This window comes from Peromyscus californicus, unplaced genomic scaffold (genome assembly GCF_007827085.1).
Source record: "Peromyscus californicus insignis strain IS unplaced genomic scaffold, ASM782708v3 Scaffold_1__1_contigs__length_55948999, whole genome shotgun sequence".
NCBI classification, from domain to species: Eukaryota; Metazoa; Chordata; class Mammalia; order Rodentia; family Cricetidae; genus Peromyscus; species Peromyscus californicus.
In genome coordinates, this window is record NW_026294492.1 from 28,053,693 (window position 1) to 28,342,050 (window position 288,358).

Genomic DNA, 288,358 nt, shown 5'->3' on the forward strand with positions numbered 1-288,358 from the left:
GAGAGTTACTTTTATTTTTTTTTGAGACAAGTTCTCACTCTGTAGCCAAGACTGTCCTCAAACAGAGATCCACCAACCTCTTCCTCACAAGTGCTGGGCTTAAAGACATGCACCTGTGGTGATATTTCATTTGTGTACCCCAATAAAGCTTATCTGGGGATCAGAGGCCAAAGGCAGCCACTATATTAAACATAGAAGTCAGGCAGTGGTAGCACACACCTTGAATCTTAGCACTCAGGAGGCAGAGATTCATCCGGATGTCTGTGAGAGATTCTGTAAAATGGAGACAACTTAAGCCATTTTTACAATGGAATGTGAGATCCAGTTTTGGACAGATAGAAGGTTTTGTAGACTAATGAAAACAGCCTCCATGAAATGCTGAGCATACTGGCTTTTATAAATGATAGCTGTGGAGTGGAGAGATGGCTCTGTGGTTAAGAACACCAGCTGCTCTTTCAGAGGATTCAAGCATGCAAGAGATTCACAGACATACATGCAGGCAAAATACCCATGAGTATAAGATTAAAAGTGTTAGCGATTATGTATTACCATCATCATTAATTACTGCCCCTTAAAATAAGTTCAAGATGAGAAGGAGATTGATAAACTATTAAAAAATCTAAAAACCCCAAGATGAATGCAGACTGCCACAGCCGATCTAACAGAGGCCCTCAAAAAGTTCTTAAAAAGTAAATAAAAGTCAGGCAGATGTTACACAGCAATATATGATAAAAAAAAATTTTTTAGACAGTTGGGATTCCGTCTTGTTGGGAGAGAGTCAAGTTCTGAGTGAATGTTGTGTTGTTGACATGAGCACAGACATATCAAAGACCAATGCCTCAGACCCACAGAGGTGGCAAAGTCTTCCCTAGATGAGGCCCAGAGGGGTGGCGAAGCATCCCTCTGGTCCATGGCAGAGGTTGATCATGTGTGCAGAAAGTATCCACTGTAGCTGTTCTCCACCCCCTTGTGTTTACAGCCTGAGCTTCCAAGGGGTTGTAGCTTCTCCACTAGAGAGCCTAGTCTTCCTGATTCCAGTTTTTCTATGTTTGCCTTTTTCTTCCTTCCCTCTCTACTCATTCTGTCAATCCCTGGAGCCATGCTGGATGAGTCACCCTTTCAAGCTTTAAACTTGGAAATGTGCTCAGTTAGATTTTCACAATAAAAACAGTATAGGAGAATGTGGATTTCCCCGATACAAAACCCTGTAAAGTTAGTGTTCTTGTCTCCATTTTACAGAGAGAACTGCTTTGGAATGCAAAAGCACCTGTTGAAACTTGTAAAAAAACCAAGAGCAAGATCTGATGGAAGCCTAAAGAGAATCCTTGTTCCGTGCACAGGTCTTGCTACCCAGTTAGTGTCTCTGAAGCAGCTGCTGTACACTGACAAAGTAGATGAGACCAGGAATCCCTGAAATGTGACCTACTGGACGGTGACAGCATAGCCCAGGCATCAGGTCAAGAGCGGAAAAGTGGGTGGCCGAGCCCTCAATCTAGGAGTTGATCTCAAACTATCTGATCGTAGGCTTTCGTCAGTATCCTTATATGGTAAACCCAGCTAGGGATCACAGAGCCAGGAGGGACAGGATAAAGGGAGCCTGACCTGTTGTCATTGTCATGGTTTCCTGTGAGATATATGCAATGTGTTTTTTACACAAAATAAAAAGATATTCTTTCTGTTGTATAACTCAATTCTTGTTTGTTTGTTTGTTTTTCAAGACAGGGTTTCTCTGTGTAACAGCCCTAACTGTCCTGGAACTCGCTTTGTAGACCAGGCTGGCCTCGAACTCACAGAGATCCGTCTGCCTCTCTGCCTCTGCCTCCCAAGTACTGGGATGAAAGGCGCATGCCACCTGCCACTGTGCTAGGCTGTGAAACTCTATTTTAATAATGCATGTGTCTTACTCAAAAGACAATGTCTACATTTTTCTTCTCACCTCAGGGACACATAAACAGCAGGCCCATCTCAGAAAATGTGAACTCCAGTAGGAAAGCTTGGTTACACACTGCATCAGCCTGGGAGGGTCTCAGAGTATCTCTATGGAGGGCATGCACTGTCCCACTGTCTGCTGGGCCCCCAACTGGGCACTTGGATTTTCACAGTGCATCCCTACTCTCATCCAACCTGCCCAGTGGCCAACAGAGGGCAGACTGTCTCTTCCCTCCAGCTCTCCATCAGAAAGATTCAACTTCTTTTGCTTCGGGGCTCTCATCCCCCAACTCTTCCAGGTTGTAAGACACCTTCTGTCCTGAACCGGGCCTTCCATGGGCTTAGTTTAGAGATGTTTACTAAGGGAGATGGGTCAGACAAAATATCCAAGTGCCTTTTTGGGTATCATTCTTCTCTTTTCAACTCATGCCTGTTTTAAGTATGTGTCCCTCCAATGGGCTGGCAATCTGAGTTTAGAGGTGCTTAATAATTGTGTTATAATATGATCACTACTACATTCCAAAGAGGCACTTTGGAATGCCATAGAACAGATAAGGGAATATGCTTAAGGGTTCTCAGAGAAAGAGGCATTAAACCATATTCCATGTAGGCCCTGTTTCTTAATATTTTTAAATGTCTTTCAGGGCCCCAGGTAACCTTTCCCAGCCTACTTTCTAACTCGGTACCCAACTGTTAATCGTGTTAAGCCGAACTACCCTCTTTCTTTACCCTTAGTCTGGTCCCTGAAGATGACAGGATCTTCTATACTGGCATTGCCTCGGTTTCTGGACACCTTATAATATCTTGCAGGATCCCAGGAAAGAAATGTTTTAACTGAGCTCAAGTACTGGCCTCAGATAATCGGGTAAAGCCTCGGAGGTTTCTCACTTGGCAGTAGTTACTGTATTCGAGAATCCTATTCACCACCATGACTTAGTTCTATGGCAAAGAACTCCATGTAACTGGATTATTTGAAGTTGGTCCTTTCCAAACCTGTCAATCTTTCTCACCATGTTTCTGTCTTCTATGTCTACCTATGAAGTCTCGAGAAGGATGGGGTAGTGGCGGCCATACTGATGCTTGCCTAGGCTCAGATCTGAAGTGGTTCCCAATCCTTAATATACTGCCCGAAAAGGAAAAACAAATGTCTAAACCAAGAGTGAAACTGTAGACGGAGGTGTTAGCACACCCCTTTCAAACGACACAGTCTTTTCACTTCTGTCTCTTCTCTATTTCCTGACCTTGGCTTCTCCCGAGTCTAACAATGTTATCTGCTGTGTTTTTAATAATGTCTTTATTCTTGCACTTGAACAGAAGCACAGATAACCTCTGCAGGGGTGGAAGGGATGTCCTACCAAGGTCCAGTGACGAGAGATTGTTGGCAAATCCCACTGTGAAGTGCTGGTGCCTCGTTGGGCACCAAGACACAAACATTTATTATGTGCCCTCATATTTGCTTTTGCTAAAGGAAAACCTAGCAAGTTGTAAATGACTTCACCCCTTACTTTTTACAGGGCTGCAGGATGTGAGGGCCTCCGGAGATGATCTAGTTTGACCATGTAAAATGTGCCACAAATGCGCTTGGGAAATAGTCACCCCAACAGCAGTTTAAACCCCCAAGAAAAGGGGGTGCTACCTCTCCCTTTCCAGTATTGATGTTTCTCTATGCCCTCCTTCTTCAACAATCAGTATAATTGATGAAACATTTCCTCTCTTCAGTACAAATATTTATAGCTCTCTGATGTCATTGGTTAGGGGGAATATTCCACTGGTGACTTTGGCTTTTTTGTTGAGGACTACCGAGGTTAAACCAAAACATTCTCCAGAAGTACAAATCTGTTCCACAAACAAGATTCCAAAGGCATCTTTGTGTCCTTTCTCCTTACACTGGTGCCATTAACTTTTGTTTCGTTAGTCATGATGTTCCTGGTCTCACTGGCTGCCACCTATCTGCAGCAAAATCGTGTCATGCAGCCAAGCCCACTCCACACCTGCCACAGCACCAGCCCTGTTTTACAGAACGATTCACATGACTTTTTTGTTGTTGTTGCCAATGTATTTTATTTATCCTCGTGGGGGTGGGGGGGCACTAAGGAGCCCATGAAAGGACCACTGGTTCTATCCTGATCAGTGATCAGAGCCATCTCTGGGAATCTCCTGTGAAATCTGTTGAAGAGAAACCCCTCACACGTGCAGAGTGCCTCTTCCGTTGTTTCTTGGCTCACCACAAAGACTATTTTACCACACATCGTCTTTATTAATACATTCACGATAAATCTTTTTAAAGAAGGCATCATGGGAGGAGGGGAAGGAAAGCCCACCTCTTTTGCTCAGGAGCCTGAGAAACAAAACGGCAGCAGCGTCAGGTGGCATGTAAGGATGTGTGAGCTCTCCCAGTCTAGCGTCATGTTAAGACTTGTAAGCCAGTATTGAGCCTTACTCCAGAGAGAAGCATTGAGCTCTGTTACTTCCCAGTCACTCACCCCTCCCATGATACAGCACCTCTGCACAGGCATACAGAATGTGGATCATTAAAATTCAACTCAAGCTCCAGCCCTTCCCACCACTGTCCCGACTCAGAATCATTTACCTAGACCATTTAAAGCACTCAAACCCACCGGCCTCTGTTTGGCTGGAGACGTCTCGGGCTTCCCAAGAATCCATTACATAATATCTTTTACAAAGTCTATTCCCAGCTCGAGTGGAAGATGGATTCTCGTCCAGTGTGCGGAAATTCCACGCGTTCGCTTCCCTTTCCTGGGGTTCGATCCAGCCCCAGTGCCCAGCCAGCCTAGGCTGCAGCAATCGCTCCTGGCTAGGATCCCCACCACTCTCTCGAACTCAAAACTATACCACCCCCCCGAGGTGCAGCCGTCCCTCCCCTACGGTGCTCCCAGGCTAGCCCCCTCGTGGCCCGGTACCGGCGGGGACTAGCGTCGCTACGACTTGTCTCGGATTTCCCGGCCGTAGCGCGCTCGCGGGGGCCCGGGCCCGAGCCCGGATGATCGGCCCGCAGGGCCGGCTCTTGGTACGCCGGGGCTGCGGAGGAAGGAGAGGGGGAGGAGGAGGAGGAGGAGGAGGAGGAGGAGGAGGAGGCGTGGAGGGAGGAAGGGCCCGGGCAGCCCCGGAGGGAGGCGAGGGGGAGGGGAGGGGGCCGGCCGGCCCGAGGGTGGGGGTGCAGCCAATGAGCAGCGCGCGGCGCGGGGAGGGCGGGGTGGTGGGAGGGGGGGGGGAGGATGAGGTAGGATGGGGGAGGGCGCAGCCGGAGCGGCGGAGGCTCCAGCCATAAACAAGCGCCCGGAGGAGCGGCGCGGGAGAGAGGCGAGCCGGGCACACGGAGCGGACGCCGCGGACCTTCTGCTGTGCTACCGCGCCCACTCGGCGACTCGGGAGGCGGGGACCGGCCGGGAGGCTGCGCTGCCGCCGCCGCCGTCTTGACCGGGCGATCAGGAGCAGAGCGGAGGACCAGCCGGAGCCAGCAGCAGCAGCCCTGCTCCCGAGCGGAGCGCAGGCAGCCGCCGCCGCCGCCGCGGCCGCCAGAAGTTTGGGTTGAACCGGAGCTGCCGCGAGGAAAACTTTTTTTTCCCCCCTCTTTTCCCCCTCCCGCCCGGGAGGAGAAGGAGGAGGAGGGGAAGCCACCCGCCGCCGCTGCCGCTGGCGCCAACGCTCGTGGGCTCCGGGTCGGCGCGGCCCGCAGGGGCGGCGGGGGCCTCGCCCCGCGAGGGGAGGAGCACCCCGGGGGCCCCGAGGGGGGCCCGAGGACCGCGGGCTGCGGGTGGCGGCGGCGGCGGCGCGTGTGCCCCGCGCAGGGGAGGGCGCCCGCCCCGCTCCCGGCCCGGCTGCGAGGAGGAGGAGGCGGCGGCGCAGGAGGATGTACTTGGTGGCGGGGGGCAGGGGGCTGGCCGGCTGCGGGCACCTCTCGGTCTCGCTGCTGGGGCTGCTGCTGCTGCTGGCGCGCTCAGGCACCCGGGCGCTGGTCTGCCTGCCCTGTGACGAGTCCAAGTGCGAGGAGCCTCGGAGCTGCCCGGGGAGCATCGTGCAGGGCGTCTGCGGCTGCTGCTACATGTGTGCCCGCCAGAGGAACGAGAGCTGCGGTGGAGCCTACGGGCTCCACGGAGCCTGCGACCGGGGGCTGCGCTGTGTCATCCGCCCCCCGCTCAATGGCGACTCCATCACCGAGTACGAAGTGGGCGTCTGCGAAGGTACGGCCGTCCCTGCCGCGCGCCACCACCTCCCCCACCCTCCTCCACCTCCCCACTTCCCCACTTCCCACCTGGCCCGCGCGGAACAAAGTTTGCCTGAGACTTTTCCCAGAGGAGAGAGGGTTCCCGGGGAGGAGGGACCGTCGCTGTCCCCAGGGAGGGTGCCCTGAGATGCCTGCCCAGCGGCGGGCGAGGTTGGATTGCGCGCGCGGGGGGGGGATGGGGGGGGGAGCTCCTTCTCAACCCCGCATAGACACGCACACGTGCAGTGATCTGGGCTTACACTGGGTGGCCCTTCCCCGCCCCAAGCAGGGGTACCGCGTTCGGGGTGGGGGGGAGGACACACTGCGGAGGCTGGCACACGCCAGCCCCCTCGGGGAGTCCGCCCCTGCCGCCCTGCCCGCATAGCGCAGTGTGGCACCCAGGGTTGGTTGTACGCAGTCCGCGCAGCCGGCTTCTGAGAGCGGAGTGAGACCTGTGCTCCAGCTTGCACACCCTGTGTGACTCTTACTTCCCCCCCCCCCCCCCATGCGCTCTTCCTTCACCTCCTTCCTCCTCTTCCTTCGCGTAATAAATCAATTTCAGCTCCGGAATATGTCAGACGCCCAGGCGAAGTTACACATGGTGGTTACTCATTTATTTGCCTATAGGAAACGGTCAAAGGCGTACTCTTCTGGACGGCTGAAGGGGGTGTGGGTGGGGGCTGCACCTGGGTTGGAAAGTTAGGGCTCACGACGAGAGAGGTTTTCCTTTCATGATCCAGCATCCGCGTGTTTCCTGAGCTGGTGCTGGTGGCCGACTTGCTTGTTTGTTTGTTTGTTTGTTGTTTGTTTGACAGCAGAGTCTGCCCTCGTTGGCTTCGCCGCCGCGGCGCATTGTGTAACGCAGCGTGGAGATGATGTGCCGAGGGGTGGGGGCGTTGATGGTGGAGCCTCCCTGGTTGGGAAGCCTTGGGGCCTCCGTCTGCATGTGGCTCTACATCGGCCTCCAGGTGCCTGATCTGTTTGAGGTCTAGAGAGATGTCCGGGGAGTTCTTTTATTTTGCTAATGGACTGGCTTGTCTGGTCCAAGTGGGATCCCTGCCTACTTAGACGTTGGGGGCCCCGTGACGTTGTTCCCGGTATCCTGCGAGTGAGCAGGGCTCAGCAGTCTTTTTGGGGTAGTGGCTAGGAAGGACAGCCTCCTGCTTTCACCGCTGTCAGCCAGCCCCTGGGACATGGGTTTTACCCTGAAGCATCCTTAGGGGTGTGTGTGTGTGTGTGTGTGTGTGTGTGTGTGTGTGTGTGTGTGTGTGTGTGTGTGTGTGTGCTTGTTGTGCTGGGGTACTGAAAAAAGAGGTGACGGCCTTAAGGACAAAAGTGGGTGTGTTCAAAGGCTTCAGTGCTGTGGTGACTCTTTAAATACACACACGCATTTATTTTTACCCCTGGTTTTAAGGTTTTGGACAGTTAGTGGAAAATCGGGGAGGCCTTCCTGATTTGGAAGCTAGTGGGCAGTCGTGAGTGAAGGGCCGTGTTCCCTGTGGATCGTGCCCTCATTTTACTGACACACACAAACGGGGCCCCTCCTGGGGCCCTTTTACAACGTCGTGGGTTTGTTTCTCAGCTCAGGGGAAATGGTCATCATCAGGCAGGCTGGTAGGATTTCGTGTGTTTCGACTTGAGGCGTTCTGAATGACTTGGGACTAAAAGGTGTTTCTCCGAACCCTGCCGCGTGGAGGAGTGCCAAACTTGACCCAGCCCTCCCCCCGCCCCCTGCCCCCCAACAGACACGTAAAGAACCAGGAGCGTGTAGTTAAATGCGGGGCAGGGAGAAGAAGGACTTTGGAAGGCTCTGGAGAGTGCGACCCTTGTTTGTTTTTTCATGTGTTTCTGGTGAAGGAAATGCTTGGGGCGGGGGGGGGGGCATTTACAGTATAATCAAGTGTTTTGGCAGCAACACCCCATGTCACAGTATGGAATGATTTTTGGCAGTTTGTCCGGGAGCCAGTCATTCCTCTGAAATGATGCATCCCTCACACGCTGCCTGTCTCCTGGTAACACCAGGTGCAGTGAGTGTGGGCCTTGAACATGCTTGGAAGTGTTTCTCGACATGATTGTATTTCAGTTAGTGTGCTCTGGAAACACACCTCGTTTAGCAGGCCTGTTTTCAGCTGAATGCTATGGGCACATCCAGCTTCACCCCTCCCTCCCTCCCTCCCTCCCTCCCTCCCTCCTTGCCCCCTTCTCTTCCTCCTTCCTTCACTAAAAGCAACAGACAAATAGAATCTCAAACCCATGAAACCAAGGTAAAAGAGACGGTGTTTTCTGGCCTGATGCAACGGTTAGATTTAGAGAGGCCTTTTCAACCATGTGTCTAAAATTTCAGACATTTTCACATTCATATAAAATGTATGGAACATATAAGTTAACTGAAGAACCTGTTTCTTTTTTTTTTTTTCTTTCAGGATTAGAGGAATCTTTACAAGTCACTAATTATCTAGAAGGTGCCCCCACCCCCATCCCATTTTTTCTTTTTTTTTTCTGTAACTTTGCATAAAATTTCTCAATGGCCGGCGCTTCCCTCAGTTTCCATTTTTATTCAGAAATTCGTGGATATTATCATAACGCACATGAATAGGAATGGATGTATTTTAATTCATGTTCCAAGTCTCTCGTGCTGCATTTTTTGCACTAAAATGACCCCTACTGGCTGTATCTGTTAATGAAAAATCTTTCGAAAGCTTATTTAGTTGGCCACCCTGAGAAAACATATTTCATGCTATAAAAATATGACTAACCCACCTGCTTTCGAAGACATGGCTTAAGTCTGAATTTACATTACTGTTTGTCAACTTGCAGAAATGTTTGTCCTTCCCGTACTGACTTCGGGAACATACTGATGCTTTTAAATACAGTTCACAAAATGATTTGGGTCGGCAACTGAAATGGACCCTTTTTCACACATGGCTCCTTGTTTCGTTTTTTTTTTTTTTTTATTTTGGTTTTTCGAAACAGGGTTTCTCTGTGTAGCTTTGCGCCTTTTCCCGGAACTCACTTGGTAGCCCAGGCTGGCCTCGAACTCACAGAGATCCGCCTGGCTCTGCCTCCTGAGTGCTGGGATTAAAGGCGTGCGCCACCACCGTACGGCTTGTTTCGGGTTTTTATAGCACACTGACCCCATAAAAATACATGAACAATCTTGACCATAAGAAGAACCCCGAAGAAAAAGATGAATTTCTGAAAGACTAGGAATCAAGACCTGTAAATCAAGCGTCACGTACACCGGGGTTTCTTCTCTGCATTGAGACTGATATTAAATAAATCCTGAATTAGTGACTATGCACATTTGAAAGATTGAGAGTAGAGTCGGGTACCCAAAGTTTTCTCTCAGTCTTAACAAGTGCCTTCTGGCCCTTAGGAGGGAGCAATTCCCTTTGCCATTACCATTCATCTAGTGAGTCTTCCTGTTAGCCTTTTACAGAACCCTAGCTGGACTGTTCTCTTGGACAGGCGTCTGTCTCCAGGGAAATCACCTACAATCCAAAGAAACAAGTTTGGCTGCTAAACCTCTGAATGGGAGATCTCTTCAAGGGGTCTGAACTTTAAGAGCTCATGAAGTGGGATTGTGTAGGAAGGATGTTTTGATTGGACAGTGAGAACTGTCTTTGGAACTGAGGGAATGAGGCCTCAGACTTTATGCCTCACTTAGGGTGGGGCAAGGTGACCAGCAGACCAGCCCTTTCTTTGTCTTAGGGTGATAAAGAGGAAGCTGCTGTGAGCTTGACATTGTGTGGACAGAGTGCTTAGGAACGGAGTGGACACCGTAGAGCATTGCCCGGAAGACGACGCTGCCTTGAGGCAGGTGTCCATGACTGCAGACGGGCATCAACGCTCTCTGCAGCTTGCCCTCCGTGGCCCCAGTCTGTATAGAACTGAATTCTTCACAGCTTTCAAAACGACTGCCAATTCAACCCTCTGCCACAACTCAGTTTTCCCAGTGACTTTAGCTTTCCCTCCACCGGGGTCCACAGGGCCGGCCACAAGGAGAACTTGAGATCGTGTGGTGGGAACTTAAAGCAGAGAGCACGGTTTTGTGTTCTGAACCGGGCTTGTGAAGTTCCAGTCCTTCCCTCGTCTCCTGGGACAGTCAGTAGCGATGATGCCTGCTTTGGAGAGAGTGGAGGATGTGAGGGGAGAGGCCCTAGAGAGCAGTTGCCCAGGACCAGGCAGACACATCAAAACATTTGGCTGGTGTGAGGCACATGGCTCCTGCCCTTGTACTCTCGGGGAGGACGTGAAATTAAGAATCTATGGATTATTATTATTATTATTATTATTATTATTATTATTATTATTATTATTATTTTGAGCTGAGGACCCAGGGCCTTGCACTTGCTAGGCAAGCGCTCTACCACTGAGCTAAATCCCTAGCCCGAGTCTATGGATTTTTTAACCGGTGAAGTAAAGGCGAGGCGGGGCAGAGTTAATACTTCTATTACTGGAGTTAGAGGAACTTTTCAAATCCAGCGTTCCAGACTCAACTTCTGAGCAGTGCGTGGGGTTCGTTCTCCGCCGCAGAAGTCTTCAGGTAGGGTCTATGCTTTGATGCCAGAGAGAGGAAGGCAAGCAGAGGTCGTCCGAAATATGTTAGCAGGGTATGGGAAGAGAAACAATTCAAGTAAACAAGGAAGTAATTGGTTCCTCCTCAGAGTAAATATTGACGAAACACAGAGGACCAACTATAACTATTCACGGCACATGGACACATGACAGGGCAAAAATGGCCTGCCTTTCGGCTGTCAGGCAGGCGCCTAGGATGTTCCCTGTTGGTAAGGAGTCCTGTCACATAAAACACTCGGCCAAGGACAAATGAGATGAGTTGTATACTGTAGAACAGAAAGGCAGAAACAGCTGGTGGGGAGAGGTTTGCTGCTGGAAACGTGGTTAACGGTAGACCAGGAAACTTTGCAAGCAGTGTGTTGGGAGGGACCGTTGTGAGCAGAAGTCACGTTCATTTATCTATCTATTTATTTATTTATTTATTTATTTATTTATTTATTTATTTATTTATTTTTGTGGTTTTTCGAGACAGGGTTTCTTTGTGTAGCTTTGCGCCTTTCCTGGAACTCACTTGGCAGCCCAGGCTGGCCTCGAACTCACAGAGATCCACCTGGCTCTGCCTCCTGAGTGCTGGGATTAAAGGCGTGCACCACCACCGCCCGGCTTACGTTCATTTATAAAACATTTTAGTGTGTGTGTGTGTGTGTGTGTGTGTGTGTGTGTGTGAGAGAGAGAGAGAGAGAGAGAGTATATGTGTGTGAGTGTGAGTGTGTGTGAGAGAGTGAGTGTGTGTACAGTGTGCCACGGTGTGTGTGGATGTCAGAGGACATTTGGGAGTTGGTTCTCTCTCCTATTACCCTACGGGTGCTGGTGATTGAACTCAGGTTGTCATGCTTGGTGGCAAGCACCTTCACCAGCTGCGCCATCCCGCCTGCCCAAGACAGCTTCATTCGTGAAGAAAAGTGAACCGTTCCCAAACTCTGGATGTGGCATCCATTTATAGGAGGGAGCCATTGGGAGATGTGGTACAGGTTTCTGTTCTCCGTGGTTCCGGTTACTGTCCAGTGGCCGAGGTGAGGAGTCTGGGAAGGCAGGGTGCAGGCATGGTGAAGTTGGCAGATTCAAAGAAGATGGTGGCCCCAGAAAGTGGGTGGACTGAAGGATAAGGAATGAGAAAAGGAGGGGGAAAAAAACCAAAACAAACATTGAATTCATCTTAGCACAACTATATCATCCTTTGAAGAATGATCCAAAACACATTCCAGAGATTAATTGTGAAATTCCTGAAAAATGTGGGTGTGTTGAACTCAGGAAATGGGGCCAGCAGGAGAGATGACAAGGAAGCCTTCATCTGTAAACGAGGCGGGAGGCGGGGGAATGAGTGGAAGGTGGATGCATTTGGCAAAGCCAGGCATGTCCTTACAGTTGTTACCTCGTGTTTCAGGTGGTGTGTTTCGTTTAAGGATTTTGGAGACACCTCAGTATAGGCCATTGAATTATTTGAGGAAGGCACCACAGTAGAGTAGCAAGTAGGCGTGAATTCCTGTCCTCTTAGAGGTCTAATTCTCCAAAGCATCATTTTCAAAGATCAGGCTCATTTTTGCCTAAAAATCAATCAGTCGTTCATCGATTTCTATTTTTCCCCTGTCTACAGGGGTTGAAGGAATGCAGGGAGTCTGGGCGTCATTCAGAAGCGGTCTCCATTCTGCACACCAGTTCTCAACCTGTGGGTCACGACCCCTTCGGAGGTCTCATATCAGATATTTACATTGTGATTCACAACAGTAGCAAAATTACAGTTGTGAAATAGCAACGAAAATAATTTTATGGTTGGGGGTCAGCACAGCATGAGGAACTGTATTAAATGGTTGCTGTGTCAGGAAGGTTGAGAACCAGTACTGTACGCTCCTTTAGTCAAGATCAACAAGACAGACCCTCTCCACCCCCAACACACACACACACACACACACACACACCCAAAAAAGGTGGTTGGAGCCATGTAAGTTCAAACCAAGTAAAGCTGATGCTTGATTCTGTCATCTCACTTGCTGGGCACGTGGTTAAAATTTGTTAGTATAAGGATCAGGTTCTGAGGCTTGACGGCGCTCATTCATGTTTGACGGGGAAGGAGTAGTCTTCCTAGTCTCTGAAGAGCCCTTACAGTAAGGTGTCGGAGTGTTTCCAACATCTGAGAAGGAGCCTGCATTCTTAATACTTTACTAGCTGTGTGGTTCACAATGGTAGCTTGCCTGTTGTGGGTTTTTTTTCTCTTTGTTTTGGCTTGCTCTAAGCCAGTACCAGTGTGTGGGCAGTGAACTGGGCGGAGTCTCTGGATGAACAGCTCTGGCCTCCTCACCTTCTCCCGGCCTCTTGCCTTTGACCTGGTCAGATCTAGATAGACCCTTCTCCATTGATGGACAGAGGCATGCTAGATTACACCTGTTTAAGGATGCCCTCAGGGTAAACACAGAACTCTGAAGTGTCTGTTTGGGGCCCACGTGGATGATGGGGAAAAAAAAAAAGATTTTTAAAAAGATTCTATTTTTCTTTGTTAGTTTCAAAGTGAACACCTTTCAAGACCTTATCTCCCCACTCCAACCTCCATTTTATTCTGAAGACGAGACATGCCCGTGCTTTAGTGGATGAATGTGAAGGTCAGGAACTTGATATCTGGTGTGGAATCCTCTTCTGAGCGTGTGGTTTCCCCTCTGACTATTGGGGTTAATCACAGGGTTGTGGTAAGAACTCCCCCGTGTCCCCCCGGAAATACGAGGGAGGATAGCAGTTGATATCCAGCAAGGCTCAGCCTGACGACATGGCCTGGGCTTATTTCCTCGATCAGCTTCACCTTCTCGTTTCCTCAGTCCTTGTTGGGAGTTAGAAGGTGGGAACTCCTGGGAAAGAGCCAGTTATTAGTGAGGCCAAGTTCTCGCCTCCAGCCATTCCCTGGCTGCACCAATGCGGCCAGTTACACTTGAGACCTGTCATTTATACCGTCTCTAAATAATCCCTGCGGAGTTTGTATACTTTGGGTAAATGGGGGATCTAAAATTCTTTGTGTTGCGTCGTTGGTTGAAATTGTACATTCAGCTCTTTTTTTTCCCCTCCCTGTGGGTTACTATTTCGTCTGGGGAGGTTAGGGGGAGGGGTCCTAAACTCTTTCAGATCAGTAATGTACATTGTCTTCTATGTTCTATTTGGAAAGATTTTGCTGATAGATCCTCAGGTGTGTGTGGGGGGGCGGGGAGGGGTGGATGTCACACTGGGGGTCAGCATAGGATGGCGGCTGCCTTGAGCTAAGGAGGCAACTTGTATTGGCCCAGCTCAACGCCTCCCCCACCCACCCACCCACCCACCCATCACCTTCAGAACTGTAGGGCCCACCTGCTGCTGTGATACAAACCTCAAAGCCAGAAGTTTAAGCAGTCCATTCCTTTCTACTTCAGCCACTTACCCGCTTTCTAGGTCAGCTCGTTTCCCTATGAAGTTAGGGAGCTCCAGCTAACCAGAGAAACATCTGCCCACAAATTATTTAATGGGCATCTGCTGTGGGTCTGGTTTCTGCGTTATAAAATCCCGGGACCCTCTTTTGTAAAAAACTGGGCTTCTGAAAGTTTTAACGGCCCACAGTCACCTGGGAGCTTATTAAAAATGCACGTTTGGCGACTAGGGATTAGAGTTTAGTGGTAGAGCACATGTCTAGCATGTGCAAGGCTCTGACCCCCACACCTAAACAAACAGAGCGGATTCTGATTCAGTAGGCCTGGGGTGGAACCGGGTGGTTGTCACTCTCCGGTGGTGCCAGGAGGGTTATTTAGTCCCAGGATCATTCCCAGCACATGTTCAGCTTTTGTAGCATGAAGTTGATGTATAAGGGTATGTCTGAAAACTGTCACATGCTATGACAATTGTATTTCAATCATAGTAAATAAGATAGGGCGCTGTTTTTCTAGAGGTCATGGTTTCATGATGGGTCGGGAAGCCTGGGGCCGTTCATTGGGGTAGTCCTAGACAGTGAAACCTGAGATAGAGATGTACTGAGCACATCAGGAGCAGATGAGAGAGAGAGAGAGAGAGAGAGAGAGAGAGAGAGAGAGAGAGAGAGAGAGAGAGAGAGAGAGAGACCGACCCTCACTTTTCCTCTGCCCACCAGGAATGGATGGTCCAGGCTCACCCGGGAGTGTCTTCTCTTCCCTCTTTTATCCCATTTTTCTTGTTCAACACCACCACCAACAAAATGGGTCTTGAGCCTAGATACAACCAGTGTTCATTATCTTGACTCCGTTTTTACCTGGGAGACCAACCTTGGCTGGTTTCCCCTGTCTTTGGTTTTCTCATGTAAATAAACCTGGAGTGTCACAAGCTTTTCATCAAGTAACTGTAGTGAAGATTAGCGATAACAAATATGAATATATATTGTAGGTGATTATATAGATATGAGTATCCTGAGATTATATGCTTACCCTTAAATGCTAAATACTGTCCTTGGTGGATTTTAAAAAAAAAAAAAAACTAATATTAATTCTAGTCTGCATTCTTTCTTATTTTCATCATTGTTAGCTTTCCCTGCGTGTAAATTGGGAAGTCACCTTCGTGGATATATTCACACCTCCTCCACACATACTCTCTTTCCACAGGAGGCTCAGGATGGTATTTCTGGTCTCAAATGTTTATCCCAGAGAAAAATGACTCTTGTAGTCCAGAGAACAAGGTGTTCCTTGGTTTGGCCTAGGGTAACCCTAATTTCCAGGCCTGTGGAGTTGGGTGGAATGTGAACATTTGCTCGGCTCTGTGCTTTGAATTCTTACTTTCAAAGAACTGCTTCTAATTGGTATCTTTTAAAAGCTAACAAGGTACGTGTCATCACAAGACCCAGGGCCGGGGTATATCTTGTTACTGGTCTCCATCTAGCATGTGGTGTCCTTTCAGGTGAGTGCGTACCTCAGGGCTACCACCGGATTGGCCTGCTAGGGTCTGTGGAGAGTCTATGTGACAGAGGAAGGGACAAACATTCCACAATTAAAATATCTGACCCTCTTTGGCTCCCCGGGTAGGTGTGGTCCCACAGTATGGTACTTGTTAACTATGTGTCCTTCCTTCTTGCCTAGCAATGAGTGCCATTTAGGAAGTCAATCACTATTAGCTCAGTGTTCCCCAGATGGATACTTCCTATTGGCCTCTGTGGAGCAAAGGAGAAAGAACCTATGGGGATAAAAGTCTCTGATCAGTAATTTAGAATTGGTTTGTTTGGACAGCCAGGCCTTATAACATCGCAGAAACTGGAATTTTTTCCCCCCAGACACTCTTTTAGCACCTATCATTGAGATGACCCCTCTCTTTTATCAGGAGTGTTGGTATTCAAACATGTAACCTATAATCAAAATGAGGGGGGAAAAAACTTACAAAACATAATTTCAGGGTTTTCTTTTATGTCAATGCTAGTCAGACCCAAGTATAACATTCTAATTAGAAACATTCTGAGAACACTTGTCTTAAGAGTATGTAAGAAGGGAAGGGGCTGGAGCGATGGCTCAGTGGTTAAGAGCACTGGCTGCCCTTCCAGAGGGCCTGGGTTCGATTCCCAGAACCCACATGGTGGCTCACAGCTATCTTGTAATTCCAGTTTCAGGGGCTCTGACACCCTTTTCTGGCTTCAGTGGGCACCAGGCATGCATGTGTGCAGACAAAACACCCATACACATAAAACTGTTAAAAATGAAATTAAGGGCTGGCTATGTTTTAAGAGTGTCATTTTTTTTAAAAAAAAAATTATTATTTCTAATTCCTGAGGATTTGACACACGTACTCCAAAAGTTTGAACTAAGTCTCTAGCAACCAGATATCCCAAAGGGGTTTTTGTTTGTTTGATTTTTGTTTTTGTTTTTGTTTTTTTTTCTTTTAGGCAGTAAGCTGTAAATGGAGACTTGTGTCTGTCTTGTTTAGCATTTCAAAACAAAAAAATCATAAACAAACATCTCAGATTCAAGACAGAAAGGAATTTCTGGCAGGGCAGGACGAAACCTGAACTGGCAGAGCCCCACTTACTGGAGGGCACTTACTCAACTTCATGTCCAAAGGCCTCAGGAAGAGGGTTCACAGCTGTGATCAAACCAAAGGCATCTATCTGGATGCTAAAGGGTTGTGACACCATTTTTGGAGATTCCAGAAGACCTGCCAGAAAGAGGCAGATCTGCCTGGAGGATGCTGCACCTGAACCAGACAGTAGCAAGAACTATTTAGACCACCCCACCCCACCCCAGCCTCATTGCTGTCAAGAATCAGGGCCAAGGGCTCCGTCCCCCCAAATGGGAGTTTGTTATTCTGCATATGTAAAATGAAGTCTCTTTTTACCTGTTCTTGTTGGAGCTTATTTATTTATGTATTTATTATTCATTTTAAAGTATGAACTGAGTGAGGTAAAGGGGTGGGTTTGAGACCTTCCTGTCACTGCCAATCAAAGTAGAAGGATCTGTAAGTGACTTTAAAAAGAATGGGAACGCTGAATGCTATTTGAGAACCCAAGTTCATATATTTTCAGGCAGATGTTAGGAAAATTATTACCACGACCTATGACTTAAAATTGAAAGGCCAACTAACTCCATATTTTAATCCAAGTGTGAATGTACTTGTTGATGTCCTGGCTAGTTTCAGAGAGGATTTGAGGCTTTTCACAGAGGTAAATATCACCAGATTCTTGTGTCCGAGAGCAGTGTGCTGAAGGAGAAAAGAAAAAATAGTCGTGGCTTCTGGATTCTTTCCTCATCATCTAAACAGCTCTGTGACTTAAGACCCTGTAACTATCCCGCATTTCACTTTGTCTTCATTTGTCCAAAGGAAATTAGGCAGTTACCTACGTGAAAGCAGGGGGGACGAAATCAGATGGGATCCTAAGGCTGTTCTTAGGTCATAAGATCGGAGCTTTTATGACCCAGAAGAGCTGGCCAAGGATCAGGTATTAGCTTGTGTTTACAGAGTGAAGGAAGAGTGGAGGCCATCCACCTGATGCTCCGCCAGGTGGTGGAAACTGTAGGGCTCAGCAGGAAAACTCCCAAGAAGTCTGCTCCGGTTATCTTTATTGGGACACATCGGTGACAGCAAACACATCATTATCGGGACATTAGTGACATCTATTAAGTGCTCGTAGCCTGTCACTGTTAGCCGTGTTCTGAGCTTCACCACCCAAGTCTGTCTACTCGGGCTTTCATTCTTTCTCCATTTCTCATTTGCTCTGTTAATTATTACAGTTATCCTGGGCCCGAGGTAGGTAGGTGACATACTGCAGAAGGAGAAGCTCGGGCAAAGACGGGTCAAAACTCGCCCACTTCGCATGCTGCTCTCTGCCTCTGACATTGGGGAGAGCTGAGTAATTGCTCCTCTTCCTAATGACTGCAGGCAGCAGCCAGATTCTCTGCATTCTTTTACCTTTGTGGCTGTTTTCACTTGCCAGGGAGTTTCCTCATGGAGCAGACTGAATTTAAAGAAACAGAACTACTAGTGCACCAAAGTGGAGGGGGGGGGGGCGGGGGCGGGGGCGGGGGGGGGGGTGACGGACGGACGGCTGAAGGGAGCTCCTTGGTATCTCAGGTTCGGAGGATGCAATGTTAACTGTAAGGACCAAGCCCCTGGCTGTATTGGCCACTGACTGAGCCTTCCGGTCTCTCGGCAACCCAACATAGCGTCACTTAACTTGTTTTCAAAGTACAAGCCAACGCTGAAGCTTGGGAAGTTTGCCTCTTGGAGTTTCCACCTTCCTTTGCATACTCCACCCAAAGCTTGGTGGTCTGAGCCCATCGCCCTGCAACTCGGTGACTATGTGATTCTAAAGAATAGGGACCGCTCGGCATTGCCTCCAGCAGATACAGCCATCACCTTGCTTTGTCTGAGGGCTGGTCCACATTTACAAGGTCAGCCTTCCAGAATGACACTGATTGGTTAATTCCAGTCAGTATTTATTCATTGATAAATCTGCTGAATGTTGCATACTCCCAAACGATAGCATACAACACGAAAAATAATTATGACGTGGTTTTCCTGATTCTGGGTTTAATTTCCCAAGCCACCGATCCCTACCTATAAGAACTTATTTTTTTTAGTTTTCTGTAATAGGTTGCTTTTTACACCCTGCCCCCCCCATAACCCTTTCCTCTAATCTATAAAACTGTTACCAGTTTACTATCAACTGGGTGGATATTTTATATTGTACCTGCACTTGCTCTTTCATTTTCAGATGATGGTATCAAAAGTTCCAGAGCTCACCTTAGCTCTTCTTGTCTAGTTTGCTAGATAGTAGCTAGTGGCCATGAAAATAGCCATTGAGATGTGGGTGGTGTTAATCTGCCAACTCGAGCTTTTGCCTAAGATTGGTTTTCCTGTGTTCTTCCGTGCTATATAAATAGGTCTTTATTTGGGTTTCTTCCTGCTTGATTTGGGACATCTAGCCGAAGACCTTTGAGCGTCTGAAGTTCTGGCACCCAGAACTCTCTGTCTTGGAAGCAGCCAGGAAGAGTGGTGTGTGTGTGTGTGTGTGTGTGTGTGTGTGTGTGTGTGTGTGTGTGTGTGTGTGTGCAGTAAGTGTATGCTGGCTGGGAGGTCCAGTGGCTACCCACGGGGCTCATTCTTCACATTGCCCACCCTGGTGGTTGACCCTCCTTTTCTAGCAGTCCTTTGCCAAAACCTTCTGCAAGCTGAAGGGTAGGAAGGAGCCTGGGCAGCCTTTGGAAGACTTCTTCTCACTGTCTTCCCGCTTGCCACCATGTTCTCTCCAGCATGGCTGCTTGCTTTCTGCTCTCCGGCTCTTGGTGACCTGGCTGTTCCCAGATGTCAGTGCCAAACAACCCATCCTCTGTGAGGACTTCTTCCAGTCAACCATGTCTGCACTGAACTGCTAAAGGATTCTGTGAAAATCTTCACCGGGGCCCAGAACTTCACATTCCTTTGGTGCCGTGGCATGTAATGGCATGAATCAAAAAAAAAAAAAAAAGTGATAGAAGTTTGTAAAACAAAACAAAACAAAATCTTTACGAGGCTGTCGTTAACCTACCTTCTGGCCTAAAAAAGAAATGCTCAGGACGGAAAAATGTTTCTGCGGCATCATCAGGTGGGGACTCTGAGTGGTGCAGTTCCAGAAGCATCCTTGAGGGAGACAGCTGTTACCACGTCTTTCATTTTTGCCTTTAACTCTGGGCTTAGAAGTTGGGCGTGTGCCTGTGGACGTGCCTTTAGGTTGCAACACGACAAATGCTCCATGGTACTGCTGCTGTGCTGCAAACAACTCTGCCTCGGTTAGCATGCCAAGAGTGGTTGCCTTTCTGTAGACCAGCAAAGCAAAGGGGAAGCCTCCTGAAGGTTGTATATTGCTTTATTGAGTGTGTGTGTGTATGTGTATGTGTCTATGCATGTGTGTGTGCACGCACGTGCATGCAGATGTGTGTGTATGTATGCATGGGTATGTGTGTATAGGTGTGTGTATGCATGGGTGTGTGTGCAGGTGTGTGTGTGCAGGTGTGTGTGTATGTATCTATGCGTGTGTGTGTGTGTGTGTGTGTGTGTGTGTGCGCGCGCAAGCATGCAGATGTGTGGTGTGTATGCAGGTGTGCGTGTGCAGGTGTGTGTGTACAGGTGTGTGTATGCATGGGTGTGTATGCATAGGTGTATGTGTGCAGGTGTGTGTGTATGTATGCATGGGCGTGTGTTCTTGTGTGTGTGTATGTGTGTACATACATGGGTGTGTGTGTACAGATGTGTGTATGCATGGGTGCGTATGCATGGGTGGATGTGTGCAGGTGTGTGTGTATGTATGCATGGGTGTGTGTGTTCATGTTTGTGTACATGCATGGGTTGTGGGGGAGTTGGGTTAGTGGTTGACATTGGATATCTCGATTGCTCTCCATCTGAGTTTTTTTTTTTTTTTTTTTTGATTTTTCGAGACAGGGTTTCTCTGTGTAGCTTTGCGCCTCTCCTGGAACTCACTTGGTACCCCAGACTGGCCTCGAACTCACAGAGATCTGCCTGGCTCTGCCTCCCGAGTGCTGGGATTAAAGGCGTGCGCCACCACCGCCCGGCCCTGAGTTTTTGAAACTGAGTCTCACTGAAGGCCGGAAGCTCACCAGTGTGATCAGACTAGCTGGCCAATGAGCTTCAAAGATTCTTCTGTCTCCATCCCACTGTGCTGGGGTTTTAGATGACATGTGCCCAGCCTCTACACAGTGTGGGTGACGTGAACTCAGATCCTTACGCTTGTGTGACAAGCTCTCTTCGGATTGAACCATCTCTCCAGACCTGTTTTATTTATTGTATTTGAACATAGGTTCTACTTGGAGGCTTTTAAACTGCCTGTTTAATTGGAATGTCGATGAGTAGGCAAGTGGAGCTTAGGAATAATCTGACGTTTATTTCTTGGTGACTGAGACACGTTATTATCTCTGGAGCGGTAAAGGATGCTTTTTAACAGGCTATCATTAAACATAGTTTTTCCGACCTTATCAAGGAATTTTAGATGGGAGAGCCAAAAGGAAAAAAACAGAAATTTAGGGTGAGAAGTGGAAGACATCTGTAGGGAAATAAACAAAATGCAAGGAGCTAAAGGTGTGTTTGGTTGGAAAGAGATCATGTTATTTTCAAAGACTAAACTGGGAAAAGGTGAGCCCCTCAGCAGCCAAGTTTATCGAGGCACTATTCAGAAAATTACATTAGACACTTAGAAAGACAGAGGAAAAAGAAAAGACCCTGCCAACAGAGGCCTGGAAAACTTGAAGGAGATAAAGTATTTACAAGTTTTAATAACATAGAACACATCCAAGAGAAATACATAATTGCAGCTGCATTTGGCAATGAAAATAGCCCGTGTGTTATATTTTTTAAATTGTCTGTGAATGTGTAAGCTTTTGCCCTGGGGGTAAGAAATACTTGGGTGATAATGTTTCTTGAGAGAATGGAAAAGTAGAAGGTATCAGGAAGTAAAAAGAAAGAGGAGGAAGTGTCAGCTTTTTGACTCTAGAGGGGGGTGTATTTTATATGCATAATCGTTACAGTTGTTTCTAATCTTAGTGTAATAAGCATTTAACTTCCCATAGGGCCGTGGTAATTTACATATTATTACTGAAAGCCCACAGGTAAGGGAAAAATTAAGAGTGCTAAATTAAAAGGCCTGACGGTCTTGTTCCCGAAGTTTTAGGTTTTCCAACCTGATTTCAATCTTGGGCCGAGACCCTTGGAAAAATCCAAAACTCGGAAATGTGCTCAATACATTTGTCATTATCCTGTGCTACCAGATCTAGCAGCAAGGCCAGGAACTGGAAACTGGGTGTGGTGTCGGTTTTCAGCTTCTCCGGGCCTGCTGCACAGCCATTCAGATGGGCTCTCATCCTTCAGGCTGTCCGCTCTCTGCCACTTTCTTTGTGAAGCCTTCCTGCCCTGCCCAGGAAAAAGTAATACCATCCCCTGCTCCTGGGTGCCCATAAATAGCACTTTCCTTCACTTCTTTTAGGCCTTTTCAGACTGTGTTAGAGTTCACATTTCTGCCTTCCTCCCTGCCGGGTTGTGTGATCCACTCCAGTGCCAGGATTGTGTGTTATTCTGGCGCTTGGCACACAGGAAGAACTCAATGAGCATTTGTTGACTAAATCTAGACTCAAGGTCATCCAAGATATTAGACAAAAACCTTTTCCGTCTCAGCCGTTTGGTTTGTATTGTGGAAACTGAAATGAGAGGTGCTTACCTGTTTCTAGACCTTCCCCGCCCCCACATCCCACACCCCCCACACCCCACCACACATACCCTACCCCACCTCCACCCCCCACCCCACCCCCGTGAGAAATCCTGTCATTCCCAAAGGATGCACAGGTGAGTTTTAACTGTGTCCACCTCAGCCAGTCTTAATGTTTTTGGTAGCGTTTCCACAATGAGTTGAATTCAGCCATTATTTATTTTAACAAGTATTTTAAAGCATTTTTTTTTTCATGTGTTCATTAGGACTTCTCTCTCCAGCTTGTCATCAGAGTGTCCCCTTTCATGGGCGGCTCCCTCACCTACTTGTAAGAATTGTTCTTGTAAGGACACTTAGAAGTGCTTGCTGTTAGCCTTTTCCTGGTGGCCAGGGAATCTGGTTCACTAAGCAAGTACGGTGACCAGCTGCTGATGAACTTCCGAGAAATGATGATGAACAGCTTCGAGAACACACGTCAAATGGCCACACAGGAGCACCTGTCAGTAAAAACAGACCTCTGGAGTCTCAGCAAATCCAGAATGGTACCTTATTTGAGAATGTCCACTCATTGGGAGGGAACTGAGTTCGACCAAGATGCCTTGGATGTTGGGGTCTGTGTTAAGGGCAGTGAACTGACTGCTCGCTCACCCTCTCAGGTGATGTCCCCATGTCCTGAGGAATTTAGGCTCCTCTAGGGAAGAAAATCTTAAACCTAGAACAGGAGGGTGCAAGTGTGTGACTGGATACTTTGAAAACGCCTCCCGGTGGCTTCAGCAGCAAGTTCACAGGAATGCAATATAAGGAATTTGGGGAAGCACGGTCCCTTTTGGATTTCCTCCAAACCCCGTAATTTTAGGGACTGAGGAATCTTTGATGATTAGTGGCAGCGGGGAGCCCGAACTTGTTGTATTTAGTGGCAGGGAGCTGTTTTCCCTTCAACACTAGTCGTGAACTTTTTATTTGTTTGTTTTTCCAAAGGTCTTAAAGTGATTTACAAATGAAGACAGGCTGACATCAGATACTTGAGGATACAGGCCCAAATGAGACTAAGCCTCTCTGCTGCCAAGGAAGAGAGATTGGAACAAGATAAGAGTGCAGGGGGTCAAGTCACAGACGCATAGAGACTTACCCTGACAAGTGTGTGGTCCAGCCAGTGCTGGGACCAAACCCAGGCAGGGCCTTGTGTTCCGACCACCCCCTCCCATGTCGTTTAATCGTTGAAGCACACATGCCTTGGCAACCCCATTTTCTTAGGGCACGTTGATTTTTGACGGCCCCGCTCCAGCCTTCCGCCGTTCTCACGTTTTAGATGCTCATCCCATACCCAGTTGTAACTGTTGATAAGGTTCATATTCCAGTTGGTGGATTTACCAGTCACCCATTTTCAGGCCCTATTATTGAATGACCTCTTGCTGGCATTAAAGGTTTTTGGAACTGGAAAGAGGGGGCGTTGAAACAGATGGCAAAGTTACTCAGGTTGTCCATAGTCCATCCTTGGCAATGAAAAGTGGAGACGCCTAAGTGCTTTGGCGATCGATCCCCTGATCTGATGGATGGCTCTTTAGAAAGTATTGGAGGTTTAAATAAAATTTAGCCTCCAGACTTCAGGGACAGGTGTGTCCCTCTTTGCCTCTATCGGCAGGCGGCACTTTTGACTTGATGGCAAACAGCACCCACCCCCTGAGGTGTGTGTTCTTAAACCTGTGGTTCCGTAGTTAATTCAGGGGGCAGGTGAAGAACCTTGATCATGCTTGCTTCCTTGCTTGCTTGCTGCAATGCAATGCAATGCAATGCAATGCAATGCAGTGCACACTTACCCTTGAACTTCAGCAAAATAAATGAATGGAAGCTGAGGCCTGGGAAGTGTACTTGAAGGAGGGCGTGCCCATCAGACTGCAAGCCAAAGCAAACAGTCCTTGTGACTGAGAAAGACTCCTGGGAGGAGAGAACGGAGAAGTGAGGGTGACGTACCATTTCAGTCACATGGATAGCTGTGCTTCCCCGAGTCTTGGAAAGAGCCCCTCAAAGCTATTGGAAGGAGAGAGATGTTTAAACTGGCTCTTGACTAGCTTATCATGCCTGCGTTTGAACCCAGAGATATGGCACTTGAGGAGAAAAGTGATGTTTGAGGTAGAGAAGGCAAACGAGAGGGCAACCCGGGGGCAGGAAGAGAGACAGGAAGTGACCTAGCATGGAGTCTTGCAGAGTAATGGATGGACAGGCAGAATGGGAGTGGGAATGTTGTCCATGAGTCTGCACCTATGGAGACAGACATTCTGTCGTTCCCTACAGGGGACAATGTGTCGCTGCAGTGGACAACTGTGTATATGTTACAGATTTTGGTGATGCGTGCATATTCATATACAAGCATCCCTGTGTGCAATGTGCCGTCGTTGGTGTGTAGAGATGAATGCATGTACATCGTTTCTGTGCATGAATCTGCCCGGGTCTTCTCTCTTCTGAAATAACTGGGGTTCTCAAGAGGTTTATAGTTGCTAATGCCATGACCAGGGTATCCACAAAGGCAGCTTGTCCAAAAGGATTGATAAAGAAATTCCTTAAAACCTCGAGTGCTCAAAGATCCTTGGTGCTGAGTTACATATGCATCACCCTTCATGGATAAAGAAACCTGAGGTTCATTCATGGTCCCTCAGAAAGTGTATCCAAGGTCCTTCTTTGTAGTTCCAGTTTGAACATCTTATTCCTCATCACTAGATATGTGTTCTGGGGCCAAATGTCAGCTGCTGCCATCATTTTAAAGGAGACTATTGTAAAGGAAGCATGCTTTTACTAGAGAACTGGGGAAGAGAGAAGGAAAAGTTATCCCCAGTACTCTCTTTAAAACACAGAACCGGCTTCTTGCTTCTGTTATCTGTTCCTGTCCATTCTTCTATATACGGAGTTGTTTTGTTTTGAAGCGTGCATTGTGTACCCCGCCTCTTTCAGGTTAATGGACAGACACACTTCCCTGCCCTGTCACATAATCTCCTTATTTAATTTAAGCCAAGTGATTGGATTGAAAGGGCTATAGGCTTCTACTTCATCTCTTTGCCCCCACGTTGTTTTCTGGGCTGTCTAGAAAGCAAGAAGGAAAAAAAACCAAAAAAACAAAAAACCTTATTCTGATTGAACTTAAAAAGGTTTTCTTGGTTCCGTAAGCTCTTCCAGAAGTTGGTTGCAATTGTGCCATACCCCCCTACCCCCCCACGCCTCTCGTCCCCCCAACTCCCCTCACCGCCCCGCCCCCACATACATACCCGCTAAGGATTAGCCACTGAGGACTTCCAATCCGCGCTTTGCATCTCTGCTCAGGGTATAATTGAGCTCTTGATTGTTGTTTGGTCTGTATCATCAGGACTGCTGTGACTAAAGGCACTGGAGCTCTGTAGAACTAACTAATGATTGTAGGCTCTGTGCAAGTTGTCAGCCCACTGAGAGAGACATGTTCAGTTCATTGCTTTTTAGGAGGGGAGGGGGAGAGTGGAGTAGCATATAATAGAATTACATATGCTTATTTAGTGTGAATAATGAATGTAACTAACTCAGTCTTAAATAGGGACTAGACATTAACTTCACAGTGAATTTGCAATCTTTGTACTCTACATATACCATATATTGTGGTCACTGTGGGTTTTATGTATTTCAAACAATCCCCTACTTCTGCCATTTTATAAAATAAAACATGGCAGCCTAGACGTTATCCAGCAAGGCACAAACTAGACCCATGGTCAGGGTTGTTTGTTGAAATCCTGTCAGGGAAACATATTTTTTTCTACTATTATCAACTTGCTGCTTGTTTCTACGACTCTGATGCTAGTTACCTAGTCAGTTTATGGCCTGTGTTTCACTATTTCACATTGGTTTGTTTTGTTATTTTTCAATATTTAAAAACTCTTGACTTGACCCTTTGCACAAATAGTCTATGAAATCATATGATCAGTTTTCACATAGATGTTTTATATATTTACATATATTTTTATATGTATACATGCATATATATATATTTGAGGAATACAAAAAACTTTGGTTGCCCCCACTGTGTATGTGTCTGAATTATAAGTGTAAACTATGTGTGATATATGCCAATCAAGATAGTCCACAAAACACAAACAGTACCAGGCTACTTGTTATTTGGAAAGAGTACCTATCTAGACTCTTTCAGACCATAGTATACAACTTGGTTGTGTGTGTGTAACTAATACTTAAGAGATACTTTTTTGACCAAAATACTGACTTAAAAGAACATAACTTGGTACTAAAAAAATTAATTTGGAGGTGAAATAACATCAATTTAACAATCTAAACCTTTGGTATTTATGAGATATTAATTTATGATAGCATTAAATTAGCATGCAAAACTCCAAAATTAAAGCACTTAGCTTAATAAATATTTTCTACAATCATAAACAAATGATTGCCATTCTCCACCTTTAAAACCACCATCGAAATGTAGGTGCGGAAGCTCTGTCTCCCAGATGAAGAAACAGGTATGGGAAGGCTGCTCAGAAATCAGAAAAGGTTTGAAAAAAAAAAAGGAGAGGGCCTGGGACTTTCTAAGGTGTAGCTCAGGGTGGGGTCTTCGTTATTGAAATCCGTTTATAAAGCCATTTTAAGATGAAACGCAATAGATCGGCTCGAGTGCTGGAGTTAATCTTTAATCAGCTGTTCTTTATTATCTACCCAGACTACAAGTGCTCCATCGTGCCAGCTTACACACGTTTAAATCCATGTATAACTGAACTCGATGGGTATCATCCTTGTATGGTAGACGGTGCAGCTTCTGTGGCACTGTTAGCTGCATACGGGAGAGAGGAGTGTTTGAACAGTAGGTGAATGATAATACGATGTTGCTGGACCACATTTCCTTGCTCACAGGGCCCTGGAGTTGGGCCAGCTCAGATGAAGGGGGAGGAGTTGGAGTTGGAGAGAGCCCTGGGTTTATTTCTGGCTGTTGGGATGTGCAACCGTTAAAGAAGGAATAAATATAGTTGGAGGTCCTGGCCAGAAGTAGATGCTGCACGGAATTGTTTATGGATGGATGTTTAGAGCTGCTTCACACTTTTACCTCATTAAGCGTCAGTTCTTCCAAAAGGCGACCTTAGAGTCTGGCTCTCCTTTGGTGGCTCTCTTCGGAGTCTCCACCAGTGTCCTAGCCTCAGCCATCGTTGTCCCTTTCTTTCTGCATTCGTATTTCAACACCTAACTTCTTACCCTGTTGTAAGGGTTAATTTAAAAAAATAAATAAACGAGCATTAAATCTTGGGGCCGGGGACAGCTTCTGTGTATACTGCAAGCACACTGTCTTTGATGGAACAGAGCAGCATGTGAGTTTGTAACACCGTACCTGCCCTTCGTTGTGTCCAGCACATGGCCAGGACAGCAGTTGCCTGACCTTGGCTTTTGTGTGTCTGTCACTGACTTGCCTCGCACAGGGTCTGAATTCTTTGTTGTCTTTACCCATAGGACTCGGGAAAAGCCCACATGGAAAAGCTGTCTGTAGTTGATTTCCCACCTCCCAACACTACACACATGAACTTGGGGATATGCCTAGCCAGTGACCGCAGCTCTCCTCATTAGTTGGCCCTCCTTGCCTACCCTGTGGCACTGATCTAAGCCCCCCAGTACTGCCTTACTGCTAGCTCCCCCAGACAATGGGGACAGGGTCCTCATGGGACACGAGACCCACATGTGCCATGAGCGTGGTCCCCGTTTTCCATGGGGTGTTCGGGGTAAAAGTTCCAAGAAAGGCTCGCTGGAGAAAAATGACTTCCCCGGGAAAAATCTAGATGACAGATTCCTTAGAGAGAAACCACATTTTATTAATAGAGGCAAGCTTGCCTCTGGGTGGGAGTTCAAGCTCTGGAGTCAGTTTCCCAGCCCAACCCAGCAACTCGTGTGCTTGCAGAATTGCGTTCTCCTGGCCAGCCCGCTCACCCCTCTGTTTGTGCCTTCCATCTGGAAAGGGGCGTGATGGTGGTGTCTTCTCCTGTGGGTGGTTATGAGATGTGATTAATTCACTCGTGCAAAAGAATTAGCGTAGGGTGTTGTACATAGTGCACTCACAGTAAATACTGGTTGTCATTGTGTCTTTGTACCTTAGCGTAGAACAGTGGTTTTTACCCATTAGGTGCTTGTTAAATGCCCTGCTCAGTGTTACATTCAGAAGGTCCGAAAGTGGTTTTCTTTTCTCTTACTAACTAAAAATGAAAGTGCTGTGGGCTTTGCAGCTCGGCGGCGGCGGTGTAGGCATGAGGATATGGACTGGCTGGTTGGGAGTTCCAAATTCCGTCTTCATCCCTGGGTGCCTGTGATTTGATCTGATCTAGCGTACCCAGTCACTCAGAAGCTTCGTTAATATTTACTGGCTCCTCAGGTAATGTGGGGAGGATGAAAGAGCTTAATCAGGTGACTTATTTCCAGTAAACACTGTTATTGGGACATTCCAAACTCCTAAAACAGGCGGTGGATATAAGAAGACTCTGCTCTTTCTTTATGGGCTGACTCTGTACCCTCCTCAACTCCTGACTGCCTTTCAGGTGGGCATCTCAATAGGGTCGGCGGATGCTTTGTAATTAAGTTGGTTACTGTGTCCTTTTGTGGCCCCTCAGTACCTAGTATGGGGGCATGTAAGTAGCAATTGCTTAGTGTCTTTTTTTTTTTTAATGAATGAATAGTTGATAGGTATCTTTCTTCAATCCCATGGTACAGGTGCTTGGAAGGGACATCTATTGATGACTTTGTTCATAGGTAGGTGCCACCTGGGGTATTGAATCTGAGGGTACCTTACAGAGTTCCTACACACACCAGAGGAACAAATGGTGTCCAAATGGTCCAGATGAGATGTCCGGGGTGGGGCAGGGTGGGATGCCACCGGTCATCTGTGACTTGTCCACACCCTACTCCCCAGGAGAATCATCACAGCTCTTACAAAACTAAGTGAGTCTTTGGTGGTGTTTTTGTTTCCCCTAAAGGAAAGAAAACAAGCATAAAAGTTTTTGCTGGCAGCATTTCATGTGGTAAAGACTGAGCTGGAGGACAAGAGTTTTGGTTCCAGAATCTGGCAGTCAGTCACAGTTTTTAAAGGCCATCCTAGTTAGAAAAGGTGTAGTGTGCATGGAAGTCCTGTGTCTGTCCCTCCCCCCAAGTGTTTCTTCACATTCAAAAAGTATTTAGATTGAAGTAGATTATTTATGTTACAGGATTGTAGAAGTAATCCTTTTCCCTGGTGGAGTTTGTTAGAGCTTTAAACAAACGTGGAAATGTACTCACGCAAACAAAGCAGGTTGCTCTGTTTTTGAAAACACCATTTCTCCTGTTCATTGTCATTTTAATAACCTCTCTTCCTGTTCTAGTTCTCAGTGCATTCCAGGACTCTTTTTTTTGGCCATTAAATCTTTCTCTGGTACTCAACGTCTAAAAAAAAAAAAAAAAAAAAAAAAAAAATTGTATTGTAATGCACAGGACTGCAGGGTGATTCCTGTGTGGCAAGATTATTTTGCCCTGGTTTGAAGGATTCGTCCTTTTGTAGGAAGAATGGAAGGGCATGCGGTCGCTTTCTCTTCCCCACATCTGTCTCACCCACATTGAAGCGGTCCATTTAAAGTTGGATCTTCATAAAAGGAAGAAGAGCTGTCATAGGCACACTTTATGGGCCGCCTAATTGCTTCTGCTGTAGTCCCACACTGCTTATGTGCGAAACGCGGGCGCTTTTATTTCATCGCTGACAGGAACACAGACTGCCAACAATACTGGGAGAGCGGCTCGTGGCCGTAATGTGCAGTTTTTTTTGTGAACAGAACACTGAGCCGTTTTCTTCTGGAAGGTAGTGTGTGTGTGTGTGTGTGCAGGAGAGGGAGGGAGGGAGGGAGCCCAGATGATAATTCCTGATGATCCGCCACAGACAGAGCATCTTCTCACTGGTGTTTGGAGTCTTAACAAATAAGAGAGCCTGAGTGCAACCCTTGCTTGATAAGAAGGGGGTGGGTGATAAGTGGTTAATTGGTCAGGAATTCTTTCTCTCTGTTTTTAAACAAGAACAATTGCTTCGAGTCAGATGGCTCCTCGGTGTTTCTTTCTGTAGGGTCTTATTAACTCTTACACACTTGCTTATTAGTCTTTGCTCTTCAACTTCACTCAGAGGCATTCATTTAAAGCAAGGGTTGGGGGAGAAAACATTTTCTTAACAGTGTGGCGGAGAGATTTGGTCCATGCTGGGGCTTCTACAACTATCTTTGCCAGGCAGTGGTGGCGCCCGCCTTTAATCCCAGCACTTGGGAGGCAGAGGCAGGCGGATCTCTGTGAGTTCAAGGCCAGCCTGGTCTCCAAAGCGAGTTACAGGAAAGGCACAAAGCTACCCAGAGAAACCCTGTCTCAAAAAAAAAAAAAAGGCCCTCTTTACTTCCTTCATTTCCTTATTCTCCAGCGTCTCTTCTCTCGTCCTTCCCTCTCAGATCTGTTTCCATCAGACCAGCCACATTCTCCTATGCCCTCATTTAACCCTCCAATTTGGCCCAGAACTCCTCATCTCTCCACAGCTTTCCCCATCTTGGGTTCCAATGGTGTGGAACTAACTGTGTGGGAGGATCAGTCCTGGGTACCATGCGGTATTGCTCCAGTCGCTGCCTGGGGTGTAGGTGGGTGAGGTTGTCAGTTCCCATCATGTTAACGGCCTTCTGCCCTAGGGCATCCGTGATAGGCTGCATATCCCAGGACCAAATTTCATGCAGCTTCAAGCAACCAGTAGGCTGACCTGGGAAGTCCTGACGAGGCCAGGGTCTGTGTGGGTGTGAGTTCAGCCTGTAGAGCGAAACCAAGAAAAACTGGAGCCGAGAAGTTCAGTACAGGGAGAGGAGGTAGCTATGTTGTCCCTCAGGGAGGGGAAGAAGTCTGGATGTCACGTGGGAGTGGCATTTTATCCGTCAAAGGTACATCAGACTCTGAAAGAAACTGGGGCCAGAAAACTATTCCAGAATTACGGAAATGATTCCCCAGAATAGCCTCCCCAGAATAGCCTCCCTCAGCCAGCGCCTCCCCGCCCCCCCCCCCCCCAATTCTACAATTACATCTGAGACCCTGAAAGAGTGCTCTTACTACTTTTTAAAAAGTAGTGATGGCCTCGTCTTCCTACCTAATCCACAGAGGTTGGAGATCTTGTCCTTCTCCACTGTGGAAGGGGTTCTTGGCGCCCCTGATGCCCCCATGGTGTTGTGTCCTGAACATAGAGCCCAGTGGGCTGAATTGGCCCCTGGTGAACTTTTAACTCCAGCCTCCCTGCCCTGCCCCCACCCCCCACGAAGGAATCTGGAGCCTTCCCTGTGGTGGTGTGAAGCCACTGGAATGTGGCACTCTGACCCCTGGCAGTTGGGTGTCCTGGATGGACCTGGCCTGGGAAACAGGAAGGAATTGGGAGGGGGAAGGCTGCCCCCCCCCCCCCGTGGCCTTGGGGTGGGATAGAGGGAAAGGAAACACAGGGTGGTATGAACTCCCCCATCCCTAGTCCGGAAGGCTTCCACCCAGAGGGTTGACAGGCAGGAACAGGTGTGTTTTTCTTCAGACGAGGTGGATGTTGAACCTTCAGCAAAGCTGACTTCAGGCAACCTAGCAGCCACAGAAGGTGGGGTAATGAGGAAAGGATTTGAGGTAAAGAAGGGAGGCAGATGACACAAGAATGCACAGGAAGTTGTGCATGTTGAAAAGGATGCATCGAAAACAGAAACGTCCAATGACTGTACTGACCGAACACATTTCTAACTTCAAAAACCAAATGTATTAGAAGGTAGGAAAGACACCCACACCCCCAAAGAAACTGCATCCCACTTTTTAGAGTAGAGAAGACCCCATTTGACAAATAGCGTGTTAAGTTAGTGGTGGGAAGAGAGGAACATTGAGGTTAATTGTTACTTACCCGTCTCTGTCTTTTCTATTACTAATGGACCACGCTGGGGTCAGTCACCTCTCTTAGAAAAGGTTTTCAGGACAAACCTCAGGGCGATGATGCCCCCACCCCCCGCTTTTTACCCCTGTGCAGGACAGACATTTCCTCCCAATTGAATTCTTTGGTGGAGAATTCATGTAAACCTTTCTCTAGTCATGAACTAATTATACTGTTTCCAAACTGCTGTAAGATGTGCCGGGAAGGTGAGCCAGCTTTTTCGTTAGAGATCCTTAAAATTAAACCCCATGCTTCTGAGAAAGGAGTAGAAATTATGGCAGTCTGTTTGCAGAACACCTGTTTTGGAGTAGAGACATCCTATTGCCCCTGGACTTGAAGGAATGGGGTTTCCTCTGCAGCTGGAATCTCTGTGCCTGGGAGATTAACTCTTCCTTAGCCCAAGGTTGTCCTGAATGGTAACCAGTGCCCCATGGTTATTCTGCATCTGGGTGAAGCAAGGCTCCTTATCTCCCGTCCCTTCTTCTCACGTGACATTGTGTAAAGCGCTGATCCACGACATTGCTAACTAGAAATGTCTTGGCTATTCGGTTCATTCATTGGCTATGTAAGCAAGATGTATATAGAAGGCCTTCCTCCACTTGGCTGCTGCAAGAAGGGAGGCAGGTACCAGAAGGCCAGAATGTCATGATTTGAGGCGTGCATCTCTAGTCTGCCAGAGAGCGTAAATATTGCCATAAGTTTGGAAGTTCTGAACCAACAGAAGTCTTAAAGAATATTTCAGGTACCTGTAAATAGTACACAGCTGCATGTTCCTGGTAGAAACTAGTGATCCTTACAGCCAGTTAACCAGGGTGTGGATTATGATTATGATGCCCTTTGGAAAGTTCGTCAGTTTAGTTCTTTTTTTTTTTTGTATCTAAAAATCTATCCATTCTTGAAGCCTGTACTTAGCAAAACTACTAAATGATTTTCCAACCTTTGGGTAGGGAGTTAGGGAGTTAGTTCCACAAGTTGTGAATCTTGCAATTTGAATAATTTCCTCGTGGTTATTTTTTCTTTTTTCACTCCAAAGACCGGCTTTAAATAGAACACCGTCGCAGAAGTACGGTTTTGAAACATCCACCTACCTGACTGCATGTGGGAATACGTGCTGCGGGAGCATGTGGGAGAAGAATTGGGTGATTCACACTTTTTGTTGTTTACATTTCATCTGAAGCAGACTAGTTATTCTCTGCGAGTGCATGCTTATGCATGCATGTGCTCTAATTAGAAATACAAAAATGTATGAACTTCGTTCTTTGACATTACTATAGCTTCAAATACCTGAAAATTACCATCTTGCCCCCAGAAGGCCTAATTACTGTAAAGTTTATTTATTTTGCATCTCGTGATGTTAAATATGAATGTGCACGTAGTGAAGAGAGCAGCCCCGAGTCTTAGAGACAGACCTGCAGGAGAATTTTAAAAGTTGCTGCTGTTTTTGTGAGTGTAGTAACTGTTGTAGGGATGCCCTATCCTGGTTGGTCACCTGCCGAAGACACACCATTCTCTTACTTCACTCAGCAAATGGGTTTTGTAGCCTCACTGTGGGCTGTCCATCAGTTCCGCATAGAACAGGGTCGGAAGTGAAGAAGGCACCTTTTGGCTGCAAGAAACTTCGGAGTCCAGCTGCAAAGCAGCAGCTGTAATGCTTTAGGGTAAGGGAAGGGTTGTGGATGGATATGCTAGATGGGGATGTGTGGAGAAAGTCACAGAAACTTTGAAGCCGGTTAAGCTAGATTGGGTAGTGGCAGTTACCTAGATGAGGAGGAAGTGAAAGCCTTCCCAAGAAGAGGAGATTAGGTCGTTGCAGCTGTCTAGATGAAGTGGAGACGAAAGCCTTCCCAAGAAGAGGACATGGTATCTCCAGAAGCCCATGGAAATGGAAATGTACCTGGACCCAGGGAATTGACTCCTTCAGGAAATATTTCTGGAGGACCTATGTGTGCCAGATTCTGCTACAGTCCCAGGAGATACAGAGGTGAGGCCAGGCAAAAATCCCTGCCCACTTAAAGCTTTGTGGTAAAGAAAGAAAAGGTAAAGTATATAAAGCCTGGAGTGGACAGGGAATGGGGAGGTGTTAGCTGGCTTTTCCGTTTAAACAAAATAATTAGGGAGAGTCTTGGGGCCAAGTTGATGCCGAGGAGGAGGAAAACTGTGAACCTTGCACACACCAAAAGGTGGCTGTCTCAGGCCCTTGGAACTCAAGTGCCGGGGGCCCTGAGGCTCCAGTCTTCCCCTAAGGGCAGCAGGAACAGGCTGCAAAGTGCAAGTTGTTGAAAGGTCAGCTGGAGGTGGGCTCAGGCTTTCATCAGTGTGACTCCACAGGCAGGGAGAACCGGTATAGACTTAGGTCCTGTTTGTGCAGTCGCTGAGACCCCCACACTCAGCCTTGATGTTGAGCTGGGTGTCCATTATGTTTAGAGATGAAGCTGTTACCCAGAAGAAGCTCCCAGGGTTTTGAGAAATGTGCAAATATGTCTTTCAAACACGGCTTAAGATTTTTTTTAAAGCCTTTTTCTATCGTATTTTACTCGTATGATCAGTTTCACTTGCATTTTAGGGGTTACATCGATGCTGCATAAACCTCCCTTTCCCCCTAAGATGTGAATATTTGTTCCTTGATGTGTCAGAAGGCAAGACTCTTTTTCATTATCCTGTAGTCTGCATTTGCTTCCTACTGGAGAACCCAGGGCAAATTTGAAGGACAGACGGACGGACTGTCTTTAAAGTCAGTGTGTCAGACGTTCTCAAATTTCCTAACAAGCTGTGGCTGTTAATCTAGTTCTTGTTTTTAATTTACAACATTACTGTTCTAAATAGGAGCCAGAAATTTAAAAAAAAAAATGTAGATGTACACATCAAACTTTCCCTAATGGTGAAATGAGTTAACACTAGGAAACTGTATGCTGCTTACAAAAAAATCACTGTCTTCATTGACTGTAACTGACGAACTGATGTGTTGCTGGGACCAACATAACAAGAGATTCCTGTAGTAATAGGTAGACCTATGTGAGATCAAATGTAGACATATCTTACTATCCACACCCCCCAACCCCACACACAGGTTTGGGATGTTGACCTTTTTGTTTACACACACACACACACACACACACACACACACACACACACACGCACACACGCTATAATGTTGAGAGTTGAACTCAAGGGCTTGCGCAAAACTGAGCTATCCCCTCCAATCCCCAAGCTTTAGATTTTCAAATAAGAGTTTTAGGGAGGACACTTCCTTGGAAAAGAGTGTTGGTACTGAAGGTGAGAATCAACTAGAAATATCACTGTTGGACCATCACTCTTTTGATGATCATCTTCCACATGATGGATCTTGAAGTATGCAGACATTAGTAAGGTGAGGTTCACAACAGGCTTAAGTTGATATGTGAAAACATTTCTTACACAACCAGTGCTGACCGAATTCACAAAGTTATTATCCTGAAAGCATTCCTTAATGCTACTTATAGATCATTACACCTTTAAAAAGTCATTATATGCCCTTCAGGAGTCTTGCTGTATGTGAAAGCATTGTTCGCTCTCACAAAGAAACCCTTGTTCCTTAAAGGGGAGAAGAGTTGAGATCATGTTTATATGCTTTAGATTTTCCATCCTTCTGATGGTTGCAAACGTTTGCCCACGGATTGTTTATCTTGGCTACAAGGTGTGTCTGCTTGTTCCCAATGGTCAGGGGACCCTGGGCAGTGGGCCTTAAGGTCATGTTCCCTGGAGATAGGTGTAACCGCAGTAAAAGTCAAGCATTCCTGTCCTGCTTTGTCAAGAGCTCCGGTCTTCAGCATCCAGTGAACTTGAGACTTTGCTCAGCTTGTGCTCAGTTCACTACCCTGTGTTCTTAAGTCGTCTTCTTGCCTATGATACAGTCTGCATGGGATTCAGACCTAGGTGGCTCAATTCTCGCCTCAGCCAAGCGAGTTAATCCTGCCGAGGCCCGCAGTCCATTCGCTGGCATCTAGAAGTTGCTCACCAAGTGTTGGCTGTTAGCAGGGGATGAAATGTACTTCCCCTAGGATCTCTGCTGACTGTCCAGCCTCTGTGACTGAAACACTGAAATTCTTCAAAGGGCTTCCTTTCAGAGTATCGTGTCATTTTGTTGTTGTTGCTTAAGGATCCAGTCACGTTTTTTCACTGTAGTCGTTCACACTTTTGGAAAAGTGCAGTTCTCATGCCTTGTCTTCTGGTTTGCTCTTGGTTATTTGACTAACAGATGTGAGGCCAACAGCATACATTAATATTTATAAAATAGTTCTGTGCATTATTCATGTGCACAAGTGCCTTTCTTGCAAAAAGCATTAACTGGTGTCACATTAGCTAATGTCATGATATGCAGAAATGGCAGAAAGGAAACTAAGAGTTTATTGTTATTATTTCTCTGAAGTGGTTGAGGTGTATTATATTCATCCACTCATTCAAAATGTCATAAATATTGATACACAGAAACCTTGATTTCATACAGTGTTGAGATGAAAAGAAAACGAGTTTGTATTCATTTTTCCAAATTAAAAGCCTGGACTCCAAAGATGCTTCACAGTCATTGGTGGCCTTCTTCTTCATGCACCAAACTCGTTTTCTCAAAGTAATTTGACTTTTATTTTTATTTTTTTTAAAGATCTATTTATTTATTATTTATTATGTATACAGTATTCTGCCTGCATATGTCCCTGCAGGCCAGAAGAGGGCACCAGATCTCATTACAAGTGGTTGGGAGCCACCATGTGGTTGCTGGGAATTGAACTCAGGACCTCTGGAAGAGCAGTCAGTGCTCTTAACCACTGAGCCATCTCTCCAGCCCATAATTTGACTTTTAAATACTCACATGGCTTAGCTCACATTCCAGGCCTTCTGTCTTCTGTCCCTATCCCTTCTGCAACATTGGTTTTGCAAAGTTGCTATTTGCTGGGTCCTAAGGTAGCTCAGTAACGAAACAGACCTGTCACCGAAGCCACTGTGGTGGTCGAATGAGCCTGTCCCCGGCAAGTTCCATTTGGTCATGCTCTTTGGGAAGGTTGAGGGGGTGCAGCCTTGGTGCAGGCAATACGTCCCTGAGGATGGGCTTTGAGAGTTCATAGGGGCTTTCTCTGAAGAGTAAGCAGAGCTGTGTAAAGTCCTGGAGGTCATGGAGTCGAGAAGCGGCATGGGTAAGTGAGCAACAGGCCCCACTCCGTGTTGCTGGAGGAAGGGGGCATGTGGTAGACAAGAGTCTGAAGATGTGTGTTGGGAATCAGTCAAAATAGGCTTTGTGCTCCATGCCAAGGATGTGAATGGCCAGATGTTGGACTTTTTATGGGCCAATTGTTTGCAACTAACATGTCCTTAAGAAGCTTGGGGCTGTTCTCCTAATGCCTCTCTCAATGGGTGTGATTTACACGGAAGTACCTCTTTGGGAAGATCAAACACGGGGACACATGAGGGACAGCTGAGGGCTTTTAGGGAATTTTGATGAAGAGATGAAACAAAATGTTAGATCCTTCCCCAGGATGGTTTTCCCTTAACCAAGACGTATTAATTTTAGGCAGCAGAACATTTGATAATTGATAGTCTTTGGGGCTAGATAAACATGGAACTAACATGTTTTACTGGACATTGAGTCGCTGTGATGGCTGCATTTATAGTTTACCTTACTTAATACATACTTTGAAACTTAGTAGTTTTCAAAATTCAACCTGTCTCTTAGTAGACAACTACTTCTTAAAATTATGACTTCTGTAGCTTTATAATTCTGTGGCACTACAGAGTTGCATCAGCAAATCCGTAGTAATGCACAATTTCAACAGTGTTGCTGGGATCTTAAACTTAAGAGGAAAGTCTAAAGGGATCTCTTAAATTATCCATTCCACCGCCTTTTTTAGTCATTAAAATTTCCGGAGCCTAGAGAGCTAAAGGCTGAAGGATCTTCACAGGAACCAGTGTCAGAGCCAAGGTTGTGGTCACCTGGGCCGGGGCTCTCTCTGCTACGTCACCCCATCTGTCTTAGCCTCTTTGTCCATGTGCACTTCAGGGCAATTCTTAGTTTAGACAGAGTCGGAAGTGTTCTGCAGTGTGTTGGTGGGCACCAGGTTTTTTGTCCGCTCTCCTGGTTTTACGTTTGTTTCTTGGTTAAATCCTTGCTCCTATAATCAAGACTTACCTTCTCCTAAGCCTCCTTACTCTTCTTCACCGGCATTCTGCAGTCAGAAAGGAAATTAATCTTCCCATGTATTTCCCATACTGTCTCCAGATACTTGCTACATGACTTAGGTCTGAATGATGGATACTATAAACCCTCTTCCTGACATCACAGGGCGTTAGTACCTGGCTCAACTTGGCACACCTAATAGATAACCAGTATGTGCTTGAAGAATATGTGATGGGAATAAAGAAAGGAGGAGTCCGTTTATGTTTGTTCTTCATTTCTGGCCCTCCTGTTAGTGGCATTGCCAAAGCATCTGATGAGAAATGCAGAGGTCGAAAACCTTATATTTATTAATCAATATATAATAAAGTGATCTAGTTAACTGTATTGCTCATTTTCAATGAATTCGTCATTGAGACACAATAGGAAACCAGTGTTCTCCTTCATTACATATTTAGAGCTTTGTGTCCCTTTCTATCTTGAGCAAATATTCATGGGAGTATTTTAGTATTGCCATTGTTTTAGGGACTCTGGTTTTGTCCACTCTAGTGTATAGTGACAGACACCTAACATAGCTTCGTTTTGTGCAAATGTCTGCAAAGCAAAATTTTAAAGCAGAAGTCCTTTCTACTGATAACCACAAATATGACCTTCCTGCTTTGCACTGATTACAGCCCAAGAAAGAGAGGGAGAGGGAAGCACCCGCTTCTGGGACATAGGCTTTAAGCCCAGAGCAGGGAGACTGAAAGCTCACTGCATTAGACTCCTCCTGGAGCAGAACGGCATGCCTGATAACAGCCAGCGGAGAGCTGGGGCTGCACAGAGCAGCACTTGGACCTTACACTGGAGTTTCTAGGCTGGCGTGGAAAGAGATACCAGTATTAGCTGTTTGCAGCTTACCGTAGCCACAGGGATATGTGAACAGCTGAAGAATTAATTTGATCTATATTCCCAGAAGCCTCTCGTCTGCCAACAGAATTCCATTACAGTGAGCTTCTCTGAGTGTGTACCGTGAGTTTGTTTCTTGCTTTTAAATAATCTGCTGTAGCATGTTTCTGGTAAGTGGACTGCTCCATAATGGGGTGCAGCTATCTCTTAGGAGGAAACTCCATTAACCTGAGCAGGGACAACACCGGAAAGGTGAGGCTCTGAGTGTACATTTGTACCCTCAACCTTCAGGAAGGCAGATTTCAGATTAGCACAGCCCACTATCCAGTACGTGTTGTCAGACCTGAAATGTCCTATTTCCATAAGGAAGAATACTTTGATGAGCAGAGAAGTTGAATCCCGGATTAGTCAGGCTAACAGGTTCACAAAAAAATTCTTGGAGCATCCCATAGTTCCTCTTAGACCTGGAGTTCAGGGGCCTCCCAAACTTCTTGTATGAGGCCCTGCCACATCCCTCTGCTTGGCTCTTCCTCTCTACTCTCAGCATGGAAGGCTTTGTATTTCAAATCTTGCGTATCAAACGTGGAAGAAGGCCGTAAGAGACACCATCCAGAGATACTATGGAGCAGAAAGGCAGTCCAGGAGGAAGTAAATAGGGGGCCGTGTTTTTACAATACCAACACGTGTTCTGTATTAAACAAGGAAGCCACTTATATTCTGCAAAGTTGCCTGCTGAACTAAGACTACAAGAGCTGTTGAGAAAATCAGGGCGAGGGGATGTCCATTAAAACCTATAGAACCATGTGCTTAGAGGATAAATGTAAACTATATGAACCTGAATGAACATATCAACACGGGTGTAAGCTGCCCATGGCTTGGCCCTGGATACCTGGCAGTTTACCCAAATCAAAAATCATTCTGTTCCCTTCAGAACTTGGAGCCTGAGGGTAGGTGGTCGTTGACGATGGAGTCCAGTTTTGTCAGAATTAAACAAGATCCAAGAGTCATTTCTTCCTCTATTTCTGTATTTCTTTCTTTTTTTAAAAAAAAATACATGCCAAAGTTTCTTCCGCTTTTCTATTTTTGCTGGCAACCTTTCTAGGTGGCTTAATGTAGCAGAAATTTTAGCCAGTAGGGGAATCCCCCCCTTTTTTTGTACTAAATGAAGGGATATAAATTAGCTGACCTGCTAGCATTTCTTCTGTTGGTGATGTTTTTACTCTGATTGTTTAAAAAGAGAGAGGTCCCAAATAAGCTGCTTCTGTTTTGTTTTGTTTTTATAACATTAATATCCTAGAAAAAGATCTCATGAACGAGTGTGGCTTTTTTTTTTTTAAGGTAGACATTTGTTACTTACAAATCCCATGTTGCTGTAATTGCATTAGAGAAGCTTATTAGTCCTGTTTTTCTTGCTGTGATATAATTCCAGGACCAAAGCATCTCACAGCAGAGTTTCTTTGGCCTTACGATTTTACAGGGAGAGTCCCTAAGGTGTGTGAGGCATGGCTGCCGGCAGCCAGAGCAGGCAGCTGAGAGATCACATATTCAGCTGTAAACATAACGCACAGAGAAAAAGAACTAGGGAAGTAGGACAGACTTTTAAACTCTCAGAGCCTGGCCCCCAGTGACACCCTTCCTTCATCAAAGCCACGCCTCTCTGTAACCTTCCTAAACAGTGCCAACCAACTAGGAACCAAGAACTCGAATCTGTGAGCCTCAGAGCCGGGGGTGGGGGAGCGGGGAGGAGGCATTTTGCTTTCAAACTCCCCAGGAAGCATTTTTCTGGTTCAGTGATGACCTGGAGAGGTATGCCTTGTTCACTGTTGTTTCTTAGTCTGGGATCGCCTGCTGTCTTGGCTTCGAAACCAGCAGGGCAAGGCCATGCGTCAGAACGGCAGTTCTTAACATGTGGCTGGCAGACTTCTAAAGTCCCCAAGACCGTTTCAAAATGGCACACAAGAGCGCAACTGTCTCTATAATAATGCTAAATTTGTATTTGTCTTTACCCCCTCAGTGTCCATTTGACGACAGTGGGGGGGGGGGGACAAAGCCACGTAAAAGGCGTCTTAGTCTAAAGAGAGGTGATAGCACCGGACTTCCAGTGAATCTTCCTTTTCACCACCCTGTACAGTGAATGATGCAACAGTTAAACAACATTAAAAAAATCCCCCTAAGGAGGCTCTTCACTGAAAGTTAGGTTGTTAATTGTACTAATTTTCAACTCTTCATCTCACTAGTTCTGTGGGATGGTATGAGATGTGCCTGAGAAGCCTTTCTGCGGCACGCTGCAATGTGGTTCTCTGGAGGAAAAAAAATAGGGCGTTTCCAGGTGAAACCTAGGGGGGGGGGGTGTCCTGTTGGCAGTTGGATGTACTCATGTACCTGGACAGACTTGGAAACGTAGCACCTTGAATTTGTACCCAGCATTAGGTTTCTCGTGTATTCAGGAAAAAGAATTAGCATCCTGATTCGTTACCTTGTACCAACTTTAAAATACATGTGCAATAGTATCTGTTGACCCTTCTGTCTAGGAGACTACACCTAGTCACATGTAGAATGCTAGGGGAAAAAACGTACTTGTTATAAATACGGGGCGGTACCCTGATCTGGACTACTTTTGTCCTGACCAGCCCAAAGAGAAGCCAGGAACTATGTCAAAAAATCAGATGCTTTGTTGGGTAGACATCTGCAAAGAAAATTCACCAAGCACTGTGTAGTAGTACTGTAGATAGACCACCCTGATCTTGCTGTCTAAAATGCTCTGAAATTCAAGGTTTTCTGAGCACGGTTACAGCACAAAGTCTATTCAGATATTTTACTAAACAAAAACCAAAAACCAAAAAAACCTGAAATTTGAAACATTTTTGGTTTCGAGGATTAGGATAAGAAAGATTCAGCCTGCACTGGGTTCAGATTGTCTCAGATTTGATTAGCTTTGTGATCTAATCAAATTTCATTAAACTTTGCTTTCAGTCCCTGTTGGTTTTCGGTTAAGTTATTTCAAAGTATAATGTTCTGTAATAGAAAACTGTAAAAGCATTTTGTCTTAGAAGCATGCTGTTCTCGACCCTCTAAAACAACCGTTGCTAAGGGAACTGCTTGCTAAAAAGAAAAACAAAGTATTGATTAGGTGGGGCCAGAGAACAGAAAGGTTTCCTTTCCGCAAAGTCGAGAAACACATCGGCCATATTGTTGGCTTCAGAGAGCCTCCCTTCCAGGCTGATGGAATGGTGCTGGTGACATCCCCAGGGACAGTAGCTTTATCCGTGGCACTGTTGGTGCAGCCCGTGACGCACCAAGACCCTCAGAAACAAAGCAGTACAGAGCCAGGGGGATCGTGAAGGGGCTGTTGCCTTTCAGTACTGATTCCGAATTCAGGGCGATCGGTCTTCCTGAGTGAGGACAGGGAGCTGCATCTGGGGGTCCAAATGGCTTGGCTCCGAAAATGGGTTTCTTGGAAGGATGATAATGCCCACCAGGTGTTAAGTGGTCGCTGTCCGAGAGCTGGACTGAGACGGAGACAAATGGCAGATGGTTCCTAGTCAGAAACTACCAGTGTGCAAGCATTAGTTTAAAATATGTGCCCCACTCAGTGCTTTCATGACAAGCTTTTAAAACAAGATCTGCTTAAAAGTGTTTCATTTATATATCATCTTGAAATACACTTTTCTTGTGACATTGTGTGTCTGTTTTATAATAAACTTTTTTATTGTGTACACACACACACACACACACACACACACACAAACACACACACACACGCACACTGTGTTGATGTTAAGGAAATTAACAGTTGTATCCCCCAGTTCCTACCAGTTAGGTCTCTGGCCCATTGGAGACGTTCAACTTAGACAGAACCTCGATCACAGTGAGAGACCCTGTGCATATGCTTGCAGATACATGGAAGATGGAACAGTTCCTTCTCCCGGGCATTTGGAGAAAACGTCTCAAAAGAAGTCACAGTGATCTGAGTCTCAAAGAGTGAATAAGAGTTCCATTGAAGCAGAAAGCCAACCTGTGTTCTAGGTAGAAACACAAAGCACCGGGAACAGTTCTAGGGTTGCGGTGAGACTGTCAGTGCACATAGAGGATAGAGCTGTGAGGGGGATCACTAAAAGAGGGGGTCTCGAAATAGGCACAAACTACATCATGAAGAATGTTATGTTCAACAGCGAAGTTTGGTCTTTGGTGTCTGGCAAGAGAAAGCCACTGAATAGCCTTGGCTTTTCAAGGAAGACAACAGGTGTGGGAAATGAGGCGGAAGGACAAGGGAATAGAGGTAGGAAGACAGTAGAGGACTGGGTGGGAGGCCTGCGCCCCGGGGCGGGGGTTGTGTAGTATAATGGAAGCATGGGATTTCTTTTCTTTTTTTTTTTTTTTTTTTGTGGCAAGAATGATTGTGGAAGAAGCAACCTAGTTTGGAAATGCTGTGCATATTTATGAAATCAGCAATTGAGATTTCCTTTCATTTAAAAAAGAAAAGAGAAAGAAGGGAGACAAATGGATGGTCTTTCGAGCGAGTGGTTCAAATATTTTATGAATTACTTAGAAGCTTTGACATTCTTAGGATTCAACTGTCTCTGCATTGCAGTTTTGACTATGCCGTCACAGAAAGTTCTTTGCAAGTTCCGCTGAGCCTGTGCCTAGACTGTGCTAAACACAGATGAGAAAGCGTTGAGGTGCCATCCCATGCCATAACTGAAGACAGATAACATTTTTTCTGTCTTGAGTTGCTTGAGGTATTTTCTGGTTTTCGGGGTATTTGAAGTGATTTTGGTGAGCATGAAGTGTGCCTTTGTATGTGTGAGCATTATTTACGTGCCATTTCTGAGCACCTAAGGCAGGCCAAGTAAGAGAATAGATCATAAAACAGATCACTTGGGAATCTGCTTAAACTTTGAAACCAAAAGATAATCAAAACTGAGGCATTGATTACATACATGAACCTCATCTAAAATCAACACAGATTTTTCTCCTCTGCCATCTCAAAGAACCGCCCCAAGCTCTTCAGGTTGTGATTTCTTCTCTCAAGATTCCTTGGCAAAAAAAAAAAAAAAATTATTTCAGTAAGGGAGAGTAATCTTGTCTAGTATGTGCATTGAGTGACGGCACCAGACGTTAAGTGTTAGCTCTGTGAAAACCATAGCTCTTTGTTGGCACTGTCTTCCATGAAAACGTAACTCCCCTGCCCCTCGAAATGTGATGGGTCCATGTCAGGGTCACACAGTTGCCAGGCGAGCACTCTGCCATGGAGCCACACACCTCAGCTGGGAAGTACTGTCTTAAGATGGCGTGTATCCTTTAGTGTGAACAGCAGGTGTTAAGTGCTCTCTCAGATCCAAGCACTTTGAAAAATTCTTTCTAGATACCGTTATCAGAAACATGTTTGCCATCCAGCAGTCAGCCCCAGCTCGGGTAGGATAGGGTCTTTTAAAGATAACGTGAAGAGGGGAGACTCGTGTCCCCGGTTGTCTGTAGAGAAGTTCTGTGGTTTTCTGTCCCGAGGTATTTGAACTAGGAGGAACATTGTTAAGAACAGAACCTAATCAGTGTTTCTCATGTTTGCTGCATTTTTCTGAACTGGCTCCCGGGGGGGGGGGGGGGGGAAGCTGGTTTTAAAGGTTTTAATTCTTACTAATTTTAACTATGTGTACTTGTATGGGTTTGTACACATGAGGACAGATACTGATGGAGGCCAGAAGATGGTATCAGAGCTCCCAGAAATGGAATTGCAGGAGATTGTTAGCTACCCAATGTGGGTGCTGGGAATAGAACCCAGGTCCTCTGCAAAAGCAGTGCTTGCTCATAACCATTGAGCCATTTCTCAGGGCTAGCTCTAGAACCTACTTTATATGTTACCATCTCTTCCATCCCAGGGCAAGCACCTGAACTGGTCTCAGCTTCTGAATGTCATGACTCCTGTCTCTCATTGGGTTGTAGCTCTTTGTGTGGTGGTCATCATCAGCTTTGTTGTAGGTAGTGTTGGGTGCCAGCAGTGGGTCCCAAAATATGTTACAGGGGATCTCCTCCATTGAATCTCTGTGGGAGCCTGTGGGAGTCCAGCTCCGACCTGCTCCCACCTTATGAAGGGTTCTTGGGTGGAGGAGAGAGGAATGAGAAAATATTAGGTAGAAAGATAGACCTAGAAAATGAGAAGAAAGATAGAAACACAAGATAGCTTCGGGAGGGCCTGGGTCAATACCCAACAGCCCCTTCATTTATCCAACACAGCTTTTTATAATATGCCAAGGGGAGAGGCAAAAGACCTCCCCCTTGCTAGATCAACACCATACAGCCAAGTGTAGACCCTTCCAAACACCTGGTAAACACGCCAGTGACCAAATCATCTCCTTATTCAGCCTTGCTGGGTAAAGCAAGCTCAGAGTCTCTGACCTTGAGTAAAGTCGCAATAGGAAGCCACTGTGGGTCTCCACAGACTTCATTCCTTTCTCTCAATGATATGATGTTCGATGTTTATTAGCTGCCTTGGTGTATTGTGGTCTACAGTAAGAAAAAAGTTAACCTAAGTTGTCTTTTGAGATTGGCAAATGTAACTCATATATACTCCTAGTGAACGTGGAAGTTGAAGAAGCTTTGTTTCAGAATTTAAAAGTGTGTGTGTGTGTGTGTGTGTGTGTGTGTGTGTGTGTGTGTGTGTATGTGTGTGTGTGTTGCACACCTATGCATATGGAACAGAGAACAACCTTGGATGTCATTCCTCGGACACTATCCACCCTTTTTTTTTCTGGGGAAGGGTCTGTGGAACTCACTCATTCAGCTAGGCTGATTGGCCAGCAACTCCCCAAGATCCTCCTGTCACCTCCTCCTCAGCACTGGGATTATAACAGCAACACCCTTGGCTTTCATGGGTCCTCCCATGCGTGCGGCATGCACTCTACTGACTGAACTATCTCCCAAGCCTTGCTCCCCCAATTCAGTATTTTTCGGGATCATACTTGGTGTGTGGTGGCACATGGGAGTCGTGGATGTTGATCACAAATGTTTGTGTATGTGACTATTTAATTTCCACATGTGTGGCTATATTCCAGGCTTCCCAGTGACCAAGAGGAGGTTATGTTGTATTTGTGTGTACAATTGCAGCCCAAACTGCCTTTTACAAGTGAAGGCCTCACAGTCGGATGCTCGTCTTGACATCCCAGTGTGTGTTTGATCTCAAGGCCCTTGAAGGAAGCATGTGAGCAAGCCATTCTCTGGGTCATTGTTTTCCAGATGAGGACTGGGATGATGACCAGCTGCTCGGTTTTGAACCATGCAATGAAAATCTCGTCTCGGGCTGCAATATCATCAACGGGAAGTGTGAATGTGACACCATCCGAACCTGCAACAATCCCTTTGAGTTTCCAAGGAAGGATATGTGCCTTTCCGCTTTAAAGAGGATTGAAGGTAAGTGTGGGTTTTCCCTTAGCTGTCTGTAAGCCTCAACATTGTGTAACTCTCAACAGTGATAGCGTGTGAGCCAACACAGGCAAGGTTGACCTTATAGAGTCCTGAGATTCGTAAAGTGTCTCAGGGACTGATGTGATTTGAGGTGTGTGTGTGTGTGTGTGTGTGTGTGTGTATGTGTTTCCCAGAAGTGTGGGATGGTATGCTGTCATCTTGTGAGCGGGGGTACCACCTTGTGCCAGCTGGCCTAGGTCACCTCTGCATAATGGATGATTTCATGAGTGGTGTGCTTGGGATTGGCATCTGTTGTCACCAGGTCCATTCTGCTTGATTGACCCTAGCGTGGGGCTCTGCTAATTAGAAAGATGGCTCATCTGGCAGAAAGGAAGAGCGCCTCAGAGGAGAGAAGTGTGCCTTTACGTTGAAAGCGAAGGTTAACTTTGCCAGGAGCCACGATCAGGCAGGTATGAATGGATTGTGAGACATTTCACCTCTGGAGAGAAGTCAGAAATCGCATTAAAGAAGCAAGAGAATTACGCTAATATGGCCCAGACATTTTTGTCTGTTCGTAATACAGCCTAGAAAAAAAAAGCAATGGGTAACTTGAAAATATATTTGTAAACATAGAAATCCCAAGAGAAGTACCCAGAGCATAGTACTAGAGTTCACAACAAAAAATTAAAGAGGAGAGAGGCCTGGATGTCAGCTCTTCCTGACCAGCACTGAGTTTTCCCTCAGCCGAAGGTTCTTCTTCGTGGGCAAATGAGAAAAAAAGTGTTAAGAGGAGACGGTCTTAAATTCACCTTTTTCCTTTAGAATGTTGCCATTCTCAGAATGACAAAACATGCAGTTTGGAATAACAAGGATTTCAGCATCCAAAATTCAAGCCCCTGGGGCCATAGAGCAGGACTGACACTTCTGGAATGTATTACATTTACAATGTATTGGATTTATTAAACTGCTGTAAATAATAAGGCATTTATAATAACCTATAAAATAATACTGCTCTTTGTATTTACCAGAACTACTTAATCATTGAGAGACTACAGAGGAAAATAATAGAAATGAAATATGAATTATTATTAATAGTAGTAGTTTGTGGTCCAGGTAATTGAACCCAGGCAGGGCCTCATGTGTGCTAGGCAAGGGCTTTACCACGACTTCTTTTTTTATTTACTTATTTGTTCTCTCATACATCACATCCTGGCCACAGCTTACCCTCTCTCCACCCCTCCTTATACTCCCCTACCTCTCCTCTCCCCCAGATCCCTTGCTCTTCCGTTTCCCTTCAAAATAGAGCAGATCTCCAAGGGATATCAACCGCACACGGCATAACCAGTTACAGTAAGATTAGGCAAATATCCTCATATTAAGACTGGATGAGGTAACCCAGTAGGAAGAAAAGGGTCCCAAGAGCAGGCAAAGGAGTCAGAGACACACCCCCACTTCCACTCTTCTTGTGTCCCCACAAGAACAACGAGCTACGCAACCATAACATATATGTAGAGGACCTAGGTCAGACCTCACAAGGTCCCTGCTTGTTGCTTCAGTCTCTGTGAGCCCCTGCGAGCCCTGCTCAGTTGATGCTGTGGGCTGCCTTCTCTCCCTCCCCAGCCTGACATAAAGTTTTATCACTACAGAGAGTAGTCAATAACATTCCCCCCAGTCCTTAAATTGGTGCCTTGTTCATCGGAATCTTCACGTACAGATAAGTTTACAAGGTTAGCCGTCATGTAAATACCTAGGGTTATAGATGATTTGGTTACATGGCTATTTAAATAATCGGCTGATTTATCCATGTTTTTTTTTTTTAAAAAAAATCAGGTTGTATGAAATAATGTGGCAGGTTAGATCCGTCACTTCTTGCCGTTCTCACAGTTATGAAACTGCTGTTTTCTAGTGTTCCCAGTGCTCTGCAATGGCTGTCCCTCAGCCACGTGGCAGTCACTTAACTAACGCCCTGTTTCTGTGTGTGTGGCCTCTTCACAGCCCTCTGGGTTGTTTGAGATGTTATCAGTTTCAGTAAGAAAGTTTGGTCACTAGACCTGCTGTTCACTTACTACTAGGACAATTCCATATGTAATGAATTAGGCACGTGTTCCTGACCTGTGTCATGACCTTGACGTCTGTTTGTGACGTCTGTCTTCCCTTACATTGAGATCATCCCCGTAGTAGGTACTGTATCTAGTTAAATTCCTTCACTTAAAAAAAAAAATTAGCTAATTTTGTCAGAAGGCCTTCATCTAATCCAAAGGTAGAATTGACTGAGGTTATTGAAGGCTAAATGCTTTGTTATTCAAAATAAGGCATTCTGTAATATTTGAGATCATTTCAAGAACTCCAGATTAGGGGATTTCCCTTTTCTGAGGAGTATTGGGGGGGGGGGGCGATCCCTCCTTATTGTTCAACATGTAAACCTTAAAGATGATCTTGGACTTATAGATAATGAAGTCATTAAGAGTGATAGAAGCTTGACAGTTGGAATACTATAGATATCTTATGGTCAAGAAACAATGACCTATAATTAATAGCTTAAGATGTGATAGAGTGTACAAGGCTTTTTCTTCTGGACCACCAACCAACTCCCAAAACATGACACCGAGACTTATTATTATAAATGTTCGGCCTAGCTTAGGCTCATTTCTGGCTAGCTCTTCTAACTTAAATTAACTTGTTTCTCTTTACTGCCTTTTGCCTTGAGGCTTGCTATCTATTCTTTCTATATAAGTTACATTCACTGTGTCTCATGTCTGACTGGCTGGCAGCTGCCTGGCTTCTTGCCCTGGGCATGTCCCTTGTTCTCTCCTTCTTCCCTTGTTCTCCTTTTTTTTTTTTTAGCCTAGATTTCTCCTCCTATTTATTCTCTCTGCCCGCCAGCCCTGCCTGTCCTTTCTCTGCCTAGCTATTGGCCCTTCAGCTCTTTATTAGACTAATCAGGTACCTTAGGCAGGCAAGATGAAGCAAATACAACATATCTTTACATCGTTAACCAAGGTAGCAGAAGCAAATGTAACACACATTCACATAGTTGAAGTAATATTCCACAGCATAAACATCTTTGCGTAGTTAAAATAACATTCCACAACAATAGAGGGTAAAGTCTGTTTGGATAATGGTAGATTTTAGAACTGAGAACCACCTGAACTAAAGAATGCCCTTTTTGAACTGAGAATTTGTGTGCCTTACACTAGGAAAACTGACCAATAAGAGCAAAGTTTTATGTAGGTAGCTAATAGCAGACAAAAAGGAGGCGACCAAAAAATTACTCCAGGAGTAGGATCCCTGGATCACATCTGAGCTGCAAAGGACCCCAGGGACAGTATGACAACTAACAATAAAGAGTGGTCAGGAGGAGGTCCTGAGAAGTCTTGCAGATAGAACGCAATAAGGCTGCATTGTGATATATATACTCTATGCACACACTCCAAGTGAACAAGGTCTGTTTTCTACATAGGGGAAGGAAGCACCCTTGGGAGAAGACCTCTCCAAAAAGAGGAATGACCCCATTAGGGGATGGTAGGGAAACATCCCAGTTCGCACTGCTTGGCCAAAGAGCGATCTATAAAATGGATTCTGGAGTAGGCTTCTTAGTCACACATTACATGGGCTTCTAGGATAGTATAGGTTATACAGCACACTCAGCGTTGCACAGTAAACATTTTGGAAAAGGAGGCAGAGACATGGGGCTTTAGAAATGGCTCCTTGATCTTTAGCCGCAAGTACTTGGGAGTCGTGTGAAATGGTGTGTACCCTTTTGCTGATTGAAGAAAGGCGGGCAGTTGTGTATGGACCTGCGGTGTTTGATACCCCTGTCTTGTACTGAGTGGACAAAGAAACTGCTGTGGGCGGAGGTTTCGTGGAGGAGCTTGGAATTGAGTTTAACTCTGAGAAATGCGTGGAGTAGTTCTGCGGAAGTGGGAGTGTAAAAACGAGCCTGGACAGAAAAGATGGTATTGACGGGAGTCCTTGGAATTGGTTGAGTGGGCGGGCTTTGTTGGCCGATGTGGATGGATAAAGAAGGGGAAAACTCTCAGATTTGGGAGGGTACTTGTAAGAACAAATGATGGGTGGATGGTGGTCAAGATAGATTTTAGGGGGCTGATACATAGGCTATACACAGGGGCCGTTGGCGAAGTGTGGCACACAGTGAGAGCAGCTCCGTGGGAGATTGGTCGAGAAGGGCCTCCAGAGTTTGTCTTGCTGTGTTTGAGGTATCCATGGAGAATCCAGGGAAGGTGTGTGCGATGGACCTAAAACTCGGGGGGGGGGGGGGGGCCTGGGAGATCTGAAGTACACATAAGGGTGACGAGAATGTGGTATCCTCCATGACTTTGGGGTACATCAGTGATATGAGCGCATGGAGCATTTTTTTTTAAGGAAGACTAATGTAACGGGAATGGACATAATAGAGGAGAAAGAGTGATGATAGCCCACCGGAAGTGATATAAAAGGACCTGTCCGGTGAAAAGCAGTACCAGAGGGAATGAGTCCTAGTCATCGCTGCTCTTAACTGAGTGAAAAAGTCATACACCGTTGTTGGCACCAGAATGACAGCATGGGATACATCACTTGAACTGATTGTTAAGTGATTGGTCGGCTCGGTGTCCTTGTTTTGCTTTCCTTCAAGTTTGTAGGACTGTTTGCATTAGAGTTGGGCAGCCCATCCCCAGAAGGGGCGCTAGTTCAAAGCAGAAATCCTGAGATAAGGAAATGACTGGAAAGGGAGGTGATTACCGGATTATGGTCCTAGACGATCAATCGGGATCCAGAAGAGCCCTCCCCTCCGCTGGCACTCACAGCTGTGCCTTCAGGGGCCTGTTCCCTTTCCTTAGATCCACTGCCTAGCTCTCGAGTCTTGCTCCCTGTGCCTGGTCATGCAGGAGGTGCTGTGTGGGTGCCGAGTGAGCCCATGTCGCCGGCTGCACCCCCTGACTCCCCAGATCCACTCTGCTGAGCCATCAGCGAAGGACTCCTTCTGGATGGCTTTATGGGTGCAGGAGCATACACCAGATGGAGCAGGGGAAGTCTGAGTTTCTATAAGATCCGTTTATACAGAGTTTCCTCTCTGTCTTTATTTTCCTGCTGCCGCTGAAAGCGAATGGAAGTTCGGTTTTTATGTTGTGTGGTTTCTGTTCTCTGGAGCCAACCTGATTTTGACATAGAGTCAGATACCTTCCCTTCTGGTTTTGTTTGCTTGTTGGTTTTTGTTTTGTTCTGTTTTTTTTTTTTTTCCTTTTGGATTTTTAAGGACGTCAGAGCATTGACTTTCAACTAAATGTATTATTTCAGTTCTGTCTGAGGAAATGAGGTTGTCCCTTCCTAACTCATTTTTAGGCCTTCTTTGACGTGTTCTTTCACCTTCTTCCCCTGCAGGGTCAGGTGCCAAGGTTAGATTTTATTTCCGATGGTTATCTTTCTCCTAGTCTCTTGACGGCGGTACAAGCTGTGCTCTGTGGCTCTCTCCGGGTGCCATTTGCAATGTTTGTCACTAAACAAAACTTAACTAGTATTTTGAAAGCAACATTGCACTGTGTACTTTCATAGAACTTTCTCAAAAAATTATTTTGAATGTGCCTATGAGGTAGAAGTTGGAGGTGGGTACTCACAGAAAACACCCACAGAAAAATCAGGTAACACAGTGCGGTGCATAGCGTTTATTTTTATCCCTCAGGTGAGGCAGTGCATAGAATTCCCTCCTGTTTCTCTTGCCCTTGGGACCACCTGATGGAGATGCTTCCAGCTGCAATAAGAAGGCACACAAGCACAGGGAAGGTAGAAGAAGCCTTGCTCTCCTCCCCTGCACTTTTCCTCCTGGGCAACATCCTTAGGGAGGGCCCCGGTGTCTCTGGTTTCCTCAGAGCTCTTGACTGACCAGGGCTCACCTACAGCAGAGGACTGTGCATGACCCACAAGCCCCAGCCAAAAGGGCTCCTGCTGGCTTTCCCCACATTGAGAAGGAGAGCCTGTTTATACAGATCTACTTCCCTCCCCAGAGAGACAGATTTGTGATGCTGCCCCAAGAGAACATTGTGTCTTTAATCACTGGACCAGCTCTGAGCGACTTCTCCCTTTTTTTCCAAATAAAGCATAGGCTTCAAATTGCTTTACTTGAAATACCAATGCACAGTGGTCTCACCATGCAATTAAAGATTTCTTCCAAGTAAGTGCTAAAAGAAATGAAAATGCAGCAAGGGCACTTTACCTGTTGTTACTGTTGTTAATGGGCTGCAAGATGGCTCCGTGGGTAAGGATGCTGGCTGCCGAGCTTGATCTGGGTTTCATCCTCAGAACCAATGTGATGCAAGGAGAGAACTGACCTCCTGCAAGTTGTCTACACACACACACATACACACACACACACACACACACACACACACACGCACGCACGCACACGCACACACACGCACACGCACGCACATACAATAAGTAAATGTAGAAAATTAGTATCACCACTACTACTATTCATGTTAGTATGTATAGGACCACATACTAAAAGATAAAATAAACCCTGAAGTTAGATTCTGGAGAAACTGAGCTGTGTGTACTAGAGGTGACCTTTTGTGTAACTCACCTGTCTGATCCTCACAGAGCAGTAGAGATACATCTAAAAACCTCACGTCCTTGGATTTTCGTGTGGATAACACGGACATATCCTACATGGTATTAAACATCAGTGCCCCCAAATATTGTCTAATGTATTATTGACTATTGGAAACAATAGCATTATGGTTATTAGCTCACAGGGCATAGAAATAGTTGTGCGTGACTGCTGGTTATTCAAGAACTTGACTTAGCACAGTTAAACTTACAAGGCTGTTCTAACAACTCACGACTATTATTCTGTTCACAAGAGGATAGACATGGGCTGTATCCTGTATGTCTGATGAGGTTTATGGCATCTAGGAGACACTCGGCCTTTTCAGACTGCTGCAGATATATTCATTGATGATACAATATGTATATACATATATATAAGCTTTTATATATATGTATATCTTCTCCTGTCCTCCCTCTCCCCCCGAAAAGGATAAACTCAACACATGTGTTTATCCAGACACTAATGCCAGCTGCATTTCAGGGACCTTACCTTCTCAGCTTTAGGACTTTGGTATTTACAGATTCCTGATTGCTGAGTCAGGTTCTTCATTAAAATTATTCAACCTAGATTCTATTTTTCTTCAGCTAATTACACCTGAAAGCCATGCTGGGCTATGCTTATGAACATATTGCTTTAACTCGTAGAAATTGTCTTCAATTTTAATTTTAAAGGAACCCAATTAATATTGCTTATCAGCTTTGGAACTGCTAGCTCTTCCTGTGGCCAAGTGAAAAGCCCATTATCCTCACCTTCCAGATGGCAGCAAGGACCTCATTACCATCAGGGTCCCGGATGGCTCTCCCTTTGGCTACTCAAATGCCATTTACTAATACTTACTCTGCTTATTTAAGACAATAAGGCCACTATGCAATTTTAAATCTGTATCACTGCTTCCTTCTTTTTTGTAAAGACAACCATGAATGACTAATACAGTATGCTGTTCTTTAAAGACTATGCAAACTCTATTATAAAGAACTTGCAAATAAAACATCACAAAGCAACATTAACAAGACTGCATGTCTGTAGGGCTCAGTGAGCTTCTGTCCAGTTAGAATCACTCTGCTTTTTCATTTGGGGAAAATAAATACTTATATATGAAGAGGTGTGTGTGTGTGTGTGTGTGTGTGTGTGTGTGTGTGTGTGTGTGTGTGTGTGTCTTTAACTGACTTTAACCTCTACTTCCTTTTTAATTCCAACAGTGTGATAGGGGAAAGAAAACAGAGTCAAAATAAATTTTTGAAACAGTAGACTTCTTAACTTAGCTTGATGCGTAAATCAGTATTTTAAAGCTGTCTATTATAGGTACAGATTTTTTGGAAGAATTATTGTTTAAAACACGCTTGAATTCTTTGCTGTTTTGATGTTCTGATAAGTGATACAAGCAAAATAGAAAGGGCTACCAAAAGGCGGAAACCAGTGTCAAGTATCTGGGAAATAAAAACAGGAAACTGTGGAACTTGGCCTCAGACCAGTGGGAGGGAGCAGCTGCTTGAATTGTGCCCCTGCCCCTTAGCTGTGGGGTGTGAGCCAGTGACCTGCCTTTGGGGGTTGTGGATTCTTGTGCCCCTCCAGGAGATAGGAGAAAGTCCTGACAAAATATTTCATATCTGTTGCTCAGAGAAGCATGGGTGGGTAAGGGAAAGAGGACAGTTTTGTTCCGCCGCACCGCACTGGGAGTACAGGAAGGAGTTAGTGTAAAATGAGTTTCCATGTTTACGTTAGAACAGCGCTCTCCCGCTGCGTTCTATAGGTAAGTGCTCTGAGGTCCTGTACCATTCATGGATTCTTTTTTCCGTTTTAACCTTTTTAAGAACAGACACAACTCTGCGCTTCCAAGCCACCTCTTCTGTCCTAAGATGTGCTCAGTTCAACCAAACACGTGCCTATCCTTTTTTTTTTTTTGCATCTCCAACCTCAGGTTCATGCCGCACCAGACATAGTGGAGAGCAGCTTCTGCTACACGTGGATATGTTTTATTTAACAGTGTACGCAATGCACATTTTAAAAGATGCATCAATTGTCATTGCTAAAAGGATAAAAAGGCACCCTGGCCTCTTGGGCTAGGGAAATGATGTTCTTTGAGAGCCAGGTTTAAACTTGGTATTTCCAGATGTTGAGCTAACTAAACACCTGACTTCAGCAGGTTGCAGCTTTCTCTCTCAGGTAGTTCCCTCCTGTGTGTGGGGTTTCGGACTTGGCTGGAGGTGACCTCTCAGGTATTCCCAGGGCTCAGCCTGTGCTCGGTCACACACGGGGAGCTGCCGAGTGCCTGCCTGGCCCAGCTGTGTCCAGCTTAACCCTGACCCACACACAAAAGGGTTTTCCTGATAGGAGCAAAGGATATGGAATCGCAGCCCTCTGAGTGGCCACTCAGACAGCTGAGTGAGTAAGAGTCATCCCACAGTGCCTGTGGCTGCCCCGAACTGGGTCATCTCCATCAACCAGAGGGTGTGAATCACCACAGGTTTCTTGCGCCCTTCAAACCTCATTAACCACTGTGATTAGTATTCCCAAGCCATTATCAGGGACTGTGGACACTTCACTCAAGCTAGACAGCTTATATTTGCTCTTTTTACTTGAGAGACGGGAGCGGGGGAGGGGGGAGTGTGGCGCAGTCCTTGAAAACAAGTTCAAGCCTGAGTTTGGGGAGCACAGTGACTTTAGCAAGAATCTGTCTTCAGTCAGAAAACTGATTATTGCAAATATCCTTATGTCTGTCAGTGTAGGTAAGGGTTCTTTGGTAGACTTGTTTTATGCTTTTCCAGGTTTGCCAGTATTATAAATCTTGCATTTTATATTAATATAATTATTTTATATTAATATAATAATGTCAGTATTATATATTAGTGTCTTGGTTAAGAGGTCATCTGAGTGGGAAAGGCTCCTTTGAGTATAGAAGAGTTTGTTTTCCTTAAAGAATGAAAATGGAAAAGAAAATCTTTCTCAATGAAAGGGCGCAGGGTTGAATGTATACCACTTCACCCAAGCAGACATCTGTGAGAAGCTAGCTTCTTCCGAGTGCAGCCAGAAGTCACGTGGATCAACCTTATGAATAAAAAAAAAAGGTGAGGGTTGCTATGTGTTTCCTTTTCCTGTATGATCGTCCCGTTCTGTTCTTTCAGGTTTTTGCAGCTTCAGAACCCAGCCTCATGTTTCCCTCTTTATGCATTTTCTTACACTCCAGGGAGATGTTCACCCAGGCAGTAGCAGAGACAGGGTAGCCAGATACAAGTGTAGTGGTGCTGAGCATGGTAGTTCAGGGAGACAGACACTCATGCACCCAAAGCAACAGAAAACATCCACTGAACTGAATTTCAGTTGGTTTAAAAGCCCTTCTGTGACTCACCGACGTGCTGTGGTTACCTCTAGTACCGATGCCTCTGTCCTCTTTGCGAAATGTCAAACTTTCTCAAGAAAGTCATTTCAGAGTTCATTAAAATTCAACCTTTGGTTCTGAAAAAAGTTTAGAAATGTTCTAATAAAGTTGATTCCATCCCTAGTACATATTGACCTCTGCTAAGCATACGGTAGCCCTGGGCACTCGGATAATTTCTTTGGAAGGGTGCAAGGCTCTTCTCTGAATGGTGTAGAGGCTCTATAAGACAAGTCCGGAGGGCTCACGTGGGTTGCCGATGCCTCTGAAGTCCTGGACATTCTCTTTTACAGGGCGCCTTCCTGCTTTTGATTTGTGACCTCTGTTGCTAAGTGTTTTTTTGTATCAGGAGGAAGTGACAGCAATAAGTGGTGACTGTAAAGCTGGGGAAGGGAAGGCATTAACACAAGATGAATGTTTGTGTGGTTTTTCAGGAGCTGGAATGTTCCCCTGAATCAAGGATGTATTCTTTGTTTCTGGCTGACAACTTCCTAGTTTTCCGAGGGGTAGGGAAACTTTTCATTCTTTTCTCTGTCCCTGGAAGTCTTTTTTATTTTGTTTTTTTTTTTTTTTTAATTTCCCGAAAAGCAAGTACGGTGTTTTCTGCTTATCAGAGGCCCTTCTTTTCCTGTTCCAATAACAAGAGAACAATACAGGAATTTAATAATGTTTCAAGATTGATACTGCTTTCTCTTAATGTACCCATATATTTGCGTGAAGATAAAAAAGCAGGTCTTATGAAATAGAGAAAAGCTGTTTGTTGGTCATATGAACCAGTAACATCATTGACGTTATGTTGTTTGTGTGTTTGGTATGTTTTTCTTCCTTTCATCGAGTTTAGAAAACAAAATGGGTTTCATTTCTCTCTTAAACATGTGGAGTTGTGCTGTTCAAAGTGCAGAAAATTAAGAAGTTGTCAAGAACACTGGTTGAGCCTGCTGGAAAGGCAGGTCAGGGTGTCTGGAAGAGGTACCAGTCCTATTTATGTATTTATATTATATTAAAGATTGTTATTTACTCTTCACAAGCTTTGTCTGAAGAAAAACAAGTACAATCTGCCTTGAAGAGCTTTTTAAAAATACCAACAGTGTGTGTCTTCGCAACAGTAGATGTGAGAAGGTGCTACTGACTGTGTTGGTGAAGTTTGCAGGGTGTGCAGATGTTCAAATGATTCCTCCAAGTGTGCTTGACACCTGGTGACCTGTCTCATGGTGATCGTCCTAGGCGCTTTGACCTCAGGGGACCTTGCTCTCTTCTCTGGACTGTGAAATAGAGAATCTCCTGTCCTCGGTTGTGTCTGATTCAGGTCCAGGTAACCAGTCAGGTTTTTAAACTGCCTGAATACTTCGAACATGACATTTATGGTGATGTTTATCTCTGCTGTAGTGAAGAGAAAGTAAGATTTACACACTCCCCGTGCCCGCTGGCACTCTGCTTGCTAATCAAACTGGAATCTTCTAAATGCCTTCCTGTTGAGAGCCAGCTTGTCTCTGGCCACCAGGAATGCTGCAAATGAAATTATGTTGCAGTCTTGTTATATACCTTAGTGTGACGTGGAACTCCAAAATGTTATCTGCAAATTCCTTTGTGTCTCTCTGCCTGGGTCCATGTCTGCTAAGTGCTCCTGGGAGTCCTTTGACTGCATTAGGGTTTAAACATGTATGTAAGGACAAATGTATATCTGTGACTAATGGGTCATACTTGGAAATCAGTGTGACCATCTCATTAGCTCTGCCGTGTGTGTGTGTGTGTGTGTGTGTGTGTGTGTGTGTGTGTGTGTGTGTGTCTGCATCCACATATGTGCTGTTAAATATCCAAAGCTGGTAATGGTGCTGTAGTCCCTGGTTACAAGTTTCCTACAAGCTCAGCTCCTCTTTGATGATCATGGATTCCCTGCTCACCTCTGCCATACACACATTCCAGCCATTCTTTTTAAGAGCCGGTATGATATTCATACACTTGGTAAACATCTGAGGGAGAAAGAACAAGCTATAACTCTTCGAATAAATATTATTCAAACCCCTTCCACTTTCATTTCCCTTATCACTAGGACAACCACACCCAGATTGGCTATGAAACTATGTTGTCTATCTGCTTCCCGCATGCCAGCAAAGCTGGCCCTGTTGAGTAGCGAAGGAAACACAGCAGATAAAGTTGAATACTGTCTTCCCTCTGTTGACATTTCTAGAGGGACAAGTCAGAAAGTTTGTCTCCTCTGCATAGACAAGAAGTGTCATGGGTCATGATCAGATGGCATACCCATTGGTAACTGTGATGACTCCCAGCAGAATTATTTAGAACATTCCAGAATTCTGGTAAACAGAAGAAGAATGACTATTAACTTCCAAACTGTTGGCTTCATTTTTCCATATATGGAGAGGAGAAGTAGGGGTAAAGGTAAAGCCAGTGTAGGGTGTTGGGTCTCCCAAGTCTCAGAGTCAAGGCCATTCCAGCTCTCTCTAAGTCAGTGGTTCTCAACCTGTGAGTCATGACCCCTTTGGGGGTTGAATAACCCTTTCATGGGGGCTCCTAAGACCACCAGAAAACACAGGTATTTACAGGACAATTCATAACAGTAGCAAAATTACAGTTAGGAAGTAGCAATGAAAACAATTTTGAGGTTGGGGGTCAGCACAGCGTGAGGAACCGTATGAAAGGGTCGCAGCGTTTAGGAGGGTTGAGAAGCACTGCTCTAAGAGAAAGTTGGTCTTGGAGAAGCCTCCATGTTTGGCCATTCTTTTTGGTGGGAGCACTTTGCTGTATTATATGGCACTGAAGTCTTCACCACATCTCAGAGTTACATCACTGCTCAGTTCAGAGGGATTTTTTAACAAAATCCTGTGCTAACTTCAATGTTTCATGCATTTGTGCCCCTCGAGTTCCGTAGTAACCATCCCGGCAAGATTCCTTTGCCATCCCCCTCAAAGTTCAAAAGTTCCTTCTGCTTTAAATATGTTTCTGAAAAACTCAAGTACAAGTCATATCAGCAGATGGGGTGACCCACTGGATGACCGTCTATTTAGAGTAATGGTTGATTTCCTTGTATTTCCTATGGCAGAGATACCATTTTTTTTTTATTACCAGGAAACACATTTCACTTCCTTATTCATCTCAGGTGACGTGGTTCCTATGAAGAGAAATAAAATCAATACAGTTCGTGTTATTTCCTATGATCTGAAGCATCCAAACTAAGAGAATGTCCCCCAAAGTGTTACAAATCACAACCCATGGGCACACCAAGGCCTGAGAAGGTAGTAAATGTGAAATGGGCACACACATGACTTCCTTCACTCACTCACTGCTTCTTTGAAGGGACGAGGGCTATCAGTAAAAAGCACTAGGAATTTAAAATCAGCCGTGCCCGAAATACCAGGGTTTTCCTTAAATGCTGCTGAGTAAATTCTTCTCTTGTTAAATGTGTATCGCCAGCATGCCTAATAAAATCAGAGGATGACAAAAACATCTACTTAAGGCTTCAGAACCTTGAAGCCCGCAATGTGCCTTTGACCTTCAGCTAAAGGACATGGTCACAGAGCAGAGGAAATGCCTTAAATTCTAGCATCTGGGTTTGTTTCTTTATACTTTCTTGGCACAGTTACAACAGTAGGGCTTTTCTTTCTTTCTTTTTTTTTCACAGTACAGTCAACACAGGTTTTTTTTTCAAACAAGTAGGAAAAGACAGTCACGGGGCCAAAAGCGATGAGTGGCAGAGTCTGATAGAATGGCTTTGTTGTTTCAAGGAAGCCTAGAACCCTAAAGCAAGCAAACAGAAACCCACACAAATACAAATTTCATATAAAATGGGATATCTAGCGTGTGGGCATTAATACACCTCCAGGTCTCCAAGGCGTGTATAGAGTGAATGCTGTCGCATGTTGGACCTGTTGAATCTTTTTATCAACTGTGCTGAACTTATTCCATCTCATGTGGTTTTTGGATCCCCCCGTGGATTTCCAGCTGTTTGAAGATTATTTCTTCAAGGTTTTTTTTTCCCCCTGTAGTTGAGAAAATAACTTAGTTTAATTGAAGTCTTTATGAAAGCGTGTGTATTCTGACCAGAGTCCTTCCTTTCAGCTCGCCTAGTATTTCATCCAGTCTGTCATTTATCTGTAGTAAAAGGTCACTTAAACTTCTGAGGATGAAACAGTGAGATCTAATTTTCTTTCCGCTAGTAAAATTTTCATATCAGAACAGAAAATTGGGAGTATGTTCATATTTGTCATGATTTCCCAGCTTTACCTCCAACGCATTTGTGTGTGTGTGAAATTTCCTTCAGACTTTGACGTAACGCAACACCTCTGAAGTAGATGGGATTTGTGGGACCTTGATTTGGCAGAACATCTTCATACTTTCGATGTCCGGTACTGTTTTATGAGTTTGTGTTGTTCTGATGTGGAGGACTTAGGGGAAGTTATGTATGTCTGAATGCTTGTGAGCAAAACTTCAGGCCGTTCTTGAAAGTAGCCTTCCAAGTTGTTTTCCAAAGCGAACTGATTCACAAACGTTTTCATGTGAAGTCATAGTCCCCAATGTGTTCATCCATCCATCCATCCATCCATCCATCCATCCATCCATCCGTTCACTCACTCACTCAACAGTAGTTACACACCTGCTGTGCTGCGCACAGTTCAAAATGAACAAGACAGACAAGAGAATGGACATCCCTGTCTTGTGGTTTGCTCGGAGCCTAGGTAGAGTCCTCCAGTTGAAGTTGGCTTGCAGGGTACTGAGACTGAGATAGGCTGGTTAGAGAAGGCTGTCTCTGCAGAGGTGGTATTGAAGTCGGACCGGGAGAAGAAAGGTGCGAGGTATGCTGCGAACCTCGAGAAGGGGATGGAGAGACAGCTCTGCCGTGAAGAACACTGCTGCTCTTGGCGGAGAACCCGACGGTAATTCCAGGCACCCCCATTGGGTAGCTCACAACTGCCTGTAACTCCAGCCAGGGGTCTCGGGCACCTGTGCTTAAGTACCCGTGCCCACACACAGACACACACACATACAGATACTCAAAAGTAAATCTTAAAAAAAAAAAAAAAAAAAAAAGGCCGGGCGGTGGTGGCGCACGCCTTTAATCCCAGCACTTGGGAGGTAGAGCCAGGCGGATCTCTGTGAGTTCGAGGCCAGCCTGGTCTCCAAAGCGAGTTCCAGGAAAGACGCAAAGCTACACAGAGAAACCTTGTCTTGAAAAAACAAAAAACAAAAACAAAAAAAAAACAAACAAACAAACAAAAAACCCAACAAGCACAAAACCACAACCTAGGCTGGGTGTGGTGGTCCACATCTTTAATCCCAGTGCTCAGGAGGCAGAGACAAGTGGATCTCTAGGAGTTCGAGGCCAGCCTGGTCTACATAGCAAGTTCCAGGCCAGCCAAGGCTACATAGTGAGACCCTGTCTCAAAAACACAAAACAAAGCCAAAATAAAACGTGATAATGACAACAACAATAATATTTTTTAAAAAATAAGTAAATAACAAGCCTGGGGAGAAAAATCCTAGGCAGGACCAGCCCGTGTTAAGTGACCCTGTTGTGGGGAAAGTTCCCTGTCCTGGGAGCTGGAAGGGTTGGTGCAGCTGGTATGTTGGGGGCTGGGAAGGTGGTAGGAGAGGTAAGGAAGGACTCAGTCACACATAAAGTAATAAGTTTCAATTTTTCCCTCAATGCACTAGGAATCTTGGACAGTGCATTAAGCTTGAGGGGAGATAGTAGGAAGTGTTGTGTATAAGACCCACTCTGCCCACTCTGGAAAAAAATGGATTTTTTTTACCTGGAGGCTACAGGGTTATTAGGGGAATTCCTTTTGACACTGAAGGAGAATTCTGTCAACCCGACCAGGGTGTCATGGAGAAGGTAGAGAGAAGGGTGTGGAATCCCTGTCCTCTGGAAATACTCTATTGAAATACTGGGGGTCAGGTTAGGAGCTGGGTGTGAAAATGACCTCTAAACTTTCTAGCTTGAGTCCTGGATACCTATCCTAGATGAGGAGACAGGGCAAAGGCTGGGTGGATTCCGCGACCCTTTGGAATATGCTGCAGTGTATTGAGGTAGTGGTGTTTCTGCAACCCTTTCTTCCTATGCCGATGATGTTTGGAAGGTAAGCCATCAAAGGTACTGGAGTATCCGGGGCACTGAAAGAAAACTCCAGATTCCTTTATTCTTCTGCTGGCAGGTCCGACCCCTACTACTTCCTTGCGCCCAGGTTCCCCTCCTGATCTTTGGAGAATGATTGCCGTTCTTCCCCAGGGACGTCAGCAAAATTCATATCCCAATTTGCTCGGCTTCCCTCTAAAATTATTCACAGACTCTTTAAGCTTTTAACAAGGAGCATCTACTGTCTCAGGCGTGATTATTCGCACGCTGGAATCCCTGGAGAACCAGAGCCAGCGGAGGCAAATACAAGTTGATGTGTGTGGTAGCTCATGCATATTCCACAGCATGCCGAGCCTCTCCAGCCTGGTTCCCCATTCTCTCACTGAGGGTGCACACTTGAATGTGCTGGAACTTGGTTGTGCTTTCAAAGTCCCAGTCATACCCCCATTATATTTTATTCTCTTACCTGTCACCTTGGAAGCAGAGACAGTGCCTGGCACATAGGATAATTAGTAGATATTGTATGGGGGAAATAATGGACCGAAACGAAGTTATGAGAGCGCTAACTCATGATAAAATGAATTGGACTTTATTTTATCGCCATCACGGATGGTGAAGGAAAAAAAAGTAACGTACAGTGTTGGGAATGCAGCATTGTCTCAATCAAGAAGAATAAGAAGGCGATGCAGACAGATTATCAGAAAGCATTTCGGAGTTTAAAACCCATTCGAGTTTGAGAAAAATCCCAAAGTCATGACCAGCAACACTGATCACCCTTCAGCCAATAGGCGGAGTCCCAGTTGGTAGGAAATGGGACACTAACTCCCATTAATAACCCTGCATTTGTCTCCTGAGAGGAAAAGACATAGCAGGTCTGGATTTGGGTTAGTTTTTGTTCTTTTCCCTTTTGTATTTGGGTTTAATTTGCGTCATTTTATTTAAGCTCGCCGTTTTAGCTCTGGTAACTTTTCTTTTTCGTATTACTGCTGGCAGCTTTTTTTTTCCTTTTTCTTTGATACAAAAGGAAACTAATATTTGCTGTTTGTAGTTAGAAGAAACCCTGGCATGAATTCGTCCAGAAACTTAAGAGAGAAATTATTAGCCATATCCAGACCAGTAGCTGACTGGCTCAGATTCTCCCTCCCAGGAGCATTCCTGATTAATGGGAGAATCTGTTCTGTAGTCAGAAGCCTCCTTCTCAAGCCCAGGCTGTCCTGGCTGCAGACATGACCAGCTGCGCGGCTGCAGCCACTGCCAGGGCTGGGCTTCTGATTCAACGCCACTGCGAGTTGGAGCTGGTGGACAGGATCGGGGAGGTGAAAAGAGCATTCAGAATGGTTTAGATGAGTCACCTGGTAACAAAGACGCAGCAGCCTCCCAGTGGCCTCCCCTCAACAGGGGCTTCTTGGGGTGCTCAGGAGCCCGTGTGGGCTCTGCCCTGGGATTCTTTTCTTCTTTCATCGTGATTTTTTTTTGGGGGGGAGGACGTGTTTCAGAGTGTTTCTCTATGTCCGTGTCTGTGTCCCCCCCTCTTCTCCCTCACCCCGTCCTGGAACTCACTTTGTAGACCACGCTGGCCTGGAACTCTCAGAGATCTGCCTGCCTCTGCCTCCCAAGTGCTGGGATTAAAGGTGTGTGCCACCATGCCTGGCTGCTTCTTGGCTTTTATCCACATCACTTCAGCGCCTGTGTCTTTAGAGATCGGCTTGCTCTATGCCTCTCCTGACATCCTTTCCCCTTTCCGAGTTCCCATCATACTGCTCATCGTTTTGTTTGCCTCCATCCATCTCTGCTACAGCCCTTGTGCACCCCCCACCCCGAAACAGCCTATTGGCCTCTTTCCAGGAATAATAACCCACCTCATTTTTTTTTTTTTTTTTGGCCAACTTAAAACATTTCCCAGTATAACAGTGCTAATGGAGTTTGTGGCAGCATTGATGGCCTGAAGATAAAAATATTATCATAACAGATGATGTGTACCTAATTTCTGGTAACCTTCCTCTCGATCTGTTTATTTCAGAGGTCTCTTAGTGTCTGGGAGTCTAGTAGGAGTCTCCATGCTGAAGGCCTGATTACTACATCTGTAAGACCCTAAAAACAACACACAGATCTGCAAGAAGTCAGTAATAGGTGAACCCCTTAACCAAAGAATTTTAATGTAGCGAGAGTCAACAGTAAAAGACACAACCCCAATGTGAGATACGTGTCTAGCGTTCTTGAGAAGACAGTATTAAAGCCAGAATAGGTTAGTGGAACGAAATGAACATTTTTGTTCATTCAGAAAGGCCACAGGAGTGCTGACCAAGGAGTCTTAGTCAGATTGAGGAAGTGGAGGATGGTCTTTCCTCCCTGAGAAGGTGGCATTCTGTTTGGCCCTAAGTAACACAGGATTATAAAGATGGCGTAGGACAGAGCACCTTCCAGACCAAGGCAACAGTGGAGGTTTGTGGAGGAAAGTCCTGGGAGGCAGGGAGCAGGCCTCCAGAATTTGAGAATGCCCATGAGAGGAGTGAACATTAAGTGCTTTGAAGAAGGCTGGAGTGAAGGGATCGGGTATGGGGGTGGGGGGAATCGTTCCCAGAAGGCAAAGAGAGATCTCTAGGAAGAGTGTACTCCTGACTGTAAAGGTTAGGTGTGAGCAGGCCCGCCGATGGAGGACCGAGTGCAGGAGAGGAGTGGTGGCCCCACACTCCTCACGCCTGCTTCCTCTGCTGTTGGTATTTGTGTTCTGGTTCTGTCAGGTCCTGCCTGCCTCTTCTTACTGTTGTGCAGTGTGAAGGTGGGGTACACTTGCTAAGCCAGGCATGAAGTAAAGCTGGGGGAAATGGCAGCCGCAGGTCTCTATGCCTTTTGATGCTATGGGAGTCAGAGATCAGAGGCATGTATGTTTTGTTTTCCTTAGGTCCTGAGATCCCATCAGCCTCGTATAGTCAACATATATTCAATATACGTTGGCTTCGAGGAGCCAAGGAGCCATCCCTTCCTTAACAGTTAAAATGAGGAGATAATCTTGGTTGTAGGCCCCCCTTCAAATCAAGGCCTCACCCCTCCATTTTCTGCTGTCTTCCTCTAGGGCTGTTCCCCACCCCACTCTTCTTCATTAAGTACTGACCTGACCTAGCCATGCTATATCTGTGGTAAATACAAGTGCCCACTGCTGACCGAACCCATGCATGTTTAAAGAAATCTTCCCAATTAAGAAGCTAAGTGATCTACAAGCTTCATGAGTCAAAAGCCAAAAAAAGGGACTCCTGAAGTTTTAAACCGAATTCCAGTTATACGAAAGTGTCTTTACTCTTAGAACAGCAGGGTGATTTTGTTAGGAGAGGACTGGCGGGCCCTGTGAGGCATTAAAATGTATGTATACTTGAATCAGTTTCATTAATAACTTGGTCTGTTTGGTTTGCGTCTGCTACTGTTTTGGACAGTTGGGATTTAGGTCAGGGTGAGATCGTGTTCAGCCTCGTTAGCTGGTTAGATTTTGTCAGCTTGACACAAGCTAGAGTCATCTGGGAAGGGGGATCTTTAACTGGGAGAAAATGCCTCCATCTGACTGGCCGGTGGGCAGCTAGCTCTGTGGGCTATTTCTTGATTAATGGTTGATATGGGAGGGCCCAGCCCACTCTGGGCAATGCCACCCTTGGCCAGGTGGTCTTGGGAGGTACTAACAAAAGTAGCTGAGCCTGAGCCTCAGCGTCAGCCAGGGAGCAGAGCTCCTCTGTAGCCACACTTCAGTCCCTGTCCTGGCTTCCCCTCATAACGGACCTGTAAGCTGTAAGATGACGTAAACCCTTTCCTCCCCGACTTGATTTTGGTCATGGTGTTTATCCCGGTGACAGAAACCCAAACGAGAACAAATATAAGCTGTGGTTCTCATTGACATCCCAGAATAGATAGTTTGGTGGAGGCAACTTTGTTACCACTAAGCCCAGGCTGATATTTACATTTGCATGTTCTTGATAATCTTGCAAGTTCTTGGTACACACACACATACCGCATTTACTACGTTGAATATACGAGTGTTACTAATTTAGTAAGTGCCACAAGGACTAACTCTTTTAATATTGTTTCCCTTCTTCTGAAATTTATGCTGAGCATAATGTCTTAGGGGTTTTTGTTTTTCCTGGAGCCAACTATTTTAAAATGAGAAACGCATTAATAAGTAAAGGGATTTTTGAGCTATTCTTATGTGGCTGCTAGGGCAGCATGCCTTTACTACTGGGCTGTGGTGACGTACAGTAGTTGAATTCAGTGGTGAGATTATGACACAAGGGAGGGACTAGGGAGCCAGCTTAGTTGGAAAAGTGCTTGCTGTGAAAGCATGGGCACCTCAGTTCAGCCTCCAGAATCCATATAAAAGCGTGTTGCCACATGCTTATCATCCCGGTAGTGGCTGACAGAGACAGGTGGATCCTTGGGGTTCACTGGCCAGCCAGCCTCACCTAATCATTGCTCTCTAGACCAATGAGAGACCTTGTCTCAAAAAACAAGCTGGATGGTTGCCCAAGAAGCAACACTCAAGGTTGACCTCTGGCCTCCACAAGCGCGTGCGTACACACACACACACACACACACACACACACACACACACACACACACACACACGAGGCTTGGCATACACATACATAAAAAAGGTACAAACATCAAAAAGTAGTGATAATTTAATTTTAATACCAAATTAGTGGCGTTGGAGCGCTGTTGTTTTATCTTTCTGATTCAGATCATGTATAATGCAAATCCCACTCAGTTCTCTGCTCCTTCTAAATATTTCATCTCTTCTCTTCTGACTTCCTCGTCTTACTATTTCCTATCTGTTTGTGCTACTGATTCACATATATTTATATTGTCTGTCTGTCTATCTATCTATCTGTCTGTCTGTCTGTCTGTCTGTCTCTATCTCTCCTCTTTCTGATGTCTTCCTACATCCCTTATCTTCTCTTCCAGAGCTTTCCATGGTTGAAATGTCCTTGTCTGCCAGCAAACCATATTACTGGTGTTCATTTATTTAAAAATAAATCGTCCCCTGGAGGTGTAGCTCTACGGTAGATGACTTGATTAGCATTCGCGAGACTCTGGGTTAGATGCCCAGCACTGTACACACATTTTTGAAAGTGACTAAGTAAAAACAAATCTCATTTCTGAGGTTGCAAATGTTAAAATAATAACTAACATCTATAGCATACTCATCATGTACCAGAAGTCAGCAGGCATTTTATGTGGAGTAAGTTTGAGGGGTGGAAGAACTTCCCAATGAAATGTTCAAAGCCAGAACGAGGTAAGCCCCCCACCCCTGGCCCCCAGTGACTTTGCTCTGGATCTCAAGCTAATGACCAATTCTGTCCCTTTATTGCTTCAGCCGTTCAGACCATCACCGTCTAGTGATTGCAGTCAGCAGAGTGCCATCAGGGACAGAAAGTACAGCCAAGACCCTTTCCTCTTGCAGTCCTGGGTCTGAAATGTCCTTGGAGAGCTGTGATTTGCTAGATATTTCCAAGTACCTGTCCATCCAATGCCCAGCTGTCGGTTGGGAGCCAGGGAAGTCTTCACCCTGTGCCGGCTCGTTGTGTATTTACTCGACACAAGCTTGAGTCATTTTGGAAGAAGGAACCTCAGTTTTAAAAATGCTTCCGTTAGACGGGTCTGTGGGCAAGCCTGTGGAGAATTTTCCTGATTGGTGGTTGATGTGGGAGGGCACGGTTCACTGTGGACAGTGCCGCCCCTGGCGCTGGTAGTCCTGTGTGCTATAGGAGGGTGGCAGGCTGAGCAAACCCGGAGGAACAATCCATCCAGTAAGCAGCATGGCTCCATGGCCTCTGCATCAGTTCCTGCCTCCAGGTTCCTGCCCGGACTTCCTAACCTGACTTCCCTGGATGAGGGACTACCACTTGTAAGCTGAAATAAATCCTTCCATCCCCGAGTTGCCTTTTGGTCCTGGTGTTCATCACAGCAACAGAGACCCTGTCTAAGGCAGCCCCCTGTGGAGCTAAGAAGTTGCAGATATCTGTGGTAGAGTTGCTGACAGTCTTGTGTTCTTCCTGCCAGTGGTACCTGCCCCCATGGCAGCCACTCAGGATCAGGAAGCCTGTGAGGCCTCCTGTCAGAAGCAGAGACTATGAAGTGATTTGCTAAGAGGAATTTGCATTGGCATAGCATTGTAAAAGCTGTGATTTCATACAATCTTCTGATCCTTGGAACCACATAGTATCTATTAAATCAAATCCAAAAATCATAATCACCTATTTTCCAAGAATTTTTTTAAATATCTGACTTTCGTGCAATCATGGTTTGTTTTTCCTAATTAAATTTCTTTTGGAAAAATTATGCATTGAGGTGTTGCTGTGAAGAAGCATTTGGGCATTGGTGAAAAGCTTAATAATTAATACTGTTTAAATCTTATTCACCTCAGCTGAGAAGTATTGAAATTAACCCTCATGAAGCAAACATGTTCTCAATGAATTTATTTATTTATTTATTTGGGGGGGGGCAGTTTTCAAGACAGGGTTTCCCTGTGTAGCTTTGCGCCTTTCCTGGAACTCACTTGGTAGCCCAGGCTGGCCTCAAATTCACAGATATCCTCCTGACTCTGCCTCCCAAGTGCTGGGATTAAAGGCATGCGCCACCACTGCCCAGCAAATTTATTTTTCAAAAGCCATTTTTTATTAGTTGTTTGCATGATCTTAAGATGACCAAACATGTATTACATTTTTAACTTTCATAGCTAGGCCTTTTTTTTTTTTTCTTTCCTCTTGTCGGTCCACCAGAAGGCACTATGATTTCAGTGGAATTGTAAGGATGACACTCTAGATTTGCAGGGAAAAGGGAATTAATGGCTGGCAAAAAAAAATAATGCATAGTGAATAGAAAATGTGCACCATGTTGAGGTTCTCGGGCAGTGTATTAGCTTTTCAGCACTATAACGAACTAACCGAGATCATCAGTTCATACAGAGAAAGGTTAGACTAGATGCTTTTTGGTTTCCGGTTTGTGATTGGTTGACCCTGTTTCAATGTGAGCATATCTTGCCTGATGGCGTGGTGAAACACAGGGGCTCACCTCATGGCCAGAAGGCAATGAGTGAAGGGGCCAGAGTCCCACAATCCCACACCCACCTCAGAACCTTCCATAAAATCCCACCTTTCAAAGACTCCGCTGACTTGGTGGCACCCCTGTGGGGGCCAGTCTTAGGGGACATGCATAGTCTGTCCTCTGGCTATTGGAGACTATATTCCCCCCAAGATAATATGTTTATTGATTACTTGGGAATTTTTATGTAATGCACCCCAATCACACTTGACTCCTGTACTCAGTCATCCCGCCGTGCCTCCCTCCCCTCCTTTTTCTGTTTTTAGCCGTCTATAGTGGTCTATGATGTCTGAGGCACTTTTCTTCTGAACGCTGTTAGAAGCCGAGTTTTTATTTTGGGAAACAGCCCAAAGGCATATGGAGTCACACCTGCTTAATAACATAGGTAAGCACTTTGGGGGTTTGTATTTTTTGCCGAAACGTAAGTTCAAACTGTTAGGCACCAAGAGTGGTGTCTTTTTTTTTTTTTTAATGTCAAAGGGGGCATTAGAGGAAAGTGTTGAGAAGGGACAGAATGGGAATAACCATAGGCCTCCCCAAGGCGACTGAAGGATGATGGGATTTGACTGTAGAATTCTTTGGTGCTTCTTAGGGATTTTGTCCCTTTAGTTTGGTATTATATATTATACGTCATGTCTAATTAATATTCTTTGATCCAAAAATAACTTTAGAGTGCTTCAGTCACTCTCCACCTTTAATGTGGATGTTAGTCGATCGCCGGGGGTTGGCATATGCCCACCTCTTCCATTTAGAAGTTCCTATTAATAGATGCTGGAAAGGAATGGTGGTTGGAAAGAAAATGGCCCCCTAAAGGGGAGTGGCGCTGTTAGGAGGTATGGCTTTGTAGGGGTAGGTGTGGCCTTGTTGGAGGAAGTATGTCACTGTGGAGGTGGGCTTTGAGATCTCTTGTGCACCGTCTACACCCAGTGTGGCACACAGTTCATTTCGTGTTGCCTGTGGATCCAGATGTAGAACTCTTAGCCTCCGCAAGCACCATGTCTGCCCGCACGCCACCATGCTTCCCACCATGATGGTAATGGATTGAACCTCTGAAACTGTAAGCCAGCCCCAATGAAATGCTTTCCTTTATGAGAGTTGGCTGTGGTCATGGTGTCTCTTCACAGCACTAGAAACCCTAAGACAGAAGGTAGACTTTTTCCCCTGCGTAATTGAAGTTTTCAGTGCTGATCAAAATCCTTGGTAGCCAAGGCCGTTGGGTTCTGGTAGCTATGGTGTGAGAGTTTTGCTGTCAGTCACTGCCAGTGTTGAGTGTGTAGTGGCTTCACTGATTATCTCTTCAGATGTACCTCGTCGTTTAGGGAGTCAATTCGCCATTGCAAGATGGAGCGTCATGGGAGCCTGGCATTATCGTAGGAGGCGTTTATGATGCCGAGACTTCGTTTTGTGGGTGATGTGATTCCTGAGTCGAACGTTTGTAGAACGCTGTAGTAGAAGTCAGCTTCCTGAACCAGGGGACCCATGTTTGACGATGCCCCGCTGTGTTTCTGCGATGCTCTCAAGGACCTCACGGAAGGCTTTGGACGTGGTCGTTGGTTGCAGGGCCAGTGACCGCCGAGGCGGAATAGGTTCTGGAGCTGACGTTTGTAACCTACAGCCCGTTGTCTTCTGTGGCCGTGCTTCCCTGGTCTCCTTAAGTAAGTCAAGCCGAAAGCTGGGGACGGAAATACTACCCCTCCAGAGCCTGCCTTTCCTTCTTTCCGAGGAGCCTCTAAGCACGTAGGAATAGATGTGGTGGAAACAAGATATAGACGGTGGGGGGGGGGCGGGGTGTGCTCCCGTTCTGGAGTCTTCTCCTACTCTGTGAAAGCCGCTTGTTTAACTCGGGCTTGGAGAGACTTTAAAATTCACTCCAGTGCACTGTGCAGTGCTTTTGAAGTGACAGATGCGTTTAGGCAGTTCGTTTGCAGAACTAATTTTTTTTTTGAGCATTTCGTTGTGTTTGAGGTAAATAGTGACACCCTAGAAGCCATACGCGGCATCCCTCCCACTCTTCTTACGCCGCGTGGTTCCATCAGACTTCTGGTAGAGCATGGTTATTTCATTGTTTAAAATAACCGTGCTGGACCAGGAAACCCCTGAAAAAAAATCCATAAAGTCAATTATAGTTGAGACACGCCCTCTCCTTTGCTGGTTAAGCCTAGTGTCAATTTTATAACATTCCTTTGTTAGCAAAGTCAATATGGTTTCAGAGCAATGCTGTAGTAACGTTCAACTTGTTGTGTGCAAATGTTTCTAGAGGGAGAGAGTACTGAGGAGTACCCAGCTGTCGTACTAATGAGCACCCAGCTGTTTACTAGCCCAGACTTATCAAGACTGTTATGTAGCTAGGATAGAATGCATTGTGAACTTCGTATGTGTGTATGATGTCTGATTATTGTAGTAAATTATGTGAATCTTTTTTTCTCCTGTGACCTGTGATTCTTTAGAGTTTACGTTGTTGATGTGACTCTGGGATACAAAGAGATCCCTAACTTTTTGTAAGTATTTGGAAGTCAACAGTTAGTGGCAAGTACAACTGCCAATAGTTATTTGCATGCCAGATGTTACTATAAGCAACTTCTCAAGGACCAGGGAGATGGTCCAGTGGTTTAAGTGGACCTGAGTTCAGATCCCCGGAACCCACATAAAGCTGGGCATGGTGGCATGCATCTCTAATCCCAGAGTTCTTACAGTGAGATGTGAGATGGAGACAGGAGAGTCTCCAGACGCTTCCAAGCAAGGTATCCCGGTGTGCACACCAGTGAACAGAGACCCTTTCTCACACAAGGTGGAAGGCAAGTTCCAACACCCAAGTTGTCCTCTGACCCTCTATGTACTTGAAATGGCACACGTGTGTTCCCCCAACATACACACATATGAGAGAGAGAGCACTCACAAGTGAGTGACAGTGACAGAGAGATAGCTAGACAGACACAGAGAACGAGAGTGAGAGCTTCCTTAAAGACTGAGGCTAGGAAACGTTCTTCTGGACATCAGTGCTCAGCACCATCAGGCACTCAATTATCTATGGAAAGAAAGAGCCAGGCAGGAAGATAGAATGGTGGGAGCTAGGGAAGGAGGTGGGAGAGAAAACCGTAAGGGCTATAGCAGCCAATTAGCGTCCTGCCATGCTCCTCTAGGTGTTAAGTATCTGAGAAACACAGATCTTACAAGACTCAGGCCCCAGTTTCATGGAAATACATCACGTTGGTCATGGTTTTCCATGCTGGAACTATAAATAGCGATGCAACGTGTGCATTTCAAAAATAGGTATATTGCAGGATCCATGAGCAAGGGGCTAGAGGGAGAAATCAGACTTGGATGTAGACGGAAGTGAAGAGATATTTTGCAGGGGGAATGGCTTTTGCTTGATGATGACCAGCAGGCTCTTGAGGCTAGGGACCATGCATGCTCCACTCTGTATCCCCAGACCCCTCAGAATACCTGGCTAGACTGTCTTCAGTGCTCACTTAAATGCTAGGTAGATTGATAGTCGTGCCGGCAGGGTGAGTGTGGGTGAGGAATGTAGGCAATGAGCATTCCTAAGCCGGTAGCTGTGGCCTCTAGCCTCAAAAACTTGTCAGCTTAGGGGATGGATGAAGCCGTGACGTCAGACCACCGCTGTCAGAGGAACTAAAAAAGTGCCAGGGAGTGGCTCTGGTCAGTTTTCATAAACCGTTGAAGTAGAAACACCGAGAAAGGCAAATGTTCGGTTTACGCCATTACCTTTAACTTACGTGAACATCATGACCAGCTTTACGTGTCCTTTCTGGCAGGTTAATCTTGGATTACTTCTTATTTGTAATAAGTCATCACTAGAAATTAGTCTGAGTTATTTGTCAATGTGAAAGGTCATTTTCTTGATAATTTTTTTTTCCTTAAAGTGGCATAATTTAGGGTTAAGTGCTCTTGGCATTGCTAATTGATAATCTGGTCTCTGACTCAAAAGGAGGCTCATGGCTGTGAGATGGCCTTGCTGGTGAAGAAGTTGAGATGGCCGACCTAACAACCTGGGGTCAATCCCTGCAAAGACATGCTGCAAGGAGATAACCAGCTGCTCCCTCAAGCTGTCCTCTGACCTTGGCAAGCATGCCCTGGCATGCACCCACACACCCACATAAATAAACGTGATAGTAATTTTTTTAAAGGCGGCTTGGTGGGGATAGACTGTGTGAGAGCCAACATTCTCCCCTGATGAGGTGGAGCCTTTGGGCGCATTCTTAATTGGGTAGTGGGTAGTGTAGTTAGACCGGTAGGTCATGGCAGAAGATGCACAACTGTGGTTTACTCAGAATTTACTGCACAGAAAACAGCGCAGTGGACCCTCGCCGTTCATTGATTTAGCACTGACAAATTCAGTTATTCATGACACACTGACCCAGGAGGTCCATAGCGTGTAGTGATTTGTAATTTGAATCAGATGTGCTCCGAAGCAGCTGTGCGGAGAGCAGAGCATTTACCCAGCGACAGGCCAACAGCCCAGTTGTTTTTAGCTCATTATCACACACGTAGGAAGTCAAGAACTGGTCAAAGGTTTTTCTTGATGAAATAGACAGTGCTGAGAGCCGACATTGTGGGAGAAGAGGAATACTGGGGTCCTAGAAAGTGATCCGGTTTGGGCTTTTTTTTGGGGGGGGCGTTAATCTGAAAACTGAAATGTGGGACTAATTAAAATACTGTTATGCTTGTGTTTGGCAGTAGTTTGAGTCTCTGAAATGCATGTATGACAAACCAAGAGGAGCAGTTTCTGGAAATGCCTCCAGAGCACGCTGGCCAGAATCACATTGCACTCTCTAGGGCAGTTGTAGTCTGTGGTGTGATGCACCAATGAGGCCCTTTCTAGAGTAACCCGTGACTTCTTCTTGGAAATCCTGAGTCTCCTATATTGCCATTGCTTATGCAAAAGAGGCCCAACAATCAGATGAACCATTTTTTAATACAACTGTTAATCTTGAGGGCTGTTGACAGGTCTCAAATCTCTTCTAAGGCTTTGAAAAGGTCAGATAAAATCCCACCCCCACTGTATGCCAGGAGTCATGTGATCAAACACTGTGCACATATTCCAAGTAGAGTGTCTGGCTGATGGACTTCTGTTAGCCTCTAAGGAGGAAGCGTCTTGCGTTGGGGAAGACTGAAAACTGCCATCTCCAAGGAGAACCAGGAGTCAAAAAAAAGAGGGGGGAGGGCAGTGTAAATCCCAGAGCTCTTGACTCTGGGCAGTGAGTCAGGAGGAAAAGGTAACTCCTAAGTCTGTTATGAAAAACACCTAGAGTAGAAATTCACACATCACTATGCCACTGAGCTCCCAGCATCCCATCCCCAAAGAAACCCTCTGGGATTATCCCTTGCCTGCATCCCTCCCATTACCTCCTACCCCTCCTCTTCCTCCTCCCGTCTCCTCTTTCTTCTTTCCTTCCCTCTCTCCTCGTCCACTTCCTTTTTCTCCAAAGCCTCTCTCTCTTTATTACTTTCCCTCTTCAAGGCAAAATTTTCTGCTTTTAGTTACAGTGGGGACAAAGACTAGGTAGACTTGACATCAGACTTAAAATTTAATAAATAAAATATGATAGCCCTAGGAATGAGAGCATCTGTAAATAAAGGAGATGGTAGTAGTAGAAAAAAGGAAGAACAGACGAGGGGGAGGGGGTGGGGGGGGAGATATAGAAGAGGAAGGCGGGCTCCATCTCCCTCATTTACTAGGCCGGAGGTCTGCACAGAGCATAAGACAGGCCTTGCAGAAGCATTTGCTTAGGGTCAGGATAGCTTTTCAGCCCTCTCAAGGGGATGACTTCAGTCTGACCACAAAATCCAGGAGCAGACCAAGACGAGGGTGGTGTTGCTGAACTACAAGGATGGAGGAACAGCCGGATGGGGCTCTGCACATAGAAATGCTTTCAGAGGTGGGAACCACGCCAAGCCAAGACCCCAGGAGCAGATACCTGGCTTTTCTATGAGTCCTTCTGCTATCTTGAATTCTGAAGAACTCTGGCTGGTCATATCATTCATCCAGTTATAGTTCCTGCTTGGCTCTGCCCGGCCTTCCTGTTCCAAAGGGGTTAGGGAATGTCCCAGAGCTCTAAATGCCCTGGGAATTAGGCAGCTTTAGAGAGCATTCTTCATGGGAGCTGTCTCCCTTAGACTTGAGTCTCAAGAAGGATCATCCTGGACTCCCATCTCAGCAAGCCTTCCCTTGCATTCCAAACATTTGTGTTCACAAGCCTCATGGGATGAGGCTCTCCATCTGTCCGGATGGGCAGCCTGTCAGAAACTGGCTAGTGGGACCGTACAACAACTGGCCACGTCCAGAGGTTGCTCTTTTGACCTTCCTCAGCCATACCACTTTCAGAAAGTGCCTTTTTTGTTGTTGTTGTTGTTGTTGTTGTTGTGGCTCTGTTTGTATGTTTATCTGGCTGGATGATGAAGGAGCTTTACAATCATGTTTACACTAGATCCTAAGTGTTCTTAAGTATTATATGAGAGATTTGAATAACTGTTGAGGGATATGCTAGCTACAGACCGAAGGCCAAGGAGTTTAGGGTGATGATGAATGACTGTGTCTTGGTAGAATCAGTAGAGAATTCCCTTGGGGACTCGGCTTCAGGCCATTAGCTGAATGACCTTTTGAGAGGTCAGTGGCTTTCTAAGCCACTGTTTTCTTCATAAATATCTAAGGATTTCTGATGAAGACTAGTTTACTTTTAGCAATGAAGTCCTGTGGACAGAACCAGCCCTACATCTTTATTCACGAACAAACATTAATTCATCCACCGTTGTGTAATTAAATCTTCAAATCTGCAGCCCCCCCCCCTTTTCATACTGTAATCATAGGGTTAAATTGATTTGCTAAATTCTGATTTGTAGGGTATTTCACAAGAAATCTAGGCCCACTGATGACAAGCTCATCTCATTTATCTCATTTTTGCTAAAATACCCAACTTAACTGTGGCCTATTACATGGTAGTTGGTTCTCAAGGATTTTAAAGTTCGTGAGAGGTTAAATCTTCCAGGTACCTTTAACAAGTAGATGGAGAGCTTATGTTCAGTTTGAGTATTTCTCAAGCAATTCTTCAAAATGATTTGTTTACTTTTGCTCTTAAAAAGCGCAAGATAAGCCTGGTGTAGTGGCACACCCCTTTGCTCCCTGTGCTAGGGAGGGAGAGGCAGGTGGATCTCTGTGAGTTCAAGGACAGCCTGATTTACATATGAGTTCCAGGACAGCCAGGGCTACATAGTAAGACCTTGTCTCAAACAGAACAAAATAAGGACAAGATACATCTGTTGTCCAAATGATAAATTGTTGTGGAGACTTGTTGCCAGGAGATCTGGTTGATCCTGCTGGGATCCATGTGTCCATTCTCATTTCCTTACAGAAATGGAAATTTGTAACTAGAGGTTTGGCCACCTGGATTAAAGGCGTCATTTCCCACACTCTTGCAAGTGGGTGAGGACATGCACCTAAGTCTTGCTTCATAAAGTTAGCAGAAGTAATTATGTAACAACTTTTTAAATCTTGCAACCTAAAATTACTGTCTTTCCCTTCCTGATTTGCTACTGTTGGGAATGCTGTATGGACCAGGGAGGGCTGCACCGTATTATTGGATGAGAAGCAAAAGGATAAAGGGAACTCAGGTTCCTAGCACTTTGTGGAATTAGTTTCCCATAACATTTGTGAAATTAATTTTCAAGTGTCCAGGCTCCAGCAACTTAATACAGATTCCCACCTATGTAAGTGTGAATGTGTCCATCTTAGTTTGCTACAAATTTATCTTAGAAATTCACTCCAGCTGGATTTGTTTGTGAATGCCCTTTGACACATTGGAGAGTCACAGCCCGGAAGCCCTTGTAACATTCACTGTAGCAGCAGCCGTAAGTTCGAAATCCAGTTTGTCCTCTGTATTGTATGTCTCTAGAAGTGATAACGTCAGGAAGATATGGGATGCTGTTAATTTAGAAGAGTATGAGATGAGATGGGACCTCCGTTCAGTCCATCAAGCATGGCCTTTAATACCTAGAACTAGTTCCACTCTACAGCTGTTGGAGAGACAGGCAGGCAGACAAGATGAAGTGAGTACTTTTCCTAGGAAGGAGGAAAATAGTTTCTAAGAGACCAATGTCTTCTGGCAGATGTGCTCAAGCACGGTACCAGGATAGCCGCAAGGGAGCCCGCAAATTTGTTAGCCACGGTCCTCCTCCAGCCCCATTGCAGCCCAACCCCATCAGTGACTCTGGGCTGAGATCTGTGTTTCAGAAAGCCTTCTGGCATACCTCAGTGTGAGAACCAGTGAGGATGCCAGTGTGAGAACCAGCTAGAAATCAGTACAGTGAGGGTTACATCCCGTGTACCCTGATGAGAGTCCTAAGTTCAGGAGCTTGGCGAGAATGGAAGGACCAAGTGAGGAGCTGAGGAAGAGATAAAATAGGCCAGGATACCTGGACTGTTCCTGAAGGATTCTGGACACTGCACCTTCTCTGTTTGGTACCAGAAGTGTTTCAGACTTCACACTCCTCAGACACGTTGTATCAGACAGACGTATAAGCTGTGATTCTTAAGTTATTGGTATGTTTTAAATGGGAAAAGATATTTTTAAAAAAACATACTAACTGTGATGAATTAGAGGGCTATTGCCAGACTCAGCCCCCACCCTAACCCCCGAAAGACTGCTTTGAGTCAAGAGCCCAACCCTTTAATAGTTACAAAAAGAAAAAAAAAAAAGTATAACTTCCATGTAAGGGCTACCATGAATATAAGTGCCCATTTAATAAATTATTTTTTTTGAAGTGCCTTTTCCATTTTGGTAGTTGAAGTTTGGAGTACTATAATTATCATTTCTGGGGAAAAAAAAACACACACATCGCTGTATTTTTGTTTTTGCCGCAGGTCAAGTTGTAGTTCAGGGTGGAAAGTCAACACATCCCTTTGCTCAGCTGCAGTCCACATATTTGTAGTCTCCGGTGCCCTCTTGGCGGTCGCTGTGGACCAGCGTTTATGCAGTGGGTACACAGTGGACACAAAGACGCCATAGAAATGTGGGGCCCCGCTCAGGGGCTGGCCCCAATTGCTAGTCTGTTAGCAAGTGTGTGCAGGAGCTGAAGAAACAGTCCAGAAGGGTGGAAAAGCCTTCAGAGAAAGCCATGGAGCGGAAGTGAGGTTGTGACAAGAGGCCCAGAACGTCCCCATGCCCATATATCAATGTTGTCAGCCTTTCTTTGTTATTGGAGACACCTGATGTCATCGTGTGCCCACTCATCAATTTAACGTCTCTGTAAGCAGGGGCCCGGCAACATACCTAGAGTGGAGAAGTAGCCGGCGGAGAATCTTCGGTGGTTCTTCTTTCTCCATAGATGGAGTTACATACTGTTCCCTTAAATTAAGGATACAACAGAAGCATTTGGCTTGCTAAGATGACTGAAGCTTTCTATGCTATCTAGGGGTAATTGGGTGTGTGTTTCATAATCAACCTTAACATTATCAATAGTATTAACTTCAATGGCCATGTCTGTCTTCTGAGATAGCCTATTAGGCATTGGATTTAAAACAACTAAGGAGAAGGCATCAGGACTCTATAAAGCAGTGGTTCTCAACCTCCCTGACGCTGCCACCCTTTAATACAGTTCCTCATGTTGTGGTGACCCCCAACCATAAAATTATTTTCATTATTACTTCATAACTGTAATTTTGCTACTGTTAACGAATCGTAAATATCCGTGTGTTCTGATGGTCTCTGGCGACCCCTGTGAAAGGGTCATTCGACGCCTCAGAGGGGTCATGACCCACAGGTTGAGAACCGCTGCTCTAGAGCTTGTCTATATGAAACTACTGTGCTCTGCATAATAGGAAACACTATATATTCTTCTACTCTTCAAGCCGGTCTTGTAGAATGAGATTTCTCAGCCTAACACATGAGTGTTCCAAGGCTCTATGAAGTGTGCAATTTATATAGAGCAGCAGAGGTGAGTGGTGAGTGTGTGTGTGTGTGTGTGTGTGTGTGTGTGTGTGTGTGTGTGTGTGTGTGAAGGGTGCATGGGTGCGTCCGTGCATTCGTGCATGTGCCTGAACTGTTCTAGTAAGTACTGGTGGTACAGTGGTGGCATCATCAAGCTATTGGCTTCTGACTTCTGAGATGCGCCACGCACACGGCTTCCTGCAGCCTCCTCTGTCGTGCTGATCACAGCCCTTAAGGAAACTCCACCCATTTGGTGGAAGATGGCACAGCTAATTCTAAAAAGCCAAGATTTGAACCCGGTTCTTGTTTCTGAAGCCTTTGCGGCGATACTGACTCCTGTATAAAAATGGGCTGAAGGTGGCTAAAAATAATCTCTGTTCAGTGTCCACCAACTGGTTCAAAGAAACAGATTATCATCCATGAGCTGGAGGTTAAAAAGGAAAAAGAGAGAAGGAGGCAGCAAAAAAAAAAAAAAAAAATGGGCACAATATTTTTCCAAACATCTATTTATAATGTAAGCCACATGTCTGTGTCCAGCATATGTGAGCCTTCGTGAGAATAAACAGTTAAACAGCCTGCTGCTCCTCCTTTTCTGCTGCTGTCGTCAGTGGGGACAGAATAGCAACAGCATGTTCTCTGCCAACCCCTCCCTACCTGTCCCTCATTCCTGCCTCATGAGCCCTCCCGAATTCCTCATTTAACTGATGTCCTCTGACCCAACTCTGAAGGTCTCACGCCACCGTTAAAATAGCCGTCAAATAACTCCCCAGGACTTCTTAAAAGTCCATATATCGCCACTGAGACCCAGGAACTTGATGATAATATTACTGATAATACTTTGAATTTGATGTTCCTATGTGCGTGCGTGTCTTCACATTTTCTCTTGGACCACTAAAACTTCAGAGTGCTGACAGAAACTGTCACTTAGCAAGAATGTGACTGGCCGCCCCTTTCATGGAGGAAGCCTGTATTGGTCTTCTTGAATGATCTGAGGCCAAGGGCTTTGGAACCTGACTGAGTAGGAAACGCTCCTAGGAGCTGGCCTCAGTGTGTTCACCGAGGACACACCCACCACAAAGTGCTGGCCCTACATTTTACCGCTGAGGCACACCAGACCCTTCCGTCCCTCGCGTTTAAGGTCTGGCCTTTTATTGTATTCTTGTCAAAGCAGTGTCGTCATTGTGAGAAAGAGCTGAGTTACAACATCCAGTCCTTGGGGGACTCCAAGCGTGGAAGGCAACCGGAGTCACAGAATGCTGCAGCAATACTGAGGATTTTGTCTGTGTTCTGTGATGGATGTCGCCTCCTGGTAGAACCCGTCCTGGAGAGCTCCTTGTCTCCAATGTTTATACCTCCTTGACATTTTCAAGCTGTTGAGGAAGAGTGTTTTTTAAGACGCTGCTGAACTGACTGTGAATTTAGTTCATCTAGGCTTCCCCTCGGTAGTCATTTTGTCCTATTACCTAATCGCTAGGATTCCTTTGTGGGGGTGGGGTGGGACTAGCATATGACAAGCAAGGATGTGGTATTTACGGGAGGTGGCTTTATAAGGTAAAATTAATATTTTAAGACCAACATTTGGATCTTTGTACCTTTATTCTAACTTATCTTTAGTGCTTATCTTATTGCCAGAGTTTTTTTAAAAAACAGATTGTAACGTTTTGGAATTCATTATAGTGTATGAATATGTAACTATAATTGCTTGAATGGCAAATTCGTCTGACAGTAAATTGAATACATTTTCTTGGTATGAATTAACAGATGATGCAATAAAATTTCTCTGGACTTGGCATTCTACTGCCACATGCAGACTGTATTTAAAGTGAAGTAGAATACACATAATTCCCATTCGGGGTCTGCCTCTTCCCTGTGACCCTCAAGCCTTCCGCCCATGATTAAAAGGTGATCTCAGGTTTTACCTTCTCTCAGGTAACTCTGATCTCTTCAAAGAAGATTCTAGAGAAGCCTGGTTGGGTCATTTTTCTAAGAACTAAGACAGCTTTGAATTTCCTGAGGTCATGGAACAGGTTGGGCGCAGGTGGGCTCACAACATCCACGACCACACATTTTCATTGCCTTGGGAGTCTTTTGAAAATTCTGAATTGCTGGAGTAGGACACTTGCACTCTGAGCTTTTGGATTTTATTTCCCAGGCCATTCTGATAGGAGGCAAGGGGTGAGGGGGACTATTCTAGTGAATCGTTGTAGAGGTTTTCAGATGCGGCGTTTTTGGCCTCATTCCCAGAGTTTCTGACTCTTTTTTTTTTTTTTTTTGGTTTTTCGAGACAGGGTTTCTCTGTGTAGCTTTGCGCCTTTCCTGGAACTCACTTGGTAGCCCAGGCTGGCCTCGAACTCACAGAGATCCACCTGGCTCTGCCTCCCAAGTGCTGGGATTAAAGGCGTGCGCCACCACCGCCCGGCCGAGTTTCTGATTCTTTACATGTGGACCTTAGGATGTTCATTTCTGGCAAATGCCTAGGAGATGCTGGTGATGTTGGCCCTGGTCGGGTGGGGGGAGGTCACTGAAGAGTACTACCCTGCATCAGCCCATCTCGAACTTTACTGTGTCCTGCTGCTGAAGTACAGCTGGGGGCTCAGTGCCCTGCCAACCTCAGTTAACGCATTTCCAGCCGGCTCCACTTCATAATAGTGCCGCCACCACTGCTGACTCAGGGGCCCCACTTGGAGTAGCAAATCTGTAAGCTCTAGCAGGTCAGCAATACCCTGGGTTAGGAAAGCTGTGTGGTCCAGGGGCCCCTGGACATGTCTTAAGACTGGAGCCCTGAGCTGGCCAGATTAGAAGGGTCAGTTGGCCCTTTACTACCCATGGTTTGCCTTGAGTGTTTGAAGGCGCCCTTGGTCAAACTCTGTATCCATAGTGAATGTCCTTGTAAGGATTTTCAGTTTGCTGAAGGAGTCGGGGGTGTTTCTTAACCAGAATAACACAATAAGATCACCTAGGAGCTGCTGAAATAAATACACAGGCCCCATCTCCTTCTGAGCATTCTGATCTAATTGGTCTGAGGTGGTTTCTAGACAGTGGTGTTTTTAAAAGCTTTGTGAGTGATTTTAATGCCCAGCCAGACTTTAGAAGCACTGAATTAAAATATTACACACTGTGGTTGTGTAAATCCTTTACTGTTTTCTTCCTTGTATTCAGGCTGAGTTATGTTGCACTGTGATGCAGGGGAATTTTATTAGGCCATTGAAAACACTCTAATATGGCCTCTTTAATAAACCAGCGAGGGAAGGCCCTATGTAAGTTCTAGTGCCGTTAAAACCCAACTTCAGAGTAAAAGAAGGAACTGGGAAAGTACAGCGGGTGTTTCTGAAGGAGCTGAAATATGAAGTATTTCTGGGACTATGTCAACAAAAGCCTAATTTTCCCCCCTCGGGGTTATGACTGTGTGGAGCAAGTCTTCACAGCAAAGCCTGCCAAAAAAGGTTATGATAAAATCATGGAATGTGAATGAAAAGAATTCACCAGTATAACTTTTAAAGGAGGCAGCCTCCAAACTTTGAAAACAGAGGGATGACATATGTGTTGCATTTGTTTTAGAAGTTTTCAGGACAGAATAACGCTGCGTGCAGGGACAGCCTGATGCCCAAGGCTGTCTCTATGGCTAAGAGCACCTGAAGCAGGGTAACTGATGGGGACAGTACGCTGATGAGCACTCACCGAAGACCATGCATTCCTTACCATTGCAAAGTCATGCTGGACTGAGTATTGGCGCAGAAACATCGCCACGGACTAGACATACAAATCCTAGACAAGCCAAATACGGAACTTTTACTTTGGGCTTTATGGACTAGAGAGAAAAATTTGTGGACTTTGGCAGCTCAGCGGCTCATCATGTGTCCTCAGCCAAGTGTCTTGACCCCACCCCCACCCCCCACCCCCGGGTCTGTCTTGTCATCTGTTGGGTAGAGATGAAAATGTAATCTCTTTCTCACCGGAGAGCGCATAGCGGGGTTGGAATGTGTACTGGCAGGCCTCCCTTGCAGGAGGCCCTCAATTAGGAGAGTTTTTTGTTTTGTTTTGTTTTTTTTTCATTTCTCTACCATGACTATGGCAACTGGATCCTTAATAAGACATATTACCCATCAAAATGTTTGCCTTGTGAGTTTTTATTGATATTTGCTGCATGATAATTATACTTCAGTTTCGATTTCTTCTTCGTACCTCCAAAGTGTATATTCCTACTTAAGAGTCAGCTCTGTCTTGCCTTAAAGTTCGTTTGTTTTTTCTTGCTGTTCTTTTTTTTTTTTTTTTTGGTTTTTCGAGACAGGGTTTCTCTGTGTAGCTTTGCGCCTTTCCTGGGACTCACTTGGTAGCCCAGGCTGGCCTCAAACTCACAGAGATCCGCCTGCCTCTGCCTCCCGAGTGCTGGGATTAAAGGCGTGCGCCACCACCGCCCGGCTTTCTTGCTGTTCTTTAGTGCTGGAACATTCTTGCCTCCTATATATGCATTCATGTGCCTCTCTCAGTTTTCACCATGAATTCCCTAGTAGCTGGCCTAGAACTCACTGTGTAGACCAGGCTGGCCTCAAACTTACCATCCTGACTGTGTCTGTCTCCTGAGTGTTGGGATTATCATGCCACCATGCCCTGCTTTCTCTTTCTTGGCTACATAGAGGAACTCGGCTGGCTAATGCAGTGCCTTGATATCAGTGATTATACTTCAAAGCCTTTATCGCCACCTGGCACTATGCTGAGAAGCCATTTGTTTGAATGCCTGTCTCCTCTGGAGCTATAAATCCAAGGAAGCGAGGACTTTGCTCCTTCCCTGCTCAAGTCATTCAGTTAATGTTTGTCAACTGAATGAATGAAAGACAGACACAGAGGACTTCATAGACCGGTCTGCTATCACAGGATTTGTCTCCAGGTTCTATCAAGTGGCTCAGGGCCCCTGTGACACCCAAGGTCAATGTCACAGACAGCCCTCAGAGTGTAAGGTACACCACAGTGACATCTGGGGCAAACAAGTATAGTAGGTCCTTCGCCTCTTGGTTTCATACTCTGTGTCCTTCTTGAAGTCTGTGATATCAAATCTAATACTAATCTGGGGGTTCTTTGAGTTATCCTAGAAGTAACTGGAACTCCCAGAGATGTCTCAGAGTGGTGTGTACCTGTGTTATGGGTTTAGTACCAACAGGCAGAAGGAATCGGGGTTGGTGTTGGGGGGACCCAGCAACACTGACTGTGTAGTTGACTCTTAAAGAGTCAAATTTAAATTTCACTAGTCCGCTTTTCCTGTTTTCTAGTAGCTAGTATGCAGCATTCTGCGGCTGTCTGAACTGACGGTGTCAAGAGATTTTGAAAAGTAGAAGGAAAGCTTCAGTATCAGATGTGTGGAGCTCAATAAAACAAACAGGGATGACAAGAATCTGGCTGTGCGACTTTACCTCTCTCTTTTAAAATCTCATTTTTCCCCTTCTCCCCGTCTAGTAGCTGTTCCTTTGTCTTTTACTTAAGACCTACGTTTAAGCAGAAAACTCTGAAATGCATTTCCTGCCTTTTGAGTTGCGGTTTTACTTTCTCTGTTGGTATATGATCCTGGAGACGGCCTAGGCATAACCGCTATCTAGTCGTGGAGGTTCAAGTGACTAGGTTTGATTGACACTTGGCATAATTATTATGACATTTTATACTAGGTAACCATATCAGTCCTCAAAGGAAGATTACTGATACTAATTTATTTTTCCTTAATTACTTCAGTTGTGAGTCATATTGTCACTTTAGTCTTTCTATATCTGGGGCCGTTTTTATTTTTGTAAGATGCCAGTGTAACGTTACCAGGGCAACCAGACACAAAAGCTTGCTCATTAGCTTAAGTATTATATATAGATTTATTAGATGCCATTGGGAAAGCGTGTAAAAGGACTTCTTTTCAAATAGATAACATTTTAAACTTCAAAAGTAACGCCTTTCCCATTCATGGGAAATTTATGATGTGGCAATAGTTTCCTTATTTATTTTCCCTGTGCCGGGGCGGGGGGGGGGGGGGGGGGGGGGGGGGGGGGGACGAGTGAGAGAGATGCAGAAGAATAAATAAAGATTTCCAAGAGAACTTAGCGTATTTGAAGTAGGCTGAGAAGGAAGGGGCCGCAACAACAGTTGCTGGTGCCATGGTAACACATCGCGTGAAGTGTGTGCGGGAGGCTGAGTGCACAAAGGTGTGGGGCACCCTGTTGAAAGATGGGAAATAAAGCAGCCACTAACAGGTATAAGACAAGAAGATATCTGTCGGTGTTACAGATCTCAGTTCTTGGAAAGCATGGTTTCACAGTTCACCAACTCAGTGTAAGGCTTGACATGTCCGCCTGCCGTCCTCCTGTGAACAGCGCAGGTCTGAGGGTGAATGATGACCAGTGTGACATGTGAGAAGTCACCGGCTGATGTGAGAGTCTGCAGAAAGCAGGTCAAAAGTACAACTACACGTGATCTGAAGTTTGCGAATTAAGGTTGATTTCAAAGACAGGTGTTTGTGGTCAATAAATACAGAGTGTGTGTTACTCTCAAATACTCGTGTTTGCTTTCAGATACTCATGGTTTTTTTTTTAAAAAAAATGGCCATGAGACTATATATGTTCAGATATATGTGCAAAACCAAAACCATAAAAATCTCAAGAAATTAACAAAAACAAGAACGTATACAACACGTATTATTAGTATCAAATCAGTGAATGAGAACAAAAGGAAGATTCCCTGCCCCCAACGTTGCTCTACAGCAATTTTATAGCACTCCTCTGAGAAACTTCAAAAGAAGAAATCAGTGTTCAATGGTAGGTTATTTCAGAACAGATCCCATGAAGAGGAATGCATAGAAAACTTAAAACATGACCAGAGAAGTATTTGGCTAAAATGTTGAAGTCATGTTTTTTGTGTGTTTTTAAGAAAATAAGAGAGAAATAGAAATGCGTTTAGGGTTCGTGTTAAGATTCTTCAGGAAAACTATCAAGAGTCTGAAAGATGAAAAGATACCAAAACATAAAGGAACCGGGGAGTGTACAAAGCATGGAGAGCAAAACTTGTCACTAGAGTTCGGTGGGAATTTGGGGTTCTAAATGCATTCTACATCTTCTGCCAAAATACTTAGTAAAGATGAATCTAAAAGAGCTAGGATGCCAGAGGCATCTGCCCCCTTTCCCTTTAAGGTAGTTTTATAGGAAAGTTTGACATAAACATCAAAGACTAGTTAACTTTGTGCTTATAGAAATAGTTTTACAGGAGTTGGGCATGTTGGCACACACCTTTCATCCCAGGATTTGAAAGGTAAAGGCAGGTAGATCTCTGAGTTCGAGGCCAGCCTGGTCTATATAGTGAGTTCCAGGCCAGCCAGTGCTACCCAGAGAAACCCTGTCTCAAAAGAAAGAAGAAAAAAAACCTTTTGCAGCAGTGGAAGAGATAGAATACAAAAGTCCTCATTGAGAGAGTCCATGTAACTGTATCCAAGACTAAATAGGCCAGCCCTTGCAAGAGAAGGGCTTGGGAGGGTAAGAGTATGTGTGGAGAGGAGAGTGAACTCTAGTAACAACGATACTCCAATTTTTAAGTTTAAAAATCTTCGGTTATTAGGAAGCCAACAGAACTGTTTAAAACAGGGTGTTTTCTAAGAACCCGAAGGATGCTTTAACATCTACTAAGTGATTGTATTAGATAAGGGAAACCTAGTATGATTCTCTCGAGAAAATTTTGAAGTCGTGTTTGGTAAGATTAAACCTTCATTCTCAACATTCTTGGACACTTCCAAGTTTAAACTCCTGGTTCATTTACGTTCACTTATGGTTAACACTGTCTAGGTCGCCTGCCCTGTCCCCTGTGTGTTGCCAAAGCTCATGCAGTACAAACTTTAAGAAGTGACAGTGTGGAGAATGTTAACGAGCACATCACGAGTCGAGTAACTAACTAGCAAGAGCTAGTAAGTTGGGTTTGAATGGAAAGCATTGAAGAGTATGTTTGAAAAGTCTTAACTATGTATGCCGAATCTTCAGAGAATATGAACATAATAGAATGCTGGCCTGGGGCTGGGGCTCAATTGGAGGGGTACTTATATAGCTTTCGGGAAGTCCTAGGCTGGAACCCCCCAGAATCTTACAAAACCAAGCCTGGTGGTTCATATCATAATCCCAGCACTTGCGAGGAAGAAACAGGAGGATCAGAAGTTCAAGGTCATCCTCAGCTACATAGCTAGTTTGGGGGCAGCCTGAGCTACAGAAGAGCCTGTCTCAAAGCAACAAATCAATTATAACAAATAAGCAAATGTAATAATTTAGTGCTATTTGTAGGTAGAATTCGGACTTTTCTTTATAATAAATCAGTATTAGCATTTGCCAGACAAGCAGTCTGCTTGGTGTACTTGACAAAGACCAAGTTGATCCCTATCACTAAGATTAACCTTCTCTCTCTCAGCTCTTTGAGGATCCTAATACTGGGAGGATGGGGGGTTCTCAACACAGACTCCTGATCATTGACTCATCTTCTCTTTGCCAGGTAGTTCCTAGGGATTATAATATGAAAGTAGATTGCTAGGTGTTTTGAGAGTAGAGCTGAGGCCTGTGTGGCCCAGGCATGTGATTGTAGGCTCTGTGGTTCCCAGGAAAGGAGAGAGTTCAGCTATAAGGGTTTAACAGAAACCACAATCCTAGTCAGGAAAGAAGTTGAGCCCAGATAAATCAACTCAGGAAGGAAGAAGGGCAAGGGCAAAGTTGAACACCTTCAACACAAGGGACTCCTAGGACAGGAGTCACATCATACCAGAAGTTCATGAACCAGACGGACCAGGGTCAACTCAGCCCAGCCTGTGCACCAGCCATATAATCTTGGACAGTTAGCTTGACCTGCCCGAACCTTGTTTTCATTCCCTGTAAAATGGAGCAAATAATAACTCAGAGAATTCTTAGGAAGTCAGAAGTAGTGTGTGTGTGTGTGTGTGTGTGTGTGTGTGTGTGTGTGTGTGTGTGTGTGTGTTTGTCAGTGTGATTGAAGTTTGCTCTTAGGCCAGAGGCTGTCTGCACTGTCCACTCTGCTTTAAACTTATTGGCTGTCGGTTTGATGGAAGCAACTGGAAGAGAGGGCGAGGCTTGCACTTGACTGTTGCCCCTGACTGCAAGCAGAGATGTGGTGAAGTAGTATTCTGTCCAACAGGAAAAGGAGGGCACAGCCATAAGTTAAGTGACAGAAAGGAAGTCACAGGACCTTTAACAACAAAGTCATCTCCATGTCCAACACACCGTTTACTGGAGTCAACAGTGGGTGGATTTGGCTTCTTTCTTTCTTCTCTCCAGGTACATTCTCCACCTCTTGCTCCCCCATGGTGTCTCCTGTTACTCACAATCCCAAAGCCTTACTATGGCAAGAGGGGTCCCCTTCCGCAGTCGAGACTCTGTTCCCTTTCTTGGAAGGCTCATCTGGGTATCTCTGTAGCTCACCTCTCATTCCACGTCTATTCTGCCTCTTGTAGCTGCCGCTCCTTGTAAGCATCCTTAGTTCCCCATACTCTGGTCTGCCTCCCCAGGGCACTTATCTCTCCGTTACTATTCATAGTATTGATCACTTTTCTGTCACCCTTTACTGCCTTGTAGACCCTAGGAGAGCAAGAATCAATCTTAATCTTCTCCCCTCGCCCTTCCCCGTCTCTTTCTCCTGGTATGTCCCAAACTGCTAAATCAATGGGCGCCCAGTAAATATTTCTGGGTGAGTTTTCTAGGACCCTACGCGTGGGTGATCTCCTCTTGTGTGTTTTAGTTAGACCAGGAGTAGCTAAACAAGGAAGATGGCCAGTAAAGGGAAAGGTGAGGCGGCCACGTTGGAAAATGACCACAAGTTAATGTCACTTAACTTACGGCACAGTGATACCTGCCTATAATCGCAGCCCTTGGGAAGTGGAGGTGAAAGGATCAGGAATTCCAGGTCCACCTCTGTTACAGGAGACCTTTGGGGGAAGCGGGGGAAAAACAGGCTTAGTTTGGGAATGACAGTTACACCTGTACTATCCAGAGCTGAATGAAGTGTAAGATGGCGTGCCCGGATTCTTGCTTTTTTTGCTGATTAGGCAGGTTCCTTGAGTTTTCTGCCTCAGATTTGTTTGTTTTTGTTTTTGTTTTTGTTTTTGTTTTTCGAGACAGGGTTTCTCTGTGTAGCTTTGCGCCTTTCCTGGATCTCGCTCTGTAGACCAGGCTTGGCCTCAAACTCACAAAGATCCACCTGGCTCTGCCTCCCAAGTGCTGGGATTAAAGGCGTGTGCCACCGCCGCCTGGCCCTGCCTCAGATTTTTGTTGCTGTTGCTTGTTTGTTTGTTTGATACATACACACACACACACACACACAAACACACACACACACACACACACACACACACACACACACACACACACACAGTATCAAGGAACCTCTTCACTCACCAACCCTGCTCTGTGATTCTATCTCTAGGTTTTAGTTCAGCAAAGTCAACTAGAGGTTCTGGAAGTATACGCTCCAGTACCACGTGGCATTGCTTCACTAACATCCCCCCCGGCACCCCGACCCTCTTCAAAGGTCACAGTGTGCAGGAGTATAGTTGTAGATTATTCTAGTCTTTTCCTGGAGGCCCTAGGCCTCTTCAAAGCTTAAACGAAGAAAATGGCCTGAGGACCGAGGCTTGACAAGCCGGGGCTCGGCTGCTCAATCCTACACTTGTTGGGTAATGCCCACTGTTACTTTTCCCCGTCTCTGAAATCGAGGTGCCTCCCTGGGTCAGCAGATAACGCTGAAAGGAAAATGAGGTGTGTCCAGTGAGTCTCCCCTGAGACATGCCATGTAGGGGAACTTGGCTCGTTAAGCGGCCCCCAGCATAGAATTGCATATCTTAATCAGCTCCCCTGGTCGATGCTCATTTGGCAGTAGAGTTCTTCATGGCCATTATTGCCCATATTGTCTCCAGTCCCTGGAGTAGCCAGGTTTTATTGGTGTCTCTGGTTTGGTTTTTAACATGCATCGCTATCAAAAAAGAAACCTCAAGACCCTGGGGTTCACAGTTAATCTGGACCTGAGTCTGAGCCATGTGGGGTCTTCCCTTTGCGTCCCCTCGAGCTTTGTAGTATGGGTTGAGCAAGGGATGGAACTTCAGGCCTGCGTTTTGGTGTCATGGGCAGCTCTTGGGAGAGATTCCCGTGGTTGGCTACACTAAGTCTGAAGACTTCCACCAGACTTCTTTCGCTGCCCCGCTCTTTGTACAGTAACTAGACCTGGGACGACCTGTTCTTCCCTCAGAAGTGCCCCCCACCCACCCACCCCCACCCCCACCCCCCCACCGCCCTGGGCATGAGCTAAATTCTTTCTCTCCCATTTAGAAGAGAAGCCAGATTGCTCCAAGGCCCGCTGCGAAGTCCAGTTCTCTCCACGCTGCCCCGAAGATTCCGTACTGATCGAGGGCTACGCTCCCCCCGGGGAGTGTTGTCCCTTGCCCAGCCGCTGCGTGTGTGACCCCGCGGGCTGTCTGCGCAAAGTCTGCCAGCCGGGATCCCTGAACATTCTGGTGTCCAAAGCCTCAGGGAAGCCGGGGGAGTGTTGTGATCTCTATGAGTGCAAACCAGGTACGCGCGCGAGCTGGCTGGGTAGTAGCATAGCTCCCTGTGCGTCAGAGGGCAGCAGGGTCCCTCCTCAGCTGTCCAGGGCTCCTCCACTCCCACCAAAGTGAACATTCCGACCTGTGTGCACACGAAGGAAGGGCTTGCTGTCGGGGGCTGGTGCCTCGCTTCGGGACTCTTCTTCTAAAACAGAGAACCAGAGGGATCCTTTTTCCTGATGCGCGAGCGCCCTCAGGGAGTGAGCCAGTCCTTTGCTCCTTCGTCTTTATTTTCTTCACGTATGTTTGATGAAGCAGTTGGGGGAAGAGTGTGGTGCTATAGTTACCTGCTGTGTTCCCCGAGAGACCGATCGGAGGGCCTCGTTGGCAGATGCGTCTGTCACTTGGAAGCTTTACGTTGGGAAGCAGCTCCTATAGAAAACAGAATTTACTTCTGGGTAAATACTACCTACAGCCGAACGGCAGATGTTTTATAAGGAAACGGTCTGACTTTTCTTCCTTGGCAGCCCCTCCCCACCCGCCTTGGCTTTTTCGAAGCATGCCCTACGTCATTCGACTCACCTTCTCTGCCAGCGTTGGAATTCTTGTCGTGTCTCCACTGTTTCTCGCTTTATAGTTTATCTAACAGCCTTGCCCTTGTACCAGCCTTTCTAATGTCGTCTGTGACTAGATCTCGGTTGCGGTGATTTCTTCTTCTTTGCAAGTTTCTAACGATTGATCGGGCTTTCTCATTTTATTTTTTTTTTCCTTTAATTTTAGTTTTACCGTCAGGTAACTGCTTCAGGCAAAGCAATCCCTTCTCCATCTCTTGAACTGCTCTGTCAGAAACAACTTCTTGCTGTCCATCACCGTCCATGTAACGACCTGGCCTCCCACTCTGTTCTCCTCCTGCCTCTTGCCCTCTGTTGGAGACCTACCACAGTCATTTAGCGTTGACTGAAAGAAAAACACTAGAAGGGCCTTCTGGGTTTCGGGGAAGCAAGGGATCTTTGGACATTTGTCAAGAGTCAGTGTTTCATTCTGGGGGATCCAAAATGCAAGTCGATGTCACAATAAACGGTGCCTCTCTTGTTTGCCCCCTTTCAGTTTTCAGCGTGGACTGCAGCACCGTGGAGTGCCCCCCTGTCCAGCAGGCCGTGTGCCCCCTGGACAGCTACGAAACTCAAGTGCGGCTCACAGCGGATGGCTGCTGTACCCTGCCGGCAAGGTTGGTTCGTCACCAGTTCAAGTCTCCTCCTTTCTGTCTTATTTGCTAGCACCATCCCCCTGGGTCCAGTTTCTCAAGCCTGTAGCTGGATTTCCCTTGGGAAACCCAATCCTTGCCGGTTTCTCTGGAGAAACCACTGGACTGTTCTTGTGAGTCGCTATTTACATGTGTCTCTCCTCACTTCAAAGCCAGGTGTCACCAGGTTAAGCCATTAATCTTAAGGATTAAGCCTCTTCCTGAAAGCCCTTGGAGGGCAAGGAAGTAGGTAGGTAGGTAGGCAAGCTTTCCCCTCGGTGGCGTACAGATTAGGAAGCAGAATGAGGGATCTGGGACAGTGAGGCCCGCCATTTGATCCTCTGCAGCGGATCTTGTGGGTGTTTTGAGGCAAGTGCCCAGTGTTATGAAACAGAGCCTGCTTCAAAGAGAGCTCATCAGAAGGGGACCCTGGACATCTGGAGTCATGCATCTCCCGAGGCCCAGTTCTTACCGAGGCAAAGGGGTGTCTGCAAGTCTTAAACAGTAATTCTGAAGTCTCAGACACGTTTCCCTTCAGCTGTGGGAGATGAGCCGCTATCCCCATTTTCGTCTTAGCAATCAGGACGTGCATTGAACACCGGAGAGTAGGTTTCTCTAGAACCTGGGAGCCCTTGGCTGTATGCCATTGATTGTCTGCGGAGTATCACGACGATGCTAGCCAGCAGTACCTTGCTTTCAGGGAGACTGGGTTTGCAATCTCTTTCCCCGTACCCATGATGCCCATCCCTCCTCTTTGTCATCTCTGCCCCCCGCAACCCCCGCCCCCATCTTTGTAGCCCTTTGTTTAAAGTCATCTTTGCGATAACGACATTTCATTTCTCACCACCCTTGTTCTACATAGAGTGTCGAGAGCTGAAACCCTTCCTTATTTATCTCCATCTATAACCTCTGCTCCAGGCCAGCTCCCCCCCCCCCCCACTCCCCCCCCCCACCCCCGTGCCAGGCATTTGACATTTAGCATTTAGATTTACTACGGCGTGAGTAAGGTGTGGCTACAGAAATGGATTTGTGAATTAGGAATGCAAGCCAGTATCTCACAGTTAAAGGAAGCATGGGTTAGTTGGAGTTCTGTGCTTAGAGCGAATCCTGGAGGTTGATTCGGGCTCACGAGCTCAGAGGTTTCAGTCTACCGTGGGAGGAGGGTGTGGTAGGGCCGTTCACCCCGCGGCAGCCGGGAAGCAGAGAAGAGAGATTGTTTGCACCAGGGAAGTTCTTTACTCTCCTCCCATCTGTTCCTTTGGCCTCTAGCCTGTGCCATAGTACCATCCACATTCAAGGCAAGCCTCCCCTCACTTAGTTAATCCTCTCTGAAAGTGGCCTCTCAGACACACTTACAGTTGTGTTTTATGTATCACCTAGACCAGAGGTTCTCAACCTGTGGGTCAAAACCCCTTTTGGGGGTCACATACCAGCTGTCTTGCATGTCAGATATTTACATTAGGGTTCATAACAGTAGCAAAATTACAGTTATGAAGTAGCAATGAAATAATGTTATGGTTGGGGGGGTTACCACAACATGAGGAACTGTATTAAAGGATCGCAGCATTAGGAAGGTTGAGAGCCGCTGATCGAGACCCTCGTCAATCCCATGAGGTTGATTAGGTGAACCACTACAGCAAGCTTCCTTTTTTTGGGAAACGGGGTAGATACCTAGAGTTTGTTCTCATAATTGCTTTTTTTCTTCTTCTTGCCAATAATAAGATACATTAGGTCTTTAGTGTTCTAAACCTAGGATTCTCCCGGACATGCCCTTTATGCTGTGTCGTGAAGCGGACAGCAAAGATTTTTTGCAAAGGTGGTGTGTTAAAAGAGGTAGAGCAAGCTCCCTGCCACCTTAGCATGTCTTATGTCTGTGAAGCTGTGTGCCAAGGGATGCACACATAGGTACAGCCAATCACGGGTGAAAACCATGGAGCAATACTAGTAGTCACCGATGCCCCTGCAAGGCCTTCCTGAAAAGGAAGATGGTATGTTTTATCAGAGAACCTATTGAATCAGAGGTAAGCCCGTCCTTACGTGAAGGAACGGGACAACTTTGAGCTCACTTACAGCTGTGATTGAGTACTTCCTGTCTGTTGGAGGGACAAGGGACTTTTTTTTTTTTTTTTTTTTGCGCCAGTCCCTCTTGTTGCGTGAAATGCATAGAAGCTGTAGGAAGACACTAAATCTCAGCTTAAGAAGAAAACCTCGCAACTAATAACGCTTGGCAGTGAGTCATGCTGCTTTTTGAGGCCGGCTCCGAGTTCCTGGCGCTGGTTAGATTTCTTCCCATCTGGATGGCTGCCTGCCAGCCGTGCTTAGAAGAAATGTTACATTGGAACAGAGGTTGCACTGGATGCCTTCTGTTTTCATCCCCAAGCTTCTGCGAGTCTAGTAAACAGAAACCTGAGGGTGGTTATTATTGTATTAATGTAATTTGGACTTGGGCGTTCTCCTGAAGAACGGTCCAAGGTAAATGTGCCTCCAATGATGCAACTGAAGAAGCCCAGAGAAGGAAGTCATTCAGAGACCCGCTGTAAATCATTTGCAGAGAGGGCTACGTTCTCATAGCTCTTGCCTTCCTGTGTGTTCGATAGGCAGTGACCCATGCCTGTCCCCTTGCCTGCTACACACTCACCCTTTGTTCCTGCCCAATCAGTGCCCTCCCCAAGTGTTCTCGTGTTCAGGAACCCGGCATTTCCAGCCGCCTCTCTCCATATAGTGTGTCCCTTCTTTTACCTGGACAGCATGAGCCCGCGTTCAGGATTACATTTTCCTCTCTTTAAAGTGTTGGCAACCTTCAGCCCTTACAGAGGTCTCTGGTGGTGCCCTTCTGCTCTCTTGCAGCTCTTCATTTATCTGTTTATCGTAACACTGTTTATAAGACATTGAAATCATTCAGATTTTTTTTTTTTTTTGTCTCCACGGTTCTTTGTGATTCTCAAAGAATTGTGGGTATTTGTGATCTCTAGCGCTTGGGAGTAATACGGCCAGCCCGTATTTATGAATGAAGGAATGAAGGAATGAGCGAACAGGCCCACGCTTAGCCAAGCTAATTCATACGTTGAGGAAGAATAGAAAAAACACTTGCGGTTTCTTTAGCCTCGTGCCGTTACTCACAAAGCTACTATTGTGCGCCCCGCTTTAACACCCTTGCACATGCTCCCGGATCCTTCCTGTATGCTCCGCTACACCTCAGTACTACAGAAACACGGCTCCTTCCTCGCACTGCCCTCCCCGAACACAGCATGAGTCACCTTTATCTCTCCCTTCCACCTTTTCTGATATCACTCATCCTGCAGGATTCCAATTAAATTCCACAAGGTCTTCATCTTTCCACTAATGCCTGTCCCGCCCCCTGGGAACTCCGAGTAGATCCTTTTTCCAGGCTGTCAATTAATCATACATTTCCTTGCACCTTGTTTAATGGTTGCATACATAAAGTCTTATCTCGCTAGCTGAAGGATGTTTCCAGAGTTCAGCAATTATGTCGTATTTCCTCTGTGTGTGCATTAATATTGGTCCATGCAGGGTACATATGCTCAGGTGGTGACTTAAACCCGTTCACGTTAGCTTAGCATATGAACTGGGGTCTCTCTTATTAAAGAAGTTTGTAGGTCGTACTGTGATAAAAGAAAGAAAGCCCAAGCAAGCATATAAAAATAGAAATCAAAAGAAAAGTGCCTAATTTATAGTAATGACATTTTAAGAGAAACCTTTGTTCTCATGAGAGAACCACATTTCGGGCACAATGGAAACCAGGGTCGAATGTATAAAACCCTATCATGAGTATTTGACTTGCTCACCTGCTTGTAAAGATCATTGCTAAGAACTTCGAGTAAAACTAACTGTTAGAGAATTCACGCAGGAGAGCCCTTCAGGGCAGAAAAGGGTAAAGCAGCTGAAAGTCCAGCAGTAAAAATTTACTTTTCACTGAGAGTAACTGCTTTTTTTCATGGATTGACTATGCTTTCATATATTCATAAAGGGGGTTGTGGGACCCTCCATCTTTTCCTAGCAAAACTGTTGGACCCAGCCAGGCCCCCAACTGCCTGCCTATTTCTGTGTGAGTTCCAGCTCAGCTTGTGAGTTTTCCTCCTAAGTTTGTGTGCTTTCATTCCACTCACAGTTGTTCGTTCGTCAAAACACTAGTGAGGTCTTCCAAGGGACAGACTCCACTCTCTAGATGTTCTTATCACACCTGGATAACACTTTCCGCTTCTGCCACCGACGCACACTGACTTTCCCCTCTATCCCTAGCCTCTGTCAATGTCGATCCTTGAAGCATCTCTGCTTTGACTTTATGGCCCAAAGTCCGGTTCGGGCTCTTCCGCTTCTGTTCTCCTGAAAGTGCATCCTGAAGGCGATAGGTCTCTGTCACTCTTACTTGTCAAAGAATCAACTGTTGACCCAGTATCAGGACTCTGCAGCCTGGTACAGAGTTGCAGGCACACTGAGTCATCTGGGTCCTTTTCTGTGGGTACCACTCTGATGTCAGCTAAGGCAGCCAGCTCATGACACTTTCTAAGAGAAGACAGAAAAAGGTAAGAATTAGCATCTCAGGGCCTTACCTGGGGTCTGAACACCACTGCACAGTAACAGAAGGAGACATGGAATGCCCTATAGGATTGTATCCCCTTTGTGCTTACAGTGTCCGTGAGTGTGTGCATGGTATGTGTGCATGTGCAGAAGCTGCCATGCAGAGGGGATTTGGAAGAAAACAACTCATGTGTTGTGTACATCAGTGCAAATGCTGTCTTTGTAGGGCTGGGAAAGCTGTCCTTGAGCGGCATGGGGACAGCAGTCACAGGCATAGCTCCACTCTATCACATACCTTGCTAATTACAAAGCCTTTTCTCACTTCATCGTCGCTTTAACGCCAAGAGGAATTTACAGTCTGGAAAATGGAAGTCTGGAGAATGAATGACTTCTGTAAAACCGCAACCGTTCCTTGGCAAGAGGGGGTAGGGTAGGTCTGTCTGCGGCTCAGGGTCTTCAAAATCCCTCTGCTCTTTCCTCTGTAGTGTCTGTGAGGTTTTCTTGGTGTTTTTTAAACAGAATGATAAATCAGCAATATGAGCTTATGTCTCACTGATATATTTATATCAGCAAAGTACAAATTCGTGGCGTATATGTGTTTCAGTTATGCATTGCCACCCCCAAGAGCAGTTCAAAGCAAAAGACCTTCTCTGTTTCACCGTTCTTTGTGCTGGCTACGCAGTCCTTGGTGGTCGTATACGGCTTAGATGCCTTTTTGTCTCGGAGCTCTGCCAGGATGTCTTGATGGATAATTTGTGCAAGTTCTTCCGTCCTGAACTGCTTCATATGTCAGAAGGAGGAAGTGTTAGAGCAAGCATCTCTAGAGACCCACATGTGGACGACCCTCCTCCTGCCACATTGTGTTTGTGGAAGCAAGTCTCGGAATAAGCCCTTATCCAAAGAGTAGCAGAGTAGATTCTTCCTTTTGATGGAAAAAGTGTCAAAGAGTTTCTGGCCGTTTTTAACCCACCACGATATGCATTTAACAAAAATAGGTGACCTCTAGACCTGACTTTCTGGTTGAAGAAAATACGTGAAACCCTGCAGATGAGTGACCCTGTTCTGAAAACGGGTGTGTTCTGGCTCTGGCAATCTGGGTCTTCTGAAATTCAGGCAGCTTTTAGTTACGCGCACCAGGTGCTCGGCACTTTTCCCTTCCCACTTGGCAATTCGTCTCAGCACAGACACAGGTCAGGGGCTTCTAAGCACCAGCTCAACTTTAAGGCTCGTTTTGGTGACTACAACTCGGACCTCCTCTCCTTAAGAAATGCCGGGTTTTTCTCGCTCAGATATCAGAAAAATGTCATTGAGGTGGTTGGGAAGGGGCTGCCAGAACATCTTAGTCCTGAAACTAGGTCCCTGTTTAAAACAAAAAGCAATCTTTAAAGGATGTGGCATAGAAAATCCATCACAGTCCATCTTGTCTGAGAGAAATGGATCTACCCGCTGTATCTGGAGGGTGGATACACCTGAGATGCAGAGCTGTGAGTCCATGGTCTGCCACCAAGCTTAACCCTTAACCCAACTGGACGGTCTGTCACAATAGCTTCCGGGTCACTTTTGTTGTTGTTTGTTTGTTTGTTTGTTGTTGTTTTCCCTGCTCTAAAGGCACATTGCTGTCTTCACTGTGTGCACCTCATTTTTATAGAGTTTTCACTTTGCCTCTATCATTTTTTCACCAGTTTTAAAGATACAAACTTAGAGGGCAGATGATAAATTGTTAAAATTTGGGCAATGATACCACCGCACCTTCCTGGAAGTCAACTGAATTATTATTTCGAACATCCCATGCCTTTTGATGTTTTTGTATGTTTATTGAAAAGATGAATGATTAATAATCACTCATTCTAAATTCAGGGAGCGTTGTCTTAAGCTCTTCTTCCTGAAATGTTTATGTTATCAATTTCTGTCTATAAATACGTTTTTGTTAAAAGTTATTGAGAAAAAAAAAACCAAGCCAGTTATTTTGAGTTCAGAATAGATTAAGTCATTGCTCATGATATCCAGAAGCTTAAAATAGACTTTGTCCTGGGTTGTGTATGCTGCGAAAGCCAGGTTCCCAAGCTCCCTTTTGGCTCCTGCCTCTCTCTTGACCAAAGAACCCTGACTCTCTTCCAGAACCGAGATCCAGAGCGTTGAGACCTCCTTCTTTCTGAGACGTTATATCCAAAAATCTTGTTTTTATTTTTAACTCAAGATTTATAAGTTCTAATTTTTTTCCGGCTCTAAGGTAATCAAAAATTTTAGATTGTCTTGGTGAAAATGTTAATACATGACTCCTGTTTTCACCAAAAAAAAAAAAAAAATCGTAGACTATATTCAGCACATGAAAGTTGAAGTAAAGTTCAGTGAATGAGGCTGAATCTTGCAGCTCAACCCCTTTGGAGAGCTGTACCGTGATCCGTCTTCACAGTGTGTGGAACTTGAAGTTCCCTGCCTAGAGCAGCAGCAACCTCTGCCTGGGTGAACATGAACTACCAAGTGCATTGTCCCCTGTGGACCAAGTTACTGTCAACCCCCATACTTTCTAGAGTCCAGCCACTCAGGAGACCTGACCATCCCTTTGTGATTGCTGTCTGTGAGCAGATGTGTGCCCGTGCACACAACCCATGTAGTAGCCGAAGTATCCTCACCATGTCACACGAACTGGGTCTACCTCTGTGTGAATTGAGCAAGCTTTTCACTTTTTCTTGCTGTCTGAGCCAAAATGGAAGGCAGGAAAGGGTTGCGTGATCTTAAAAGCAGCTTCCACCTCTGAGTTTTTTTGACTTTCCCAAATCTTCTTCTCAGTCGGGTGAAACCCAAGAAGTGAGTGTTAGGAACTTTTAGGGGGAAAGAGGAGGAAAAGAAAAACCAGGACTCAGGAAGATAATGAAGCGGTAAGTAGGGTCACGTTGTGATAGGAAAGGGAGATTGTCCAATGAAGTCATAGAAGAGAGATGGCTGCTTTTTTAATCATTTCATTTTCTCAGAAAAGGCAGAAGGAACCACACAAACTGCTAGACTAGTTACCCAAGCCTGGGTCGTCAGACTGTGGAAAGCGGTGTGTGCGGTAAACAGGCGAAACAGGTGATGGTGTGTTTGGTGACGGCTAGCTACATTTTCTTTTTACATCTGTGAGGAGATCGCTCCCAAGGAAAAGGAGTAGATGACATCAGGCCAAAGGCTGAATCGACAAATAAGGGTTTACTCTATTAAATTGCTATTAGACGATGGAATGTGGATATCTCTGTCAGCTGCCTTGGTATGTGTGCTGTGGGAAGGACTCCAGTGTGTGTGCATGGGGGTGAGAGGTCCCCAGTGCCTTACACACTGCCCTCTGTGGACCACACCAGCCCATGTGTGGCTGTACATGGATGCTTGCTGCCCTCGAGACCCGTGTGCACATTGTTTCTCCTCTGTAAAGACTCATTTTTCCCAAGTTTCCAACTGCTCGTGTCTGTTCTCTGCCTCTCATCATTCAGCTCTATATTGTTAATGCTTCTGTATTTCACATTTAGTTGTATGTGTGTGTATGTTGCGTGCACACACACACACACACATAATTTTATTTGGGGAAAGTTTTATGTTCTCGGCTACTAATTTTTATCATTAGACCATTCTATCACTTAAAATGTTTTAGATGGGAGGTTGTTTTTTTTCCCTTGTTTGAGCCTCAGTTTGACTTTTCTCCTCTAAAACACGGCCTCTGGTATCTCAGACAGTTTCCCTGTCCCATCTTGTCCTGTTGGAACAGCTCCAGACTTCAGTTAGGGAAATTAGATAGAAGTAAAGATGATAACCTACATACACAGCCATGGCCGGAACAAAGGTCAGGAAATGCCTCCTCTCTTTAAGAGTAGATCTACATATTTGCCCCTCAGGTGCTTCAGTTCAGAAATCTAAGGTGTCCTCCCTCCGAAATCCCAGTTTCTTTGCACGTGTGAGAAACATTCATTTTTCTAGTGCTCTGTTGTGGGATGATAATAGAACTCTAGCAGATTGCTAGCACACTGTGCTTGGGAGTCGACAAAGACATTTGGGAAGGGAGCATTCTGGAGTTCCAGAATTCCCAGCCTGAAGTGGACCCATCCCTGATGAGGCCAGCAGAATGGAATCCTTGGCAGGGTGCTCCTTCCCTTCAGAAGCATGTAAGTTAATAAAAATTAATCTGACCACATAGCTGCAGTGTGTGGAGACAAGGTGTACTAACGTGAAAACACTGAAATCTGTTAAAACAGTCCAACAAAGCCTCGTGGAGGGAAGACAGAACAGCACTCTGGGCTGGCTGTAGGGTGTGGTGCTTAGTAAAAGGAAAGGTGTCAGCAACTTCTGAGTATCACCAGGGACGGGTGCAGAAGGCTCTGGACCTCCAGAGGGTCATCTGATAAGGCGCACACCATCAGTAACCCGCCTTCAAGGGAAACGCCCAATTATAGACTTGTTTTCCACCAAGTAATGAAAACTGAATTTTAGAAAGAAAAAAAAAATCCTGTCCAGGCATGTGCCACCTTTACATGTAGACCAAAGAAACCAGAGAACTCAAAAAGACACGCATGTGGAAAATGATGGGGAATACTTACTGTTAAGTCCTCTTACTTGCCCTGGTTTCCAGTTCTAAATAATAGGCTTCACTTCCCACTGAAAACCAGTCAATTCGCTTACACCTCAGCTGGGTGGCGACTGGGAAAGTGCTGGAGTCACTCACCGTTCCACCTGCTCAAGTATGGATCCTGGGGTAGGTAGTAGAGCTTTTCAGAGTCTCTCTCAACAGCTCTTATCTCCAGAGACCCACCTGGTCAGTCTTTGAAGTGTTCAGCCGAGTGTCAGGGTAGGAGTGGAGGATCAGGGACTAGCAGCAGACCACACCCCCTCTGCCCAAATAGATATACTAAAGCCGACCTTTCTATGGGGGAGTTGGGACCCCCTCCCTTTTTATGCTTACAGCTCAGAGATCTCCCCTTTCCCCTTTGTGAGACCATCTTGGGTACCCCTGATCATCAGGTCGTGTTTGTTGGAGACCTTATGGCTCTTAATGTTGTGCTGGGTAATTAAGTTGCCTTTCTCATGCCAGCTCAAGCTAAGCCGGAGAAATTGTCCCTGAATCTGCAGTTCCAAGGACCCTTTATCAAATTAAGTGCCTTGTAATGAATTACCATGTCCATCTGCTCTGTGTTCCCATCTCAACAAAGATGGATCTATCGTCTTTTTTTTTTTTTTTTAAGATCAGTCTGTTGGTAGACATCTTTTTTTAAAATTCAGTTCTTTTGTCTTCAAGACATGGAGGGTTGTTCCCTTTAAGTAATTCCTTCAACTGCTTTTTGAGGATAAATTATACAGTATGTAAAATGTGCCTTAGCATGTGCCTTTAAAGCATTCCTGACTCTTGACATGCTGTGGCAGTAGCATTCTCTTTGTTTTTAAACACATGCAAAAAAAAAAAAAAAAAAATGGTTGCAAGCATATTTGAAGCCCCTTCTTTCTAGAACAACTTAGAAAAGAACATTGATTCTGTTGCCCTCTGTCATAGTGATTTTTGGTCCAAAAGAGCAAATCAACTCATGACTAACAAGCCAGAATCTATATTAAACTCTGATGTTTTGGTTTTTTTTAAAAAAAAAAAAAAACAAAATAATGGTAAGAATTCCATGTTGTTATTGGACCTATCCCAGATTGAAGCAAATAGGCTTTCCTAGAAGTTAAAGCCCTTACCCATTAGAAATGAGCTATCTCCCCAGTAAGAGGGCTGGGTCGGTTCGTCAGTCGTGTACTTCAGATATGCGAGCCTTCACGCTTTCTTTTCTTTTTTTTTTTAAGTTCTAATTATTGTTTTTACAGATTTTATTTTATTTTTTAAGATTTATTATGTACACAGAAGAGGGTGCCCGATCTCATTACAGATGGTTGTGAGGCACCATGTGGGTGCTGGGAATTGAACTCAGGACCTCTGGAAGAGCAGTCCGTGCTCTTAACCTCTCCAGCCCCCAACCTTCACACTTCCTATACCAGGGCTATGTGCCCTGTGCGCTCCTCCATGAACCTGGACCAGTACCTCGTCTTTATTTTGCATTCATCTTAACCCTGAAAACAAGCAGGGCCTTATCACTCATTGGCTTATGTGTGTTCCAAATGGTCCAGACATCAGAACCGAGGGAAAGCAACTGAATCTTTGTGGAGCCTTTGGTGAACTTGACAAGTTTCTCTATCCATCCATCATCCAGAAAATAAAAGAACTGCTCTGAACAACCCTGAAGGAAAAAAAAAAAAGCTTTGTGAACTTACTTAGAGAGCTAATAAGGAAATGTAAGACGTTCTCTCTTTGGGAAAAACTGAAAGAAACCTAGAGTTTCATAGAACATAGAACATTTACCCACTTGGCACCCTTCATCGTGGACAGAGGTGACGGCTGTACATCACTGTGCTTTACGGTTTGTAGAGGTTCAAGGTCATGTTTGCCTCGTAGACACTGAACAGCTAAACTGGAACCCTGGAGGTACAGATGGCTTGTTTCCCTTGGCCTTTCTGAATTAGTCTGTTGTGAGTGGATCACTCAGACAAAAGCCTTCCAAGTTTTCCTTTCCCAGCCTTGTATGGATTTGGGAGGAGTCTTGTGATTAGCTTAAGTCATTAGTTACATTTGTCCCTTCTTGTCCTTGGCAAACCTGCTCTGGAGCCTTCATGGATGCCTAGAATTTCATGTGAGACTAAACTATATATGCAATCCATTTTTTTCCCTATGCATACAGACCCATAATAGAGGCCCACGAAGATACTCATAAATAAAATACAGCAATTATAGTAACAGGCTGGTCATGGTGGCTTAGGCCTATAATCCCAGGACTTGGAGAGTGAGACGAAAGAATTACCATGAATTTGAGGCTGGTTTGGGTTTGTAGAGTATGACCCTGCCTCAAACCCTCACATATGTATATACATGTACAATGTTATTTATGACTCAGGGTTGTTTACTTCTAGAACTTTCTCTTCGAAAGAGGGTGACTGAAAGCATAAATAGATCAGGATAGATTAGGCTAACCTGTGCACCCTTTGAAGACCAAGACCCACCTTGTTTGTGTTTCTTGCCCATGACTATCTAACACAGATAAATAAAAGTGTAAGTACATTCTTTTTGTTGTTGTTGTTGTTGTTTGTTTGTTTCGAGACAGGGTTTCTCTGTGTAGTTTTGGTGCCTGTCCTGGATCTCTCTCTGTAGACCAGGCTGGCCTCAAACTCATAGAGATCCGCCTGGCTCTGCCTCCCTAGCTCTGGGATTGCAGATGTGCGCCGCCGCCACCCCACCCCCATCGAAGTATAAGTACATTCTATGGATAATCTACTGCAAGCCCCAGCATCCAAAATCCTGTAGTTTTGACTTGTTCAGGAAACAAATATTTGGAATGTTCGTCATGTACCTGGAAGGAATAAAATGTCCATGATGTCAAGGAGCCTTTAGCTTACGGGGTGGCAAATGTGAATAAATCATTGTAGTTTTAAGTGTTACATGTTTTAGAAGTTGAAATGTGCAAAATAAGGAAAAGCTTATGGGGCAAAGAGATACTAATTCCTGTTTGGAAAACTGTCATATTTGACTTTGGAGCTGAGTCTTTAGGAATGAGTCAGAGTTCATCTGATGGAGAAAGTCAAAAGGGCATTCTAGGCTATTAGAGTCATTGACTTTTTGGTTTTTAAATGTGTCTTGCAGCTGAAAATATTTGCACTAATCTCATGTATCTTTATGACTTAAGAGAAATGGAATGGACCCCCCCCCTCCAGATAACCACCCATTGCCAGACTACATCACTTGCTTAAGATTTCTTTCTGCTTTCCTCTTACAAGGAATGATGCTTCTTAGAATAGTAGGCAGAGCCCTTATTAACCAGCCTTCGCCTGCCTCTCCACCATATCAGCTGCCAAACTCTTGATAATATTGCCCTGTCCTCGTCTTGACATATGCTGTGTAGATTGTTTCTTGTTCTTGTAAACTTCATAGGTTCTTTTGTACCTAGAATGTCTTCCTTCTGTGCCCACTCTCACACTTGGTGAACTCTGCACAATCTGTGCTTCACACAACCTCCCTCCCACCTGTCCCCATCCTCAGCCACTTGCCACTGTACCTCGAGCACGTCACCAAAGACGTGGGTCCTTGGGGATAAATGGAGGTCCGTTTTCCCAAGGAGTCACAGACAGAGTGACTTCTGCAAGGAGTGTGCTCATCCCAGCAGCCTTGGGCACAAAGGCAGTCACTAGGTGGAGTCCCAGTTTGCAGCGGGCATCCTTGGGATTTACTTCACTCCTGAGACATGTTGCATTTCTTGAGATTACTTTCTTGGCCGTATTTATTGCCAGTATCTTTGAACTGGCATGTTTTGCATAAAAGACAGGCATCTTCTGAACAAGTGTTTGTTTCTGCTCAGGGTGAGAGTGATACCTCTTAGAGAGGACACATCCTGAGCCATCTGTGTGTCTGCTCTGTTCTTAGGACTTCTTCTATTGGGCTCCTGCCGACTTCTAGGCTTGCTCTCCCTGGCTAATAGAACTGAGAGTTTTCATTGAAAGAACAGATGCAGGAGGAGAGGAAAGGGTCAGGAAATGTAAAGATAGTGGAAAGATTAGCCTCCGATGGGTTCTACTGAAACGCCACAGGCAGGGAGGGGCCTTATAGGTTAAAGAGAACCCATCAGACAGAGGCTCAGACTTGGGAGAAACTGGCAAAATCTTGGCGTGGACAACTTCACAGAGTGGGTGTGGAGAACTCGGAAGGTGGCCTGTTGTTATCTGCAAGTGGGGTGCGTGACTTCAATGACTTTGCTGATGGAGTGAGTTATGTAAGTGGGACGGAAGCAAGGACCTTGGATCTTCAGGGACTGTGCAAGGTCAGAGCATTGAAAATGCTTCATCTGCATCCCCCTGAAGCCTCCAGAATAATATAAATGTGAGAACGGGTGTCGAGCGTTTTCATGGTTCAGCCACAGTGCTAGATGTTTCTCACGTAGTGGTTCATTTCATCCACACAGCAGTCATGGGACGTATGGAGGATTTATCCACCTCGATTTTCCATGTGGTTCAGTTGAGACTTGGATTATCTAACCTGTCCAAGCTCCCGTGGTCACATGGCTCTCATATCCAGGGCCTCCCGAAACAGAAGCTTCCTGGCACTCCTGGCGTCCGACTAGCTTCACGCCTGCTGGCATGTATGTTCTCTGCAAATAGACACAAACTGACTCCGTATATGTAGACAAGCTGATTCCATGCTCCAGAGCCTCCATGTCTAATGCAGTTGGTGACTGTAGGATTTGAAATGAGAATATTTTGCGTTGCTGTAGTAAAACTTATTCTCAGAGCCAGAGAGATGACTCAGCAGTTAAGAGCACTTATGGCCCTTGCAGAGGACCAAGGTTCAGGTCCCAGCGCCCACATGGCAGCTTGCAACTGTCTGTAAGTTGCAGGGGTTCCAGGGCCTCTGTTGACATTTGTGAGCTCCTACCTGCACATGATGGGGGGCACAGACATACACTCAGGCATCTATACACACATAAAGTAAATAATGCTTTTAGAAGATCACATCCTCATGTCCATCCTCCTTTTAAAGGCTGCAATATGCCAGTTTCTCTTCTTTCTTCCTTATCTCTTCTTTTTGGTTTTCGGAGACAGGGTTTCTCTGTGTAGCTTTGGAGCCTGTCCTGGAACTCACTCTGTAGACCAGGCTGGCCTCGAACTCACAAGGGATCTGACAGCCTCTGCCTCCCGAGTGCTGGGATTAAAGGCGTGCGCCACCACCGCCCAGCTTCTTCCTTATCTTGAATGGTCCTCTGTGCATCTCTCCCTCCTATCCTGGCAGCCCATGAAAGGATACACCAGTGACTCCTCTCAGACCTAAGGAAGAGGAGGCAGAGGACCCTCTGTGTCAGACACCTGAGCTGGACAAGGTGGTTGGGAATACCTGTGGACTCCTAGCCCTAACATTTTTCAACAAGGGCCGAGGAATATTTTCTGCTGTGGCTGGGCTCCTGCCAAGGCTGGAGACTCTTCACGCTTGCCCCAGATCACATCAGGAGAGTAATGTGTAGAAAGTGCTTTATCCTCCCCATGTTGACTTACGGTGGGGCGCAGTTCTAGGAAAACCGCGTCTACTTAAAGCTTGCATTTTCCTGCAGCGTGTACCGCTCACTCTTCCTTCGGCCTCCCACCTTCTGCTTTCTAGGCGCTTGGCGTCTTTGAGGAGGAAGTCATAATTGTCTCCTTGAGAAAGGCAGGAAGAGAGAAGCTGTCCTGATTACTTGGGTTTCTGTCTCCCGTGCGCGAGAGCACGTCCGTGAGTTCTTCCTCTTACAGCTTAAGGGCCACAGAGAACTGAGTCGCTTTCCTCCTGTCTCTGAGGTCAAAGTCGTCATAAGTGATGTGAGGTAACCCGTTATGCTGCTGTTCACAGTAGAGCTCCCTGTACTGGGGAAGGACCACTGATGGACAGCAGGGACTGATCCTCCGTGGCTGGCTGTGGCTAGGGATGAAGATTCATGAGGATTAGCTGGAGGAAGGGTGAAGCAGGGTCAGTAGTTCTCCAGGGAGTGGTAAATCTCCTAGGGAGAGTCAGGAGGGAAATTCCAGCCGGAGGCACTCCCATAGGGAGCTGCACTGTTTTCCAGAGTGGTCCTTGGGACCGCTCCATGCCAAACCTCCTTCTTTGGGATGTTTTATTTACAGTCTTGTTTTAAACGTACGTGTTCCTGGAAAGAGGTAAGAAAAATGAAGCAGTAGAACGATAGGGCATCAAGTTTCATTAATGATGAAGCTGCTTTTTATGGAATAGGATTGTGTTTTATGTGGCGTCTTTTCCATTCCTGACAAGCTAATTCATTAATTATCCTCTTCAGCCTTAGTCGTACGAGTACTTAAATGCTTCGTTTCTCCTTGTTCCCTGACCAAGAGAAATCTCTCTGACTTTGGTTGCAGACAGAACTGTCTCCCCGTTCGAAGGCTCAGGCAGCCTTTTCGGGTGTGGGATAAAGCCACCATTGGATGAGCTCTTTTCTAGAATACCTCACAATTTAGACCGCAGGGCATGGGCAGAGAGATAAGTGTCTGTGTTGGGCAAGATGGGATGCCCGAGGTGTGCAGCTTCCAATGTCTTCCTCTGGAGAGATGCTCCCGAGGAGGGGTGTTAGAATAATGTCTGCCATCTGTGTGCCAGCGCCTACCACAGAGCACATTCCCGAGGCACTCCTGTGCTTTGCAAAGAGGGCTGTGGGGGTGTCAGAGGACCCAGGTTCAATGGTCACCCCCCCCCCTTGTGTAGTGGCCTTTAAAGTTTCTCTCTTCACTCTGGTAAGCAGACAAACGAACATTGATTCTTCAGCTAGTGTCAAGACAGGTCCCAGACCTGCTCCGTGATACCAGAACCCCAGCATTTGGCATGCTGTTTCTTCTCATGAAACATACATACGTATATATACATGTATATATACACACACATACATAAACACATCGCGTTCAACTGTTACCCCACCCACCCCTCAGGAAAAGCAAAAATTATGGGGACAGAGATGTCAGGGGGACATAGTGAACCAGGTCTGAAGGTTGGGATTCAAAGAGAGCAAGAAGGAAGAGAAGCAGGCAGATGCAGAGGTGACAGGCTTTGGGACCTGGGTACCAGCCAGTGAGATGCAGTAGAAAAGAGCCTGGATCAGGTGGCAGCATCGAGGGGGACAGTAATGGTGGCAGTAGAGTCATGGGATTGCAAAGTTAGAAGAATGCTTTCTGAGCATGCGTCTTACCTTATGGGTGAGCAAACCAACCTCCCGAGAATTGGGAATGGATTGCTAAGAGTTTCACACTCTTCTGGTGGGTGACAGTTAAGTAAATAACTGGCGTCCAGAGCAGGAGGAGCCTTTGTAAACGGTTGAGAGCATACACTGACAATTATCATCCCCATTAAAATGTTAAGGCGAGCCGGGCGGTGGTGGCGCACGCCTTTAATCCCAGCATTTGGGAGGCAGAGCCAGGCGGATCTCTGAGTTCGAGGCCAGCCTGGGCTACAGAGTTGAGTTCCAGGAAAGGCGCAAAGCTACACAGAGAAACCCTGTCTCGAAAAACAACAAGCAAAAATAACAATAATAATAATAATAATTAAGAAAATAAATAAAAAAATATTAAGGTGTGCTTGGTCCTCTCAAGTGGGAAGTAAAATTTAAACCGTGGCGACCCGGCCCCTGCACACATAGGCACAAGTGTCCTAGAAGGTGGTTCCTGGAGAGCGTGTGTCCAGCAGATTCTGAAGTTCCTTCTCCCACTGGTCCTCAGGTGCAATACCCCAGAGCCTGCATTGTAAGCGAATTCCATTGTCTGACTTCCACATAACTACTGTGGAAAACATTTGCCTCTGAGATCGTCATGTGTGGTGTATAAGAAGCGATGCCGGGCCAGCAGGGTGGCACAAGAGGAGAAAGGTGCTTGTCACTGAGGCTGGTGACCTACATTCAGTCCCCAGAACCCACATGAAGGAATGGGGAAACTGGGGAACTGACCCCCAAAAGTTGTTCTCCAACTTCCAGACATGATGTCCAACATACACACACGCATGCACTCAACGCACACACAAAATAAATACATAAATGTAAACAGTTTCTTTTTTAATGAACAATACATGCTCCAAGCTTTAACTTTAACTTAATAGCCATGGATGAAGAAAGTGTTAGTTCCAGATTTCTTGTTGGTTGAATTTTTGCTCATTTTTTTTTTCTTTTCTAAGCCATCCCCTCCCTCGCTAGAGGACCTCACAGGAGAATCAATATGATTTTGATTTAGTAGACGAAGCAGGTATTCTACAAGAGTCTGGTACCCTGTCTATGTATTGTTAAAAGTCAGAGGAGGGAAAATTAATCCTGGAGAAATCCTTTTGGGTATGTGGTCCTGAGGGCTCCGGGGTCTTCACCAGGGGCTAAGTGAGAGGAGCCAGGGATGGGTGAGCATCTGAACTATGGCGTGGGGCTGGCTGGTGCATTCAGTGAATGGCGGATTGCCATTGGTGCGAGAGTGAGAGTAAGCAGAGCATCCAGTGGGGTGTGGAAGCTACAAGATAGGAGAGGCCACCCTTGCAAACACCCAGTAAGCTGTGTCTGGAAGCTTCTGCACTGCCTGGGACTGTGTATATAGTCCCAGAAGCAAAGGACATACAGGTAAAGAGGAAATGTATACTCACTGCCTATTAGCCAGCTACCCAGCAATGTAAGCCTCCTAAGGAAGTGAGTGCCCTCTAGGGGTTTATGTGATTTTTCAGTGCTCTTCACCATTACATTCAGGCCCTCAAGATGCCCACTAAACTGAACCCATTACCTACTCTAGGAAAAGGAGAGCCGGAGCCCTCTCAACCAAGTCCCCCCCCGGCTGCAGCTGTGATTACATTATACAGAAATTTATTAACATGGCGTTTTGATCGATTATTATCTTAATATTGAGGATGACATTAGAGGCTCCCTTGATACCCTGGCACACTGCAGATACAGATTACCACTTCTTTGAAATTTAAAAAAAAAAAACCAATATCCTTAACTCTCTTGTTTTATGATTCCATTTATATGAACTGCACAGAATAGGTGAACACACAGAGGTATATCTTACATTTGTAGTTACCAGGGCTGGAGGCAGGAGAGGCGGGGTGGCGGGGTGGGGGGGGGGGCGCCGAGGGGGTGAGGGGAAGGGCTGCTGTAGGATGCAGGGTTTCTGCTTGGGGTAAAGAAAAAGTGCCAGTAGTGACTGTACAACCTTGCAAATAGGAACCCAGTGTACAGGAGCCTATATTTTAGAAGGGTAGATGCTGTGTGCATGACTTTCATCTCCTAGGGCAGAGACTCGCTGCTCGAAGTATCCTCACGTCGCTCTGTCCAGAGGGGACTTGTTGAGTTGGCCATCGAGGATCTCTGTCTGGTTTTCCCTTGCTGTTGCATTTGGTTTGCCAAACTAGCTAATATCATCCATCCTTTCCTTTTATTTCCAACTCGGTCTCTTTTTGTATACCAGCTCTGCAAAAAGGGGGTGTGACCCAAACCAAGGGAGGGGGAGGGCCCCAGACAAGTGTGTTCAGGTGTTCAAAGGAACCGGTGCCTGAAAAACAGCTGGACCCATGGGCTAGACAAAGAACACTCTGGAAGTAAGAGGGGTGCAGAAGCCCCAACAGTAAAGCAAGTGTTTGCCCAGAGCGGAGAGTGAGCAAGCGTAGCATCAGCGAAATGCTGGGAGAGAGAGTTGGAAAGAAGAGGTATGTGGACCTCAGGGCGATGAGTGGTGTGCTGAGACACTGATAAATGGAACGAGGAGAAGATTGTTGGCTGTGGAAGTGAGTACAGGAACAAAGTTGTAGGCTGGGTGGAGTGAGGGAGAGCCGCAGGAAACCGGGGAGGGGTGAGTGATGACATCAACCTCTTTAAGCATCTGTCTCCTGTTAGTCTCCTAATCCATCTGTTTTCTCTTTGGCCTTGCTTGCTTGCTCTTACCCGGGAATGGGGTAGGAGAGAAGGGAAGAGGAGGGGAGAAAGAGTGAGAAGGGAAAAGGAGGGAGGTAGTGAGGACAGATTGCAGTCTGCGCGCTTCCGCTGTCCTGTAGCCCGGCGTCTCCTCCAAGTGACTCTGAAGAAAGTCTTGTTTCCTCAAGTGGAAAGCCCGAAGAGTAGGAATATACCCATCTGTGTGGTGCGGGCAAGCCAGGGGGTCTGCATGAGTTACCGCCCGACAGAATGAATGGAGAACACTTGTCAGCAGATGGTTCGTGTGAATTGTGTTAAACTGCATGAAATTGCTAGGGGGCCATTTCTAACCTCTCCCCCCATTCAAAACAATTAAAGGTGGTTTTCCATGATCTAAGCCTAACAGATGATAAAACGTATCAGGCCTTAGCCCAAATGTTCACCTTTTTCTGGTTCCTTCCTCAGTTCATCCGTTCAAGTGCTGATTTTAGGTTCAGAGGAATCTGTCGGAAGCCAAAGGATGGCACTGGGTAGGAGGCATGTGCTGGAGGGTGGGGTTAGGTAAGAGGACGGGATCCAAGAACACACCAGTTTGCACAATCATGGTTCTTTGCCAATCAACCATTTAGGCTCAGTAGTAAAATTTGGGGGAGGGGGGTGGAACCCTCCTTTTCTAAGTGAGTTACTAAGTACTTTTGAGTAGTTTTTGTTCATCTTCATGGTGCCGATATGGGTCTCTAAGGATAATAATAGGGGTATTGGAACACTGAGGACTGTGGCAGATCCAGGGCAAAGTTAGTAATGATTTTCAGTGTGACGTGATTTCCCACGGTCCCACAAGTCTGGCACAGAAGTGTACCACACACATGTGTTTGGATAGAAAGAGTGCTAAAGTGTGGAAGAACAACATCCAAAGAAAGTACTTCTTGGCCATACATGTGCTGTTTGGTGTTTATGAATGATTCTCTGCAGCACATGAACAGGCCGAGTGTGATTCTAGATGCCAGAAGATGTGATAGAAGCAGTTAGCTATTCCTTGGATGCTGTCAGTTGTGAGTGCCTCTAGACACTAGGATCCAGGTGTGGGCCCTCCATATGAAGAAGTTAAGTTGTGCAGAGTGTCACGTGCAGTAATGTAAGCAATATACCAAACTGTGCGATCATAGCAATACGACTGCGTGCTTAAAACTGTAGCAGTTAGGCACTTGAGCATGAAAGATTACGAGATGATTATCTTACTGGATGCTCAAAGGCCAGCCCTAGAAGGTAGTTGTCCTGCAGGAATACAAAACTCCGCACACAAAACAAACAGGCATGTGTCTTAAATTGTAGACAGAAATATGATTGCAGCAAAACCTTAATGTGATTTTCATTCCTGCTCTCCCAGGAATCTAACCGTCATCACGTGTGGAAAAACCAAAGGAGGCGTGGCAGGAGCCACGTTTCATTCACATCTTTCCAGTGGCTTTTAACGGTGCAGACTTTAACTTCGTTTCCGTTTCTTTAGTTCCACGGCTAATTATAAACGTCATTGACGTTCTGGGTCTGATTATCGAGATACTGGAAGACTATAAGCGTATTTTAATTTATAGAAGATGCAAATAATAGGAGAACAAACTAGCCGGGCGGTGGTGGCGCACGCCTTTAATCCCAGCACTCGGGAGGCAGAGCCAGGCGGATCTCTGTGAGTTCGAGGCCAGCCTGGGCTACCAAGTGAGATCCAGGAAAAGGCGCAAAGCTACACAGAGAAACCCTGTCTCGGAAAACCAAAAAAAAAAAATAATAGAACAGACTAATCACTTAAGCAAGAAAGGGGACAAAGCAGAATTAATGAGTCTCTTAATAATTCCTGATGTGAGTGCCCCTCCCCTGGTCAGAACAACGCCCCCGCTATACATGAGAACCTCCATGCTTCCTTCCAGCATCTCTCTCTTAAGGATGCCTTTATTGACTCCTCTCAACCTGGCATCTTGCTCCATCACTCTTTCTACTCTTTGACCCACACTCTGCTCCCTATGTAGTCCTCAGGACTAGAGGCTAGCAGCTACCTCCCATTACTACATTTGGATGCTGGTACCCAGCTGCCTGAGCATCTCATCCCCAGCGTCTTATTTCATTGCATCTGAGAAGCCAGTGTCTTCTCCTCTTTGTTTTCTTCGCTTAACCTCTCTTTCTTGGCTCCCTCGTCTAGGCAGCTTTCACAGCAGAATTAAAGTCAAGAGTGACCAGAGCTTATAGCTCATGCAGTATCTCATCCCTGCATGCAGAGATACATGCACCTGTGGTAGCTTAGAACTCAAGAAATGAAAACCTTCTGCTTCCGAGACAGCTGTCACAAGGTCCATTTGCCTACACCTCATGCCCCACTGCGTGTAGAGACTTCAGTCTTCCGTCTGTTGTGTCCACAGCACTCAAACATAAATTAAATATTGCTCAAGGTGACTGTGCTCCTAGAGAGGATCGTACTGACAAGGAATGAATGAAAAGCCAATAACTTCATTGTTGGGAGGGGGAAGAAAGAGAAACCTCTAGAGAATGCCTACCCATCCCTGGAAACAAGGCTGTAGCCTGTCGCTACTTACTGGAGGGAACACTCATGCATTGTGAGCGTCCCTGACCGACATAATGAGTATGTCGGTCCTACATCATCGGACAGTGTTACAGTGAATACCAACCCGGTTAACTAAGACCTGAGGTCCGATGGGTCTCCCAAGGTGGGCCAAGTTAAAATGGGGCTGTCTATCTAGGACATGAGCCATAGTTGTCTGGGAAGTGACTACTGATGGCACCCTCCCCTCACTCCTTTATGTAGCCCAGGCCCTTGCCACTTTGTTTGGGGGTCTCCCGACTTCTGTGTTGTCATTTATTCATGGGGTTTTCCTTCCCTTTTCTTTGGTTTCAGATGCGAGTGTCTCTCTGACTTATGTGGTGTCCCCGTTTGTGAGGTGGGATCTACTCCCCGCATAGTCTCTCGTGGAGATGGGACACCTGGAAAGTGCTGTGATGTCTTTGAATGTGTTAATGGTACGTGGGGTTTCTCTTGTTCTCAGAGAGTGGACGTTGGTGGAGCAGGAGGTGGAGGGAGGGGCCAGCCTAGCTCTTTCTGCCCGTTAGAGCAGGGAGCATGCTTAGAGCATGGTGAAGGTCACTCAGAGAGGGGACTTGCTTAGTCACTGTGCACCTAAGAGAGAGGGACGTATCACACTGTCATAGAGAACCTCACAGATTCAGGAGCAGATCGTAAGATGTGGTGTGTCCGAAGTTCAGTCTGGGAATTGCAGGGGAAATAAAGGGGGAGTCAGAGAGCCTGTTACATAGTTTCTGTCATCCAGTGTCCTGTCCCCATGTCCGGAGATAATCTCACTGAAATCACATGGGAGAAAAGACCTCATTCTTCTAGGCCGGTGTTTCCCTAGTTAAAGAACATCTTAGATCAGTGTTTGGGAGCAGTATCGGCCAGCTTTAGACTTGACCCTCCTGGCTCTAGATCAAGGGCTCCAGTGTCATAGGATCCCTTCAACAGAACCTGCCTCTTACCTTCACCCTTCACAGGACAGCTTGGTATTTGGCCACCTGATGTTTATTAGATCTGGACGTTGGGAGAGTAGAAAAACCTGAACCATGCTCCTCTGTTGGAATTTTTCGGGAAAAGCACAGCAACGTAATTGCATAGACCACGACCACTGTCTGTGCCTGGGCGAAAGTCGGGACCGTTAAGCAGCTATCCCAAAATACATTGCACACACAGAACCTGGCAGCGACTACTGCCTGTGAGAATCCAGTCTTTGGGAGGTCTCCTTCCCGCTCTCAGGTTCCCATGAGCATATCCTGCCCCCGCCCCCCGCCCCCCCCCCCACACACACCGCCACACAAAGACACACACAAAGAGGTCCTCCTAATGTGGAATCCTCCTCGAATCGTGACCTTGTGTATTTTCCATTCACGTGATCATGTGTCTTGTTGCTTTGGTTTCCACTGAAGAAACAGTGGTAGTGTAGCTGGGTGGTTAAGAAAAACCTCAGACCGAACGATGTAAGATGGGAATTGTTGGGGAAGGCTCGAGGTCACCGGGAGCCTCGGTTCCACGACGCTAGACTGAAATGAGTAATAGTAATTACGCGTCAAGTGTAAATAGTCTTTATTCTGTGTGCTCCCATTCTGTCCACACTCACAGAACACCACCCTGGGTGTTGGTGGTGGAGGAGGGAGACAGGAAGGCTAGAGTAAGCATCCCGATATACAGATTTTATAAATAGAAACCTACAAGGGAAGGTGTGGGGAAAGTTCCATGGGCTTAAATCTCTTTGAAGTGCTTCCCATCACTCCTGCTACCACCCAGCCAGTGGTTTTTTTGTCTGTTAAATCCGAGCCAGTGGACAAGCAGACCTCTCCCTTCTGACCGAGCCGCAGTATGATTTACTGCAGGTGATACTCTGTGAATGCTTAACTTTCACCGTTTTCTGTGAATACTTAACTTATGCCATAACTCTTGCACCACTTGAGGCAGACATCATCACTCTTTGATCCCAGGGCTTTGCAATACCTCTCAGATGTGTTCTCTTGCACGGCTGTCTCTCCTTCATTCCGTAAGGAGAACTGCTAGGAAGGTTAGTCCTTCCGTCTGTCTCATCACATGTCTGCGGATGTTGGCTTAACCCGTGCCGCGGGGGTGGGGGTGGGGTGGGGTCCCCCCAGATTTTCTGGATTTAACAAGTGAATGATCCGATGGATCAACCCTCTTTGTGCCCTTGAGAAGTGACTGATAACACGCCAGCTCGCAGAGGGGGGGTCACTTCACAGGAGAACCCCGTGTTCCACGGTCCCACACCTCCCTCTGACGTCATTCTTCCGCCAAGAACACCTGCAGAACATGTGCTTCGTTTCTGTGGATAAGGAAGATCGCCCATCTTCTCTCTTTGCTCCTTGAAAGCCGAGTGCTAGGCTTCTCTATCAGTCAGAACATGGACCGCGCCTTCTCAGCAACCTTGATACCAGTCTTCGTGGCTTGCCATCACTTGTAGACACTTCTTATAGAACCCTGACCTTAAGAGTAAGATTGACCATCTGGCAGCCAAAGCGAGTTACCGTGTTCCCTGGAGTTGCTCCTTCTCACCATGGGTTTTTTGCGCTATCCTTATCGTTTCTTCTCTTGCTGTGTATTATCTTGTGTTATAATGACCATTCGGTTGTAGGAGACTAGGCAGTAACTCTAATTCTGTGAGAACTCTAATTCAGTACCATGGGATTTTTTTTTTTTTAAAGGCTAATCTATCTTTGCGTGTATCTTGTTTATTTTGACAGGGACGTGTATACATCCATCCATGTGTATTTATATGTGAATTTATGTGATTTATATCATAGTCTCTCCCTCAATCTTTCTCTTCTTATCTCTATCTATCTCTGTCTCTCTCTCTGGTGTGTATGCACATGGGCCTGTGCGTGTGAGTGTGTGTGTGTGTATATGTGTTTGTCCGTGTGTGTATGTGTGTGTGCATATGTGTGTGTGTTCCTTTGTATGTGTGTGTGTGTGTGTATGTGTGTTGGGGGGGTACAAGGAAAGGACAGAGGGATGAGGGAACGAGAACCAGGGGGAAGGGAGGGAAACAAAAGAAACGGAGAGGAACTTGCTTATCCACAAGGATTTGGGGCAGCTATACCCTGAGAACAGGTTTAATAACATAGTGGTTAAATATTAATTAGAAGAGAGAAGACTAGTCATAAGGTTGTCAGCCCCAGTTGAAAGTGAAAATTAAACAGAGCCCACGCAAGTATGCAGGCTGATGGGTGTCTTTGTAGTCCATGTAGTTGCCGGAGTTAAACATCACGCCTTGCCCCCCAGCTTCCCTGTCATTAAAATGTAAAAGGATGTAGGTTCTTATTCGTAGAGGCAAAAAGACCCGCTGGATAGAGCAACACACAGTCCCTAATGGCGACTTCTTTCTCACATGGAAATTAAGAAGGCAGCACCGAGCAGTATGTTATGTGTTCAGTCGCTTCAACAGCACAAATATAGAAACCAGTACCCTGATGCCAGGCTCCTGAATAGAAGGCAAGAATTACCACTGAAACTCGGTGAAAGGGCAGATGTGCACAGCTGGACCTTGGAGTCTGGATTACTGTCTTGTGGTCTGCGAAGTCCCCAGTTACATCCACAGGTAGACCCCAGTTGAGGAAAGAGTAGATTGACGGTTAATGTGACCAGCCTCACGTGTCGAAGCAGAGATTTCACAGTTAAGACGCAGCTCCTGAGCTGACCCATGGGGCTCCCGTGACTTTTTAAAAACATACATTAAAATGAAGATGCAAATTTTGAAGATGGTCCCAAAATGAATTCCAGAGCTCTTGAGTTCCCCAGGCTGGATGAATAGACTGGAGAGCTCCCTCCATAAGCCTGGCTTGGTCTTGTGTTGGTAGATGGCGGGGGGCAGAGAGTGGTCGTGTGCAGCACAGGTTTGCCGTGGGCTTCTCTGATGCAAGCTGAGAGGAAGGTTTCTTGTGTGGTGACACCAGAAACCACGGGAACAAGTGATAGGATCGAGTGGTGACCCGTCAGCCACCTCCTTCAAGAAACAACTGTATCTGTCCCAGCTCACAGGAAGATGTTTTATCAGCGGTGAGCTGGAGCTGCCCTGCCGACCTCACAGCTCAACATGCCTGTCTGCTCCATTGTGCCCTTATCTCCCCTGACATCGTACGCATGTCCCACCTCTCATTCCATAGGCTCTGGCTCTTGAGACACCAGCTGTAGAATGCGGAAGTAACCAGCAGTCATGCTTAGACACACAGCTTCCCGGTGTGTACACGAGCCACCTAGATAAATAGAATATTTGGTGTGAATGACATCATCAGCAACAGACTCCTTCAGGGTGACTTAGTTATATAATATGTTCCCCAAGTAAGTCAGTGGTATTATGGTATTGGAAACATATCGATTGAAACTCCCAGAAATTGTTTCAGCCTTATAATCTTTAATACTGGGCGTACTGAGCGAGACTAGGTATAACTTGAGGTCACTCCATGTTCAACAGTGTTAAGAGTCTGTCACCTGAATAACAGGAAGAGAGCTTCACTTTTCTCAGGCATGCCAAGAGTGGTGGAAGGCAGGGGAGAGAAAGGCGGGTCGCTTGTGTGCACAGGATTAACCTGGAGCGGTTTAAGATGGGCACGGACTAAATTCATAGGAAGGCAGCAGGATGCAGTGTGGCTTGTGTTTTTAGCCTGTTCTTGGACCTTTCCAGACATCTGCCTGTCCCTGTGGTGCTGATCTCCCAGTAGTATTAAAGGACAGAGATTGAATGTACAGTAACATTTAAGGGTCTTAATTAAGACTGGGACGTCTGGCCGGGCGGTGGTGGCGCACGCCTTTAATCCCAGCACTCGGGAGGCAGAGGCAGGCGGATCTCTATGAGTTCAAGGCCAGCCTGTTGTACAGAGCGAGATCCAGGAAAGGCGCAAAGCTACACAGAGAAACCCTGTATCGAAAAACCAAAAAAAAAAAAAAAAAAGAAAAGACTGGGACGTCTGAAGTAAAGTCATGCACAGGAAAGACACACTCAAAATCAGCTTTCTTATCATGTACGATGTTGGTCTGTAAACCCAATCTGGAGCATGTTAATAAGAAAGCAGTGACTAAGGGCATCTGTGAAGAACCGTTCCCCTGTCTGGATGGCAGTTATGTGCAGTAAGGGCCCAAGGTCAGAGTGTCTTCCAGTACAGAAAGGGAGAGAATCCAGTCGTTTGAAAGAAAGACTCTGTTTGGGGTGTTATTTATTGCACACTCCTGTTGTTCCCCAGAGCCTTAGTTAAGCTAGTGCTCATGAGAGGATTCTGCGGTGTTTTTAAGTATTGTCCCTTTTCCCTCGTTCTAAATTCCTGTTTCCTTGGCATCTCCTGGCATAGAACGGAAGTATCCAGTAGAAAAGGTCTGTTTCCCCTTCCGGTACTTGGAAGCCTTTATGCCTGATCTTCTGTCAGTCAGAGGGACACTGGGAGAGATTGTCCAGCTGCCGCATCCCACTCCCTCCCCCACCCACCCCCACCCTTTCACCCCTCCAGTCACACGCCTGTCACACCTTCGGCTTCCTACACAGGTCACCCCACAGTGGAAAGAGACCAGTGGCAACATAGAAGCTGCCCTCCACTAAAATTGAAGAAAAAATGCAGCAGGAGTAGACCTGGGCAGGGTTGGGGGTGGTCCTCCATTTTTACATTTCCTATGAAGTTCCGTGTTTCAGCCTTTCCCTGGGATACCAGTCACCTTCAGCCAATCAGAACTCGAGTCCTCCAGCAGTGTATAGTACGGCTCTCTCCTTCAAGAGCTGTGGGACATGAGGTGAAAGAGAAGCTAACGGAATAGAGAAATAGAAATTGCCCGACACAGGGGTTGGGAATTTAGCTCAGTGGTAGAGTGCTTCAAGGCCCTGGGTTCGGTCCTCAGCTCGGGGGGGGGGGGGGGGGGGGGGGGGAAAGAAATTGCCTAACATAAAGCACATGGAGCAGTCACTGAGAGACACTTCCATACCAAGGAGTGCAAAGTCTACCGTGGTACTGTTTCTGCTCCAGTAGAGGGGAGTGGCCAGCTCTTCGTCACCCTAAGGTTCACATCCATCTTCAACAGGGGAAGAAGTAATTGGGCACTGCTCCTCCAAGACCACCAGTAGCTTTTTCATCACACACGTATTTGGAAAGCTCTTACTAATTAATTTCAACATCAAACGTCAAGACTTCATTTTGCCGATTGGTTTTCTTTTGTTTTAACCCAGAAAGGCTTACCCTAAAGGTTATTTTCTGGACTGTAATTTTGGAGACTCTCCGTCTCTCTTAAGCTTGACCCCCGCCCCCTCATCCCCATAGGTGTTGTAGCTGGTTGACTAACTGTCCCCATTCTCCTGTCAATCAAGCCTCTTCCCTGGAAGCTTCTACACACCTCACTGTGAAAACAAGTCCTGAAGCAGCTCTGTGCATGACCAGAGTTTCATTCCTTCCTCTTTCAGATCCTGCCCTGAGATTTGTGGCTTCACCTCTGTGGTGAATGTGGTTCATTAACGAAGCTAAATAATTAATATTGGTTGGCTTACTTTTTTTCCAGTCTGAATGGATGTTGAAAGGGACACCCCGACCCCTGCACATCAGGGGCTCCCTCTCAACCCTGAATTCAGCACAAACCACACCCAAGCACCTGTTTCCACAGATAGATCCTTTTTTTGTTGTTGTTTTTGTTTTGTTTTTTTTGTTTTTCGAGACAGGGTTTCTCTGTGCAGCTTTGCACCTTTCCTGGAACTCGCTCTGTAGCCCAGGCTGGCCTCGAACTCACAGAGATCCGCCTGGCTCTGCCTCCCGAGTGCTGGGATTAAAGGCGGGCGCCACCTCTGCTTGGTGAGAGATCCTTTATTAAGCAGGGAAGAAGAGTTAAAGTGGCTGCTTTCTGACTCTGGCAGAAAAAACAGCAGCCAGTGACCTTGCAGGTGTCATTTTAAGAGGAGAAGAAGAGGAGGTCTGTGTTAGAATGGGCTGGGATGCTGTGGTAAAGGAGTGCTGTGGTAAGGGGGCAGGGGTGTCTGTCCTAGAGAGACAAAGGACAGCCTCTGGATAGAGAGGAGACAGACGTGGCACATAGGCAAATGGCAGTTTATAAAGGGAAAGGAGGAAACCCTGTGTTAGGATGAGATGCTTCATTTTAATAGGGCATGTTAGCTGGGTAAACCAAAGGGGGCTTCTGATTGCTTAACTTTGGTCGTCAGCATCAGGAGGGGGAAGTGGCCAAAGAACGGGCTAGACCTTGGTAGGAATGTAGTCTAATGTTTTTTTAGCAAGGTAGAGGGAATAGGGGAGAAGGGCAAGGCCTGCCAGAGCCACAGTGTCCCTTCCCAGTTGACGTGATGTTGAAGTCTAGAAAGGATACTCCTTCCCCTAGTGACTCATTGAATACACTGTTAGTGACGTAGCCGATTGGTCCCCATTCCTTAGCGTGGGGATATGTGGTTGTCTCTGCACCTTTTTTTTCTTCCCTCCTCTCATCAAATTGTCCTGGCACTCTTGTCAGAAATGGTCATGCTGACGGTTTCTTTCTGAGTTCTCAGTTCGGAAGTGTCCTGTCTTGTCCTTACCACGGCACACACTAGTCTTGGTCACTCTAGCTTTGGGTCACGTGTGGAAATCAGGATGTGTGAAGTGTCTGACTTCGTTCTTCTTTTAAAGATTGTTTTGTCGATTCTGAATCCCTTACGTTTCCATGTGAGTTTTATGACCAGAGTGTCAGTTTAGACAAAAGAATGAGCTAGGATTTTGGGGTTGCACTGACTATTAGATTAATTTAGGGAATATTTTCATCTTAACAATATTGCTTTTCAGTCTGTGTCTATTTTATCTAGAACTTTTTAATTTCTTTAAATAGTTGACCAGAGTATAAGTTTTGTACTTAAATTTTTTGTAAGTATTTTATTCTTTCTGATTCTATTGGGAAATAGGATTTTTTTAAAACTTTATTTTCTGAATGTTTATTGGTAGTGTATAGAAATTCAATTTTCTTATATTGCAGTTTGTACCCTGTAACCTTGCTGAAGTTGTTTATAATGTCTGATAGATTTCCAGTGAATTTTTTAGGGTTTTTTTTTATTATTTAAAATCATGGCATCCACTCTGGATGCTTTTTACTTATTTCCTTTCCCTAATTGTCTTGGCATTGTAATGTTAAACTGATGTTCTAAGAACAGACATCACTGTCTTTTTCTTGGTCTTAGGGGAGGAAAGTTTAGTCTTCCAACATTGCTAAGTATGATGTTATCCGTGAGTCCTTGTAGACCCTTGTGTTAGCTTTTTTTCCCAGTGTGATTAAAAAAAAATACTTAAGAAATACAACTTAGGAAGAAAAGATTTATTTTGGCTTATGGTTCTAGGTTCACTGTGGCCTGGCCTGTTGTTCTTAGGGCTGTGTCGAGACAGTAGCATCATTGCAGAAAGGGCATAGCAGCCAGAGAAGGAGGAGAGAGAGGAAGGCTCCAGGGTCAAGATATACCCTTTAAAGGCATGCCCGAGTTCCTCCAACAAGGCTCCACTAATAGTCCAGTCAGCTGTGAACTTAATGGATTAACCAGTTGATAAAGCCTGTGACCTGACAAGCCATGTATATCTCGGTAGCCGAATCTTCAACACACAGTCCTTGGGTGATGGTGGGACTGAGAATACCCTTCGTATCCAAAGCAAATCAACGCTATCTATCAAGGTGCCAAAGTTTCTTCCTAGTCCTTATTGCTAAGTGTTTTTATAATGGAAGAGTTTCGGATTCCTTCAGATGTTTATTCTGCAAAGTATGCAAAAATGCAAGAAAATAGTTCTTGTCCTTTATTCGGTTGACATGTCTTATTAAAAGGAACGTATTTTTGAATAATTGAACCAGCTTGGCACTATGTAATACATACCTGTTGGTCATAGTATCTAACCCCTTTTATAACCATAAGATGTGGCCTGGTAGTAGCGTCTTTGAGAATGCTTGTCTCAATTCACAGGAGATACTGATCTGTGGTTTTATTTTCTGATAGTGTCTTTTGTCTGGTTGGTATTAGTTTTCAGAAAAAAAAAAAAGAAATCATTGGTCTCATACTGACAGTTTTGAATATGAAACTGTTAAGTCCTTAGTAGAAGTAACCATGGGATTGAATGTAGAATACAAGCTTTCAGTTCAAGGACTATGGTTTTCAGTTCTGCCGTTTGCTAAAGATGCATTTTTGAGACAAATGATCTAGAATTCCCTCGCTTCTAGCCTCGTGATCATACCTGCCTCATATCTTTGTATTGAGATTAAATGAGGTAATGGATGTTACTGGCCTAGCACTAATAATTCGTTATCGATTATTAAGCCAAGAAGGGAAACAAACGAACAGGCCTACCTAAATCTTTGGAAGCAAAGCAAAAGCCAGTATGAAAACAGGATCCTTGTTCAAAGATCAAGAATTAGTAAAATACAGTCTCACAAACAAGTGTCATGGTCTTAGAGGGTTACCTGTGATGGGGTGGAGGAAGTCAGGCTAGATCTTGCCAAGGAGCATTTCAGTTCCTCTGTGTGAATGGGATAACTGTGTGTTTTGTTTTTACTGGGCGCTCGTCCCTCCATGAGGGCTAAATTCAGTTTAGTACATTTCCATCAAATTAGAACTTCCTGCTGACAGAACATTCTAGAGGCTATTTCAAAACGTACAAAGACGCCACTCAAAACTGACCTCAAATGTGCCTTGTTGAGTTGAGTTTCTTTTATTAAAATATGATTACATCATTTGCTCCCTTCCCATTCTTCCTTCAAACCCCTCTCTTACGTATCTCCCCCCTTGCACCTTGCTCCTCGTGGAATCATGACCGAGAGAGAGAGAGAGAGAGAGAGAGAGAGAGAGAGAGAGAGAGAGAGAGAGAGAGAGGAGAGCATGTGTGTGTGTGCCTAAATAAATAAATACGAGACCTACTCAGTCCAGCTAGTGTCACTTGTATGTATTTGAGTTCAGAGCTGACCGCTTGGCGTTGTATAACCCAGGTAGGCTTATGTCTCCCCCTCTAAGCATTCCTTAGTTACGTGTATTTCTTTGTCTGTGGGTGGGGCCCCATGAGATACGCCCCTCTTCCCCATGCCTTGTTTGTCTTGACTCTCTGCAGAAACTAAGCCAGCCTGCGTATTCAACAGCGTGGAGTATTACGACGGAGACATGTTTCGAATGGACAACTGTCGGTTCTGTCGATGCCAAGGGGGCGTCTCCATCTGCTTCACTGCTCAGTGTGGGGAGTTGAACTGCGAACGATACTATGTGCCTGAAGGGGAGTGCTGCCCTGTGTGCGAAGGTAGGGCATAGCTCCCCCAGGGGGCCGAATGGTCAGAGCTTTTATTTCAGAACCGATGTAATTCAGAGGAATGTTAAGTCCCCTTGTAATGGCACCATTGTCTGTCTTTTAGAATGTTGATAGTGCCTAATAGAATATGTGGAAATACTTCCCCGAGGAAAGCTGCATTTGGGGCCCAGTCAGTGGTCACAGGCTCTACAAAGCTGACCCATGATTTCCGGGTTGCTTCCTGTTGCTGCCCTGCAGCTGTAGTGGTGACATAGTAAGTCCTAGGACCACGGCTGTCTACACCTTAGCATTAGAGTTGGTCCTTGGATTGCTCAGCTCGAGTTAGGATGGCCGGTCACCATCTGTCTCAGCCAGTCAGCTCAGAGCCAGAACCCTGCTGCCATTTCTACCTGGAAAAGGCGTGCCGATTCGTCAGGTTGTAGATTGGGTGTGGCTGCAGCAGCAGCAGCTTCAGGAGCAGGCATGTGTCAGGTGTGACTTTTAGGGACCTGGGGATTCTGTATTTCCCCCTCTTCTTCAAGCAGGAGTATTTGCATGTTTCTCCCTCAGACTCCTCCTACTTCTGCTTGTCATAAGGAATGAAATTTCAGAATGTCACCCGATTGTTATCCACTACACCCTACCCCCTTAAGGATCAGGAAACTGAAGTTCAGAAAAGCCATAGATCACCTGGGTTTGCAAGGAAGCCATGGTCCAGGGCCTGAAAGAGTCTATGGCATCATCTGACACATAGTGTCCTAAGCGATGGTCACATGAACCTCTTGTCCTGACTGGGTCACAGACCTTTAGTCCAGAGTCTTTCTGCCCTGCTCACAAGGTGGCCTGTTCAGTTCTATACTTGTTTCCTTAAAATCCCTTTGTGTTTTTATTTATCATGCAGTATTGAAAACCTGAAATATCTAATGTAGGGCAACTCTATTCCTAACCCTAAGCAGTTGTTCATAATAATGAGTCCTTTCCATGCTTGGAAAATATTTTTTTTTTTTTTTTTTAGTCAAGACAGGAGAAAAAGTAATTCACTTTTTATGTGTCACTGAGGTTGACACATAAAAAGAGAAAATCACCGCAAACTTTTAACTTTCCCAACTGATTGTTCTCTAGCCAACCCTGGTTCGCAGTAGAATCAGAAACTGCATCACACTTGGTGTTGTACAAACCAGATAGGAAGCTCTGTGTTAATAGTCTCAGTGAGCTGCCTGTGCATACATCTGATCACCTCCCAGCCTCCCAGAATTCAGATCCAAGCTCAAAGCAGAGTGAAGTATGCTCTGCAATACTTTTTATAAGGACTTGAGAAAGTCCTAAAGGTCTGTAGACCACTTCCATCTAACTTTTGTATACATGCCCTCTGCCTCATTAGAATCAGCACTAACCTCTACACTTAACCTGGGCTCTCTCCTCTTATTCATTGACGTCAGTTTTAATGTATTTTTAGTAAAGAAAATGGAGTGATTTACCGATGGTTCTCCTTACAGAGATACTGGAGGCTATTTTTGCATCCATTATTTTTATGTTCTTGCCAGTCATTTCAGAATATTTCTTTTTATGGTAGTCTTGTCTAATTCTGTCTTTCAACCTTGTCTGTTACTTAGCTGCCCAAATGACGGGAAGGAAAATGGTATAAATACAGTCCTCCTCCAGGGTGCCATCCGTGACTCAGGAAATGTCCAGTCAAACCTTGCCATGCAGAAGGCTGCATTGAGGACCTACTGTGCTCCTTCCCAGTGTCCTCTTTGGCCTGTGGAGACCACCACAGTCAGTTCACTTAGTCCCAGATGTAGCAGTTATCATTTTGAGTTCAAAGAACAATGCTCTTTCTCCTTTGCAGGTAGTGAAATCGAGGTATAAAAAATATTTAATTCAGCAGCTCAAAAGACTTTCTCAGAGCCTAAAACGGACCTGCATTTTCTAACTGCCGAAGCTTGTCTCTATCCCCGTATCTTGCCAGTCTTAGGAGTGATGGCACCAGCATACCTGTTTTTAGGTCACATCCCTCCTAACACCGGTGTCAAGATGAGTCGATAAAAGTCCGTTATAACTGCTGCCTGTGGATGGAGTCCCAGGGACTCCTTCCTGTCAGTCCCCAGTTTCCACTGATCACAGTTGGAGTAGCATTGAGGGGCGGAACCTGGAGGAAACCGCCTCCAGGTGCAGACAGAGGTCAGGTTTGGGAGGCTCAGTCTCATTCTGAACTCGTGTTTCCCTGTAGATCCCATCTATCCTTACAACAACCCGGCTGGCTGCTACGCCAATGGCCAGATCCGCGCCCACGGGGACCGGTGGCGGGAAGACGACTGTACTTTCTGCCAGTGCATCAACGGAGAACCTCACTGCGTGGCCACGGCCTGTGGGCAGAGCTGCATGCACCCCGTGAAGGTGCCCGGGGAGTGTTGCCCCGTGTGTGAAGGTAAACCTTGCGAATCTAATGAGCATCTGGCCACCACGTCTCCTGTCGAGGAAGCTTCTGCCAGTATGGTCTTGTTTTCCTTTTCTTATTTCCTTCGGGCATAATGTCTGCTTCGTGCTGTTACTGGTTGCAGACAAATTTATTATACAACCCAAATTCGTCGTTCGGGGAAAGTGTTGCAAATTTAAAATGAGAATAGCATGGGCTTTACTTTAAGCATGGCGCATGTGCTCTGTCTGAACACATGACACAGTGCAAGGATGCATACATTCTGAGTCAGTTCACTGCAAGCCTGCTTAATACCCAAAGGTCAAGACAAAGAAATAAAATCAGAAGTTAGAGCCCTAACTCAGGCACAGCATGTTCAACTTGTGATACCTCATAGCCCCAGAGCGCTGACGGCCAGAAGAAAATCCCAGAACTCTCAATGGCGATTCACACTGGCTAGTGCCTCATTCTGAGCACCCTGCTGCCCGTCTAGGGCTAAGGCTGAGACAACCGTGGCTTCCGGTTCCTCTAATTCTTTGCCTTATGACCCGGTTCCCCACATTGACTGCGTCTTTTCCTGCTCCATAGAGAGCAGCTAAGGCAATGCTAGGTTCATTTCTCTGAGCCAGCTGCTATTAAGTTCACTTCCTGTACCCTGAGAAGATACTTTGCATACATTCTTAACTCACCCATGTTGGTCCTCATAAACGTGAGGTGATTGAATTTTTTTTTTTTATTCTGACAAAGCCAATAGGCGATCCGTGCTTAAGAAGCATTTTGCTTGGTAAAATGAATGACTATAGGCCAAAATCGATGTTGAAGACGGATCCCTGTAGAATTTGTAATACGAAATGGGCAGGCTTTCTTCCAGAGAATGATCTAATTAAGGTCTTTTTTAGTATGAAGGATTTTTTTTTTCTTTTTTATGGACCAGTTGTGTGTGTTAATTGCCATCTACTACAAGAAGCGGCTTCTCTGACGAGGGTTGCCAGATACAGGGATCTATGGGTACAGCATTATGTCATCCGAAGTCGTTTGATGGCCGCGTTCATTTAGCAGAATAACAGTGGTTGGTTTTCCCCTCGGCCTATGACACAGAGTATCAAGACATCCTTTGCTAGCATCTGACTTGTCGGGCATTAAGACTTCAGTTTGGCGAATGGCGTGAGCTAGCCTCAGAGGGATCAAACTTACTGAAGACCTTGAAAACCACGTAAAAGAAATGGAAGCTGGAGGACCCTTGTACTGTGGACATCGCCAGTCCCCTCACTGTACTCTACACAGAGTACAGCCACCACCCGCCAAGACGTTATAGCTTCCAGATGACAGATTTCGTGGAACTCACCCCCCACACACACACGCCTCTCCACCCCCTCGTGGAACTCACCACACCCTCACACACTCTTCTCACCACCCCCTCGTGGAACTCTCCACCCCTCGCACACTCCTCTCCACCCCCTCGTGGAACTCACCACCCCTCGCACACTCCTCTCCACCCCCTGAAGGCAGGTAGCATTGTGGAGCTGCAGAGAGGAGCATGGGGAAAGCTGTGTTGTTCCTCAGTGGATTTGGCAAGAGGGCCTTGCTGATGGGGGTAGGGTGGCAGGGCCCGACCCTAAGAGTTATGGACAGTCTGTTGTCAACCTGGAATATTTAAGTCCCAGTGTGTGGATGATAAAATAATAATAATAATAATAATAAACACATAGCTCAGTAAAAAAAAAAAAAAAAAAAAAAAAACACCTTTTAACGTGAAGTATTGCTGCCTAAGTTCAAAATGAAGCTTTTAGAGTTTGTGACGGAACTAGGGTGGGAGGGGGGGGGGCGAGGGGAACGGACGGACGGACAGACACGGGACACAACCCAGAGTATGTGTGCCGTTGATTTTGTCTTAGCTCGTAGAGGTGTCGGAGTAGTCACTGTTAGTTGGGTCACTTCGTGTTCGGGTTCTGTGGCGTCTGCACAGAGTTGTGACCTGATTCTTGACAGCTTAGGAAAAGAGTGACAGTGTGAGTGAGCCCTTAATACCAAGAGCTTGAGGGAGAACCTCCTGCAGCCTAGAGAAGCCAAAGGGAAAAGGAGACACCTCCCAGAGCACACTTAGGCTGAATTGAAGAGGAGAAGGCATGTCTGTGTTGAAGTGTTGTGAGGTATGAACTTGACATTTGCGCCCAACTTTGTGTATCCTTTGTAATGGGCGCTGTGCCGAAGGCCTTCTTGTCCCATTTTAGAGATGAGGAAGTAAAGGCTCAGAGAGACCGTGTGGCATAGCTGAACTCTTATTTTTATTGTGCTTTTCCTGATGACCCCATACCCGGTGTTTCCCCCTCCTTTATGAATCTCCATTCAGTACCGGCTTTGGGCCCCTTGTCAGGGAGAGACTGGAGTGGCATGGCAGGGGTAGGAGATCGTTTGCAGCTCGGGAAATTTCTATAAGCATTTGGGATGTGATCACCCACTGACCCTCTACCTCGGTTCCCAGAACTCAGGGGAGGGTGCCCTTGAGACACCTTCAGAATTGCCTTTGCAGTCTCCTGTCTCGGTGGCCCCCTCGGGCTTGACAACACAGTGTTTTTACAGTTCACCTCGCAGCTCCTGCTGGTCCCTTTTGTGTCTGTGTCTTCCTCAGATCTTTCAGAAGATTGCATTTTCTAGTCCTCGGAGAACTCATTCAGCTAGTATTTCTTTTGTTTTTCACCTAAGCCGAATAGCAAAGATGGTATTGGTTCTCCATGATTGTCACTGTAAGATGTAATAAAGGCAGAATGACTTTTCTTCATACAGAGTCAAACTTCAGAGACTGATACTGAGAAGTTACTGATAAATAATAAGCATTACTAAATATTTTTTTTTAAAAAATCATACAAGCTGAGAGGGTCTTATTGTATAGAGTCCAAGAAAATCTATGCACCCATTTGAATACATTTTTCTCATTAGCCATTCCGTAGTATTGTTAATGTCGAGTGATTTCAGAATAGCAAAAGAGTGGTATGAAATAAGAAAAAAAAATCCCAAGATGTTACTGAATAAGAAATGAGCCATCAGCCAAAATCATTTACAAACAGAACTACTGGTGTGTGTGCACGATTCAGACCCGTAGTAAACTCCTGCACACACACATACACACACACACACACACACACACACACACACACACACACACACACACACTTGCATAATGAGTGCTGACCCTCTCTTTTTAGCTTTGTCTCGGGGTACTCAGAATGTGAAATTAGAAGAGTGAACCCCACACGGGCATTGCGGTTTTGAATGTTTCCAGAATAATTCACAGACCACCAAATGTAGCGTGTTAGGACCTCCAGAGAGAGAGAGAGAACCTTGGGGCCGCCATTGTTATTAAAGATACTTACCTTCCGAGTGACAGCATAGTGTGACTACCTACTCCCAGAGGGCCGGAACATGAATCTGGGAACCCTTGAAGACAAGGCTGTCACTTGACAGCTAACTTGATTCAGAAGTACTTAAGTGCTTTTGAAGTTGTCACTTAAGTACTCTCGTAATGAAGTCTTAGGGAGTTATTGTCAACACCCCATTCGGGCGTACAGATAAGCCCAGGCCATTTCAGTCTGTAGTCTTGGAACCGATTGTATCCTCCTGTATGGCTTTGCTGGCTTTTCTCCGCGTCTCCTCCAGTTCATCATTCTCCTTTGGTTTGGTTTGGTTGTTTGGTTTTTTGAGACAACCTTTCCTCTGTGTACCCTGGCTGTCCTAGAACTCGCTCTGTAGACCAGACTTGCCTTGAACTCAGAAATCTGCCTGCCTCTGCCTCCGGAGTGCTGGGATTAAAGGTGCATGCCACCATGCCCAGCTAGTCCCATTAGTTTTTAATTTCACTCAAAAAGAGCTAGGATAGAAATGCATGGAATAAATATGAGGTTTTCGATATAGGTATATATATGAAAGACCTGTCCTTATTTTTTTTTTAATCTAAAATTTAAAGTGGAAAGGACAGCGGGCTAAGTGCCATCTTACTTGCAGTTCCTAATGACAAACATTGCTTGCTACTTACTGTGTGCCAGGCCTGAGTACAGTGAGAACGTCATCTCGTTTCATCCTGCAAGGTCCTTAGCGCAGGTGCTAGATAGTCGCGGAGCTCACAGCTCAGAGGTTCTGTATCTTGTTTAGGCTGTATAGCAGGTACGTAGCAGCACTATTTCCTCAAAGCCCAGGCCCTGGACTTTATACTTACACTTCCTCAGACCATATAGTGCACCCCACAAAGAGCCAACATCCCTGGCGGACAAGGAAATTCCCCATGTTCTCCTCAATTATTAAATGGTGACTACATGTAAGTAGATGCTTAAAAACTTTTCTGGTGAAAAAAAAAAAAACTATGAGCAGAGGCAGGAAGGAAGGAGAGTAAGAATGGAGGAGCAAACCCAATACTTCCCTTAAGTCTGAGTCTTCTTATCTGACAAATAGCCTAATAAGAAAGGATCACCTTAGCCAAAGCCTGAACCGCCATCTGGACCCCTGACCAGTTGAAGGAAGAACAGCTTTGGAGTGCTTGTGTTTGAAACACATTTTGAGGTCAGGGTGCAGAGTGTCACCTACATTTGACATCAATGGGCCTGTAGCTCCAGGCGGTATGGACCCGACAGCTTCCCTTTGCATGCTGGGAGTTACACCAAGCACACTCCTCCTGGCTCCATCACAGAGGTAGCCCCTGGGGCCTTCCATGACTGGTGTGTAATCTGAAGTAGGCTCTTTCCTGGTTCAGCTCCTCAAGGCTGGAATTTCAAAGCTTTATTAAGGTTTCCCCAGGCTCAGGCCAGGGCCAACTGTCTTGTTTAATACATACTGCGTTCAGAGCACCCTGCATGCATGTGTAGATGCTCCTCTGTGTTGTTACTCACTTCTTGACACAGGCAAGAGTGATTTTTTTTTTTTTTTTGCCACAGTTAGGTGTTTTTAGTAACTTGGTAATTTTCTCTTCAATACTATCACATACATAAACTGCCTAGGCTGATTGCTAATGTCATGCAGAACCTAAGGACAGAATGAAACTTTGTTTTGTTTTGTTTTTCTTTTTTAAAAACAAAAGCAAAAACTTTTCTAGCTGAAGGTAAAATAAGGCAGAGAAGAAAACCTGCTGCTAAGATGTGTGATGTGCTTAACTTACGTAAGAAAAAGATAAGTGACATGTCAGGTGTCAGGCGTGGGGCCCACTTAGCGGTGACACCCGGGACAAGAGATAAGAATTACAGGGTGACTTGAAGCATTCCGGTCAGCCTCTATCTGCTGTCTCATTTTGGGTGGTGGTTGACTTGCCCAGGTGACCACTGTGACCAAGTATTCCCCTGGCTCACACAGAGCTTCCTCTGGGGAAGAGCCGATAACTCTGACGACCTTGAAGAATTTGGAGCCAACTCCAGAGTACATCACTTTCCAAGAACTAAACACTTAGGTCACACTGTAAAGGGTAACATTCAGAGTGATGTTCCAGTTGCCCAGGAATGAACTTGGTGCTTGGAGTTGGGTGAAACTTACTTTTCCTTTCCATTTTTTTTTTTATGTTTCTCTGAAACCAAAGCAATATCCAGTTTTTGTCTTAGGCCAGGAAGTCAAAGTTCTTTGTAGGTTTTCGGAGTTGAGTGCATGAGGGTCCGTCTTGTTACTCTGCTTCAGTTTTTTTTTTTATAACTTTTCCCCACACTGAGTTAAAGCAGCGTTACTTGTTAGCTATTAACATGCACTCTGCTGGACATCAGGCAGCCCTTGTAATTCTGTTCACCTGGACTTAAACTCTTACAGCGGAGGAATAAGAAATCCACTGTGTGGGTTCTCTACACACACACACACACACACACACACACACACACACACACACACACACACACACACACTAATTCCCTAGATTTAAGATGGAATGTGATTGAGCCAGAAAATCAACTGTTTTCCCCCACCACCTGGCTTCCTTGGATGTCTTACTTACTTAGGGGCTCCTGGTTCTGCCTAGGACACTGTGAGGTTCAGACATTAGGCGTGTCTTTACCTGTCTGGGGTTAGCCAGGCACCTCACCTGAACATCAGAAATCTCACGCCGTGCTCCTCTAACTCACTGTCAGATACACTGTCTTCCTTAACATCCCGTCTTCACTGTTTTTGAGGAGTAGTATAATTTGTTCTCACAAATTATTGACGATACAGTTGAGTCAAGCTGCCCTTCGAGTGAGATTTCTACTGGCCTGCCAGAAAATTCTGTACCAGGCACATATCTGGGTGGGAATTCCTTGAAACAAGAAAAAAAATGTTTCCAGCCCCGCCTTGGCCATAATGTTCCTTTACTGCACAGTATCTCAAATGATTAAGCTACTGCCTCGGTAGTGGGGAGTCAAGGACAGTTTGGCTGACCCCCCCCCCCCCCCGCCAGCAGGGCAGTGAAGTCAGAGATGCCACAAGGTCGCATGTTATTAACATTCTGCTACATTATAGGGATTAGAACTCAGTTATGGGTGGCAGTGCCTTGGTGCCATACGTGCCGCTATTATTAGTAAGCCAAGAATAATAAAATACTCGTAATAGCCTCAGGACTGTTAGGCATGCTGTTTCATCTTTTAACTCTGAATGTCCTGGAAATATATTCCATAAATGGAAATTAAAATATAACACAGTCTATTTTCTGCTTGTCCAAATAAGGTCATATGTTGGATGCCACATGACTGTGTGTTAGCCTAGGTCTTGAACCTAAGCGCCAGAACGTTTCAGTCATGAATTTTTTTTTTTTTTGGTACTTTTGGTTTTTCTCTGATCCTTTAAGATATCTTGAGATATTTAAAATAGTATGTAAATATAGATGAAATGGATATAAAAGACACTGCCCATCTGACTCAGTATGACTGTCAAGATTTTACGATTTTCACAGCTATACATAGATGTATTTTTGCACATACCATGAGTGGCTCTTGATAGTTGTTAGATCTCCCACATCCAGCGGTAGCCAGACAGGTGGGAACCAACATGTGCAGAAGTCATTGAGCTGGGGAGAAATGCTTGCCTGTTTCTTGCTCACAGCCAGGGCAGCTGCTCCATTTCTGTGTGCTTGTGCCTTTCACTTTGCACTTGATTTGAGTGACACTCCTGGGCTGATCAGCACTTCGCAAATACAAATGGCGGTGGGTCCTTAAACGCTTAAATTGCCCAGTGCCTGCATCTTTCAAAATCGTTCAGAGCTGATGCTCCAGCTCTGCCTCTGAGTTCCCAGATCCAGCCGTTGTGGCAGTCGGATGTTTCCTGGCAGAAGCAGCATGCAGGGATGGACTCTGCCCCTGCTGGCCACCTCCCCTACCTTAAAGGGTATTATTGCTAAAGAGCCTCGTGGTTTTTCTCAGGAAGATAATAATTGCATCTAATAGATCAGACCTGGCCTGCTAATTTTCATGTAATCAACAGAGGCAGGAAAACATAGTCTGGAATGCAAACTATGTGAATGAAAAATATTTAGTCATTCTTGAAATGATAGGAATGTTTTTCCAACAAGCTTAAATAAACACAATCTCTTTTGAGACTGTGTTAAACTTTTTTTGGATAAGAGACAACTCTTAGGCAACCAAACAGAAGTTAATGAAGGTTATTAGGAGGCATGCCCTTCAGAGAAGGCTTGAAGACTCTTGACAGAAAGATAGCGTTGCCCTTACAGTACAGCTCGTCAGTGACAGAACTGGCCCCCTTTGAGCTTTGGTCGCCAAAAGAGGACTTGACATTTTAACTAGTAGCCATAGTCTCCAGCCTCAAAGGCGTGGTGCTTTGCTGATGATGGTGCCGTTTGACCTTCTTACTTTTAAAATCCTCACCTCCAGTCTTGCCACTACCGGAAGCCTCAGCTCTCAGGCAAGGACTGTCCATGGCACGTCTCTGTGGAAAGCACACAGTGGAGCTTTTCCTTGGGTCGTGTTTACTTAACGGCCGTCAATGCTGCAAGGTCTGGTTAGCTAATGAAATGGGTTGTAAGCACAGCAGCGCTTCTATAGTCAAGCGTTCCTGCTTTCAAAATAATTCTGCAAGCAACATGTCCGCCTGTTCCGGGAATATAATCACCCCAGTCATTTTTTGATAACTTCTTTCCTGAGACTGATTTGGTGTGCTTTCACACCCTTGGCGTACCCTCCGCTTTGTAGACTCCTGACTCTGAAGAATCACTAGACTTTCTGAAAGGATCGAAGTCGTTGGTGTCAGAGTCTGGGAGGGAAAACCAGGTGGTCTAGCTTGGTAAAAACTGTTCTGAAAAAAAGTAAAAAGTGACAGCAAAATAAAGGCACTCTATCTCCTGTGACACAGTGATTTACTCAGAAAGTAACTAAAGACAAGTTTCCAATAGAACTTTGAGCATGAGCAGCATTTTGGCACAAGCACCTAGCCATTGGAAATGAGTACTTTTTATCAGTAATACTTAGTTGTAAATACAACTCTTGACTGATTTATTTAAAAGCATACCAAGTCACCTACTGTGAGGCTTAGAGGCAAGGACTAAACATGGATGCAGGTATTTCAACACTATTTCGAATAAATTAGACCAGGATAATTTGGACTATAGAAAGAAACTTTGAAGTAGACAGTGACCAACACAACTTAGTTTTAATAATGTAAGCCTCCGTTTCCACTTTTGACTATCCTGTTTTAAGCTATTTCCAGGAACATCTTTCAGTGTACCTTGTAAGAAAAAAATTATTTCACATCATCGTGAGAGCTCTGATGAGAAATGGGATACAGTCCCCAGGAGACGGTCTCAAAGGCTTTGGTAGAATGTGGTCTCGGCTTTATCTGAGTACTAAATCAAATGCCAGTCTATCAAGTGTCCACTGCGGCACTGTTGTGCCACAGGCCAAAGGGAACGGAGTGTCCCCTAAAGAAGGTGTGTTTCTACCTGTGGATGTGCTTCAGTGGATGCCAAGTTGGTGGGAACAGCATCAATGCACATGTCCACCTCTCAGATGTTCCCAGCATGCACTCCAAGACTAGGGGTTGGCCTCTCAGGTTGATTCAAGTTTAGTGAGGTTTTGTTGTTGCTGCTCTTGTCTGTTTGTCTGTTTGTTTTAGTTTGAGTTGATTATTCACAGTTTGGCCAACTGGTGGTCTGCTCTTTGGTTTTACTCTTGCATCTGAGAGATTGCCTGGATTCATCAGGTTGATTTGAAACAGGGCCGTCATTGGGCATCTGAACCCTTTGGGGCTACAGAAGTTATGCTAACTACCGGTCAGAAATAAGGTTTGTGTGGCTGTGCCTTTGATCCCAGCACTCGGGAGGCAGAGGCAGGCAGATCTCTGAGTTCGAGGCCAACCTGGTCTACAGAGTGAGTTCCAGAAAAGACGCCAAAGCTACACAGAGAAACTCTGTCTCGAAAAACAAAACAAGAAAAAAAAACCAAACCAAACAAACAAACAAAAACAAGTAATAAGATTTGTGTACCAATATTAAATAATCTAAGAAAATCCTTAGTCTTTGTGCAGTCTTGATACTCTTGTAGTACTTGGGGTCTGTTTTCCACATCGTCTGTTGGAGCACATTTAAGAGTTGTTCATAAGCCACCTTCTCACCTAGCGCCAGACCTCACAAAGTATGTTCTGAGAGCTGACCTCATCTGTGACTGCAGTTTATTCTTCTCTATTTACGATGTGCCTGGATTCTTTCTAAAGATTTACTTCCTTTATGTTGTATGTATGAATGTTTTGCTTACATGTATGCATGTGCATTCTGTGCATGCCCGTTGGATCCCCTAGAACTGGGGCTATAGATGGATGTGAGCCAAAATGTGGGTGCTGGAATTGAACCCAGGTCCTCTGCAAGAGGAACACATGCTCTTAACCGCTGAGCCATCTCTCCAGCCCCCTGTACCTGGATTCACCCCTGATATAATTGGAATCTGTGCTGACTCAATTGTCGAATCCATGAGCTCTGTTCACATGTTTGTGTCTCTGTGGCCTCTGGGTGTCTGATCCTGAGCTTGGCAGCCTGGCATGTAGTGGAAAAGCTGGAGATCTTTCATCCTTGTTGGATACCTGTTGCTTTGCATAACAACTCACTTTTTAACTAGTTCAGAAACTCTATTTGTTAGTGAGGCTAAAGTATGTTCAGAGATAATAAGCTGTCAGTTTCAGATGGCCTTGAGCTTTGACTGTTCAGTGGGATCAGCAAGCTCAAATCTCCTCAAGACCATGAAGCTGTCATCATCATTTCTGAGAACCAGGTTTTTAAAAGATTCCATGGAGCTTTATGCCAGATTGCTTTAATCAGGGTGGGCGCTCCACAGCCATGAAACCAGGAATTCTTTGGGCAAACCATTATTCTTTGGGCAGAATGCTCGGATGCTTATTCATAAAGGTACCAGTTGAGCATCCTCTCATACTGGCATGAGTTTGAGATCACTGGCCTACAGAAACCCAGATCAAAAGACAGTTTTTTTTAAAGCTGAGTTTCCTACCTCTTCTTTTCACTTGAGAATTACAGAACTATTTGCAAAGATACCAAAACAGTGTAAATGCTACTGTGATGAGTTTGGCCTTGTCCCTGCAGATCTGTGAAGGCCCCCATCATGAGGGGAAGAACAAGGCCAGCCAGGCGTATCACATTGTTCCAGCTCTCACCGGATGAGCTGCCGACTAAGAGATTTCTGTTCTCTTGGAGACACCATAGATGTAGTCAGACTGGGGAACAATGACCTCAGTCTGCCACTCAGCAAAGGTGAAAGGCGCCAGTGGCCGGTCACTAACATGGTCCAAAGCTTACCAGACCATATGAAAAGACATCACAGAGCCAGTCACATCCCCGGATGCTTTTCTTGTTATCGGTAGAGATAGAAAGTGATGCTGCAGTTACAATGGGCAGGGCTGAGATCTGGAAAAACCGGCTGTCATTCCACTTACCCGCTGCACTTCTGAGGCCTGTCTCGTTAATTAACATGTCTGTGGCCGGGTCAAGCAACGTTGCCACCGAGACCATCGTGATAACATTACAGCAACAAGTGCTGTTGGTGTGACACGGAGCTTGACTCCCCATGTGCTGTCTCACTTTGTAACCTCACAGAAAGACCGTGAGACACGGACCGTGACTGCTCCCGTCTTCCAGAAGCCCAAGGGGGTTCATGTCACATAACGAGAGCTAGTGGTGGCTGCCACAAGGACCCAGGCTGTGGGTTCCTGCCCCCAAACCCACGGCTTCGGCACCGTTTTCTCGTTAGACTCACACCGTCGAAGAGAGGATGTGAGGGAGTGAGACGGGAATGTGAAGGCACCTGACAGTCGCGCTAAGAACCAAAAGCCGTTCCTGTCCCTGGTTGCAGTCTCGCCGCTGAGGCCCAGCAACTGTTGTTCTGACCTCTGGCGTGGCTTTTGAGCTCCGGTTCTTTTCCTGAGCCTCTGCCTAGAATCCTGACCTTGCTGACTAAACCACCAGGAAAACAGACTGGTTTGTTGCTTCTGCTTGTTTGGGGGTTGCTTCCTCCTCTCCTATTCTTCTGCCCATGAATAGCTCTCGGCCTGGAAGCCTGCCTGCTTTCCCCCAGCGCTCTTCCATATCCTCATCCAAACTTCGGAACACTTGACATCTGGTCTTCTGAACTATTCTTTTTCTCCCTCTGAGTCCTGGCTGTCTATTCTTTTTTTTTTTTTTTTTTTTTTGAGCTGAGGATCGAACCCAGGGCTTTGCGCTTGCTAGGCAAGCGCCGCTCTACCACTGAGCTAAATTCCCAACCCCGGGCTGTCTATTCTTAAATGTGCTGAGCAGTAGGCAAAGGCGCCCATCGTTCCTTCAGTGCAGTATGAGTTCCTGTCAGGAATATTTTCATACCCTTCTCCTGGTGGGCGACATCAAGAAAAGGCGTAGCCCCAGAAGTGAATTCTCCCAGCAGTTGGGTTCCACCTTGGTGTTAGGAATGCAGGGCATGAGCCCTTCAGCAATGCTTTGTGTACTTGGGTGCATTTTGCAGCCGAAGGGAGAGATGAACTTTTTAGGAACCCAAGTGCCCTTCCTGAGTATCTGGTGATATGCGAAGTTTCAGGTTCCATGAGTTTTTGGTATTCCAAGTTTACTGGATTCACAGCAACCCTCAGATCTGCCTCCTTGCTTCAATGGCTCCCACTTACTAAGTGCCCATCATGTCCAAGAGATGAACATCCCGAGAGACTTACTGTCCAGTGCTTCTAAAAGGAAGGCAGACAGAGACTAGGTTGACCAGGGATAATATCAGATGTGCACCCATCTTTGTCAGGGAGTAAGTCCTGACTTAGTGTAGAGATCTTGGCTCTCGTCCCTGTTGGATCCGTAATTAAATATCTAATCCAGACAGCCTGCTGAGTACTGAGGTTACAAACAGTGAGTGAGGCATCATTCCTAAAGTGGGATTCTCCACTTCCTTCCTGACCCTCAGCAATTTCCCCAAGGATGGGTTGAGATTATCAGAATTCTGACTGACGGACCCACTGGCCTGTATGTAACATCTCTAGTAGAGTGTGCACACACATGTTCTATGCAGTGTCGCATATTGTCAGTTAAAAGGTGCCAGGGTACATTCTCTTTGAAAATGAACAATGGAAAGACTGTCAGACTAATGTACAAGGTCTAGATTATTCTTGGAACTCAGGGATACTTTTTTTGAGTCATTTCAATTTCAACTAAGTTAATGGAAATGGTTTCCCCACTCTGAATAGGAATTTCTTTTTAATTCTCTTTTGTGGTCACTTAATAATAATCTTATAATCATACTACTGTCTTTCCCTATTAAATATGAGATTGCTAAAGGAAGAAAAATATGTCCAGTGGCCAAGATTCTTTTGAAAAAACACGCAAAGTTAATATGGGTCTAAAATAAATAGACAGTTGTTTCTCTATCTGACCACAAAATAATACAGATCTTGGGAACATTTTCACACTATTCATTTTAAAATAAAACAGAGAAAGTGCTCGCAGATAAGTGCCACAGGAACTACAAGGATGTAGGTGTTGTTATGAGAAATATATACAAAGGGGGAAGAGATAACTTGATGTGCCGTGGCTGGAAGAATTTGAAAACTCCAAATGTCAATTTTTTTTTCCATGACTTAATGAGACCTTCTTAAGTACACATAAATATTCCATGGAAACTCCCACTTCCAGATTAGGGAATTTCTCTGCTCCGGCCTTTTTTTTTTTTTTTTTTTTTTTTCCTTTCAAGTTGTTCTCTACATGAATAGAGTTTTCCTCGCTATCTTCATTTGGGAAATTTTTAACTTCACTCTGCGTCCCTTCCCAGCCTGCAGTCATGGTGACAACTTGGTGATTTATTTCAGTGGCATTGTGACAAGAGAGGGGTCACATCTGTAAAGCAACTATGGTAACGGAGTGACATATGAAGATACAGTAAGAGAGATAAGCTATCTCCCCCAGTTATGCCTTGGCCAACTTTATCTCCACTTTTATGGCCCCGGATGGGCTACCATTAACCCATGGGGGGAGAGGGGGGGCGGGGCGGCGAGCTGGAGGAGGCCTGATAGATTTAGCCATTGAACTGCCATATAAAGTGAGAGACGCTTTGGAATTTTCCCACTCATTGGCTATTCACGTGGCTTAACCAGCCCCAGCCAAAAGAAAAACACAGCTTAAGGAAGAGAGTGCCTGAATTAAGTCTGAAAAGAGAGCATAATTGCTCATTTTTGTCTCTCATAATCAAATAAGCAGGCTTGGGAATTTACCGAGAAAAGCTATGTAAAACATGCGGTACATAATTTAAGCCCAAAAGGAGAAGTAAGGCGAGAAATGAGAGACGAAAATTAAGTTCATTTATCTCATTGCTCCTACTTGAAAATTTATCGCAGTACTAAGAGAATGTACGACTGCCTCTGCCCTTAAAAAGTACTTTTCCTAAGAATCTGCCTATAGTGAGTTTTTTTGTTTTCCAGAAAATCTTTTCTTGGTGTATGGGTGGGTACGGGTAGGGAAGCACAGGAGTCAAGGGCATTTGCTGGACAGCTGTTGTCAGCAGCTGGGGCCCTGAGCCTTCCTGCTCTCCCGGAGCTTAGCTCCGAAATACAGCTCTTCAGTAGACCCTCCAAACCTAGAGCCGGTTAATTATCCCTGGCAGAGGTGGTACTAGAGTCAACCTAGGGGGCGGGCCGTGTGTGCCATCTGCAGCTGTGTTTCCAACATCTCCATTCACCCATGCCTGAAATGCTCCTGAGCCTCCCCAGGCTTGCTGATCAGAAAGAGTGCTTCAGTCGTATCTCAGTGGAGATAATTCGTATGATTTGTAAAACCCAACCAGCTCCCAGCCATCAAGGTAGTGAGAAGAACCTTGCGTGGGTCCACTCAAAACTAGAGGCTCAGTAGAGTAAACCGCATAAGACAAAAACCACCCATGGACATTCTCGTTTATGCTAACATACATGGGACATGAACACCAATAATTTTATCGTTTGTTTCAGACATGGGTTAACATCATTAACACACATCTCAGCGTGGATGAGGGTCAGAATGCATACTTTGCTGTCTTAATCTTCTTCCAAAGTCATGAAACTATGTCATGCATGACCACTGTAAAGGTTTAAATTGGCATCTTTTAAGGATGAATTTGAGCTCTTCCTTGGTCCTTCCCCTTCCCTTGCTTCTGATTTAGAGAATTCTCTGTGAGAGAAAATAATGAGGGGCAAGTCGGGGAGATATTGGGGGGCGAAGGGGGTTGTTTCAAGACAGGGTTTCTCTCTGTAGCTCTGGCTGTCCTGGAACTCAATCTGGTGACCAGGCTGGCCTCGAACTCACAGAGATCCGCCTGCCTCTGCCTCCTGAGTGCTGGGATTAAAGGTGTGTGCCGCTGTGCCTGGCTGAGGTTACAGTAACTTAACACTTTATATAACCTAAATGATCAAATCAATTACTTTATTATGTATTGCTGTGGCCTTGGAGTTTGAACTGTGCTTAAACTTTATATTTTTGATCAAATTCATCATAATCACAATGTCTCAATTTCTCAACTGGGTAAAGTTCCTAGGAAATGCTCCAAGTATTGGTGGTGTGTCTCAGAAACACAACATCTGGTGCTAATGCCTCAAAAATATTAATGTTTTCCTGAAGATGTTTTTACTAATAAGTTTGTTGACCTTTCTTAGGATGTGAAACATCCCTAAGTTTTAAGTAAATACAAAAAAGCAAAATGGACCGTATACATTTCTTTATACTGCTGCAAATTATATAAAAAGCTTCCTTCCAGACTTCTGGCTTCTCAGACCTGAAACAAAAATTGGTGACTGACTGTCTGCACCCCTGACACAATCCCGGCACCTCATCTACAGCTGTGTCTTCCAGACAGTTTGGGGTGCTCGGGAAATCTTTGAAAAGTCATTGAGGAAACCACCAAGTGCAGGAGAGCAGTCGTTCCCACCCAGATGCAGCGTAGGAAAATAGAAACTGGATGCGGACATACCACACGCCCATTTTTGTTCTTTGTTGCTTCCAGGTTCAGAAACCATTTCTAGAATTCTTCAACACAAAGAAGCTGGTCCAGGGTTCCCTTTAGAGATAGTTGTAGACAAAGGCAAATGACTCCCTGCTCTTCCCAGCTTTCTTCCTTTGGAGGACATTAAGGTCTTTCTTTAATTCCTCAGCTGATTCAATACGAGATTGAGATGGACTCTCAGGCTGATCCTGTAAGCGGCAATTCACTTTGGATTACCCCTTGCCGGGGCCTGCCTTGTGCAAGCTTTTTCTTGACCCTCACAGAGCAGACACTAAACTGTTTATCTCCTTTGCAAGAGGTCTAGGGACAGATCTCTACCCAGCCGATTTCAGCAGACATCATATACAGGGAGAACTCCAGAAGTGTTACCTGGGCCTCTGTTCGACCCAGTTCTGTCTACCAAACTTGCCAAGGGCAGGGGACTGCCATTATCCTTCTGGAAGGCATGGACTATCTGGTACATAATTTCACCATCACACCCTCCTATCATACAGGAGCACAAAATGTAGAGTGTAAATGAGAGTTTCCTTGTACCAGGCCGAGATTCATTAGATCATTTCCATATCCAAAGGGCTATGATAACCACTAGTGAAAAGGATGGAATAATAACCATGTCCAATACACAAATTCCAGGATATTGTGACGTTGGGACAAGCAAAAATGCATGTTTCTCATACTTCAGTAATATGCTCTCTGTACACAATTATAGTTTCCAGACTCTTCAAAAATCACTTCTTTTATACTAAGAACTTACTAGGATTAAAATCTGTTAGAGAGACAGAGAGAGAGAGAGAGAGAGAGAGAGAGAGAGAGAGAGAGAGAGAGAGAGAGAGAGAGAGAGAGAAATGCCAGGTGGTGGTGGTGGTGTGGTGGTGCACGCCTTTAATCCCAGCACTCACCCCTGAGGCAGAGGTAGGCGGATCTCTGTGAGTTCGAGGCCAGCCTGGTCTACAGAGTGAGTTCCAGGACAGCCCGGGCTACACAGGGAAACCCTGTCTCCAAAAAAAGAAAGAAGGAAAGAAAGGAAGGAAGGAAGAAAGAAAGGAAAAAGAAAGGGAAAAACCTCACCAGCTTTTGGTCATCACTCTTTCAGAAGTATAAATTCAGTATCACTTTAAAATATCTCACCTCAGCATGACAGCAGAAATGCCTTGCGTCAGAGCTCATTATTCAAAATAAGGGATTGGACTTCAGCTTCCTTAACCATACTTTCTTACTCAAAAGACAAAAGAAATTGCCCTGACATAGTAACAGGACCAGTTCTGAGATTGTATATTAATAGGTTGGGTGGAAAGCGGCCTCTGGTTGATGATAGCAGCTTTTTCTGTAGCCTGTTCATGCCTGGATGTTTTTGTTGTAATGATTTCATAGAAATGGAATTACTGTATAGGCTCACATGCAAGGAACTGAGCACGCTAATGTTCAGGGAGTATTGAAAGGCAATATTCTGTGACTTCAGATAAAATATTAAGAGACAGCTAGTTGCCTGCCTGTGTGTCCATTAAAATTCAAGTTATTCCAGGGACGCAGAGCGGTGGCGGCAAGGACACAGACATGCATTACCGCCCAAAAAGCTTTTCAACTTTGCTCCGGTTTATATTTGAATAGAAAATGATATACTTATTTGTTAAAGGTAATAAAATGAGATGTCAGATATTAAGGTGACTCATAAAAGTTAGCTATTGGAGGTTATGATATCACAATAAATATTGTTGGGTTCAGCTTGATCTGTTGAGCAGAACTTGAATAACTCCAGAGTAAATTGGCAGTTTTTTAAAAATAAGTGATTTGTTGAGTGTCTCTGTTCTTTTCCATATTAATTAATGACTTTTCAGTGTATATACTTGTCAATATTTTCCATCTAATACAGGAAAAGAGAATGGAAAATATTAATTTTAGAAGCATAAAATAATGGTTAACCTCTTGCATTTGACCATGTTGTTGGAGGTCTTCAAGGCATCCATCCAGAATGACTTACTCTACCTAAAATATTTTAAATGGACATTTTAGAATCAGTCCATACTCATCAGCCTTTCTGTACATTTAAGTTTTCTTTGTCCAACTGAACCACAGGTGGTTATGCTGAGTGCTGTAGGTGAACACATTGAACATATTACCTCCTCTGGGGAAAGGTGGTCAGCGGCATATCAGGGACACACCCAGCTGTGTAAGGCGTTTGAATAAAAAATGGGGCTCCTCAAAACAATTGTGTTCTGATCCTCAAACATCCTGGTCTGTATTTTTCTTTCACTTCCTCCCCTCAGGTCAGACTCCTAATCCTATCCATTAATCATATAATATACACCAGAAATTAATATGTACATCACGACTGAGGAAAAGTATCCTCTGGAGGTGGAAGACTGCCTTTGTGAACTTGGAGAACATGTTCTCTTTCCACACCCTTAGAACTCAGTAAAAGTAAAATCCTATCCCTTCCCGAGATTATTACACACTCTTCAATGTCACTTTAATCTTTCCAAATATATTTTTCCATAATCTGTTCCCTGAAAGGAAAAGTTTCTCTTGAAGTTCACATCTCAAATGTCAGTAAAGAATACAAGGATCTAGTGTAAATATGCACACTATGTTTCTTTACCCGCTAGCTGTGTGCTGAAACTGTGTCTGTGGATGGAGTTCAGAGTCTGCCCCGAGTCCTTGGTCTGTTAACTCTCTAGAATACAGCACTCCTTTGTCACTGGGGTAATCTTTAATGTGGTTTACTTAGAGCTGATACATGTGTTCTTTTTATGCTTCACACTTACAGTTATAATAACTTTTGATACGACATCGGCAGTCTTGTGGTTGAGGGCTGGAACAGAACCATTATTTGGGGGTGACTAACAAGAGTGGTGATTTTAAAGAGCGAATAGATTTGGAAACCAGAGATGTATCTCATAAATTTTAAGAGACTGTGGGACAGAAGGGTCACTGCATCTAAGTCATTATGTCTTAAAGCTTGCTTAAATTTTCCTTTTTTTGGTGTTTACAGTCGCCTACCAGAAAGTCTACTTTAGTCATTGAAGGAAAAAGGGAAATTTTATACCAGTGGGAAGCATGTGTAAAAATATCAGGAGGATATCCTTTAATAAACCACATGTTAGAATAGAAGTGGAGATAAAGCATGATGCCCTCATCCTGTCCTCTTTCACCAGGAGAATTCTGGTGGAACATCTTGTGAACAAGTTAATGTTGTCTCCTACATCCAAAGAGTTGAATCACTGTCCCGTTTTAGGAGGCAGATAAAACTGTAGAACTCTTGATTGTAGCAGCGGCAACACATATTTTGGTCTGTCTTCCTTAGTAACGGGAGCTGAAACTTGAGAAGACAGTGTGGACGAATGGATGGAGCGCTGGATGGCAGGCTAGGAAGCTCTGCTCCCTTCTATTCCCAGCCTGCTCCTGGGTTGCTATGTAAACCTAGATAAGCCACTTAGGCTCTGCGTCTCATACTTTCCATCTGTAAAAATGTAGGTAGAGACACTGTACTTGGCCATTTCACAAAGATAACGTAAGAAATGGCTGGCTTTGAAGACGTTCCGGCATCTTTTAGTTGAAAGGATGCTGTGTAAATGTGTTGTTTCTACTGCCTAGCATTCCATAAACCGTCTCTTCCCAGTGAACGCAGAGTGGGTACCATTAAATGAGCTCTGTACTGCACTGTTGGTAAGAGTGTGCCTCTGAAGCCCAGATGTGAACCTTGGGTCTTCCCCTTGATCCTGCAGTGATCGCGAACAAATCAAAGTGCTCAGTTTTCTCGTGTGTCACCACATGAGGATAATGGTAAGGACCACCGCAGCTGAGGGCAGTGATACTTCAAGGTACTTACAAGTAGCACATACACAGTATAGAAACAAAACGAAAGAAGAAAAAAAAGATGCTTCGTACGTGCCAGAGTATATACTTACTGTCCAGAGCAGTTCTTCCTTCTCAGAATGGAAGCTGATCCTTGCTCCTCAATAGTTACATCTCACTTTGCCACTGTCACTAGCCTCGGGGCCCAGGGCATAAGCTCTTAGCCAATATTGTCCATCACATCATCTGTCCAAACTGATAGATTATCACAAAAGAAAATCAGGTGTTCTTCTAAAACATGTATCTGATCTATTAGTTTTTTAAAATGCTGACATATAGAAGAGGTGCTGGAGAATGGGGAATCATTGACAATGGACAGTTATGTCTTGATCATCATAGAAAATAAACTCAGGGGCTAGGGAGAGGTCTTGCTATACAAACATAAGGACCTGAATGTAATTGCCAGCACCCATTAGAGAGACGGGGGCGGGGGGAAGGGTGGGTAGACAATAACCAAAGAGAAAGATCTGGGTAGGCAGATCTCTGGAGGTCACTGACCATCTAGTTTAGTGGCGTCAGTGAGCTCCCAGTTCAGTGAGAGACCCTGCCTCAAAAAATGAAGTGACAGGCTAGGCGGTGGTGGCACATACCTTTCATCCCAGCATTCAGGAGGCAGAGGCAGGCAGATCTCTGTGAGTTCAAGGCCAGCCTGGTCTACAGAGTGAGTTCCAGGACAGGCTCCACAGCTGCACAGAGAAACCCTGTCTCGAAAAAACAAACAAAAGATGAAGTGACGAATGATTGAGGAAGTTAACCAACATTCATCTCTGGCATCCACACACGTGCACAAATGTGTATACCTATAAAACACACATACACACACACACACACACACACACACACACACACACACACACACACACATGCATGCACAAAACAAAACTTTACAACTTTGATAGATAGTGATGGAAGACCATACTCAACATTGACCTCTGGGTTCTACATGTAGACATGCCCCCATACACACACATGCTATAGACTACAAACATACACACATATAACATACTCTTTTTTTTTTTTTTTTTTTTTTTTTTTTTTTTTTTTTTTTTTTTTTGGTTTTTTTCGAGACAGGGTTTCTCTGTGTAGCTTTGCGCCTTTCCTGGAACTCGCTTTGGAGACCAGGCTGGCCTCGAACTCACAGAGATCCGCCTGGCTCTGCCTCCCGAGTGCTGGGATTAAAGGCGTGTGCCACCACCGCCCGGCGACTCTTATAATACATGAGCTCAGAAAAAAAAATCAGGAAGAAATGGAAGAATGGGTACATTTAAGTTGAGTTAGTCTAACCTCGCTTATCTGATGTCTATAGTGATGTCCTACCGGAAAATGTTGTTTGAGGGTAGCAAAGAGGGCACAGACTGCTGAAATACAGGAGGACAGTGGAGTGACGGGGAAGTCACTCCAAAAAAGGTAGCACTGTGGTCCAGCACTTGCCTCACATCTGTGGAGCCTTGCTTTTCACACCCACGAGAAAAAAAAAAAGTGAAATATTTGCATTATCAAAAAAATCTTAATAAAGATACTTGTTTCATGAGTTAATGACAGTACGATATTGTAAAAGTTTAGGCTGAGATGGAAACTATTGATGGGCCTTTTGTAATTACTGCAGTGTGGGATTTCAGAGATTGAATACTATCTCAGGGGTAATAACATGTTTCATCGATTCTTTCTTCTTCTTTTTACATTATTAGAACCAACCTACATCACAATTGATCCACCCGCGTGCGGGGAGTTCTCAAACTGCACCCTGAGAGAGAGGGACTGCATTTATGGCTTCAAACTAGATCACAATGGCTGTCCAACCTGTCAGTGCAAAAACAGTAAGTAGACAGATGGGTTTTTTTTTTTTTTCTCTCCCCTGAGGCCTAATAGGATCTTGTCAAAGCATATTATATGATTGAATATCTTTTCACTCCTGTTCAGACATTGCCTTGACAGCCTGAAAAAAAGGGGGGATGGTGATAAGCTTCGCATAAACAGTTTTGCAGTCATTTAGAGAGTACTCTTGCCTTTATGGTTCCCAGCTTGGTTTCACTGTGTTCGTCTTCGGGAAGGGTTGGGTATCTCCTTGCAGCTGCAGTTGGAGAGGCGTTTGCAGCCCTGAGTGGCTTAGGAGCGCAGCCTCATCGCCTTAAGCGGACAACCTAGAACTCCCTTGCCACGGTTAGCCAGTGACAGGAACGTTGTGTTTTTCCCTTTCCATATGTGGCAGCCATAATCCTTTAAAAAAAAAAAAAAATGCTTCACTCAGGACCTGGGGAGATGGCTCAGTGAGAGATACTTGATGCAGAAACATGAGGACCTGAATTTGGATTCCCAAGTACCCATGTAAAAGTTGGGTGTGGTGGCAAGCACCTGTCACCCCCAGCCCTGGGGAGTTGGGGTTGTGACAGACAGGACGATTCCTGGGGCTTGCTGACCAGCCAGGCTAGACAAAACGGAGAGTTGTAGGTTCCCTGAGAGACCCTATCTCAAAAATAAGGTAAAAAGTGATACTGTAAGACACCTAACATTAACCTCTGACCCACACATACACGTACATACAGAGACAGACAGATAAACAGATGGGCGTGCACACGCAGAGAGCTTCATTTTATCAACCCCAGTTCCGCCTCAATGTAGATTCCAATCATGTCTCTGAGCCGTGACCTCTGAAACTAGACAGAATATATAACATTTCTCCCACAGGGGAAAGTACACCCTACACGTTTTAAAACTATTTTGAATTCTCCTCATTCCTCAACCAGAATAAGCATCCAACCGACATCCCCTTCTCCATCACCAATGTGGCATGCTTTCTAGAGCTTGGTCTTTTCTGCCTTCTGACACACGGGGTATCATTGTCTTACCCAAAATGTGGCTTGGAAAGAGACAAAACAAGACCTCAGAATTTGGTCTGAATTCAGCGCTGTTTCTTGCGTGTGCTTACATGAGCTCTTTGGCTTGTACGCTGTGGACTGGTATTGAGTTGATAAGCAGCCAGTGCCCCTGAGGACTTTCAGGTTAGCTGCTCTTAGGTGCTTCTCTGTTCCATGTGAAGATGTTGTAGTTTTTGAATTCTGTTAATGTAGGGCCAAAACAACAAGAAATTTATGCTAATCGTTTCAAGCCATTTTCCAAGTGGATGAAATTGTTTTGTTTTTATCTTGATAGTGTGATCTTATGTCTTACGCCTCCCAGCTTATGGTAAATAAGTACAACTTACATGCCCTCCTAAATCACTGAATTAAAAGAAATTAAACTGTATAGAAACAAGGACAGAACCCTAGAGTACCAAAGAGCTATCATGTCATGGCATTGACCATCGTCTCCACCCTTCAAATGGCGCATGTCAGCTCCAGCCCCACAAGGTCTTGACACCACACTCTTGCAGTCCTGTCTGAAGTCAAGGCTCATTACACCCACAAGGCTCCTTTACTGAGAACTCTATTTTCAAAACAAACCAAAGCTGGTAGGGAGCCATTGTTCTTCCTAGACTTAACTTTGGGGGAGTTTGGAATCCTCTGCCTTTTTTTGAGTGACATTTGGCCTGTTTTCTGAAATCTTTCCCTATCATCTCTGATCTCTCCCAAACACAGACAATGATTCTATAATAAGCAAGTCCTCCATGGGCTTCAGGGTATAATTATCCTGGGCTTAGAGGCTTGGACTGACTGGTGGTGAGAATGTATACTTCCTGGGGTATGAGCTGTCTTGGTTGAAGGTGCCTCTCAACTGTAACAGTCCATCGTCTGTGCCAGTATTTTTGATGAACGATAAAATACAGTCTAGGAGTTGAATAATGCCATGAACTCCAGCTGCATACTAGAACCATGGCATCTGCACTGTGGGCTGTTACTGCTTCAAGGGTGTCTAAACCCGACATGCTCATAGTTGTTGCAATCTTAGGGCTTCAGGTAAGCCTCCCACCCACCCGGGGTGGTCCTGCCTTCCTACACCTGCTCTCTGTGTGCTGTGAGGACCGGCCCTGGATCTGCGCAGTCTGCCTCTTAGGCTTTCCTTGGGAAAGCCAAGTCTGCTGGGGAATTGCCTTGGCAGCCTCGTGTGTTTACAGAAATCGCCAACCTTGTCTTCTTAACACCAGGATAATTGGTAGTTGTGGCAGGAAGTGTTTACACTGCAGGCCTCCCAGTGCCTCTCAAGCTACGGTTCTTTTTCAGTATGGGGTCATACCTAAGTTTTTTTTTTTTTCCCTGAATGTCTATGAAGCCTAAAAATACAGAATTAACACTTGCCCGCTGCCTCACTCACCCTCTTCACCTGGCTTTGTGATTATAAAGTGTTGGCCACCCAGCTCCACCCATGTCAGGCTCCTATCATTTCATTAAAACCTGAAGGAGGGGTGTGCCTCATTTGTCAACGAGGCAAGTGGACGGCTGTGGCCAGGCTTTCAAGCTGGAGACAGAGGAAGCTGCCCCCCATTCGCTCTGCTTTGACGTTCAGTTCCTCTCTGTATTTTGAAATTTTCAAAGGCGTGTAACTGTGGACACGGCTTGCCATAAACTTCCATCTCATTCACCTTTAGGAAGAAATATATACAGGAGAAGGTTGTACTTTGTGCCTATGATTTTTTTTTTTTTTTTACGTAAAAATGCTCCATTCAGTATTTGCAGATTTTACTCACTTTTAGAAATTATCCAGTCTTTCCTTCCCTTTTTCTTTTACCACCTGCTGTGTTCCAGGTATGGTGTTAAGTGTTCAGAGCACTGTGGTGAATGCAACACGAGACATAAGGAGAAATCGCCATGTTAAGCCCAGTGCTGTAGTTTATAAGAGTAACTCCTTCTAAAGCGCATCACTCCTTCCGACAGACTCAAGCGTTGGGTCCCAGGGAAGTAAGGAGGCCTTCTGTCTACTATCAGGGCATGCTTAGTACTCCAACTGTGCTCTGCAGTGATTGGCTAAATGAAGAGGCAAAGAGCCTTTGGATCAGGGGTGCCTCTGGATTTAGGGCTGTCTGATTCCCCTTGGAGATCTGACTGCTCCAATCAGACATCCATCTCATCACACTGAGTTGCCTGGCCCCGGGGTTGGTCTTGGCAATCTGCTCACTGCTCCCCTAAACCTAGAGTTGAAAACTGAAGTTACCAGTTTGTCTGATCACATGCACGTGCCCTTTACTTCCACCTCTCCACTCCTGTTAGCCATCCTGGTGATTCCGAGTCAGAGCAGACTACATCGGAGGGATTGGGATGAGGGGCTCTACTTCTGTGGCCTTTCCTCTGGGTCCTCATCTGTAGAGGGCAGACACCAGTACCTAAGTCGTGGGGTATCTTGAGGACTAAGGGAATGAATGCCAGGCGACTTTTATTAGCTGGCGAATGGTAGCTGTTTCCTCCACACACCAGCTGTTTATGCCATCCGTTTCAGCCCAAGCTTGCTAACATGGAGAGTACCCAACACCCCCCTCCTCCTGGTCCTCGCCTACCTGCCTGTAGATCTTCCGGTCCTTTCAGGACACACCCATCCACAACCAGTCTTTCGATTTTGCAACTGTGCCGCTACCTCCTTCTTCTTCTTCTTCTTCTTCTTCTTCTTCTTCTTCTTCTTCTTCTTCTTCTTCTTCTTCTTCTTCTTCTTCTTCTCCTCCTCCTCCTCCTCCTCCTCCTCCTCCTCCTCCTCCTCCTCCTCCTCCTCCTCCTCCTTCCCCTTCTCCTCCTCTTCTTCGTTTTACTGACATAGTTCCTTATAGTCACAGAGGACAATATGTTCTTTTCCCCATTTTAACCACTCAGTGTGTATTCATCTGAACCAAAATTCTCCTTTACACTACTTTTTTTTTGCATCCTATAAAACCTTTTATATACAACAGTCCTTACCATTTATACCTAAGTTTCTCTTGGACATTATACCTAGCTCCTATTGGCATCAGGATTTCTTAAAATAAGGGCCTGAAGAGGATGGTTCAGTGGGCAGCGTCCCTGATACACAAGCTTGAGAACATGAGGCTGGATCCGCACACCCACATGGAAAGCTGGGCCTCACAGTGCATGTCTGTGATCCCAACCATGGGAGGCAGAGACAAGAGGATCCTGAGGGCTCGTGACCAGCCTGGCTGGCCAGTCATTGAGCTCCAGGTTCACTAAAAGGCCTTCCCTCAAAACAAACCTGGTGGAGACCCGTGGAGAAAGACACTTGATAGTGAGCCCTGGGCTCCAAACTTGAATGTGTAAGTGTGTCTATACATACACACAGAGAAAGGGAATTCTTAAAATGAGGTCCACACCAGTATCTCCCCTCTCTCCCTCATTTGTTGCTCACTCACTCACTCTTCCGTTCATCTAGCATTTGTTGAGTGCCTACTGTAGCTAAGACTAAAAAAAAGACATCATTTTTGTAAAAGATTTTTATAAAAAAAGACTATCAGAGATGATAAAAAAAAATGTCTTTAGACTTGACACAGGCAGTTGGTTTAGGCTTAAAATAAAAGCCATAAAGACACATGTCCTTCACAAGCATGTGGCATGTGCCAGGCATGGTGGTACATACCTATAATCCTAGCACTCAAAAGGCAGAGACGGTTGAGTCATTTGTTTGAGGACAGACTTAAGTTATGTGACAAAACACTGTCTTAGGAAAAAAAAAATCAAGGGCCGGGATGTTTCTTAGTGGATAAAGCACTTATCCATCATGCAGCAGACATCGGTTCGATTCCCGGGGCCACAGAAATAAAGTGCCTGGGAAACACAAGACAAAGGATGTTTGTGTTTGTTTGTTTGTTTGTTTGTTTGAACATAGTGTTGTTTTGATGTTTTAACTTGTAACAATAACATGCTTGCAGAACTGCTAAGAAGGGTAGGACTCACCAAGAATTTAAATCACCCTGACTCAGTTTCTCTAAGACGTGTTTGCAAGAAAGAGGAGTATGATAAGAAATGTCAAAGAAAGTTTGATGGTGACAAGATTAAAACTAAATCCCTTTAAGCAGCTAATGATCTTTGTTGACACAAGCATTAATAACATTAACTTTTTAACCAAAATATTAGTTGCTGTTGGGAAGATGAATATAATTCAGCTTTACTGCCCAAATTGCGTATTAGTTGAATGGCATCAATCTTTTAATGTCTTCCTGTCCGTGGCTTTCAACCAGATGAGTTTGACTGGATTATTGGTCACCTCTTTCCCACTTTTAACATCCTTTGATTTTTAGGAACAGATAACACTTTGATCTAGAAACTGATTCAGACATATAAAACTGATAGTAGCAAAAAAGAAGGAACCAATATGTGTCCATCATGAAGTCAGTGTCTGAGTAAGAGGTTCCCCCTTTTACCTCCATGTGCTCCCCCGCCTGACACCATACCAGCTGGGCAGACCTGGGACCAACATTCTCAGTTTCAAACTCCTTGATCCACAAGTCTCGGGAGCCTTGAGATAGATCATTGTTCATTGATACCGGGTTGGTAGACATCTCCACTGTTCACAAGTTTGAAGTGTTGCAGCACACAGCTCCGGGTGCTGCATCCGCTCTGTGTTTACTTACACACATGCAGGCTGTGTTGTGTTCACTGGCAGTGAAGTTTGGATGATGCTCCTCAAGGTTGGGTATCTCTTGACGCTGGAGCAGATACCTCTTTTCCAGAATGAAAGACCTTTACTGTGTACTCGGCATTGGCCAGCCACAGTGTACCACACCTGGGCTTTACCATTCTTTATCACTTTCTCTTGAATGGTAATTGCTTCCAACAATTAGAAAGCTTTTTAGATCACAGAAATTTCATAATGCCTAAAAAAAAAGTAACATCATGAGGCCACCTGTATTCCATAATTGCTATAAGCTGTATACTAAAACTTTGTAAACAAACTTATAAGTCCCACCTCCTAATCTGTCTGTGTGCTTTAATAGTACATTTTCTTTAAGGACAGTCTGTCATTGGTAAGCATAGATATCTAGGACTACCATCCAGTCTTTTGTGTTCTTTATTTCAGAACTGCAATATGTTTTTGTTTTGTTTTGTTTTGTTTTTCGAGACTTTTGGGGAATGATGGTGTTTTTAAAACTCTTCCTTATTATCAGAGGAAGCTCGATCAACTTGTTATTCCTCTACCAGTGAAGCAATACCTAGAGAAGTGGAAGAGCACATGAGTAAATGCATTCATTCAGCAGTTAACTACCGCCCCATGTCATGCTAAATACGATAAGCCCTGGACTGTGGTTATAAAAGAGGAACTGCCCTAGAACTCTCTTTTTTTCTTCTGTCGTGGAGGAGAATGGAGCTAGTCTAGACTAGAGGCTGCAGGTGAATGGACCCAGAGTGGACAGATGGTTCGAAATGACATCACCAGTCCACTTTCTCGTGAATGTCCTGTATCTTTGTTAAGCACAGCAGCTTTCGTGGGATCCTTTTCTGTTTCAACGCCAGCATGGGTTAACATGTTGGTCACTTTTTCCATTGCTGTGACAAAAACGCCCAACAAGATTGGCTTCTATAGAAGAAAGATTTGTTTTAGCTCACGGATTCCAAGGTTTGGGTCTATTGATGGTTGGTCCTGTTCTTTCAGCTTGTGACCAGTCCAGTCGGTTATGATGGGAAAGCGTGGGAACATTATGGTGGCCAGCAAGGAAGAGAGGAAAGTGGGAAGGAAAGGGTTAACATGGCCACTGAAAGAACATGTCTTTAGTGCTGTAATCTCTCCCCGAGGCCTCATAGTTGGAAGGTCCCACCACCTGAAAGTGGCCCGACCCAACCTACCACCGAGCTTCGGATGCATGGGGCCTTTTGGGGTTTCTTTCAACCCACAGCACAGAGATAAATTAAAGACATACAATTTTAAAAGTTCATTAAACTTGGCAATGTTTCCATAGCTGTTACGGGTGAATGGAGAGCATGCTAGATCAAGGGGCCATGGGAAGGGTTCTTTTTTGCAGACTAGAAACACAAAAACAAGGGTCCCTCCACTCCAGAGCTTTGAGGAAATTATTCTCCAAGCATGCTGACTCTGGCAAGATCTAGGGGTGTTTTGAATCCATCTATTCCCTGACATAATCCACTGAATGCCTTGACTTTAAAACCGTTATAATAGAAAAACCGGATCAGCTTATTTTCTATGTTGGGGAAAAAACGTGGGTCTGAGGATCTTGTCCTTCTTTTACTGTCCCTGGCGTAATGGGAGATGAGAAGTAATGACCTGCCTCCAAGTCCTCTGATTACAAATTTTAAATGAGCCGCTTAGATTCTCTCTTTTAAGGATACAGATGAGCATTCAGTTGCCTCACAGTGTACTACAGACCCATGAGGTTACATTGAATACATGTCATGAAAAGTTTCAGACAGTGACGAAGTAGAAAAATCATACCATAAATCACATTCTCCTTTATAAAAGTGGGTAAATTCAATATGGAAGGAATGTTAACATTCACGAAAGAGTTTCTCATAGAAGTATTTATGTAACACACAGACCCATTCCACCTACCAATTATAGTTAATGTTTCAGTTTAGGCTTTAAGACTTGGCTGCGGAACAGGATACACATGTTGTGGCTTTGTTAGTGACTTGTGCGTTAACGCAGTATGTACACATCGGGGATGCCCAAATAAAATAACAGTTCATTTGTCAACCTCACAACAATACTCCATGTTCTTCATCTTGCAGGTCCACAAAACATTCAAGTATTGCCATTCTTTACCATGTCAGCTTCCTTCCGTATGACCCATGCTCTTTGCAAATCCTGCATTTAATTTAGATGGGCCCCAAACTGCTCTTGGGCCTGAGGCACGTTTACTCTGCCTTGACACTGTGTTATTCTCTTTGGATTTCTGTTCAACTTGTGCCACCTTCTCAAATAGTAGTTTCTTGCGGCATGTTGCTTCTCTTGTTTCGCTTTCATTTCTAAAATAGTGCCGTGAGCGGCTCACAGAACACAAACAACCCTCAGGATTCTGCTAACAAGGGACGCCTTAAATATTCCAAATTGTCACTAGTCACACATTAATATGAATACTCCTTCTGACACGTACATTTTTTTAGGCAGCTAAGTGCATTTCAGTACCTGGGTATTTGTCAGCATAGTGGGCGAACATAGCTAAATCGAACCCTGGTTGCTTGCTTCCTATCATGGAGCGAACAGGCTTTCTTCAAAGAAAGGAAGAAGTCCCAAATGCTACACACAGTCTGTAGTGTTCTGTGATGGCACCTGCTACCCACAAGTAAGTGTATGGTGAGCATTCAGACGTACGTGTTGCTGCTGATGTTGAGCAGTATGAAATGTCTTCTGAAATGAATCTGGACTGGACCGTATGTGAGCGTAAATTGTCATTCGTGGTTCGAGGTCACTAATGAAGCAAAATCTTGAAAAACTGCACCCAGTCATTACTTTTTTTTTTTTTTTTTTTTTTTTTTTTTTTTGGTTTTTCGAGACAGGGTTTCTCTGTGTAGCTTTGCGCCTGTCCTGGAACTCACTTGGTAGCCCAGGCTGGCCTCGAACTCACAGAGATCCGCCTGGCTCTGCCTCCCGAGTGCTGGGATTAAAGGCGTGCGCCACCACCGCCCGGCCCAGTCATTACTTATTAATGGTGACCAGTTCACTCTCTGTCCCAGGCCTAGCAGATTCAATTAGGCTTCAGAATTCCATTGCAGGATTGAGCTCTTGTTTCATGTATAAACCCCCCTCCCCCCACCCCACCCCACCTCCCGAAAACACAGAGCGATGTGGTGAGAACCGTGAAATAGCCCCCGTCTATACGTGTTAACGGTGGCTGGTGCTCCGGGAGAGCCGAAGTTTAACTCCGTGCGGGATGGGAGAATTCAGGGCAGGCGTCAAAGCCTCCCACGATGCTCTCTGGTCTGTCGTCTTTGGAAGAAACATGCCATCCGTGTGTCTCCACAGGGGAGGAGCTATGCTTAGGCCTTAAACGGGGCTGCACCTTGGACTGTCCCTTTGGTCTCCTCACCGACGCCCACAACTGTGAGGTCTGTCAATGCCGCCCACGGCCCAAGAAGTGCAAGCCCACAGTATGCGACAAGTTTTGTCCGCTTGGATTCCTGTACGTATTTGTCAGTATTTTGTTGTTGTTGTTGTTGTTGTTTCCAATTCAGAAATTAAGTGTAACTTGCACAGGTGGTCATACCTGTGTTGGGGGGCTAGTGTGTGTGTGTGTGTGTGTGTGTGTGTGTGTGTGTGTGTGTGTGTGCGCGCGCGCGCGCGCGCGCGCGCGAGTGATTCGAGAGGAACCCTGCTGTTTATATGAGGGGATTCAGAAATGAGGAAAGTCCTTGTCTCCAAATGTAGGCATCAGGTTCTGACTTGTTATATGAAGATGGTACAGGTACACGGTGGGTAGGTTATTAAATATTCTTTATTGAGTCAACCCCAAATCTGGATTATTCTGAGGTGGAAATAAGCACTTAAAAAAATAAAAAATAAAACAAAAACAACTGCTTTCAGCCAGTTGTGGTAGTGCACACCTTTAATCCCAGTACTCAAGAGGCGGATCTCGGCAAGTTCAAGGACAGCCTGGTCTACAAAGTGAGTGCCAGGCCAACCAATATAGTGAGACCCTACCTCAAAAAAATGAAGAGTAAGAAGATAGTATTCAGATTCTGGTTTTGTAATTCTTTCCTTTTCTCTCTTCTGTTTTAGTCTTTTGGCTGGTGTGTGGGGGGGGGGGGTGTATGCGCATGTGTAGATATATACATATACCCATATGTCTCACATCACAAGAGTCTCAGATTTTTCCTCCTTTGTCCATTTTCTTCTGTTTTACCTTTAAAAATTACTAGGTTGAATTTGAGCATAATCTTCCTTTCAATTGGATACTTAAGTTAGAAACATTATTCTAAAAAGTTCTTGGGGGCAAAAATCTATCATGTCAGCACTCAGGAGGTGGAGTCTACATCTAGTTCAAAGCCAGCCTGGATTACATGAGACCCTGTCTCAGAAAAAAAAAAAATGTTCAAGTATTCACCATCACTATTCTTAATTGTAAGACACGTGTGTGATACCAGGAAAGATATTATTTGGCCTGGAAAGATGGCTCAGTGATCAAGAGTACATACTGCTCGCCTGGTAGGCTTAGCAGCGTACAACCACCTGTAAATCCAGCTCCAGGTATCTAATGCTCTTTCTGGCTGCTGTGAGAAGTTGCAACACACACGCACGCACACATGTGCATGCACACACACATAAAAATAAATAAGTTCAAAGATATAATCACTTTGTAACTTAACTGCTGATACAGCTATAAAGTACCCTCCAGCCCTAATAAAGCAATTAATTAATAATTAATAGCCTCTAAGACCTCAGGTCTTTATTCACTTTCAATATATACACATTTGCTTATGTGTGTGTGTGTGCAATGTTTTTGCTGTGGTGTGCATCTGCAGAACAGCCGACAGCTTGTAGGGGTTCGTTTTCTTCTTTTATCCCATGGGCTCTGGGAATCAACCTCAGTTCATCAGGCTTGGTGGCAAGTTCCTTTTTGCCCCCTGAACCACCTTGGCAGCCTAAGGCTTTTGTGAGCATGTATGAAGCCTTCCCAGGTCATGGAGTCCTTACAGCCCTCTCTGTATCTTCTGTAAATGTTGGTAGTTAACCTTTTTACTGGCATACGGGATTTCTCAAAGGATACAGCCATTTGGGAAAGCCCACAGCCCTAAGAAAATGCCCCTAATGTTAATCTCTCAACAACGACCAATGATACCTCCCTCACCCATTCTGTATACTGGAGTTGCACGTCCATCCTTTATATTGTGTTACCATCTTTAAATTACACCCTCACTTGTGTCTCTGGAGGTGGGCCACATCCCAGAAGCACTTACATGCTTGGGCAGTTCTAAACCTTTATGAGAACTAATTACACCTCACCCAGGAGTTCGGAGTACCGATGTCCCGTCATCCTGCGTAAATGGTGTATCGTTGACCCTTGGTCTGAGTGCTTGGGCATCATTGGAGACTTTTTTGGTTTTTCTGACCTCTGGCAAAAATTTGAATTACCCAGGAAGAATAAGCATGGCTGTGACATCTGTCGCTGTAAGAAATGTCCAGAGCTGCTATGCAGTAAGATCTGCCCCTTGGGCTTCCAGCAGGACAGTCACGGCTGTCTTATCTGCAAGTGCAGAGGTAAGTGGGAGCCCTGCCCCCTTGCAGCCTGGTGACAGAGAACAGAAGGGCGTCCTGTAAATGAAATGGTTTAAGTGACTGACGCCTGTTCTGACACAGGTGTGACTGTGGGACCCTCCCACCACAGGACACCCTCTGTCTTCCAGCATAATAGAATTAAAAGGGCTCAGGACAGAATTTAAATCGGGCACGTGTGGTAAGCACAGTGACCAAGTCAGCCACGTCTTAGGGCTTTGCTTTTGCTTGTCTTAGAAATGTTAGCCTGAAGCTGTAGTGTCTGTCAGTCTCTACAGAGGAAACCGCTTTCTTCTGGAGTGGGATTGATAAAGAGCTTCATTTTGGCGTCCTTGGGAGTGGGTGTATCTAAATTCCTGTTCATTTAGGTGTTCCCTAGTAAGAAGGCCAGAACGTTATATAGGCAAAATTCCATCCAGGTGACCACACTGCCAGGGTCTTCCTCCTCCAGTGACATTCCCGAAGCCACTAAATGTGCACCCAGAGCCCATCTTCAGCCTTTAGCTGAAGTCCCAGCCCTGACTCCTGTTCTGGTTTGTTGTGCTTATCAGATGCTATGCCAATCAAACCATAAAAGATGCCGGTAGCATGCTTTTTTTTCAAAGTTGAACCCTTTTTATGGTATTTGGGGGCAGTTAAAAGCAAGCAAAAATGTGGAGGAGTTAATGTAGTCAATCACTTCAGTCGTCTTACTAATCAAAAAAATCTAGTCCTTGCAAGGGGCCCAGAATCCCCCATTGGATGAAACTTCTAGAATGATGAGTCTCAGTCAGTCAGTCTCTCTCTCTCTCTCTCTCTCTCTCTCTCTCTCTCTCTCTCTCTCTCTCTCTCTCTCTCACTATATATATAGTGACATCCATTACAAAAGTAATGCTTGTTTATTGTATAAAATATGTAAAAAGGCTTGAAAGGCAGCAATCCTCCCCCAGTCAGAAGCCTATTTGCAAGCTCCTTTCTTTTCTTGTTTTTTTCCAAATCGGGGGCCTGTTGATTTGAATTCTTTTCCCGGGCCTTCTTCCGGTACCACTGACTGCCCTCCCTAGGCATCATTTTTGGTGGCTGGGCTCTGTTCCACGTAAGGGCACACTACAAGCTGTTTCTCCTATGCCGTAGCTGCTTCTTTACCAGGCTCCCTTCTGTCTGTCCAGAGGTCCCTCCTTCAGCCGGGCCACCTGTCCTGTCAGGCACATGTCTGTCCATGGATGGCCATCATCATAAAAATGAGGAAAGCTGGCATGATGGGTGCCGGGAGTGCTACTGTCACAATGGAAGGGAAATGTGTGCCCTGATCACCTGCCCAGTGCCCGCCTGTGGCAAACCCACCATTCGTCCCGGACAGTGCTGCCCATCATGCGCAGGTAAAAGCTGGCTGCCCTCTTGTGCAACACCACCTCCAGCCCTGTGGGGCCCTGTACCCACCTTCGACTCTGGGGGAAAGTGTGGGGGTCAGTCCTCGGGACAATGTCTCAGCTGTCTGTGACTTCTGTTCTTAGTAGCCCCGGAGTGAGTCGAATACTGTGAATAATTAGCCCGAGACCAAGGAAAATCCTCAAGCTGTGGAAATGGTTCTCCATATTTTTGAATGGTTTACTCGATTATATTGCTCTTTGGACTAGCCTTTCTTTCCCCCTAGAGGATTGTGGACTTACATATGTAAATCCAACCTTCCAGTTCACTGCTAGCCTGTTAGGGCCGAAGACCTCAGCTTTAGTTAATTGGATGGGATTGGAGAGAGTGTTACTTCATAAAAGCTTACACCTTGGCCAGGCGGCGGCGGTGGCGCACACCTTTAATCCCAGCACCAGATTAAAGATTAAAGCCAGGCGGATCTCTGTGAGTTCGAGGCCAGCCTGGTCTACAGAGCGAGATCCAGGGCAGGCACCAAAACTACGCAGAGAAACCCTGTCTCGAAAAACCAAAAAAAGAAAAAGCTTATAACTTTCCAAGTAATACTGGAGGGAGGGGAGAATTATTGAAATCTGTGGCTGTTGTTCTTTTTTAAAGAAAGGGACGTGTGGCACTCTTGCCAAATGGAGACATTTGGAATGGTGACAATTTCCAAGCAGTCTAGTCCTAATAATAATAATAATAATAATAATAATAATAATAATAATAATCAAGGTGAGTTACTAGAAAAACAGAACAGCGAAGACAACTCACAGTGGCCAAGGCTGCCCCTGCCTTGCCTCCTGACACATAAAGACCCTCTCAGCTCTAAGATTCCGCCTGCCTCAGCAGTTACCAAATTGGTGACGCCCGTACCTTTGCACATGACACATAAATGCAGACTAAACATCTTGTTTTCCCATGGTGCAGTCAGATGTGTCCTCTCTCAGCTGGTTCCTTCACGTATTTTGCAAGTGAAATACAAGCAACCACCCTGCCCGCCAGATCAGAGGCAGTTTTCAGTGAGATAGCATGGTGTCTGTGTCAGCTCTTGGAGGAAGAGGAAAAAACACTTGTCCCCTCCAGACACGCCTCATTAGAGAGGTGTGTGTCGGCTGGGAACCTGCTCTCTGTCAGCTACTGCTCAGCGAAGAAGTCTGAGCTAGACAGGCGGGAATAAAGAGGCACAGATCAAAACGGAACCACAGTGAGTGGAACCGGAAGCAGCTCTCTCTAGTTGAGAGAGGGAGCAGGTTCTAAAGCGCGTGGTTACCGACATGTTGTCGGGGCTGGGAGATGGCTCCGTGGGTGAAGGGCTTGCTATGCAAGCAAGAGCATTCACGTTTGATCTTCAGCACTTACATTAAAAAAAAGAGCCGGGCGGTGGTGGCGCATGCCTTTAATCCCAGCACTCGGGAGGCAGAGGCAGGCGGATCTCTGTGAGTTCGAGGCCAGCCTGGTCTACAGCGTGAGATCCAGGAAAGGCGCAAAGCTACACAGAGAAACCCTGTCTCGAAAAACCAAAAAAAAAAAAAAGAAAAGAAAAGCCAGGGATGGTGGCTCAGACTGTAATTCCAATACTGGGGGGTGGGGGGTGGGGCAGAGACTGAAGGATCCCTGAGACTTACAGGCCAGCTAATCTACCCAAGTGGATGAGCTCCAGGTTCAGTGGAAGACCATTAAACATAAATACAAATAATAAATAAATAAGCGGGTGGAGAGCTATTGAGAAAGATGCTAGACATAGACCTCTGGCCTACACACACACACACACACACACACACACACACACACACACACACACAGGCTTTCTGAACCTACATGTACAAGAAAACATCCCTTCGCATGCATGCGTAGAGTTATGCGTTTGTCAGACTCTTTAGTAGTTTGCTGTCGGTGGGCTCTTCTGACTAGAAACCCTGAAGGCCTCCCGTACTCACGGCCTCCTTCCTGCCTTAGAGAACCGTTTCTTCCTTCTCCCGTGCAGAGCTAGTCAGTGTTTTCCTAGGATGCAGGCAGAGCTCCCTCACTGAGCTGAGGAGCAGTGTGATCACCAAACAGCACCGTCTCTTCCGTTCTTCCCCCGTCCCCCTTCCCATCCTTTACCTTCTCCTCCTCGCCATCTCTCCATGTAGCTAGAGTTTTCCTGCCTGGCCCACAGTCAGGACAAATCTTTGTCACCCACCAGTCCCACAGCCGCTCAAACCCAGCCAAGGAAACACAGAGACTTATATTGCTTACAAACTGTATGGCCGTGGCAGGCTTCTTGCTAACTGTTCTTACAGCTTAAATTAATCCATTTCTATAAATCTATACCTTGCCACATGGCTCATGGCTTACCAGCATCTTCACATGCTGTTTGTCATCGTGGCGGCTGGCAGTGTCTCTCTGACTCAGCCTTCCACTTCCCAGCCCTATTCTCCTCCTTGTCCCGCCTACACTTCCTGCCTAGCCAATGGCCAATCAGTGTTTTATTTATTGACTAATTAGCAACACATTTGCCATACAGACCATCCCACAGCATCTCCAGCTGCTGTGTTTGGCTTTAAGGCACAAACATACTATGGCAAGGAGATGAAGGAGGTCAAACCGCTGCAGACAGGTCTCCTGATGACACACCCTACTTATCTACCAGCCTTTCAGAGTGGCAGTAGTCTGTCCTCCAGAAGCCCTCTGTGAATGCCATCAATCTTCTCCTATATTAGTTTTTCAAGGAAACATTTTTTTCTCTCGATAAGCCACTGGAAATACTCTTTGAGCATCTCATCCCACCTACACTTTCATTTTCTTTTCTTTCTTTCTTTTTTTTTTTTTTCCGAGACAGGGTTTCTCTGTGTAGCTTTGGAGCCTGTCCTGGATCTCATTCTGTAGCCCAGGCTGGCCTCGAACTCACAGAGATCCACCTGGCTCTGCCTCCCGAGTGCTGGGACTAAAGACATGCACCACCACGGCCCGGCCCACTTTCATTTTCATTAATTCCTTCTCTGCTGCTCAGATTCTGGGATTCTAGTCCAGCTGTCTGTGTTCTGAAATGTGTCTGCTTAGTCTGAATCCCAGTCTTTCCTGGTTCCCATGAGACAAACCTATCCTGAACACTGTTTTCTACCCTGAACGTCAGCCTACACCTCTATATCCCATCAGTATTGTTGATTCACACACACACACACACACACACACACACACACACACACACACACACACACACACACACCACTGCTTCGTAAGTAACAGCCACGGTGCACTGGGCTCTGACCATTTCTACACAGACAGGGTGGTTCCCCCAACCCTCAGCATCCACTGAGCTCCAGGCTGGAGCCAGCGGTGATATCTCTAGTCCCTTTCTCAGCAGGATGCACCCCTGTCAACACCTCCTTGAAGTCCTTGTTGTCCTTGGACTCCGGGAATATGGTTAGTGCCTTCTTTCTTCCCAGCACCACATCAGGGCAACTCCCAGTACCTCTGTCGATATCCCAACGTTAAAATGTCTCCACCATCATCATCATCATCATCTCACAAAGGGACCGAAGCCACCTCCACTGTGGCGAAAGAAATCACCGTTATCAGCCTCCGGGCATGATGATGGCGTTGTCCACCAAATGTTTAGTCTCAGGTGAAGAAGGGTTTCAGACTGTTGATACTTTAGATACATTCCTGCTCAGGGTACTGGCAGCGGGCTGAGGTGAGGTGTGGCTCCTTGACAGTGGGCCATATTTCCAAGCATAAAAGCGTTCAGAATCCCAAGATAATAAAGCAGACGGGACATCCATCATGTGGAAGCTTTGTTTAATCTAGAGGCACATCCGTTATCCAAATAACCGGTTGACTTCGGTTCCAGCCCCTTGACTGTGCTTAATGCTCTGAACTGGTAGCTTCCAAAATATGTAAAATATGAATAATAGTGCCTCCCTCACAAGGTCATTGACAGGAAGAAAAGAAAGAAAGAAGTGAGAAGTGCCCCGCCTGGAAATAATTGGGCCATAACAAGCATTCGGTAAATGAGCCATCTCTATTCTAGACAACTCCTGCGTGCTCGGGGTTGCTCCAGCCAGTGAACTTCCCTGTAATTGAATTCTTATTGAATTCTCTCAGGACTATTGCCAGGCTCAGCCACTCCAACCTCACTTCCTGAGATTAGCTCTTTGTCTTCTGTTTCTAGGCATGGGATTTGTTCTTCCCTTTCCTATTCGTGGGCTAAGAATAGGGCTGAGTTCTCTCACTCCTCGGGTACTTCAGCTTTTCTCTCCCTCAAAGCAAACACCCCACCCCCACCCCCCACCCCTTTGGCAGTTGAAGAAGCTGCAAGTGAATAATTTCTCCGTATTTTGATTCTGTGCCATCCCCCCCCCCCTCAGATGACTTCGTGGTGCAGAAGCCAGAGCTGAGCACTCCTACCATTTGCCACGCACCCGGAGGAGAGTACTTCGTGGAAGGGGAGACGTGGAACATCGACTCGTGTACGCAGTGCACCTGCCACAGCGGCCGGGTCCTGTGCGAGACCGAGGTGTGCCCACCGCTGCTCTGCCAGAGCCCCTCACGCACCCAGGACTCCTGCTGCCCTCAGTGTACAGGTAACCAGCGTGGTGGCCCGGCCCGGGCTTGATGGGATGGCTGCAGCTTGGCGTGATGGGTCTGTAGACCTAGACATCAGGGCGAGCTCTGTGCCAAACCCAGGACTCTGTGCAGGAACCTCTGGCTGCCTGCTTCCCTAGTCCCTCTGTCGCTATGCATGGCACCTGAGTTGACTCTGAGAGACTAGCTCTTCCCCCTGTTCCTTTCGCCTCCCACTTCAGGCTGGAGATGGACGTGGCGTTCAGGCAGTCCCTTTATGCCAAGTTATCTCAGGTGACTTGGCTTGTGGAAAAAGTCACCTCGCAAGACACCTTTGTGTTCCTAACAGATGTGAAAGCTAGTTATTGGCAAATAATATAAATAAAACTCCTCAAGATTACAGAGGTTGTAAAAAAAATAATTTGAAAATATGCCCCTGCCTTTCCAAAACTGTGATGAATAAGTGAAGACCCAAGAATGTTGAGGGGGTATTGCTGCAGCATATGCATGAGGGCCGCTCCTGTGTTCTTCCTGTGATTTCTCAGGTCTTAGCAGGTAAATTTAAAAGTCATGGAAGAAATATGGTATAATATAAACTTGTCAAGATATTAAATGTGAGCTACACTGCTGGTTTTATAACTAAAATAGTAATTCTGTTAACACTAGGATAAATGGCTTTTTAGAAAACAGATTTAATTCAATACATAAAATTACCAAAGCAGCTGGTTTTATTTGGTGGTTTTTAATCTTCCCAGTTTTTGAAACTAAAATGCTAACTGCTTTCCTTCTGTGGATACAGTCAGTGACTTTTTGCTCAAGGGAACATAAACCTTCATGTTTCATGACTTCCTTTTTTTATATACTGATTATCTAATTCGCTGTCCAGGATCATCTTCTGTCTTTCTGTCCAGCATACTCAGTAACGAAATTTCAGCCAGAGTATCGTCTTGGGACAGATGTGTTGGTGTAAACAGCAGCCATGTTAATCTGACAGGCCTACCTAGTACAGAATCTTGTCTAGCATAAGTAGTCCACGTGTGTTAGGGTATGTGTGGCCTAGCCCAACTATGTTTTTGTCGTGATCCCCACTTTCTGTGGATGCAAGCCCTGCCGGTGTTTGTCTATGAAGGAAGATCTATGACTGCTCGCATCCTCCTGATGGGAAATATTTAGGGACAGTCAGCTTATATCCATTTAGCGACTTATTTTGCAGGCATTTCTGGAATGCCTGAATTCAGCCCTGGGGATCTGGAGATTAATGAAAACAAAATAACCCTCTATCCTGGGGAGCATAAGTCCAAAAAAAAAAAAAAAAAAGCGAAACCCCCCAGTGTGGTGTTCTACATTAAGAAAATAATTAATGGTGCACAGAGAGGACCCCGGGGGTGGGGGGAGTGGAATTGAGTGCAGGTAGCTCAAGAAGATGTGAGGAGAGAAAGAAGTCCTATCTGTGCCCTCGGCGCTAGGGACTGAGTGACTAGGAGAGGTTAAGGGGAAGACACGTGTCTGTGACAGCACGCCCAGATTCATTGACAGGACACCTGACTGCACTCAGAGACTAAGCCCAGGAAGAGGAGATGGACAAGGCCCGGGCCAGGGTTAGGCCCAGAGTCACAATAAGAGTCTGCATTGCAGAGGCCCCTCGGGTTCCTGTCGGTTTCCATGGCTTCCTGCCTTTCCCTCTGCAGGGCTGAGTGGCAGGCACTTCATCTTGTACCTGGCTTTTTCTTCCCGTTTATAAACTTAGGCCAAGGTGACTAATGTTTTTTTCCATATGTGGAAGCTCAGTGTTAGCCCTCATCTTAAACTTGGGAGACACATATACTTATACATATACGTATACATATACATACATTTTTTTCCACAGGTTACTTTTGGATATCTGAATGAGACCCTAGCTAGACCAGACAATATTTAAATGAACTACTGACTCTTTAATGGACCTTTTGGGGCTTTCTATTTGTAACCAGACTGTAGCAATAAGAATTTTTTTTTTTAAAGTGAGTATCATACTGCCTCAGTGTCTCAAATGCTGGAATTGTAAATGCGAGCCACCATACCTGTCTCTCTCCCATTATGTTAAAACTTATGATGTCAGTGTCTTTTACACCATAGTCAGTTTGAAGAGTAACATTGGTAAGTGTTACATTAGACATCTAGAAAAAGACCAGCCTTAGGTTACCACATGCTAAAATGGTCTAAGAATGATGCCGACTTGTCCACAAGACCTGTGTCTATTTGGTGGTTATGTCTCTGGGACTTCTTCCCATTCGGCTTTACCTGTGGCCTGCCTCGGGGCATAGACCTCCACAGAGGTGAGCAGGATACCAGTATGGTGCTTCCCTGAGGCACGGACAGGAGAGAGGTAGGCCTGATGACTCACAACTCTAATCCCAGCACTTAAGAGGAAGGATTATTGCCACAGCTTTGAGGCCAGCCTAGGCTCGGTAATTCCCAGCCAGCCTGTCTCAGTAAAAACAAATGAATAGGTGAGGATAAATTGCATTTCTTTCTTTTTGTTTTCTACCTTTCTATTTTTTTTTATTTCATTTTCTTTTTCTAAATAAAAAGCGTAGGGTAGGAGAGACAGGGAGACACAAAAATAAAAGGATGAGTGACCGACCACCCAGGAAAAACACTGGTAAAATTAAAAATGAACCCAAGAAGTTAAATGTTTGGAAATGGCGTTAGACAGCCTCTGGGGCCCGGGAATAGGCAAAGAAAGGAAGGATCCTTCCAAGTGGCGCTGGTGAACAGGGTTTGGTTAGGAGCCTCCTGTGCAGTGGAAGGATGTGGCCTGCTCTGCACCCTGCTCGATCGCTCACTCCCGTCAACAGCCAGCACATCTTGCTTTTCTGTGGAGTTTTCTGGGCATCGAGTGAGAAGCCTCTGGATGTGAAGGCATTCGTTTCCGGTCTCGTCATAGCTGCCCCATCTTCTTCACCTCAGATTTTAGTCACAGAGTTGGGCATTGCTTGCAAGAGCTAAGAGAAGGCAGCCTACAGGCTCCTGGGGACTTCAGAGCCTAGAGCGGCAGATCAAGCTGAGTCGGGGTTCCTTCCAGCCAAAACAGAAGTTAGCAGCGGCCTCCCTTTTAAAGGAGAAATTACTTCTAGGCATAGATGACCTCGGAAAGGTCACTGAGAGCAGAATCCCATTCTTCCATCTTTATTTTACGAAATATGCATGAAATTTAAGGAACCATCCATGACGCAAAGTCCCATGGTGAGCTAGAACTGGTGGAAGCAATGTCTGGTCCTTGTGACTTTGTTTTCAGGGGTGATGGGGGGAGAGGTAGCTGTAGTTTAGGAGAGCTTTTGGACCGTTTGCTTTGTTCTGGCTTCCCTCTGGCCCTCAGAGAGGGCCCAGGTGATGCAGCCCCCTCGGTCTTCAGAAAGGATCGAATGTGCTCACTGGAGCGGGGTGTGGTGTATGCGTGAAGCCGGTGAGAGGAAGATGCCCCATTGAGAGCTTCTGCAGCATGTGATAACTCCATGCCTACCTCACACTTCCGTCTCATGGCTGAGAACAGCAGAATTTATGATGCTAATTCAGAAGCACACAAGATACCTCTCCACGGTGTGTCCGTTGAGAAAAGGTGGCTGGATTAAGGTTTGGCCTGGCCCACTGCCATGGCTGTTTTTATGCTCCTTAGAGATTGTGACATTTCTAAAGGACGAACCCCACTAACTTGCATTTCCCTTTTTCATATCTCAGATGTCTTCTTGGGTTTAATTTTCATTCATTCCTGTGGCTGCCAACCCCTAAAGAGATAGCTATGTTTCCTGGCGACACTCTTCTCCATCTGATGTGGAGACCTTCCATGGCACAATCACAGAAGGCTTGCAAATGGTTTCCCTGGGTGGTGTCCTAGTGTTTGCTCTGGGTTGCCAGCCCCTCCGTCACTAATGGGAATGTCTAAACTTAGGAATGTTGCAGATAGGTGTCTAGATAATGTGGTGCAGTGAAAAACATCTCTTGAGTATTTGAAGGGTTAGGACTGCGTTGCCTTGCAAGTGAGAGAGAGCCTAGTTAGAAATTTTAAACAAGTATCGGTTTATTTGACTTGACACAAAATTTGAGGCAGGTATGGATCGTTATTGGTTCTGTGTCTCGGTGACCGAGATAAGTTTGGGATTTGGGTCAGCGCCCTCTTCAAGGTTAGGGAGAACGTGGAAGGAGGGTCTCGGCAGGGCCTCCACCCTCGGAAGAAAAGTGGAAGCGACCCTAGAAATCCCTTTATTAGCCCCGAGCTGCAGCTAGATCAGATGCCTCACCCCCCGGGTTGCAAGGGAGCCTGGGAAAGCAGGAACAAGGTTTCCTGATTGATCCAGTGTGAGCCTCCAAAGAAAATGAAGACTTTGCTTAAGGTAAGGAAGAAGGCCTGAGCAGACCCTGGGCGAGCACCTGACAGAATCTCACCGTCAAGTCTTTTGCTATTGTTACTCTGTTTTTAAAATACAAGACCTTGCTAGAATCAGGCTCCCTGATTTTACGACTGGCCTTTTTTTTTTTTATTTAATGAGGCACCCAGCGCCTTAGAGACGGGGAGTGTCTTTGTAAGTCTGACCCTTAACTGTGCTGTGTACGTCGTGGGTAGCCTGCAGCCTTGTCTTTGCTGACCTGTGTGTTCGTGTTTCCAGATGAGCCTCTCCAGCCTTCCACATCCCATAATGAGAGCGTGCCTAGTTACTGCAAAAATGACGACGGGGATATATTCCTGGCCGCTGAGTCCTGGAAGCCTGACGCTTGCACCAGCTGCGTGTGCGTGGATAGCGAGATTAGCTGTTACTCTGAGTCTTGCCCTTCCGTGTCCTGTGAAAGACCTGTTTTGAGGAAAGGCCAGTGTTGCCCCTACTGTCTAGGTAAGATCGAGGGAAAAAAAAAAAAAAAACAACTTTCGTCTCTCCAAGTGACCACTAAATTGACATTGGCAGCCATTTGCATAGATCAGTTAGTGTTTTTAAATTGGTTTTTTTTTTTTTTTTTTTTTTTTTTTTTTTCTGGTTGGTATGCCATACAGACCCAATGTGGGAACATTAATCAGAGGAAAGATGGGGGAGATGTGCTTCCCAAGATGGAATGCATGAAGAATAAATAGAAGCTGTCTCCGAACGTAATGGCGTTATAGCGCGCCATTGCATTCCATCGGGACCCTTTGCCGGTTCTGGGTTTTTAATATCGTTGCTCTCTCTACCTGATTATTTTGATAGTCACACATTCCCCCCCAATACTATTCTCCATATTAGAGAATGTTCATTATATAAAACTTGCCTCTCCCTGGAGACCAGCTCACTATGAAATATTCATTAAATCTCTATTTGTTGGTCTTTTCCTATCCTATGGGGCCGTGAAACGATCCTGTTTAAGCCACGTGGCTGTCCTTGTTGGTGGCCTCAGCACAGAGCGAGGGAGGCCTGAGTAACTGATCGTTCTCTTTCCTCCTTGTGGCCCATGGTGCCACATCCTGTAAGCAGAGGACATAGGGATATTAGCCCCTCACATGGCCGTTCCAAACTGGTCCTGTGGCTATGAGCCAGATGCTGCTCTGGGGACCAGAAAGAAAGCCGAGACAGCTGGCACCTCTAATCAGGGACAGCCCTGGCTCCCAAGGCTCTCACTCTCTTTATTGCTTTTGCCACCTAAAGTCAAAGGAGAGACAAGACACCTCTCAGCCGCACAGTGAACCCATAATCAGAGTAGCAAATGGAAACATGTGCCCGTTGTTAATTAATTAGAGGTATGGCGCACTTAATGCCAGTGGGGTTCGTGTGCTTTCTAGACACAAGCCATTGCAAGTATTTGGAGGAATACCTGGGAAAGAAGAAAGAGTTTCAGGACACAGAATGCTGGTCTTGGGAATTTTACAAAGCTAGATATGCTCAGTGATATATATTGAGTGTGTGTGTGTGTGTGTGTGTGTGTGTGTATATATATATATATATATATATATATATATATATATATACAGTACGTGTGTATATATATGCATATACTGAGTATATATATATATATATATATATAAATAATATAAAGTCTTGAAAGCTGAGTTCTCTCTGTGTAATTAATCCTTTCAACTAGAATGCTCTTGAGTGAGGACTATGTATAATTGTGATGTCATAGTAACTACGGATCAGGAATGGCGACAGAAACTGGGGGGGATGGTGATTTCCCCGTGGGGAAGAGATACCCGGAAGCATTGTTCCTAAATGGAACTAAAAATAGATCAAGATGTACATCCAGATTAGCTCCTTAACTTTTCAAAGAGCTGACTAAAGTTGGTACAAGAAATGGCACACTGCCTTTGGTGATCATCTAAAGCCGAGATGTGACAACTAGGATACTCTCCACTCTTCACAGGGGAGTAGTAGATGGTAGTGTCCCGTTTACATACCAGAACCCCAATGACAAAAGGAAGAATGAATGAACCACCCGGGATGACATGGCTAATCCTTGGGAAATCAGAGCCCAGATGGCCTAAGAATTTCATGTTAGCTTGGGGGGGAGGGGGGGAGGGGGCGAATCTCATAACAAATTTCTCTTGTGTTGAAATTCTCAGAGGGTTTTGTTCAACTGAAAATCCCATTGTGTTGTTGCTTCATCCCTAAAGCCAATTACTACTTCAGTTGTAAATTAGTTTTCACGGGAGAATGGTAAATCCCTTCTCTTTCTCACAGAAACAACTCCCCAAATTGTGGCAAGAAACCTTCCGACCTTAGTATTTCCTGTCTTCTGCTTTTTTTTTTTTTTTTCAAACTCTTCAATTCCTGAATCATTTAGACTATGCATTCTTCTTTAATGTAGGCAAGGAAGACCTACCTATTCGGCCAAAATGGGCGATTTGGGTTTTAAGTTAGATTATAAGCACTTTCGTTAAATTACGGTTCCTAGACGAAGTGCATATTGTGTTCCAGCACCCTGTACAACAGCCGTCCCTCACCCACTGATGTGTGTGTGTTCACTTGTAGTCTCGAAGCCCGGGACTCATCTGAAGGGACCATGAGAGATTTGCTAGCTGGCAGCCGCAACTTCTGCTGTATTCGTGGATCTTATTGTTCACACCTGTGGTTGTGTCCTTGCAATCCTGATTAACACCGCCTTTGCCTGTGCCACACTTGTTTTGTAAATACTCCTGCTCAGTTACTCCCATTCTCATGTGGCTCTGCTCTTCAGGCATTGGAAGTTGAGTTCGTGAAGTAACTCGGGGGGGGGGGGGGGGGGGGGGGGGGGGGGGTGTTCCAGTCTGACTTGCCTATTTTATCTTGGGGTGTTTTCTCTTACCACCTGATTTGTCCCAGCTTCCCATCAGCCTGACCCCTCTACGGAGGCACCAGGCGTGAGCCAAGCCAGCCTTCCCGAAAGTACTTCACCACTGTGCCTGAGTTGCAGATCCGTAGTCATCTAGAAAAGAGAACCCAATGAGACAGGCCATTGTTTCTACGTTGTAGAGCACCCAGCTGCTTTCCCAGAGAGCAGTGTGAACCAGCGTTTGCCTTGGGTCCCATTTGGGGCGTCCTCAGTTTCACCCCAGATTGTTGGTCCTCCGAATCCTGTAGATCTCAATCGGGACCGCCCAGATCACCAGGGCCTCTCCGCTGGCTGTAGCCTTAGGTCTCCTGACGGTTAGTCGTTGTTGCTCCAACCACCTCACGGCTGCTGTGAAACCAACTTTTCCTCGTATCAAAACCAGGACGTTTGTTCATGTTTCCTTTTGAATTTTCATTTTTTTTTCTCCGCGTAAGTGTAATGAAAAGTGGGTGATCCTACTAAAAGGAGGCTTCTAATTACAAGTGTTTGTGTTCCTTTCAGCCAAATTATCTGCGCGCTAATGTGCGGTGATAATGGTTCTCCTTTGATGTGTGAAGGCCTCCTATTACGTGTGCTAATTTAGTAGGATGTGTAATACAGACATAATTAATAGGATTGGTGATTAATTTTGAAAAGTGAGCAGCTTTGTCTAATTGCTTATAATACCTATCATTAGGGAATTCATCCTTCTACTCCAACGAAACTAAGTAGTAATTACCCAATCATTTTAATGGAGCATCTTAATTGATTTTTCTAATTTTTTTTTTTTTTGTATTCTGTCTTCCTACATAAATACACACAAGCCTTGGTTGTATTTTCAGAGGCTTTCTGACTGTAAAGATGGCTCAGACGATAGCATGGGTGTGAATCAAGTAGGAAACAGCATGCTGGTGATTCTGCTGTGTCCCGGCAGGCAGGATCGGTGGGTCCTTGGAACTCTTAGATCCCTCCGTCATGATGCCCTTCACCCTGAGAGCCCAGGCTGCTCTGAAGTGCCCTCACTTTGCTGCTGGCCACAGACTCTGTGCCCCCTCTCATTCCTGTCCAGAGGAATAAAGTCCTTCAGGGCTGAGTGAGATCTTGGCTCCATGACTCCCCTGAGGGAGAGCAAAGGAGTAAACCACTGTCCAGCACCCCATCTGCGCTTACCGTATTTGTGAAGAAGCTAACCCTGCCCACGGCTTTGGCAAGGAGGACAGGAGTGTTCCCACGGACCCTTTGTAGGCCTGTGGTTCAGTTTTTCCAGGTCGCCTATTCCACGGAAAGAGCACCCCTTTGGTTATAAAGACTATCCTTAGTCCTGACAGTTGGGGTCCTGCATTAGTTCCCTGTCAGCTTTGGAAAGCGGGGAAACTGAGGTGTGCCACCACCAGGCTGTTCTAGGAGAAGAGAGCCACTCTGCAAGCCGAGCCGGAAGTCTTGCTTAGAATATTGCCTAATTATGGGTTGGTAAGGATGCGTTTATTTGTAGTTACGTGTTACTTTACTTGATATTTTAGGTCACACACTGAGAATTAGGCTAGAAATCCCTGAGTCAGTGAATCTTTGATTTAAGAAGTTGTGAAACATGAGTTATTTTTTCATAAGAACTGTTTGTTTATTAAATTCATAAAATACAAACAGATGTGGCTTAGAACTTGCATATGAACACAGCTAAGATACTCTCTATATGACTTAGAGTCACTTCAGAATATCTTTAATGGGGATCTTTAAAGATCTGTGGAAATGAATTTTCTGATACATGATTTATTAAAGAATAGTTTCGCCGGGCGGTGGTGGCTCACGCCTTTAATCCCAGCACTTGGAAGGCAGAGGCAGGCGGATCTCTGTGAGTTCGAGGCCAGCCTGGTCTACAGAGCAAGTTCCAGGACAGGCACAATGCTGCACAGAGAAACCCCGTCTCGAAAAACCAGAAAAAAAAAGAATAGTTTCCTTCCACCAGGTCATTTTTTCGTTGTACCTCTGTCTCCTTAGCACACAGTCATACTTCATACTTGCGTGTGTTAGTCAGAACTAGCATTTGAAGTGGCACTGTCACAAGGAGTCAAGCTGCCCTGGCTTGGGTGTCCCGTAGTGCTGTAACTGTGCCGTGTAATGAATGGGTAGAAGAATGTCTCCCTGGTAGAGAGGGTCTGTGTTCTGTACCACACCTGTCTGCTGCACAGCATCCCTTGTGCTTAGGCTCTGCATGTTTCAGGCTGACGGATCAAAACATTCTCTTCTTAGACCTCTGTATGCGTGTATATCAGTCAGAATCACATATAATAGCTGTTGGCATCTGCATCGATAAACTACAGAATCCGTGGAGTTAAGGTTACGTGGCTTCAAGTCATAATGTTAGGACACTAGAATCTGATATTCCGATGTATTTCTTTAAAATTAAAAACTTGTGCACACTTTAGGGAACTTGCTTTAGAGCCAGAGTTAGGATCATAACTGAAACATGCTGGCTCTGTATCTTGGTGATACGATACAGTCTACCTTAGTTGCCTCCTGTAGAGGAAGCCCGTGCTTCTCAAAGGTACTCTGCCCATGAAGTGAAGCCATTTTGGGTGTGGAGATGTGAGCGTACCCTGCTTCTTCAGTACAGACTGCAGCCAATCTAAGTAGTGTTCATATAATGGCGTTTGTCTCCACGTGGAGTGGAGCTTATGGCTTCTCCAAGAGAGAGGCCAGCACAGCGTCTCTCTGTGGTGACCTTCTGAAGGATGAGAACCCAATAATGATGCTTAGTGGTGGTCTTCCTCCTGTCTTTTCTCATCTTTAGAGGCCCATGATTTCTTTGGTCCCTTCTGTTGCCCAAGTAGAAATAACATACTCTCTGTAACACTTGTGTTGGGGACAGAGCTTTACCTACAAATCTCACTTTCCTTTAGACATTGTCAGAGTGAGAAGAGGGGATCCATAAATTCGGTTTCAGAAGCTAACGTCATGTGAGAAGCCCATGAAGGATTCGTGTGGTATTCACTGTGACCCCAGGACAGCAACTGTTGATTGTGGAGGACATGCTCTCCTAGTGTCCTGCATCCCCTCCACTCCTTCTTCAGCTACCAGTCCCAGTGGCCCCAGATTGTCACCCTCACTGTCAGAATTAGCATTCAAGACGTTTAAGTGAAAAGAAAGAGATAGATCGCAATGGAAACAGAACGCCAATCATGGAGTTCTGGATTCAGTAAGAGAAATAATCAAATATAAGTTGGGGAATGATAGATGAAGATACTTGACATTGGCCTCTGACCTCTTTACACGCGCGCACACACACACACACACGCATGCATGCACATAGCACACACATGTGCACATATCCAGACATATGCTAAACTACATACACACACCTCAGATTTCAAACTTAGTAACCACACTAAGTGGAATGCTGTGATCCAGTCCTCTGGCGTGTCCACTATATGTAAGGCCCTGTGGTTCTGGAAGCGTGTCCCAGAGGGAATATGCCCTGTTCACTACTGAGGCAATACTGTCAGTGTGCCTGCATCTCAATACCTAGGGAAGGAACAGATGCCCCAGAGTGGGACTCTGCTTCATTGATATCAACATGGGACTACATAAAGCAAAAGCCACATTTAGCTTCTTGGCCACCAGGATCCCAGAGTAAATTACTTTTCCGGACTCTGATTGTGGCAAGAGATTTGCAAGAACTGATGCAATTTCTAAAGCTGCCTAACTTCCTCCCAGGAAGTGACTCCCACACCATGGCCACCAGAACAGAATTAGAACCCGAAGTGTCCGTCCGAGAAGGTTATCTCCAAGGCAGAAACTGAAAGCTGTACTGTCATGTAGGTTACAGTAGGTTTAGGGTTCTGTAGCCTTCCGTGCAGGAAATGGGAAGCAGTCAGGAAGAACTGCCTTTGCAGAGGCTCATATGTCCAGCAGTAGGTCAGAGTCGGCCAGGCCTGTGGGTTCATGTGAGTCCATGAAACTGTAGGTTGAATCTAGCTAGAGGGAGAAAGCGCTGCTGGCCATGGCGGCCCTTAATGAACTTCATCTTGTAACCAAAACAGCTCGGGTAGTAAAAACCAGGTCCATCCAGCCTTCACAGCTTGTTAAAGCATTTGTTCTATCTTGAAAAGACGTGAGACCGTCAAGTTTTAACAGTTGAATTCAGCCTAGAGAGAATGAATTGCCGGTTCTGCCCGTTTATATAACCAGAATCCAGGACAGATGGAGGGGAAACCACACTGAGTTCTATAGCTCTGCTCCCAAAAGGTGTTGTATATTATTATTTTTTGTTTGTTTGTTTTTTCGAGACAGGGTTTCTCTGTGTAGCTTTGTGCCTGTCCTGGTTCTCGCTCTGTAGACCAGGCTGGCCTCGAACTCACAAAGATCCGCCTGCCTCTGCCTCCCGAGTGCTGGAACTAAAGGCATGCGCCACCACCGCCCGGCGCATTTTTTTTTTTTTTTAATGTGGTCCTAGGTGGTACAAGATACCGTTGCTTGAATTTGCAGACAGAGAGGAGAGAGAGTGTGCCCCTGGCTCACCATGTGGTCAGTGGCAACACAACAAATCCTTACCTGTATGAAGCCATTCCAGATTGGATCTGATGGGTGAGACAGGGGGCCAGGCTGAGGAAGCAAAATGCCACAACTTACCAAACCAAGGTCTAACCACGCAAGAGTGACTGTCTGACCTGAATATGTCCAAAATTGGCCCTAGTAGGTACCATTGCCCATGGAAAAGCCCAAAGCTGCCTGAAGCTGTGGCGGTGTCCTCAGAATACGATGTTAGCTGCAAGGGCTGCTTCAAAGAGGATCCTGTTTGTTGGGATGTTGATATGTTCCTAACATACTTGTTTTAAAAGTCAATGTTACTATATATCAGTGTCGTACCTAATGTCTTCCTTCTCTCGTCATTTTCCTCTGAGAGAAGGGAAGGAGACTATAACTGTGAGAGGGAGAGATGTTGGAGGGAAACTTCCAGAACGGCCTGGGAGTCCTCACCACCGTGCTGTCTCTACTCCTCAACTAGGCTGTGCTACTCGGTTGAAAGAGATCTCCATTTCCCAGAGTCATTGAATAATAATGGCTTTGGTTTATGTGGCTCCAGTACCTGCCCAGAAAGTGACCCCCAAAGTCCCCCAAGTCATGCCACAATGCTTGGTAGACAGAAGGCATGCAGGGGCTGGAGAGCCAAACCCCCTCTAGTTCCTGCCCCACCCTTCCTGCGCTCACACCTTAGACAAGTGACCTTAATTCCACGTGCCTCAGTTTTCTGTGGAATTGAAACAATGACCCTGTCCTCTGAGCTGTGGATATCAAATGGAATTGACGCACGTGAAATATTTATCTGGGTGCCTGGCACATAGGAGTCATCCAAGTAAGTGGAAGGTATAAATAATACGAGGTGTTGAGTAATAGAAGCACATGATGTCATTGCCAGTGAAAGCAGAGCGATCGGGGTCAATACAGTGGTTAAGACTCAAACAGCATATGCACCCAAGAGCCACACAGAAACTGAGTCTGTAACTCTGCATTCCTCCTCAGGCCAGGTGCTGACAGTGGCCTTTATATGTAGTCTCGGTTAGGCTAAGCAGTTCCTACAAGAAAGTGACAATGTCTTTATTAATTGATTATAAAGACCTTCAAAGTGCATAGACTTTGCCCCGTCTTCCCATTCCAAAGGTTTCTGAAACCCGTGGTCCATCCAGCTACCACCGTGTGCTCTATAACTATCAGACCTCTACCAACTTCACTAACCTTTCAAGAGAAACATAGTAAAAAGCAAAAGTGTTTCTGTGAAAACTCATTAACCAAAATCTATCTTACAATTTTCTGGGCAGATGGCAGCTGCCCTGGTAAAGCTAGTTACAGTTGTCTCAAAAGCAAGAGTCCGCGCCTTTAATCCCAGCTCTCGGGAGGCAGAGGCAGGCGGATCTTTATGAGTTCAAGGCCAGCCTGGTCTACAGAGTGAGTTCCAGGAAAGGCGCAAAGCTGCACAGAGAAACCCTGTCTCGAGAAACAAAAAAAAAAAAAGCAAGAGTCATGTCTATTTGCTTCACCTGAAGATTCATTAGCACAACGTGGCTTGGGTTTATACCCTATTTGGAGAAACAAAATTCATTGGCTGTGACATGTTTTGATGTTTTGGTTCAATGGACTTTGCAAGCGAGAGCAGGAATGGTCTCCCTGGCACAGGGCTCCCTATGAATCGGTGACTAGCAGGTGCACTTGGGGCCTCTGCACACCAGAGAGTGTACTAACTCTGACCCACCTGAAGTCAGACACTAGTTTAACTTTTGCTGAGCTCTGAGTGTACTGCGTGACCTCGAAGAGTTCCTCAAGAGCCTGGTGCACACTGGAGCCAACCTCAGAGGTGTTGTCTCCAGCTGGCAGCCGCTGTGCTCAGAACATCTTCGCGCCCAGTCTTTCACATCCGATCTCAAATCTGACTTGAGTCGTGTGCCGATGAACAGAAGCTGAAAGTGACATGCTTCTGAGGTCCTCGGCGATGAGTGAGTAGAGCTTGAGTGGAACAATGATTAGCGGTGAAGAAGGCCAGGCATCCAGGTCCCGTAGTAGTCAGCCCACTCTTGCGGGGAAATAATTCTGTAGAGGCACACACACCATTTAGAGGGTCAGAAACTCTGACTGACTCTGTCTCTGGGAAACTGAACCCAGGTCTCTTTGTGGGTTGCTAGCATAATGGGTTCCACTGTGTTCATGGTCCTTTTGCTACTTTGAATTTTCAGTCCTCATGGAATTTAGAAAAGTATTTGGGTAACTAAGTGAATTTTTTGTTTGTTTGGTTTGTTTTGTTTTTCGAGACAGGGTTTCTCTGTGTAATTTTTTTGGAGCCTGTCCTGGATCTCGCTCTGTAGACCAGGCTGGCCTCGAACTCACAGAGATCTGCCTCCCGAATGCTGGCTGGGATTAAAGGCGTGCGCCACCGCTGCCCGGCCCTAAGTGAGACTTTTTAATTTCACCTATTGTGTGGCCCAGAGTCCTTGACTGAGCCCATTGCCTTCAAAATATTCAGGTACTTTTTCCTTCTCTTGTATCATTTCATAACTAGTCTTCTAGACTCGATTGTGTCTAGACTCGATTGCGGTGCCATCCAGCCACTGAATGAGTATTGTCCTAGGCACTATGTCATGCTGTCTGTCATCCAACACCCCTGGCACTGCCCATGCTTTTCTTAGTCTGTTGACATTGTTCTCAGTGGGTGAGTGCCATTCAGAAAACACCATGTTTAAGTCTGAGCATCTCGCTTCCATATTCTCTTATGTATACGTGGCTAACGTTGGTACTACATGAGAGGGGGACAGAGTGTTGAGATTTCTATTTCATATATGTTTGATGTGTTAGCCAATAGTAATGAATTTCCCTATTCAAAAGAAAAGAGGGGCTGGAGCGATGGCTCAGTGGCCAAGAGAACCGACTGCTCTTCCAGAGGTCCTGAGTTCAATTCCCAGCAACCACATGGTGGCTCACTACCATCCATAATGTGATCTGGAGCCCTGTTCTGGCCTGCAGGCGTACATGCAGGCAGAACATTGTATACACAATAAATAAATAAATTTAAAAAAAAAAAAAAGAGGACTCAAAACTGAAAGTCAAAATGTTGCCGGGCGGTGGTGGCGCACGCCTTTAATCCCAGCACTTGGGAGGCAGAGGCAGGCGGATCTTTGTGAGTTCGAAGCCAGCCTGGTCTACAGAGCGAGATCCAGGAAAGGCGCAAAGCTACACAGAGAAACCCTGTCTCGAAAAACCTAAAAAAAAAAAAAAGAAAAGAAAAAAAAAACCCTTCCCCCTAAGTGTAGCAATTACCATTAACTTTCCATCTTTCTAGACAACTATAATTATAATTATGCTAACCTGGTTGCATTTACAGCACGTAATGCATTTTCACAGCAGTCCCATGTAGTATTAGCTTGATTTTATCATGAGTCTTTTTAACATTTCATATTGTCAGGCACAATCCCCCCCCCCCCGATTTTTTTTTTTTTTTTTTTTTTTTGCTGTTTCAATTAATATTATGATGAATGTCTTCATGAGCAACTTCCTTTAGTTCAGAGGTTCTCAACCTTCCGAATGCTACGACCCTTTAATACAGTTCCTCATGTTGTGGTGAGTCCCAACCATAAAACTATTTTCCTTGCTACTTCATAACTGTATTTTTTCTAGTTAGGCTTGTAATGTAAATATCTGATATGTAGGATATCTGATATGTGACCCCCCCACAGGTTAAAAACCACTGGTTTAGGCCTTTTCTATCTCCATAGCCTAGATTATACGCAGTAGAGTTACTGGATCCAAGGGTAGACTATAAGCATTTTCATGACAGGTGAAGGGTGTTTCACATTGGTTTTGTCCATCACTCTACACCCTCTTTCTTACTAGAGCTGTCAGTGACTTGCTCAAGTCCCACTTTTTACCCTTAGTGACATTTAAGCCCTTTCTAGCTTAGCGACAGTTTCATGGACATGGTCACCCAAAGAAGCCAAGAGTTTGCAGGTCAATGCTATGAGTCTGGAAGATCCACAGGCATATCAGGGACTGTTTGGAAAGGCCTGACCTGACCTCTTGCAAGTCCGCTAACTGTTTACTTCTTAAGGCAGCAGGATGATTCCTCATACTCTGCCTCCTCATCTGTACCCTGACAGTAATTTCACAGAAACCCCTCAGGCCTCACCGTTTCCTTTCCATATTCACTATCTCTGCCAAACCCAGGCCGGTATCACATCCTCTTGGACACATCCCCGGTCTATCTTACCCCATTAGGACGTCTGTAGCTTGAGTTTTCCTGCCTGACCCACAGTCAGGATAAATCGCTCTCACCTGCCAGCCCCACAGCCGCTCATACCCGACTAAGTAAACACAGAGACTTATATTGGTTACAAACTGTATGGCCATGGCAGGCTTCTTGCTAACTGTTCTTACAGCTTAAATTAATCCATTTCTATTAATCTATACCTTGCCAAGTGGCTCGTGGCTTACCAGCATCTTCACATGCTGTTTGTCATCGTGGCGGCTGGCAGTGTCTCTCTGACCCAGCCTTCTACTTCCCAGCTTTATTCTCCTCCTTGTCCCGCCTACACTTCCTGCCTAGCCAATGGCCAATCAGTGTTTTATTTATTGACTAATTAGCAACACATTTGCCATACAGAACATCCCACAGCAGACGTCCATGTAGGTTCATTTCAGTTTCCTTCTGAAATAAACTAAGAAGGACCCTCCCCACTCTATAGGAAGGATCTAAAGGTCTCAACTGATTCAAAACTTTTTGTTGTCCACTTTAGAACTCATCTCCAGTGACACCTATATGCGCGCGCATGCGCACATACACCAGACACCCTGGTACTTCTCCCTATGCTAATAGACCACGCCTTTGGATGCACTACCCTTTTCTGGGGTGCTTTCTCTCTATCACATCCTCTTCATTGCTGAAGGGAAAGCCCGAGCGTGCAGTCCTGGAAGAAGTCTCACTTTCGCAGCAGAGTTTTGTGGAGTGTGCCCTCCACACTGTCCATCTGTATTTATTTCGTACCAGTGGTGGTAACTGCATTGGGCTTTGATGAGGGGGGTGCCCCAAGGCTGCCTCCACCACCCTGGGCAGGCTTCTGGGTCAAGGTCCTGCCTACATGAGCACTGTGATGAGCGTTCGTTAAATGTGTGGATGCCCTCACCACGATGCTGAACACATAATTACCATCTTTAACTTCTCACCCTCATTTGGAAGCCAATATTGGTTTGTAAGCATTAGTAGCACTGATTTATTAAATATCTTAGGATGTGGTGAGTGTCTGTGCTGCGACCCTAAGAGCACAGAGCTCAGTGTTTGGCCTTCAGTTGAACCCCTTCGCACAAAAGCCCTTCTGTCGTGGTACCTCATTCCCTTCCTCCATAACAACACTAGCAGAGGCGCCAGCAACGTAAGATGCAGGGAGGTGACAGCCAGGCTGGGTCAAGGGAGGGTTGAGCCTTCTCTTTCCCATTTTCCTCACTCAGTACTACGGTGGCTGCAGTTCTGCTCCGTAATGCTTCTCCCTCAGCGCAACTACGTTACAGTTTGTGTAACACATAGGCAGTAGTATTGTTTTGGGAAGGATCGCTTCCTTCCAAGGTCACTGCACAACAGACTCTCGATCCCACAGCCAAAACTATCCTTCCATGCAATGATGGCGGGTCAGAACACTTCCTGATTTGAGCACCCTGTGTAGCTTTGCCCCGCCCATTTCCCCCGTGCACGTTTTAGATATCTTCTTTGAAGTTGCCTCCTTGAAGGATTCCGTGTTCGCAAACACTTGTATCACAATTTGGTTTGAGAGCCTGCAGATGAGTTGTTAACTTAATAGATGATTCACCAAAACACTTAGTGTGGAACATGGACTGATAACCAAATACCATTTTAGTAAAATGGATTTCTCATTACTACAAAAATGTCCCTTGTTGAGCTTTAGGCGGTAGTAATGAAACAGTCGAAAAAGGTTGAGAAGCGGGGATATGCCTTTTGGTGCATGGTACAGGTTTTATTCCACTGCTTACATGTTCTGGGTTCTGTCCTTTGTGTCTGGCCAGTGAACATTTTAGGCCCCCCCCCCCCCCGAGAGCCTCTCAGGGCCTCCCTCCCAGGAGGAACACTGAACCCTGAGCACCCCGGCTTTCCCAAGGACCTTTTGCCATTCCCGGCGCCCAGTGGTGCGTGGTGGAATCTTTAGAATCCAAGCCCAAAATGGCCCCACATTTGAAGGCGTCATCCATCCAGTCATTGGCCTGGTGTCAGGGCTTCTCCATGGATCAGACCAAAGCTGCCTTGCTGCTGAACTGTTGATCTGGCTTACCCCCGGGGGCCAGCCGTCCTAAGCTCCAGAGGGAAAACAAACTACCTGTTAAATGGGATCCCATGAATAAGTTAAGAAGAGAAGGGAGCTCGCAAGGGGAAGGATGTCATAAGGAGGAAATGGGGATATCAGGAGATGATGAAAATTTCGAAAACAAAGTAATTTTTAAGCATATTTCGTTCTCGAGAACCATAGTTTGCTGGTGTTGAGAGAACAGGTTAAATGAAGTAAATTTGTGTTGGAGGTAGACATGTCCTTGGTGGGTGAGAAATCATGCAGTGCCCCTGAAAGGTGAAGGGAACAGTTCTCTAGGCTGCTGTGGTCATACCGTGCCGCCGTTCTCACCCCAGCATGGTGTACATTGATGATGGCAATGGGGATCGGTAAAGTCCCGCTCTGTACTTGTGCCCAGACAGGACCCCCCCCCTCGCTGCATCACATTGTGGGTAACAGCCTAAAGACACCTGCCCAGTGAGCAGCATTCCTGGGAGGGTCTTACGGTTGGTATTCTCCATTAGCCTTTGTGGTCCTTGGTCAGTTGCTGGCCACAAGAAAAGGTCCATGAGAATGGCAGACAGCCGTGTTGGGACTGGAGAAACACATGGTTCACCAGATTCTGGACATCGTCAAGCATCCTACCAAGTGGGTCAAGCTGTTCCCTTTAGTTTCCCGCTTAGAAGACGCTTGTGCGGTCACTCGGCCCAGCCCACCGTGTTCTCTTCTTTCTCACTAGAAGACACCATTCCAAAGAAGGTGGTGTGTCACTTCAGCGGGAAGACCTATGCCGACGAGGAACGGTGGGACATTGATAGTTGCACACACTGCTACTGCCTGCAAGGCCAGACCCTCTGCTCCACTGTCAGCTGCCCTCCTCTGCCCTGCGCCGAACCCATCAAGGTGGAAGGGAGTTGCTGCCCGATGTGTCCAGGTATTTATTTAAGCCATCGTCCTGTTTTCGACCAGATAGGACCCAGAGAGTGGCTCAGCCCCGTTGAAACGCTCCTACACAAAAGACCTCAGGGTACTTTGCAAAACTGTGACCGTGTTGGTGAAGGCTGTACCTCTTCTAATTTGCATACTCGATGCTTAAAGTGGGGTGCAGACGCAGGGGGATAGCCAACCCATCCAAGGCACCTACTCTTGTCAGAGTAAACACAGTTTTAGTGCTGTGTTGGGCCAGCTTAGGGAAAGGGGCCTAAGATCGAACACAGAAGGGCGTGCTACATGAACGTCTTATCAGAACAAAAATGGAAGATTTGCAGGTAAAGAAGGTAGATCTGGATCATCTGGTTTTCAGTTCCGAAGTTCTAGCCCGTACCCCACCACCATCTTTATCAGTCTTTTCCCAGCCCCTCCGCTGAACCCTTCTCTTCCCACATGTAACATAACAACTGAGCACACCCCCAATGTGTATCCTCTCGTCCTTCTCCCTCACATCAACTGCTTTATTCAACCTCTCAGTTTCAAACCTGAGTCCTCACAGCTGCCCGGATCCCTCCCCCTGGCCTTCTAGTTTTCTATCCCTGTGCCTCCTGCCAAAACGGCTCCTTTATCCCCTGCCCTAATCCCAGAAGTGCAGAGTCTTAGCCTTCACCGGGACAGCCTCTGGGCAGTGTTCCCAGTCCGATCCCATGCACACCAGAGACTCCCCAGGCAGTCGGGACCACACATGGGCTCCCTCTCACATCCAGGTGAGGCCCTGAGTGAGACAGGAACCTTGCCATCCTCACCTTGATGCTCCTGTTTCCTTCCAGTGTCATGTTAATGGATCTTTCTGTTCAGGGCCCACGTCAGGTTGGAAGTACACCTAGCTAGACTATAAAACTTTAAAAATGCTTAATGGAATTTTATTGGTCTTTTGTCGGATCTCACACAGATAAGCCTATCTGAGCGTTTCTGAAAATGTCCATCGACCTTTAAAAAAAAATAATAACAATGATAAATGCACAAGTCCTTCTCGGTTCTCATCATGCTTGGTGAACGGCGATGCTTGATGCTGCCGTTTGGACCTACCTACCCGAAAATTGCTGCGCTTGGCTTCAGGATCTTCCCTAGCATTCCTGTTTGCTTTCCCAGACCCTCCTCAGCTGACCCAGTAGAGTTGGGCCAAAAGCAAAAGTCTATTGTAACCAACACAAGAGCAATTTCAGTGTTTCGGGGAACAGAGAGGGCATTAGAGACAACGGCTGTACAACTCTTGGCACAGGCCTTGAGGACAAAGCTTCTAATAAGGTTTCACCGTAGAGCATTGTGGCCCTGGGGTGCGTCACAGGGAAAGGGTTTGAGCAAGACGTTAAAGGTTGAGTGGCCAGTGCCCTTAGAGTGATGAATTCTAGAAGCAGATGGGAAAGATAAATGGCGACTAAGATTTTTTTTTAGGGCCTTGATTGTCCAACGGAGGGTGGTAATTTGACCTTTGAAGAAATGGGGTGGTATACACAAAGAACCAAATCATGGAGAGACAGAGGCCAGTGTCCCTGTGACACACACAACTATAAAGCCAACGTTTGACATGAGAAAAAGCTGGTGGAATAGAGTCTGAGAAACGCTTCCACCACCACAAACCTAGCCTCTGGCTGGCATCACCTGTGTAAATGGGGAAAGCGAGTTGGCCACCTCCTGGGACATAAGGCGTTGACTTGAAGGCTCTATTTGGATTAAGGGTATTAAGACCAACCATAGGCAGCTCACGAATCATCTCTCACATGAAATGCTTTCTTCTTTTAGAAATGTATGTGCCAGAGCCGACCAATGTACCCATCGAGAAGAAAAATCATCGTGGCGAGATTGACCTGGAGGCTCCCATGTGGCCCACCCCAAGTGAAAATGACATCATCCATCTCCCCAGAGGTAAACACTGAAGTCACTGGAGATCTGTCCTGTTTTCTTTGTGATCTGCTATGTTTATTTCTAATTAAAAAAGAAAAACAAAAAAACTTTCTTTTCAAATGTCTCATGAAAGTTCACTATCTTTTGGAAGACGTTGACTGAAGTGTATTAAACACCTCAACACTAGTCAGACTTGTCTACAGATCACTGGATAAATGCCTCCTTCCTGGTCCAATGTGCTCTGATGCTTAGCGATGAGGGAAAAGAATATGTTCTTAGTCAGAAGAGCCTGACGTGAAATGTACGTGAATGAACGCAGCAGAGGAATAATGTTCCTCACCGCCCCCTTGGGGACCTGCACTTAGCATGCAGCATCCCTCTTCCAGGTTTTCACCCCATGGTTAAAGTTGGTTATAGAATTCATTTCTACAGACTTATTTCATTCCTTCCTTCTACTTTTCAGTTGTGTATGATAAACAGGTGAGTTTGTTTCTCATCAGCTAAGAGGCAAACCACAGCTGAATTCCCGTCACCTCTTCTCTCTAAAAGGAGACAAGCTTAAAGTTATGCTAAGCCCTGGTTTGATACTGCCTCCTGTTGACTCCAAGCATGCTTTCAAGATCATTGTGCAACTTTTCTATTTCTTTTGGAAGAAGCGACGTTCGTTGCTCGAGAGATTAATGATGTGTTACTTTAGACATTATAAACATTATCTTTGGAGCAAGGCATATGACCAGAGAGCCAAACCCCTGTACCCAGAGTTCTGGCTCCTTGTGAGCTTGCTGTAACTGGATGTACATTTAGCATTGTATGTTCAGACACTCAGCATATGTGCTCTTGTTGGAGGCGAGGGCCTCCAGTCATGAGAGCAGGTATAGTCTGCTGATGAGTCAGGTATAGTCTGCTGGGGACCTGTGCATTACATAGCATCTGTTAAAAGTCCCAGAGCAGGAAAATGCAGGCTTCTCCTTGGTAATTCATTTCGTCTTGGTCCGAAAGGTGTGAGTGGTATTGATGATTTTTTATTTCTGGTGTTTTCTCGGAGTTCATGGGATGTCAAAGTTAACTTTCCTGATGTGATTTTTAGCATCCTAACAGAATGGGAAGGCTAAAGTTTGTAAAGACCCTCAGTTCTTCACCAGGATTTTTCTTATTTAATTTTTTAATCTTCACATAGGATGCATAGGCCTGAATCCACTCCTGGTATCATCCGGGATGTGGGAAGACAGTCCTGCATTTATTCATTTTGTATTTAAAACCTAATCCATCAATAAAATGATACTTTTCTCAGAGGCATTTTCCTTCCTGCTCTCCTTCCCTTTTTTGTCTCCCTGTAGAATATTACCCACTGTAGTGGCTGGCGTGAGCAGAATCCTCTCCCATTCCTTCCCCCCTCTCCCGAGTACACATTCAGCAGCTCGGTAGCCATAGCCTTAACACCACAGAGCTGCGCTTTGTAAAAGCTGAGTTTACAGAACCGACTAAGAGCAATTCCTCTGGACTTTAAGTCCTGTATATCTTTCACTCACTGGCCCTTGATACACACAGACAACCTGACTAGAATGGTTGACTTGGAATAAAATAACATTAAAAGTTCAGAAACTAGTGCCCTTTCCATATCTCTCTCTACAACTGGCTTGTGGTTTTGTTTTGGTGTTTGTGGTGCTGGAGGTCAAACCAAGGACCTGGAGCATGATAGGCCAGCACTTACTACCGAGTTACACCTCCCATAGAGCACCTTTGTTTTTAGAGTATTTTTTTTTTTTATGTATCGTTTTGTGTTTGTGTCTGGCGTTTGCATGTGGGGGTCGGAGGAGAACTTTTGAGGTCAGTTCTCTCTTACATATTTATGTGGATTCCGGGGATCGAACTCAGGTCTTTAGGCTGGTCAGCGCCCAACCAACCGAGCCATCTCGCCAGCCCGCAGAACGATATTTTCGAAGAACGGAACAATACTCTTTCTTAAGAACTACTGTTCTCCCTATACTTCCAGTGTGATTCATCGGGGCAAGAAATAAGGTGTTTTGTTTTTTTTCAACAAATTTATTAAAACTAAGCCTCTTTGCTTAGCACACAGCAAATTAGAAAACCATGGGGTTGGGGATTTAGCTAAGTGGTAGAGCGCTTGCTAGAGCGCTAGGCCCTGGGTTCGGTCTCAGCTCCGACAAAAAAAAAAAAAAAATTAGAAAATCAAATCAACGGTCTCGTGTTTGATCTAATGAAAGCTAGCATCTGCCTGTAGGATATACTTGGTTCTGGTCTCTTCCTTTGTCACTGAGTAGAGAACAACACTGTTTCCCTACTAAAACCTTAGCCCATCTGAAATCTTATTCATTATAAGCAAAATATTTTAATATTAGCAACAAATGCTTTTAACTTTTAGTCTAATTTTAATCGCTGTTAAAAATCTACTCAGTGTTTTATATTTTTCCAACTAGCTACAGGAAATATCTTCTTGCCCAGTCAATAACATTCTTACCCTCTTATTTTTTTTTTAATTTTTTAAAAAATTTTTGTTGCAAGTTTTGGCTTAATCCTATTTACCCTCTAAGAGCTCTTTGGCTCGACATTAGATTTTAATCATGTCTGTAGCCCAAAGTCCTGGGAAGTAATAAAACCAGTGCTGCTGATCTGTAGTCGAAGTGTAATTAAAATAATCCTCTAAAATTCTGGTGGAAGTACTAAGTGTGTGTCTCTTCTCTCCTAGATATGGGTCACCTCCAGGTAGATTACAGAGATAATAACAGACTGCATCCAAGCGAAGACTCATCCCTGGACTCCGTTGTCTCGGTTGTGGTTCCCATAATAATATGCCTCTCCATCATAATAGCATTCCTGCTCATCAACCAGAAGAAACAGTGGGTACCGCTGCTGTGCTGGTACCGGACACCAGCTAAGGTACCATCTGAGTGTCTCTTGAGGGATGAAGCCAAGAGTGCCTACGCTCCTGTTTCCCTCAACTGTCTTAATACATTTTCTACTAGGCAATGCCATTTTTATTTTGCTAATCTTAACGTCAAGTATTTATCAAGCTGTAGCAAGCCGACATGTAATCCTTGCCCAGGGCTGGATTGAACACTGGGTAAATTACCGATCATCCACTGGGTAATGAGTCCTGACTTCTCATGGACCCAACTCCTCGGATGTACTTTTTCAGCGTGTTTAAATGAGCTGATAACCTGCTGGAGTGAGTCCTAAATCCTCATTCATATTTGAAGCCACAACTTGAGCATCTCGTGTTTCTCAGTCATATTTTTTTTTCTTTTTTCTTTTTTTAATGGGGAGAGAAAAGAAATCAAGAAAGAAGGGAGATCACAGGAAGAGGGCAAGATGCTACTGAGGGTGGAAAGAAGTCAGGCGGACTTAGCACAGGCGTGCAGAGAGGGGCAGGCAAGACAGGGTAAAGACACTGAGAGAACACCAGGTCCAGAGGCAGACTTCTCACCAAGGGGCAAAACTACGCTTTGGTTCTAATCCAAGGCCCTCCTAATCATGCTTGGTTTAGAAGGAAGAAAAACGTGTATTAAGGAAATAAGCAGCGACTTACAACTCTAACCCTTCCTTCTACATTCAGTTAGACAACCTGAGTATTTCATCCAACTTCCCCTCCCTAGTCTGTTAGGGTTCCCCTGGCATATAAAATAACTGTCTGGAGGGGGTCTCTGTGTGTGTGTGTGTGTGTGTGTGTGTGTGTGTGTGTGTGTGTGTGTGAGAGAGAGAGAGAGAGAGAGAGAGAGAGAGAGAGAATAATGCATTGGCACAGCCTTTACGCTAGACACATGGCTGGGTCATAACATGGTACTGAACAACGCGAGGCAGAGTCGACACTATCCAAGGCTAGGGAAAAACTATTAAAAAGGGGAGGGGCTTGGACCTGCCTCTACTGAATGTACCAGGCTCTGCTGACCTTACCTTCTTGTAGGAGGGAATGGGGGGTGGGTTGGGAGGAAGAGGCTGGAGGGGCGGGAGGAGGGAAGAGGTGGAATTTGTGATTGGTATGTAAAACGAATAAAAACAATTTCTTAATTAAAAAAAAAAAGTGAAACGACAGGGGACAGACAGGAGCGGCCCCGGCCTGTGAGGCCATCTTCATGCATCTTCAGTCGCTAGAAATCACTATTTTGCCTTGAAATCTGCCTGCCTGGTAACTTTCTACCCATTTCCATCCCTCTTAAATGCAAGCCTGCAGCCAGGGATTTGAAAACAGTTACAAGGTCACTTCACCAATGGAAGTGTAGGTACAGTTTTAGTAAGACGTCGTGCCCCATGAACACTCTGCCCATCATCATGCGGTGAAACTGTTGTCTCCCCTGAGTGAGGTCCTGAGTTTCCGTCCATCTGGCATATAGAAATAAGCTAAGAGCAGGCGGTTGGTGGCACACACCTTTGATCCCAGCACTCGGGAGGCAGAGACAAGCGGATCTCTGTGCTCGAGGCCAGCCTGGTCTACAAAGCGAGTTCCAGGACAGGCTCCAAAGCTACACAGAGAAAGAAACCCATCTCAAAAAAAAAAAAAAAAAGAAGTAAGCTAAATCTTTGTGTGTTCTTTCTTTTTCTCCTCTCTCACTGAACAGCCATCTTCCTTGAATAATCAGCTGGTATCTGTGGACTGCAAGAAAGGCACTCGAGTCCAAGCAGACGGTTCCCAGACCATGCTAAGAATTGCCGAGCCCGATGCGCGATTCAGTGGCTTCTACAGCATGCAAAAACAGAACCATCTACAGGCAGACAATTTCTACCAAACGGTGTGAACGCAGGCGGCAGCATGGATGAGGTTTTTTGAAAGACAGAAAACGACAAAAAAAAATCTGCTCTTTAAACTAGAATTTGTGCACTTGCTTAGTGGATTGTATCAGATTGTGACTTGGTGTCCGGCACTAAGGACTGTTATAACTGGGATGGGCTCTGTCTACAGCATTGTGCAGAACAAGCATTCCCACTTGGCCTCAAGATAACTGACCACATGTTTTCATAGAACCAAAGTTTTAAAACTTGCTAAAGTATATTTGCTTGTAAGATAGCTGTAGAGACATTTGGGGGTGGGACAGAGAGTTTGGTGGGGGAAATGGGTTGGGAGGGTAGTGTTGGGAAGAAAAAAAAAATCGGTCAGCTTGGCTTGGGGAGAAAGCCAGGAAAATAAAAAAGCAATTCATGGCCCAGAGGAATTTTTTTTTTTTTTCCGTTGCTCTGAAGACTGTGCTTGGGCCTGAATGAGCAGGAACACAAAAGGCCTTGCAACCCAGCTGCCGTACCACCAGACAAGCGCATCCGAACTCTCGATAGCCATCCCCCCTGTCTATAGCCCAAGTTTCCCTTCTTACAGTCACAACTGCAGTAGGCAGTGAGGAAGCCAGGGAAATGGAGAGCCACATTTCTCGAAAGCGGGTTATTAAGGATATATACAGTTTAACTCTTTTTTGCTGCTTCTGTTTTCTTCCGTGCCAATCAGCCAGTTCCTAGTAGAGACAGCAGATGGGTAAGGATGAGGTCACTTCTTAACTTGAGCACTGGAACTTTACTTCCCACGTGGCAGGAAGGAGGGCGAGGGTGAGGACACCAGGCATCTCCAGGGGCTATACTTCCTTGTTCGTTGTTTTCTTCTGTTCTGTCGTTTTTGGTTGTTCATAGTTTTGTTGAGGCTCTAGCTTAAAGAAGAAATTTTTTTTTTTAAGACTGTTTGGGATTTTTTTTCTTTATTATATACTGATTCTACAAAATAGAAACTACTTCATTTTAATTGTATATTATTCAAGCACCTTTGTTGAAGCTCAAAAAAATGATAATGATGCCTCTTTAAACTTTAGCGATTATAGGAATATTTATGTAACTATCTTATGCTTCAAAAACAAGAGTATTTGTGTGCATGTGTATATAATATATATACATATATATTTATACACATACAATTTATGTTTTCCTGTTGAATGTATTTTTATGAGATTTTTAACCAGAACAAAGGCAGATAAACAGGCATTCCATAGCAATGCTTCTGATCACTTAGGGTTTTTTGAATAACACAATCTCATTTATCTGCAGTTTAATTGGAAAGAAGAGATGTGAGTGTGTGCGTGCATGCGTGTGTGGGTGGGTGTGCGCGTGCGTGCGTGGGTGTGTGTGCACTTTGAGCAACCAGCATCCCACCTGCTATGGAAAGGATATTCCTTTATTAAAATCTTCTTCCTCGTTTGGATTTGCTTTCACTGTTTTCAATTTGCTCACTGGCCAGAGACACCGATGGCAGTTTTGTATCTGCATCACTAATCAGCTCCTGGATATATATATATATATTTTTTTTCAAACAACTGTTTGAAACAACTACTGGAATATTGTCCACAATAAGCTGGAAGTTTGTTGTAGTTTGCCTCAGATATAACTGACTGTATTCTATAGTGTTAACTTTTCAAACAGCTCTTAGCACTTTTATACTAATGACCCACTTGTGCATTGATTTGCCTTTTCAAAATGCTTGTTGTGAAAGACACGGATACCCAGTATGCTTAATGTGAAAAGAAAATGTGTTCTGTTTTGTAAAGGAACTTTCAAGTATTGTTGTAAATACTTGGACAGAGGTTGCTGAACTTAAAAAAAAAATTAATTTATTATTATAATGACCTAATTTATTAATCTGAAGATTAACCATTTTTTTTGTCTTAGAATATCAAAAAGAAAAAGGTGTTCTAGCTGTTTGCATCAAAGGAAAAAAGATTTATTATCAAGGGGCAATATTTTTATCTATTTCCAAAATAAATTTGTTAATGATATGATGTTACTGAAATAGATTTACATCAGCCTAATTAGTATAAAATTTTGTTGACAATTTATCCATTCCTGGCATAAGAAAAAAAAACTTTATCAAAAAAAAATTGTAAATGCTTGCTTTTTGTTTTTTCAATCATGGCCATATGAAAATACTAACAGGATATAGGACAAGGTGTAAATTTTTTTTTATTTTAAAGATATGATTTATCCTGAGTGCTGTATCTATTACTCTTTTACTTTGGTTCCTGTTGTGCTCTTGTAAAAGAAAAACAAATATAATTTCCTGAAGAATAAACCGGGCATATAGCACTTGGAGTGCACCAGACTTCTGGAGTGGTGGTTTTTGTCTTCATCAAGAGAAGCTGAGAAGGGACGATTTACAGGCTGCTTCTCGGCAGCAAATACACACTCCATCAAAACCACGCAATTCACAAGCACTTCTGACCTGGGGTAAAAAGCCAAGGGCCTCACAGGGTAGCCTGGTCAGCACACCCCAGCAACAGGAAGAAGCATGGGTGTCCCACAGCAGGTGGCCCTTCCCCAGGAACTCCTGCAGAAAGTTGTCCTTAGACACACTGCACAGGATGCTGCTCTTGCCAAGACAAGAAGCCAGCCGGCGGCGGCGGGCCTGTCTGCTGTCAGTCACAAAGGGGGAAAGGTACTCATCATTAGAACAAACTGAATAGCCCTGTTCCAAAGTACTGCAAACACCAGACCTCCATAGGTTTTTACAATATCTCTGTATACAGTGAGATACTTTGGGGATGGGACCCAACTATGAAAAGTATTTCTGTTTCACATACGTACCTTTCAGACACAGTATCTGGGTGATCTAAGTAACACTTTGATTAACCTGCCCCATGCGGCCAGCTGTGGAATTTTGCACATGACACTTGGGGTATCATGTTGGTGCTCATAAAGGTTTTAAAACATTTTTGGATTTAAGATTTGGGTGCTTCACCCATCAAAACTAAGTCACCACGGGCTTGGTTTTTGTTTGGTGGGGCTTCCTATGCAGTTTACTACTGAAGAACAAAATGTTTATAAAATAAAATTGGGGAACCCATTGAAAGAAAACTGGGTATAGGAAAGCAGGTGGAATTTGAAGCACAACACAGAATAAGTCATAAGCAGGTCAAGGGCTGCTAAACTCATCTTTATAACTCTTTCTTTAGTCTAAGGCACCTTACAAATGTCTGTTCTAATCAGCTTTTTAAAGTATTAATACCGTGGCTTCAGCAATTCAATGGGATGTGGTAAACAGTCCCACACCTTCACTATCAAGCATGACACTGAGGTCCACCGTCTCCTAAGTGCCAAGTGCCATCAGACCTCAGACAGCTACAACTACAGCACTCAACAGTATTCCACTGACTGGAGTAGGGGGCGCAGATGCCCTGCATCCACAAGACGCTAAGGCGTCCACTCATTTTCTCTTGGAGGGGGCTGCCATGACGCTTTAGATTCTCACTGCCCAGCAAAATAGGAGGATGGCTGTCACTGCACAGCGGTGTGGTATGATCTCAAAAGGTCCCTGTCCTACTCTGCCATCTAGGCTAATCAGAACTTCCCCAGTGCGCATGCCTTAGTGGTAAATTCTACATGCAGTTCAAGCATCAGCACTGTGAGGGCAAAAAACAAAGACTCAAGACCCTTAAGTATGTATTATTTATTAAATGTCATTGACTTGATTGAAACTGGCAAAAGTGTTCATGATTAGTGCTGTAGCCGTGAGCAGCTTTTTCTAGAAAAGCACACAGGTGTAAATAAAACTGAACACAACCATGAGAACAGGCAGTACCATAGTAGCTCTTTAAGCACCTTAGAGGGCATGGACCTCTTTCAAAACACACTTCTTCACAGACACAGAACACCCACGTTCATAATGACTCCGAATGGCATCCTAATGGCTCACAAGTCAACAATGGTGAAATAGGCCGAAGTTACAAAATGAGTTCCCAACAGTGTCCGGCATCCACGATTAGGTCAAGGTAGTGCAAGTGTGGCGCTCCGCTTCCCAACAGCCCACACTCGTCTCAGTCTCTGGGCAATACTGGCAGGTAATATTCTCAGGATGCTCTCAACACTCAACACTGATTCTCACCATCCCTGGAGAACAGCTCGGGTCGGCTCTCCCAGTGCTTGAATCTAGTTCTTCAGTCAGTTCAGATGGAGGAAGTCAAAGACCAACAGCCCCACTGGCAACGGAAACCGTACCGGCATGCACAGCTCCTATCCCTCTCTCTCCTCCATCTGCTAAGTCTGAAACCAGTTCACAATGGTTAAGTTTTCCAAAATCTATCTCCAGAGCTCAAGAGTGCCATAGCTCTCTCGGTGCTAGAATATGATGGATTAGTGAAGTCGTGATCTATTAACACTGAATTGCAAATCCAAGTTCAAGTGTGCTGGGTCTCCAAAAGCAGGGACTCCAGATAGCCACCTTCCAGAGTGACACCGCAGGAGGTCAAGCCTGGAGTCCACAGGAGGGGAAGCGCTCCAGGTGATGCTGCTCTATGTAGGACACAGAACTACAACAAAGAAAAGAAACAGGTTGAAATGCATCTTCTGCATACACCTGAACTAAACCTATGAAATGTTACATACACGCTCTATGTATATGAAAAGGCGACCACCAACGATAAGAAGTTCTCTGAGACACATTATTAGAATTTTCCAGAAATGAGACACCTAAAGGCCATGTCTCTTGGGGTACCATATGAGATGTAAGCCCGTCACTCCAGCCCCAAGTCCTGTAACAGCACAGGCCTCTGGAGACGTCAAAGACGGGCTGGGACAGTGGCAGCCATACTGTGGCCCGGGTCTTGGGTACCGTAAATGAAGTCAACAGTGGCTGTAGGGGGTATCAGTGTGAGAAGTTGCATTCTCCCAGCAGACCCATTCCATCTTAGGCCAGATGGGGTCATTGACCTTGGCTTTCTCACCTTTGCATTAAATCTAAGGAGCTATATTTACACAGCCAGGCCGTAGGTGTCTCTCTTAAGCCAAGAGAAGGAGCACCATTCTCCACTCTGAGCAACGATAGCCCCTCCCACTCAGGGTCCCATGCCTGGTCCCCAGGAAGAGTGACTGTTGACAGGCTGAGTGGAAAAGAGCATTTTAGTACCTGCAAGCCCACACCGGCCCCTCCCCCAATCCCTGACACACTTCTACATTCTGTCGTCGTCCCCCCCCCCCCCCCCCCCCCCCCCCCCCCCCGGTCATGTTCTAGACTACAGCATCACTGCGGGAGTCTGAGCTCTGGCTGCTTTCCAACCCAGTCTGCACAGCATAACACGGAGACAGAACCACAACCTGTGCAGAGAGCAGCTCACGGGAAGCGGGTACAGCGTGACCAGACACGGCTCAAAGACAGCCAGTGCCCCGAGTGGGAGGGCAGGCCCAGGAGTGGGGGACACCCGCCTCCCCAAGTGGAAGGACGAGATTTACAGTAGTGGTCCTAGGTTTTCAAAGTGAGAACTCCTCTTCTCCCACAGCCCTGTTCCCAGGCTACAACATCCTCCAGAAGCCACTGGCTGGCTGTCCTGGCAGAGACCTCCAGACCCACTGTATTAAAGACTGAGACGTGTTCTTTATGTTCGTCTCCTTCCTGTTACATCCAGGACAAACCGCAGGGCCATCCAGCTTTAAAACCAACGCTAGCACAACACAAAAGCAAACATAGGCGTCAGGTACAAAAAAAAAAAAAGTCATTAATTTCGTAGGGAGAAAAGGCCATCCATCAGGGGAAAAAAAAAGAACACTTTTAAACAAGATGCCGACAGCCCTTTCCACCCGTGTTCACCGCTGGCAAACGGCTGGCTGCTGTTGTTACACGTCGAGTCTCTACAAATGGTACTTCTGCATCCTTCACTGCGAGCCCCTTTCGTTTCTATGAATAAAAAGTCCATCCAAGACAGCAAATGTCTCAGGGGTCACGACACTTTTATCTCCTGCTAACTGGGGGAGGAGAGAGGCCAAAGACAGCAGTAATGAGAAGAGCTTGCTCTCCAAACCCAGACTACGAGATGTAAATTCTGTGCCGCTTTCCAATCCGGTCCGTGAACAAATGCTGCCTTTAACAATGAGCCCACTGCCCAGCAGCCACTTTTCCTATAACTGAGTGAGCTCTCTAGTCCCCTCGCCTGAGGATGGACTATTAACATTTTTGCCCTTTTCTCAGCAAATGAGGCCCGTTATCTTATGACTTCTTTTCCCTCCTCAGTACCCCCAGCCTGTATGATCCAGATCGTGTGCTCTAATATTTACAGCCCACGTCTCACTGTTGAGAAATGTCGTTTTTCTCCTTCCCTTCTCTACCTGAGACTTTGGTCTGTTCTGCGCTCCCCTTGGCAGTGTCCACAATTTTTCCTCCACCATCTGCCCTGGCAGATCTGTCCTTCCGGAATTTCCTACTGCCCTCGAGATAAGACACCACCCTTCCCAAGCTTCCAGGACCATTATGTCCATACCTGATACTCAGAAAGAGTGGACATATCTTTTAATTATTTTAAAAATGTATTCATTTTTTGAAGCAGGGTCTCACTATGTACGCCGTGGGCTGCCTGGAACTCTCTATGTAGACCAGGCTGGCCTCAAACTCAGAGGTCTACCTTCCCTCTGCCTCCCGAGTCCTGGGATTGAAGGTGTGCACCACCACACCCAGAGTCCAATGTCTTTTTTTTTTTTTTTTTTTTGGTTTTTCGAGACAGGGTTTCTCTGTGTAGCTTTGCGCCTGTCCTGGAACTCACTTGGTAGCCCAGGCTGGCCTCGAACTCACAGAGATCCGCCTGGCTCTGCCTCCCGAGTGCTGGGATTAAAGGCGTGCGCCACCACCGCCCGGCCCCAATGTCTTTTTAATTCTCTCCTCCAGTAAGTGTTCACCACTCAGCTGTGGGAATACTTTGCAGCGCAGGATCTCCAACAGAAGCTACGTTCTGTAGAGTCCAAATGTTACAGTCATCCATCAGTCACCTATCTACCGTCACTGTACATTAACAAAGCTGTGCGAACATTTTCTTCTGTCAACAAGAGGATGCATTTCCTGATTAATCACGGCTCCTCAGCCACTGCTCCCACACCATCATAAAACTCACCTTTCAGAATATAGTCAGTTAACAAGCTTGGAACTTTCTCGCTGTCCTCCTTCATGGCCTGCAGAACTACAAAATAAGAAAAAGACAATGGCAATAACTCATGGTTCAGGTCAAAATGATGTTTAATCTCAAAGTTGTAGCCTTAATCCTAATGAATGATACAGTGTAACTGAGCCACACAAATTACACATAGATTCTTTTCTAGATAAGGGAATACAGTGAAGAAGTGAGATTCATTTCCCTGGTTTAATGTTCTCAAGCCTGGAGGCAGGCAAGAGGCACTGGGCTGTGTGCTGAGCATCTGCTTTGTTCTAGTGGAAGCTGGGAAGTAAGTGAAGGACAATATATTGTGCGCTTTGATAAGCCGTGAACCCTCAAAGGTCCTCAGAACTGGAGGACCTCCTGGAGAAAGGGGAGATTTAGCTGTACTCTCCAAATAATACACAAGTCAGATTTAGAGAAAACATTTAAAGAGCAAATGAAGAAAGACCTAAGAGGCAACTCTGCATCTGGTAGGCTCTGAACACCTTCTCTGCTAGGGAAGAAGATGAGGAGACATCTCATAAAGAGATCACGTGAATGTGTGTGCGTGTGCGTGTGCGTGTGCGTGTGCGTGTGTGTGTGTGTGTGTGTGTAGACCAAAACAGAAACACCAGCCACTCAGCATCAGGTTTTCAGTCTTGGTTTTTAATCTAAATCACCTAGGTAGAGACAAACTCACAACTGGACCTTCACAGTTAATTATTCCCCTGGATGTATGAGAAGACTGCACATTGTAACCATCCAATCAGCCGTCTGGGGTTTTTAACCCTGGCTCTGCCACTTCTCTTACTCAATAAAGTAAGGACTTTATTGCCCTGTGTACCAAGTTCCTCATCTGTAACCTAAGGGTAATAACTAGGTCTGTCTCAGAGGCTGTATGATGAGGATCCAGCTCCTCATTACATATGGACAACATATACAGTGACTTCCGTTAAACACAACTATTGTAACTCTCATGATGAGGAAGGCCACCCACCCATAAATGGCTTTTGTTCTGTGGTAGTAGCAGAGGCCCTGGTGTCCCCAAACGCCTTCACCAGAGAAACACTTCTCCTCATCTATTGTCAACAGCATCATCACAGCTATCTTAGAGTGGACATCTTAGATGCTACTCCGTTGCCCAAAGATGCCCAGAGATTCCCAAAATGGTGTCCATATAGGAAAGCAGCATCTAAGAATCATCTAAGAACGTTCTAGGGATGCAACACTCTAGGGAACGGCAATGACTTTGGTCTCATCCCCGTGCTGAGGTGCTTGGGGTGGGTTCCATAATTCCTGTTTTTCTGTGCAGTATTTATGCTCCCTCCCTCAGACAACTGTTAGGCTCAGCACCGCCGCTTTCAATCAGGTTTCAAACTTTTTTAACTTCTCTATAAAAATCACATTCCGAGGGCCAGTGTCATCGGGGTTGAGTTGCCCAAGAATTAAGAGACTCGACTCCCGTAATTAACCGTCTTATGTGATCTTGGACACTCACAAATTTGCAAGCTCTTGCTGAAGGTGAGAGGACTGGCCACCCAGCTGAGCTCTGGCTTCTTTATCTTAGACTGACTGGCATCACTTGATTTATCTACATCTAAATATAAGACTTTTTATGTACTGTTCACCATGGAAAAGAGTAAACAACTGAGGTTAGCAGGCAGCCGAGGGGCTGAGAGGGAGCCACTTCTCCCCCTCAGGCTTCCCACCCATGTGTCACCATCAGTATCCACCCACGCAGTCCATTTGCATGTCCTTCTGTAAGCAATTATCACAAAAGTTACAATTAGAAGTAATCTAAGTAATAAGCCGGGCGGTGGTGGCGCACGCCTTTAATCCCAACACTTGGGAGGCAGAGCCAGGCGGATCTCTGTGAGTTCGAGGCCAGCCTGGTCTCCAAAGCGAGTTCCAGGACAGGCGCAAAGCTACACAGAGAAACCCTGTCTCAAAAAACCATAAAAAAAAAAGAAGTCATCTAAGTAATAAATCTAATCCTTTATACTTTGTTTGTCGTGAGACAGGGTCTTACTCTGTAGCCCAGGATGGTTAAATCTCATAATCTCACGGCAATCCTCCTGCCTCAGCCTTCTCAGTGCTGGAATACATATGTGAGCCACCATGGCCAGTGCTCAATCCCTTCACTTTCTTTCTTTCTTTTTGTTTTTTAGTGAGATTTGAACAACTATTTATTTGTTTGTTTGTTGTGTGGGTGGGTGGGTGTTTTGCTTACATGTCTACTCATGTATCATGTATGTGTCTGGCAACTGTGGAGGCCAGAAGGGGCATCAGATTCCCTGGAACTAGAATCACAGACAGTTGTGAGCTGCAAACTGAACCCAGGTCCTCTGGAAGAGAGGCCAGTGCTCTTAACCACGGAGCCCAACTTACCCCTGATTGTGACTTACCCCAAATCATATGTAATTTATTTGCTATAGGGTAAGCTGAGAAAATATTTTTATTCTAATTTTCCAATGCTACCAAGAAAGAGAAAGTGACTTCCAAGAATATCCCTAAAAATAAAAGTGACCAGATTTCTGTGGCCTTTTATAACTACTCTAAGACATGCTTAATACATCTACTTGCTAATCTCACAAACCATTTTCAAATGTACTGCCACACACACATGGAGTACCTTTATCTGCTTTATTCATTAATATATCTACAGTGCTCAGAAAGGAGCCTGGCATACAGCAGGTCTTAACAACATTTGCTGAGTGAATGCATGTTCTTAAAATCTCCCTGCAGCTAATACCTCCGGTTTTCCGTTCACAAGAAGGTGGGGTATTTACCCTAAAATCTCTACGTCTTTCCTATTCAGCCACTAAAGTCACATAAGACCCACAAAGCATTTTATTTGTTGACAGACATGTTCTCATGTAAGATGATGGAGATTCAAGGTACATGTTTTCTATTTAAAAAAAAAAATTAAGCTCACAGATAATTCAAAAATTAAGAAGAAAAAATTTAAACAATGAACACCAGAGTCAGCACTACATTTGATATTATAGTTATTCATTTCACTGTCATACGAATAAAGGATGCCATCCATCATTTACCAGCCTCCACTGACAAAATAAACAAAAATCAAATCCAGAAATGAAAACCAAGAGTTTAAGAATCAGCAAGAGTCAAAGGAGCAAGCAAACAAGTAAATTTGTCTCCGCTCACTTTTTGTTAATATCTGAAGATCCTCGACAGATGGTGGGCCGTTCTTTTTCTCATAAGGGATGACTGTCGTCAAATACTGCCAAGGTAAAGGGGGGGAGAAAAAGCATCGTTTAGGCCTGAATAAATTCACCTTCAAAACAGTGCAGTTCCTAGATGGCCTACTCTAGAACACGAACAAGAGCTGGTTTGGAGACGAGCGCAGGGAACAGGCAGCAAGCCCGCAAGTCTGACTCTTTCCACTGGGGCTCATTTTTCTCCCCAGTTCTCCCCGCTGTGTGTGAACCTCACAGGAACATCAACAACCACCTCCCTGTGGTTCAGCCATTGACCATTCCTCAGACCTCGGCCTGAGGACCACTGGCTCAATTTGCTCATTTTGAAGGTGGAGTCTTACCTAGCACTCTCCCTGCAAGTTTTCAACACAGTTTCACAACAGTTATTAAGCTAACAGCATAGTTTTAACAATACTATACAACTGATAATTTCTGGAAGTCAAATCATTCCTTTTCAGACCATTCTTATTCTGACTGAAAGCTACGGTCAAATGAATAACATGATGACATTTCAGAACACAAACCAGCTTCTTCTAGACATGAATAACGAAGACTCACTTCCCCAAACAATTACTGAAACATATAATTAATATTTAAATGATTGTATAAGTATGCATAAGTGATTTTAGATATTAGAGATGAGAAAAGTGAGAAAGAATGGCCTAAAAGGTAAATGAATAATAAAAATAATCTCCAAATTTGTCACAAATTGCCCAGCCAGTTCACTCCCTCTAAAGGCTCATGATTATCACACTTGCATCCAAAAAGAGAAAAGAAAATCTCACGAAAGCATGTTCTAGAAATAACTGTCTAGAATCTCTATTCTGGAGTTCAGGGCAGTTTGCAAAGGCTCACATAGAAAGTTGGTGCCCTGGCCAGTCCTTGAGCTTCTTCAAGCTTGTCCTCCATGTTCGTTCTCAATTCCAACTCTGTTCCTAATCCCCATGGACCGTGTGAGTCTATAAATAAAATAACTGGGCCCGAGGTCCAGACAGTAGGAAAAATGAGCTGTTCCACTTTTTTAAACCAAAGTGCCCCACAGCCTTTCTGGACTAGACTTCTCCAGGTAAGGCTCAACTGTACAGCCAAGTATGTTTCTTTATAAAAATGCCCATTAAAGACGGGCATGTGCCCCCCGAAGATTTCGGTCATGCATCAAATATGAAGCATCATCAGGAATCTATGCCGCGGCCGTGGGCCCACCTCCTCATGAGTCAGGTCGGTTTGGAAGCTATTTTTCCTTCCTGCGGGTTGATGGAGGTAAGTGGCAGAGAATAAAAACTGGGATTCAACCGTCCGCATGGAGCCTCTCTCTCTATCAGCTGTGAATGGCAGTGCGAGCCTGCCCTCTTTAATACCAGTCCTCACCCCCGAGTGATGCACAAAAACCCTCTGTAGAATCACCAGGCATTTGGTTCTTTGGATTCAACTGCCTACACGCCCCATTGGCACACCTTCTTCATCATCCAAGACCTAGCCTACGAGAGTGTCTTTCTTCAGATGGAGTTTTCCAAGAGGGAAAGATAATTTCAAAACAGTCACCAATATATACACTTCCCATGTTTGTGACCCTCCTCTGAATTATGCCAAACTGTAAATACAAACCAAGTCACTTCACATCGGACTGTACAGGCTCATGGCATATATTTCTGTATACATGATATTGTTCCTCACTTGGCCGACAACTGAGCTGGCTCACCATACAACGTGTGTAATTTCAGATACAAGAGGTAAAATACACTCTCTGCGTATTTTTTACCTAAGACTCTATAATCTCAAAGATACCAACCTCTGGCCACATTCTCCTTAAAATGAGATCTTCTTTCCCAGATTTTTGTAAGTAGAGTATCATGTTCCACTTCAGCTGTCTCCACAACCAGCCCTTTCCGCGCATGCAATCCATTATGTCAGTATATTAATATCTATTTGTTAGAGGTGGGCATGAGAAACTGGGGCCCTGAAACCGGCTTAAGAATGCAATTAGTCTGTTGTCCAATCTAAATGCTCTTTCTCCCAGGGGGATTCTCTTCATTATTGGGACTGCAGATATAATGAACCTGTGCTTCTCTCCTGCGGTGGTCTTAATAAATTAGTAAAAGTGCCAACTTTCAGGGCCCACACAGACAGAGAAAAGGAACAAGCAGGAGGAGAGGAAAATAAGGATAATGGAGCACCTGTTTCTCTCCACCTGAGTTTCCAAAGGTGTGGCGGAGGCCATTCTGAATGACATTTGAGATCCCTTCCATGCTGAAGCGCTAAAGGCAGCATTGTATGGCCCAGGAAGAAAAGGACAGAGAGAGAAGTTCAGAGACTTTTAGTAGAATGTTCCGTGATGATTTTCCGTGCCCAACAGACAAGCAGTTAGAAAATGCCACAATTACTCATTCTCATAAAGCAGATGAAACCATGCTGTTTAGAAACTGTTTGTGCTTCCATGCCTGTATGAGTCCAGTGCAAAACCCACTGCTGGTAGGCCATCATACCCCCAGAGATCGTCCCTGGTGTAACTAACAGATTTGTTCCCGTTTCTTATAAATGTCAGCTGTACACACATTTTATTTCACACACAATTTTTAAGATACCTTTGGATACTGTTTACCTACATTTCATCCCAAGACTGACAACTTGATCCTGAGTGACGGGCCTATTCTGGGCTCAAGATCACTCGTTCCACCCTCAGTTTGGGGAAGACAAAGCTAACATTTGGCAGATGAGCATGCTGCCACCCAGGGAGTCGACTGTTCCCACTCACTCTCCAGGCACCCACCACTGCCTTGCTGCCGAAAGAAAATGTGAACTGGAAGATGGTATGTGCTTCCTGGGGAGCAGAATGGATCCCATTTTACCAGCTGAGCACCCCAAAACTTTTGTGAAGACTATCCACTCTGTTTGTAGAAAACAATTTCAGCTGATTTCTCCCAGCAACCTCCAAGAAGACTTCCTGGAATTCACTGCACTCAGATGAGACTTTCTTTTTCCTGTCAGTGACCTATCTGTGTTTGTAACCAGCCTGCACAGTCACATGCATGGTAAAAAGGGCCACTGGTACCTGTCTAACAGCTGAGTCAAAGGCAGGAGAGAGATTCTTGCAGCATGACTAACTAAGGGAAAGGCTCCTGAGAAGGAAGCTGTCGTCTGAGTCACCGGATGGTGCCTTTCCCTGGAATTTCAGGGGGAAAGTTGAGCCAGTAAACACTGAAGGAACAAACTTGAACATATTTTTCCAGGTCCCAAGGAAACCACAGCAGTTGTCTCTGCTCTCATAAAATGTATACACTAGTCCAAGTGATCTCTAAGTGTGGCCCAGGTACAAGTTAAGAGGCAGCTGAAATTCTCCTAGAGGTACATGAACTCAAACACCTTCATATCATCAAGACATGATCTTTTCCTTAATTACTGTTGTATATTCATTGTGCACAGTTAGGCTTCACGCCATTCCTTTCAAGTCCATCATGTACTCTGGCCATATACAGCACTCCAGTTCTCTCAGTCTGTCACAACGTACAGTGCAATATTCTGAAGGACACACAGCATGCAGAAGCAGAGCTGAGACGCCTGTCCTTCAGTGACGCCACACATCCACAAGACTGACAAAAACAAACACCAATGACATTTTCCTAACCAAAAGCTTTCCAGTTACATTCTAGGAAAACTTATCATTTATATAAGAATTAATCATTTAGCTCTGGTACTCAAATGAATTAATCTTTTATTAGTTTTAATTTTTAATACAGTAAATATTGATCAATTTAATATGTATGAAGTAAAGCCCTCTGAGGCCCTCAATAAATATTAAGAGTGGGAAGAATCCCTGATTATCAGAGAGCCTGAGAAATATAAACAGGGTTACTCCTCAAGGAGGCAGACTGTGCTTCTGGTCCAGCCCCACCAGCCCAGGGCACTGCTGAACCCCGAGGGCACCCACACTTGTCCTGTGGGAGTTGTTCAGCACACCTCGCCTTTTCCACCAGTCTCCTGCCCCACCTTTTCCAGATCCATATCCACACACAGTTTTCTGTTGGCAAGAATCAATTATCTGGTTGATAATTGACACTTCCACATGACACATGGCTCCTTACTCTGCTGAGAATATAACTTCTTGTTTCTTTTTTTTTTTTCTTTTTTCTGTTTTTTTTTTTTTTTTTTTTTTTTTTTTTTGGTGGATTTTTGAGACAGGATTCCTCTGTGTAATAGCTTTGGCTGTCCTTGAACTCGAGTTGTAGACCAGGCTAGCCTCGAACTCCCAGAGATCCGTCTGCCTCTGCCTCCCCAGTGCTGGGATTAAAGGCGTGTGCACCACCACACCTGGCTAACGATTACTTTTGATGGAAGAGATAGTTTTTTACAATAAAACCTACAAACAACTAGTTTTGAAGATTCTTCACACACCACATTGTAATTTGTTCCCTATTTTTAAAACAGATTATCAGAGAGATGATGTCACAGGCTCCCACGTCAACAATAAACACGATAGGAAATGATTTTCAAGTAAACAAGTCAGCTCCTTATTTAAGCATTCTACAAAATTCATTCCCTTGGAAAAGCACTTAAAAGAATGCTTGTTTCAGTCTGCATTACCTGGCTGCATTTTCTGTGGACACGCTAAAGCTAGGTAAGAACTCAGAAAACCTCAAGCTGGGCAAAGGAGTCAGAACACACATGCGAGAAAACTCAGGTACAGTCCAAATTCATTAGCTTTATTTTCCCAGTCAAAACCTAATTAGGATCACTGAAGGAAAAAAACAAAGCCAAACAAAAAGAAGGTCCATACACATTCATAAGACGCATGCGCAGTTTCAGATTTCCTTTTTAAATACACAGACGTGAGCACCACTGGACTATTTCAATCACAAGAAAGTGAGGGATGATGTTCACACTATCAGAACTCTAGCCTGGTAGGAAGAAGTCAAAATGGAACCACGGGAAACCCACACAGGCGGGAAAACACAAGCCCGCCCGCCTACTGAGGCTAGCCAAAGAAACTGAAGTCCAAGTTTCCCAACAAAACTTCGGCCATGCCTGCGCTGGCAGACACAGCCAAGGGCACCCAGCCCCGGAGCACTCCGCAGCCAACGGCCAAGCCAGAGGAGCAAGACGGCACATGGCAGGACCCTACTGCACTTTGTACCACTGCAAAAAAAAAAAAAAAAAAAAAAGTCATCTAAATAGACAGTCGAGAGACTCTAGGGACACAGGGGTGGTGTGTGTGTGTGTGTGTGTGTGTGTGTGTGTGTGTGTGTGTGTCAGAGAGAGAGAGACAGAGAATACACAACACAGAACCCAAGAGAGAGAGAGAAAGAGAGAGAGAAAGAACACAATTAACAGATCTGGCTGAGAACTGAGTGTTCTAGCTACTATGAATGCCGGCCTCCCTGGGAAACTGAGTCACAGTTCTCCCCTTCACTCATTCCCACCCTTTTTTCTAAGGGCTTTCTCAGTGACCAAACCCTCAACCTACTTTCCCCAGAGTTATCTTCTTTAACATTCAAGTCCAAAGACACCTCAGATCCCTGTGAGACCTCTAGGAATCCCTGCTCGCCAGTTCTTTTCTCCGGATTCTTGACACCACATTCTTGAGTATCCGACTGTCCCTGCCCAGTGTTCCCCTGGGTTCCAATCCCATTTGGGTTTTTCAACTGTCACACTGTGAGTGTGTGTGTGTGTGTGTGTGTGTGTGTGTGTGTGTGTGTGTGTGTGTGTCTGTCTGTATCTGTGTGTGTCTGTGTCTGTGTGCCTGTGTCTAAGGATAGGTCTTGCTACACTGTCCAGGCTAGCCTCCAACTCCTAGACTCAAGCATTCTCCTTCTTCAGCCTCTGAGGGATTGGGACAACAGGCACTTGCCAAAAGCTACTGTGCCCAACCATTAACGATATTTGTGATGGGAGATACAGGGCACAATATCTGAAGAAAGATGGACAGGAGTGGGAGCAGAGAAAGATTAAGTCAATTTTTCATAAATTTTATGGAAACAAAGTCAGATGAGATGCACCTTTATGTCCCTAAAAGCACAGCTTTGTCCTCAGCATAAGAGGACCTGATCAACGTACTGAGCCACAAGGCTCTATCCTGGGGATGTCTTTCTGTATGCTGTGAATGTGTTGCTCTGATTGATTGATAAATAAAACGCTGATTGGCCAGTAGCCAGGCAGGAAGTATAGTATAGGCAGGATAAGCAAAGAAGAGAATTCTGGGAAAAGGAAGGCTGAGTCAGGAGATGCTGCCAGAAGCAAGATGTAAAGTACCCGTAAGCCACAAGCCATGTGGCAACTTACAGATTAATAGAAATGGGTTAATTTAAGATATAAGAATTAGACAGCAAGAAGCCTGCCACGACCATACAGTTTATAAGTAATATAAGTCTCTGTGTGTTTACTTGAGTCTGAGCAGCTGCAGGAGCTGGGTGGACACAGAAAAATTTCAACTACTAATGGTGCCCAATGTGGGGCAAGAGTTTTCACCTAAAACCTTAAAAAGAAGATTCTAAAACGAAGCTAAAAACAGCTTCCTAGTTGTCTCTCTCAAGTTAGTGGCAGCCTGCAGGCTTGAGCTACTCTATGCGGGTTCCTGGCGTGTGGGCTTGACCTACAGCATGGCGGGCGGGAATGAGGCGTCTCCAAGCCACACATTACACTGCGTGGTGAATTTAGCTTTTGCTAGTACAGACAAAAAAAAAAAAAAAAAAAAAAAGAGGTTTCTGGGCTACACGCTGCTTTGATAAAAGCATAGACCCACTGCTTCTGAGAGTCGATGGTACACATGCTCCCAGACCCAGAGCTGGCGGTAAACGTAAACATGCCATGCTGGGAAGCTGAGATGGGCGGAGCCAGCAGCCACTGCTGCTGTTTCAGTTTTAGTAATGCTGCAGTTTAAATCACAATATGACAGATTCAGATGGAATAGTTTACAATGTGTGTAAAAGTGTATGGAGGCTTGGAAGAGAGACAAAAAGGGATATACGCAGTTATATGAAGAAATAGTTTTAAAAAATAAAGTCTTTAAAGAGAAAGTAAAAGTAGTATAAAAATAAGCCATGTAAAGATGGATAATACACAGAGAATCTGGGTTGTGTTGTCTTTGTGATTTTTTCTTTTTTTTTTTTTTTTTTTTTTTTTTTCGAGACAGGGTTTCTCTGTGTAGTTTTGGTGCCTTTGCTGGAACTCACTCTGTAGCCCAGGCTGGCCTCGAACTCATGGCTCTGCCTCCCAAGTGCTGGGATTAAAGGTATGTGCCACCACCGCCCGGCCATCTTTGGGATTTTTAACTGCAGAAAGATATTTGATTATAAAGGCTGCTCAGTTAAACCAATATGTATATTTTAAAGGTGCTCTATAGCAATTCCTACTCATGCTGGAAAATATGTGCAAAGTTTTACAAGAACCCAGGAGTCACATGCCAGTCAAAAGTATCTGGAATCAGAAAAAGAAATGTAATGTCAACCTGGGCAGAGAAAGGCCAGACTCAAAATCAGAGTTCTAGGTCTTCTTCTCCCAGCTCTGCTAGCTCTACCATGACTCACCTACTGAGGCCTGCATCTTCACCAGGAAGGAGATGGTCAAGAGATATAATCTGAAGGACTTCTGATTTAAATATTCTATGAATAAATGAATTACCTCAACCAAAAAGATACATTATTTTTAAGAAGGCAAACCAAGTCCAACTACACATACACACAAACACACATGCACAAACTGACCATCAGACAACCAAAGTGTCCACACACACACAACCGTGCACACACAAACCAACCATCAGACACAAGTGCCACACGAAGCTGTAAGTGCTCCAGAGTGACAGCAGAGTCAGCAGATGATGATCAATGATTTATTTCCATGTCTTTGTTTCCTTAGGAGGATGTGAGTATGTTCTCAAGAGAGAGACTGGGTATCCTGCATCCCTCCATCACAGTGATCTTCACAGGGCCTGGGTCATAGGAAGGGTTTGTAAAATGACCTGCCACACTCCAGGTGTGACACCCCTAACACCAGAAGCCAAGAGCCTCCGAGCCTGGAATTTTCTCACCATATTATAAGGCCTCTGAACTTCTTAGGTAGGAGAAAGAAAAATAACCCAGAAGGAAAAAGCCATCTAAGTGTGAACAGAGACTGATGGCATGACGGGACACAAAACTATGGGTCAAAGGAGTGAAGTGTGGCATTCCGGAAGTTTCCACCAAGGGATCGAGCTTAGGAAATCAACAGGAGATTAACAAGGGCAGGCAAAATAATCTCCACGGCATGATTTGTAAAAGGCCCAGCAACTAAGAACTAAAGCCTGGGCTAATAAAAGGAAGCAGCAGAGGATCAATGAACCAGAAGGGAGAGAGAATAGATGAGCAGGACAAGCGGGAACTAGAAGAACCTGGAAAAGAACTCCACCGAGAAACGATAGGTTCTGCCTCACAACTGCTCCATCAACTAAAAAACAAAAACACCCCATTTTTGGAAAGCAAAATGTATTTCAGAAGATAAAACCTCAGAGACAAATTAAATTGACTTTTTAAAACTATCATGCCATTGAGAAATGCTAGACTTACAATCTGGAGAACAGATGCAGTATTACTAGGTGCTGAACTGGTACAGAGGTAAGAATTCTTTCTACTTAAATTTTCTAAGTAAAAGGAAGAAAGTGAGGAGAGGACGGAAGGGGCACTTCTCTGTTCACCGTTTCTCAGGGGAGGGACCACAGGCACGTCCAGGCACTGGCCGCTAAGTCTCAAGCCAAAGAATACTGAATGGTAGGAACAATGCTGGAGACTTGTTACACTTTAATTAAAGTGAATCCTTAAGATGAATGAAAATATTAGGAGTGTCAGGAGCCAATCTCGCATCCTCCCTCCATTCAATCTACCATTCCCACTTATGAAGCGGAAAATCCAAATGGCCCAGCGCAGAAGCAAAACATTGGGGCAGTTTCAGGTTCTAGGAGATCCCCCACTGCCTCTTGAGGAAGGAGTTAACAGTTCCCCAAATGCCCTGCTTGGAATGGAGTGTTTTACATGAACCCGTATACAGGCAGGAAGGTGATTAAGCATTACAGTATTTGTCTTATTGTTGCCCTTGCTACAGAGAAAATACCAAAGCCACGGAGCAAGGTCAGGGGAAGGAAGGGGCCATTTGACATAGAACACAGAGCCTTCAGTAACTCAGAACATTCAGTCGCCTCTCATCATTTCCTTTTCTGGCGAGGGTATGAATGGAGAGTCTCAAAATCATCCATCCTCTGGAAACTTTCTTCAGACGAAACCAAGAGCAACACAGTATAATATTTGGAACTTAAAAAAAAAAAATCTATAAAACCTAAAAGACAGAGAAAGAAGCCAAGAGCTCTGAGCCCATGTACAACCTGCCTGGGTAGTTCAAAGGAAAGAAATGCAAGCCAATGCTGGCTCTTACCTCTAGAGAGCTCTGCATCCCCTCTAGAGAATTCTCCTGCCCCTCTAGATAATGCTGTACTTCCTCTCTCCATGCACGCTACTTCTGTGAGCTAAGGCCTCTGTAGATCTAACATTTGCTTATCCAAGATATGGCAATAAGAATATTGTTAATATGCATTCTAGGGTGGTTGTGCAGATTTAAATGAAATAATACACAGAAAGAACTGAGCAATGTGCTTAGAAAAGATCAATATTCAAAGAAGTCTGGACTCTATTCACTTAAAGGAGGGCGAGAATTAGAGTCATCGCTCCCAAAAGAAATCATGACATCCTTCTACATTTGCCCAGAACAGCAGAAACTGCATCAAGGTGTCCAGCTATAAATAAGATGGCAACTGAGAAACACTGGACTCCTGACTGCGAGCCGTAGCAGAAAGGACTAGAGACCACAGGAAGAAATGGTCTACTACAGCAAGATCTAGGAATCAGCTAGAACTCTGAAGGTCTTTTTGAACAATCAAGAGAATTTGAAAACTTTCAGCAAACTCGAGAGCAACAAGAAGCAGACATGGTGTTGGAGTGTGTTTGTTATTTTCTATAATCCTCGGCATCAACTCTTTCTATGCAGGGCCCTTCACCAATTCAACGAATTTCACAAACACCCACCACCACAAAACAGCATCCAACACGGGGGAAACAAAGCTAGGAAGGCGGCCAGGAGACTCAGCTGGTTCCGCCTGCACGTCTACTCTATGACTTATCTAAACCGACCTGAACAGGTCTCTAACTAGCCACAGCGGCTTGCCAACTTCCAGTAGCAAAGCTGTGTCAGAAGCACCGGTAAGGAAAACAATTAGGGAAGGCTTTTATCTACTTTTCACTTCTTCTCATCGGCCCTTCCTCCCTTAATATTCTTATACTCAGGGAGTTCAAAAGAAGGTAAAATAAAAATATAGCTACTATTCCCCACAAGTCACATCAGATTGGATAGTTTGACCACTTTCAAGTACTAATTTACTGAATAGTTTTGGTTTTTAGCAAAACAAAGATCTTAGAATTGAGCAGAAAACATTAGAAAGGTATGAAAAATGAATGAAAAGCAATAGTACAAAATTACATTCAGTTAATATATACTACATTAGCTTGGATGGGTGTGGTGTCCCCCATACCCAACTGAGAAGCTACTGAGAGCTGATGGCTTCTGGGAGAGATCAGTTTTCTTTAGGGGTATTTATGGCCCCTGATAGGTGAACCACGCATCAGTGGATGGCCTCATACCCATGAGTAGATGGGGACCACAAATTGGATTATAAAAAATGGGGGATACCAAGGTAGGAAAGGGTAAGGAGATAGAAGACAGATCTAAGCTACTAAGCAGAATGCTGGGTGAATATGGTCAAAATACATTGTATGCATGTATAAAATTCTCAAAGAATATAAATACTATATTTTTAAAAAAGCTACAAGAAGTAAAGCACAGACTCCTGGCTTTTTACTACAAAGGAAATATTACTTCACTAGACAATGCTAATCTTTAAGAAAATAATATAACATATAAAACAGTTCATAGTTTTGCTTTATCAAAAATAATAAATATTATATATCCAAGTTTTTTCCCTATGCCACAATAATCTTCTATGTTGCTTATACTAATTTTTGGGAACTATTCTTTGCAATAAAGTAAAGTATGGTGTGCTAGGAGTATAGCTTAGCTGTACAGCTCTCGCCTGGCATGTGTGAGGCCCTAGGCTCAATCCCAAGGAAACAAGGAAGAGAGCAAAGAAGGAAGGGGGAGGCGGAAGGAGGGAATGAGGGATAATAGGAGGAGGGAAGGAAAGAGAAAAGGAAAAAGGAAAAGAAACAAATGAATACTGTCAATTATAATCAACAAATTACTGTTGAAATGTATTAATATTTGCATTTGAGGATGCAAAACAAATTTATCCTTTCATGGAGAACGATTTAAAAAACAAAGGACCAATCAGCACCTTCTCCACTCATTTTCTGTTAAATCACCTTCTATCACTATGGGAAAAAACACTGTGACCAGGTGGTACCCAACATTTTTATCCCTTTTAGGAATTCCCAAAATAGAGACAACTGGTCTACCTGCCAGACCCCTTTATTTAGCTACTAGCTCAGACACACAAAGAACCAAGGTCTATTGTTGGGCCAGGGGTCTTTGAGGCTTGAAGATGGTTTGGTCAATGCATGGCCACCTTGCATTGGTGAAGAGCTGCCAAACAACAAACTCTTAGGCTCGAACATGGCAATATTTTATATAATTACATACCATGATCTTTCTGTCTATTCAAATCCAAATTGAGTTTACATTTTTCCCTCAAATTAAAAAAAGATTCATTTTTATGTTATGTGTATGAGTATCTTGCCCACATGTATGTGCACTACATGCGTGCAATGCTCTTGGAGGCCAAAGAGGTCATTAGATCTCTTAAAACTAGAGTTAGAGATGGTTGTAAACCAACTGATAAGGGTGCTGGAAAATCATCCCAGGTCCTCTAAAAGAGCAAGTCCTCTTAACTACTGAGCCCTCTCTCTCCAGTCCCTTCCCTAATATTACGTACACTCTATTTAAATCAGGAGCTGGCAAGCTCTCTCTGGAAAAGGTCAAATAGTAAGTATTTTAGGCTTTGCTGGCCACACAGCCTCCAGTGAAATGCTTTAACTCTGTCTCCATAGTATGAAAGCAGCCACAGGCACCATGTAGATGGGATGGATATGGCAGTGTTCCAATAAAACTTTATTTATAAAATAGAGGAGGGATTTGGCCCTTGAGGAGTAGCAGTTTGCTTTGCTATCTTAGCAAAAGTTCAAAATTAAAATTCCAAATTAAAGAAAGGGAGAAAAGGAACCCTAGTACTTTTATTTTTCTAAACAAAAGCCAAAGTTTCAAGTAGATATGTCAGAACATCCCTTTTAGGCTGAGAACTAGTATTAATTAAGATAATACTTCTAGGTGATCTAATAGTGACTGTCTAAATGAAAACAAATTTCTCTTATCTTAATGTCAGCTTTGATCACTATTAAATGGAAAACTATCACTGGGGGTACTTTCACAAGGCAAGAAGAGACAAACTAAATTGGCCATTAGTCATAATAAGAGGTGCGTCACAAATACAATACAATGCACCTGTGGAAGAAAACCTATCCAAGGAAGAGCTTCTTCCAGCGAGCCTCTTTAGGCAATCATCTCCTCAAACCTCATAAGCAGGTACTTAGGATAACATTCTTTTGAAAACAGTTTCCTGTTTTCTCTAGAACTTACAAATCACCACTTGCTGACATCCCAAACATCTTTTGGGTAGGGCTTTCCAAGTTATACCAGTTAATACATTTTTGACTGTGCTGAGAATCCAACTCTAAGCACTCTAGAAAGTTCGATGTGATTGGGCCAAATAGAAAGGAGAGCAAGAAAGATTCCTATCTTTGCAGCCAAAGATTCAGAATAAGGTCCCTCCCCCACATCCTGTAAATGAAACAGTCGTGATTTTCACAGGGTAGGTCCTTTTTCATCCAGGTGTACAGAGGTAGGATACTAAGCAGGTAGACAACAGTGTCTTTCAAGCTCGAGATAATTCTGGATGTACAGGAAGAACTGAATTAAAACATAGCCTGGTGTATTTCAACTTGTTTTTGTACCCAAGGGAATTGCCTCTAAAAGTTAATGATCTGTGAAAATGTCTGATATAAACAGGAGTCTGGTCCACCCCACCTCCCCAAAAAATTCCTGGGGGAATAATACTAATTCAAATTCAAAATCCAAATCTCCTGGGAATCAATCTGTACACACTAGAGATGAGGTGAGGTACTCATAAACTGCAAATGAGCCCTTAAGGAGCCTGCATTGTGACAAGGAGACTGAAGCCAAAGATTACAACACAGCACAGTACTACGGTAGCCAGAGAATCTGCGCTCCATGAACAGATACAAAAACCATCGCAATTATGATACCATAGGAAACCCAGGAAGGGATACGATAGATCAAACCACTACTTGCCTACCTGGTCAGTACATTTTCAAAGGTTAATCATACCCACTGTCCTGGGAGGTACTGGCAAATGGTCTCTCCTACATAGCTAACAATGTGAAGACCTAGCCACTTAAAACTTCATATTGTGGGCTGGAGAGATGGCTCAGATCCCTGGCTGCTCTTCCAGAGGTCCTGAGTTCAAACACCAGCAACCACATGGTGGTTCACAACCATCTGCAATAGGATCTGGTGCCCTCCTCTAGCATGCAGGGATACATGCAGAGCACTCATATCCTTAAAAATATAAATAATTTTTTTAATTAAAAAAAAAACTTCATATTGTTGGACTTAGAAATTCTATTAGTTTCAATGTCAGTAAACTAGTTGTGCTAACCATGGTTTGATAATATAAATGTCAGATTCCTATAACATTATCTCCTGGGGAATGTCTAACAAGTAGGTGGTCATATACGATAACTAACATTTATTCAGTGTACTTGCTAATCCTAGACATAGTATTTCATTTAATCCCTCTGAAACTCAAAAGTCTCTATATCCAGAGTGGAAGGACCAGAATTCCAGACAGTTCTTAGCCCAGGACCCTTGATTAATATGCTACTTCGCCTCTGTGGATCTGTCACTTGACACTGACCTGTTTCCAGGCACTAATGCAGATCTGCAAGTCTCTCCTTCATCTCTGCTTTATTCATCAGAAATGTACTACATACCTTATACTGGACCCCAAAATACCAAGACAGCAAAGTTAAATTTCCTATCCTCAAGAAAACATCACAGAGATGGGCATGCAAACACAAAGCTGGTATTTCTGGGCTACTAAAAGGCATCACACTAACCCCAAGAGAGGAGGGGTCTAGTCAATTCTGTGTTGAAGAGGAGTCATTGAGGAAGGGTCTAAGAAAGGAAGACAATGCTTGGCCATGATTTTGAAGGTTAAAAAGAAAAAAAAAAAAAACAAAAACAAAAAAAACAGGAGGGGGGGTGAAAGGAGGTCCACTGCAGAAAAATGGAGCGAAATCATCAGTCACCTAAGTCATCAGCCAGGTCACCGTACTGAGAAGTAGAAGAAGCTCCACCACGCCAGTCTCTACAACCCACCCCTGTACGTCTCCAGGTACCCGAAACAAGACAAGGAAGCACGAAGCACCTGCTGTCTCAAATCACATTCCCCCAAAAGACTGACTCCTCCAAACTTCCTTACCAACTGTGAGTGGGAAAGGGACCGAGAAGCCTCTGCCAAACACTGGGCACAGCCGAGAAACAACCACCACATCCACAATGGCTCAGCAGCAGCTCCAACAGCCTCATCCAGCACAGAATCTCGGCATTTGCCTCCACTGACATAACGGCCATTCATTTTTTTTTTTTCCTACTATTCTTCTCCCTTAGAGTCTGTGCTCAATCACAAGCCTGGCCTGGTTCAGTCCCCACTGTATCTCGAGCAGTCCCTGGACAGGAAGATACTCCACAAACTTGCCAAATGAATGCACACTGTTGTCCCTTACCCCCTTATACAATATTTCTATTTTAAATATTAAGACTCAAAGCAAGGTAACATTTCACTTTTATACAATATATACTATTTCCTTTACTATTTAATAAAATCTCATGCTGTAATGAAATTTTCTAATGTTCTAGGTAGCAGCCCTAACACTCCCCCCAATTTTTTTCTTGAGCAAATTGTTTGAAACAAGACATGCCTAAAGACTTTAACCCTGCTCTCTTCTCACCCAGATATTTCATCAGAGTTCATCGTCTGAACCTAAGACAACAAGTTGGCAACTACAGAAATATTACACCTACTGTAAGTCGGTGTATGTGTCCCAAAGCATTGTTGAAAACAAAAGGAAGTCATTCCATGTCTAAGGAAAAGTTCAAATTCCATCATCTTTTCAGCACGTGTTGGGGGGAAAATAGTGACGTCACCGGAAAAACAGGTAACACATGGCATGTATATGGCGGTCACCTTTGTTTAATTAGCATTGCTGATGACAGTCAGCTCACTGAGTTACATGCCACAGCTGCATGTTATAGAAAGTATCTGAGGCTGGGCGGTGGTGCACACACCTCTAATCCCAGCACTCGGGAGGCAGAGGCAGGTGGACCTCTGTGAGTTCGAGGCCAGTCTGGTCTACAGAGTGAGTTCCAGGACAGCCAGGACTATACCAAGAAACCTTGTCTCGAAAAACAAGGAAGGAAGGAAGGAAGGAAGGAAGGAAGGAAGGAAGGAAGGAAGGAAGGAAGGAAGGAAGGAAGGAAGAAAGAAAAGATGGTAATTCCTCTAGTAATCTGTTCACCCAAATGGCCATGTCTTTTGCGCCACTGTAACTATCTTCAAAATCACCACGTTCCGGCTGTTTCTGTTCCAGATGGAGCAGTTCTCCGGCATCTGAGACTAAAATAAGACACAGGAACCCAGTGCCAGAAGTTGAGCCGTGCCATTACCGCCCTAATTGAAGTCTTTGACACAAAACAGTAGCTCAGGACCAGGAAGCAACTTCATGAGTTCAAATATTATGAAAAAACAAATGCAGTCTTATATGACTCTATTTCAAGACCAATAAAGGTTTCACTCTAACCCCATGCTGTCTGGCCAAATCCACTTCTCGGTATAAACGCCATACAAAATTACACAATGGGTCCACACTAACCCTATTTATACGGGAATTACAAAAAGAAACCTCTAAACCCCTCTAGGGATAAATCTGTTTTTCTCAGCCAAGTGTTACCAGCAATAAATAGAGGATGTGTATGTAATCCCTAACAGCAGTTATGCAGAAATTCCCACCCATGCGAGGGTTTAGCAACTAAGCATTTCACTTAATCCCACTGCCATAATAGGGCAATTTAAAAGGTGTATTTCCATTAAAATACTACCTGCAAGATGAAAATATTATCTCTGATATTTTAAAGTAAAATTTCCAGGACAGAATAGTCAAACAAATGTTTTTTTCTTCAGTATACTCACTAGAAATGACTAAATAAGCATCCTTCCCATCAATACTTTCTCAAAAACTAAACACACCTGAATCCTTCAAAGTGAGTTTAGAAGTTTTATTCTTTCTACATTTTTACAAATGGACACCACACTACAAACATGTGCATTCATTCACAAGTTATTCACAGTATGGCTAATGGAGTACGTGGTAAGATTATGTATTACCCACTCACTGGTGACCCAGCTACCCAGCACCTGGATTCTCTTCCTAGGATTCCATCAGCATCTGCCAATGAGACTTCATTCAAGACTTAATATATTAAGAGAGAATGGATATTACTTTAAGCCATAAGGACCAGTTTGTGACACATATCTCGTGTTATATCGTGATTGAGAAAAATGGATCACTTTACCCAACCTTTATACTCTAAAAATACAACCAACATTTGTTCACACACGAAGTCAGGGTGGGAATATACAAGACCCCAACTGGTCATGGAAAAATGGTAGAGAACTGTCTGGCCATGTTTGTGATGAATTTTAACCAATGAAATCACTTTGGAAAAAGGATCATGCTGAGAACAAAATACCTTTTATGAAGCCTGGAGGTTTCAAATACACCACTATGTTCTCACCTGTCAGTAATATTCTGGTCTGCTAAATACACAGCCAAGCAGCTAATGCCACACAGCTGCAACCAACACCCTCTGATGAGTCAGGAGGAACCTGTTTACACAGCACAGTTCAGATACCCCAACAGGACCCTCTTCGTGTCTTCTAATCCAACCCCACAGCTAAGCACAAACAAGAAAATAAAACCACTCATGAGCCTGCTGGCCAAACACAACAGTCCACTACTATCGTTCTGATGTCGTAAGGAGTGACCGTTGGCCAGGCCTCTTTGCTTCAAGACATCCTTCTTTTGCCTGCTCTACCTTCCACTGACGTCCCCATCACACATTCAGGTGCTGAGGTATCCAGACAGGGCAATAAGCATCACTAGGAAACACGTTCCCAAAGAAGCTGCACGCTCTAGCAAAGAGTCCCTGTGGCGTCCCTGTGGCGTCCCCTCTGGTCAGAGGCTCACCACTCTCACACAGGAGAGACCTGCCAGACCCACCGCTGACCGGCTGTGCTGGGGTGACCTGGGGGCAGCACTGGGTGCCTCCTGCAAACATCACTTACTGTGCCTGGCATGTGACTTCTCTCGTTCCTCCCATTCTGAGAGGCGCCGTTTTTAAGCTTCTTCTTCTTCTTGGCTGTCTCTCTGTGCTCTTTCTGCTTGTTCTGCACCTCAATCAGGGCAGAAATGAAGCTGTTCTCCACCTCCTTCTCAAACTCCAGCTCGTCTCTCAGAGCCAACTGCTGCACCAGCTCCTCGGAGTACTCCTTGATGGCTGTCTCAATTTCTTCCAGCAGCTCATTGAGTTCGGATACCGAGAGCCTTTTCACTTCTGTGGCCAGAAACAAAGAGCAGTGAATCCTAAGACACCTGTTTCGAGGCGGCATTTAACGGAGTGTTTTAAACCAAAGAACAAAATCCAAGTCTAAGCAATTATGCTGACAGTTTGGGATCATCTTGGAAGCTAAGAAGTTCTGGTGGGCAGATCTGAGCAGAGGTAAGTAGCAATGCCACTCAGCGGAAATGAAAAAAATCTAATTATTTCTTATGTGCCTAAATCAAGCATCCCATGACTAGTACTATAGCCAAGACTGACATGAGGCTGGTGTGAGGAAACGAACAGACACAGAAGGGGGGACCGGGGTGGGGGTGGGGGTGGGGGGAGGGACAGAAACTGCCTGCTGACACACAGGGACAGGCTACCGGGCAGGGTTCTAGGGGGAGTCCATCGGAAAGGATTAAACTAAATGCCTGTTTAATCTTACATGGCCCCTCTCGTGAATCTGGCTCAAGATCGGGGACATGAATGGTGGGACAGTCCACGGAAGTGGAAGTGGGAAGACAGTCTCCCAGCTGGCATGGGAGAGCCAGAGCACCGCTGAAGTCCTAATGCCTGTCCCTCACCATGAGACTGGATGAGCTGGAGGGAAGGACTCAGAAAGGTCGTCTAATGACAATGAGTGTATTAGATGGACTTTATATATAACTGCTGTCCTTCCAGAACAAAGAGAGTACAGCACAGACGGCAAATCAGACCACATGAAAACCCAGAGAAGACATCTGCCAGCCAAGGAGCTGGATTTTAACACCTGGCCTACAGAGCTGAGAGAAGGTAAAGCCCACAGTCCAAGCCACCCGGTCTGAGGGACTGTTTGTTATGGGAGTGTTAGCTAACTAATACATACTTCCTGAACCTCACCATATATCAACGCTGGGCTTTGGGATCAGGACTCCAGCAATGCTAAGGCTTATCTACAGAGCTGTGGCTACGTCCCATCAGAGGCGGAAATGTAGTGTGTCAGAGGACCTTCCACAGGTTAAAAAGAAGCCACATAATACAATGGGATTGAGGCAGCCCAGCCTCAGACCTCCGGTCAGGCCACAAATACAAACCCAGATCACAACGGGGGTGTTAGCCAGCATGGAACCAGGCATGGCGGTATTCACAGATGCACAGAGCAGTCCCATGCTGGGTAGAATTATTCAGAACCTCTTTGTGACAACCAGCCACACAGTATTTATAGTATTTCAGTGTTCTCATATACAAACACAGATCCAATTCTAACAAAATTCCACTTCCCAAAACTCTTCAAAGCTCTATCAAAGACAACTATTTGTCAACATAGGAATTATTTTCAATAAGTACATACGATCTTGCATTTTATGGGCTAAACTGTCTCTCCCAAAAATGCATGCTGAAGTCTTAACCCTAAGTACTGCAGAATACAGCAGCATTTGGAATATTTACAGAAATAAAGTTAAAATGGGGTACAAGGCTGGTGCTCAATCCAATGAGACCTATGTCTTACAAGAAGATGAAATGTGGACACAGATATGTATAGATGGAAGGCCAGGGAAAAGATGGACACCCACAGGCCAGGGAGGAGAAACAACCAACCCTTAACCTTGGACCTGAGGCCGTCAGACCAACCAGGAAATAAATTCAGGCTGCTGAAGCTACCCCGTCTGCAGTAAATTCTTCCAAAAGCCCCAGAAAACTAGTCCAGGGTCTGAAGGAAATACAACACAGTCCTGAACAATGACAAAGTATGTACAGAGAACTGTACAGCCAGAGGACCCAAGAAGATGAACGCTTTCTGGAGACGCTGATATTACGTGTTGGACATGGACAGAAAGCCCAGAGACTGAGGTAAGGAGGGTCTCTTACTCTCTTCATAGCTGCTCATACTAGACCTCTTCAGAGTCTGGATCTCTTGGGAGAGCATAGAGAGCCGGTCTGACTGTGTGGGGGTCTCGTCATCTTCTGGGTCTGGTGATTCCTGCATCATCTCTTCAATTTCTTCAATAACCTTCCAAAACACATATACTGCTGTTAATAAATGCATGCGAGAGAAGCGGCGACTGTACCACAGCACTCACCAGAACACCCAAGTAAAGTACATAAGTCCTTATCATGTGCAGGAAGCGCACGTGAAAGTGAACACAGCTTATCAAAAGGAACTTACAATATATGAACGCAAAATTAAACAGAATATGATCTGGTATGTCCATCGCATTTCAGCAGACCCCTGTACATCTTCACGTATCTGAAAACTGGTGCCATGATTTATGCAGACTGAATTATAGTTAAAAGATGGAAAATGTGTGTGCACCACATGCTGTGAACCACATGCACACACTCAACGTAATGTTGTCATGTAATCTAGAGTAACCAAAACTTTGACATAAAACAAAATGTAATATTCATAAAAATTTCCATGTATAAAGCAGGATGTTAACTCTCTAGCAGCAAAAGAATTTCATTTATTAATTCAGTGAAAGACAAAGGGGCATTTTTAAATCACCAAAACCAGAATCAGATGGGGAAGAGGCTGTAAGAAGGAATGAATACACGAGCCTTTAATTCAACCATCACCCACTGTCAAACACAGCGTGACTCAACTGTACCTTGTCTGGTCCCGGATTCTAAGAGCGAAAAGGGAAGTAGAAACTTTAAAGGAAGGCAGAAGGAAGGTACTAAATATTTAAAATCGGGTGAGAGGGCATTTAACCATTAAGAAAAAAATACAATTCAATGAAGATACAAAGTGCCGTGAGTACATTGGACAGGATCTATGAATCAGCAAACTTCCTAAGGAGCTCTTCAACTGGTGCAGAGCCAACCCAAGAAGGTCTGTGCCAAGGAGGAGGAAAGTCTTCCCCTCAAGGACTGTCAACAGTACAATGAGACTTTCCAGGAGGCGATAGAATTCGTTTCCAGAGGAGACAGGGCCTGCTTGGGGTCACTTCTCTTTCGGGATTTACATGCCCTCTGTAAATAGCATTACCTCTCTCCTTAGCAGCACAGTTTTCAAGCCTAGAACAATCCAACCACAAAGGAAAGCAGGGACCATCAGCAGGACATTCTTATCGTGTCCATTTACCCCTCTGACCTTGCCATCACGTATCTCCTTACTGACCTTCTCTGCCCTGCCTAAAAATAAAACGTGACAGAATTCACAGCCCACGTAGCCACGGAACGTTTTATTTCAAGAAGTTCTGCTGTCACACTGTGAGAACAGTGTGGAGGTGGGGGGAGTAGTCAGAAAATGACAAGGCTCACTGGAGTGGCTGCCAATGAACACAGGGTTGACGACGTTACTACAGCACTACACAGGTATAATGTTGGCTTCCCTCTATGGTGCGTGACAGATACTTGTAATATTTGTTAAAGATTCTTACCCGAGGTTTTACAAAAATATGCCTGGCACGGCCAGGCATGGTAGCTCAAGCCTTTAATTCTAGCACTCAGGAGGCAGAGGTAGGTGGATCTCTGTAGTTTGAGGCCACCTTGGTCTGCATAGGGAGTTCTAGGCCAGCCAGTACTGTATGATGAGACCTTGCCTCAAAACAGACAAAAATATCAACTCAAATAGTGTCCAGTTCATTCATGTTAGGGTAACCTTATAAAAAAGTAAGAAAGTCCCAATTTTTGGGGGGGGCGGGGTAAGGAATAACCCTCCGTTAGTAACTTGTAATCAATCACAGACAATGTCTAGCCTGGAAATCTCCCCAATTCCTTGGACAGCATATACTGTGTTTTCACCTCTCCATTGAAGACTCAGTGTCAAAGCTGCATTAGCCACACAGTCTAGGGCAAACACAGGCATTCTGACAAGCATCATTTCCAGCTGTGGTAAGACGTGGCTCTCAGCTCCAGGCTCTGCTTCACCTCCATACCTGGTCTGCAGTGAAGAGGGGCTCCTCGTTGACACAGGAGACGATGATCGAATGCATATCCAACTGCTCCCTCAGCTCCTCCTCATCTGAGGTGTCAAAGAGCAAGCCATCACTCATCTGAAAACAAAAGTACAGTCATTTAAAAACAAGTCCTTCTGATGCAAACGTCAACATTTCTGTGCCAAAGCAGCACTGGGAAGCACGCGCAGCAGAGCTATTCCTTGGAAAGGAGTCAGTAGTGACCCTCGACCAGGCCACACAATGCATTACATACTCCCCCAGCAGCAGGAAGTACAGTATAGGACAAACTTTAAAATGACAAGGTGTGGCATGCACCCCTATGGTCTGACACAAACATACAGCTATTTTTCCAGAAGCAGCAGCTACAAGAGCTGTATAAAAACTAACACTTGTATAGAAGACAAAATAATAATAATAATAACAGTATTTATTAGCAAATTGGAAGGCACTGGAAGGAATGGAAGGTAGCAACAAGTACATAGTTAACAAACTGGCATGTGTTTCAATTCTACAGAGCTATCTACAAACTACTTCCTAATATTCAAATACTTAGAATAAAAGTAATCAACACCCTGGCAGGCAGGACCTATCCATGAGACCTTCAGCCCTTCAAAACAAACATCCCTCTTTTCAAAAGAAGGAAGAGTATCTCTCAGTTCCTAAAACACCTTTAAGCCTAACTATGCTAAAGAGCCTCCATTTTCTGCTGTGCTGTGGATCCAGGAGGCTGACCATATGGACCAGATCTAAGGATGCCCTTGACTTGTGGCATCCAGCTGGGTTCCACATCTCTGACAGACATCAGGAGACTGCAAGGTGAGAAGGAGAGGGCTGGGCACGCATCCTGCTGTCTTCCTCTCTGCCAGAATGCCATTTGTCAGCTCTGGCTCTGAATCAAAGACCACAGCTCTGGTCAGGCAGCGTTCTTCTCAGCTAATCTCTCCAGATTCTAGAAACTTCTCTGTCTATTTTCCTGTTCATCTTGGGACTGCTAAAGTACCAGTAGCTGTGGCCATGCCTGGGGTATTATATCATCAAGTCGCTGTAGCCACACCTGGGGTACTGCATCATGCCTGGTCAGTTTCTCTTATGCCTACCCAACCCAATGTAACAGCCCCTTTAGGAATACTGAGAATTTTGTATCAATAGCAACTGTAAAAGCTACCTGGGGACACTCAACAGAGTCAAGGAATGATTATCTAGATAGCAGGCTGCGAATCATTTACCGACTGTCACAGGACTATTCTGTTGGTGACCAGAACTAACGTCAGAACTCTATTCTCCAAGAACAATTAACACACCATGATAACAAAGGGGTGACAAGGACTATGGAAGAAAAAACTATGCCATTACATTACATGGTATATCATTAAGATGATATATTAATCAATTATTATATTATATAAAAGGCCAAGAAACTGTAATCTGAAATGTTTAAGTAAATAAATAAAAACCTTTAGAATCAAATGTCCCAAAATCAGAAGCTTTTTGAGAAGCAACACAATGTCATCAGAGGAAAATTCCTCATATGAATGTTCAAAATGCTCAAAACACAGGTATACCAAAAGTATTACATAAAGTTGCCATCAGACTATGTACATATGGTACTTATGAAACAACAAATGTAATTATGTTTACACCTGATCCCACCTCAATAGCTCAGTGTGTATCTACAAATATCCCAATTTTTTAAAAATCCAAAATCTGAGAGACTTCTAGTCCCGGGCATTTTGGATATGGAATACTCACCCATTTGTAAATATAATATATTTAGCATAACTAAATTAACACGTTGTTAATGTGTTGTTAATGTAAATGTAAGAACACAGGCCTGTAATGGCAGTGAGAGGCTGAGGCAGGAGGATCTCGAGTCAGTTCACAGCCAGTCTAGATAACTTCTAGTTATCTAGTAATAAACTTCTCAAAATGAAAAGTACAAGAAGGTTCAGGATCTAGTTCATCTGTGGAGTATTGAAACAACCTGCTTAAAGCCCTAGGTTCAAACCCCACTACTGGGGGAAGGGAAGTTTATCTGGAAAACGATGTTATTTACTAGTACATAGGATATATTTAAAGTTCGGGATACAATGGAGCAGATGCAGGTCCCTAGAGCCTTCCCAGTTCCTTACACAGGGGCTTGCAGAAGAATGTCAGCCAGAATAAAGCCGGTGAAGGGAAAGGGCATAGGCAGGAGCCACAGGCATGCTGCTTTCCCATGGCCGGGTGGGAAAGGCTGCAGCTCACCAGGTCTACTGTCAGCACGGACTCAAGTCCCTGGGGTCCCTTGGAGACAATGCCCCTCTCCTTTCTGTTTCTCACAGCATCTTGGGCCAGGAAAGGTCTGGCAGTGCAGTCTCTGACCCACACCCCCGTGAAATTCAGAACACCATGTGTAAAAGAAGGGTCAGGAATTAATATATCACTTGGATTTACAACAGCAACAACAGATGCCAGAAAACAATCAATGCAATTTTCCTGTTTAAAAAAAAAAAAAAAACCCATCCTGGAACCTGGAATCGAACGTCCAGCCAATTTAACAACTAGGCGGAAGCTAAAAATAAAGACATTTCTAGATGTGCGGTACTCAAAGAATTCACCTTTCCTGCATGCATTCTCAGAAAGACACCCACAGGAGACTTGGGGGGAAACAAGGAGACAATCGTGGGGGCAGAGACAATGCAGGAGCAAAGGTCACTCTTCCACGACCGAGGAAGTCAAAATCACGAACGGATGTCTGGGAAGGTAAGAGAGAGATTCACCGAACTGCCACGGCACAGGCACACAGAAATCAGTAGAAGACACTGATGGTCTACTCTGGGTCTCTTCAACTGTCTACTCTAGGTCTCTTCAACTGTCTACTCGCCACCCACTCCCCCGTTTTGTTTTTTTTTGTTTTTTTGGTTTTTTTTTTTGGTTTTTCAAGACAGCATTTCTCTGTGTCGTTATGGTGCCCGTCCTGGATCTCACTTTGTAGACCAGGCTGGCCTTGAACTCACAGAGATCCGCCTGGCTCTGCCTCCCAAGTGCTGGGATTAAAGGCATACACCACCTCTGCCCAGCATTCACCACCCCTTTTAACCCAAGAAATTTTTGCATGGCCCTGGGGTCTATATAAACTAAGAATACAAATCAAACATCTACTGATAATAAGACATAAGGAAATGTAGAAATGTATTCTGCAACACTTCTTTTGGGAAACATGTATTTTTCCATGAATTACAAATGAAAGCAAATCTGCATACTAGTGAGGTACATGTATAGGTTTATTTTTGCATACCAATTAAATCTTAGCTGAAAATTTGATATCCCAAGACACAAAATATCTTCAATGCTTTTCAGACTCGATCAAGTTTTGGATTTTAATTATCCTCAATGCTAAGAATGCCAAATATATAGTACCAAAGGGCAGAAGCATGTTTAGGGCCACTTCAGAGACTACTGGAAACCCTGTCCTGATCCTAAGCCAAAATTCACTGAACAATTCTTGATGGAACTCAAGTCAGAAACTCAAACAACAGTAATTACAGTCCAACATTCTAACATTACAATCCGAAGATACACTGATGTGATACCTGCATGGCTCAGAATGAGAACAAGAAAATACCATGTCCTTGGTTCCTGTGATCAAACAATTATGCTTCTATAAGAACAAAAAACTTGTATGCACAGTGAAAACACTGCAATGCATGTTTACCAGAATAGTCTCGAATCTGAGCCAAGATGTTACAGGTGACATTAATAAGGGCGTGGTGGCATGTGCAGGGCAAAGTGCACCTGCTGTGTGTTCAGAACCAAGGCTGCGGCAAAGTCACATGATGCAATAAAGTCACATGATGCAACAAGTGAACCATGGCAGAAACACTGTGGATTCATTACCCATTTGATTTTAAATTGATGTGGGGTGTGTTAGAAATGTTTACTTGCCCACATTCACTTATGCCCACATTCACTTATGCAGCTCCACTTGGGGTCAGATCCACAGCTGAAGAACCTGGGGTCCCACTAGCATATTATTGAAATGACCCTGTGAGGCTGATTGACGTGTGACTCTAAATAATCATGCCACACACAAAATGTCAAGATGAACGTAACCAGGGATTCTGCCAGGATTACATGGGAGAGCAGGAGAAGGGAAAGTCTGTGTGGGGGTTGGAGGTGGGGAGTGGAGGACAGTAAGAGCGCAATTCTATCCTCTGGGAAGGTCAGTGTGCACAGTGCAACAGTGGAAACTAAAATTGAGCCAGAAGCAGCAGCTGAAGGTGTCAGAAGTGGCACTAGACATGGAGGATGGAGGGCAAGAGCAGCCTCCACATCCCAGTTCCACAGAGTTCGCTACTAAATGATGACGGTTACTTCTTTAAGAACTCATTCCAGTAAGGAAGGTTCCGAGACTAGACTAGGCTCTTCATGAGTGGACACTTGATTCCAAGGCCACAGAAACGAAGTTGGGGGTGGGGGGATTGGTAAGGTCGTAATGTGATCACTGGAGCATATGACACTCATGGTCTATAAACTGTCATCAGGATGTTCACACTTCAAACTCCCCTGCCCCATCATCCTTCCTTGTAGCCTGAACATCAGAATTTTCTTTTTCTTCCCCGGCTCATAAATAAAGTTTTAATTTTAAAATTACCATTAAGGAATAAAACATTATCATATTTGTCCTCTTTCTACTCTTCAAGATATCAAAATGCACTAGAAAATAGTCCTTCTTGCACCAGGCATGGTGGTGCACACCTGTGATTCCAGCACTCGGGAGACAGAGACAGAAGGACTAGCAGTTCAAGTTCATCCTCAGCTAGGTGGCAAGTTCAAGGCCAACCTGGGCTACTCAAGACCCAGTCAAGAGGGGAGGATGGAGAAGAGAAGGAGGAAGAGAAGAGAACATGCGATTCTGCACAAGAAGGAATGGGACAAGTCACAAGAGACAGTCCAAGCCGAAAGAGAAGCATCCCATCGCACAAACACACTAAGGAAGAGCACTCACTCATTTAGAACAGGTTCCAAACACACTAGGAATGCTGTACTACTAAATTTCCATGACAACAGAAATAATGATCCCAGATCACCTTTCCACTCCTCACCAAGGGGAGGTAGGCCAGGGCTGGACATGCCCAGGCCTCTGAAAGCTAACCTTGATGGCCATGGGTTCGTTCCTCACCCTCCCACCAAGCACAATGTGCCTTCCCGGAGCCAAGCTTTCCCTGCACTCCTCCACGCCCGGGTTAGACACAGCCGAGCCCAGTTCCCCTGCCTTCAACTGCACACACAGCAGATAGAAAGAACATGCCCATGCAAGAATGTGGACTATGCCAGGCTTCTAGGGAGGACCCAACCCATGCGAACCGTTAATGGAAGAAAACGACATCTAACTATTGTTTTCCTAAATGTTGTCAATACAAAAAGTAAATTATTCTCTTATTCTTGAGGGGAAAAAAAAATTGCCCTTATAGATCCCATTTTTTTTTTTTTTTTTTTGGTTTTTTGGTTTTTTGGTTTTTCGAGACAGGGTTTCTCTGTGTAGCTTTGCGCCTTTCCTGGAACTCGCTTTGGAGACCAGGCTGGCCTCGAACTCACAGAGATCCGCCTGGCTCTGCCTCCCGAGTGCTGGGATTAAAGGCGTGCGCCACCACCGCCCGGCTAGATCCCATTTTTTAACGAGGCTAATCTAAAGAGAGCTTCCAAAAGTAAAATTTTATTCAGTCATGGGAAGAATCATCAGCACCAAAATGGTGATGATAAATAATACCACTTTCCTAGGTTGAAATTTTTCTTAATTATGTATGACCTAAAAGAGTAACATGATTGCTTTGATATAATATTTGCACATTTGTTCTTCAGGGACTCTGTACATACTATGATATTTCTGGGGAGGGGAGTTCTGTTTCAATTCTATTCAACAAAAGAATAGCCACAGCACGATACATGATTGATTGATTGATCGATTGATGGATTATCACTTGTCCATTTTAATCTCCTGAGTCTTTCCAGGTAAAGCGTTTCACGCTCAGTCCTAGCATTAAATGGCAAGTCTTTGCTAGTCACCAGCATGGCCACAGCATTACTCTGGCATTACAAACAGCATCCAGAGGAACAAAAGGAGTGGAGTTACAGAGTAACAACAATACAAGATTTATATTTTATTCAGTGAAGTTCGATCAGAGTGCTTGATTCATGGCGCTACTGCGCTGTTTTTTCAAACTATGAAATGAACTGCTGGATGCTATTTTTTTTTTTTTTTTTAGAATGTCAATAAGGAAATATACTCGGCCGGGCAGTGGTGGCACACGCCTTTAATCCCAGCACTCGGGAGGCAGAGCCAGGTGGATCTCTGTGAGTTCAAGGCCAGCCTGGACTACAGAGTAAGTTCCAGGAAAGGCACAAAGCTACACAGAGAAACCCTGTCTTGGGGAAAAAAAAAAAAAGTATACTCAGAAAAAAAAAATACTCAAGGATCCTTTCAAAAGAAAAAAATAATTCCATCACCATTTCTGACATGCCGGACACAGTCTCAGTGAGAAGATCATTCACTCATTTACTTACTCCACAAACAGGCTACACAGTCCTCGCTAAGTGCCAGGCATCGAGATGGTTACTAGAAAGTCACAATCTAATTAATGACAGACTCAGAAACATGATTAGTGAGAAAGCACCGTGATGATTACAAAGACACGTGGACACCACACTGTGGGAACTAGTGCCCATGCGACAACAGGGCTAACCTCAGTGGGACAGAAAACCAATCCTGGAGAAGTTCACATCTCCACAGGGCTCTCCGATTTCTACATGGGAGTGTGTTTTCTTCCGCGCAAGGATTTAGGCCATGGTGAAGTCACCATCTGTCAGTGATGCTGTAGGTGGGGATTCTCCCCATCTGAGAGGCTGGATTAAGTGTCCTTTAAAGATCGTTCCAACTCTAAAATTGTATAATTCCATGAGCTCAGTGAGGGCTAAAACAGTAATAGGAAGCTTCGGAGAGGGAGGGAACTTGGACAAAGCCCCACATGACAGCCAGGCCCCAAATAAATAGAAGATGGAACAAAGGCTATCCAGCTCTGGGCCTGTTTAGTGAATGTGTGTCCGGTCAACCTGCAAAGCTTAAGGGGGTTACTGACAGCAAGAAGCAGTGAAGACTGGTTAGCTACAGGGATTCTGGCAAACAGAGTCAGAATTCCACAGTCCACCAGAAACTGAAAGCAACGGGCTTTTCCGAGTCACGTAGGTAAGAAAATCATGTCATGAAACATGAACAACACTATTTAACATCCTGACAGCCCCACAGCATTGCATGGCCAGTGATCGCACAATTACACTTAATGAAACAGAGTGTGCCAGGGGATCTGACATGAGCTTACACTGTTCTATGCTGAAGAACCTGAAGCAGAGGGAATCGGAAATTCAAATAACTGGGCTATGCCCCTCCTCGGCTTTAAACAAATTTAACTCCGTGAGTGTCTACTTCAAGTCATTCTCCTCCCTCTGACCATCCCCCATCACTGTGTTCACAATTGTTACCTGAGGGATTTTCAAATGGCACTATCAGGATGGACATACATTAAAAAGTCAAAAACCAGCAATGGGAAGACATCGGGTGCTAAAGTGGGGAGACACAAGCATGAGGGCCTAACGTCAGATCCACAGCACCCACATAAAAGCCATGGCGGAATGCAACCTATAATTCCAGGGCTGGAAAGAGAGAAACAGAAGGATACCTGGGGCTCGCTGGGTGACCAGCTGAGCTGAATGAGTGAGCTCCAGATTCAATAAGAGACCCTATCTCAAAAAATAAGGTGGAAAATGACTAAGTGAATACCCGATGCCAACCACCATATAAATGCACACAGATGTATATATGCATGCACACGCACATGCGCTCACACTCACACACTCACACACACACACACACACACACACACACACACACTCAGAGTGTACATACACACATATGCACAGAAAAAGTCAAAAACAGAAATGTCTCTTAATGGTTTCCCAATATTCACAGGAATGTACGTCATGCCTAGCATCACTATATCACATAACACTTACTCCCTGCTGATATCCCAATACCCCCAATATATTAAATAAAAGGGTAGGATTCCGGGTGTTCTCACCATATCACAGTTCAGTTGTATAAGCGGAAGGAAACAGAGATCATTGGTGTAAAAATGAACACAGGAGGAACGGCAAGACTGACCCAGTGAAGAGACAGCAGCGGAGACAAGATGGCAGGAGTGGACCGGCCAGTCGCTTGAAAGAAAGAGGCGGGTCCCCAAACGTGTGCTCAGAGATGCTGCCCCCCAATGTCCCACTATCAGGACCGGGCACGCAGCCACTCTGGTCCAGTTCCTCACTTACCCCTTTCTCTGAGAGGTTCAGAGTGAGCAAATGCAAAGTCCTCGTATGGGATGACTTCCAGTCTATAGGCATGACGTTCCCATAATTGTCTGTCAGGGCATTCCAAATCCTTAAACAGAAGAAAACATCAGTCACTGAATGTAACACTCTACACAGCTTTTGTTGAAAATCCAGTACTATTGTAAAAGGGCCCAGAATAAAAAAAATAATTTAAAAATTAAAATATCTCTGTGAGTTCGAGGCCAGCCTGGGCTACCAAGTGAGTTCCAGGAAAGGCACAAAGCTACACAGAGAAACCCTGTCTTGAAAAACCAAAAAAAAAAAAAAAATTAAAATAAAAAAGAAAACAGAAGGTGCATCATTTCTTAGAAAAACATCATCAGAACTAGAGTCATAAAAAATCATAATTGGACTATGTGCAGGACACTGTTCAAAGTTTATAGGGCACATACACAGGAGAATCACAGAGCACATAGGCACACACACACAATAACTAAATGTAAAAAAAACAAACAAGCAGTGTAGATAGAAAGGAGATATAGACACACATACACATGAAAATATACAGACTCGTTTAATCCTCAAAAACAACATTAGAAGCAGAAACCTTTCTTATCCTCATTTTCCAAGTGAAGAGCCAGGAAACACGGAAAATCTCAGTACTGTCTCCAGAAACAGACAAAGTAAACACACTGTGCTCTCCAAAGACATTCTATATTTTCTGGAGAAAGGATTCGGTCTCCGTGTGAGAAGAGGGTTTAATATCTATTTGTAAAGTAACAGGATAAGGACTGAGGCTCATGAAAGGGGAAAGATAGAGGGATCACATGCATGCAGGCAGGTCATACAGTCAACACAATTACCCACCTTCTTATCAAACAGTATCTGGGGTTGGGGGTGATGGGATAAAATGAAGGGGCATTTTCCCTCAAATAATGAGCCAGTCTTTGGCCAAGTTCCTTAACCTGCCTGGGTATCAGCTGCCCGGCTACAAAATCAAGTTTAGACATGAGGCAGGCACCTTTTCCAGCTTCTAAGCATTAATTCAAACAAATCGTATTGAAAAATATCACAAACCACGATGAACAAAGACAACAGACTTCATGATCAAAATTCAGGGCTTGGTACCAAAATAATAATCAACATAGTAAGACATGTTTTATAGGGGGGGGGGGGGAAGCATAAGTTCAGAGGTATCAACAAGATGAAATTTAGTTAGGGTAAGTGAGGTTAAACACTGCACATCTGAGCTACTTACAGGGAGACTACACTAACATGTCACATTTTTTAAAAGTTAAAATTTGTAACAACTATCTACTTGTAAATAATAAGTCATGAAATATTCAGATAAACCTTTTTTTCCCCCCAAGTTTGTCAGCGATCAGGATACAAACAATCCTAGCAAGGGGAAAAAAAAAAACAAAAACGTAACAAATTAAATTTAAAACTGGAAAAGCAACAAACTTGACTTAAGAATAGAAGCTGCCAGAAGCATAACACCCCAAGGGGTATGTGAGCTTCCAAACCCAAATCAACCTCAAGAAAAAACACGAAGCCCAAAAGCTCTAGGAAGTGGGACCTATCACCCTATACATCTCCCATAAGTAAGGCTCACTCAGATTGCCTCCCAGTTGGAACCTGATGGTCTCTAGTGTCAATGAACTAGACCTGGAGGCAACAGCAGCTCCTTGCTGAGTTTGACCATTCTGGGCCACAACTGTTCAAACGCTAACAACCGACTATATACCTAATCCTGGCCAGGGACACAGACTATTCTAGAAGGTGAGGCGTCCCAGGTTTGGAGGAGTTGTTTTGTCTGCTGGTGACATCCTTCTTTTTAAAGAAGCTCTAAGACAAAGACAGTGGAGTATCTCTCCTGGAAGGAGTAGCTGTGGGTTCTAGCTTCCAAGAAAGAAGAATAAACAAGACGTGTGCTCTCTCCCAAGGTCAGAACAATTGTAGCTGGAAGGACAGACCAACTTCCCTCAAAGATTTCCAGAATTCTCTGGTCAAGACCTCTGAGCTGCCTTGTCTTTATCATAAATATTATGACCCGTCATAAACAGCTGGTGGAAGAACTCCCTCCTAGCCAAAGTCCTATAGACCCTGGCTCCAGGAGACACTGTCCTGAAGCCCTCAGCAGGTGACTGCAATCCATACTGACAGAAACTGAAAGCGAAGTTCAAGTGGGCAAAGAAGTGAGCCCTACCTCTTAAAAGGGCTGGGGGTGGGGGTGGGGGTAGCTTGAAAGATAAAGCACAAATGCTAAAATGCTTGCCTAGCTTGTATGAGCCCTGGAATCAAGCCCCACAGCACAGAAAACTGGGTGTGTTAGCTCACACCTGTAACCTCAGCACTCAAGAGGTAGAGGCAGAAAGATCAGGAGTTCAACGTCAACCTCCTCTACAAAAATGAGCTACAAGACTCGATCTCCAAATTGAGGGGAGGGGGAATAATAACAAAAGGCCAAAAGGTTTAGTGGCTTATGCCATGTAATTCCAGCACTTGAGGGCAGCAGGAAGATCAGGTCAAGGTCAGCCTCAGCTGCATAGCAAGTTCAAGGCCAGCCTGGGCTACAAGAAACAAAACAGGAAAGGGCAACAACATAGCTTAGATTTTACAGCCACCTAAGTTTGAAGCACAGGCTGAAATAAACTTTCCAGAATGTCCAGCTGAAGCAAAAATAGGTCTTCTAAGAATCTTAGTGCGAGCCTCGCTCGTCTGTTTTAAGTCAGTTACTCATAATTTTAAAATCCAGATGAGGCAGTACGTCTCCATAATTAAAGTGTGCAAATCTACACATATATGAAGCTATCTTCCCTTTGGGAAATTCCACAAAAGTCACCTTTTGTTATGCTCTGCAAGCCTATCTCTGCACTTAAAAATCCCAGCATAAACGTATCCCTCCTCTGCCCTGGGGCAAAAGGAACAATTACAAAAGAATGGCGTTGGAACACAGCTCTTCATCCATGTTTACATTCGCCCTCTCTCTCCTTGCTCTTCCTTGACCAATCTCCTAATTCCTTGAGGAATTAAAACTTTTTCATGCCGGGCGGCAGTGGCGCCCGCCTTTAGTCCCAGCACTCGGGAGGCAGAGCCAAGCGGATCTCTGCGAGTTCGAGGCCAGCCTGGGTTACTGAGTGAGTTCCAGGAAAGGTGCAAAGCTACACAGAGAAACCCTGTCTCGAAAAACAAAAAAAAAAAAAAAAAAAAAAAAAAACTTTTTCATAATTATCATCACTCAAGAATTCCTCACATGGCAGTGGAGGTGCCTGCCACTGAGACCAATGACGCTGGGGACCCAGGGGGGAAAAGAATCACTGCCCACACGTGGTCACTTGACTTGACAGGCTTGCTGCAGCCACCCACCCACACTCACACAAAATTAATCAAATGCAATAAAAATGGTTTTTAAGTTTTCCTCCCCACTAACCTCTCGTCCCTCCACCCCTTTGCAAACAAGTCCCACTCATCACCTTCTGAGAGGACTCGGTTCACTTCCGGCCTCCCTAGGACCTCCTCTCTCCCTAAAAACAAACCACTCTAGCTCACTGGCTCTCAGCATTCTTTTTTTTTTTTTTAACTATCTTTTGGGGCAAAACCATGGTACATAATTACAACTTTCATTTCGCCAAACGATCATTGGGGTCAAGGTGTTTAGATAAAGTGCTCTCATCAACCCCTGTGAATGTCCTCACTGACGCTAATCACAATAGAAGATTCCGTAGCCATTGCCTGAGTGCACTGGTCTTCCCCATACACTATTGGATCCTTGTCATTAGTAACTAACGCCCTTCACTTTTTGCCTCTATGGCAGTTTGCTGTCGTGGTCCCAACAGACTTCTGGGACTTCAATGGTACCTCCCACCCCTGCACCTTCGCACCTAACTCCATCAGGATTCAATGTGCGGGTGGCTTTCTCTCTGAAATTCTTCATTCGGACACCCCCTTTGAAATCTCCCATACCCGGTAGAAATATCTATCCAGGCACTCATCACACCCACAAAAACCTGTGTTTTTAACACACCTATGCCCCATCCCGCCTTATGTCCTACTTAAGAGGAGCAAGGTACACTTTGGGAATGCCCAGGGCCAAGCCCTGGGCGGGGGGCTTTAACAGAAGCGAGTGGAGTGAATGAATGAATAATGACCCACACGTGCCGCAGGAGGCAGGGTCTCCTACAAGGCAGCACACAGGGGTCTGCAGGAGGGTTCAAGGGAAGGCAGGGGCAGCAGCGGGGCATTTAAACTCCAGCTGGCCAGGCCGGGCAGCTCTCGGGGCGGGGCTGGGAGCGGCCGAGGAGGAAGGAGGGCGCGGGGCGGGGCCTGCTCGGACTCCCGGCAGCGACGGGGGCAGGGCGAGGGAAGGGCCCCGCTCGCTCCCGCCCAGCTCCCGGGCCCGCACTCACTCGTCCCCTTGCAGGAGGCTGCGCTCGGTGATGGGCCGCACGGTGGCCCGCGGGGGCTCGGCGTCCATCGAGGGGCGGAAGCACAGGCTCAGCTTCTCCTCCAGGCTGCAGGCCAAGGCCGGGAAGCTGTCGCCGCTCGCGTGGGCCCCAGCTCCGGCCTCCGGGCTCGCGTTACAGTTCTCCTGGTCCTGGACGCTCCGGGCCGGCTCCTGGAACTCATAGAAATCCTGCCAGTCCCCGTCCGCCGCCATCGCGCCCGCTGCCGGCGCGCACCCCGCCCCGGGCCGGACGGCCACGCCCTGTCGCTGTCGGGCCACGCCCCCTGGTGGCGCCCACTCGAGGCCACGCCCCCTTGTCCGCCCGTTCTTGGGTGAAGAGTCCTAAGCTGCCCTTCAGAATTTTCACTTCCTGAGTCTTTCCGAGCTGACCACCGCGTCCCAGGGAAAGAAGGAAGATCTCAACGGAGTTGAGTCGCTTCCTATGTTCTCGATCATTTAGAAATAACTTCCCTCAGAGCGTCCCTGTCTCAAAGTGGCTAAAAGGAAGACTTTTGTAAACTTTACAGTGTCAGATTTTTTTTTTCTGCCCCCGGGGAACTCTCCTAACATTCCATCCAGAATGACAAGAGTTAACTGGGAAATGTTGAAGTGGTACGGAAATTCATTCCACAAATATATCCCTGCCACGTGCAAAGCACATGCTAGCTGACTAGTTATGTGAGTAGATATTCTCGAAGTGCTTAGAAGAGGCCTGAAGAGTAAGTAGCCCCCGGCTTGCTGCCCACGGGCACTCCCTTATAGCTTACCATAGCTGGAGTGTTAAGGCCAAGGGAAAATTAAATCTTGCAAAAGTGTGACTGAGGTATGGGAAGTTTTCGTTTCTCTGTTTTGCAAGCTGAAAAGATTTATGGAGGTAGAGAGTAGAGATGGCTGTATGCAGTGTGGATACACTGTACCCTGAAGCTGACTAGGATTCTAGTTTTGTTATGTGCATCTTACTACAACAAAAATTGGGGAAAGCAGATAGAAGCAGTAAATGCCCAGGAACTGACAAAACCAGTATCTCTTCAAGTGTGTCATTCAGGGGGTGAAACATCATTAAATAGTACATTATAAAATGTTTTATATACACACATACTCAAGCGCCTATAAAAAGTTACTGTGCAGCTCTATCCAGTGGGCTTGTTTTTATGTATAATTAAATACAACAATGGATACAAAATGCCTAATAAATTGCCTAGCATACAATATTCCCCGCCTTGGGCAAAAGGAGGTGGCCAGGGGACAAAGTGTAAGAAGCCATCCAAGAGAAGACTTGTCTCTGCCCTTCCACACACCCCTTTTTTAGACTCTTTCGGCTCAGCCTTTATTAGGAACTATCCGGTTTCAAGTTCCAGTTCCCTGAAACCTTTCACATAGTATTTCCTCTCAGCGGTCTCTCTTCTTCCTGACAACGCTCCTCCCCCTCAGCCAAATTTGAGCTTCCTACACTTCCCCCATCTGGAAAAAAAAAAAAAAAGAGCATCAGCTTCAGGTCTAGACAGTCCACCAGCACAAAGAGACCTCTGAGGAGGAAGCAGGTCTCCTTGAATCACAGCCTTCAGCCTAATTCTACTGACTGGCTCACTCAAACTGATTTATTTTACACCCGTTACTTCCTACCACCTCCTAGAAGAGACCCTATGAAAATGAACATGTGTAAAAGAGTTTGCTCATTTGATAGATTAAGAAAAGTTAGCTTGCATATCTACCAATCATAATTAAAGAAAAAAAAAAAAGAGGCCATGGATGAGGTGGGGCACCTGAAAGGGGAAAGCTGTAAGGTTTTAAATTAAAACTAAATTTAGCCGGGCGGTGGTGGCGCACGCCTTTAATCCCAGCACTTGGGAGGCAGAGGCAGGTGGATCTTTGTGAGTTCAAGGCCAGCCTGGTCTAGATGAGCGAGATCCAGGAAAGGCGCAAAGCTGCACAGAGAAACCCTGTCTCGAAAAACCTAAAAAAAAAAAAAAAAAAAACTAAATTTAAAAAGAAAAAAAGTTAGCTGAGAAAAATAATTTATAGCACTTGGTTCAAAATTAGAAACAATGGAATAACAGCTTCATGGTACTTGAGTAATGTGTTCACATAAACACTGAGATGGAAACATCTTGGTTTTATAGTGCATTAAAATTTCTACATATCTCATATCCCAGTGAAAAATTAAAAATGGAGTATGTTATGTTATTTAACATGTAAGTCATCTACACATATAATTAATCTGAAAATATAAAACAAAAAAGAAAGGAAATACTGAGTATTCAGAGACTGACTCAGAAAATGAGGAGCTTGCATGGGTCTGTGCCAAGTTCTCTACATGTATGTTGTGGTTGTTTAGCTTGGGGTTTTTGTGGGACCCCTAACAGTGAAAGTGGGGGAACCTCTGACTCTTTTGCCTGCTCTTGAGACCCTTTCCTCCTACTGGGTGACTTCGTTCAGCCTTGATAAGAGGGTTTGTGCCTAGTCTTTTGTTGTTGTTTTTCAAGACGAGGTTTCTCTGTGTAGCTTTGGAGTTTGTCCTGGAACTCACTCTGTAGATCAGGCTGGCCTTGAACTCACAGAGATCCACATGCCTCTGCCTCCCGAGTGCTGGGACTAAAGGCGTGTGACACCACCGCCCAGCTATGTCTAGTCTTATTGCTTCTTATTCTGCTGTCTTGAGTTCATATCCCTGGAAGGCCTGCTCTTTTCTGAAGGGAAATAGAGGAGCAACGGATCTGGGAAAGAGGGGAGGTGGAGGGAGGGAAAAATTGCAATTGGGATGTATTATATGAGAGAAGAATAAATAAAAAGAAAAAATGGATATATATAAATATATATATATATATATATATATATATATATATATATATATATATACCCAAAATGTCTAATTGTCAAAGTACCATGCTTAGCAAATGCTAGAGGCTCATAAAGCAACAGATAAGAAGGTCTATAAATGAAATTTTTCTAGAGAAAACCTCAGAAAATGGCTAAGTTTACTTAGTAATTACAAAAAGAGAGACAGAGGAAGACAGACAAACCAACCAATAGACCAAGAAGAAAATAAAAATAGAAAGAACAGAAATCTATATATTGACTCATGAATTGAAGGAAAATTTGTTTGCTTGTCAAAATTGAAAAAGTGGCTTCTTGCAATTTGTTTCCCTGTTTAAAAAACTTTTGAGCAGTCAAAGACCACACACAAAGAAGCCATAATTTTTAAGAAGTTGGAAATACTAATTACCCTGATTTGATTATCACAGAATGTGAGCATTTATCGTTACCACATTTTACCTGATAAATATGTATAAGTATTATATGTCGATTAAAACTAAGACCACACACAATCTAGCATTTGTTAATAAAGAACATTTCATGCCCGTTATTCAAATCTGACAGGGGGAGTCTTTAGTGAACAGCTACACTTTGCATTTTAATGATTAAATTGAAGTCTACATTCAGCTTGAGCAAACAGCAGTTGTTTAGCCAGAGAAGCCGAGATGACTGGTCATGGCTTCATCCTCTGCAAAGTATCAGAGCAGCTGGGCAGGGTGGCCACTCTGGGTGCGTGTCTGAGTGTGTTCTCTGTCACCAAATGCTGGTCTCTGAATGCTAGCTGCAAAATAACATTGGTAGCACTTCTTTATCTAACATTAAAAATTTTTTAACTCTGATATCTCTCTTACTTTACCTCTGAAGTAAATCTATATTTCACGCTATCATTATATAAGTTAACTTTACTACAAAGTAATACGCCATTGATAAAATAGACTACTGGTGTTGGTGAACTTGAGTTTTCAATGCATCCAGTGTTGGAGTTACAGAGAAGAAAGTCAATGGAGAAGAAAGTCAATGGAGAAGAAAGTCAATGGAGATGGGACTTCTCTTTAGCCCATTCAAGAAAGAAGAAAAAAAAAGAAAGAAAGAAAGATAGAAAAGGTGCCTACTGTCAAGAAACCGAAGAAGCCCACTTCCTATTCATTTGGAGGTTGGGTAGGAAATAACTTTCTTCTAAATTGTATTGAGTACAGTGACAAATGAACAGTATGTGACATCTGAGTAGAGACTCTGGAGACAGGTGGCATCAAAGGAGACACCAATGGGTCTCTAAGAGAAATAGATAATTCAGAGGAGTCTGCAGCAGAAGAGAAGCTGGGAGGCTGGAATTTTAGCTGCATGGGATCAAGGGAACACAGCTCTTCGGTGGAAGACTGTACTGTACTTGGAATTTTCCTTGGGCTGCCAACCAGCTTCCCAAATAAAGACACGGTGACTTATCATTAATTACGAATGTTTGGCCTTAGCTCAGGCTTGTCCCACTAGCTCTTTTAACTTAATTTAACATGTTTTTATTCATCTACATTTGGCCACATTCCATTCTGTATGTCCTACTTGCCTGCTTCTTCCATGGCTGGCTGACCCTGGTGTCTTTCTTCCCTGAGCCTAAATTCCTCCTTCTACTCACTGTCCCTGCCAGAAGTTTCACCTATACCTCTTCCCTCACTATTGGCCGTTCACCTTTTTATTAGACCAATCAGGTGCCTTAGGCAGGCAAAGTAAAACAACAACACATCTTTACATAATTAAACAAATACAACACATATTCCACAACATGAATGCAACACATCTTTGCATAGTTACACAAGTATTTTGCAACTTAAACAAATGCAACACATCTTTGCATAGTTAAACAAATACTCAGCAACACTGTACTTTGTGTCTGATACAGTTACATATTTCATGGGGATTATATCCATCATTGTACTTTATCTTCTGGAATACTTATTAATGTAAATAGAAATATTCTAAATTTTCTACAGTATCAGGATTAGGCAATCATATTACTCAGCAATATCCCACAAACACCACCAAAGCTGTCCCCCCAAAATTCACAACCGATGAGAGTGATAAGAAAAAGCATTATAATTGAGGTGATTTCAGTAGAGATGGCCCTGAAGGTGTAGGTGCTGGAGAGCAGACCCTGAAGGTATAAAACCAGGCCCCGCCCCTTGCTCATCATTGCAAGGGGTGAATTAGCCAGGGCAGTGCTGGAGAGCTCCCCCTGGTGGTGAGGACAAGGGAGAGCTGGCAGGCTGACCAACCCTGCAACTACCCAGACCCAGAACCAGGGTTATGAGTCGGCCCACTCCAACATCCACCCCATCTATGATCTACTGGAGCACGTGAAGGGACCAGTCCTGCAGACCCAATGCTGCAGGATCTCCATGACACAAGGCAACAGCAGATTATCCAAGAGGAGTCTTGGTGAGGGTCCAGCATTGATAGCGTGGCAGAAACCAGAGGCCTCAAACTAGACCAATGGCTCTTTTTTGTTTGTTTGTTTGTTTATTTTCCAGACAGGGTTTCTCTGTAGTTTTTGGTGCCTGTCCTGGATCTCATTCTGTAGATCAGACTGGCCTCGAACTCACAGAGATCCGCCTAGCTCTGCCTCCAGGGTGCTGGGATTAAAGGCGTGCGCCACCACTGCCGGGCCAGACCAATGACTCTGCAATGAACACTTGCAAGTAAAAATAAATGGATAAAAGGGTTTACTGCCTGACTCACTGTGTCACACTACAGCTACCATGACGAGGTTCTTCCTTTTTTTTCCTCTTAAATTGTATTTTATTTTATTGGAGGTGGTGCTTTGCAAGGGCAGAGGGCAGATAGGAAGGGCCAGGAAATGAATAGGATGGAGATGCATGATGTGAAAGACACAAAGAATAAAATAAAAAGAAAGTTAAAAAAATAATAATTGAGGTGGTTTACTCCTTTGGGATTTTTTTTTCCTGCATCCTTGCTGCCTTCCTTCTAAGTTTTGATGTTCCAAACTTTTTAGAATATTTCTTGCTATCTCTAAAGAGAAAAATTGTTTCATAACTGGGAAGAATGTGAGAATAAGGATGGAAATAACCAATCTACATACAACATAATTTTAATTTTTTCACAGTTATTTATTTTGTGTGTGTATGTTATTTGTGTACACATGTGCCCACAAGTTCCATGACACATATGTGAAGGTCAGAAAACAGCTTGTAGGGGTTGGGGCTATCTTTCTGCCCGGAGGGTTTCAAGCCTTGAACTCACATCATCGAGCTTGGCTGCAGGCACCTTTACCTGCTAAGCCATCTTACTGGCCCCTGACGTAATTTTTTTAAAGCTGTAAGTTTTTAATAGAATTTTTTTTTTTTTACCATTGGCCTTTTAAAAAATGTCAGTGTTTTGAAGGCAAAAGAACTAAATCAATACTACTGCCTCTTCAAACGGTCTGAACCCAAACGGACACACTATTGAAGCCAGGCAGGAATTGGATCCACAAAAGCAAAACAAAGTGGACTGTTAAGATAATTGTTTGTGTAATTTAAGCAAACAAGTAATTACTCAATTTTCTGCTCAATTTGACTAGGATAGACACAGAAGTCACTAACTCTAATTTAGTAATACAAGGTTAAAGCTGGCGGACTTTGTAAAGTCCGTGTTATGTCATTTAAAGAAAGAAACGTTAGTCTTCTCCCCTGTCGTGGAGAGAAACTTGCAGCCCCAAGAGACTGATTTGCTGTTTGGAAAAGCGAATCAGTGTGTCTCTGAAATCTCACAGGATAGAGCATTTACAAAGCCCCGAATTAGCACCAGACTCCAGATTTTACTAGCTCACTCAACTCTATGAAGCCCAGTGGGGTTCCAGGGACCCGTGCCACCTGAGTAGGGTTTTTCTACACCTACGCCAGAGCGTGATCAGATGCTGAAATGAACAGGCATTGTAGGATGCATGTGCCCAGACTGTCAGCTAACCCCGGCTGCAGCCATTTCCTCATGTTATGGTCTGATCTGCATCCCTTAAAACTCATATGCAGAAGCTCTCAGCCTGGATACCTCAGAATGTGGCTGTATTTGGAGATACCGTTTTAAAGGTGAGTAAGGTAGAGTGGAGCCTCTAAGGGGACATAGTCCAATCTATTTTTATTAAGAAGATGGTATTTGGTCCCGAAGAAAAGTCCCAAGGGTGCACAGGCACAGAAGGAGGTCACATCAAGGCAGAGTGAAATGGGGGTAAGAAAGCCTCACTAGCCCTGCTCACACTTCAGTATTGAACTTCCAGCTTCCAGAAGCGTGGGGGGGGGGGGGGGCGGGGAGGTGATAGATTTCGTTGCTGTATCTTGTCATCTCAGCCCCGGCAGAGTAATACCAATCGGTCTCCCACAGCCACCACAGTGGCGTCGAGAAATCCCCACAAGGTGTGCCTCACAAGTTCCGGACAGAGACGATTCCATTTTTCCTTCCGGCTTCATTGAGTTAAATGGGGGACTGGTGTGTAAAGAGAAGAGCTAGATCTTTCTGCTCACACCACCCTCCCACAGGACAGAGGACTGGGCATTCGGAAGAGTCAGAGACACGGAACCGTGGGCAGACCAAGAGGGTTTAGTGTGCGTTCCAATCGGTCCCCATGAGAGGGCTTCCCAGAGACCAGAGAGTGGGCATGTGGAATACACAGTGTCTTTATCTCCAGCTAGGCGGTTTCTCAGATAAAAGACCTGGACATCAGTGTCCTCATGAGCTCAAAGCATGGCATCATGTGAGTTCCCGGAAGAATCTCAGGTTCGGGTCTAGAGTTTAGAATCGGATGAGACTTAAGAACACGGATTATTTCTTACTTAGAGAATTATTAAGGCCAGAGGCTGGAGCACTCTTATGGTGATGGCATCTAGAGACAGGGCAATGGTGGGCGGGGGGCCGGAGGGGCACGGTGGGGGAGAGACAGACACTTTCACCATTTTGGGGGCAAGAATATATGATTTTCCCCCCTGGAGGCCCAGTAGACATCACAAGTCTAGTACATCTAAAGTACTAGACTTGAGTCATCTTGAAAGGGGTGCACCAGAAAAGCTAGCAATACTGGGGAGAAAGAAAGACTTCAGGGATGGAAGGGACCGGAAACAGAAAGAGCAGACCTCACCCTAGCTGTCTGGTGGTCTCAGCAGGGGCAGGCAGATGGGTACAAATATAAGACAGAGTTACTGATGTTACTGCCTAAAACTAAATCCGCGCTTTCTCACTGGTGTGGCCTGGCAAATTCAGCCCTTTCAACATGTTCCTTCTGTGACGTGATGACCTTCAGCCCTCACCACCTTGGACTCATATACCATTCCTTCTGTTCCCATTCTCGTGGGACTGCTCCCACCCACGACCCTGGTGGTGCACAAAGATTTCCCGTTTTCTTAGAAAAACAATGGTAACCATCCAACCAATGTCAATGCAGCCAAATATAAAGGGTTTTGCCACCCTGGTACAAGCCAAGTCCAAGCCCTTGAACTGGGGTCAGCTAGCACCCCTATGCTGCCAGTGGGTTGATACTTAACACGCTAATGAATATAATACCAACTGGAAACAGGTATTAGAGAAAGTGAGTAGACAGATGCAGTCCATCCATATACATTAAAAAGTGCCCCCAGATTCCAGGCTGAAATAGGTGTTCAGTCTGCTTGCTCAAATAGAGCAGAGATCAAGAAAAAAACAGCCACCGGCTTTTTCATCCTGTCATGAAAGAAGGATGGGTGGAGAGTCCTGGAAATCACGGAGAGCTAAAACCCTGGGACAAAGTCGTTTCAGAGAGGGTTCAGTTCAGAAGGTGACCGGCAGCAGGATGCCTTCTGATTCACGTTCAGAAAGCGAGCGCAGGGAAAAACGTGCCGAGGTCACCTTTGCAGTGAGATTCTTTGATTTGGGTCAGGTCATTCATCTGCCATCCCCACCTCCAGGTCAGCTTGGTGTTTGACAAGTCGGGGCCCTTCCACATCACTGGATCTCTGACACAATGCTAGTGTATCACTGCTTTTATCTGCCAGGCATGTTTTAAAAATGATTCATTTACTCTCCTTTGTTACTCCAGTTTACTTTGTCTCAAACCTCAACTTCCCAGCCCTCTAGTAGGGATGGCTGTGTTACGCGGGCCAGGAGAAAGTTAATACGGAGAGACACATACTGGGTCAGAAGACTTAAGTCTCTCACTTCTGATAAGCTTTCAATCCTTTGCTGGATAATCTTTTACAAAGGAGATGAAAGAAGTCAACATGTACAAAGTAGCTGAGGAAATCTCTTGTTATTGGTCCCTGAGAAATACTTGGTACGTTTTGAAACAGGGTCTCTAGCTGTGGCCTTGGATAGCCTGGACCTTGTTAGGCAAGGCTGGCCTCAAACTTGTGGTGATCCTCCTGCCTCTGTTTCCCGAGTGCAGGCTAGGGTACCGGCCTGCACCATCACACCTGACTTAGGGCCTGAGAAAGGTACAGGGTACTGAAAACGCTTTTCCAGATTTCCCTGTAAGTGAAAAGGACGCCCTCTGTGACTTATACTGGAATGAGAGAGAGGTTAACTCAGGTCCCTGTTTTCACAGTGCCCTGCCTGTGAATGATTTATAACGAGCAATTTGTTTCCATGAATTGTTTTTGAAGATCGATCTGTTCCTAAGCCTGTCCTTTATCTAAAAGTGATATTAAAATGGTTTCCCACAGGCAAAGGGTGACCCCAGCTAAAAACCATGCTCTTAATACTTGGAGATGCAGACATTGACATTGATTTTTTTACATTAAATGACTCTGGGAGGAGAGACTTGTCTCCACTGTCCAATAAAATAAACAATATTAAGTTCTTTGAAATTACATTATTTAATTGCAGGCCTGCTATAAAAAATAATATATGGCATTTACATCTTCCCAAGATGTCAGGAGAGTAAGGAAAGTTCACCAAATCACTAAGTTCTACATATTTGATTTAAAAAGGATGGTGGTTATACATACATCAGATGATTTTTTTTTAAATCAAATTGACTTCTTATTGGTTTCAGGGAATAATGCTATTTTCATTTATAATTCTGGGATTTGCAATTAGCCTTTGAGTTCTTTCCCACAATATTCTTTTACAGGTTTGGTAGTTGCATTCTCACATTGGCTGCTTTGGTGATCCAAAAACACCTACCCGAAAATGAATGGTGGGCAAAATAAAGCACAAGATGCTGTTACATGAAATTTTTTTTTTTTTTTTTTTTTTTTTGGTTTTTCGAGACAGGGTTTCTCTGTGTAGCTTTGCGCCTTTCCAGGAACTCACTTGGTAGTCCAGGCTGGCCTCGAACTCACAGAGATCCGCCTGGCTCTGCCTCCCGAGTGCTGGGATTAAAGGCGTGCGCCACCACCGCCCGGCTGAATTTTTTAAAATTACTACATGCATATATTCATTTGGCCCAAATATGGTCTTCAAACAGTACTCATTTCTCACACCCATTACATACACACCTTATTTCATCCACTGTTGTTCAAGTGTATGTGTCTCTGTGTTATATGTACATGTGGTATTGTGTTCCCCCAAATATTGTGCATGCTAATAAACTTATCTGGGGTCAGAGACAGAGCAGCCACAATATTAAACATAAAGGATAGGCAATGGTAGCACACACCTTTAATCCTAGCATTCCAGAGGCAGAAATCCATGTGTTCAAGGATACAGATAGGCATGGTGACTCATCATGCCTTTAATCCCAGAAAGCGAGCCTTTAATCCCAGGGAGTGATAGTAGAAAGCAGAAAGGTATATAAGGCATGAGGACCAGAAACTAGAGGCATTTGGCCTGGTTAAGCATTTGGCCTGGTTAAGCATTCAGGCTTTTGAGCAGCAATTCAGCTGAGACCCATTCTGGATGAGGACTCAGAAGCCTCCAGTCTGAAGAAACAAGACCAGTTGAGGATCTGGCGAGGTGAGGTAGCTGTGGCTTGTTCTGGCTCTCTGATCTTCCAGTGTTCACCCCAATAACTGGCCTCAGGTTTGATTTTATTAATAAGAACTTTTAAGATTCATGCTACATGTACATGTATGTGTAACTGTGTGTGGGGTGATATGTACCCATGTGTGTGCAGGTGGAGGCTAGAGGTTGAAGTTGGATAACTTCCTGTGATGTTATATTGTGTACCCTAATAAACTTGCTGGGGGGTCAGAAAAGCAGAACAGCCAGCCACTAGTTCTGACCTCTACAAAATCCTCAGTCTAAAGAGAGTGAGTTCCTGTTTCCTCACGCCTTATTTACCTTTCTCTGCCCTGCCATATTTCTTCCTGGGATTAAAGGCGTGTGTGCTTCCCAAGCAAAGGCATGAGATCTCAGGTGCTGGGATTAAAGGTGTGTGCCACCACTGCCTGACTCTGTTCCCAGTGTGGCCTTGAACTCACAGAGATCCAGACAGATCTCTGCCTGTGGAATGATAGGATTAAAGATATGTGCCACCCCGGCTTGACTTCTGTTTAATCTAGTGACTGGCTCTGTCCTCTGATCCTCAGGCAAGCTTCTTAGGGTACACAATATATCACCGCGTCTTCCTCTGTGAATCTCCATCTTATTTTGCTGTTGTTGCTGTTATTTCAGTTTTTGCTCGTTTTATTTTCTTGGTTGCTTTGGGTTTTTTTTGTTTTTTTCGAGACAGGGTTTCTCCATGTAGTTTTGGTGCCTGTCCTGGATCTCACTCTGTAGACCAGGCTGGCCTCGGACTCACAGAGATCCACCTGACTCTGCCTCCCGAGTGCTGGGACTAAAGGCGTGCACCACCGCCACCCGGCCTGCTTTTTTTTTTTTTTTTAAGTAAGATATACTGAACCTGGAGCTTGCCATTTCAGCTAGACTGGCTGGCCACCCAGCTCCTCAGGTCTGTTTCCTCTCAACTCTCCCCAGCACTGGGGCTGCAGACATATTCCACTATGTACTCCTGGGCATCTGTACTCCACCACGCACATCTGGGCTTCCTGGCTCAGGGCATTACATTTCTACAGCAAGCACTTTCCACTGAGCCATCCCTCCAGCCCCTGACTCTAACGGTTCTCTTCGGTTTGTTGCTGCTCTTCATTTAGAAGCGTTCGATGTCTTCCCTATTTTTCACCTGTTTCTCCCCTATTTTACTCTTTTCACTTTTTCATAGTTTTGCATAAGACTCGGGCACGAGCCAGGCACAGGCTCAGGGTGGCACTCACTGTTGTTCACAAAGACATTCAAAATGTTTTCATTCCAAGTCCGACCAGGCTCAACCTCCGGGGACAAAAGAGCGCCTGTTATTTACCTAAGGCTCTGCTACCCTTTTCTGTAGTCCTATCCGGTGACCAGCCTGGGAAAGCCTGGTCAACCAGCACTACTGGAAAAGTGGGAGCCTGAGACTAGGCCCGCCACTGGGATTCAACTGACCTCCAGTGCAGGGCAGTGGGGCGGAAGGGATGCCCTGGTGCAGAGGTTGAGGCTACATTCAATCATTTTCTGAACCTAGCATTCAGAAAACAGTGATGGGCCTCCATAGCTGTGTGTGAGGGTCTGAACATGCTCCGCCCTTACACGTGAGTGATAAGTTGTTTTGTATCCTGATAGGCCTCTCCCCCTGAAGCAGCAATCCAAATCAGATCAAATTAGGAAAAGGCCCAATTTAATGGGTAAAGCATTCCCGGGTGATTTCCTGGCCCACAGAGAGGAGCCGGAGAGAAGAGACCTGAAGAACCACATGTCAGTTTTCTGGGATGCAGCTTAAATACCCTGTGGGAGTGGTCTTGGGCCTCTCTGGGAAGGAGCTGTGTTTGGTAGGCTTTGAAGGGTCCAGTTTAGGGAAAGAACTGGGGAAAGGGAGTTGAGGTGGATCTTCCACCAGAACATTCCAGACTCTTTGGATATAGGGATCGGGGTGCCAGGGGTTGAGGTGGAGCTCCCACCCAAACATTCCGGACTCTTTGGATATAGAGATGCCAGGGTGCCAGGGGTTGAGGTGGAGCTCCCACCCAAACATTCCGGACTCTTTGGATATAGAGATGCCAGGGTGCCAGGGGTTGAGGTGGAGCTCCCACCCATCAAGGAGAGCACAGTGATCAAGGATCCAGCAGAGCAGACACTACCCTGAGACCCAGCCACGCAGAAAAGGGAGTTTCATTCAGAATAGACTGCTAGTGATCAGTTAGACCTGTTCTGGTTGTGACTACAGACCCGGATCTGGTGCAAAGGAGGCTTTACCATAAAAGTGAGGAAGTTTAAGCTTTGGGGGCCCTGGGAGAGACCATGTATTGTACAGTAAGGAATCCTTACTGTTACCGGAGTTTGTGAGCCCTTGGAAAAGATCATAGACTCGATCCCACTACAATTAAAAGATGTATTGATAAGCTCCTAGCAGGATGAATAATCTCCGAGCCAGACTTGAAGGGTATGGGGAAGGGCTTTTTAAAGGCAAACACCACAAGAAGACCTTCAATATCCATACAAGCAAGCAAAAACTGGTCTGTCCTGCCAAGTTTAAGTGTTAAGGCAACTCAAAACAATCTTTGGGTATCTGCGTAAGCAAGTTTCAGAAGAAAAAAAAAAAGCCGTCAGTCATATCACAACAAGCAGATAATCATTGCTGTATACTTTTGGGTGTGTGAGGGGGGTCGCTGAGTCAGGGTGACTGGGAACTTATCTTCCAGAGGCTGAAGCCAGAGACAAATGGCTCGTGGGTCCCAAGATAGATGACTAGCACAAAATGGAGCTTCTTTAGCCATCACACGACTAAAGAGTGATGTCGGTTCTCAGATGGAATACCAATCACCAAAAGAACAGCTTGCCTTGCCCTTAAATTTTAGCTACATAGTCTCAAATTCCACACTAACCTTACACAGTGACCTGTTAATATTGCTTATAAGCCACAGATTTGAAAAATTTCAAAACTATCAATCGCAAAGAAAAACATTTTCTTTTATTGAAAACTGATTTTTTTTTTCACACGATATATTCTGATTATGGTTTCCCCTCCCCTGCTCCTCCCAGTTCCTCCCTCACCTTCCCCTCTATCCAGACCCACACCCTTTCCGTCTCTCCTAAGGAACAGTAATAAATAAAATCAGACAAAATCAAGAAGGAACAAATCAGAATATGACAAAACAACCACACAAGAAAAAGATCCAAAGGAAAAGCTCAAAAAAAAATGCCTAGCAGTGCAGAGACAGAGTCACCCACACAGGAATCCCACAAAAGCCCAAACCTGAAAGCCACATTATATACACAAAGATGAGCAAGGTAGAGGAAACATAACAAAACAGGACTCCCTGGTGTAACGTTAGGAGACAAAGAACATCCGAAGGTGACATTGAGTTCATTTCCTGTTGGCCATCCACTGCTCGGCACGCAGAGAGTGATTCCTTTCCACAGTGAGGCTCCCTAACAAGAGAAAACTAATTTTTCATTTGCAAGTGGCTATCAATTGGAGATAGCTTCTGGATCAGGGATGGAGGCACGAGTTTAATAACTAACTTTGTATTCTCCTTATACAAATCTCACCAAATTATACATGGTCCATATGCAAGAAAAAAAAAAGTGGTTCCCCACTAAGGTGGTAAATGAAATTAGCCAGGCAAGGCCTAATTCTCACGTTATTCTCCAGCACTTAATGCAGGAACAGACAATTTTTAAAGCTTTAATCAGTAGCTCCAAAGACTGGAGCATAATTTCTGTTTTAAGAGCTATTTTCATTTATTTGTATGTATGTGTGCCTTCGTGAGTTTACGTACACCATGTGCATTCTGGTGCCTTCAGAGGTCACAGGGTGTCTGATCCCCTGGAACAGCCGTTATAGGTAGTTGCAGTTGTGGGCCACATGATATGGCCACTAGGAACCAAACCAGGGTCTTCGGCAAGAGCAGGAAGCGCTCTTAACTGCTTGTCCATCTTTCCAACCCATTCTATTTCAGTACTGGGGACTGAACCCGGGGCCTTGTGAACGCTAGGCAAGCCATTTGCCGCTCAGCTACATCTCCAGCCCCGATAGGTACTTTTTGCTGCTGTTGGTGTTTGCTGAGATTTATGAAGTCAATAAGGATGGGTGTCTCTGCCGCTAGCCTCAAACTCACAGAGATCCACCCACTTCCACTGCCTGAGTGCTGGAATCCAGGGTGTGCACCTCCACACTCAACTTTATTTCCTAAGCTGGACTGCAGTTCCGTGGGGTCCTGAGAATGGGTTCTAGCCGCGGAGCAGTGGGTAGAAGCAACATACCCCATATGCAGAGCTGATCAATGCAAACCTCCTACACATAAGCCTGTGTCTCTTCCCACCCACGGGCTCAACACACATGAGCATGGTGACTCTGGAACCCCCTGATGAATGCTGCGCAGCTGCAAAATGAAGAAAGAAAGAGCTGGGTCCCTCTCACTGCTTAGAAGGAAGGAACGTGAGAAAACCCACTTTGAACTTCCAGCTAGTGAGAAACAAACTTTTCATAGTTAAAGTTCTGGACGTTTTTTGTTGCAACAGCTCACAGTATCTTAGTAAATACTCTTCCTATCAGAAGACCAATAGCAGGCCAGGCAGTGGTGGCCCATGCCTTTAATCTCAGCACTCGGGAGGCAGAGCCAGACAGATCTCTGTGAGTTTGAGGCCAGTCTGGTCTACAGAGCGAGATCCAGGACAGGCACCAAAACTACGCAGAGAAACCCTGCCTCGAAAAACAAAAACAAAAACAAACAAACAAACAAAAAACAAAAAGACCAGTAGCAATCCTTTCAACTGTATCATGCGTAACTTTAATTAAATCTTACTGGCTTCATTGTAAACATTCATGTGCATCTACGTGACATGTTTTCATGAATTTAAATATGGATATGTCTAAAGTTATATTTTCTTTTATGAATTCAAATTTACGTTGCTAGTTACTAAGTGGAAGTATATTTGTATATTTTTAGTGCATCTGAGGTTGGGTGTTTTTCTTTTTCCCTTTTATTATTTTTTTTGCAGACATTTCTAAAGAAGCAGACCTATCTGTAGTGGTTTGAATGAACAGGGTCTCCCACACGCTCACACGTTTCAAGACTTGGTCCCTGTTTGGTGACGCTGTTTGAGAAGGCTGTGGATTTTTAAAGGTGGAGCCTTGGTAGTGGGAGCAGGTCATTGTTGGCAGGATTTGAGGGTTTACAGCCACACCCCACTTTCAGTTTCCTACCTGCTTTGTGTTGGCAGTGGACTATGTGGTCTCTCAGCTTCTTGCTCCAGCTGCCTGCTGCCATGCCTCTCCTCCACCGTTATGGGCTCTCTTTCTGGAACTGTAAACCAAAGTCAGCTCTTTCTTCCGTGAGTCACTTTGGTCATGGTGTTTTATCACTATCACAAAAAAATAACTAAAGCACTGTTAACCCATTCATGCAACAAGCCGTTAAAGACTGTGGGTTTCCCTTTACTCCTATACAAGGCTGAGATGTCTTCTAACAATGCTAGAAATGGGGTGTATGCTGGCTTAGAGGACATTTGCATTCTTTGTCAACCATGATTCTTTCTAGGTTCCACATGCTAAGTATAAAGCAGGGTTCTACAGGATTCCCTGGGTCACATATTAATAACTCAAGTTTTCCTCACCCTTCCTAGCTCATGTAAGCCTTCCACCCATCCTACGTCCGCCTTTACTTGTAACCAGGAAGATGACTTACACGTACTAAGAATCAAACTTCTCCTCCAGCCAGCTAAAAACATCCAGGGGCCTTCAGCTTTTTCTGGACACTAATAGCACAGCTGTAGAACCCAAGTGAACTCATGACTGAGTTCCAGGATAGGAGCCAATCTCTGGGCTTCGTTTGTGACCCTTTCATACCCAGTGCATGCTACTGAGGCTTCTCTGAGTTGCTTTCTGCTCTGATGAGCAGTGCTACCTCTCTCTTCAAGCACTCCATCCTGCCATGCAAACCCTCGGCCCTTCTCTACCCATAACCACTGATGCACAGCCATCCTCATTTCCATAAAACAAAGCAGTCTGTGGGAAGGGGCAACACATGTCTCTTCTAGTCTCTTGTTCTATGACCTACTGAACCTCCTTGTCTCAGAAAATCCCCCGTAGACAACTCTGTGAGCTGTTCAATGCCTTTTTTGCCTTTCTCCCATCCAAATCTCTGTTATTAGCCATGAATAAGTTCAGATATTCAACGCTGATTCAATAATTCAATAGATTATCCTGACTCTGTCTACCCATGAGATGTGTCCTCAAGGAATCATCACACTGAATGCTTTGGTGGACAGTAGGTCAGATGTATTAGAATCTCTGATAAACCTTGGGTGTAGTAAGCTGGAGGTAGGGTCCAGTTAGTGAAAATTTCCTGCACACACCTGAATCTTCAAGAGAAGAGGCCCTCGAGTGTCTGTTATATTTCTTTTCATTTCTCTGATAATATGTGTGATGATTCATCGTGACTGTGATCTTGCTTGAAATAAAAGACACCTAGGGATCAGTAAAATACACCCCTGGGTGTGTCTGTGATGGCCTTTCCAAGGATGATTCGCACCAGGGGTCTCTGATTTAATACATAGTGTAATTGACTGATGAATTAAAGATTTGAATGTGCTTTGTAGAGCTGGTAGAACTACGGTTGGAGGAAGTGGATGGTGGGGACGTGCCTTTGAAGAGTGTATCTTGATTCTGGCTTGGCTTCCTCCCTGTGACTTCTCTGCTCTCTAACGGCCGTGGAATAAACAGCTTGCTTTCTCCATGCTATCTCTTGCGTTTCTGCCTTGCTGCAGGCCTAAAAGCAAGAAAGCCAGTCTATCACAGACCCAAACTGCCTAAACCAGCCGTTCTCAACCTGTGGGTCATGGCCCCATTGGAGAGGGGGCGTGTTAAACAACCCTTTCACAGGGGTTGCATATCAAATATTTACATTGCAGTTCACAACAGTAGTAAAATCATAGTTATGAAGTAACAACGAAAGCAATTTTATGGTTAAGGGGGGGTCACCACAACATGAGGAGCTGTATTAAAGGGTTGCAGCCTTAGAAGGTCGAGAACCACTGTCCTTGACATGAACCAAAGTAAATCTTTCATCATCTAAGTTGTTTTTTTCTCAAACATTTGTCACAGTTATGAAAAGGAAAACCTAATACAGCATTTATAGACAAATGACAGGCCCCAAAAGTAGACTTACACAAGATTTCAATGCTCGATGCTATACCAGTGTTCCCACGGTCAGTCCAGTCCCTGTAAATGACAGCAATCTAAAATGAGAACGAAGTTAATACTTTATTCGATTGCTACTGTGGACCAATTGTAACGGGGCCCTAGACCTCAGCTGGCCCTGAGATCTTAGCACAACTGGGTCCATGGTGGAAGTACCGTTCAGGCTGTAAAACTCAGCACGTAGACAGCAGCACCTGCCAAAACTAAAACACAGGCCTAATTCATCATAGCCCACAGTTCTGGGAAAGTCTCTAAATGTCCTAACCTTGCTTTTCTGGCTTCTGTAGTTCCACTTCTGGCTAACTGTTCTTGTTAACTGAAGTCTGTCAACCCAGGACATGGCTTTTGTGCTTCAAAGCTCACCCTGAGGAAGGCTTGGTGCTCCGCTGGGATCCTGGACACCCGGTGTGGTTGACGGCCGGCTAGTAAAGACTTTCTATTGGCTTAAACCCATGTCCGAGCAGTCTTCTCTGTGGATACCTCACAATACATTTATTAAAATTGGGCTTTTGGAACAAAAAAGGAAGAAAAAATAATGGGGAGAAATGAAGAAGGGAGAGGGGCAGGAGATGGGGGGATGCAAAGAGAGGGAGGAGGGAGTGGAAAGAGGGAGGGAGGGGGCAGGGGAGGAGGCTAGAGTTTATCCACTGATTTATTCTCTTCACTGATAGGAAGGAAAGACTTTGAAAGGATTATGGTGATCAGAGGGTGGGTTTTTAAGAAGAGGGATTCACCTTCATGATGCTCTTATTCCATTTTCTGATGTGTTACAGAATATCTGAGACCAAGTGGTTTGTAAAGGACAGAGATTTGGACCAGTTCTGGAAGCTGCAGAGTCCAAGGCTGAAAGGCCAACTATAGAGAAGAGCATTAAGCGACAAGGGTCTGAGAGCCAAAATATAAAACTCCAGTGTGGCCTTGCGGTGGCGCATGCCTTTAATCCCAGCACTCCGGAGACAGAGGCAGGTGGATCTCTGTGAGTTCGAGGCCAGCCTGGGCTACAGAGCGAGTTCCAGGACAGCCAAGGCTACATAGAGAAATTCTGTCCCAAAAAAACCCCAAAAAACCAAACCCAAACAAAACAAAACTCCAGTGTGCGCAGCAAGGGCATAAAAAGTGTGCTATTTACTATCTATCCCAACAATTTTCCTATAAAAGCTTCTAAAATTGTTTATATTGTGTGTGTATGGGTGTTTTACCCAAATGTGTATTTGTCCACTATGTACGTCCCTTATAAAACATTTGAAGAAAATACAGCAAAACAAAGATTCGTGTTCAAGGACATTTTTAAAGATGCCTGATGAGCAACACCTGCTCTGTCTAGTGCTCCAGTCCCTTCCTGGCCCCCTTGTGGTTGGGTGGGGCCTTGCAACCAGATCTGACCAACCAGCTCAGATGCCCGTCCCTTCCAGGATGTATTTAATTGCCAATGTGACTCTCTTAGGAGCTATATTTTCCCTCTGGCACGATGACCAATGACATTTGAGATGGCAGCTGTTCTGCTAGACTTGGTTCCAGTGTGATGGTGATGTGCAGAGATCTCTTGCTAACCCCTTATGTAAGTGAAAAATAAATCTGTTATTTTAAACCATTCAAACCCCGGGGGTTGTTTGTTTTAACAACATGGAGGAGCCAAACATGACTGACAAGCATTGACGTATGAAGGCAATTACAAATAACCAATGTGTTCTTTCACATGGGAAGGTGAAATAAATGATTATGCATACAGAATATAGATCATGCTGTTGGCGGTGAAAACCACTGTTGAAGAATATTGAATGAGATAGGGAACCACTCACCATAGAAAATTACATGGGAAGAGAGTATAAAACAGAATGAATTAAGTAAATTCCTACATGGAATTATATAAAAAGTTTGCACAGTAATTGCTCAGTGGTATTAGTTGTTACAGTATAATTAGAAACACATAAATAATGATGAGCCATCCCAGATCCAACATGAGTTACATCCTAACGGAGGCAGTCCTAAGTACTGGCTTGTGCTGTCTCATAGTTTTAAGGCAGAGGATTCTGGGATGCCGACCTCACACCCATATCTGCAGAGCATGAGCAAGTCAGCAACTGACTTGAACATCTCACTTGCTCTTAGTGTCTGAGAAGCTACAGGTTTGGAGCTAAATGATGCCACAGAACCCATTGGCCAAAATCCCAGGGTTGCAAGTTGCAGGCAGGGATGTGGGAAGGGCCACCCACCCACACCTACTCACGGACTCATCCTGAAGGCCCTGGTTTATGCAGCGGATGCTTCAGCGGCTGTCTTGAACCTAGCCTCTCCAACAGCTGATGCAGAGACCAGATGACGCAACCTGGAAGTGTGGGGGAGTAAAAGCCTATGGAGCAACTGTTGATCAACCGGTCAGGGGGGCCAGATGATGGCGGCTTCCTTGGAACTCAGGAAGGGAGATGTAATCGCTCCATACCATCTCTCTGCAGACGTCCTGCCAGACCCAGCAATCAGTTAGTTTCACTTGCTACCTGCTGTGGTCCAGCTCTCTCATCCGCTTTCTAATCTGCGTTCCCTTTCTACTTGTCTGCTTCCTTCTCACAGGATTTGACTCCCCCAGTCAAGCATGTGAAGGCCTAGCCCCAGGCACAGTCATCCAGGAGTGACTCCGAGAATCAGCAATGCTCCGTCTGGAAAGGGATGCCCGGGTCCTACTCTCTGCCAGTCTTACGGCAGCACACAGCATGTCCCCTCCAGCAGCAACTCCAGTCCATTCGAGGAAGAAGCAGAGGTGAGGGTGGGGCCCAGCCCGAGGATAACAATGGAGCTTCTAGTGTATGACTGCCTAAATCTTGGCAAAGCTGACGAGACTTCAGATGCCCTGTCACAGGCTCGGACATACAGAGACAAGAAGAGAACATTGTTCCACTTCTTAAGACCTGCCACCAGACAGAAGGCTTGCTAGTCAAGTGTGAGTACCTGTGCTGGCAAGTTTGATGTCAACTTGACACAAGCTACAGTCAGTTTGGAGCAGAGAATCTTGGTGGAGAAAATGCCTTCAGTAGATGGGTCTGTGAGTAAGCCTGTGGGGGCATTTTCTTGACTGATAATTGATGTGGGAGGTCCCACATCACTAGTGGTGGTACCACCTCTGGGCTGGTGGGCCTGGGTGCCTTAAGAAGGCAATCTGAGGGCTGGAGAGATGGCTCAGAGATTAAGAGCATTGACTGTTCTTCCAGAGGTCCTGAGTTCAATTCCCAGCAACCACGCGGTGGCTCACAACCGTCTAGAATGAGATCTGGCGCCCTCTTCTGGCTGGCAGGCAAACATGCAGACAGAACACTGTATACATAATAAATAAATAAATAAATAAATAAATAAATAAATAAATAAATAGATAGATAGATAAATAAACAAATAAATAAATAAAAAAGAAAGAAAGGAAAAGGCAGTCTGCATAAGCCATGAGCAAGCAAATTAGTAAGACGTGTCCTACAGTGACTTCTACTTCAGTTCCTGCCTCAGACTTCCTGCCCTGACTTTCTAGGGTGACAGAGGGTGGTGACCTGAGACTTGTGAGGTGAAATAAGCCCTTTCCTCCCCGAGTCACTTGGAGCTACGGTGTTCTATCACAGCACTGCGACTCCTAAGACAAGAGCGTTATCGTGGCTCTCTTTCGTCCCTTTTCTGCAGATGGCTTCTGACCCATGCAAGCCATGAAAAGCCCCGCACTAGCGATCCGCCAAGTCTCTCTGGCACAGGGATATGTTTCCGTTTCTCCAGGCCCCTGGCTGGCTATCAAGACCTTCGGCTCTGGCTTGGCCTGTACCAGCTCTGGAGTGGAGCCAGATTCCCCATGTGAGTGTCCTGTTAGCTGGGAGCCACCTGCCCACTGACTCTTGGCCCGCCTTCACTTCCTGATAACTGAGCTTGTGTGGGTAACTCTCACCCTTAGGTACTGACCCTTGGCCTATGGCAGATCTTCTCGGGCCCCATCTCTTCCCGTGACTAGTAACCCCTAGCTGCCTGGAGCTTATTACATGCAACTCCATCCTCGTTTTTTTTTTTTTTTAAAAGATTATTTACACCGCTTTCTCTTGTTCACGCTCAGTGAGTAGCATCTAGATCAGACTGGACACCGACACAGAGAGATCTGCCTGCCTCTGCCTCCCCAGTGCTAGCATTCAAGGCATGTGCCAGCACACCCACTCTAACATCTAAAAAAAAAAAAAATTGAGTTTCCAATGATCTTGTACTTGATGGAAGTAAAAGCTAAGAGGAGGAGCTTAACATATGACCATGAAACTTAGCAGAGGGTTCATATAAATGAGAGCAAATTCCATTTATAGAAATTCCAGTAATAGTTTATCGAGTGCCTACTGTGTGTCAGGGAATAGTCTGGGAGTTTAAAAACTTACTATTTAATCATCAAAACAGACTATGTGCCTATTTGCCCTCTCTTTTAGAAAACGATAAGATGTTAAATTCATTGAACTTTGTTGCCTCTGTGTGATGGTTTGGAGGTAAGTGTTCCCCACAGGCTCATGTATTTGATTGAACACTAGGTCCCCAGCAGGAGGCGCTGTTGTGAGAGGTTGTGGGACTTTTAAGGGATGGGACCCTGCTGGAGGAGGTGGGTCTGGGGCTGGGGGGAGGTACTGAGAATTAGATCCTGCCCTCTCTCCTGGCCCCTGTTTCTCAGGTTCCTGGTCCCTTTTGGTTCTGCCATCCTGTCTTCCCTGTCGTGACATGATAGACAATATCCACTCAAATGTGAGCCTAAATAAATCTTTCCTCCTCTAAGCCTCTTCTGATCAGGTAGTGGGTCACAGCCATGAAAAGAGCAATTAATCCATGCTGCATGGTGTACAATAGTCAAGTGGGGCGGTGGTGGTGTACGCTTCTAATCCCAGCACTCGAGGGGCAGAGGCAGGCAGATCTCTGTGAGTTCGAGTCCAGCCTGGTCTACAGAGTGAGTTCCAGGACAGCCAGGGCCACACAGAGAAACCCTGTCTCATAAAAAATGAAACAACAACAACAAAAGTCGGTCAATATCTTGAATTCTCTCATCAGTCCCGTTATCTCTTCCATGACAAAGATAAGTATGGATTTTTTAGTTTTTAAATTACATTTATTTGTTTGCTTGTTTATTGTATGCATGAGTGTGCCTGTGTATGCATGCCCGCACACATGTGCATGCCACAGTAAGTGTGTGCAGATCAAAGGACAATCTACAGGAGCTGGTTTTCTCCCTGCACCGTGCGGATTCTAGGGGCCGAACTGACGTCATCAGCCTTGGCAGTCAGTGCGTTCACCCACTGAGTCTCTATAGACATTAACTTTAATGTGGCTTCAATACCTTTTACTATTGATTATCTCCCAAACTCTAGAGCATTGCTTGGCAGTGAGGGCCACAGTCCGTGTGTGTTGAGAAAATGAGTGAGGCTCGTTTTTACACAGGGACCTAGTTCAGGATGTGGGGGCTTACATCTTAGCTCATTTCTTCAAAAGGGCTTTTGAAAACCTCTCGTACATCTTGAGACAGTGGATTCGCCATTACTTCTGTAAGATCTTGAGAGGTGAAGAAGGCAGAAGGGGGTGGGGGTGGGGCTTAATTGGATGCCGAGTGTGCACCTGAAGAACTCCGCTCTCCTAATCAACTTGTCGTTCTTCAGAGATTTCCCAAGTAACTGGGATTTAATGTATACCTGGGTTCCCAGGGATGCTTTCAGATTTATTTGATTTGATTTTATGTGTGTGTGAGCGCCCGCATGTCTGTATGCAGACCTCAAGCATGCCTGATGCCCACGGAAGCCAGGGGAGCTCTCCTACCACTGGAGTTCCAGGGCAGTTGAGAGCTGCCTGATGTGGGTGCTGGGAACCGAACCTGGGTCCTCTGCAAGAGCAGAAAGTGCCCTTAATCTCTGAGTCAGCTCTCCCGGCACTACATTTTAAAAAGAAACTGAATTATCTAAACTTTAGGATGTCAATTTAAAAATGATTACTGATTTTTCTTTCTGTACAATTCTATTCTTGTTTTAGGGAGATTCCCTTCAACAGTCTTTGATAGAATCATCTCACTATAAAAATAGTGAATAATGGTATTGCTGCTGTTGTTGTTGTTATTATTATTGTTACCTATATTTACTATGTACATTTACTATGTGCTTTAGCAGGTACAGTGAAATTCAAAGCTCACAGAAACCCAATTTTATTGAGAAATCTATTGATCTTTAAGTACCAAAGAAATCTACAAGGTAGTTCTTGTGCATGACTCTAAGCATATCACTCACATTCAGGTAAAAAGATTACATGCAAGTCTTCAAAAGTGGTCTGGAATAAATGGATCTCACTGCCAGTGCCTATATAATTAAAGTCTTTGAAAAAAAAAGGATAATAAACAGTGATGATAACTAATACTGAATATACTGAGATAAGAAAGCATACGTTAGGGTACTTTATTAATCATAACTGTCAGGGAAAGAGAGATGGTTCAGCGGTTAAGAGCACTGACCTCTGTTCCAGAGGACCAGGGTTCAATTCCCAGGCCTTCAGGTGTCTGATCATGCTGGGATTAAAAAAATTCCTGACTGTTCCCCAGATATTGAGCTTAAAGAAGATAGTGTCAAACCTACAAGACACTGAGAATACAGTCTCCTCAAGGAACACAACAAGAAAGCACGTTTCAGGGCTGGAGAGATGGCTCAGAGGTTAAGAGCACCGACTGCTCTTCCAGAGGTCCCGAGTTCAACTCCCAGCACCCACATGGTGGCTCACAACCATCTGCAATGAGATCTGGTGCCCTCTTCTGGCCTGCAGTCATACATGTTTGTATACATAATAAATAAATAAATCTTTAAAAAAAAAAAGAAAAGAAAGCACGTTTCACACAATGAGTTGAGTGAGGCAGGACTCACAAAGGGATGGGCGGCAACCAAAACCAACTTGGAGAAAAATATGGAACAGGCCAGGCAGCAGTGGCGCACGCCTTTAATCCCAGCACTTGGGAGGCGGAGCCAGACAGATCTCTGAGTTCAAGGCCAGCCCAGTCTTCAGAGCGAGATCCAGGACAGGCTCTAAAACTACATGGAGAAACCCTGTCTTGAAAACCAATAAAATAAAATGTGGAACAGTGATATGCAAGGGAAAGTATATCCTTAAGATCTGGCTACTTTATAGGATGTGCATCTTACACTAAACGGCTATTTATTAGACAGTGCATGCCTTTAATCTCAGCACTCAGGAGGCAGAGGCAGGCAGGGACATCTGTGAGTTTGAGGCCAGTTTGGTCCACAAAGTGAGTTCCAGGACAGCCAGGGATACACAGAGAAACCCTGTCTTAAAAACAAAACAAAACAAAACAAAAGGTTATTTATTTTTGTTTGTTGTTGTTGTTTTGGTTTGGTTTGGTTTTTGTTTTGTATTGAGACTATCTCAGTGGTCCAGGCTGACCTCAAACTCACTATATGGTCACGGCTGACCTTAAACTCCAGACCCTCCTGCCTCAGGCTCCCAAGTGCTGGGATTTAAGGTGTGAAACACAAACTTCCAGCAATTTCTTTTAGACAAACTTTGAATTCTAGTTAAAGATGTGTGTTTTGAAGTATTCAAAAGTAGATGTGCTAAAGACAGCAATTTATCATGGAATATATAAAAATATTATGTTCAGTGAGCTAACCCAGACCCAGAAAGACAAGCATGACATGTTTTCTCTTATTTGTGGATCCTAGCTCAGGTTCTTAAATGTACGTTACCTGGAATAACCACAGAAACCAGGAAAAACGGGACTGATTATCAGATGGCTAAAGGCATGAATAGATGGATACAGTCGTCAAGGCAGATTTGGTAACATGTTAAGGACAACATCTCGGTGGTAAAGTACCTAAGTTGTACCCTGAAAAATTCCCTCAGCTTAGCTACAGGTTTCGAAATTTCCATGTTTAAAATGTTGGAAGAAGAAAAAGGGAGAAAGAATGGGCTGAATAAAATAAGAACGTAAATTGCATCATGAGTCACAAGAGGGAACCTGAGGAGATCGTTGATGCTGACAAACTGAGTTACAGGGGCCGAAGGGTGCAAAGACAAACACTATGGAAGACGCTATCATCGATAAAAATTGGAAAGTAGAGACGAGAGAGCAAGAATATGGAAGCTAATTTTATTTTGCACCAAAAAAAAAAAAGCCTAGACATTTTCTAAAAAGAGAGGGCATTGCTAGTATTTGTATGTATAAAAATGAAAAAAAAATGAGGTCAAACCAGGTTATAACATTAAATATAGATGAGACTAACAAATCTAGGGTAAAAGCACAATTCAATTCTATGCTTTATAAAAGATACTTGCATGCACACTCTCAAACACACAGAGACACATGCAAGCACACACACACACACACACACACACACACACACACACACACACACACACATAAAGTGAGTTAGAAAGTTTAAAAATTTTGAAGCAGACAAAACTATACTGACCAAAAGTAAACAAAAGCAAAGTAAAGAATCAAATCTATGCTAGCAAAGAAGACAAGATTCAACCACGACAGCATTAATAAGTCAAAGAGGATCCCACTAGTTCAGTAGCCACTAGACAAGCGCATCTTGAGCATTTGGAATGTGGTTTACGTGATCAACGAACTAAATCTTAAATTTTATTCTATCAAATTAAGTTAAATTGCTATTCACATTACATTGTTCAGGGATGATTTCTGTCGTCAAAGCAACTTTTACTGGTTACCATTTGCTTTCAGATGTCCACAGCCGCCATTCATAATGAGTTATGTCCGTCACCAATATCTCTGTGCACGGTCACACACACCTATGACGTGCTTGTTCGTTTTTTGTCAGCCTGACACAAACTTAGACACATCCAGGGAGAGAGAGGGAAATCTCCAAATGCCTCCATCAGGTTGATCTGTGAGAATCTGCGCAGGGCACTTTCTTGACTGCTAATTGACGTCAGAGGACCCAGCCTACTGTCCGGGTGTCCCCCCTAGATAGGTTGTCTTGGGTTATATAAGAAATCAGGGTGAGCAAGCCATGGAGTACTGTTCCTTTGTGGTCTCTGATTCAGTGCCTGCTTGAGTTCCTGTCCTGACTTCCTTCAATCATAGAAGTGTAAGCTCAATCAGCCCTTTCCTTCCCAAGTTACTTTTGGCCATGGTGTTTATGAGGGCAACAGAAAGCTAAGTAGATCATGACTCCAAAGTTGAAATGATGGAAAGATGCAAACACCCTATAATCAAAGATTTTAAAATCAAATTTCTCCATATAAGTAAAAAAGTAGCATGTAGTAATTTTAAGTATTCAAATTAAGAAATACAGACTGCAGGGAGGCTTTGTGTACGGACCAAGTTTTAAGTCCCTAAAATATCCCTAAATATTCTCCCCTCCGAGCACATGGTTTGGATTTGCGGACCTTGAGTACAATTGGGGATGTATGCAATCCGTTTTCAGCTTTTTTAACATCTAAGGGTGGTTGTCGAAAGCTTGAGTTCATGTTTCACTGCCCTAAAAGCACATTCGCGTGCTGAACTCGCCCACCTACAGCATTGTGGTGGGAAGAGAATTAATGGGCATTTTTGAAGTGTTCTGAATTTTTAGGAAGAAAGTCATTGCATAAGCATTTCTCTTTTAGCAGAATACATGGGTCCCCAAGGGGATGGGGGGAACGTTATGTCTCACTTCACCTATTCACCCTGATTAAATCCGTCAACCCCCAAGTTCACCGGAGGAACAATGCTCTTGACTCAGACGACAGCTATTTGCAAAACATTCCTTGAGACTTCCTGTCTCAAGACCTGTTGCCTGCAGAATAATCTAAATATTTGGAGCTTCATTGGAGTCCCGGCAACAGAAGGGACAGTTACGTTGGTCTTTCTCTGCGTTAATAGCCCATTGATGCATCATACCTACCAGTGTGGGAACAAGGCAAATGGTTTACAAAGAAACAAGCACAGGACAGGATAGACCTCACCAAAGCCACAAAGTCCATATCCCCTTCCTTCTCCGATCAACACTCTATCCCTCATAAATACTGCCCCAAACCTCCAAGACCACAAAGCCACTTTACTTCAATCTGTCCTATGGCAGTAACTGTCCATGTCTATCCCAGTTGTCTCCGGGACTGTACAGGACCTAGACTGCTTACATGGGAAGGCTGCTTGCCCTTCAATGGTATTTTCTGGAAGTCCTAAATTATTTTTATTTTTCAGTGTCTAACAAGAGAGGGTCTTTACGAATCATGGGTTGTAGTTGCCTGGGTAAAGCAGCAAGCAGAGTCCGGCCATCAGAAAGTGTGGTCAGATTGGTGTTCATGCTGGAGTTGCTGTTTGTTTCCCGTTTCAATTCTAGGTGTCCTGGACCCCATAGCTCATTGTTTTTGTTGCTGCTATTTTGACAAAGAGTCTTACTATGCATCCTAACTTGGCCTCAAACATCTCTCTGTCTCACAGAGCCTGAGATTACAGGCATGGTTTGCCAGACTCACAGCTTTTTGTTGACTATTAGACAAGGCTGAGAGAAAGCAGGGCTGAAGCAGAGGCATTGCAAATATCCCCACAGCATGGATGTCCTCATTGAAGACCTTCGGGTTGTTTCTACATCTTCTTTTGAGACAGCATACCACCCACCCCTGTCTCCCGTGAGTGGTCAGTGTGTCTGTTCTCCAACTAGCAGATGGCTAGCTCCAAGCTCTTAACCAGCCCATTTAAGCTCTAGTTGGTGATGACAATGTCACTCGTTTGGTAAGAAGTGAACACCCGATATCCACCCTAAGGGGCGGCCCTTGTGAATGGTGTATCTGCCAACATTACCAGGACCAAAGACATCCTGTGACTTGATCATTGCACTCATATGTACATGTCTGAGCAGAAGTTCACGTTTATCTCGTCTTTCTAAAGCCTCCTAAAAGGGTGTGAAATCTCCTAAGAGATGGGTCCTGGGAACCTCTGAAAATAGGAGCCCATAGCTAATTAATTGTAAACTCTCTGCTCCCACCGGGGATCCCGTAAGATTCTGTCAGCGTCTGAGAGATGGGACATCTCTGTACAGTGAAGATTTTGTGGAGGGTTTCCTGTCCACTCATACAGGGTGTAAACCGAAAGAACTGAAGTTCCTTTGCTTACGAAAACAACACAAAAGCCCGACACCCTTTTGTTTTTGTGGCAGTGGTGAGGAAGAAGTCTACATATATTGGTGCTTTTCGAGTGTGAAGTATGTAAGAGAGATCTCACATACCCATCTGGAGGCTATGTTAATTTGGATAAGGGTGCTGGATGAACCCTCCCAAGTAGACTCTGTTTGGAATGCTGGATTTAGGCACGTGGGTGTGTGGATCGATGCTTTCTCCTAGAGAGGCTTTCTGTCTGACTTCACTCGCAAGCCACCAACAGAGTCCTCACGAAGGTGAAGAGCTCAAATGCTTCCCTTTGCTTTTTCAAAATACGATGCATTCCATTTTCTAGGCGCAAGCTCCTTGTGCTCTATTTGCTGTGAGTCGTAAGTGGAGGAAGGCATGTGATCAAAAGCAGGTTGTATCCTAGAATCTGAGGTGCGTGGGACAGGCGACAGTTGCTTTTCCTGTAGGCTGCAGAGCTTGGAGCTGGCCAATGTACAGGACAGGCCTCAGCGTCAGAACCCAGACAGGTGACTTGATTCTTCTGCCAGTCCACATGCCTGCATGGAGACATCTTGGAGCGTTCATTTTTTTTGTTTGTTCACTTAAGAAATGTTCATTTAAAGTTAAGTATCAGCTGGGTACTATGTTAATTAGTTCTTATGAGCAACTTGACACAACCTGGAAGGAACCTCAGCTGGGGCCATGTCTGTGAGAGCCGGTCCTGTTTGGAGATTGATGTTGGAGGGCCCAGCTCACCGTGGGTGGTACTCTCTCCAGGTAGGTGGTGGGTATGGGCCTTGTAAGGAATCAAGCTGAGCATGAGCCAGTGAGGAAGCCAATAAAGGCATGATTTCTTCCTGGCCTGGCTTCCTTCAGTAATGAAGTATGACCCGGAAGTATAAGCCAAATAAACCCTTTCCTTCTCTAAATTGGTTTTGGTCAGTGTTTTAGCACAAAATCAAAGAAGCAGACTAAAACAGGCACTATTTAAAGGTTCATCTACGCATTACACCTACGCATTAAAAAGGGAAAGAAACAAACATTGTTTCTTTGTGGGGTTTACATTTGGAAAGGAGGAGACAATGACCAAGGAAGGTACCGACAGGCAATAGAAAGCATGCTGAAGGATGCCCCACAAGCAGGCAGACCCCTGCAGAGGGTGAACATTCCAGTTTGCATGGGCATGATGGTTGAGTAAGCCCGTCAGATTTTTCCATTTGTGAACCAGGGATAATGATATCTGTGTTCAGATGCTTTGAATTCCAGGTGTGAAAAATGATCCCTGATCTGAATGCAAAGTTGTTCTCACTCCAGCATGAAAGATCTCTGGGCATTTTTGATGGTGTCACATTTCAAAAGCCTGGCACCCGAGTAGGATGACCGGCCCCACCACGGGCTCTAATCAGGAGACGCACTGGTTCTGACCCAACTCTGCCCCCAGATGTAGATCCAAAGACAGGGTGCTTAACCTCTTGGAATCCCAGCCTGTTCACCTGGAAAATGATTGCAGTTCATTTAAAAAATACAGTATTTTCATTAACGCTTTGCGAATTTCATATGTGCATATAATGTGATCATATTCACTCCTCTTAGACCCACTCCCCAACCCTTACCCCTTCCTAACTTCGTGTCCTGTTTTTTTTTTTTTTGTGTGTGTGTGTGTGTGTGTGTGTGTGTGTGTGTGTGTGTGTGTGTGTGTGAAAGAGAAAGAGAGAGAGAGAGAGAGAGAGAGAGAGAGAGAGAGAGAGAGAGAGAGCGAGCAGCCTGACCCAATTTGTGCTCCTCCTACACTCGCGAGCACGGGACCATTCACCGGAACATAGGTTGACCTACCATGGGTTATATCCTTAAGGAAAGCTGACTCTGCTTCCCCCAGAAGCGACCAATTGTCAACAGCTCCTCAGCTAGTGATGAGAGCTCATGAGCCCCTCTTGCTCCAAGCTGGAGTGTTGACTAGATTGACCTTTCACAGGAAAGCTCATTTTTCCCCCCCTCATCATATTATTTAAAGAAATGTCATTTCTTAAAGCAGTCTTAGCAATAGAAAAGCAATCTAAAGTTCATGGTTAGAAAAAAAACGTCCGGAACAAAAGCAGCTGAGGGAGGCAAGGGTTGGCTTGGCTTACACTGGCAGCTCCTGTGAGAGTGTGAACTCGGTTTTGTTCATTTGCCACAACAGTCTTCATACTTCACTGAATCCAATCACGCGCTTTTTCCACACTCGCTTTTCCTGTGTATCGGATTCTCAGAAGTTACAGGATCTCTTCCAACAGTTTTATCGCAACTTGAGCTCTTTCCTTTTTTTCTCCCTCCCCCCCCACATCAATATTCTTCCTGTTGCTTCTCCATAAGAATCCAATATTACATAAATTATAAGCGGTAGTCACCGTCTACCATCTATTTTGTGTGATCGTTTCTGAAACTAAGCTATCTAATGTCATCACCCTTATCTGAAATGAAAGGAAACTGGTACATTGGGGGTCGGGAAGTTTCCTTGAGTCCCATAGCAGCTAAGAACTGAGAGGCAGGCCGGGCGGTGGTGGCGCATGCCTTTAATCCCAGCACTTGGGAGGCAGAACCAGGCAGATCTTTATGAGTTCGAAGCCAGCCAGGTCTACAGAGCGAGATTCAGGACAGGCTCCAAAATGACACCGAGAAACCCTGTCTCGAAAAACAAACAAACAAACAAACAAAAAGAACTGAGAGGCTTGTCTTCTCTGAGCTCCAAACTCATAAATGCTCTTCCAGCTAGCTCAACTGGTGTAAAGAGGGAAGCCACAGGGTGAGGGTAGGGAAGGATAGAGGAAGGGAAGAAAAAACACCAGAAAGAGAATAGAAAAAAAAATTAAATTCAAGGAAGATTATTTTCACCCTCTTCCCTTGACACAAAAATTAATACATTCAGTCCCATGGAAAGTGCACAGTATCATAATTCATATTTATCGGCTTTAGTGGAAACCACAGGACTGATAAAAACAATACTTCTTGTTTTCACCGTTACAATGTTTTTATCTGGGTCTATTTAGGAAGAGGCAGGATGGAGGCAGCTCTCCAACCTTCCATTCTGAAGTTAGATACTGTGTCAAGGGCAGGGCAGGCAGCATGTGGTTCAAGGTCAGAGCCTGCCCAAGACTAACCCAGAGACTCGGGTCCCAGTGGAGGTGAAAGCTAATTCACGCATTCCGTGGCACTAAATCCTGACTCTCAACTTCTAAATAGCCCATTCTATTTTCAAGTAAGGTCAAGTTAGGAAGCTGAATTCAGGACAAGAAAGATCCAATAATATTCTTGGCTGGAAAGCCTGCCATTCATCAGCAGATCACATGCTTCCCATACTCTCCGGCTTACCTCAATTCATGACCATTTTGGGGAAGGTATGATGTCTGTCTAAAGCCTCGGCTTTGGCCCTAAGGCTCTGGTGCCCCAGCTAGGAACTGTGGTCAGTTGATCCTCTGTGAGGTAACCTCGGCAGGGGCTGCCTTAGCTCCATGACTGCTGCTGCCAAGGGACTTGACACTCAGTCACATCTATCGACAAGCTGGAAGTTGCTGCATGCTTCAGCAACGTTATTTATGAGTTGCTACAACTCCAGGACTCTGTTTCTTGCAAAGATTGGAAGGACAGAAATAGCTTTATTCAGAGAGACACAGAGAGCTTGGAAATAACTGTTTGGTACTTACAAATTCTTTCTGTTACGATGATCTCCGATCTGTGAACAAATAATTATATGTTTATTCAACTTCAAGGATCTTGCCCACCCCTAGAGCGACTTCCGTGGAGTAGCATGCCCCCACCCCTGAGCGTTCTGAAATGCACGAGTCTGGCAGACGGCTTCTACATCTCATTTCTTTAAGACCAGTTTGCCAAAAAATAAGCGAGGACTATTTGTCAGCTGAAGTTATGGGGTGCTGCTGTTCTTGCGCTCTGGTTTTTTAAAATAACTATTATTAATAGACGTACTAATGTAGAGAGGGGGAACCTCACTGAGCCCCCACCCCTAGACAGAGAATTACAGCAACTGCAGAAACGGAGAACTCATTCTTCCCAGGGATGAGACTCCTGGTTGGTTATCCAGCACCAAGTGGCCAGTCCTGACATCCTATACATTACAAGCAACACTGAAGGGCTCAGCATGGTGTGCGTGCGTGCGTGCGTGCGTGCGTGCGTGCGTGCGTGCGTGCATGCATGCATGTGTGCATGCATGTGTGTGTGGGGGGGTGATAATCAAAGAAAAAAGAGGTTGTGAATTTGAGAGAGAGAGTGAGGGAAGGACATGGGAGAGGTGAGGAGGAGGAAAGGGAAGGGAGGAAATGATGTAATATGCCTTCATTTAAAAAGGATTCCCAGTTCTAAAGGATACCCTTTTCTGTTTTTATTTCCATTTTAAACACTCTGAGTGTGTTTGTTTTTGTAGAAATGGTCCCTACAACCCTTTCACCTTGCAAATCTAAACCTCCACACCCTTTAACAAAGGTTTGGCTTGCCCCTCCCCATCCTGGTCAACCTATCATTAGTGCTCTGCTTTCTAAGTGCCTGAGTATTCACACAGTGCCTGTGGAGGCCATAGAGGGACTCAGAACCCATGATACTAGAGTTACAAATGGTTGTGAAATGCCATGTGGGTGCCGGGGATCGAACCTGGCTCCTCTGGAAGAGCAGCCAGTGCTGCTTGAGGGGTCTCTCTAGCCCATGAGTACTGTCAACACCTTGCTGTACATCAGACCATAAGTCAGTGGTTCTCAACCTTCCTAATGCCTGAGACCCTTTAATACATCATGTTGTGATGACCCCCAACCATAAAATTATTTTTGTTGCTACTTCATAACTACAATTTTGCTACTGTTATGAATCATAATGTAAATATTTTGGCCTTAGGTCATTCGATCCCCCCAAGGAATCTTGACCTACAGGTTGAGAACCAGTGGTGTAGGCCTTCCTGTATCTGCATTAGCATAGTGTTCTCACAGCTCATTTTGTAGCATGTGATAGCATTTCCTCTTTTAAAGGCTGAATAATATTCCATGATATCTATATGCTACATTTTGTTTATTTAGGGTGTGTCAACCTCTTGGCTCTTTTAACACTGAGATGTGTACAAATCTCTTAAAAATCCTGTTTTCAGTTATTTTGAGTAACGATCCAGATGTGGGGTGCCGGCTCCCATGGTAATTCTACTTGAAAGTTTTGGGAAACTCCACACTGCTGTGGGATGTTCTGTATGGCAAATGTGTTGCTAATTAGTCAATAAATAAAACACTGATTGGCCATTGGCTAGGCAGGAAGTGTAGGCGGGACAAGGAGGAGAATAAAGCTGGGAAGTGGAAGGCTGAGTCAGAGAGACGCTGCCAGCCGCCACGATGAGAAACAGAATGTGAAGATACCGGTAAGCCACGAGCCATGTGGCAAGGTATAGATTAATGGAAATGGATTAATTTTAGCTGTAAGAACAGTTAGCAAGAAGCCTGCCACGGCCATACAGTTTGTACCCAGTATAAGTCTCTGTGTTTACTTGGTCGGGTCTGAGTGGCTGTGGGACTGGTGGGTGACAGAGATTTGTCCTGACTGTGGGCCAGGCAGGAAAACTCCAGCTACACCACACCATGTCCTACAGCTTCTTCATGCTGTCTGCTTCCGCCAACCCCAAGTTTCCACTTTTCGCAGCTCTGCCAGCATGGCTCCTGTCTTGTGCTTGCCTGCTTTGCTCAGCTGGGTCCATCCTAGCGGACAGGACGCCATCTTTCTTTGTGATTCTTCACTGGTTTTAGTGAAGAGCACAATAGCCAAACAACTTCAAGTAATTCAATTAAACATTCTATCAAATCAGTTACACGTTGTTGTTATCTTTCTGACGTGGATTTATTCCTTGTCCAATAATAGAAAGCTCTCCAGATTTACACACACACACATACACACACACACACACACACACACACACAGAGAGAGAGAGAGAGACAGAGACAGAGAGAGAGAGAAACACACATAGAGAACACAGAAAGACAGAGAGTAAGAGACAGACAGACAGACAGACAGACACACACACACACACACACACAATCAGCACACACAGACCTTCTGATGCAGCAATTCAACAATGACAAATACTTCTGGACACCAAGCACACTATGAGAAAGGTCACCCACAGCCCAAAGCTGGAGACTCTGAATTCCATCCAGGGATAAATAAACTATAGGGTAGTTCCACGATATATTGCTAAGTAGCCACACAAAGTGAACTGCTGCTGCTGTGACCACACACATGAATTTTACACACACAATGCCAAGTATAGAAGTGAGATGCAGAGTAATATGTATGACAAGAGTCCATTTGTATAAAGCTTAAAAATGGGGAGACCGTGTAGACAGAGGTCAAATGATTCCTAGTGTTGACTAGTGGGAAGTAGAATTATTTGGGTTTCACCAGGCAGTGGTGGTGCATGCCTTTAATCCTAGCACTTGGGAGGCAGAAGCAGGTGGATCTCTGTGAGTTCGAGGCCAGCCTGGTCTACAGAGCTAGTTTCAGGATATAGGACAGTCAGGACTACCCAGTGAGACCCTGTCTTGAAATGAAAAAAAAAAATAATTATTTGGGAGTCTATAAATGTATCATTTCCCTATGTGGATAATAGTTGCATGAGTATATGTATATATGTGTGAAATTAATTATACTATAAAGTAATTTAAATCTGAATGCTCTTCTTTATAAAAGTTATAACCCTGAGGAAATAAAAGATTAGTCTTAGCAAGAGGACTCATTTGCTATAATAAAAACATCCCTTTATATTTAAAAGAAGCTAATATAAAAAAAAATCAGCTAGCAAGTGAATTTGGGAAATGTTGGAGAGAGAGAAAAAACATCCAGGCTTAGTATTGACACAGACCTCCAAAAGGGTCAGAGAAATGGTGTGTGTGTATGCGTGCACGTGTGTGTGTGTGCAGAGACAAAATAATAAACTTATTCACTCTGCGGCTAAACCACCCCCTCCCACCCTCTCCCACCCCTCCCCAGCCCCGGCAGTCTGTTGGCAAGTGTGCTGCCCCTAACGTTCTCTAAATGCATTACTTTTAAGAGCCGAGCTCCATCACTCAGCTGTCATTCCCAGCAACCCTCGGAGGCTTCACCTCCAGCTTGGATTTGCGGCTTTGCGATGCTGGGCGTCCAGTCGGGTTTGTTTGTGTGCCTTCCTGTTGCGGCGAGGCGAGCCGGTGACGTCAGCGGAGCGTTGGAAAGCAAGCGGCCCGCTCAAAGATTAGTGTGCTGCATAACTCGGCTCTAAATAGATCCCGTCAACTCTTCAATATTAAAAGGAAGTGCTGCCTCGTGAAGTCACCCTAATTTATAGCCAGGACTCTTTATTAGTGATAATAACAAGGCCCTGTCTAGATTTCGAGATATAAAAGTAAGCCATACAATAAATCTTAGTTTAATTAGCTAGTGTTTTCCACTGTGGACGGCCTGGGCTACCAGCACCTACCCCCAAATAGACAATTAAATAGCATTGAAATCCCCCGGGATCAGAAAATACATACAATTAAAGGCTGGCTTACTCTTAGCCCGTGGAGCCAGGGGCGAACAGTGGCTTTCCCTCCCAGCACCCTGTCCCACCCCTGGCAACAGTCACCTGCACAGCGATAGCCTCTCCGCTGTCCCTGACGCTGTCCTTGACCTACTGTGTTCTCTGCCAGGCCCTTAGAAACGGGTCCATAAAATCTAAGTCACGTCCTAACTCTCCCCCAAACCTTCCTGCAGCTTCATCTCATTCGAAATAAAATCCAAAGTCCTGATAATGAATGCAGGCCTCTGATTTCCTGGTGGTCTCCTTAGCTGGGCTCTCCCTAGCCAGCTGGGCCCGTCCTGGTGGCCCCATCCCTGGATACCTGAGCCCTAGTGACTCTTTAACACGCGGCTTCCTCCGTCCGTCCCACTCTCCACTCATGTCGGAGATTTTTACCACCGTTCCAGTCTCTGCAAACAGGATCTAATTTTTAGTGTTTCTTTTTTTAAAACTGTGTTTTATTGTAGTTTTGCACAACACTTCTCAGCCCCGTCGGTGCCTTAGACATAGGTGTGTTACCGCCCCTATCCGCGAGCTCCCCCTGCTGGACAGGAGCGACGGTGCTTTATGAACACGTGTCCCCGCGGTCTAGGACCCTCCTGGGTACCTGGCAGGTGTCCAGTACCGACTTACAGATTAATCACATAAGGAGTGATGTCACGAGCAGTGAAAGATGGTGAGGCGCACAGGTATTTTTTTTTAATTTAGAAGCGGGAATCATTTCTGAGTCACAGGTCTTCTCTGCTGTTATACTGCCATGGACATTCTCCACAGAGGCAAGTTGAAGCGAACAGGTGTTTATAACAATTTAAAAATGCCCTGACATGTCTGTGGAGCATCCTTTCAGCTTTGATCCTGCTTATAATAATAATTTGGCAGATTAGCATAAGTTTTGTCTCCCAGACTCGGCGAGGAGCAGCAAGCTAAGCCCCTGGCATTGCTCAGATGGAGGCAGGGCCTCCTTGGGGCTCCCTGGTATCCGCCATCTGGTGCGATTTCTCCTTCCTTACCGTTCAGAAAAACATACGGACCCACGATAATGCCTCACTGCCTGCAACAGGGGACAGCAAGCCACGACATATGTACCAAATCCACGCCAGCTGCCTCTTTTGTACCGCACAAAAAGCTAACAGTAATTTTTTTGCATGGTGAAAGAATTAAAAGAAAATGTGAGCGGGGGAGACAGTTTGCTGATGGCGCTCTGTGGGTCTGACTTGATGGGTCTGACTCTGAGAGAGGGGATGGGATCTCTGAAAATCAGCCAGGACACACGCAAAGACGGAGATGCCACCTGGCTTTTCTCACACAGGTGGTATGGTACTGGTACAAATGATAGAGGAATCCTTCCTGTGAACCTGAACCTGGAGCTTCGAAACTGAAAAAAATAAAAATAAAAAAAAACAAATAAAACATTTTTTTTCAATTTCTATAAGGCACAACGTGGGAAAGAGAAAAAAAACAATCTCAGTGGTATTGGACTAAGTGGCTCCTTGCAGAAGGAGCTCCAAACTGGAGTCAATAATTAGTTTCAATGTTGCAATTGTAGAATTTCTGGAATTCTAAGGACTATATTCCCAGTTGCCTTCACGACAAGGTCTTGCAGTGTTCCCCTAAGTGAACAGAGAGAGGAAAAAAAAGGCTGATCAGTGTTCCTTAGAAGGGGAGGGGAAGCCATGCCCCTGATAAAGATTCTGTAAGCCTGATTGATAAGAACTTTGTGATTTAGGAGAGTTGGAATGTTGCAGATCCAGAGCCAAATTTATCTTGTGCTATCTTTGAGCCCCTTTATAGCCACTCATTACCCGTTTCCGGGTCTGACCTAACATCCTGTGGCTATCAGGTGAAACCTTCTGGAATGCAGACCGCCAGCTCTTTCACCAACCTTGAAGCTGAAGGGCATGTTTCTACACACACATTTGGAAAGTGCCTTGATTTATGGCCGTTCTGCAACAAAAATTCCATTGAATTGTTTCCACGTTGGAACATATTATTTGGGGTAACTTGGATCCAGGTCCCTCGGCCACAAGCACTTATATATTGGCTCCAGGATAAAGGAGCTCTTATTTCTTTTGAGGTGAGAGCTGGATTGTCCATTGACGGCATCCATAGAATCATGGCCAGCTGCTCTCCGTGATCACGTGTCTCCCTTTGTCCTACCTTCTAGTCCATGATTGGAAAATGGAAGATGGGGGTTGAGGCTGCATAGTTAACCTGTTAACCTTGAACTGACTAGGCTGTACATTTTCTGTAGAAGCAAACTGTTAAAATTTATTGAAGTCAGTGTCTTTGTGTGGTCTCTGACACAGAAATTCATACCGAATGGGGGACCATGATATTGCATACAGTATTGGGTCTGTATGATCAACGCAAGAAAACCAGGCTTTGACCCGAGATGAGATCAACACCTTAGCCATCACCTAGACTACATTCAACATCGTACTCACACATCAGCTCAGAAGCATAAAAACATTCAGGTATGTTTCCTTTGGGACGTGTTACAGTTTCTCCAGTGAGACATGCCTCATGTCTGCTAGAACAGCTATTATCCAAAAGATAAGAAGTTACAAGTGTTGGTGAGATTTCTGAGACATGGGAATCTTGGTGCACTTAATGGGAATATGATTGATACAGCCATTATGGAGAGTTCTCAAAAATTAAAACGACATCTACCATATGATCTAGTTAGCCATTCTACTTATGCATGCATAACCAGAGTAATAAAATATTATTCTACTGTGTTATATATAAAGTATGCATCTATGGGAGCAAACTGCTAAATAAGACATTTTAAAAATGCTTTATATTATTTGACCGCTATGGATAAAGGTCCACTCACTCAAAGAGCAATATAAGGTGTGTCCTTGCTGTAGTGCAAATACACACACACACACACACACACACACACACACACACACACACACACTAATCCTCTGTAGTTTTCAAATTTTTGCCAATGGATCAATTCTACCTTGGAAATTAAAAAAAAAAAAAAAGCATTATGGAACACCCCTACGATGACTTGAAATAAATCAGAGAATTCCGGGACAGTCCAGGCTTAGGTATTTTCAAAGAGTATTTGGCTTCAAAGTAAGGCGTGCCTCTGCAACTGAAATCTGACTAGTGTGTGTGATCCCTGTAATTGCACAGGGACAGGAGGACAGAAATGGGGAAGAGAAAGAGAAGCAGATGAAAGGGGGGAAACCACCGCATAAAGAATTCAACACGATTCCGCACAGAGCTCTTTGAAGCCCAGACAGGCCAGGGCTATCGGGTGCTTTGTTGGTCCTTGGCTTTCAATAAGTGGGACCATTTTCAGAATGAAGAGCACAGCCCTCAACAGCCAGGAGGAGGGGACATGCCAAAGCAGTTGATCTCTGGGCTCAGGTGACTGGGGTGCAGAAGAAGCCTGTCAATGCCATATCAAAGCAGCATCGGGTAGACGTTTCAAGATTACAGCCGATGGGAGCAAATGTCCCGGGCTGCAGAAAGACATGGAGCCTGAGCTCCAAAGAGGAGAAGAGCATTGCAAAGACAGATGAGCTTGTTATTCATTCCAGGGGGGAAGAGTAGGGGTTATTAAAAAGTGGCCTTAATCCTTTAAAAGTGCTAGCATGTCAGCATCTAAGTCCCTGAAAGATAGCCCTTGCCCCCCCTCTACCCACCCCTGTCTACCCATTAGTCGAGCTAGTTGGTAAATGCACCTGGTCATCTTAAAGGACCGACTCTACTGCACTCAGAACAATGCAGTGTGGCTGGAGGCCCACGCTAGTCTTACCCTCAGAACTCATCGAAGCAACCTGCATTTCTTCATGGGCTATTGTTTGCTAGACACTGCAGCTGTGCCAAAGACTGTCTCATTGCCCAAGGCATTCCCAAGGGGAAATGGGTCACAGACGCTCTTGTAATGGCACTTGGCGACTGAAACAGTCAAGTAACTCTTCAAGACCAAGAGGGAAAGACTTTCAAGAACTTACCGTTGGAAAAGGTTGTCTTGGATAGCCATGCATGGACCCTTTCCTGGGTGTAGGTATCAGATGGCAAATGTCCTTTCTAGGATAGTCTAGAGGCCTTTAATGCAAAGGAGAATTGACTGTCTCCTGAAGCCTCTTGTGTCTCTACGTTTCATATTTCCGTAAGATCTGTCAAAACTTGGGGAATCCAAAGCAGCATCTCGGGAGGAATGGAGACTTAACTTTGAACCCAAAACAAGATGAGAATTTAAAGAAGCAAGATGTAGACTACAGCCCACATTGACTGCATCTCATCTCACGGAATGTCTGCGGGGCAAGTGAGTCAGATGGAAAGGAGTGGATCCTAGAGGAATATACAAGTGTTCCACTAGAAAGACAGCAACAGATGTTCAAAATCCTCATGCTGGAAAAAAAAAAAAAAACCCGAAAGGCTCCTGAATGCTAATAACTCCACTCACAGCACAATGCCTCCGTCCAAGCAATTTCAGGGAAAGAACGAGATAGAATAAACGGGCCACATCCTATCAGAGCCCCGTGCGTACCAGAGAGTCTCGAGTCCCATGTGTTTCGTGTCTTGTGCTCCACTGGGAAATGTTCTCGTATGCTGACGAAGACCGTAGAGTATGAAATGAGGGGAATTAAGTTTGAACCCATGTCAACCGTATGACCTAGGCAGAGGTTGTCCAGATTTTCTGAACATAGAGGGAAAGAAGAGCAAACACATCCTCAGGTTGGGGAACGGACTCCACTGGATGAGGCCTATAACAGCCTCAGCTTTGTAAATAATAACTACCGTTATGTGTCCAGCGGTAATAATGGTCCCTAAAATTGTAACAGAGTTCTTCCCACCAGCTTTTAACAGCTTGACTCCTCGAAGGTGCTTTTACTTGTTTAGTTAGATTGTTTTCTCTTCCCCCTCACAGGCAGACAGCAGAGGCCTTTTGTCATATTCGTGGCTGCTCATTATCTCCTAACGATCCTTCCTCTGGCCTGGGAACCCTCCACATTATAATGCCCCGTTCCCTAAGGTGAAACTCAGAGCAAAGTTTCCCAGCTAGATCTGAGGCATGGAAGCAGACACGTGGACTGCACCAATTCTGACACGCTCATGCAGAATTTCACTTCATGAGGGAACACAAAAAAGTGGGGGTGTTGTTGTTGTTGTTTTGTTTTGTTTCTCTGGTTGGGGCAAAGAAGATGCAGAGCTGTAAGGCTTCTTTGAAGAAAAAAAAAGTTCTGGGGACCAGGCCTGTATGTCATCAGTTTGAGCTGCACACAGCATGGAGGCCCCACCGTGAGCAGTGGAGCAGACCTCATAAGTAGGACATCTGCAGGGACAGTGGTGAGGACATGCTACAGGCAGTCTGGCTCTCCTGATGCCTTTGTGGGCCTCTCAAGATTATCTACAAAATCCATGTCTTGTCTAAACTAGCCAGAGTGGATTCTCTCTTCTGCTTTCTGTAACTGGCTAGCACCTCGGCTCACTGAAGATCTTATTGACCAGTGGGGTCTCACTCTGACCTTGCCTTCTTATGGCTTAGGCTTACTATGTGTCATGGAGATTCTGGTTTATACACCACAGACTCAGGACTTGTGGAACATTTACACTGTTGTGCCCACAACACTACTGCCCTGAACAGTAGGTTTTCACGTGTCTTCATCTCTTAGCGAATATGCCGTGTATCTCCAATGTATCCATCGCCAGGTGGGTGGTTTTGCCAATGGGCAATGAAAGATAGAGCAAAATGTCATAGTACACATGTCTCTCCCTCTGAAGCAACAAAAATAGATGAAAGTATGTTTTGTATAAGACAGCATTTCCTGCCGGGCGGGGGTGGCACACTCCTTTAATCCCAGCACTCAGGAGGCAGATCCAGGTGGTCTACAGAGCGAGATCCAGGACAGGCACCAAAACTACACAGAGAAATCCTGTCTCGAAAAAAACAACTACAAAAAAGACAGCATTTCCCCCTTTCTTTTCAAAATTGCTTAACATTTTTAATATGCTTGTCTATTTGTGGGAGCATGTGTGCATGTCATGGTGTATGTGTGGAGGTCAGAGGATACCTTGAGGGAGGCAGTTCTCTTCTGTCCCCATGTGAGCTCTGGGAAATTCAACTCAGGTCATAAGACTTGGTGGCAAGCAATTTCACCTGCTGAGTACCTCGCTAGTCCCTAAATTGCTCTCTTTCATAGGATAATGATGATGCATTCTCAAAGAAGAAAAGGTATAGGTTAAAAAATTTGTACTCAAGTATATTTATAAATTCCTTAATGGTAACAAAAGAATAATTTTAAAATAAAATCAATAAGCTAGGCACTTGCTTCATGCACAATACCAAATAGCCTGGGTGGTTATCTTCATGCAAGTCTCGGAATGCACGGGTTGCTCAATATCTCGTGATCTCCAGTTAAGCTCAGTACAAAGTGTTACATTTGAAGGGACTACAAATTGATGGGACTTTAGAGATTGTGGATTCCCGAAAAGTCCCGAACGACTCTTCCAGATTTATGAATGCAAAACTTAAGAGAGCGTTTCTAGGATTGCACCATGTGCATTTCAAATTTTTCTCAAAGCTAATGTTTACCTCTGAAACATTCGGACTCACTTGACATCATTCAGCAGATGATGGCAACACTTTGGAAGTGTTGACTTTATCAAATACACACACTCATCTCTATGATGAGAACTTTCCCCCTAAGCCTCGTTTAAGAAATGCACACGAAATGTTCATTTATGAGAAACCAAAGCATTGACTTATCATGATCATCCACACTACGGTTTCCTTTCTACCCATAAAAGGGCAGCTTGCAAAACTCAATAGTGCCCCTTTGTGGAACCAGAGAACAACTGCCAGTCACTCGGGGCAATGTGAGTTTAATTTGAGTTTGTTTTGTTATAAAGAGAACTTTCTCTAGTGTGGAAATAATAGCTAAATATTTTTAGGAGCTGGCTATATACAGGAGTGATATTCCCTAGCATGTATACCTCAGTGACTCTTCCAAAGAATGAAGAGAAAACAAAAACTACTGTCCAAAACGCTGCCTTGTATTTTCCACACAAAATACTCCAATGTGAAGACATTTACATCATAAAAAGAATATTGGAGACATCACAGAAAATCTTTTTCCCTAAGGGGAAGGACAAAACCGGCCATAAAATAGAGTGGCAAGTCTGTCTCCAAGCTTCACCCCATGATTAAGTCAATTAAAGTTGAAGAGTCTGTGTATATAATAATTCACACCCCCAGTTTTATTCCTACTACAGACTGTGTGTTCTGAAAGCCTAAAAGGAAGTCAAATCTGGGGTCTGTACCTGAAAGCCATGCCCAATTCTTCACATTGAAAGCAAAATTTAATCTACGCTTTCGTCTATCTTGTCATTTCTTGGGCTTCAGTGTGATTTCCTTTTTCTAATCAAAGCTAGACTTTCTTCATTGTTTCCCTCAACATTATAACTTGAGCTTCCAATGGTCCCCAGGGCTCCTGTGTCGAAGGCTTGTCCTATGGCTAGTGGTACTATAGCCAGAGGTGACTGGACCATGACAGCACTAATTTCATTCATTGATGACGGCACTAATTTCATTCATTGATGAGTTCAGAATAAACGGCTCTTAGGAGGTAGGGCTAGACTGGAAGATGGTGTGTCTTATCCCTGACCTCTTCCTGTCTCTCTTCCTGCTCCTGGACGCCTCCTGGTAGCTTCCCTCCACTATGGCCTCTGCCATACGATATCTGCCTTGAACAGCCCTAAAAGGAAAGGAGCGAGCCAACCACAGACAGGAACCTCTCAACAGTAGCCAACATAAAACCTTTTTTCCTCTTAAATTGTTCAAGTGGGCTGTTGTTCACAGTAATACGAAGTGGTAAACACATCCATTGTCCCGAATGTTTGAGGACTCTTGAGGGTTGTCCTAAGTATTTTCCTTCTTTTTCTTTTCTTTTCTTTTCTTTTAGGTGAATTATCTCCAAGACTTTAAACCCCCATGCACAAGACTATGAAGAGGATACTCCCTCCAAGCTAAAAACTAAACCTCAAAAGCATGATAAAGAACAAAACCAAAAGTGCCCATCCAGGGGTGTTTCCAAAGCAGTGCCAAATCTTCAAAAGTATCAGGTTTCCATTCAACTGTATGACACCATCATTGGAGCCGAAGTCAGCAAGAACCCTGAGGAGAACATTTCTACAGTGGTATCCCATCCTGACAACAACAGCATTTTTGTCACTATTATTATTGTCAAAAATATTACTTTTATAATAGATGTTAAAGCAGGGTAGGCTCTGATACTAGAAAAATGTGCCACCTTCAAAACACTAAAGAGAAATGGGAAACATCGATGAAGCCAGGGGGACGTTGAGTGGACGCTACAAAGATCCCAGATGCCCTGAATTGTGTTACCAAACCCAAGTGCCATGAAATTCGTCAAGAGATAATAATGGTTAAGGAGGGAGGTTAAAAACACAAGGGCCTATCACAGCAGAAATGGGGTGCTGGGCAAACCTCAAAATGCCAGTCACAGAGAAAACACAGGAGGGAGATGTAAAGAGCAAAACAAAACCCTGTTTACAGATTTGGAGGTTGATTTCAGCGTTACTCTGTAAGAACCCAGGGAACTCCGCTCGGAAATAATCCTCGCTGGTTCAGACTGTCGCCAGCTTATTCTTTAACGACCAGATTTCTTGGCTGGCAGAAAGAATGTAAAGATGGACGCGAGAAGAACACATTGGAATCTTCTCAGACTTTTGGAAAAGGAAGCATCTTGCCGTTGGGGGGACCTGTGAAGTAGAAGAAAGCAATCTTGAGTTGTGGATTCTACACTCATTTTAGGAGACCTAGAGGGTTGCTGGCCTGGGCAGTCCCTGGAGTGTCTCCCAAGGCAAACTTCTGTGTTTTATTTTTTTTCCCCCTGCTAAATGACTAAGGTCTCTGGCTTGGAGACTGTTTTTTGCTACCTTGGGATTCTCTTGAGTGGAGGTAGTATAATTTGGACGCCAAAACTTACATGATTTCAGGTTCTTTGATTGCAAATTCTTAAAATAGACATCTTTATCCAGAAACTTAACCAAGACAGTTTCTTGTCACCACCGTGAGTGGACCACTTGCGGATCTGTCTCCTCCCTCTGAGGTCGCAATCCTGCAAGAAGTCTGGACGTGTGTTGGTGACCCAGTTACCTTCAGGGGACCTCAGTTTTTGTCCCCCTCTCTTCACTTATTTAAACCTGAACCCCTAGATTATTAAACTCACAGCTCCTTTCTAACTCTGTCTCCCAGGCTGGCTGCTGAACCAGCTCATATGCTTATCCTGCTCTGTTTTTTGTTTTTGTTTATTTGTTTGTTCCTCCTGGAACCTGGAGACACCCAAGTTCTGGATTAAATGATAAGCATAGTTGTTCATCATTTTAAATAAATGCATACTTACTGTCTAGTCATACCAAAACTTATTTACCCACCTACCGAACTGCTCAATTTTCTCTTTTGAGTTGTGGCTTCATGCAGCCCAGGCTGGCCTCAAACTTGATACATTGTGAAGTTTGCATTGAACTCAGATCCTCCTGCCTTAACCTCCCAAGTGCTGGGATTACAGAGCTTTCCTATCATCCTGGGTGCTTGCTTGATTTCCCTTTGATAATTAGAAATAAACGTGTAAAATAGGAAACTTCGTGTCAATGTGTAATGACTTCCTTGGGTTGAGTTTCCTGTGGTTGATTGCTGAGTCAAAGGCACTCAACTACCTTTCTTACAACATTTCACAGTTTTTTCATGTATGAATGTAGCTGTGTGTGTGTGTGTGTGTGTGTGTGTGTGTGTGTGTGTGTGTGTGTGTGTGTGTGTTATATACTACATTCATGTAGATTCACATGTGGGTGCAGGTGTATTGCCCATTATGGTGGTTTGAAAGAAAATGGCCCACCAAGGGAGTGGTATTATTAAGAGGTGTGGCCTTGTTAAAGAAGGCAGAGCCTAGTTGGAGGAAGTGTGTCACTGTGGGATTGGACTTTGAGGTCTCATATATGCTCAAGCTACACCCACCAAGACAGACCACTTCCTGTGGCCTTCCGGGTTGAGACGTGAGAATTCTCAGCACCCTCTCCAGCACCAAATCTGCCTGCATGCCGCCATACTTCCAACCGCCATGCTCTGCACCATGATGATAATGGACTGAACCTCTGAAACTGTAAGCTGCCACCTCAATTAAATGTTTTCTTATAAGAGTTGCTATGGTCATGGTGTCTCTTCACAGCAATAGAAACCTGACTGAGGCACCCATGTATGCACTTGCAGAGGTCAAAGGTTGATTTGGGTATCCTCCTGTCCTCCTTTAGCACTCTTGACCTTACTGTGTGAGGCAGGGTCTCTCTCTGGATCTGAAGCTCACAGTTTTGTATGGGCGGGCTGGCCAGGAAACCTCAGGGATTGACTTGTCTCTGCATCCTGCATTGTTACAAGCGTGTGCTGCCATACCCGGATTTTATGTGGATGTTGGGGATTCCAATTCAAGCCATCACTCTCTACAGCAAGCCCTTTACCTTCTAAAGCGTCTCTCTAGCCCAGTTCCTTCTTTATTTTATGTTTTTATTTTAAGGACTTTGACATGTATACCTGAAAATGACCTCTGGATGCGCTAGGTATCCACAAAACCTAAGTAGAGAAGAGGAGAATTAGAAAAAAAAAAAAAAGGGATAAATGTAAGAAAGTGAGGGCGCTTGATTAAGAAAGCCTAATATTACCATTGTTGTTTATTTTTACATTTATTTATTTATTTGTTTACTTATTTATTTATTATTTGTGGGAGTTGTACACATGTGTAGATCAGAAGACAATTTTCAGGAATCAGAATCTGTTCTCTCCTTCTACCACATGGGTCCAGGTGATAAAACTCAAGTCATTAGGTTTGACATCAATCACCTTTACCCACTGAGCCATCTTGCTGATCATCATCATTATCATCATCATCATCATCACCATCATCATCATTATCAGTATCACCATCATCATCATCATCATCATCATCGTGACCACCATCACCATCAAGTGATGCTTTCAGGTGTTAAATTTCTGGCTGGCACAGGAGTTAAATAGATTAGTCTCCTTTTTCCTCAATCCGTTCTCACTGGGCACTGCTTCTACGTCGACATTTTCATGCACGAGCTTGGGTAACTTCCTGTTTCCTCTGCCAGCTTTCTCACCATAGAGAACCACTCCGACCCACATGGGATAATGACTAGAAACGTACATTTATCAAGCACAGCATAGATGCAGTGTACTTTTATCGTTTGCTTCATTTTGCCCCAAGGAAAGCTATTTTTTTCCTTTTAAGGTGTTTGCAGCCACAAAATTAGGGCAAGAGGCAGGATGGACCACACACGAAGAATCTGCATGCTGGCTGGCTTGACCTCTCTCTTAAGTTTCAAGCCAGGAAGTTTGAAAGTAAAACAAACTGCCACTCGGTTGACTGTGCTGCGCGCTAGACAATGACCTTGCCTATGCTGAAATCCTTTTCAGTGATAAGGAATAGTCGTTGCAAATAACGTTTCATATTTTAAAACTGAGTTCCCAAGGTAATATCTCCAGACAGATTCTACCTGCTAATCGGCAGGATGCCCACCCCTTGCGGCAGAAGGCAAGAGCTCTTAGCGTAACACCCCCATCACTAGAATCAGAAGCCTGCTTGCCCCGAGATTAAAAAAAAAAAAAAATCCTCTCACACAGAAAAGAAGTAACTGATGGCTGGGTGGAAGAAAACCGCAGGAAGCTGATAGTGTGGCAAAGAAAAGAAAGCCACAAGGAGAGGAAAAGGACCCCCAAAGTGAGTCCCGAGGCCACAGAGGAAAGTGGAGGAGGAAATGCCAGGAAAAGACGGACTAGGAATCACCAGGAAACGGAACCAAAACCAGAGAGCGTGCCGTGAACAGACACGGTACGGAGGCCATGCACAGGCATCGGACTGAAAGACCGTGATAGAGACCGACAATAATAGGGGCCACCCACCATCCTCAGGGAGGTTCTGGGTGTCCTCTGCAGAGGCCTGGCTGCGGAAAAGGAAACAAACGCACAAGAGGAGGTAGAGGAGAAGATGAGAAAGTGGGGACTACATGCGTATGAACTTCCTGGCGATTTTTGTGAAGGGTGACAAAGAGTGACAGTGCATTTGGTGAGAAGCAGGGTAGGGAAATGTTGCGACTAGTGTTTTTGAGTCATGATAGTCTTGAGCACGTGGGGTACAGTGAGCACAGTCCTTTAGGAGAGGGGAAATTGATAACGCCCAGACAAAGTGGGCAGGGCAAAATGGGAATGTCTAACTCCATGAGAAGGCGGCGGGACAGGGAGCCGATGTCAATTCTGAAGCAGAAAAGATGTTGCTGTACGTGCAGATATTTTGCAGAGTTCATTGTTTTGTAGAAAGAGGAGCTAGCTTCCTCTGGGATTGCTTACTCACCTCCCAAGGAAAGCCTGGGGCAAACTCAAGGGCTAGCTATGGACGCTGTGTAGGGGGCGATTTTGATGGTTTAGGAACAGACTGGCCAGTGTGAGGTAGGCTCTTTGCAGGGCGGCAGTGTAAACCCACGCAGGGGACAGCAGCTGAGACACACATATTAGCTGCTCCTGAGAAGTGTGGCTTTGAGTTTAATGTAGGAAACTGCAGAATAGTGTGTGTGTGTGGGGGGGGGGGATGTGGAATGGGGGCGGGGGTGGAGTAGGGGGTTTCACAGACTCCTTGGGCAGGGCTTCACGGAGGAGGACCATTTGTGGAGTTGGGTTCAGTCACGACTCCTGGAATTCAACCACATTGTTATAATGGAGCAGAATGAGCCAAGAAGTTTATATATGTGACCATAGAATTAATTCCTGGGGGCTGGAGAGATCGTGCATCGATTAAGAGCACTTGCTGCTCTTGCAGAGGACCTAGGTTCGGATCCCAGCATCCAAATGGTAGCTCATAACCTTTATTTTAACTCCAGATCAGGGGGTCCAATGCACTCTTCCAAATTCTGAGGGCACAAGACATATGGTGTACATACATACGTACAGGGGAAACACTCATAACTATAAAATAAAATAAACATAAACAATTAAAAAAAAGAATTTCTTTCTGGTAAGGTCAGAAGGGCAGACATGGCTGGTAGCAAACAGTACAAAGCAAGCTAACAAGCTTGGGTCATTTGACACTGACGTTGTAACTTAATTCTTTTGTTTGTTAGAGCGACGGGCATCAGAGCACTTGAACAAAAAGGTGCAAAAAGGCATCAGGGAACGAAACGGAAGATATTTAGCGTGTCTTATTATTTGGCACAGCAGGGTTAAGTTTAAAAGTGAACTTGGGAGCTGCACATGGTAGGACCCACCCGTCACCTCAGCACCTGCCAACTAAGGAATTTCCTACTAAAGGCCATTAAGGAGGATGATGGTAATGTTGATATTTCAAAAATACCAGACATGATATGAGAATTTCCAAATTCACAGAAGATGAAGACACATCACAATCCACTGCCATCGATGACCCTCAGGCAGATCCTGTACTAAAGAGCCAACAGACCAGAAAACACTGGGTATGGACTGTGGATTAGATTACAATTTTATACTTACATAAACTTAAACAGTGTATGATTGTCCTGTGATGAGGTAAGAATACATCTCTATTCTTTTTTAATTACATTTTTTGTTTGTTTATTTAGTGTGTGTGTGTGTGTGTGTGTGTGTGTGTGCTCAGACATGTCACACACGTGTGCAAGTGGGGAACAGAGGACAGCATGAAGGACTCAGTTCTCTCCTTCTACTCTCCGGGTCCTAGGGAATAAAGTCAAGTTTCCAGGCTGGAGCAACCATCTTTCCCTGCTGAACCATCTTGCTGGCCCCAGAACACACCTCTATTCTCATGAAATGCACCCTGGAGGATTTAGGGATCAAGAACTGAGTTGCGTGCAGCTTACCATCAAGGAGATGAGGAAATGCGTTCTGTTAAGAGGGTTAGTGTAGCCACGTCTGCTTAAAGACAGCATGAGTGGCAGAGAAAATGGGATAAACATTAGCAACGGTAAACCCAGGGGAAAGGCATAGGGAGATGTGCGTTATTTTTGTTCGTGCAATATTTTGCAAATTTGACATTATTTTCAAATAAAGTTAATGAAGATGCTAGAATAGATATTAGTGATCCAATTATAGAATGTGATAATGAAAAGCTCCTAGAGATGACATCTCCTGAGTCCTTCCTTACCTAGGCAAGAAAACTAATACTTACCGAGACAAGTATTGTGGGTTTCCCATCAGGAACACAACCAAACTACAACTCAGTTTAGCGTGTAAAATTGAGCGTGCGCCTCTATCCTATGGCCTGAACATTATAGTCTTGAATATTTACAAATACCAATCTGACATCCAGGGTTACAAAAGGCTTTGTGTGAAACTGGGAATATCATCTGCAAATTGTTGAAGATCCATGTGATAGAATGCTCAAGACTGAATTCCAGACACACAGCACAACATGCACCCGTCTCAAAACATTAGGAACGATGCTCCCTTCTTTGTAAAAGTTTGAATAATGGTGATATTTATTCCTTAAAGGTTGTTGCTGTTGTTATTTTAAATCAAATTCACAAGGGAAACTGTTTTTACCGGCAATTTACTTGACGGAAAGATTTTTGTTTTGTTTTGTTGGTTTGGTTTTTGTTTGTTGTCTGCTTGAATAAATTTGATGGCAGTTTCCAAATGGCATTCTTCATGGCTATAACTGCAGATTGACATGGGGCTATAGTGCGGAAATCTCTTCAGCCAGCTCCACTGATGGTGAAAATGTACAGAGCCAGTACAGCATGAACTATAGAATATTTACATTAACAAGATATCCAGTCTTTGTTAATATTTTATTCCTTCAATGTGGAAATTCCTCAATACTTGATTTTTGCCTAAGTAGTCAGTCATCTATGAACTAACTCATGGAAAAGAGTCGTATTTTACCTTTAATCACATACTTGGTATTTCCTCTGTTCCTTATGTCTTCCTGAAAATTCAGATCTCGGGGCTGGAGAGATGACTGAGCAGTTAAGAGTGCTTCTTGCTCTTGCAGAAGACCCGAGTTCAGTTGCCAGCACCCACATGTCAGCTCACACTGTCTGTGAATCCAGTTCTAGGGGATTTAACATCCTTTTCTGGCCTCCAATGGCACTGCATGTGTGTGGCACATATACAAACCGGTAGATATACATACATACACTTCAAATTAAAATAAATAGATACTTTTAAAGTGAGATTCGGATCTCTGGGCAGATGAGATGACACAGTGGGTAGGCACCTGTGCAATACTCTTCTAGAGGACCTGAGTTTGGATCCCAGCACCCACGTACAGGCAGATCACAATCACCTGCAACTCCATGTCCAGGGCATCTAACTTTCTTTCCCGGCACGTGGCAGGCACCTGCACTCACAGGCATGTGCCCACAGACATACAAATTAGAAAGTCAATCTTTTGGAAAAAAAGAAAAAAAAATGTTACATCATTCCACCTTAGTCAGGGGAACTCTCTTATGCATTTTCTATCTACTGGGGACACTTTTTCTCAGTTGCTCATCTATTTTCATTTTTACTTGGCCTTAATTTTAATGTGATGCACCCATTGGACTTAAACTCTAGGTAGCCTTTTTTTTCATAGCATTTTTTTTTTTTTGGTTTTTCGAGACAGGGTTTCTCTGTGTAGCTTTGCGCCTTTCCTGGTACTCGCTTTGGAGACCAGGCTGGCCTCGAACTCACAGAGATCCACCTGGCTCTGCCTCCCGAGTGCTGGGATTAAAGGCGTGCGCCACCACCGCCCGGCTAGGTAGCCTTTTTCTCCCCATCACTTTCACTGTGTCTGCTTGTGTCCGGTATCTCTGATGACTGGACGAGATTAATTTTTATCATAGTTTTCCTGCACATATGGTGCCCCTTTCCCCCTCAGCATGAATGTTAAGCCTTACGTTACTAAATGTATTTTTTCTTTATATCTATTCTACTGAGGATTCCTGTGGCTTGAGAATTTTTGTTTTCTTGTTATTTCTTAAAAGTGGAATATTTTAGTCGCTTTTTCCCCTTCTTTTTTTCTCTGCTCGGAGACTCCACTTATGTGCATGCTGGTCACGTGATGCTATCCCAGAGGTCGCTAATGTTCTCTTCAGTCATACTCCCGTCTGTTCTCTCCACTTCAGTTACAACAATGGCGGATGACACACCTCTCAAACTGATAAACCTGCC

The 288,358-nt window shown here is 45.0% G+C and overlaps 2 protein-coding genes across 9 annotated transcripts; one reads left to right on the top strand and one right to left on the bottom strand.

Moving 5' to 3' along the window:
- The first annotated feature begins 5,726 nt into the window (after positions 1–5,726).
- On the top strand, positions 5,727–193,123 carry Crim1 (cysteine rich transmembrane BMP regulator 1). Of its 7 annotated transcripts, none has more exons than XM_052746296.1 (17): positions 5,728–6,131; positions 46,565–46,738; positions 91,155–91,397; positions 92,477–92,597; positions 114,489–114,610; positions 124,226–124,408; positions 126,627–126,824; positions 147,793–147,921; positions 156,929–157,085; positions 159,039–159,160; positions 160,324–160,533; positions 164,914–165,129; positions 169,753–169,974; positions 183,947–184,138; positions 185,938–186,060; positions 188,747–188,937; positions 190,614–193,123. In XM_052746296.1, exons 1-17 carry the CDS (start codon positions 5,801–5,803, stop codon positions 190,788–190,790), a joined length of 3,111 nt encoding a protein of 1,036 aa, XP_052602256.1. In that variant the 5' UTR covers positions 5,728–5,800; the 3' UTR covers positions 190,791–193,123. The 7 variants fall into 7 exon arrangements, with proteins under 7 accessions (XP_052602258.1, XP_052602261.1, XP_052602256.1 ...); XM_052746295.1 differs by having other exon boundaries at positions 5,729–6,131; positions 183,944–184,138; XM_052746298.1 differs by lacking the exon at positions 169,753–169,974 and having other exon boundaries at positions 5,727–6,131; positions 183,944–184,138.
- A 1,329-nt stretch (positions 193,124–194,452) lies between these two features.
- On the bottom strand, positions 194,453–235,830 carry Fez2 (fasciculation and elongation protein zeta 2). Of its 2 annotated transcripts, XM_052746302.1 has the most exons (9): positions 235,542–235,830; positions 231,133–231,241; positions 222,757–222,873; positions 220,745–220,886; positions 218,640–218,908; positions 203,308–203,388; positions 201,081–201,156; positions 197,892–197,957; positions 194,453–195,326 (listed from the first exon to the last, which is right to left on the bottom strand). In XM_052746302.1, exons 1-9 carry the CDS (start codon positions 235,790–235,792, stop codon positions 195,310–195,312), a joined length of 1,128 nt encoding a protein of 375 aa, XP_052602262.1. In that variant the 5' UTR covers positions 235,793–235,830; the 3' UTR covers positions 194,453–195,309. The 2 variants fall into 2 exon arrangements, with proteins under 2 accessions (XP_052602262.1, XP_052602263.1); XM_052746303.1 differs by lacking the exon at positions 203,308–203,388.
- Positions 235,831–288,358: the final 52,528 nt, after the last annotated feature.

What these genes read in the sequence shown, in the direction of transcription:
- Fez2 (XM_052746302.1), bottom strand. Translation starts at nt 235,792, where the DNA reads ATGGCGGCGGACGGGGACTGGCAGGATTTCTATGAGTTCCAGGAGCCG. An exon ending in TATGAGCAGCTATGAAGAGA is followed by an intron (nt 218,909 to 220,744) that starts GTAAGAGACCCT and finishes TTCTGGCCACAG; the next exon opens with AAGTGAAAAGGCTCTCGGTA. An exon ending in ACTCAGGTGGAGAGAAACAG is followed by an intron (nt 201,157 to 203,307) that starts GTGCTCCATTAT and finishes TTACCTTGGCAG; the next exon opens with TATTTGACGACAGTCATCCC.
- Crim1 (XM_052746295.1), top strand. Translation starts at nt 5,801, where the DNA reads ATGTACTTGGTGGCGGGGGGCAGGGGGCTGGCCGGCTGCGGGCACCTC. An exon ending in TCTCTATGAGTGCAAACCAG is followed by an intron (nt 91,398 to 92,476) that starts GTACGCGCGCGA and finishes GCCCCCTTTCAG; the next exon opens with TTTTCAGCGTGGACTGCAGC. An exon ending in GTGCTGCCCATCATGCGCAG is followed by an intron (nt 160,534 to 164,913) that starts GTAAAAGCTGGC and finishes CCCCCCCCTCAG; the next exon opens with ATGACTTCGTGGTGCAGAAG.